Consider the following 288,358-nt stretch of genomic DNA (forward strand, 5'->3'; position numbering starts at 1 on the left):
TCTCTGTATTTTCTCCATCATCTTTTGAAGTCATGGCTCTCTACAGCAACCGCTGTAGATAAGATTCCTACCCCTCTAGAGGATACATACTTACTTACTGTGGGAAATATAAACAAAAACAATTGTGTAAGACAAGGATGGATTTTGCTAGTATCACTTCCATAAGAAAAACCACAACTTGAAGATATATATGGGAATCAGTGTTACTAAAACTTGCAATCAGAGCTAACTGTTTCAGGCTCATTTGTGAAGGCAATACAACATGTTGTACATGCAGTACCAAAGTAAAGAAAGAACACAGCTTATAGTTTGCTTTATGTATTAATATTTCATTACTATTTAAACCTTAGGATTTTGTGTGTGTGTCTTCAGACCTGGCACAGCTGGGGATGGCTCCAGAACCAGACCCTCAAAATGAGCAATCCGGTGCCCTGAATAACCCTGTGCATTAGTCTATTTGTATTCCTAAATTCCTAATTTCTAAATATTTACCCTAGCAAACATTACTCAGCCTATGGAGTCCAGCTGCAAACAGCAGCATGCTTCCCTCTGAGTGGATGGGCTGAAGGCTTTACCACAGGGCATCCAAAGCACTAAGACCTGCTTTCCCACAAATCAGCTTCTTATCATAGGAACTCGGAAAGCTCACAGCAGCACTTTGCAGTCTCTCTCAGCAAAGGGGATAAACGTGCAAACAAAGCCATTAGCAGTTTCCAAACCAAACTCCTGCACTCAGCCACCAGGACCACAGCATGCCACATATGCACCACACAGCAATACTTGCTGACATGTCAGCTGTGCAGAGCTGTGAGCCAAGCGAACACTCTCAATCTGACCACAGAAATGCTACCTTTATTACTTATTTTGATACCATAAGCTTAACAGTATTAAAGATAAGCACAGGGAGATCAAGAGAAGGGTTTTCACGTGCCAGCCCACTTCTTTGCAGCTTCCTCTGATTAACATTCATTCCAAACTAGCTCACCTACAGCATCACCTAGAGAAAGGCTCTCCTGGAGGAATGTATTTGTCTACATATTTGATATACACAGAAATCACGAGAGGGCCACAGACATTTCAGTGGAGGCACAGCAGCCAGGAAGAAGGCACTAGCAGTAAAAGCAAACGTTCTAATTCAAGGTAGGTCAAGAACATCTGAGTCAGCCCTAATAAAGTTTTTCCCAGTCACTGTTTCCTTTACCAAGCTCCCATGAGGCCCAAACCTGCAAACACAGACCCTTCCAAAGGTGGGATTGTCCTGCTCAAAAGCTCCCAGCCACCCTGTATTGTTATATACAAGATTTATCAGTACGCTGTCCTGACTAAAGCTTTCTCTGCATCTCTTACCTTCACATCACACAGCCCACAGAGCAGGAAGCACATCTCCATGCTGGGAAAGCTCCTGATGCATCCTGGCAGCATCAGAAATAGGCAGAGCCCAACCTGAAAACAAGCATTTAAAGCACTGAAGGGGAAATTTGATAATTTATGGTGACAGGTACCAATGGGGCAAGAAAACTCGTGGAGGCTGCAGTTGTACTTGCCTGATAGGTTAAGTATCTGATGAGACTTAACGCCCAGCTAATTAGCTTTAAAAAGTAATTTCCACGTGCCACTGCCTTAATTTACTCACAAAGGAGAAGCAGAGTATCTGGCAGTTGCCACAGTCATCAGGGCCAGCAGATAATCCTGTTTTATTGCCCTCATTAGCCAGACCGGTGGGCCATCCCAAAGCTGCTCCTCTCCCTGCTCTGCAGCCTCCACAGCTCCATGTAGGTTACCATCCATCCCCAGGTGCATTGGCTCTCCAGGAGATGCACCTGGTAACGCTGTGGGCCTGAGCCATCTCCTGAACTGCTCCACAGCTGGACTTAGTTCTGAGAGCACATCCCTTCTCCTGGAGCTGAATGTGACTATATCTCCCCAGAAGCAGTTCCTCTGGCCATCAATTTTTACCTGCCCCTGACGAGGCTGGCATTAGGCCTCAGTCTGCCCTCACCCTCACTGGCATCCCATGCTCTCATATGGTCTCTATGGTCAAAAACTCAATAGAAGGATCTAAGCTGGCTCAAATAAAAACCTAACAAACAAGCAAAAAAAAAGGTACTTAAAATAATAACCCTTGGAAGATGTAAAATACAGACAGTTCCTACAACCAAGCAGCAGGCACACGACAAAGCTGAATGCTCAGGGCCCATAGAGAGCTGTAAGGCCAGAGAGGTGACAATGTGCAAAGATCCACGCCAGGAAGCAGAGCTGGGGAGAGTAATCCACCAACATTCAAAGTTCAGCTTATTTCAGGGAGAGGTGAGAGAATAAATGAAAGCCATTGTCAGAGCCCTGCTCAAAACTGTTGGCAGACTGTATTTATTTAACTTCGGCAGGTCCTTGGGCTGCTCTTTTTTTCCACACGGTGTGTGCTTTTTCATTAAAAAATAAAGGCGGCGAGGCACAGCTTTAAAGAATATTCTCCAATACTCAAGTTATTTTACCTGCGTGGCAGGAGCAGACAGGCTTTCTTCCAGCCCTCAGAAGGAAACAAAGAACAGCCTCACACCTGTGTCCCACGCCAAAGTAAGTAAATAAACGTCCTGTGAGTTATGGGATGTTCATTCTCTCAGCTGCATTTGCTTGTTTGCTTGCCTAACTCCTTTTCTTTGTGGCAAGGAGCCATTTTAAAAATCCTTTATCTGCTACTATTTACATTAAGATTTCTGTTTTACAAAGTATGTCACCAAGAGAACAAACCAACCTCTCCAAGCCCAGCTGCCCAGCGCTGGGTTTCTCAGTGCATGCTCACTTTCCTCACTTTCTCCTTCCTGGAGAGGAGAGGCCAGGCTGGATGGGGCTGTGAGCAACCTGGTCTAGATGGAGGTGTCCCTGCCTATAGCAGGGGTTGGAACTACGTGGTCTTTAAGGTCCCTTCCATCCAAACCATTCTATGATTCTATCCCAAGCAGAGCGATCCAGTTTCTTGGGGTCTTGCCACTACCTTTCCTCCACTGTGAATGCCCCAGGCCAGCCAGCCACTTTCTGGTCTTTTCAAGGGCAACCCAACCTGCTTGAGGCCAGCAGAGAATTTCTGGCTGTATCAATGCCACCACAGTGACCGCTGGAGCACCTATGCCAAGAATTGCACCTTCGTGTTGCTGCCTAATAGCTGAGAACAACGAGATGAAAGACGAGTCAGGGAACAGAGAATGGGGCAGAAAATGCCAGAAAATAACCCCACCAACATCCTACAGTGACTTAGCTGACTGAAAGCACATTCTGTCTGCATTCTTCATCCAGCATCAAATGACAGGACCAATGGCATTATCATGTGCCAGCCTGCACAAGCCAAGCCTTGCTCATCTGTCCTCATTCATTCATTCCTCATTCATTCTTTTTGCTGCGGTCTGCCACCCCAAGAGGTTGAATTGCCCCATTGTTACTGTGGGTGCTGCTGATAGCCCTGGTACAAATCCACCCCCTCCTTAGAGCCCTGTTGTCCCCGCCGTTGTTTACTGGAGGCCCTTCGTGCTCTGCAGCACCAGGACATCTGGTGACTTGTGGCACTGAGCATTGTGGAGATGCTGCCCTCCCCAACAACACACTGAAACAAACAGCCCTTCAGTTCCTCTTTTTATACAGGCATCTCCAGTGAAAATGGATGAGATACACGCATTTCATGCAGCAGTGACCTCTCTCCTTTCCCTTTCTTCACAGTATCATAATATTTGATAAGAAATGTTGCAGGCTCAGAGTAAAAACTTCATCTGACTGCAGCTACACTATCCAAATCACGACGTGCTCAGTGCTGCTAAAGCGCCGTGTAAGCAACCAATGGCCGCTGCACAGCTTAGTGTTCTGTTTGCAATATACATTCTCATGCCACGTTGTGTAACTTCAGTGATCCCTGGCCAAAACCCTAATTCAAAACAACTAGTGGGTGGGAGATTTTCAAAGCAAAAGAGTCTCGTGGAAAGAGTTTCCAGGCACTCAGCACTGGCCTTGCTCCTTTTTGAACCAGGGTTCCACCAGCAGCTGCTGTGACTACAGACCACTCCAACACCAAGCTCCTTACATAGGCCAGAGCAACAGAGGAGATGAAGGAGCAAGGAGAGCCATTGTTTGTGGGGTTATCAAGGGATGGAAGAACGTAAGAGCAAATGAACAAAGCTACTGCACTATTATTTTCAGCTACACGAGACAACTTTGCAGAAACAAAAGCAGTCATATCCCTGATGAGCATGGAATCAAAACATATGACAGCAGAGCAGGAGAAATACAGTACTAGGCAGAAAGGGAGAAAAGTGAACGATGAACTGAAAGAACTGAGTTGTGCCATCCATTAAATTACCTGCAGGAGTGTGTAATTACATTTCATAATTGCTTTAGTCCTAACGAGTGGCACAATTGGAATGTAGACATAGAGACTCTGAGCCACTGTTTCCTGCAGGACCAGCCTTGGATGCCCAGGGCTGGCAGCTTCCTAGTGTTCCTCAGCATCTGCTTTCACCTGAGTCATTGCGCTTATGGTGAGCAATGAGTCCAGCTTCCATTTGTTTGCTCAGTGCCTTTTTAAGATCTATTTCTGTCCTTCTCAATATCCTGTGGCAATGAGTCCCACAGTTAATTTTGTGTGGGGCAAGAATACATTTTCTTGCCTTACCTGCTCTTTGATCTTGTTACTACCTCAGCCCAGTTTGTTTTATTGTAAGAAGCAGTCAATAACAATGCTCTCATCGTGTCTGGCACACAGACCGGATTGGGTTACCCTCCAAATCAGTGGGAGGATTGTTCATCTAGCAGCTTTGTTTCCTCAGAGAGCAGGAGGAGAGGAAGAAGGCAAAAAAGAGACATTAGGCCTAATGTAAAGGAAAGTGCGAGGCTGTGGGAACTGAAAAGGTGTGAGGCGCTGCTTGGGGTTGAGTGATTGATGTGAGGTCTCAGCAAAGACCGGAGTGTGATGAGTTTCATTTTCATTGAAAACACTGCTGTCGTTATGTGGTGGCCAGGAGGCTGCACGGCACTAAATATTGTCCAAGTTTAAAAGCTTCTTTTTAAGAGCTCACATCTTAAAATATCATGTGTGGGCACCAGCGAGCAGTTATTTGTGGTAAGTGGTTACCAATGGACAGAGAGCTCGGCTGCCATAAACATCACAACTTTATTTTCCTTCTTTGTACTGCCATTCCCCCAAACGTGCCAAATAAAACACATTCTTCCAAACAGACCTGCTATTATTTTATGGCCTCACCATGCTGGGTTAGAAATTGCAGTGTCATGAAAACATCCCTTAAATAAATAATAAAACCTGATATTCATAGGACAAGGTCTTTCATCTGGAAGGAGCCTGCCCAGCCTCACAACCTCTCTGTGCCCCCTACTCCCTCACACACCACTGCCATTGTGACAGCTAATGGCATTCGGCAATGCTGCTCCATATTTAAGCCAGTAACACTGGAGTCAATACTGTGTAGCACTTAACAAGCAGTGGAAATGAGAGCAGAATTAAAAAATATCCAATTATCCTTACTGGGAAGTTGGCCAAGAGGCTGAGGTAGAAACTTCAGAGGACTGCATGGGATCAGGGTCCTGTTGCAACATGGCTTTGAGGGCAGTGTTACCTCTACCACTTCAGGGCTCCCAAGGAATTGACCATTGTTGGCTTTAATGTTTCAAGAGCTCAAATCCTGGGGGATACGTGAGTAGCCTTCCACCCACAAGGCCTACATGAGTAGCCTTCCACACACAAGGCCTACATGAGTAGCCTTCCACACACAAGGCCTACATGAGTAGCCTTCCACACGCAAGGCCTACACGGTATCTGACATTACCCAAGCGTTGGTGCTCTGTATGAGTTGAACATTACAAAGAACAAAAAGTAATGAAATTCTGGGAACGGAGTTACAAATTCCACTTGATTTCCATGCTGTCTGTCCGTCTGCAAGATCTTTCCCTGAGAAAACACTGGCAGCCCATGAAAAAACACACTGCAGATCCTGCATTATTATTTGCATAGCACGGTGGGTGTGTTTTGCACACAAAAGTAAAATTACATATTCCTGCCTCACAGATATTACTGTCTAAATTGCAACGAAGCGAAGTAAAGAATGCAAATGAAGGGTGGAAAAAAGAATATGACTGTGTCAGACTAGATGACCTTTAAAGGTCCCTTCCAACTCTAAGTATTCTATCAAATTTCAGTGATTACTTCAATTATTATCCTGGGGAGGGAGGCCTTTTTTTCCTTAATACTGCTTGCATACACTTAAGCAAGAAATGAAGAACCCATTGCTGCTGGGCTGCATGCAGAAGCACCCCTGGCAGTGGTGCAGAGGGATTGGCTGCCTGCAGGCACGGCCCCAAGCCATTGCAGTGACATCTGCAGCATGCGAAATGTTTCTGAAGTTCGAATTTGGAAAAAGAAAGAGAATTCATGTATTTTAAAGAACTCTCCTTTAAATTAAGTCTCATTTTAGGAAGCGTGTGGGTTTGGGTTTCTGATTGTTAAACAAACAGCTCTGTTTGGAGCAGCCTGTCAGAGGGCTCCTTTAGGAAAGCAGCCTGGAATAAAGTGGGAAAGCTGCAGGGAGCACTCATCCATACAGAGCAAGTGACCTGGAGATACAGGGTATAAGACTTACCTAGTGCGTGTGCAGAGGAGCCAAAGCCTTTTAATTCCCTGTTCATAATTAGCGGTGGGAAAAAGTAAAGACGTTGAGACATTTAATTATCTAACTGTTCTTTCGGATTAGGCAGGCAATAGGCACGGTGATGTCCTTAGTTCTCCAACAGATGGGATCTGCAAATCCATGCTCACATCTGATTATGGGTTCAGATCTGTGGGTGCAAAATTAAAGGCTGAATTCCAACCAGTTTTTAAAGGCTGCCTTTCAAGTGGTGAAGTGAGAACCGCCACCCATTCCCCAGCTGCCTGGGATTTATCTGGGCTATAAGCTTGCCCAGCATCATTGGCAGGTAGAGAGGCCCTCCAGCCTGGTATTCGGGACTAGAGAGAGTTAAGGGTGCTTTTCCATGTAAAACGTGTTTGGGAAAGGAATGCCTTGAATTTTGATGATATTGGCCTGGGTCTCAGCTACACGGTGGTAAGGCAAAGCAGTGCTACTGCATTCCACTCGCAATGCTGAGGAGCAAGTACGAGCCACAAGTGAGCAGTAAAGGCAAGCGATTAAACAGCAGGGCTGCATTCCTCACCCCTCCAGCAGCAAAATGGAGGGTGATGCAGCGAATAGAGTAGGGTTGCAACAGTCCTAGGCAGAAGTTGAAGCATTTAAAAATCTCTTTCTGATTCCTCTTTGGCAGACCCACACAAAAGCTGTTTCCATCACACCGGGTGACCTCTGCAGGATCAGCGCCGTAGCGGATATTTGCAGTGGTGTTCTCCTATCCACCACTTTTCCAAAGCCGGACCGTGACAATACCTAACAAATCACTCAACTTTTGAGCCACACATCCTGCTCCTAATTTTGAGCTGTGTGCAATTAGGAGCAGAAAGTCGTGTGGCTTTTGTACAGTCTTCTGGGAATGCTGGGCAGAGTGGAGAGCTGGCACAGGAGACACAGCTTTGGGCAGAAAGCTGCAAGGAGCCACGCTCAGACTTTCCATTCACAGATCCAGGCCTGAACACAAGTCTCAAATCCTCTCTTGCCATGCACAGAGCCACATGTTTGTTATTCTAAAGGGGGGGGAAATAACAAAAGAGGTACTGGGATAACAGAAGTACCTCCAACTCAGCAGCATAGACACTATCTCATCCATATAGATGGAGCTGGAGGAAGGTAGAAGCTCTCTAATCAACCCCCAGTCTGCATTTCAAGTTTTAAAACGTGGGGAAGACCCAGATGGACGTCTGTCCCAGCTCCACATAATTTCCTCATGAGTTTCAGCAGCTCTGCTGCTCCACTCCCATTCCTCCCTGCTGGCACTCACCCCAGACAAGTGCCGTCAGCTCACCTGCCCCATTCACCCCTGGCACATCGGGGAGACAATGCCAGAAAGCAAAACAGATAGGATTATTCATGATGCCAAAAGGAGAGAGATGTCTCTCATTTCTCTTCCAGCATCCATCCGCTCCATTCCAGATGACTTCTCCTGCTGGCAATCATCTGATGAAAGCCCTGCTGTGGTTGCTGTACCAGCGCTGCAGCAAGTCCTGCTATATCCCTGCAGGCTGGCCCCACTCCATGTGAACCTGGCTCCTGCCCTGCTCCAAGGAGAAGATCATGGAATCATAAAGGTTGGAAAGACCACTAAGATCATCAAGGCCAACCCTAAACACATAACGATGAGCATATGGCAGCTGTGTCAGGCTCTGCTTTTTGGAAAGTCTACTGTTTGGTGAGATCCACTCCTTTCCTGAGGACTGGCAGCCATTTGAGACACTTCTGAGAATCCTCAGGTAGCATTTGGCTGTGCAGATTGGAAAATGAACAATAAAAACAGATGCACCACAGCCAGTGCAGACAATATGACTGGGGAGCGAAGAAGGGCTGGGCCACTCGCTGTCTTTATGGAGAGACTTTCCTGTTTGTCCTATAAAGTGCTCTTCAACCCTCTGTCACCACTAAAGAATCTCCTCCATCCATTCCTTCCAGAATCAAACTGTAATCTGGAACTGTTGCATTACTACTTTAGGAAGACTGAATGGTCTTCTAAGAGGAAGCTCCTTTAGAAGCTTGATCCTGTTTTTCAGTCATCGGTAGCTTTGGACAGTCCTCAGAATTCCTCACTTTCGTATCCTGTGTTTTGATAACATTTTTCTCTTACACCAACCCCCCTTTGGCATTCCAGGTAGACACCAATCTGGGTGGGGATGCATCAGCAGGGCTGTGGTGTAGGAGATGACAGAAGCTGCAGTGACAGGACCAAGTCTGGGCAAGGGAGGAATGAGGAAGAGGAGCTGTCCCTCTAAATCATCACTTCCATGGGCAAGACTGATTTATCCCAGGACCAGGCATCCAAAGGTGCCTGCCGGCTCTTTGCTATGTCCTGCTCTGAGAGTGGTTGCTGAACCCACTGCCCATTGCCTCGATAGGAGTTGTAGCTCTGGTGGCATGGTGGATCTCATTTGAAGCCCACTGGAGTGGGATGTTTCTCTCCTCTCCTTTATTTTTTTCTGATTACTTGAGATGCAGCAAAGAGCCAAGCTTCGAAATTAACCCCAGTTTCCAAATTACCTTTCATGTTTGCTGTTCTTACCATCGGTATTTTCTGTTATTCCCATAGATACAGTACCAGACAAACATACGCAGTTCTTGCCCTGAAGAAATTACGGTACAGATCTGAGCTGTGACAACAAACAAGTGCTAACAGAGCAGGGATTGGAAGGAATGAGGTAATGAGCGAGTGGCTGCTCAGACACATGAGCTGCTCAATGGGTTTCTACCGAGAGATTAAATAACTTTTGTTTATTTAATTATTTAACTCAGAAGAATTTCTAGCAACCCCCCCATGGGACCTGGGACCACGGCTTTGGTTCAGGTCTATTTCTAGCATCTAAATTAAAAACAAAAACCAGATGGTGAGTTATTCTGTGGCTGCAACAGAAGCTGACAGCCCGTCCTTTCCCTGCGCACTGTGAGCTGCAGGAAGGGAATGTTGCAATATGCAGCCTTCATTTCTAGCTGTGTTCTGCAGGTGTTGAGCCAGTGTCTCTGCACGTAAATGAAGCAGCCAGACACATCCTCCAGCCAGGGCTTTCCATCAGTCACTTTGCTTTTGAAGGTTACTCACAAAGGAAGAGGAAGAAGATTAAAGGGTACTGTTAATGTACATCTCTGTGCTTCACCAATGTTTAAAACCCCATATTAAAGGCAAAAACAGAACCTGTGTCGCCTGGAGAAAATGCAGGTTGAGTCTTTAGCATTTAAGAAACCAACGTATTATCAAATCCTGCTTTGCTATAACTGTTATCAGCAGAACCGAAGAAATGCGGGTGATAAAAGGTCTGACTGCAGAAATAAAGTGTTTTATGTAGCAAGAGATAAATCAGGTTAATACACAGGGAGCAGGATTGGACAGGGCTCTAGAGAGGAAATGGATACAACATCGTCCATAAGGAACAAGGGAAGTCTGGTCTGCAGGGTTCCTTTATTGGCTGTGCTGTATCTCAGGTAAAAAAACGTGGCGTCAAAATGACTTGTGAAATCAACAGGATCAGAGAAAATTGTGCAATATTTATTAAATACACATTTTACACATATTTCACCTCGGCGTCACCAGATGCCCTTTTGGCCTCATGTTTTATTTGTAACCTCCTCATCCCAATTTATTGTGTTGAGCGTTTGACAAGTGCTTCAGATGTGACATAAATCCCTACCCCACGCTGCACAACTAGCAGTCCTTTAGATGGCTGCGTAGCACCCCGGCTCTCCATTTTGGCTTATTTAGTAGAAAAAACCTCGTAACAAGGAAATGAGCATCTTTGTGAGTGAACTGTCCCTTTGAAACAACAAACTCCACCAGTCAGGTCTTCTGTGATAAAAAGGGAGCAGCCTTTCTCCCTTGCAAAATGGATAATGCCATAGAAAGAACACTGCTGACTGGCAGATGCTGTGCAAATGGAAGAGCACTCACAGCACAGAAGTGCTTTAAGGTATAAATACGACAACCAGACACTTCAGACCACTAATGCTTTGCACCATTTTTCCCCTTTCACTCATGGCTGACCCGCCATGTGAGGCAGGTGGAGCTCTGCAGCTGGGGCTGCACGTCCCTCCTCACCACAGTGTGGAGTGAAAAACCATTTCGTGCAGTTTGGGAACCATGAACTTCAGCAGGCACTCCCTTCCCTCCCAGCCTCTTGAATGCCTGCCAGGAAATAAACCCATCCTGTCTGTAGCAGCATGCATCTTTTGTTTGCTGTGATAGTTTTGAAGGGGAACATTAAACCTGCCTGAACAACAAAATTAACATCTGGAGAGCCTCAGCTCTGAAAGAGCAGGTAATGTGCTTGGCAAAGGACAAACCCTGACAAAGAATTTAATAATAGAGAGAGATGGGGTGGCTCATGGGACCTTACATTTCCAGCAGGGGTGTGAAACGGAGCTTACAAATGGCCAACAGAGGAATACTGCTAAATATTAATAACCCCCACATCACTCTGCCGTCCTCCTATTTACATATACATTAAAATGAATGTTACTTCCCCGTTTGTATCTTTTTCCTCTGGAAACATCCTGGGAAGAAAGATGCTGAAGGGATGTGCCATGGCTCTGTGCTGCCCTCCCCACCTCCTCCCATAGAACAGCAAAGGGACAGGATCTGTGGTGCTCTGAACTACATAACATATCATGGGCGATGTGTACACATAGAACTTGGGAACGCTTCATCTTGCTGTTTGTAGGTTAATCTGTGCAGACTGTATTACAGGAGAAAATCGTATGCAGCAAGTGCCACCTATTGTATTGAATGAAAGCTGAAGTTCCTTCAGCACGCCAAAAGGTTGAGTACTTTTTTTCCACCATGTTCTCTTGTAGCTGTTACCAAATCTCCATCCTGTTCTATTTGCCATAGGATACCATGTCCAGCAAATGGAAATTTGATTTCCAGGTTTCTGTATTATAATTTCTCTGGACAACAACCTTGGTCTCTTTAGCCATAGATTACCTGAGATGGCCCAAGAAGGAAACAGGTCGGTTTCATCCTTCCAGAAAATTCCCTTTTAACTGCCATAGAAGTACTTCTAGCAGCCACCTCCTTTTGCAGCTTCTTGCTTCTTTCAAATGCCAGATAAACTGGCACAGAGCTTGTGTATTTAAGAGCCTTGAAAGCACCAGGGAGCTTAGAACATGCGGTAAAGATTGCTTAAAATCTACAGACCAAATTCATGCTGGCAGCAATTGCTGGAAGCCAAGAGATTTCCCTGTTGGATCCATTTGGCTCCAGGTGCCTACAGTCATCCCCGTGTGCCAAGAAGTGTCAGATCTCCCTGGATCAGATCTCACCAGGTTGCCCACACAATCTTTCAACAAAGAAACTGATCCTCCATGCCCTTCGCAAAGAAGCCATGAACTTCCACAGGCCATCACTGCAGACCAACCCGCTGGGTGAAGGATAGTTTAGATGCAAGAAGTCCCAGCCAAGACCAGTTACTGACTTGCCAAAGCAAAAGATGAAAAGTGCCCTTTCTCCCTCTCCCCTTTCACTGGTTGTAGAGAGGAATAAATTAAATTGGGCTACAGAAGTGTTCCTTAGCCTTGAAGACCATAGGGCAAGAGAAGGAACATGTTCTCCCATCTGAAAAATCAAATTAAGTGAAATGCTAAAACCACAAGATTTGTTTACTACAGGAACCACTTATATTTCCAGACTTGAGAGCAGTTTCTCCACAACCTTGATTAAAATTACTCATCAAAACATTGCACAGAATTAACTTCATTTCATACGGTGAGCAATTATGGACTTTGTGCAGAGCGGAATGTATCCAGCATGTTATTAGTATTTAGCATGAGGCATGTGGTAAAAGTTCTTCTTTTTTTCCTTTCTTAGAGCTCAATGCCAACGTAGACTTACACCAAGACAAGCAAAGGTGAGTGTTGATGAAGAGGAGCTGGAAGGATTCAGCACTGCAGCAATGAGCAGCATTACATCTTGCTCTTCTACAAACCAGCTGCAGGACAAATCTCACTAGAGAAGATGGGCTGTGTGCTGCGTGGCACAAAGAGCTTGCTCAAGTCAAACAGGTTTTTTTATGCAGTAACCATCTTGGATGTTACAGAGCTAAGATTCAGCCACTCCAAGTCTCACACTGCGTCTTGACTTCAAGTCTTAACAGAGATGGGCTTTAAACAAAGCATTCTATTCTCTGTTTATACATATGCATTGCCATTGACACGTATAATGATTGAATGTGGAAAAAAAACAATCTTTTGATTTTGATTAAGCTGATCAGTGTGTTCTCCACCCCCTTTTCTGTGCTTAGCAAAATTAAAGGATTAGACTCCTCACGATGCCTTTTAGCATTTCTGTGTTAAAGAAAGCTTGGCAAGCTGCTTACAAAAGAGAGACATAGGAAACAGAACCAACACACACTTGATTGAGGCTGGAACCTAAGTTCTGCTGTGATTTGTTTTAGTTACGCAGCACCAGGGTAGGACTTTGTAAGCAACACTAATCCACGGTGGATTAACATTTCACCTAAGGTGTAATGGTTTATCATCAGAAATCCATGACAAAGTTACAGCAATTATAAATTAATGATCTTTGAGAAAATAAACTTACTGCGGGGGGGGGGGGGGAAAGTGCTTTTGGTTTGCTTTTTTTTTCATTCTACTTGGGAACATGGCTGAAAAAATCTCATGCTGACAAAGCATGTGAAAGGCTTCACGTAGAACTCTTATCATAGCCAGCCCGTGTTTGCTCAGCCTTTCAGTCAAATGGGTTTTACTAAAGGATATTTGAACAAGAAAAGAACCCTTGAATCAGGCAGACACTGCGGATGAAAGACAATCTTGACAGAGCTCATACATGCGAGCTTAAAACAAAAGCATGAAACTCCTCCAGATTTAGAGTCAACATTATTCCTTTCATAGCACCGGCTTTTCAAATACGTTGTGAAAATATGTTGTCATAACAATACAGTGTGAATGGGCAAATCCATGTATTCCCAGTTGTTGTCCCAAGCAAACAAGAAAAACATTTCACACTTCACAGTTAATACAATGTCCCTTTGTCCCAACACATGAAAGAGCTGCTTAAAACAAATAAACGAAGAGATAACACCATTTTTATTAAAGTCTGGAATTCCTTAAAATATTTTATGTATTTTCACATTTTCCTTTTGCAACTGAAACTTTTCCACCACCTCCAACCACACGATAGCATCAGAAAAGGCCAGAAAAGAAGTAAAAAGGCAACATGTTGTGTCTTCCAGTTGCCTGTCACCAGCTGAAAATGTAGGGAGCTGATTAATAGCTGGTAAACCCCAAGGTCTCTGGGGTCTCTGACTGTAGGGTCTCTGCCCTACAGTGCTGAAACACTCATCTGAAACATTTAAGGCCAGACTTAGTCCCAAGGTATCGATCTAGAAGTAGTTATTGATATGTAGCTCTATTGACATACTGGTCTCAACAACAGCAGCTTTAGACTCTTCCTGTTGGTCATTCCTGGTGTATCCACCACCACAACAGCACCATAAGTGCCACCTAAAAAAGCAAGGTAGGGATCCATGAGACAGCATGGCCTCAAGGAACAATAAAGACAGGCAGCAGGTCACTGGGTTTGAGTTGAGACCCTGGAAAGATTGAACTCCTCCATCCCTGGGCACTGCTAAAGCCTGACAAACACCAACAGGATGTGACTGAAGATCTCAGAACCAGCAAGGAGAGACAGAACTTGATTATGAAAATATGCAAGCAAGCAAAATCAATATTAATAAAAGTTTGGCCTGCCTGCATGGCCTAACACTTCTGCCCCAAATGTTCTGCATCCATTGGCTTTTCTATTTCTCCCAGCTGAGGCAAAAAAAAAAGGAGAAATTCCCATCCCTTTCCTCATGCGCCTCACTAACTCATCCATAGACCAACAGGCCCGTGGGCTGAAGCAAGGACGGGGCAGCAGCCGACGGGCCTCTACGTGTTAATTAAGCACAACTCAGCGAGGGCAGCTCAGCGATGGGCCGCTACGTGTTAATTAAGCCAAACTGGAGGGCAGCTCATTGAGCCGCGATGGCGCGGTACCGGCCCCTCGGCGGCAGTGGGTGAGTGCGCTCAATGAAGACGCTGGGAGTTCTTAAGACATCTTTTGAAAGGGATTAAACAGACCCCACATTGGATTAGAAAGATGATGCCTGACACATTTAGTTTCCGTTACCTTTTGTGTACCCGCTCAGTGCACAGACCTGGACCAAACAGTGCATTGTAATGCAGATTTCCTTGAATCGATTTGGGATTTCACAGCATCCATAAGACCCTCACAGCTGGAAACCCTATTATTAAGCTATCTGCACATATCATGTGGTAAGCTATGCCTAAGGGCCATCTAGAGGATGCTGAGTTACAAGAAAGCAGAGGGGTCAGGGGTTTGTTGTGAGAAAAAGAAGAACTTTAATCTCAGGGTGCCAGAGAGTGGGGTGTGGGGAAGCACTGCTGCATTCCTCACTTCTCCCCATCCCTCCACCTACCCGAGCGCATTGTGGAGTAAATTAGAGACATTCCCACACTGGAACGTCTAGTTAGAAAAAAATAATGTGCTCCCAGAGAAACCACTTCAACTAAAAATGGCAAAGAATAGATAAAATTGAGCAGAACAACACGGTAAAATAGCAAAACTTAAGTTCCATTTGGTGAAAATACTTTAATACGGCTCTTTCCTCTGGTGCAGGAAAAAGAAGGCTCAAGCGAGGTCTCCAAGAGAAATGTATGTAATAACTCTCATCTAATTTCTCAGAGGAGCCCCCTTTTTAAGGAAGGGGCTCAGGAAAGAACCACGCAACTCATTTATCTCACGCATGCTAACAAGAAGGAACAATTCCTGCCCTCAGCTCACGACCACAGAGTTATTTTGAGGGAGGTCTGCTATTTGAGCTGAGCCGTTCTCTTATTTTTACTGGCACCGAAGAGGCAATAGGTTGTGTGTGGAAGGGAGAAGCTTTGCTGCCTCTGCGAGAAGTGCCAGCACTCAGCTCTGAGTGAGCAGCGACTCCTGCCACGCAGCCACGCTCCGCTCTGCCTAATCGGGCTGCCAAGCTTGAGAAGAAGTAAACGTGGCCATTTGGAAGCCCTGAGCTCCAAGCCCACCCAGCAGCCCTTTCCCCAAGCCCCCAGTCCTGCAGAAATACAAACCGCATGGCAGATGCTCAAGTGCTTTTCTGCTGCATATGCCAATGCAAACAAGTGAAAGGGAACCTATGGAGCCCTCCCTAAAAGTTTCACCTAACACAGGCAGGTCCTTCTGCACACCTAAATGTCGAAAAAGCTTGCTTTTCAGACTCTATGCTATTCTTGCCCTCAATTCAATTTAATGCTCCACGACCAACTGGCAAGCAGCAATGTTAGTTTAGCTCTGGGGGAAAAAAAACGAAAGTGGAAGGGTTCATTTTCTCCACTCAGGCTGCAAAGAGACATTGCCATAGACAAAGCTTTAAAAATAAAAGAGCAGAGAATGCTACAGGTATCCATCAGCACTAATTGAATTCAATGGGAATTAGAGGAGTTCTTTCTTTCAAATACAGCTGTCAAAACTTAAGCCAAATCTGACAGGCAAAAAAATCACAAATCTCGGTCACTCTTTGAGAGACTCTCATCACATCTTCAGTGCAGACGTGTATCCAACTCCTTCCATACACCTCCATGTGCTGGTTCTGGGTGCCTTCAACAGAGGCAGATAGAGCTACTTGATTTGAGGAACCACAGGAGCTACTTTGCTCTTGCTTTACTAAAAGCTCAAAATGAAATGAAGAGAAGTTGGGTACAGTCTGTCAGATAAACACAAATCTCTTCTATAAGTTGGGATTTGCATGCTAAGAAGCAAAACGTGCTGATTCTGATAACTCTTTGGTTCTCTTCAATAGGATGCTAATGAAAAATGTAAAGGTGAGAGGTACAGAAGGGAAGGAAAGGTATTTCTTCTGAGCTGAAGGGTGATCAGAGACCAGCAGACAGGTATTACTATAATAGTAGTAGTAGTAGTAGTAGTAGTAGTAGTAGTAGTAGTAGTAGTAGTAGTAGTAGTAGATAGTAGTATAGATTACAATAGATAGTAATATTACTATAGATAGCAGTAGTAGGTTACTATAGACTCCAGACCAGGACTGGAAGAGGATGTAGCCACCACAGATAGTTATGCTGCTGTACTACACCATAATAAAGTTTATGAAGTTTCCTTGATAATAAAGTACAGTGCATTCATTTTATAATTGTCAGTAACATAGAACCCATTTAAGAATTTCCCTTTGAAGTTGGGTTTATTTTTTTCCCCTTTCTGGGTGACTGATCCTTATGAATTACTCCCCAACGACATTGCCCTCAAAATGCGGATTTTGTTTTTGAGACCATGGTACGTTGCAAATTAGCCCAGTGGAATTCACAAGGGGCTTATGAGGGGTGTCAGTAAAGAGAGCTATTGTACCTTCAATGATTTATGGCCATCTTTAAGACTCCACCTTGGTTGCACTTTGCTCAGGGAAACCGGTGGTAGCTGTGAATCAGCCAGGGATGTTAGCAGAAACCAAAAAGCCAGGGTGGAGTGTATTTTTCTGCCTACAAAATCCAATCGTGTCACGTGTATGCACGATGGCTTGTTTTACTTGCAATTGATTTGCAGGTACAGCAACACCATCTGGGACTGATAATAAGTAGCTTCTGAAGATAAGAAAACACGCAAAGCAGACACTGCTGAGAGATACAATTCTCTTCCCTTGAAATGCTCCATAGGAAGGACAAATTAGCCATGTGATAATAACACTTGAACCCTAAAGCACGTTTTCCACCAGTACCTGCAAGACCTGTAGCAAAAGAACTCAATATAATTTATCCAATGGGACCTGTCCGAAAGATCATTTGGGAGACTAAGAGCAGAGGTAGGCAGAGGGCTCAGCAAGTGGGTCCCAACTCCAAGTGACTGTCAGACTGTCAGTTCGCCTTCTGGTGTTCAGATGAATGGGGGGATTCAATTCCATCTCCTCTATAAGAAGCTTCTTCAGAGTCTCTGTAAGAAGCTTCAAGCTGACCAAGTGACATTGGAGGGCCCTTTGTTTTACAGCCCCAGGAGCTGTGCTGGCAGCCCACGCTCCATCGCTTCATGGAGCCGTGCCATGAGAAAGAGGGGAGAGAGGTAAAATGAACAATGTCTGCCCGGGAGAAAGTCCAAGATTTATTTCTGACACTGGCCGAAAGCAGGAAGAAAATTATTGCTGGTGACCAAATGGGCAGAGCTGTGGTGAAGCAAAGGGCTTTTGCCTTCAGAGTGTACCAAAATAAGGAAACCACAGTGTCCAATACAAGCTCCAGTTCACTTGTTTGGTGATGCACACAAGGACTGGGCAGACCATAATGTTTATTCTGTTTTCTCAAAAACCAACTGCTGACATCCATCTGAACCCTGTTCTTTTCAAAGTCCAACAACACAGCAGGAGGAACGTGGTCTAGATGGACCTGGGCAAGTTCTCCCAAACCAGCAGTTCAAGGAAGAATATTATTGCTTCTCTCTAATGACAGTCCAACAGAATCCACCTATAACAACTTGAATCACAAGGAAAGAAAGTCACAGTCCATGCTTTAGAAAGTAAGGCAACATAGCTTATGGCCACTCTCTTCCTTGGAGGCACTAAGAAATACAAAGACAGCTTTAGCCTGAATGGGCTCTCAAGTTCACAGAACGTGTCATCTGCGTGGTGCTATTTTAGGGCTTCCTTTTCCCCTCCTCCCTCCCTTTTTTCCCCCCTTTTTCTTTTTTTAATAAATTGCCCTGTGGGAAAAGCTGGCTGCAAGTCAACACCACAGAAACCTAATTTTAACTCCAATGAATACAACTATTTACAAGGCCCCCTTTCTGCAAAGGAAAAACCCTCCCATTGCTGGCAGTTTTGCTGTGATATGAACACATATTTCTAAGACATTCAAATGGACTGGCTTAAAAAATACTTTTTTTGTTGTTTTCCTTTTACTCGTGCATCTTTAATGCTCAAATTGTTCTCAGCAGCCCCCAGTAGAAGCACTGTCATTCAAAAGAAGAGAATGACAGACATTAATATGGAAACATTCAAGCTGGAACAATAATTACAACGTCCAATTTTATTGTGAAGAGCACTGACCTCGGTCTCCAGCCGCACACATGATCCAAAAGACAAAGATAGAGAAAGGTGTTCAGGGAAGGAAACTGAAGTATTTGGCCACGGCACATCATCACAGCCCACGTTTGAAACTAAACATACCACAAGACGGGCATTGAGGGTATTCATGTTAGGATGCAACAGTGAACCAAGTCTTTACTACAGGAAACACTCATGCTCCGAAAACACCGCACTAACACGTCAAGGAAATGGTCATCCGAAGGGGAACTGAATGTGGTAGAATCTACACCACACTTTCCCTAAATGTAAATAAATTATATGAACATATGCTGCGTGTGCTGCTCCCAGATGCTGGAAGTGCAAAGACCAATAATGAAAACCAATGCCAGTAGTGAAAGTCTGTCGTTAAACGCAACGCTTGGGGAGCTTGGAGGGGGAACAGCTTTAATGAAACAGGTCACGACAGTCTGAAGGAAGCTGACAGCAACAGGGAATGTGGGGCTGATGTCTCTGAGTCTTCTCAGCACAAAACCATGGTTAAAAATAAGAGCCACAACCCCTCTCAGACAATGAAATTGTGTTTTATTGCACCTATAAAAACACGCTTTTTTTTTTTCTTCTGAGATAATAAACAGATGGCTGCATTATGTTCAGAAGCAAATGGGAACGAGCTATTTAGTATAGAGAGGAGATAGATTTGTATAGGAGAGACATAGAACTATTAGAGATTATCCAGAGGAGGGTCACAAAAATGATCCATTGGAACATGGATGATGATCATCAGAGAAGGGCCAAAAAATGATCCATAGGAACACCTCTCCTGTGAGGACAGGCTGAGAGAGCTGGGGCTGGAGAAGAGAAGGCTGCAAGGTCACAAACCACACCAAGGTAAACCAAATGCAGTTTTTTCCTCTGCACATGCATCTGCATGGGAGTATATATATATATATAAAAACATATATAAAAAAACATATATATATATATATATATATATACACACACACATTTATTAATGCGACAGAAATCTCTGTGCAAGTCTGTATTTTGTTTCCAAGTTGCGGCACACGCAGATTTGCCAGGATTTGGAAGCTGATTCAGGCACTGGCCTTGTCTAGACGAGACTATCGTAATTCCCTGACAAATGGCATTTTTTCCAGCTGCTTAAACGCCCTTCACAAATTGCTGTCTCCTCGTGTTTGCCGGCATCTAGGACAAACTTGAAAACTATTGCAGAATCGGGGCCGGGATGGACACCTTGTGCACACTCTTCTATTCATACACACAAAAAAGACATTTCTAAGCCGTGACTCAATGAAGCTACATTCCATGTCACAGAGCCAGGCTTTCCCAGATTGTCCTATCTCAGCTGCCTCTCAGGACTCTGAATCATACTCCCATCATTTCACAGTTCAAAGTATTCTTTCTCAGTGGTGACACACTGGAACAGACTGCCCAGGGAGGCTGTGGATGCCCCATTCCTGTAGGCATTCCAGGCCAGGATGGATGGGTTCCTGGGCAATCCAAACTACTGGCTGGCAGCTCTACCCATGGCAGGAGGTTGGACTGGATGTCCCTTCCAACCAAGCTGTTCTATGATCTCATGATTTACTCTGATTTACTCAGCTCCAGTGAAATCTTCTCTGAATTTCCTGTCCCCTTTGAAGGCACAGACGAAGCTCCTGACTCCTGTATGATATGGCAAACTTTTTAAGCCAACTCTTCTGGCTGAATTTTATATTGCCACAAAGCTGGAGGGGAAGATCTCTACAAATCCCAGCACACTTTCAATACGCTAGAAATGCAGCTATCTTTTTATTGCTGTATTAGGAAAACCCTCCTGGTGACAAGAAACAGAGCTTCATCCTCCAGCAGGTGTGTAAAACAGATACCAAAGAGATCCAGGAAGGAGAGAGAGAAAAGGGGAAGAAGAGGAGAAACCAACATAGAAGTATTCTCTTGAAATGTTGAGATGTTTATGTATCCAGGACTGGAAGCACTACTCAGGGACCGCAGGCTTCTAATGAAAAATCAGTTTCAATTGTCTGTAAGATTTTATTATTAAAAACCCAGCCCTACAGTGACCTGAAGACACATCTTCCACCCCCTACCCCCAAGCCATGGTTTGTAGTGCAGCTTGAATCTGACCTGATTCTTTTGTCAAACATCTCTTTATAACAGGCAAACTGCTTCAGCATGTTTTTAAGGCAAGGGCATCAAACCCCTTGCAAAAACACTGCTCTGGTTCTGTCACCGCTGTAATTAATGCAGTTCATCTTCATATGGGAAGGAAGGGCAGAAGCCCTGAGAGTGATCAGAAAGCAGTTGTGTATCTCATTTTTCTGCTGCTAAAAGGAGGTGTATGGAAAAAAACAGGGAGTGTTTTAACACTTGCTCACCTGCGTCAGCTCCTCTCCTCCTGCTCCCCCAGCCCACACCAACACACTTCCATTCTGCTCCCAGTGCCCGGATATCTTGGCAGGTTTCCTGAGATACGCAGTTAACTATTTTCTGGGGAGGAGGATGGTAATTGGGGAGATATTCTCCTTTTGATGTGCAGGGCAATTAAATCCTCAGTGAATGGGGGAGAAAATGAAGCATTCGGTGTCACTTGAAAGAAGGGATGTGTAGTGCCATTTCTGCTCACCAGTGTGAAATACAGAGGGGCACAAGGGCAGAACAGAGCTCTTTATGTTGCAGCCGGAGCTGCCTGCAGATGGAACAGCACAACAGCCCATTCAGAAGGAAAACTATACAATAGGTCATGAGAAAAACCTGTTGCTCCTGATTAAGTTTGCAAATACTGTATCTGTAGGGATTCGGAGACGTGGCTGTACCAGATGAACAGTCCCAACTGGAACTGGGGTGAGCAGCAATGCCACATCGCTCTGTTTGACCAAACAAGTATTCACCCAGTCATTCTCTCTTATTCCTTTGAACAAATTATCTAGGTACCAATTTTTCCATTCATTTGCTTAACTCTGAAGTAGTTATAAGAGTTAATAGCATACGAAAGCAAACTACCTGTGGAATTCATTCTACCTTCCCAAACTGCAGTACAAAGGATCAGAGGAATGGTAGGAGATCCCAGTTCTTCATTAAACATTGCAGATGGGATTTCAGGTCTGTGTAAAGGCAACTTTCTTATTAAACAGCATGGAAATCTGGGAAAAAAACATAGTGCTATTAGTTACAGTGTGGATCTTTAAGTTGCTTCTCAAGCTGTAAATGTACAGCATTGCAGGATAGGTGAGCACCTTTGCAAAATATCAAAGGTAGTATATATAGTATATAAAGGTAAGCCAGTATTATTATACCTGCAAAGATGAGAGGCCAAATTCACACGCAGGCCATAGGAAAGAAAACTATGACTGCAGAGAAGACCTCATTTTGGCTTTTCTGATTTAAGCTCAGTAAAGAAAAAGTGAGAAAAATTTATCTTAAGAACCTGATTCAAGAGTGCAAACGCCATTAACTCCCAGCAATGCCATACTATGTCCAACTCTCAGCCACCAAGACTGTGTGAGCACAAGTGGATCACAGTGCAAGGTCAGATCCAGACTCAGCCATACACAGCCCCAGGTACCCACAAACACAGTCATATGAATTTGCACGTGTAATGGGGATGGCAGGCTGAGTACATCTGGGAGTCAGCTATGGAGAAAGGCGGGATGCGATAGCTGCGGAGGAGGAGAGCTGAGCCATAATGCTAGAGATGCAAGGCACGCAGAGGAAATACCACAGCCAGGCAGTTTCTGCTCACGCTGCAGAATGTTTTTCACTGGGGCCTGAAGCTCGATGTCGAAACCAGGGGGAGATCTGTCACAGTGTGGAGTGGCAGCGAGGGGAGAGTCGAGAGCACCAGGCACGAGAAGTGGCTTTGAGTCAACACGAGCGAAAGGGCTGACATAGAAAGAAGCCATTCACTGACAGAAAGAAGGGAAAAAATTATTTGTTCAATCCTGTATGGATTGCGGAGCTTGGGCTTTTAAACGGACACTGGCACTCTTATACCACTAAGTATTTACTTTTCCTGTCCAGCTCATTTTTGTCATTACCGAGGACCCTCAAAGACTTACCTAAATCCAAGTGGGTTTACACTTTAACTCTCAATGTTAAACATCTTAAGAAGCCTCCCCTGCTCTTTACTGCTTCTACACCTGACATGGGGCTACGAGCAAACACACATCCAGAATGGCATGAAAAAGTGGGGAAAAATGAGTCAATTACTCGATAAGTCAATTATAGAATTAGATTGAAATCCATCTCCCTCACTGCATTTGCTCAATGAATCACGATTCTCTACCATGGGAAGAGCACCATTTTCTTTGGAGCGATGCTGCTTTCATTCAGCCCAGATATTAGCAGACAAAAACAACCAAGTGCTGCTTCCCAAAGCAGCTGCAATGAAACTCCTCCTGCTTTTCTGCAGAAGCACAGCATAAATTGAAGTCATTGCAGTTGGGTTACTTTCACTCATGTGTTATTGCACAACAGAAACGCAACGTGCAGGAATCTCCTGTATGAACCATGTGTTTATGGAAAACAGGCTGGTTGCAATAACAGCATGTACAAGAAGGCACTGTAAGATGCTATTTTATGCCATACCCTCTTTGCTTTGCATCTCCTTCCTTTCTTAAGATCAGTCAGAGGTGGGTCAATACGCAATGGACAGGGAACACAAATTACACCGCCGACTTGATATTCTGGATAGTATTTTATCCACCGACCTGTTTAAAAACAGCAGAAAAAAGTATTAATGGTGACCTCATTTTCTGCATCCAAAGTGACAAGCTTTTTGGCCTGTGCCCTACAACCTGCCTACATTTTTCCTCTCAAGCATTGCCAAGGAGGTATTCATACCTTTCCAAAAATGACATCTTGGGCTCCTGGATATACTGTTTCATGCACTGGTTAAATAAAATTAAAGAGAAATCAAACAGATCACAGCCATCTAGACGTGCTATTCCATTACAAACATTCTTTGGAAGCGCTATGGTTTGATGCGATGGTTTCCTTCATTTAATTTAAAATTACCTCAGGAATGTTAATCATCTCCCAGCAGTAAATCCCCACCATGCCAAGCCAAGGGCTTTGTGCTGTGGTTGTAGCACCTACAGCGGCCTTCTCCACAGTGATAGGGACGCTCAGGGATGAGGTGGTCTACTTACAGAAAGGCAAAAAGAGAGGGTAATTCCAACTCTATGTCTCATAATCTACCATAACACCACAAAGTGCTGCACAAAACTCTGGTCAGTGATATCTCCTTACCCTGCCATGGATCCTTTCCTGCTGAAGATCCCAGCTTTGGGAGGACACCTCACATGGCCTGGATGTGCTCTCATAGAGCTGCTATGCTTCAGCTAAGGCATTACAGCCCCCCAGGCGTGATGTTAGCCCCGTGCAAAGGCAAGTGATGAGAATCAGCAAAACATTCCTTCGTTGCAGCTTACGTGACGTTGAAATGCATCTCCGTTGCAGAAGGAGCGCACACAAGGTCTGCTCCAAATCTGTGTTGACGCTGAGAAATCTGAGTGTGCCTGAGCCCCAGCTCTCACGTTTAGCACGGCTGATGAACGCGGAGTTCTCCTGTACACATCTGTCACACATCTGAGGTGTGACGGGAAGAAATACGACGATAGCCAATGCTCTAACCGTGGAATCTCACATAAGGTTAACAAGAAAACAAGTTTGGACTTGACTGCATGGACTCAGGCTGCCAAACAACTTGAATTTTCAGAGTAAAAACACTTGTGCAAGCAATGGGAACAGGCACTGAGACTGACTTCAGAGCTTGCCATGAGGGAAAAGAGGAGAGAATGAAAGTCAACTTTCTTTTCTATCTCAGTGGGAAGATGGGGCCAGGAGTGGATGGAGTGCCTTTGCCAGGAGGGATATTGTTCTTTTCACACATATCCCTTCGAAAAACCATGGAGAAGAAGGAGGGAAGCATACTTGTACTGCAGAGCAAAGCGCTCTGCCGATCTGTGTTTAATTTGGAAGAGAAAACAGAGTGCCAAATAGGAGTGGGATCATTTGTGGGACACGGGAATGAACTGTTTCTTCAGCAGAAGAGATTTCTGAAAGGAACTGTTCTAGGCTTGGAGAAATGCCTCCATGGCAGCCAAAGAGTCCAGAAGGAGCATTAATGGTGGTTGTTTGTGCAGAGCAGAGCAAGGGGCTGGAGACAAGGCTTAATGGCTTGGAGGTGGAGCATGAATGCCATATTCCAAGTAGGAAAAGCAGCATTAAAGGTCTAGAAAAAGGCTATCCAGCCTTGCAGGAAGACACAGTTCTGCTTAGGAAAGTGGTCTCCGTCACAGCTATGTGTTGAGGAGAGCCCCACACCACTCTGCCTCATGCTGCAGTTCCTATTTATCTCAGAGTGGATCCATGCCTTGGTGCTGGATGATCACAACAGCAAAACCATTCATTTTACAGAACCAGCCAAAATCCACCGAGTGCCACAAGAGGTAAAATGAGAGAGCAGCTGTGAATACAGCCCAGCTTTTGTTTGAAAGAATACTGCAGTACTTTCAGTATCTTAAGGAGCTGATGTCATGATGTAGATACAGCACTCAAACCTGAAATGAGCCCATGGATGGGGCCCTGGGCTGCCTGAGCTGGAAGGGCAGCTAGTCCATAGCAGGTGAGGGGCTGGGTGGGCTTAAGGTCCCTTCCAACCCAACTGTGCTGTGATTCTAGGGCAATGAAGGCAATATGAGCAGTGCCAGCCCCACCAAATGGCATAGCCCAGATTGCTTCCAAGAAGTCACTACAGCAGACAGACACCTCGCATTTCTGGAAATACACTTAGTTGCATACCACGATCCAGAACAGCCTCAGCTTGTTGTGCCATTGAGGCTGTGCCTCACCTACAGGGAACATAAACCTCACTGACTTCCAACTATCCAGCAGGGAGAAACTGCAGCACTGCTGAACTGGCTTGTGTTCATTTCTCCTGACCTCACAGTGAGAATAAATACATCGAACATCAACAGGAGTCCAGGCATTAGTTTAAGCAGACCCTATTTAATTACTAAAAATAGATGCTATGGAAAATCCTTGTGCTTTAAGTATCGCAGTTTTGGGCTAAATTCCAGAGGCTGTTACAACTGACAATGTGAACATTTGTTAAGCAGCATTGCAGGCCACATCCAGCCGATTGGGGACTCTAAAAATGTATGTTTTACTAATGAATTTCATGCAGGCTGTGCCAAATCCACTAGTTTATTTGGGCACATTCGTGTAAATTGCACATTGAGTTGAAGTAGAAATAAAATTCTTCAACTTTCCTGAGCTGTGGAATAAAGGGGATGTGTGCTCTGGGTCGAGGAGCACATTGGGTATATTGAATGAAGGTCTTGAATGCTTTGAGGAGGGTTTGTTATGGCTTGCTTAGGTCTCTGATGTTTTAGAATGGATTTGGGGAGGTTTTGTTTGAGAAGAAAACAGGTTTTTTTCTTTCTTTCTTTTTTTTTTTTTTAAGCAATCTGAAATAAATGCTAAATGGCAGAATATCATCTGCACTCATAAGAAAACATGCTTGGAGTTCAACGTTGGGCTCTACCAATTCAAGGACATGAGGGAGAGAGGGAGGGCTGTTGCTCTGCCTGGCACTGCCCTCATCCCTCTCCAACAAAGCACCTTCCTCCCCATGACATGCAGTTCCCACATTGAGCACACAGGGAAACTCACTGCTCCTCTTCCTTGTGTAAGAGACAGGAAAATCCAGTTGTGCTGGGGTGAGCGGGGATCAGCAGGCACACACAACGCCTGCACTTACAGCATCGCTCCATCCCCACCTCGGGACCTCAATCAGACAGAGAGAAAGCAGAAGTATTACCAGTTTGTGAGAGCAGTCAGCATTTCCAGCTGAAAACTTGTTCCTTAGGCACAACGTAAGCAGGGAAGAAAACCCCATTTCATTCAGTTTGTCACCCTCCTTTGATTAAGTCTTAGTTTCTTCCGCGTTTTCCCCCTCTCCATCCCTCAGCCCTCCTTCCCTTCTCACAATTCCCAGATTGTGCTGCCAATAACAATGCCACAGCTGAAAGGCCATTATGCAGATTCATGAATACATAATTCAAATCCAAGCCCCCACCAACAGTTGCACTTACTTTTTAACCCCATTGTCGGCCGAACGGCGACGTTCTGCTGCAACAGCAGCCGAGGGAACCACGACACACACAGGTTTTCCCACAGCCTTTCGGCCCTGCTGCAGCCTAATCCCATTGAGAGCATTGATGCCTGCAGCACAATGCAGCATCCCCACCGCGGCCGGGGATGGCCACAGCTCAGCTGTGCCAGTGAATGCCCAGTCTGGGCTTTGGGATGAGACGAAAACTCTCTGAGACACTGCCCAGCCTTAAGGAGGGAACTGCTGTGAGAAACTTTTGTTCTTATAACATTTTTGGTATTATTGGGAATGGTTTTAAACTGAGACAGGGGAGGTTTAGGTTGGATTTTAGGAGGAAGTTTTTCACCCAGAGGGTGGTGACGCACTGGCACAGGTTGCCCAAGGAGGCTGTGGACGCCCCATCCCTGCAGGCATTCAAGGCCAGGCTGGATGTGGCTCTGGGCAGCCTGGGCTGCTGGTTGGTGACCCTGTACACAGCAGGGGGGTTGGAATTGGATGATCATTGTTGTCCCTTTCAACCCAGGGCACTCTATGATTCTATGATATGATTCTACCATTATTGTTATATTTCAGTTACCCCCTTTTAATTGAGCCAATAAAAGCCTATTTCTGCAATGCAGCCCCCTTAGCAATTCACAGCCAGCTCCATTCTCCTCTGAAGACCAAAGAAGGCTCAGCCTAAGGGTAACTTTGGCACTTCAGTTGAACCACAATAACGAGGTGCCTTTTGCCCATTTCCAGACAAATGCAACTCTTGGTGCTCTGCAAAGATCTCGCAAAAGAGAATGAGATAACCAACTCTTTAGTGAGCGGATTAATAGATTGTGAAAAGCCTGTCTCAAAAATTCAGCACAAGCGTTTCCGATGGCCCACAGACAAATGAATGATGGGCTGATCTTTATTAAGTTTTACACAAAGGTGAATTAGTGTCTTTTGCTATGGCAACGGCAATAAAAGGATACAGAATGACTCCGAAATGTCCCGGCTGTCTGGGGAAATTGGTTGACATTCTGAGAGCCTATTCAACCAGGAAAGGGGTTCATTGTGTGCACTTCCCCCAGGTTGAGTGTGCCAGTCACATGTGCCACCGTGGTCAGCTGCTGGCTGGGGAAAGGACAAGATGAGTAGGAAAAAGTGGAGCTCAGATCCCCATATAATGGGACTTTGGAGGGAAAAAATCCCATTTGACTTCTTGATACATCATAGAGTCCTTAAGATTGGAAAAGACCATTAAGATCATCCAGCCCAAACACCAGGCCCACTAGATGGATCGGTCTTTCCTCATAAAAATTCAATGCCCTTTTCCAACCAATGATCATTACCATTTACAGATCTCAGTGCTCAGAGACTTGGCTAGTGATATCAGAACTATCTAAATAGATAGAAAGGGTACCCTCATTCATACTGTGGAAGGAGTAAACTTGCAATAAACACAAGAGATTGAACATTTTGGTCAGTGAACACTGTAGTGGTGGACCAGGCTTTTGCTTTCACTGAAGAACCTTGCCCCTTGTGTAGCAAAATGCAGCCTTTATTCCTCCCAACTTTAAGGTTAAAATGCTATTAATTTTCCACAAGGACATGAATCTTAGCTCAGCCAGTTCCTCTTACTCAGCTTTACATGTATCCAGCTGCACTGCACACAGCATCACAGCAGAACATCACGACAGCTCCATCTCCATGGAGCCCTTTGCTACCAAACAAAGTTGGAAAACACTTCATGAAACAAGCAAAAATCAACAGCAAGGAGTGATGAAGGAGGGGACGAAAACAAAGCACTCTATGTCACAGCCCTGTGGCTTTAATCAATACAAATAAAGAGTAATTTCCCCCGAAGGAAAAATGTTCTGTACCTTTTCATTTTATTTCTTTGGGAGTTGATAGGAGCTGAGGGAAAAGGCACTGGACTTGAAAAGAGTTTTCAACCTCTTATTTACTCAAACCTAGTCAATGCTGTCTTAGCTGCTGCTTCATTACTGTCTTACCTTACTTGAAATTCTTCCAGACACTTTGATAGATGGATCTGCTAAGTGGTCCAGCATCACTTTTTCTTCCTATGGAGCTATCAACAGAAAACACTCCTAAAACGCAGATCTCCCAAATACTGGGGGTAAAAAAAGCCCTTTCAGAATAGCAGCTGCACGCTGCATATGTGCTATGTTTACGGAAAGAGTAAACATGAAAAACAGACACATTTGGTTTTCATTCACTTTGACTGACCCACGGAGCACTCCCTAGAGATGACAGGCAGGTCAGCCCATACATTTTCAAATAAATATGCATTATTTAATCTGTACATCCTCTACTAGAAGAACAGAAAGTTCTGTGGCTAAATATTTCTCAGCAGACACCCAGGAAAAGCCCCAAACTGACACAGTTGTGGACTCCTTCAGCAGAGGGCAGCCACTGTACCAGCACATCCACATGCACAATCTTGCATAAACCCGCTTTAGGAGACAGAAGGAGCTCACATTGCAAGAGGTGGAGGCTCAGACACAACACACTGAGTAACAGCTTACTCTGCAAGGAGTGTCCCTGCAGCCAACAGATGAAATCATGGACTTAGGTGCTACTGAACACAGCTATCACAATTTGGTCCACAATTCCTGCTTGTCAGAGTTCTCATTCCCAGTTCTTCTCCCCATCCAGTCCTCAGACAAGCTAAGAAATTTTGTCATTGAAGTGTGAACTTTCCTTTTATCGGTGCTCTTTATAGCAACGAAAACCTGGAAACTCCTGAAGCAGGTGCCAAAAATGTGGTCCTATTGATTACAGCCAAAACGTTGTACATTTCTAAGCCCCCAACAGCAAATTGCAATGCTAGACCACAGCACGGTATCCTGGCTCTCACGTCATCCACCCCATCCACACATTTCTCCCAGTGCTGCTCATGTGCTCTATGAGCCCAAACACGGTGCCACAAGAGGTGCCCATTGCCAACAGGTTGTGCTGCCCTCAGCTGTTCTTGCTGGGTCACACTTTGATGTGTGATGCAATTCTGGTTCTGTTTTCCCTTCTGCCAATCACGGTGATTATTTTGTTTTTGCTTCAAAAGATGCTCAAGTAGCACCCAATTCAAGTCCCCTCTTTGCTTTGAAATGTGAAAATGCCACCTTTGCTCTCCACAAAGAGGTAGCTGGAAGCGCATGAGGACAGCCCTGATGTGCACCAATTTATCTTAACTCCCCAAACTCAAGCCAACTGCTCTCAGTAACATTCCACTGAGGAGGTGATATTGATGAAACTCAGCCAACTACAAGAGCAAAATTCCTTTTTCCAATTAGATGTTTTTAACATCTCCAAAACACAGTCCCATCCTATGACAACATCTTGAATTAATTGAGCTACAGGCAATTCTCATTCTCTTTGTGTACTATGAAATGTAGGAAACACAGATGCTGTCTGTTTAAACTGTCAAACAAGTTTCCTGATGGTAGCTATCATGTCTGCTGCAGACTGTTGGTTTAGCAAATGTTGAGAATGCAAAGTTGGAACATGTGCGCAAAATATTCCAAGCTATAAACATCAGAATCATTAGAAGCTTCTTGAAGGTCTGTACCAATGTTATGAGAAGAGCTGTGTCTGCTCTGGCCATTTCGCTGAAGGGATTCAAGCTGACCTGACCACATCTATTGCGAAAAGCCTCATTACCCAAAGCACGAAACCCTCACTTAAAATGGCGGGCAGGTTACAAAACTGGTCGGAGTGCAAAGCTTTCCACTTTCCTTTGTTCACATTGACAGCAAAATAAATACTACAGGTAGTTCACGGCTTCTCCTGTTATTACACTCCTTCACAAATACAAGGATTAACTCAGCAAGAAAACAGTATCCAGACATTACCTTCCCACACTTGCGCTGCAGTACGTGGTGATTCCTTGACCTACAAAAGTTTCCTATTCAGAAAAAAAGATGCAAAGACAGGTAGGTGTTGCATCTGTAGCATCGCTGTATGGGTCGGGAGGCTGGAAGCCTCATTGTACAATGAAATACGCTAATAAACAATGGTACAGAGAGGTTTGAAAGTGATTCCAGATGCTGGCCAGAACAGGAGCAGGAAAACCTCTTTGTTATATCAGAATGAAACTTTTTATGAAGTATCCAACCATGAGAGCCTAGCAGGAGTGAATGCAGGACCTCTGCTGAGGACAGACTGCTGGCTTCCCAAACCACTACATCATTTCTGCTCAATGCAGAGTACGAAGGAAGGATTGCTCTCTGTGGAACCTGTTCAGATGAGACCTCAGGCTGGCCGAAGGCCAGAGCATCAGCAACAGATACCCAGCTCCTTCTGCAGTGTCAGCTCCAGGGAGAAAAATAATGGAGCTAAAGGAGACCTAAATCCTCAGTAGACACATTCTTGTGTCAACACATAAAGGTTGGGGCATCCTCTAAAGCAAAGCAGCTTGGGTTTTTCACGCGTTGAGGTGTGAGAAAACAGAACAGTCCACTCTCATTAGCAAGAAAGGAGAGCACTCCTTACATCCAGCAAAACGGGCAGCAATGCTTTTATCCCTATTTCTGATGCGTAACCTTAGGGATATAACGTGTCTGGAGCATGGGCACAGCATACGACTGTAAAGCATATTTTACACCTTTGATTTTCATGATATTACTTTTCTTTAAAACTGCCCTCTATAGTTCTCAGAGCCTCTATAAGGGCATAAAGCCCTTCTGCACTCAGTGGACCAGATTTGACAGCTGCTTACCTGCCATGCAGTCACAGCGCGACTCAAAACTATGGGATACTGTGATACCAAAAGCACTTGGAAGTGCCAGCAAATAGAAAAATAAGGTGCCCACCACGAGGAGAGTCGTGACATTGTAAAGCTGGATCAATGTACATTGTGCTGTTCATAAGACTTAATGAAACAATTACAGCTCTCCCGTTGATTGCCTTTGTTTTGTACCATAAATCAATAGATTATTAACTGTAAATGTCAATGCGTTCTTTGCTTCCTAAGAGGTCACTCTGCGAGGTAATAATGAAGAACACACCGCTTGACTGAATATGCTCTTGAATTGCCAGCTACAGATGAATGTAGCAGTTTCTAAAGAGCCTATAGAAATAAAAGCAGCTTCTTCGTGCAGAGGAAAAACTGAAAACACTGGTAAAAAGAGCAAAAAGCTCAAACCAACCCAAGAGTTATGAATGGAAAAACCACCTCTTAAAACTACAAACTAAAATCAGTGTGCAAAGAAACTGCATTCCTGGTTGTAGATGGGAAGTATATTTCGACAGCTTCGCTCCTCTTGGTAGAGTGAGTTTCTGTTATAAGAGTTCAGCCATGTCAGAATCACCCACACTTGTCCATGAACACTGAAGGATTTAAAGAGTTGCCAACTGAAGAAGGTATTGATTTGAAAGGAGAAGTGTTAGTAATGAGACCAGCAGGAGTTTACAACATCCAAAGCTGGAGTTGGGTCAGTAGCAGACTGAAGCCACTGAAGGCTATAATGCCACTATAGTGAAAGTAAAGCATCATTCAGTCCTAGCATCAACAGCTGACTCTTAAATTTGCAGAATTCTGCTTAGACTTTGGTCCTACTGAAGTCCCTGGTGGGGTTTCCAATGGTGGCACTGCTGATGCTGATAGGTCTAAGGGTCAGAAATGTACTCAATTTCACATAGGCCTCCAACTCTTGAGAGAAAATAAATAACCAGGCCTGATTTCCAGACCTTACAACATTCTAACTCTTGTCCCCGTGACTGCACCCAAGGCAGCTCAGAAAGGAGCGTTTTATCTGGGTTTTTATGGGCTGCAAAAAATGTCAGGGATGAGGACACTCTCAGTCGGAGGACACATGCAAGCAGCTGTCACTGCTTCGTCTTCCAAGTTTCTGGGCACCAGAATAATTTATATGTATGAGGAATAATAAATACAATTTGGAACTCATTTTTTTCCCCCAAGTGCTCTGTCTTTGCTTTAATCTTGAGCAACAGAGACGAGTATCATATTCACAAAACAAATGGGTTGCAGTGCCCTTGGCAGTGAAGAGAAGCATTGCAGTCTCCTGACCTCTAAGTTCACTGTGTTAATAGAAACCTTATTTTGGCAACATTTCATTCCCTGCATAGGTGAGAAAGGAATTCTGACATGAAAACAACTTAGGTTAAAAAGAAGAGGCATAAGGAGGAAAAAGAAAAATAATGACAATTTGTTCTAGCTTTCACAATCAACACACTGGAAACCTTGCCAAGAAACCTTGCTGACAAAGAGATTAATTTGTGTGGATTTGGGGGCAGGCGTGAACTGAGCAGTAATCCCTTTTTAATATATATATATATATATATACATTAATATATATGTGTGTAATAGTACAAGTCAGCTTCTGAAAAGAGAGGGCATCCACACCCTCCTTGTGCAACCTGTTCCAGTGCATCACTACAACAACATCCAAAGCACTCTGAGGGATGCAGCTCTGCCACCTGGGCCCTCCTTATGCATTTCACAGATCTTTGTTCCAGTATAATTTACCTAAGAAATCTAATATTCAAATACTTGTCTGGAAAATAACAACTAAAAGCTGTTATAAAAAATTGCTTCATTCACCTTTGTCAGCCTCACCTGAATGTTCTTTTTCCCCTGATATGCCACAGTTAGCACAGGGCAAAAAACAAAGCTCCGTATGAGTTAATAGGAGATGTAAAAGTCTCAGGCAAGGCATAACATCAGTGCTTTGCAAGCTGGAATGTGCCCCCTGGTGGCTGCAGCTCAGAACCTTGAGACAAAAAAACTGTGGTTTCAGTGTTATTTAATTTTAACGTGCTTTAGTAAAACATGGTTCTTCAGTCAGGAAGGCAGGATGCCCCAGACCGGAGGGGAACAAAGAGAGGAGCAGCACCGTGCTCAAGTCCCATCCAGCTGCACTTGTTTGCTCCTATGCAAGCACGGACGGTGCATTTCAACCTAATTCACCCTTAAATTTAGAGATTTTTGCTGCTTACCTGCTAGTTCTTCTCTGAACAGCAGCCACCTTTTGCTCCTTTTTGCCACTCAGGACCACCAGCAGCCAGCTCAGCTCCTTGCTGTGCTTCCAGAGGGCAGCCATAGTCTGGGCTTGGAAAGCCTCCACTGCTTCAGCTCACTGAATAAAACAAATTATTTGGCAAGTGGAAATGTAATCTATCTGGCTTTTCTTTATGCTCGGTATGTGATGTTATAAGCAAGAAGCTCTGAAGGTCCAGCTCTATAAACGTGGTGGCTGTGATATGAAGCTGCCGTGCTTCTGGAAAGCACTGATTGCCCTGAAATGTGGTGATGGTCTCCATCCTAAGAACTGTCTGCACCCTTCGCAGTTCAGTCCTGGGCTGCTTATTTCAGCCCATTGGAAATGGTATATATAACCTAATTAAAGTCAGTAGCCCTATTTACTCACCCAATGTGAAAAGCCTACAGCTTTATTTTATTCAACCCAGAGGAAAAAACCAAACAGAGCTTCTGTTTCAAGGCATACAAGTAAACTCTTAGCTACATCACATAGATAGAAGATTTAGTTCTAAGATACGGGCAAACTTTCTGAATTGATTTGCACACCTTCTAATCCCTGCTGCTCTTTGACTTCTCCAGTTTTGCTGCTCACTGGACACTTCTCAACACTCAGGGTAATTCATTCCTACAAAGTAAGACAGAAGTCACACTCAAAGCTGTGTATTATTTATAATAACTCACAGAGACTAGAAACAGCTTTATTTGCTATACTTACAAGTCAAACAGGTCTGCTGAAAAGCAATTACAAACTCAACATGCGAGTTCTTTTGCATCCACTGCAATGTGTTGATGCTGGAAATGCATGAGCTCCCCACTTACTTCCAATTAAAACCAAGCATGATGGGTTTTTTAGGCATGGGTCACAGCTCTGCATTTTCATACCACCATTTTATGCTCATTTAGCAATAGATAACAAGGCAACCTGACTTTAGGGATTAACTTTCACGAACTAATTACACTAAAAAAAAAGTCCTTATGAAGTATTATATGCTAAATTAAATATCTTCAGCGATTCTCAGTGAAATCTCATTAAATAAAATTAAAGTAGCAGTGAATTTTCAGCTCCACTGAAATCAATGCCAGTGCTTTGAGAGTTTTGTCTTCAGGACTGTTCAGCTTCTGAAACAGCACTGGAAAATACTGTGCTAACGTCCTGCTAAAGCAGCACCAACAAAGCACATCAGATAGAAGCGTGATGGATCTGATGAGCTCAAGTCCTGAATTCATCTCAATTTTGACTCTTTTTTAATATTATCTCATTAAGAACCGAAAGCCCGCCCTGCTGCAGTTTCAGTGAAGGTCAGAAAATGAAAAAGCACCATTTTGGAACTCACAGGAAATGGTCATTTATGTTTTGTTGTCACACCAATGACAAGTTCAAGTTGTACTCTGTTGTACTTATTTTTATACATACCTCACTTTTCTTTGACTGCAGCCCTTAAAAGCTCCCAGTGAGAAAAGAGGATCAGGGAAAAAAAGTCTGTTACATACTTAGAAGGCAAATCAGCAATAAACGTTGGGCACAGAGGACAGAGTTCTTCCAAGCTCTGGCTGTTAACATAGTTCTGCTCCCTTGTAATTCAAAGAATGGCTTGGGTTGGAAGGGGACTCATCGATCACAAACCTCCAACCCCCTGCTGCATGCAGGGCTGCCAACCTCCATATCTAATACTAGACCAGGCTGCCCAGTGCCCCATCCAACCTGGCCTTGAGCACCTCCAGGGTTGGGGCATCCGCAGCCTCTCCGTACAGCTGTGCCAGCATCTCACCACTCTCTTGGTAAAGAACTTCCAGGTTCAGCAAGTCCTTCAGTAAATGAGTTTTATTACCTTTAAGATTCTGAAAGTCATAGTGGATTTTCTTTGCGCCTTTTGACTGATTTTATATCACACAAAAAGGATTTTCTCATTCATTTTGTTTTGGGCATCACCAGGTTTCAACAGTATAGGCAGACAATGTTACACCATTTGTGTAACAAATGTGGACATTTTACCCACAGAAAACAACTCCTTATGATGGCCATAAATAGCAGTTAGTGGTCTCATAGCAGTAGGCTTAGATGAGATGTGGGCAGACACAGACTGTACAGCACACAGACCTCGCTGTTCCAGATAATGAGCGTATATCCAGGTAACAAGACTGTCGGAAATAACCAATTTCATTGCAAAGTGGCAGCAGATTGAAACAATAGATAGCAATTAACATGTTTTAAACTTACTGATGAGCCTACACTCATCACCTGTAATGCTGCAGTGACCAAACTGACATGGGAATAAACAAATCCCAACGCACCTGAATCTCAACATTCCTGTGGCTGTTTCACATACAAATCAATGCTTAATGATACTGGCCAAGGGTTCAAAATTAAATCAAGCCCACGACTGACACAAGACATAACCTTCAGAGATTCAAGTTGAATTTGATTTTGGGGAACGAGAAACATGTACACATATATTCTTGACTAAGATTCTCCTTCTTCACAGGTTAACAGGAAACTTCAGGTTGATTCAAGGTAAATAGTAGCTCCTGTCACCCATGATAAGCAAATTACAAACACATTGGGATTGTTATATGTTGCTGAATATAAAAGCCATATTATTTCCCTTGTATGACTTGATGCATTTTACTAATGACAGCGTTAGCATATCAGTAATAAAGTGCTTTGATAACGCATCACATCTTTCTGTTTCCAAGAGGAATATTCAGCTGAAGATGTGAATAACCCGTAGGCCACTGTGGCATAAAGCAGAACAGCCACAAAGACTGAGGAATAGGATACGCAAGTCTCCCCATACAACTGTGCTGATAAAACTGCAACAAGCACCAGCAGTGGTACCTTATATAGTTTTTAGCATAGCTCTGAAATGTGCACTAAAGAGCTGTAAGCCGAATATCCCAAATTCCATTTCACATCAGTGACGTGCATTAAAATATCCACTCTTTAGATAAAGGATAAGGCTTAAACAGACAAACAACAACAACAACAAAACCTCTCAGAGCTCCCTGACACTTGGCTGCATCTCTTTGGTAAATTTACAGTGCAACTACTCTGCTTTATCTGAGAAAAGGGAGGTTGTCCAAAGTGCTGCATCTCCTGCCACTGAGAACCAACTACGATTCCTTGCTCAGTACAATCTCAGATGCTTACCTGCTATATTAAACTACTGAAGAATGAGCACTGAAAATAATTTCTTCCTGTTCTTAAATACACTGTTGAAATATAATTAAACCATGCCAGGTTTCCTATTGGAAAGTAACTGCACATCTCAGTTCTCTTGCGATAGTTTAGGAACATATAAACGTGAGTACAAATTTAATGTCAATTTCATATAGCAGACAGCCAAGCTGCTATTTGAAAACACTTGCGATTTAATTATCATTAACAGAGACTTAGCCAACCTTTGTCTGCAGAAAAAAAAAAAAAAAACACCTGTTTTCCATTTTGTTTAGATACTTAGGATTACTCAAAATGCAAAGAAAGGCAAGAACTATTTAATTAAAATGTACTGCAAGCACATTTTTCCAAGCTTATATTGCTAAAGCCTTGCTGTATTGTTAAAAGTTTCATTGGAGTTGTCTTTAAACTCAGTTCCGTGTATTCACACAAGCCTAGTTATATACCTGTACTTCATATTGTCATGTAGTAGGCATACCAACACACAGCTACATTACATCATCCAGTGGCAGTGCAATAAATGATGGTTGTGCCATCAAAGTGTCGTTTGATGGTTTTTCAACTTCTAAACAACAACATTCTTTCTGAACACGTCTGTCCAACCAAACTTGCATATTGCTGAACGCTGGCTTCATCGCTCGGCCCCTTCCTCCTCTTCTTATACACACTGTAAGGCATCACGGTTCTCTTGTGAAGTACTCTGACTCTGCCCAGTTCCTTAATGTGATCTTCATCAACTGCAAAGAGAATCAGAGGCAATAAATATTAGTTACATACGTTGTCTCTATGACCTCAATTTTCACAATTAACCTCAATGTGCATAATGGCAATGTACAGCATTACTGAAAGTATCTCTACTGCTTCACTTTAAAATTCACATTCATTTAATATTCACCAGAGACCAATGCCAGAAGCGAATATCTGGGAAATTATTTCAAACACAGCGGAGCAGAAAAGTCTTCCTGTTGTTGCCATACTGCAATTTCATTACTACACAACTCTACAAAACAAGAAGTTTCACTAATTGCAACAGACCTGAAGCACAGAGGGTAAGGCACCAGCTCTGGGAAGCAAACTGGTCACCCAGTGCCTTGCTGTGCCTTAGTTTACATACCTGAAACTTAATGAAGAGTGAGAAATAGAGTTCACCTGCTTTTCATATGTAAGTATCCTTCGAACTCACCGCAGGTAAACTGAATAAATAGTCTGGAAGAACACAAATTGATTTTCTAAAGCAAATCTCTATTCACATGTAGCCCTTGCTATAGAAAAGCTTAACGCTTCATTCTGGGTCTTCTTTCTGCCTCAATAAAGACAAAGGAGGTCATTAAATGCTTTTTGTAGCAAGGCACTCTCAAGTACTACCCCATTCATCCACAGTAACTCCAACTTTTCTGCTGATTGCCTGAATTTAGTATGTGAAACTTAATGAAGTCTGTTTTACAAAGTTGGGAATGACTTCATTTCTTTTATCTGTGTTTTGATTCCTAGCACAGAAAGTACAATGTATTTCTTAAAGCTTAACTAGGAAAAAAAAGTGGTTTGAAGGAAGAAAATCTGAGCGGTATTTGCTAAGATTGCATTCTCTGCTAATTGTGGTTGGCAATCGCTTTAGATAAAACACTAAAGTCAAAAGCACTTTGCTGCAGCTCCCTCACCCTCTTTGAAACCCATCAGGTTTTTGATGTGTTGCCAGCACCTTTCCTGACATCCCAACAGGCTCCTTGTCCCACCACATTCTCCATCTTTCCCCAGGTTCACCAAGGAAAAACGTGCAAGTTTAACTCCTGGAGGTGACACAACCATAAACTTATTTTAACTTCTTAAATTGGAAAGTTTCTATTTACTGCACCTCTAGGCTGACTATAAGTTTGTGTCCTGACCTGGATTTCTGCCAGGCCTTCATAAAGAATCTCCTGCCAAAAGCACTTTCAGAGCTGCTCACTGCTGATGTTCACTGCTTTTAAATAATTCTGAAGCCTGATACTCTGGATGAGTTCATCTTTTGGCTTGCAAGCGTTCCTGGCCCCAGCTTCAATTTCTTACAGTAACTAAAGCTACTGTACCTCCAATTCCCCTATAGCCTCACTGGCTCAGCTGAACTTCGTTCTTGTTGTTCAGCATATATTTTTACACACTTAGTCCACTTTTATTCATTACATCAAGCACAGTCGGTGCATTATCCTTGGAATCAGACCCATGCTAGCACTAGCTCTATAGCTGTATTAAACTGTTATTACTGCCCAGGTTCTAGCAAATCTGTTGAATGCTTCAGCCAAGTGCTTTCTGAAGCAGAGCTTGCCAAGCCACGCTGCAGGTCAAACCTTCTTGGACTGTGGCTCAACCTGAAGGCAGCAGAAGGCCCTCCTGAGTAATCAGGAAAACACCAGATACAAGTACTGCAGACTCCTTGGAACTTAAGGACCGATGTAAAGCACAAACTACATACATAAACACTTGGTAATAACTAAAGTCTTTAAGCCCAGATATGTCTCGTCCTACAAATCTGTATCTGAGTGGGTATATCTACGCTTCTCTACAAACACTGATTCTTGATTCACTGAATGCATTTTGAAGGGAAGGACAGAGCCCTCAGTTGCCAAAATTCCTTCAAATTTACCTGGTTTAAGTGAATGCTTCTCCACTGATGCCAAAAATAAAAACTTAAGTGGTAAAATGACCTTCTTCAAGAATAATTAAATAGATAAATACAACTTAAGCCCATCTGAAAAGAAAATCTTTCCATGAAATGTTATGTGTCAGTGAAATCATTACAGGCACACAGTAAAGCTTTTAAAGAAGGTGAATAGGAACTTCTCTTGCCACAACACCAACCTGTAAGTTTAATCAGCTTTCGGTTGCTTATGCTTTGGAGGTATCATCATGTGAATTCAGGCAAGTAATCCCTTCACTCTTAAATTAAGCCCAAGCAGGATGGATTAACAAGAATTAAATAGAAAAAATATAGATTGGGCTCCAATATTGCTTATGGAAAAAAGATATGAAGATTAAACCTCTTCTGCTAACCAGTACATAATAAAGGTTGCTTTGTATTTAACGTTACGCCAGCTGACTTCTGACACCCATTCCCCATGTGATCAGAGCTGGGATACAAAAGCCTGAGCAAAAAATGACCTTATTGCAAGCCAGAAAGTCACAATGAACTTCTAGTGGGGAAAACTCATGCAAGTGACTGACAAGACTTATTTAAATGTAACAAGAAGTAAAGGATTTTGTCAACACACATCAGATACTTTCCTGCCTACCAGTAAAAGAATAAAAATAAGCAAAGAGTGGTCTAAGGAATGACTGGGTCATGTACTGTGTTGGCAGAATTTGGCTGGATTTCTTAGTTCGATGCGCACACAAACTCATCATCAAAAGCACAGACACCTCAATTGGTGTAAAAACCATCAAAAGAGATCCATTCTCTGCCCTATGTGCCATGGCAATGTTCATCTGTTTGAAAAATAATACAGGCTTGCAGAATGTTTTAAAACAGAAATGTAACGTCTGCTTACATGACCTTGTCATGATTCATCACCAAATATTTCAAAACAAAGGACTCTAAAGGGAAAAAATAATAATAATAAGCTTTCAAATGTACAACTGAAATAGATGAGATACAAATTACTGGAAAGCTAAAGCACCCCAATCACAAGTATCATGTATTGATTTGAAACTATTCTTACCCCTCTTAAACCACTATTTATTCCTTCCTCAACCAACGAAGCATAGGAAATCATCCACAAAACGAAAGTAGCCAATATACAGGGAGAAGATGAGCAATGTATGTGAATCCCTGGAGGCATTCAAGGCCAGGCTGGATGTGGCTCTGGGCAGCCTGGTCTGGTGGTTGGCAACCCTGCACATAGCAGGGGTCTTGAAACTCAATGGTCATTGTGGCCCTTTTCAACCCAGGCCATCTTATAATTATGTAAACCAGTATGTTAAAATGTATTTTTTAGCATATTCCTTCTTTCATACTACATTCACACATTAAGAAAGCCCGGTTTGCCTTGGGGTATACAAATACCAACTCAGATGAAAATAAGAACACAATTAAAACGAAGCATGTAAAGAATTGTTAATGAAAACCAGGAGGCACAAGTCAAAAAGCCATTACAGTGAAATGGTCGGGATATTTTCTATCTGCCAACTCTTTGGTGAAAACAAGAAAAAAAAAACTTCTGAAATTGCTTTTCAAAAATAGGAGGTTTCAAAGAGGGAAAAAAAGTTCTTACCTAAATATTATCAATGATTCTTATAGGAAAAAAAAAGCAACAGAAGAATTATAATCTTAAAAGTAGAATGAGGACAACTCTTGAAGATCTCTCACAAACACAACGGCTTTTGAGCTTGGTGCCTGAAATCACTCATCTGGTTTATGATGTGCAATTCAGCTTTTAGAAGTAAGCAGACTAATCACTTGACAAATGCATTCAAAATCTGCTAACCCTGCTGTGCCATGCGGAAACAATAACTCATTGTGTTTTGACTCTTATTATTCTAGTAGTAAACATGAATAGGGGGCCAATGGAAAACCTTTCCTGAGCATACGGCGATTCATAGGTTTCCAGCCATAATTCACAGCAACCTGCAAATCTTCTGCTTACATGCAAATACAATCCTTTAAATATATTGTCTGTATTAGCAGTGCCCAAATCTGAGCATGGCCTGCTGTTCTGGAAACATTTGAGGAAGAGGCACATAAAACAGCAAGTATAAAATCTTAAGAGAATTTCTGAGCTCTCATAAAATTTGATTATTCTAATCTGCTTCAGTTTATTATTGTGAAATATCATGATGGAGAGCTACGTACCAAATGGATAGATTTAAATGGTAGGGATAAGGATTTGCTTTTCAGGGATGCAATACAAACAGATCTAGTAGCACCAGGGAAAACATCAGTTAAATGACACCGAAACACCTCTCTATAGCAATATCCAGTTTATCCCCAAAGTCAAGATGCTAAAACTATGTGAAATGGAATATAATCCTAAAGATGGCATGTCAGCAGAGATTATTTCACTTGTGGTTGCTCTTCCAGGAGACAAAATGAGCTACAGAATGCTTTGCCTTGTTACTAAGTCAAGTAGAAATTTAAAACTACTAAATAAAATGACGTCTCAAACAGATCATTCCATCTATTTCCTGAATGTATTTTGCATAAGAATGTATTCCTCAACTCACTGCACATTTTAAAGACAAAAATGTAAGCTGCATTTTCATTTCAACAGTTAACTCTAAATTATCTTGTAAACCAGTACAATTGACCAAGAAATGCCAAATGCTCAACTCTAAGCAGTAATATTCTTACTACAAAACAATGATAGTCATTCCAAGTTTTGTATCATGACCAGCACCTAAAAGGCCAGAGTGCCCTTAATGAGAGCAAATCATGACTGTCATGCCAACTATATGAACTTCAGCAAATTCCAAGTGTTGCAAATCTAGCTTACATTTATGACACATTAATGTGTTTTAGACTTAATTTTTAAGGTCAAATCAATTTTACAAGGGCTGACAACGCAGAAGCAGAGTTGTTGCCTCATTTCGTACATGTCTGAGTTATTCTGCATTGCACAATAAAAACCAGAAAACACACTGCGTGATTTTAACAGGCCATCGTGACTCTCTGGATTGTGAACTTGCTTCCATGGAGCTAAAAACTTGCTTGTGGCCGAGACAGAAATATTAGACCGACTACAGTGAATTTCAGCAATCCAGCACGTTGTTTTCCTCTAGTCTACTTTATAAATATTTTTCCCATATACTTACTTTCAACATATTTGTGCAAGAATAAAACATTCTGACAGCTTTATTTTCTTTTTCTGAAGCAAAATCTTCCCATGGGACTGACCCTGAGCCAGCTGATGACTGAAAACTTCAGACCTTCCTATGAAGGCTTCCCTTCCAGCTGCAGAGCTGACCAGACTTCCAAAGACTTTTAATGACAGGTTTTAATGATGCCTCCAGACCCCCCATCAAAATGGAATATTGAGCTGTCAAGCTTGCAATGACAGCAAAAGCAAAGGAATTTAGATGATACAAAAGACAGAATCATAGAACCATTCAGGTTGGAAAAGATCTCTACGATCCCCAAGGCCAACTGCAGCCCAGCCCACCATGCTCACTGCCCATATCCCTCAGCACCACATCATCACAGTTCTGGAATATCTCCAGGGATGGTCAACACCTCCCTGGGCAGCTGCACCAGTGCATCAACACACCTTCTGAGAAATAGTTTTTCCAAGTATCCAACCTAACTCTCCCTTCATGCAACTGAAGGCCACCACTTCTCAACCTATTGCTGTTACTTGGGAGAAGAGGTCGACTCCCACCTCACTTCAACCTCATCTACTAGAGGAAGAGTTACAGGATTATGCATTTGAGAATCACAGCTCCAAACAACAGGATGAGAACAGGAAAACCTTTGGAAAGGTGTAATTGTTAAAAACTGCTTATTAAAATATTTGAATTGTATTCAAGTGAAAATGGCAGGGAGCGATAAGAAGGAAGGGCAAGGAAAGGTCCTCATCAAGCTTGCCTTGTCAATTGCTTGACAAGAGTTAAGCACAGAACTACAGGCACAAGTTTTTCCATGAAACAGGCAAAACTGAAGCAATTGGCAGCAGCTTATCAGCTAAGGAAATCAGATTCCAGCAATCCATTTACTGGCTAAATTAATTACAAGATGGAATCAATTATGTTCCCAAGCAGCTCCGCGTGCAAGGCTGGAATAATGGTACCACAGCACAAGCAAACATGCATGCAACCAAGATTCATCATTTCTATATACATGTATGAAAAATAAAGATATGCTGGCAAAGTCCTCAAAAATTATGTAACTTCAAAATACACACTTGTCTATTACACAATCTTTATGTTGGTAACTTCGGGTGAAAGCTTATTTTCATGAGTAGTGTTGTAAGTCAGATGATGGTGCTTCCTGAGGAGTGTTGGTTTACTCTATCAATGTCAGATGCAGACATATTTAGCATAACATTAAACACTGACTTTTAAACAAATATTTACCAAACTTTGAGATTTGTTAACAATGATAAATGGATTTCATATTGTGATTGTACTTCAAGTTACAATCTGAAGTCCTTTCTTTCTTGGCAATTGTTTTGTGATACTCCGGAGTTGATGATTCACTCTAACTGCCAATGCTCAGTCCAATTCATGCACTGCTTCTGATGCATCAATGTTTCCATACCATCTTCAAAGCTGCAGCACCAGCTGCTTAGTACCACAAAGTAACCAAGTGAATTAAGTTTGTTACCTTTTTATTACAGAATCACTGAAGTAACTGAGTGTATTTTTGCATATTAGACCAAAATCCCATGCCAGTCATTTCAATTTAATCCAAGTATAATAAAAAATGAATGAAAATTTGCCTGGCAACACCTTATTGGCACTGTCTACATTGCCTATTGCTATCATAAGAAAGCAAAGAGTTAGTTACTGGGAATGATTTAGTTATTAATCTGAGAGAATTTACTAAAATGTTTTCAAAACTCTCCACACCGTAACTTTAACAGATGCTGTTATGAGGAGACCAGCAATTTCTCCAGGAATCAGATGATGGCACAGCACAAAACAAGTGGCTCAAAAATCTCCATCTGTGATATTTTTGTGACCGTATTTTCATAATCTCAAGAACTTGAATGCACTGATCCACTTTGATCATTAACCTGTACTACACAAAGCTTATTAACATGAATATATAGTGACATTTGTATTAATTTGGCTGATCAGATTCAAAGATATGACACTACTCTGATAGATCATTTAACCAATGACCAGAGCCATCAGAAGTGAACAATCAGCAAAAAAAGACTCCGTGTTCATAGATGCAATAGATGCAAATCATGTTTGAAATGAGTCCTTTTTCTTAGCAAAGAATAGTAGCTAAACTGTAAATGAGACGTGTTGAATGTTGGTGCTAGAAATCCAGGTTATGGAAATAGTTGCAGCAGATTATTTTTCTAGTGAACTCATAGACTTTGCTCCAAGTATTGGACACCAAAGATGGGAAGCAGATTACAACTGAGACTTCTGTGGGCCATGTCCATCGACCCTGATCAAACACTGCCTTTCACTTGTGTGAAGAAAAGCAACGAACAAACCACTCACAGCAGTTTGCACACACCTCAAGTTACATGACATGCTGAAGGGCTTGGAAACCACTATATTACACCGAGACTAGATGTATCCTTATCTGGAGTTGCTTCTTGAAGGCGCTGACAGACCAGTGGTGATAGGAAGAAAGATTTGCAGTTTCTCAGTAATCTAATTACCATCCCCAAAGCAAATTATCATGAAGATTTTACTTCACAGAAACTATTTTCACAATCTTGTCTCAGGCACAACAAACCAAAATCCTCAACAGATGTTTGAAAAGAGGACGTCAGTGGGTTAGAGTGAGAAAAATGGGAAGCAGAAGGATAAAAGTATGTTGAGATAGCAAGTAAATTACTTGTCATACTTCTCATACTGTACTTATTTCATTGGTGTAACTGCTAGTGAAAGTACCAATGAAGTAAAACCCTGAAGACCAGTTCTGCAAAGAGGCAGTGGACTAGCTGACCATGGCCACAAATACTTTAGCACCACACTATCACGTGGCTGAATTTTGGACACTACTTTCAATGTATTGTCCAAGTCATAGACAAGAGCTTCCCTGCAGAGCTATCTTTAATTCATTTCTACTTTCTTCGGTACAACTCCATCAGTTTTGGCAGCTCTGTTCTATATATATTTCATCCTTACAAAGCAGGAGCACATGGCCTGCACATCACCTCAAGAAAATGCAGTCTAGCATAGCCTCTATTTTTCAGAGCTCATCACTATCCAAGTCCTCAATTACTGCCCTGCCTCACTAACTCCTGATTTATTTGTATGTAAATAACTGGTTGCTGCTTAATGATAAACACATCAGAACCTTAATAAATCTCTTTCATATATAAGGTGAAGCCAGACAACAGAAATGAAAAGCCTATTCAGCATAAGGCTTGTGTGATCTAGGTAAAATTGGTAATTTAGAAAAGCAAGAACGTTTGACAAAGGAATGACCTTTTAACCGCAAACGTTGTGCACTATGCTTTGCTATGCATTTTCCTTTCCCCCTGTAAAGTTACTGGTGTTTTCCAACACAAGCTAGGAACTGCACATGAAGAGGCTACCAGCATGGTTCATTAAAATATAAAGTCTGAGAGTCTGCTGGCACAACTCATTGTTTTCTCTGTACGACTGGAGTGTTTTCAGGTTAAGTAAGGCTGAATCTCAGCACATTGACAACATCAGTGATGTCAAGAGCTGGATCTATTTCAGCTGTTGGGCACCCATGATTTGCCACCCTAAGAAATGAAAAGGTGAGTTCTTACAGTGCCCGCAGTTGCTTTATGCAGTTATTAACTGCTAGACAGTTTTCTAGGTTCATCTCTGAGGTATAAAGAGTTAACAGCTCTGTTCAATTTGCCTCTCCACTTTTCATTCTCCAACTATTAACAAAAGTATTAGACGTCAGACAGGGGCAGGGAAAACAATACTTCAAAACCATTTGAAAACACTGAAGCACGGGATAACCAAATAATGTAAAACAGACACAATCCTCCATTTCCTGATACTTCAGAAAATTTTTACTATTATTTTTTGTGACAATCCCAGGCTTTTTTTCAGAAAAGAAAACAAATACCTCATGATAGCAAAGAGCTCTGTGGGGTAATGGGTATGAATACAGAGCAGCCCTCCTCCCATTGCAGAGACTTGGCAGGTCAGAGATTGCAGCACTCCCTCCTTAAGTAGCACTTTCATAACCCGCAACTAGCACATTTATTAGCTATCTTCTCTTTTTATTATGGGAGAGAAAAGGAGTTAGAAAATTGCCAAATATGATGAACAAACTGGTGTGAGGTAATGCTTCAGAAATCTTCTGGCATTACAGACCATATTAAAAGATGACCATTTGCAGTGACTGTTTTATCGCCTTGGGCAACAATACAAGCCACACCATTCCTCCCAGTTGTTTACTAGGTCTGGTTATCGCCCTCTGTTTATAGGTAGGAAGTCCCAATGCTGATAAATCATGACCTACTTAACTGACATAACTGAGGGCTGCGTTATAGAAAGCTATTCATAAGGAATAAAGCACATCATTTCTATTGCCCATTTTGTAATTTGCTGCAACTTAATTAAACTCATATTGCTGACTATTGTAGAGAGGAAAGAAAAGGAGGAGGAAACTGATTCTGCTGTTGAGAAATAGCTTCCTTACAGCTAGCAAATCTTTAAACCTCAAATGGCTATAAGCTCTCAGCAGGCCTAATACACTTCAACACGTAGCTATGTTTTAATTTCCTTTAACCATGGGATGTAAGTCACAGCTCCAGTAATGTCTGCAGTGAGGTATTTTGTGCTGAAAACGATGCGATGTTTTATACCCCACAGCTTCCAAAAGCATGAAATCCCAAAGGAATTGCACAGAACTGAGAAGATGATGCCCCTTTGCTTACATGGGGTTAACACCGTCAAAGGCAGAGTCATTTAGTTGTCAATCCTGAGCTTAAATGAATACACTTCTTTCCTCCTGCGTAACAAAAAATCTCTCTAACACCTCTGGCCTCCAAAACCGTTCTTCATTTTACCTCTCATTTTATTTCCTATTTCCTTTCACCGATCTAATGACATATCTGGTTGATGAGGACAGACATACCTTAAACAACAGAACCTTCTGATGGTTATAAATGTTTTGTTTCCAAAGTGCATCCAACCAACAGCCCAAGGCTGTCTCCCACCAAACCACACAGCTGCCTGCAATCATTCTCTATTTGTATAGTACATCCCATGCAAATTCTATTCGAACTTTTAATCAGTGTCCATATCGAGCAGTGTATCTGACCTGATGTACTACCTGTAAAACAGAATGGATTTAAAACTCACGTTGCATATGTTCAGAGATAAAGCAATCTACTCGCTAACGCTTGCAGGAAGAGTTGTGAATTTTAGACTTTCTTCCCCCTTAAAGGCAACATTTCTGCAGCTTATCAGAAGCAAATGATACCGATATGCAATAAATACGAGAGAGACAATTTACATCATTTATCATTACTTGTGACCTTACCTGCTTTTGCATCCTGGTTGAAACGAGAGTATTTGGAAAGCTCGAGCAGCGGGAGACATTGCTCAATGGGCGTCCACACATACGTCTCTGGACACAACAAGTCAGAGGGTCTATACTGACCCTACAAGGGGGGAAAGGAGAAAAAGAAAGGTCAGATCAGTTGCATGTGTACAGTTTGGCTACACGTTTCCAGAATTTCTTATGAGAGAGGAATAGTTTTAATCTAACCTAAACAAACTGAGTAAGAAACAGCTTCACTGTAAACACAAGCTTATTCCTTCAGTAATTTCTGCATTAGCTCAGGAGTACAGACTTAACCCCGACACTTGAAAAAAAATAAAGTAAAATTAATGCAGTATATTTTATGTTATCCAAGATGAACTCGAGCAATTTTGGCTCTCCTTACTGAAACTCTGTGTATAAGTTATCCTCCTGCGATCTGTTGAGCTGGTGCTGACACTAAAAAACTCAGCACCTCAGAAGGCAGCTTGTCTCAAACGTTCTTCATTCTCACAAAGTAACAGGGACAAAAAGAAAACACCCTTTTAATAGAAAATGAACACTTCACAGTAAGTGGGATTTAATTTTTACTGCATTAGTGATAGAGCATTTTGCTCTTTGCCCACTAAATAGCAATACTGTCTTTTTCAATGCACAGAATTCTTCCTGGAATAGCTTATGGATAATCATGATGAAATTCTACTATTGTATTTGATTTACTTAAAAGATATTCTTTGCAGACATTCCCAAAACTAAACAGGGATATTTATTTTCCCCTTCTGCTACACAGAAAATCACCACCTCAGCAATAATAACCTAATCAAATCTTTTTTTAAGGTTATTAAAAATAAGATTATTCACTGGCCTGTGACTTAAAACAAAGATCTATCTTTGAGCCATTACTCACTTAATCCATTTACTCTCAGTCCCCATAGCCATACGGAGGCAATGTTTAATTAATTTTCAAACTCAAAATTCACTACGTAAATCAGCTTGGAAAAACAGATATACAGTAAATAGGTTGCAAACATCTAAGGATTTCATCATGCTGCCCCCAGTGCAATTTAAGAGTTCTTCATTTGAATTAAATAGATCACGATAGTGATGATTTTGGAAAAAACCTCATGTTTTTGCCAAGTACTGAAGACTAATAGTTGATTTTTTTTCAACATCAATGAATGTCATTCTGTCATAAGTCACATCCACAAGCTCTGCTCTTCTTTTATAGGTGCACCCCAGTGCAACAACACATGGTTTTGGAGGCTGTTTTCTGGATGTTTACAGTGATTCCAGCTTCTTTTAATTCTCTTTCCGTTCAACTCCTGACAATATTTAGAGCAAAAGAATGAACTCTTTCATGACTTATGTCCTATCAAATTTAAATGCTTGAGTCAGAAATACAAATGTTATGTCTGATGGAAGTCACAACTGTCCACGTGAATAAAAGAACAATTTTGTTCCCATTTCCATCTGAAGTGAAAATAATATTCCTTCAGTTCCATGGAGGAGCTTCAGCTTCATGGCATTAGGAAATTCCCTAAACCTGGAGAATAGAACTGGTATTGAACTATTCAACTATCTAAGCAGTTGAAAGGGATGGGAATGCAAAGCCTAAAGAATGTTTAGTCACTATTATTCAGATGAAACAAATTAAGGATTAAGGAAAAAGTACTCCTTTTCGTCAACAGGCAAAAGCAATTAAGCATAGTTACGTGTGGACTTAATGACATTTTCTCAGCTGGCTATTTCTGCCTCTGGCCAAGGAAGCATCTCTCAGAACAGTCATGAAAGCACAAGCACAGGGTGACAGGTATGCAAGCACAGATAGGCTCCTATGTACACGGACTGCTGACTTACTGTCCTATAAGATCTTGCACCTAGACAGTAAAATATGAGGGCTGATGCAGATATAATGCCTCCCATTTTATTACCTTGGCCCACAGTGCTGGAGGTGGATGGTGGTGGTATGGCAGTGACTGACAGATGACACCAGAGAGGCAGTCTGACACAATGGCGTCTGACACAGAAGTGTGTAAGGAGCAAAGGTGTGGAACTGAATTCCTAAATGTGAGAAAAAGGCACCCACTGACATTCATCAACGCTTGCCAAATGTGTATGGAGACCAAGCAGCAGATGTGAGCACAGCGAGGGGTGGGTGGTACATTCCAGCAGTGCCAGCTACTTCCAACCCCCAAATCCACCACTGTAAATTCAGTATTTATTTGGGAGGGGTCATAATACCTAATTTAGGAGGCAAAAGCCAGTAAACAGTTCTGAGGTTTCCTCTTCCCTCAGATTTAGAATTGAGTCGATAAGTTTCCCTGAAGATGAGAGAAACGGAAGCGATGACACAGAGAGGTCTCACCAACCAGAGACATGAAACAGAGTCGGAGCCATAAGTTAAACCAACCATTGATGCTCTTCAGTATGCTTGCTTGTTTGGAAACAGTTTTAACAAGCACGATATAGGTAAGAGTTTTTTCTCCCTTAAATGTATTTTATTTCCTCTACCAGCTAAACCCACATCCCATGAATCATTCAGCAGAGGAAGTGGGAACCCAGGGACACACAAGGGTGGGTTTCCCAGTCAAGTGTTGGCACTCGCTTTATATTGACATAATTAAAAAGGCAATCCACAGAAACTACTCAATCAAATGGGTGATTTCTAAAGGCTAAGAATTCTGCAGCATCTTCCTTCATATAAAGAGAAAAAAAACCACCTTAAGGTGCTTTCCCCATCGTACTATTAGATATGCTGCATTGTAATTGGAAACTTCTGGAAACACATTTTACAGTGAAGCTGCCAAGCCTAAATTAATACTTCACACCGTGAAGTATTATTACTATTTTTTGTTTTACAGTTTCCACATCAAAATTGACCAGAACTTCTCTGAACTTTTGTCCCACAGGAAGGGCAAAGGTTTTAATGAGACTTAAGCCTGGAGATTACTTGTTGAATATTTGGTAAAATCTGAGGGATCTGGTAAGCATTTGAGATGGAAAAACATCAGCAGAGTTTGTTTTTGTAGTCTAAGTAGAACTTAAAACGTAAAACTACCAAGAAAGAGAATAGTCTGGAAAACAAAAAAAGGTCAAGCACCAGTAGCACTGAAAAAACAAGAAGGGAAGGTTAAACACACATTTAATTCTTTTATCAAGCGCAGTTTACATCTGTATCCTATTTCTTCACAATAAACCCATTGATCTTTTATTAAAAGTGAATTAAGGCTGCCTTCATCTCCATTTCCACCCAGCTGCTTAAAACAAAGCTCTCAGACTACACAAACAAAATAATTCCAAATCATCAACAGCGATCCGTTGGAGCTAAGCAGCACAACACGAGTGCATCAGGTTTATTAAATTCAGTCCTCCCACTGAAAGACAACCCCACTGGAATCCCAGCAGCTCCGTTCTCCAGCAGACCCTTGCTCCCTGACTTCATTCCACAAACAGAAACGGTCCCTGCTGACCCCAGAAGAGTAACCCCAACGCCCTGCATTCACAGCCAGCAGGACTGAGCTGGACATCTGAATCCAGTTCTCTCCCACATCACAAACAAACAAGCCCTCAAGATTCATACACACAGAATGAAGAACAAAACTGTATTTTACAAATATTAAAGATGGTTGGATGCTTCAGACTTATCATCAGAAGTACCCTACTTACAAGGAAGCGTTATCTCTAAAAGGAGTTCAATTAACGAATGTATGGATTGCGGATAAGTTGTCAAATAAATAACATAGAATCATAGAATAACCAAGGTTGGAAAAGACCTAAAAGATCATCCAGTTCATCCGATCATCTATTACCAATAGGTCCCACTAAACCATGTCCCTCATTACAACATTCAGTCTTTCCTTGAACACCCCCAATCTGGACTTAACCACAGAAGCCACAGTTGCTTTTGCAAATGCTTGCTTGACACTTGAGTAACACAAACATGAGTGATTTTATCTAAACTCGACATTCATTATGCAATCAGAGCTTTCAGGGCCCAACTGGATACTCTTGGAAGCTCAGCTACCTTTTGTTATCAAAGATAAACATGCTGTAATCTCCAAACCATATTATTCATATTAAACAAAACTGACCTTGTAGCCCATAAACCTCACACTGCTTTTGAGAAGTGAACATGTAAAGGAATTATTCACAGAATCACCAAGGTTGGAAAAGACCTCTGAGATGATCCAGTCATCCCTGGGCAGCCCATTCCAGAGCCTGATCACTCTTTCAGAGAAGAAATTTCTCCTAACATCCAACCCGAATCTCCCCAGTGTGTTCTCCTTCCTGTTCTAAAAGATGTGCTGATTCTCATCCCTTTAGTTCTATTCTTTCCAATGCATCTCGCGCAGAAACTCAGAGGAGTTGCTCACCTACACTGCTTACATTTTATCTACATGAAAACAAGCATTTCATAGAATCCTGGTCTTTGGCATACAAAGATATGAGACGTTGATCCTCAAGAATGGTTAAAGAGAAAATTTATGGGAAACCAATGGAAAGAAAAAGAAAAGCTAAGCTCATATGTGGTCAGAACACAAATCATCTGATTACTGAGATGGAGCTGATTTACTTTAATTCTACCACAGAAATTCTTAAGGAGACCCCAGCAATAAACTTGGAACAAGAGATTAGGAAAAGCTATGACAAAGAGATAAAACCCAAGCCAGGGCCTCAGGAGGAATGCTCCATTAGAAACACACCAGCTATGCTGACTTCAGTCCATCTTAAAAGGAGTTTATTTTGGCAGCTGTGAGAAGTGGCAGAAAAAAAGAAAAAGGTGAGTATTTCAATCATGGGGATCCTATATCATTCCCTTAAAGAGCTGCCACGAGCTCACATTACTTCTTGTAATTATTAAATAATTTATTTCGTACATTTTCTTATCAAAAGGGCAGAAGCATCCTAGTGTGTGTTGCATTAACCAGTAAAACACAAGTGTGTGTGAAGGCTTTCTGCACAACTCTTAGTCATTTTTAAACCACTGAATGGAATTACGATGTGCCAAGAAGTAAAACTACGCAAATCAACTTTGGAATCTTCTGTGACGTTTGCAAAAGCAGAGACTAAGACCCAAAGCCTTACCCTCATGATTCACTTCAACTCCATACCCTTTCTTTACCAATAAGACCCTTAACAACTCTGAAGGACTACACAAGAGAAGAGCATGTGTATTCTCCAACAAGACCAGTATTCACTTTTCAGCACACATGTTGCTCTCCAGCTTACCCTGCTGCAGCCCCTGTGCCTGCAAGCGCACCTTCCTGCTGCTGGGTGCAGAGTCTCCCAATATCTCCTGCCCCAGAATTTCTCCAAATCTAACCCTCTGGAGTGTGCTTTACCCTTATGTCTGGCCTCAAACCCAACTCCTCATTATAGCTGCTGGTTCTGTGATTACCCTCCAAGCCCTTTGCTGTTTTCCCTGGCATTCACTCATGCTCAGCAGCTCCAAGCCTTCCTCGTCTTTCCCAACATCCCTCATACTGCTCTCCTCAGACAGATTTCTCTTCTTCCAGCTCCGGACCCAACCTTCCATACCCAACCACCCACCCCAAAGCTCCTCAGTGGTCCATAAGATCCACTCTGCATTACCCCCTACACCCATCACAGCCTCACCTCTGCTTTTTAATCGCTGGCCAAACTCACCTCATCAATGGGAATAATGCCTCTGTACAAGACTTTCCCAAATCTCTGTTTCTGCCTTTAATGGGGTTTCCAAAAGCTCAGCCAGAAATGCACAGAACTTGGCAAAATTCTCTCCAGACAAGACTCCAAGGGCAAGAAAACAAGGCGTGCCCAGGAAAGTCTGTGCCTGCTGGTCGCCTTGCACTGAGTCATTCCATATTTCACTTCCATGCCCAGCTACTGACTCATTCTGTGCGGTATTCAACTACATAATAAATAAGGCGACTAATTGACAGCTCTTCAAAACTGTGAATCGCCGATATTCAAAGGAGCTGAAATACACTCCCGGTTAAGAATTCAGATAAGGGAAGCTGGCTTTAAATTAAGCTATGCTATGCACATAAAGCATGAATTTAAAAAGCATTTGCAGTGCTCGTGCTACTACATCACGTTGAAAAGCAATACTAACGCATTCATACTGTGCACAAAAAGATGTGAATTATACTAAAACTGAAGAAAAAAGAATTAAATCTCAGCGTTTAGGTGCCCACAACTCTTTATCAGCAATGACAAAAGCACAGACATTGTCACACTGCCTTTCCATCCACGAAGAAATAGATTGAGAAGGTTTGCATTGCCAGAGTATTCCAACCATGTGTTAGAACTTAACAGTAAGTAACACTACAGGAAAAAAAGGTATCTGTACAAAAACCCGGACCATCAAAGAAGAACACTTTAAAAGAACTTTCTTCTGTTGCCCATAAAAATGTTTATTTTTACTGTAAGTTTCCATTCCTGAAATAAACATTCTAACTTTAGGTCAGCTGAGCTTGTCAAGTGTTTGTTAAACAAGGCTGCTTTGTTTGCTGAGAGGGGAGCATCTGTGCACGAAGTTCTCTGTGCTTCCCAGGAGCACTTTTAGGGTCTCACCTTGCAGGTCCTCACCTTTAGGGTCTCACATCTCAACAGCTGTAAGCCAACATCTGAACTGAACCATCCTTGATAGCAATGGAGCAGTCTCAAGGAGAAAAAAAACAGCACCGCCAAAAAGTGTGTTTTGTCACCAAAACATACAGATCAGAGCTCCATTCGTTGCCACAAGAAACACTAAACTAACACTTGTAGTATCCTCAATGCTCAGGAGCCTCTAACTGAGCTAAACATAAGAAACGGGAAGGAATCCAAATACAGGAACACCGAACAAGCATAGGGTAACGCAGAAAATATGTCCAGACAGATTGATGCATTGAATTTTTGTCAGGTTATTCACAGGGAATGGTAACTGCAAACATACCCTGCAAGAAATAACACATTCTTTCAACATGTACTTTTTCATACTGACTCGCTTTCAAATCCCCCCTCATGTTAACAAATTATTTCTCCCTTATTAGATACAAAAATATTAAACTTCAAGTAGTGGATTTCTTGTCAAGTAAGTCCATTTTTATTAAGCATCCAAAATAGAACAAAGTGAAATTACAGCACCAAATTCCACAGCTGTCATTGTACCTGCACGCTTCGCATCTACTAGCTGTGTAAATGCATATGCTTCTGGCTTGACCTTACCAGTTGGTCATTCCCACTTTTCAAAGCAAAGTAATAGAGCTTCATAAGAAGGTGGGGTTGTTACCACAGGGGCCTGGGGATGCCCAATTCAGTCATCAGTATGATGGAAACAACATTTAACGTGCGGAATTCCTTTACCAACACTCAATGATTGAGAATAGGTTTGTGATGACAAATTCACCAAACCATCTTCCAAAGCTTCCAAAACAAGCTCTATCAAAACCAAATCATTCATGAGATACATGCAGCATTTTACTCAGCATCCTTCACTGCTACTGGGAGATGCGACCTGAGGATGCAATGAGCAGCAAGTCCTCCCAAACTGAATGTAACACAAAAATGGCTGCCAATCCCTTTGCTCCACCCCTGAATGGAAGATAATTAAGAAGGATTAATAGCAAGCCACACAGTGCTAACCAGCAAAGAATAAAATGAAAAGAATGTGAAAAATAGCATTCACAAATGATGAATAAACTCTACTGAACACATTAGCACTAAGTAGCCCTGCAGAATACTAGCCTCAGTATCTTAAATAAAATCAATAGATTAGTGGAACAAAAAAGCTCATCTCCTCTTCTGTCCATTCATAGAACAACAGTGCATTTGTGTTGGGATCAAACAAAGCATTTGGTTCCTGTGTACTTCTGCTCCGTGAACCCATTCTTCTTCAATTAGTTAACAATGGAATCGTTTTCATCCCCTTTCTCCTGTGTCATTCTAGCTCAGTTTTACTTGTGAAAACATTTTTGAATTACCATTTTCATTCAGGGTGAGAACGGGAAGAGAAGCAAACAAGTGCAACATTCTATTAAGAAAAAAAGATGATCTGGTCCTTTGAAAGCTTTCTAGCCAGAATCTCACAGTCATCCTACACATATAATGCTGCAAATAACTGCTATTAACATCTCCCTAAACTGAAATAATTTCATTCCTTTTAGTACAGTCCAATTCCTCAGCTGTAACCAACTACACCAAGTGTTCAGCCCCCTTCACTGTAAGCAATGTGTGACCTCAGCACTTGAAGGCCTAATTTTAGGCATCGTTCTGTAGGAAAGAAATGGATCTGCTGAAGAAAATCCATTGGACATCATAAAGAATGGCAAGAGGATTAAAACAAACGTGATTTGGAGAAAACATTAAAAGCAACTGAGGGGTTTATTTTGGTGAGTAGATGGGTGGCTGGAAATAACATTGTTTAGGAAGTTCATGTCAGACAACGCAATGAAAAACAAATAAAGCACAAAATTATATAAGGATATAACTGCCAGTGTATAAAGACAAAGGAAACTTTTGGCAGATACATGTCCCAGGGCATCTTAAAATTTAACACAAGTGCAATTGGACCTTCCTTGGAGCAAAGATACAGACTACAGAATCCCTTATGGACCCTGACAAGTCTACTTTCTATTTCTTCCAGGTTCCAAATCGTTCCCCCTGCAGCAATTTGGGACTCCAATTCCTACCCAAGCAACACTGATGTACAAACAATCATCGTCATAAAATGTAGGAAGCCTTTTACAAACTGGACTGTTGGAAGCACTGTGAGTAATACAAGGACTGAGGACAAATAATAGAACCTCGTTAATATACTTCTACTCTGTACAGTGAACAGCTAAATAAACTCATAGAAAATAATGATGCCAAAGAATAGTTGTCCAGATTAAATGCAACACTTCAGAGAAACATACTGTGATAATTCTGTAAAATACAGACTCTTAATAAAAGCAGACCTCATTAAAGTATCCACCATTAAATCTTTCCTATAAAATTGAAGAAAAAAAAGAAACCTGCGTGGATTAACTGACCTGTCAGCCAGCTCCTACTGTAAAGGCTGCAAGGTGAAATACAGCAGAGCCAGGAGGAGCAGGAGTTCCTGGCTTCCAGACCAAATAAATCCCACTTGACAACATTGCCTAATTAAAACAAATTTCATCAGTGAAAAGCAGAAGTCAGAAAGAACATAATAAGAGCAACCAAATTCAGTGAGAGCTCCAATATTACAGGTATCAGCAGGCTCAACAGACTTGGTGCAGAGATAAAGCTGACCCGTGTCTCGGTGGCTTCAGTGACAGATTTAAAGGGCTGTTTGTTCTCCAGGACACAAAATCTTTGCTGTTTTGCCCACGGCTTGAAAACTTGCATCCCTCTGAGTAGCCTCACAGAGAGACATGGCTGCATGGGAAATGAAGGCATTGCACTCATTGAGCCCTGTGCATCAGGGCACTGTAAGGTTGCTGCCTCAGCATATGCTAAATTTACTTATCTTTGGGAACAGCCAAAGAGAGACAGACTGACCAAATTCAGGATGCTAACCAGCAATGCAAGAGCATCCAACGAATAATTAAGTCAACAAAATACACAGCAAAGCCAACAAAGCAGCACTTCATTAATTCACTTGCTGTTAGAGACTGGGAAAAAGCACATTGATTTGCATGCATCTGACATTCACTATAGCACTGACCAGTGGATTTATAGTATCGTAAATGGAAAATACTGAAACGCGAGCCATGACCTCATTCCTGGGATGAAGGAGAGAAATTAATGATGTGAATTGAGAAGAAATTATTCCACCCCCCCCAAAAAAACCCCAAAATAAAGCAAACCAAAACCACGTGACTTTTGCCTATGTATTTCAAAGTCTACAGTTCTCACTTTAATTGCTAATAGCTGCTACAAGTCCTCTTCAAATTCAGTCCGAGGCAGTAACGAGCAGTGAATTCATGACCATGCAGAGCCATGAATTAGACATGATACACTCCAAGCAGTTATTAGCATGCAGAAGATGGCTTGTGTCAGATTTATTAACACAATCCTGAACAAATCTTTTCAGCAGCTCTTTTTGACAGAGGCAGACAGGTTACCTCTAATAACTCCGAAAACATTTGGTGGTACAGAATTAGTCTACATGGAATAAACTGTAGCCTTCCTCAGGTGCATTTATTAAGGCAGGCTTAGATTTTTGCTTATTTAGGCCTCGTGCATATGAGCAAAATTATATTTATCAAAGAAACAGCATAGAAAAACCAACTCAAATAGAAAAGCCTAATGCAGCAAGTGAAACATGTAGAACATGTACTACTGATGTACACATATAGGTGACTAATACCACCTCTACCATATCTGTATTCTTCAGAACACCTGAACTAAAAACGATAAGCTATATCGTTATCATAAGGAAAACTGAAGTTCCTTAACTCCAAAGACTTGGCTGAGCTCTGCATTTGTTTCTAGTGGTAAAGTGGATTCTGACTAGTTTTAGCCCTGCAAATCTGGTGTGAAACTCAGTACAGCGTAAACACAGGCACCAAGGAAAAGCCATAATCATTTACCAATTACATACCGTACAGAACGCAGCAGCTTACAGGAAATTATAATAGTAATTGCATTCATTATCTTGAACTGCCATAAAAAACAACAGGGAAATGGATACTCTGCTTTTAAGCATTTTTATTTGCATTGGAAATCCACTGTCAGCACTCAGTGATGGTTGTTGCTACTCAGAACAAAGGTTTTCAATGCTCATAACAACATCGTTGTCCCAGTTGGGGGGGGAACAGCAAGCAGCCGAGTCAATCATATGAAATACCACTGCAAGTCTTGGCCAGCCATTTTCAAGGAGCTCTAGAAAATCCCTTTGGATTTGAATATCGAAAGCCAAGTCATAACTCAGAGTGGTCTTTTTTCCCTGCAGTCACCAACCCAAACCATTAGAAGGAACACACAGAGCACATTCATGGCTCCAAGAAAATGAGAGCTTGGCTTCAGCTGCTGATACCAACACAGAGCAGTAACCTGACCACAGAGGAAGTCCCATGAAGAAGTGGAAGGAAAGTACAAGTAACGTGGCTAAAAAACTGTGGTAACAAGCCATGCAGAAAGCTGGATGCCATTGAAAAGCAGGGAGACTTTCCACTCTGTTCTGCAATTCATCATTTTCAGATTTTCTTATACTTTACAATTGTTATTAGTATATGATTCAGTCTTTACTTTTTGTTATCTTGTTTCCAAACGGTTCTGCAAAAAAAGAAACAAAAAACACTCCAAAATGACTGCACTATCAAAATGTGTATGGCTTTCTATCAGTATGCATCAGCTTTTCAACCTATAATTCTTTATCAAAAAGTAGCATTGCACACAAAAACTTGGTAAACTATAATAAATATTGCCTTGTCAGAATATCCAATTGACTGTATATGACCTATTTGTAAACACATTTGGAATTTATTTTGATGTATGATCTTCCTAAAAACCAACAGAACTAACCCTGCAGAAGCCACTGGTACCAGTGCAAACAGACCTGAGCACAGCAAGTCCCATTCCCTAATTTGATTCATCATCTATTCCCATTGTTAATAGTGGCAGCATGGAGAAAAACAGGCTTACAGCTGGTGGCAGCTTTAGTACATGCTAAGTAAAAAGATAAAGCACTCAGGTATACCTACACCAGCTTTTTCTACGTGACGCTTTTCAAAGCTATTTCAGTGGCAGAATTGGGGCAGCTTGTGCTTACATAACAAAAAATCACAAAGGTTTGTATTAAGACGCATTGTATTAAGTCACTTTTCCTTCACACAGTTCAGCCCATGCAGGGAACCCAAGCTTTCTGTAAAGGTTAACTGAGTTCTGTGTCCAGGAAGGGTGAAAAAAAGCCCCAGGTGGGAGGCAGACCAACATGGGAGCCGGAGCTGCAGGCTGCTGCTGCATCGTGCTGCTGCAGGAGGAGTGATGCTGAAAATTCCTAAAATCAGCCAAAGAAATTGGCTCTGGAGCACTATAAAATTCCAGGGGCACCGCTTACAACCGCAGTCAGCCTGAGGTATTCAGTTCAAGAAAGATTAATCACAGATGAATCAGCCTTTTGTTTCTTTTTTGACATTTCAGAACCCTTTCTAGTATTCCATCTATCTGAAGTCTGGCCATGCCTTGATACCAAAGTAGACTGTTTGAAATAATTCCATTTACTTTGGCTTGCCTACAAGTCTGGATAAAGATTTCAGTCAAAACATCTCTTCAAATCACAGAATGGTCTTCAAATAGCACACAGATAGTGAGGCAAGGAGGTAATGGGTCTGTTCAAAGCCTGCTGATGTTATTTATTTACTGACTTCACATGGAGTGGTGTCAGGGCAAGGGGATGGCTGGCCAAACCCAGAGATAATAGGTGCTCCAGTTGCACTTATTTGAACGCCGATATTGACATTGAAAAGGCATTAAATATAATAATAATAATCACAAAATATCCACAACCAGAAGTAAAGAAACTCCCTTCTCAATATAAGAACTAAGAGGAAAATAGGATTTAAAAAGTCAGGAGCAGCAAGTGCACTTACTATTTAGACCAGAAGCACAAAACCAAAGTCTTATTGATTCTGAGTCTGGTGGATGACAGCAAAATCAAAGAGCTACAATGGGAAGAAGTTAATTTAGCATCACAGTGAGCTCAGCAGCAACTGGAAAATGCAAGTTTAATAACATAGAACCACAGCAAAATATCTTGTGGGATAAATCAGACAAAAGCTTGGCAGAATTAAAACAATGAAAGAGCTCTCAAGCATTTCTCTGATGTGGCCATTGGTTTAGTTCTGAAATTCTATGAATATATATCTGTAAACAAATGTCTTTAGCTGAAAATACACTTACAGACATAGAAAGAAAACACTTAAGAAGCAAACCTGAGTCCAGCGTTATCCTAAGATAAAACTTGAAGTATAAGGTGGTGTTTTATCACAGGCTCCAGAACACATTAGGAGAAAGACTCTGCATCTTACAAGTGCTAGGAATTGTTCCAGGATACTACTTTTCCAACATAAGAACTACCACATCTAACAAAGCCTGAAGAGTTTAACCACAAGGTCATGAATTTTAACACAGAACCATTTTAATCTTGTATGTAGCTGATCTACCCACCCTACCCCAACCCCCCCGAAAATGGAATAAAGCCACTGCTTTGTGTTTTTCATCATATTTTTCCATATTAATATAGTTAGAACTACAGAAATCCTTCTGTCTCAATTTAATGTAGATTTTACTGCACCGGCACATAAATATTAACCCATAGATCGGAACAAGTCTAGGAAGAGCTGGGAACTAAAGAACTGGACTAGAATGAGATATTCCCTTTGTTATCTGCAATTTCCCTGACACTCTGCCATTAGAGAAAATGACATTGCAATCAAATGCAAGTTGTTTGGGAACCAAAGGAACAGGGAGGAAAGGAGTCCAAAGAAATCTCGCTTTTCAAGACTTGTGTAATTACCAATCTGATCCATTGTGGTCACAGAATCACACAGAATCACAGAATTACCCGGGTTGGAAGGGACCTCAAGGATCATGTAGTTCCAACCCCCTGCCTAGCAGGGCCACCAAACATACACATTTACTAGATCAGGTTGCCCAGGGCCCCGTCCAACCTGGTCTTGAACACCTCCAAGGACGGGGCATCCACAACCTCACTGGGCAGCCTGTTCCAGGACCTAACCACCCTTCTAGTAAAGAACTTACCCCTAACATCCAACCTAAATCTTCCCTCCTTCAACTTAAAACCATTTCCCCTAGTCCTGCTATTATCAGCCCTTTCGAAGAGTTTACTCCCCTCCTGGATGTAAGTTCCCTTCAGGTACTGAAAGGCTGCAATGAGGTCACCCCGCAACCTTCTCTTCTCCAGGCTGAACAAACCCAACTCCCTCAGCCTGTCCTCATAGGGGAGGTGCTCCAGCCCCCTGATCATCTTTGTGGCCCTCCTCTGGACCCTTTCCAAAATTTCCATATCTTTTTTGTACTGAGGGCTCCACACCTGGACACAGTACTCCAGATGGGGCCTCACAAGAGCAGAGTAGAGAGGGACAATCACCTCCCTATCCCTGCTGACCACTCCTCTCCTGATGGAGCCTAGGATCCCATTTGCTTTCTGGGCTGCCAGAGCGCACTGCTGGCTCATGTTAAGTTTCTCATCTATCAGGACCCCTAGGTCTTTTTCAGCTGAGCTGCTCTCAAGGACAACTCCTCCCAGCCTGTACAGGTGCCTGGGGTTCTTCCGGCCCAAGTGCAAAACCTTGCACTTTGCCGTGTTGAACCTCATTAGGTTCACCCGAGCCCAGCTTTCCAGCCTGTCAAGGTCCCTCTGAATGGCATCTGTTCCCTCCACCGTATCAACTGCACCACTCAGCTTGGTGTCATCAGCAAACTTGCTGAGGGTGCACTCCATTCCCTCATCGATGTCATTAATAAAGATGTTAAAGAGCACCGGTCCCAAGACAGACCCTTGAGGGACGCCGCTCGTTACCGGCCTCCACCTGGACATAGAGCCATTGACCACCACCCTCTGTCTGCGGCCTTTCAACCAATTGCTTATCCATCTAGTTGTCCACCCATCAAATCCACCTCCCTCCAATTTGGAGATGAGGATGTGATGGGGGACCATGTCAAAGGCCTTGCTCAGGTCCAGGTAAATGACATCGGTCACCTTCCCTTCATCCACCAACGCCGTCACTCCATCATAGAAGGCCACAAGATTAGTTAAGTCGATGGTCGATGATGCTCTTTACCCATTATATTGCTGCTAGTAATTCAGAATTTCTCAGCCCTATTCCTGAGCTACTGGAAACCCGCCCTGCCTTTGAGGGTACTCTTCCATTACATTCAGGCCTCTGATCTTCACTGGACATCACATCACACACTATTTACATCAAAAACTGTATCATTTGTAAAAGCAGAAGATGAAAATGTCACAGGCTGGCCACCAAAAACGAGCTGAGTTCTGCCCCGACATACTTAGCAGCAGCCACCCATCCAACAGCTGCACTGCTGATTGTAGTGGAGATGTCTACAATTTGCATTCCAACAAAGTACCCATGTAGAACAAGACTGACATTTATATATATCTATACCTCCAAGCTAGGAGTGGTGTATTTAAAACTAAAGCATTCTGCTATGTCCATGTGCAGACAACATTAATTCATCATTCTTGGATTATAACATAAACGAGCAGAACAGTCTGTTGCACAGATCCTCAATTATCTCAGCCAGGTCTTGTGCAGAAGACTGAGACTGACTTAATGCAAAGTGGAACCCTGTCAAACTCCTTAAATCAACATCAAGTCACTGCTCTTTACACATCCCCTGTCAGCAGGAAAAAAAATAGGCAGCTTCAAAAGCATCCAGACTGACAAACGTGAGCTTCCAAAGGCAGTATGGTGTAAACCAGTACTCAGGCTCAGGTGTTTTTGCCTTTTTCTTTAGAAAAATCAAATAGAAATGTCAGCATAACACTTACCTACAGCCTTTCCTTCTCCCAGACTATGAAAAGGGAACCTCTAACACCTCTTTAAACCAGAACCAGGCAAGGCTTTCAACACGTCATGCCACTAAGCCAAGCAGGCGTTACTTAAATCGTTCAATCTGCCAAGTCAGTTCTTCCTACTCTGCTCTACCAACCACTTCACAATGGCAATAGCATCATCCAGAAGCATTTCATTGCTTAGCTTTACAATTCATTTCAGTGTTTTGGCTTTTCTTTCACAATGGTCACTTACTGCTTTTTGACTATTTCAAAACAAGCTGAAAATGCAGGTTTTTTGCGCACTTTGAGGATGAAAAAAGAACAAACTGAACTCTTGAGCTAGATTTCATTTGCTTTCTACATTTCCATGTTATTAACGTACAGTGTTACTTGTAAACGTTCAGCAAATCTCTGTCAGTTTTCACTATTCAGATACGGTGCAGCAATACTGACAAAGAACGATATCTTTGTAAAGACAAGATGGGATCTAACAAACAGAGAAGAGATGGACCCTTGGGCATATAGGTCTAAACAAAGTAGAGGCTAACAGGGATTACAAAGGGGATTCGGTGATATACTGCTTGTGCCAAACGTTCTGGGATTCTCCTGACCCTTTCTGTTACTTGATCCAAAATTCCTAACAATCTGGCTTCCCATAGCTTTATCTGCAGAGTAAGCCCCAGGAAGTCATGCTATCTCTGCCTATGGTCACTAAGCAACAGTTCCACAAATATTCAGTCAAACACACAAAAAAAAGGGAGAATTTCAGTCTGTTGCCAGATATACGGCAAACACGAGACACCCAGGTAAGCAAATGACAAACTATTATCTGTCAGCCTCGAAAATCTCTCCAAGTGAACGGCTTTTAAGCCAACTTGTAATAAATACCACATGCAGCTAAGCTTTAAAAAAAATAAATAATCCAAAGTCAAGTTAAAGAGTAACCAGCGTCCACGTTTAACCATGTAAAGCCTATTTGGAAATCCAAAGCGACACTTACAAAAATATTATGCTACTATGAGAACTGTCAAATGCTTTGAATAATTGTACACAAAGGAAAGAAGTAAAAACACACTTTACCTTGTATCGCATTTTGGGGCACGAATGAATGTAGAAACCCATATAATAAAAACAGAGATCAGGAGCTTTCTCGTGAAGTTGTCTAGTAAAAGCAATTTCCCTATGAAAGGAAAACAAAAAGGACTAATTATTTATGAATACAACCCCTACATTAGTTTCATCATTCAAAGAAACGCTTTACAACCACCTGGCTTTTGAATTATTGAAGGTCCAGTCTTCTATCAATGAAGATAACAAACAAAACATTGTGTGAGGCTTAACAAACACCCATCTTTGCCTTTTGCCCTGCCATGTGATCAACTTGAAAAGACTTAGAGTGAAGAAAACTTTTAATGACCATAAAGTAATGAGGTTGGGCTGCAGTAGCAGTCCTACATACACTCAGTTCATCAACACAAAACTCAGTATTTTGGTGCTAAATTCCAGAAGAACTTGAAGCATTTTTTTCCCTCTTACAAAATATAGATTATAACTATTGTGGTTACCTACTGCTAATGATTGTAGGTACAAAAAATGACAATAAGAATCACTCAGTACGTCCTACTCAGCTTCCCCCAGCCTTTTCTCAGACTTATATATTACACATAGTCTCTTCTCCCCTCACTCTGTACTCAAATGCCTTCTTGTTTCAAAAGATGTTCAAAACTTCATCCTTTCTACGACTCAGAAGCAAAAATACCCAGAATAGCATGAAGTGGAAGTGATAGCTCTGCAATACAGTTTAAACTCCTCGGAGTAAAATTGGCAACAGCTTTTAAGGTATCAGATTCCTTCTCAACTTCCTAAATCCTCCCCAACTCTTAAGGGCTTTTTTCCCCCCTTTCTGAAAAGAGAACAAGGCTGTCCCCAACCCCCCCAAGCCTACTGAGAACTCTTTTATTGCCTTAAATGCAACAGAATTTACAAGCTGCTTTTTCACCAGTTGAGCCACACAAGCATACTGCCATGACAAAGCCTTATATTTATTAGGTAGATAAGTTTAAATCATTTCAAGAATCCATAAAGCATGGATTATGTCAGCCTATTATTACATAAAGTAATGTGATACATAAAGGTACTGAAAAACAACTCTTAGAATTTGCTTATGGCAACTTGCATTAAAAAGAGAAGTCTAATTTTAAGTATCAAGTGTTTGTATTAAAGTCCTGACCACTAATAGAGGCAAAGATCATTTCTACATCACAGTCATTCCAATGTTTTTCTACTTGTTGCTTCTGATTCCTTCTGATTCAGAGAAATGGTAACTCAGACTCTTAACAACAGACCAAATGAGATGCTGCACTGACAGTTACATTAAATCACACAACAACTCAGAAGTTACCCCAATCTGAGCCAGAACCAGACCAGAGATGCCCAGAGGCCCTTTCCTGCCTAAACTTTCCTATGACCTTACAGTCTCTCCTTCACAAGGAAAAATCTCTAGAACAAGGTGAGGAAAGCCATCAGGAAGGCAGCGTTATCAACTCTTGCCAAAAGCAACAGGAAAAACCTCCCACAGAGCTTAGCTGATCTCTAGAAGCTTACCAGAGTGGGAAGTTCTGCACTGTGTCCAGCCATTCCCAGCTTCACGGCTCCACCATAGCTCTTGCACCAGCTCCAGTACTAACAGGTTGTTCACTAAGAGCTCAGCTCACTAAGCAGGTTACTGAAGCAGTCTTCTACTCAGTAAACTAACCTGGCTAAAGGTGTGATTGCTGGAAGCCCAGCACGTGGTAAATATGGAGTGATTGCAGTGATGAACCACTAAACTGATGTCAGCAACTTAGCAGTGAACTTAGCGAGACAGCTCCCGACAGACGCATTTGTGTAATTCATAAGTAGGTTATTCACAAAACACAAAATTCACCTCTACAAAGAGAGGAATACACTCAGAACAGTTGATAGTTAACCTAAAGCTTTAAAATTCACAGGATTACCCTGTCTGTCAGACAGAAGGTAATGAGATTAACAAACCTGAAAACATACTCAGCACTAGCATAGCAGGAAACCACTAATTCAGAAGACAGTTTTTACGATCTCACTGTGCACACAAGCATAGAAGTGATTAATTTCATTTGGTGACTAAGCTACGGCAAAGGAAGAATTATTTCCACCCAAACAAAAAAGACACTTCTCTCTGCTGAAACCAAGCAACACTAAATTATTCTCTGGGGAATAAAGACCAGGTATTTCCCTTCTGAGTTTTTCATTGTTATAAGTATTTAGCTAATTAGAAAGATTAGAAAAATGTAGAATATATTTAGGTATGCATCCAACTGTTGAGAATTAATTTTTGCTACAGTGTTAGCAGCATACTTATGGAGTGGAAATAAAGTCTCAAGTTAAAAGTAAGTATCAAATCTTACTATTACATCTAACCAGAAAACAAAAATCCTCTTACCGTAATGCAGAGTAGACTCCCAAAGATAAGAAAGAATAGTCTGGATCGTAGTACAGATAGACAGAGGACACACAGTAGGGCAGGATATCAATGACACCCACAGCTATTATCTTCCCATCTAGCCAGTACTGCTGGTGAAAAGAACCATAGCCACATTCTGGTCCATTCGGTGGATTCTCTGCCTGAGAAGAAACAGGATCTCATTATCAGACTGGTAGATTTCCAGTATAAAAACAATTTTAGATGGGGATTTTAAAAGAAAATACTGTGAAAAATCTTTCCTGCTATACACTTTTAGAGAAAGGAAAACAGGAATTTGAGAAACAGGGAAAACAACGTTAATTCTCTATATTGCTTTTTGTTTTCACTGTAGAATAGAATAGAATCACAGTGGGCAGGGACCCATAACAACCATCGAGCCCAACTCCAGCTCCACATTTTGGTTACGTATCTGGGATCAGCAGCCATTGGTCACCAAAGTTCAGTTTCTCGGTGTTGCCACTGAGATTCTTTGAGAATAGGTTTACAAAGAGCACTTATCAGCTCACTATGTAAGTTTTACTCTTTATGACCAACGAAAGAACTTGCATCTAAAAACCTGGAGCTCTCTCTTGCGTCAGAACTTACAGAGTTTCTTGGCATCACAAAGAACAGCTTCTGCAAGAACACACAGCAAAGTACACCTCCACACTGGGTAAAAGCACCTAAACCAGGATGCCTCATATTACAAAGATTATCTCCTAATTTCAATTGTATTGTGCAATTGACTCTGCCGTGCCTTTCCCTCCAACATTAAGTTACTTCATTCCTGAATTTCACAGTGCTCAATTAAATTACCCATCTAGTTGTGTTTTTCACTGTACTGCCAGATCTTCAGAAAGCAGCTTCTCACTCAATAAATCTGACAGTACTACCTGCTATTACCAACTGTTTTGCATTACAACAGCAGAAGGAGGGTTTAATCAAGTATTTTGATACAGTAGCGTAGACTGAAGAGATGACGGGCAGTAGAAGTTATTCTAATTGTTACCACGTGTGTCAAAAGAAATCAATCACTTGGACAAAAATCATTCCAACAGACTTACCCAACCATTAAGTCCCAAAATAAAGGCTGTACAATATTCAGTCGTGTAGCATTAAACTAGGTATGTAGCTGAAGATAGCATAAAAGTGAAATGATCAAATACATGAGAGTTAAATCTGGAGCACAGGAGGATATTAGATGGGGATAGTGAGGTTCTCTTCATTTAGGAGAAGCCTTCACATTTGGTAATCACTGTTTCATACAGTATCCTCAGCTTTTCAGTAGAGCCAAATGAAATCACGTAGCCAATATGAAAACCTTTAAGATGGGTCAAAGTTTGAGAGTTTGGAATAATAAGCAGATAAAGCAGGTTGCATTTCTTTTGCAAAAATGAATTGCATAGAAATTATTAAATGTTATAAACGATTGCCCACAACAACATAGAAAGGATTTTCTTCTCCAGGTAAAAGACTGCTGTGTGTAAGGGAGCCCTACCTTGGAATGGCATAGCATGGGTTCAGTCACATCTGCCAACTGCAGCATCAGCTCAGTAAGGAACTTTTAGTAAGGCATGAACTACAGTGTTATTCCACTAACTCAATTACAAAGAAATCTACAGACATAAAAGAGGCTGTGTTCTTTAACAAGGATAACAAGCACAGTACTCATTTCAGGCAAAATGTTCAGGGATCTGTTACATAAAGTAAACAGCATTTTTTAAAAGCACATTCTCCTCCTCCTTGAAAAGTTTTCATACAATATAATCCTTTGTAGCATTTGTAAGTACTGTGTTTTCTCCAGTTTCTCAATGAATACTTGGCTCCTTGGCCTTGATTTCTCACATACCATTCAGACCATTAGATGTGTAACAGGCCCAGCATAGGAAACCCTCTCTTTGAGCAGGCTATACCATTTCACATGGCCAATACAGCCACAGGGGACCATGACTGTCAAAGGCAACGTGAAATATACATAGGACATCATACACGTCCCACCTGAGAGGGGATCACTTATAAACACAAAATAACACATTAGCTTTTACACTACAAAAAACACGTGCTGCTCTCACTATTGAGAACATCACCATTTCTTCAGGTAATGAATCAACACATGTAATGTGAGAGATGTTACATGGAAAGAGCAAAATCCAAACCAATATCCTCCTACTTCCTCACGCAATTAATGTTGAAATGATAGGTGCTGGTAGTCATCTGAAACAAAAGCCCCACTATCCTAAAGAACATACGTAAAAAAGAAATGCATACTTTTAAAACTAACCGTGTGTTTTGTTTATATTCATTAAATAAGTTATATGAAAGGACTAACCACTAAACCTAGAGCTAAAACTCTGGCTATGAGAGTTAAGGCGTAATTATATGTGCTATTATTAGGAACTATTAATACTCCCTAGTTTTCATAGCTACTTCTGCCCCATATTTTCTTCATGAATGGCTGATTGGTCATAATTTATAAGATATTATTAACATTTAAATATTTAATATTGTCTAGCATTACATGCCCTAATTAATACAATTCAATGTAATAAGTGCTTATAATGAAACTCCAATGATGGTGAGAGCACTCAATTTTCTTCAAAGCACATTGGTCTTTCACTTTACTTCTAATACATTTTAGTGTTATTAATAATATAGAAATTAGACTAGTTAACCTCTAACCCAGACTGGTATGCAGCTATAGAAGGTGCTGTACCATCCCCCATGAAAATGTGTCTTAACACTGATAACTGCACGATTGTTTTTCTATGGGAGGTTTCATGACATCTCCTGCTTTGAACATTTCCATTTTACCCTCTGCTGTGGATGGAAGGAGGAATAAAATATGAAATCCATGCTACCTTATACAAAAATAAATTAAAAAACAACAAGGAAACTCTTGATTTCTGCTTCTAGTAGAAATTATTTGCCAAAGTGAAGTGATTAATTCCAGCAGTTCTTCTCCCAAAGGCACACACTCAAAACCTGCCATATGGTAGATTACTATCTTTCTTGGTTATTAACATATCTCCTGTTCACTACTGTCTCCTCCTTTCATTAGGGATTAGTGAAGATGAGACCTACAAATACAGGCTGTGTCAGCAGAGTTGTAGTTTTACAGGCTTTAATCCAAACAAGAGGGGGGAAAAAAAATGAGGAAAGAAAAAGCCAGCAGCTCAAAGGAGGCATACTTCCCTCTCTATGCCACGCTGGTAAGGATGCAATTGGAACACTCAACCCAGTACAGGGAAATACAGACTGACTTGTGAAGGGCCATAAGGATGATTAAGGACTGGAGCATCTGATGTACAAGGAGAGAGCTGAGATCAAAATCAGACGACCTGCAGGAAGGTTTTGTTTGTAGGTGTAACACCTGACAGGAGGGAATAAAGCAGTGCCCGCTGACAGGACAGAAAGCAATGGGCACTACTTAAAAAAACATATGAAATTCACTCTGAACACAAGAACACTTCTCTATTACAATCGTTGTTCAACACTGTGCCAGCAAGAGCTGAGTAGAAAGGCAGAACATAACAGAAAATTATAGAATTAGGTTAAAAGGAAACCTAAGCATCTTGAAGTACCAACCTCCCTAAAACCATCCAGAGGGTTGGAACTGGATGGGCTCAAAGGTCCTTTCCAACCCAACCATTCTGTGATTCCAATGGTAAGCCATTCTCCTGTGCTGAACAACTGGGGTAAAATGACAAACATTCAGATACAGCTTCTAAGAGGAAAGGAACAGTGAACAAAACCCAAAATCAGTTCTCTACTGCACCCTGTTTACTGCTAGAAAATTGCCCAGTTCTCTGCTTCTGCATACTGTATTTTTTAAACTATTCTATTCTTGTCTGCCAGAGCCCATAGCCAAAACTGAAACTAAACGGCAGTAAGGTGAAGAAATAAAGACAGGAAGAGTTCAGGCGTTGCTATTTATTTGCAGTTAATAACAATATTAAATTTTAAAAAATAGAATTACAAATTGAAATTGTGTAAAGGTTAAAATTGATTTTAAATCATTTTTGTTCTAAAGAGTAAACAGGCTGCTCACTACTAGATTTTCTTGTGGCGACTGTTTCAGAATGAAGAATTTCAAGAATCTCTTGGCCTCTGATACACAACCTCTTTTATTTAACTTCATCTAATTGAAGACATCTGTAGTGGTGCCACACAAAATTTAATTCAAGCTTCGAAATGTCAATAAAAAGTGTCTGTAAGAAACAATACTGGTATAAACCTGGCGGGGAAGCGAGCATCAACATCGACGTAGCCATACAAAATTAAGAATATAATAGCAGTCTGCTGCCTGAGTTGACGAGGTGATAAAAGCCCTTTTCCTATAAAGCCTAATGAGCTCTATTACTCTTCAGCTTTCAGGAATGCAAAGGCCAGTGGACTCAGCAGAGTAAAAGCAACAAACTCTCCACACATGGATTCATTCAAACTGCGACATATCGCATTACCAGCGTAATTACCATAACCTGACAATTTCATTACAGTCACGGGGTACTTCACTCTTTAAGACTAACAAGAAAGACAGTGAAACAAATCTACTACAGTTTGCTTGTTGGAAAAGAAACAGCAGCATCTCTCCTCAACTCTTAACTCAGACTAGTGTCAAATACACGGTCAGTAAATTATTTAGTAACATATTCTTTTCTTTAAAAGAAATATGTCAAGAGCACTGTGATTTCTGACTTTGTTTTATTATTTTTCTCTTGCAGTTATATGAAATTCAGGAGTAGCTCATTATCCATCTCCTCAGACTCCTTTAAGATTCAGTGTTACTTTGCTTACTGGCTGGTGATGATACAACACTGTGACACCCATCCGTGCCATCTATACCCATAATGTACCAACTACAGAAAATGAAGAGAAAATAATACATTCATTTCACAACTCGTGTCTAGAATTAATGCTTACCTCAAGGGGAGAATCACAGAGGAATCGTGTGAACTGCATCAAGGTAGAGACATCAAAAATGTGGCCCAGAAGACGGTCCAAATATGCAAAGTAGAAAAACAGCGTTAGTAATGCTTCAGGATACATTACAGCTCAGACAAGCATAGGCTCTCAAAGCATAATAACTTGAAAAGAAAAAGAATAGATTTCAGGAGTTGAAATAACATTTCCCAACAAATTCCCACTTTCTGATATGCGAACAAGTAAATACAATCAATAATTATCCAAGTCACTTACCCCTATAAAATAGAAGATATTTAAAAATGAGATGAGAGAATTATCACCCCGTAACACAGATCTGTCTTGTATTCTCAATTACACATTGCTTTTCTATGGGACCTCCTGCAACAGGAAACTCTTCCCCATAGTTCCATTGTGCATGTCCCATCACCAAAGGATGGGGCTTAGGGCCATCATGTCTCTCAATATAAATTGATCAAGGCTATTTGTAATCACTATCAGAAGCAAGCCTGGTCAAATATAATGAAGATGGAAGGGAAAAAGAAACAAACCAACTTCCTGAAAGTGCAAATATTTTCAAGCCTGGATTCTTAACTCAGTATGAAATGCTGTGCTACAGATAATCAAACAATAGGCGAGCTTTTAATGAGCTGGAGCTTGGTCAAGATTCTAAGAGCAGTAAAATATAATAGCTGTTTACTCACCAGCATTTACTTATTTGATACAAATACTTCCTTACTGGTAGACTCCACATAAAACATATTAAAAGATATTACAAAGATCTGGTCTGTATTTAACCCCAAAACATTCCTTTGTTAAACAGCTAAGTTTGTGTTACATGGTTCCCTCCCCTCCTGTAATGAGCTGAATGATTTAATAAGTCAGTGGTTAACAAACTGTAAAGAATAATAAACAGGAACTTGAAATGTTAGGCTTGATAAAAAAAGAGTACAATAATACCCACAAGAAAACCAATCACTGACAAGAGTTTTTTGGTCAAGAATTCTACAGATTCCTCAGCTAAACGAGACAAGAGTTTTCTTCTTATAGGGAGACGCATCAAAAGGCTGGGGACTACTTGCAAAGCATTTGACCACCAAGAAGCTGTGCTGTGTGGGTGCTGGAGCCTTGGTGCAGGTACCCACAGAGGCTCTGGGTGGGTTCTCCTCTTTGCAGATCACCAAACCCACCTGGATGTGGTCCTGGACACCCCGTCAGCCTCAGCCACCCAGGCTGCTCACATCTACCCAGGCAGGGAACAAAAGGAAACAGGCAACACTAAGAAGTGCCAGTACTACAAATGACTGACCCAGGACCACGTCCCATATACAGCTTAAGTAGTTATAACTACTACTTTTTTTCCTTCCAAAAATGCTATAAAATCAGATTTTATTAATAAAAATGCAGCCTCTGGGATATATATGGATCTGCTAATGTTAAGTGGACCATTCCCAGTGTAGCTCAAAGTGAACACTGAACTTTAATGTCCTCTAAGATGCACTGAAAGGTATTCTGCTGCTGATGCTAGGGCTTCACAGAATCAGTCTTCAGATTCCTTTTCCCTCTCAAACACTCAGTAATATTCTAGCTGACCTACGAGCGAACCATAGAATCACCAAGATTGGAAAAGACCTAAAAGATCATCCAGTCCAACCGTTCACCCATTACCAATAGCTCCCACTAAACCAGGCCCCTCAACACAACATCCAATTGTTTCTTGAACACCCCCCAGGGTTGGTAACTCCACCACCTCACTGGGCAGCCCATTTCAGTGCCTGACCACCCCTTCTGAGAAGTAAATGAATGATAAACTTACAGGATAAACACTGGATTTCTATGGAGCTGCTACTGAAAACAAAGTAATGAGCATTTTCCACAATTGGCTGTTTTAGACGTGCTCATCACCATAGCAGTGGATACTCTAAATTACTGAGCTTAGAAAAACAAGTTACTGTGATATCTTAATTCAGCTCCAGAATTGTTATGATTTGCTGGGTAGGGACAGAGAGCACGATGGGAAAAGAACAACAACCCATAGACAGTGTTTGAGGAGAACAAAAGTAACTCAAAATTTGAATTATCGAGTTATGCTCCCATAAATAAAGAACAGACATCTACAAATTCCTCTGGTGCTCGTGCATCAGTCACTACAGCCAATGCCTTCAGAATGTGCAGGCACCAGAAGAATAAACCATGTGTTCTTAATTTTGATGTCAGAAGACCCCCGATAGTTCTTAATCTGTAACTTTAGCTTTATAGTGCGAGTCAAACCCTATGGGTGAGAGATCGGAGCCAACACCACTTTTCAAATAGCTGTGTGGATTCTCCAGGCCCCACATTGGGTGAGGGGGACGTTCCAAGTGTTCCAAGCATAATTTCTACTTGCAACCGTCTCCACTGGTGGCTAGGAAAAAAAATTTACTGCATTTGAATTTGTACCGCAGACTTAACGGAATGAAACACTGCAAGTTTTATTACAGATTAGTTCATCCCTTTATGTTTGCTGAAGTTCCCAGGTCAGATCGGTTTCTTAATCAAGCTCAAGAAAACTTCAGGAAATTGTGAATCAAATGAAGCGTTTCATTCGATATGGAAGAACTTAATTCATGCACAGAGTAGGAAAGTAACAGATATCTTAGATGCTCCAACCTTAGTTATCAACCTTTGTTGCCATCTCAACCCATACTCTCCACTCACACCACCAAGACCACAACACCCGTCATAACACAGGAGAACACCTTGTCTACATGTGTAATTAAGCTCAGCTATACATGAGATTTTCGAGTGACAAACTCATTTTTAAGACTGCAGGATTATGATGAACACAACCCAAAAACGAACCAACGAACCATGAAAGAAACGCAGTCAAAAGCTGGTGTTTATGTAAAATAAATCAACCTGTCACACGGGCACAATTGAAATTCCTTTCACAAAGTCATACTTTTCTAATTTGAATTTCAAATTGAATTACATAAGCTTCAGTCTTTTAAAAACTATATATATGAAACCCCCAAGATCCATTCTTTGGTGCAAATTAATTTCAGTTGACTGAGAGAAGACGACACTGCTAAGGATTAAAATTGGAAGGAGAGAGAAAAAGATAACCTAGAAAAAACACATGCACACCTTTACAAAGCTGCAATAAAACTGGAAAGCTGTACAGGCAAAGGGAGCCATTCAGACGCTTTGGATGCCAACCCAGCATGGGTTTCACCTGGTAGCTCAGTAACTTACAAGCTGAAATAAACACATCTTCACTGTCAAACATTCACTCTCCTTGTTCATCTTCACTTGCAGAGTGACAAAAGTCAGAAATACACAGCAAAAGGAAAAGCCTTTAGAAAGCACAGACCCAAAGCTGAAATAGGGGAATTTGAAAGCCAGTCAATAGGGAAAGAGTCAATTTGAATTATGACTGTCTAAAGTGCAGTTTTCACAGCACAGAGTGACAAATAATTGCTGATGGGACAATATTTACATTTCAGAATTGCAATTTCAGTTCATTACAGAGTGACCAAAATCTCTCTGGCTTTGTTTCCTAAGAGAATCTCACTCTTAAAATAAAAGAGATCTGTTACAGTAAAGTGCTTGTGTAGAAAACTCAGTGTCAAAATAAGGAAAACCATGTAAACCGGGATGCAGAAGCTGAAATGAAACAGTACGGTCAACTGGCTTAGTTGTCTGGACACCTAAGTGTTTGGGTTCTTATAGGCAATTAAAGAATGAAAATCAATGGATCCACAGCAGAATGCCATACAGAGCATGGAGCAGGCAGACCAGCATCAGCTCTGTAAGTCAGCACAGTAAGAGATCCCAATGGCAAAGGGTCTGGGCCCACCAAGCCAGTCACCAGTGAGAGCTGCCATTGACTCTGATGACAAAAGAACTCATTCAAGAGCATTCTAAAAAGTGCTCTGCTGCCTAGGCAAGCTAAGGAGGCTACAATAACCACAAAGGCTTGGTTTGTCTTTTACACATTCTCTCACTAGCCAAAGAAATAGGAGACTAGGTTAGAGTGACCTAAGGGTTTGGAGCCAGCTGCTGATACCAACTTGGAGTTGATCAGCATGTGCTCCTTGGCGTTTCCTAGGCTCCTTGCTCAGTTTCCTATAGTAGTTCAAGTGTATTTCTGGGAGCCAATTAAAGAAGCTAGAAAAGAAAAAAAACAAACATACCTATTTCAGTAATTTCTTGCACCTTTTCAAACAGCATATCTTTTGTGTGTTGCTAAATTCTTTCCTTCCAAGACAAATATTTGGTTAAGCACAAAGTAAAGCGAGTATCCAGCCAGCTTTGCAGAGGGAACTGACACACATACACTATTCTTCTACAAGCTTGTCATTATAAAACACCCATGAAAAGTTAAATAACTCGCTCGCTTCAGTAGGTCCAAACAGCAATAAACTGTTCTCTCTGGCTCTTTCTGGAAACTACTGTAGATTTTTTTTTATGACTATTTATGGAAATGTTTTCTATACTTGTATTGCTGCACATTGCTTGTTTCGGTCACACTTCAGCCTTTTTCCTTAAAGGCAAACACCACCATAAGAAGACTGAAAAATCACATTAATGAAGTACCTGATTCTTGGAACATTAACGTTATCAAACAATCTGTTTGTTTTCTTTAAGTGGCCCAAAAAAAAGAGTACCAGAGTGGCACAGCCCCACAAAGCATCAAGTGCAACCATTGCAGAGCTGGTTATACAGCTGCATCAGGGGTGTTAGCAAGGAATTTGGACCCAAAGTGCCTGGAACATTGTCTGCAAACAGTCCTTTAAATAAGAATTTGTGGTAAATGATAGAATCATTCATGTTCATGTGCCTTACTCCAATAATTGAGAGTTAGGTTGTAAAGCTAAATCCAGATCCCAGATGCCAACAGGACCTACTCCTAACTCCTGACTCTTCCCAGCTTTGCAGCCCATCACTTCCCAAGCCCTGTCTGCAGTCTCCCCCCATCTAGCAGCTGTGCAATGTAAGGAAACCACACCTGACTCAACCTGAGCAGCTGATACAGGTATGGCTGTATCTGGTATGCTGAACAACAGAAGCTATACACTGAGCTGTATGCAATGGTTGTCCCAGTGAAAATTCAAGCAGTATTCAAGCAGTAGCCATCAAGCCTGCAAGCAAAAAATATTATTATTTCATATTAAACTGGAAAGAAAAATGTGCTTCAATTGTGCTTTGTTTGGGGATAAGAGCTGGTTTAACTGATTGCCTATAGGAGCAAGACCCAAGGAAAATACAAGCTGTCAGAGCTGATGAAGTTCACTGCGTGCATAAATCAAGTCTCACTATTTTAACAAATAAATAGCCAACATATCACTATTTTTACAGCACTAATGGAACTAAATAGCTGAGAATAAATGTTTGCAATAACATTACAGCTTTTTTCTTCTATATACTGCACCACATTCAACACAGAGCGAGCTCTGCCAGATGGAAGAGAAAAGCCACAAGGAAACAATAACACTATAGTTCATGTATATGCATTAGAAGAGAGCAACTGGGGATGAACCAAACTTGATTTCTAAATACAAATAACAACTTCAATACCTCTGCTTTAAATTAATGATGTTTTAATATAAACTAACTGCAATATGCAGCCTTGTATGCAGGAACTCTTATAAAGACTACTAACAAAAATATGCAGGTTATATTTTACTATGGCACCCAGAAAAAGAATCCAGTGCTATTCAAATGACTGTTGCTAAACTTCTAAACCAAAATAAAACACCGGTTACAAAACTACATGTATCCATTTCATTACGCAGAAATTATGACAAAGCTATATTATGAAGATTCATTGTATTTCTTACCACAGTTGTAGGAAAAAAGGGGACAAAGTGCCATTCATGACTTTTATTTGCATAATCATGGTACTCTGGATCTGCTGATCCTTCACCAGAACACAGGGAAACAATGCTTGCTTAATGAAAGGATGCTCAGCCCACTATCACCCAGCTCATTGCAGAAGTCATCCTTATTCAGGTTTCCCCAGGTTTCATTGTTTTAATTCTTTTCCCCCATTACAGCTTAATATTTTTCCCAGAAATGCTATTCTACCACCCAAGCAGGAAAAAAAAAGTAACTCATGAACACACAAACTCTTGTAATTGTTGACAATAGGGGATTTTTATAAGCACAATATGTGGAGTTGTGTATATAACATTGAATATAATCTTCCACTACTTCAGCAAGAAAAAGTTATATGCTCGCAAACAATAGCCCTGTTTTATTTGGAACAGTGCACAAGAACTACCACCATGGACCACAGAAAGAACTACATACACAGCATCCAGGCAGAAAAAACAGATTTGTACACCTATTTTTCATGTCTGTATATGTATTCAATCAGAGCTACTCATTCCCTGCTAATACTTTCCCACTTTATAGTGTCATAGGACCCTTAAGTGTGGGGAAAAGACCTCTAAGATTCCCAAGACCAACCGCTGACCCATCCCCACCATGGCCACATCTCCACAGTTCTGAAACACCTCCAGAGACGGTGACCCCACCAACCTCCCTGGGCAATAATCACTTGGGGTTTCCCTCAGTCTTTCAGATTTTCCCATTTAAAATCAAGAATTAAGAATACTGGAATATTTTTCTGAGAGTAGCAGTAAACTACGTCCACTATTGGTCTGTATAAAGCAACAGTTTGTATGCTTGTCAGTAGTCTTTATAAGAGGTCCTGCATACAAGACTGTATATTGCAGTTAGTTTATATTAAAACATCATTATCTGTAATGCGGGAACAAGAGAGAAGTCAGTGGGAGCTGTTCTTTCAGCCAGGTTCATCTACTGGACCTTCATCACAGAAGCTGGAACTCACCACCCAAGCACAAAGCAGCTGGCCCAGAAGGAATTCTCATATTGTCTCCCTCATTCCACCGTTTTCAAACTTGAGACCAGCTTTAAAGATGGTTATCAAGCACCTGCATTCTGCCAGGATAAAGATAGCATCCAAAACCCCCGTCAGGGTGAGCATGACTCAAGTTAAAGAATAAACAGATAAGGCTTTGGCTTTTACCAAAGCATTTAAAATGCACAGTCCTGCACTATCTTATGTTACTCGATGCTTTCAACAGGGTTATCAGAGTAGTAAAACAAGTAAAATGTTTTTGCTTTTTTTTTTCTTTAATTGAAAGTACGGCCTAAATTAACACAAGGGACAAAACGCTGTTTTGTTTGATAGCCAAAGCATTCAGCAGGGTATTGCCAGCCAAAGTTAAATACAGACAGCTTGCAAGGAGGTACTGAAGATAGCACAGTACAAGAAGCATTTGTATAGAAGATTAAGAAAGGCAGTTCAGAAATAAAACCTAGATAACATTGCATCAGTGTGAGCTGTGCAACAGAACACTGCCAGAACGTTATAGAAACCCCCATCTTCAAATTAGACAGCAACTCAGTACAGCAGCAGAAAGTGTTTTAATAAACCTACTAGAGGCTGACTAGTATCTGAACCCAACTAGATGTCAACAGCAGCATGAACATAACTTATAACCCACACGCCTTTGGTCTCAAGTGGAACTCAAGCTTGTAGCTGCTGCTGCTGTGAATTAGTAGAAACTGGCAGCTTTGGATCAAGAGCTGATAGCCCTGTATGCATCAAAAATAAACTTCATCCAGAAAATCCTCACCATTAGATGAACTCAGAGAGCTCTTTCCTATTTTCTTTATACTATTAAATAGCTGGACTGGACAAAACCAATCAGAGAGACACAGCCTGTTGGACTTGGTGCTGTTTCACAGAGCAGGAGGTAGAAGTGCTTTTCATGGGCCACTAAAGAAACTGTTTATTGGGAAGGCAGCTTGTCTCCTTAATTACATGGAATGTTTATTTTCCAGCATTTCATTTAGCAGTTAATAAACTGCCTTACGTCCTCAACCGTAACATCTTCTCTTACTGTCACACGCAGACAAGCTCGCGCTGTAAAATCACAGCCAGATATGGCTCTGAAGGGAGCACTATTAAAATGAAGGATGCAGGGGGTTGTTAAGGGTTTGCTGACAGAGAAACTTGGATTTACAAACCTGAGAGAGAGGTTTCCTGCTTCCCAAACATTACTCTTTGTAGAGAGAAGCTTTACTAGAGCTATCTCTATTCTGCCTCCTCACTTCAATCTAGATGGAAAGCTTTATCTATGCTGCATTGGTGCCGCCTTCCACATTCGCTGAGCAATAATCAGCTTAATGGTTCAAGTATGGTAATATTGTGAACCATTTTATAACTTACCATAATAGTGGTATTTTTAAATAACCACCAAAATTACCAATCCATTCCTAAAATTGCATTTTAATGTAATATAGTTAATAGCGGCTGTAATGCCAACAGTGTAAGAATATATTCCTAAAATAACTTGTTAATATACCCCATAATAATCTTTGTTGGATTCTGAATTTAAATGCAGGCTGGTTTCTGAATATGAAATGTTGAGCCAAATGTGAAATGGAATTCTTTTCCTAAACAAGAAATTCCCTATATATAAAAAAAGTGCAGGGCTCTCTCTGAAAGAGGCTCATCTACCATACACAGATATATGTGCTAGATTTCAGATCCAAAGAAAAATCCTGGATATTTGCCATTTTAAGACCCAAAACAGACCTGTTAGTAGCCTGACAAAGCCCTGTGCATAGGACAGAACTTCATTTTACCTATGCTTGAAAGAAATGCCTGGCTCCATAGCGTCTGTATGACATAATAAAGTCTGAAAAAGAGTAAGAAAACAACTGAGGGCCTTCAGATAGCACTTCCCACTGTCCTTCCATATAACTTGGAGCAGTTTCACCCTACTTAGTATTGTCCACTCTTAGAAAGGACTCCAATAGTTCTCCTCCCACAAGGATTCAGTATTAGGGCCTTTAAGACAGATCAAGATACCTTTTGTGTAATGCATTGTAGAGCAGTTCTCCTAACCTAGACTCCTTCAGCTCATCATTTAAACAATAACAATGAATTATGAGTGATTTGAGCCATCAAACCCAAGCCTAAACCAAGCCATACATACTCTGCCCCAAAAGGGATTAGACGAACAGGGCACCAACTGCCATTCAGAACTGGGCTGTAAGCAGTCATTGATGCTGCCCTTGATTAATGCTATAAGCCTTTTATTTACAAAAAATCCATATCTAAACAAATAAGTAGACATAGGACAATCTTACCACCCTGTCAATACAACAACACAATCTTGAGAGTAAAAGCATACTAGTGTGTCTAAGCATTAAGGCTAAAATACATTCACTGTAGCAGACAAATGAAGTCATAGATCAGACCTGACGTATTTCCAATTTTTACCATGTTATAATTAACTCAGTTTATATCAGAAACTGAGAAAAAGGCAGCAATTATTGTTGTAAGTCTTACTGTGTTACAAAACAGAGTGAAATAAAGTTTATGGCTGACACTCCAGTATTTCAATATCTAGAATCATTCTAGACACCATTTCCCACCATTTAACTGCACAGTAAAAACGTTTTCATAAAGGTGCATGCAGTGAACTGTACCTCGTTTTCGCCACATTCAGAAGGTGTGTCCTTGTGTATAGCCATCTGATACTTGGCAAATAAAAGGGCTGACTGGTTGAAGGATGATTTGAACTGTGGGTCCTCAAAAGAGACAGGTACTAACCTCACCTTCAGAGCAAGGGAAATACAAGCATACTGTTTTGAGTGCATATAATCAGATAACATGCTTCTGAAGGTAAGGCTAGTGGAAGATCTTCTCCTATCCATTTCAAAGCCTTTGAAGTCAGAACTCTGAATATAATAAATAAACCTTCTACAGGGAAAAGAGTATTTATATGGCAACTAACGCTAACCTTGACTGTTGATACCTCTATTAAAGAATAGAAATTATATTAACACTGGAACACTCCAAAGCACCAGCTTACTCAACCTATGTTTTGACCAAGTATCTAACAAACCAACAAACAAATTTCTCAATGTACAATGCCAAGAACTATTAAAATGTATTAATTTCTAAGGGCACATCACTTGACCCCGGTTTAGCAATTACATATTCTTGCTACATGCACTTTGCCTCCAATATTCTGAATTTTTTGTTAGTAGTATTCGAAAGGTAACACATCCAACACAGGTACCTATTACACATTGCCTGGTCATTACAAGAGGCAGCAACAATGTGTAATTTAGATAGAGCGAGCTGATCACTACTTGATGTGCTTAAATAGAAAACGAAGAGGTTTCCATAGTTTAAGTGAACCCCAAACCAATGACTTGTACGTGTGGTAATTTCTTCACTCACATGTTGGCCCTGATCGTGCTTGTTCCTCCACATATGGATGCATTCAAACCAAAGCCAATGAGACTACTTATCAGGGCAAGCATCCAGCCATTTTCAGTTCCTAGGAGATTTATATGTACACGGTCCATGACATTTTACCTCCAAAGCCTCATCCCTTTCACCTCTTATTCAATAGCATAGCCATCTAACTCTCAACTTTTGTCTGCAATTAAGACCAAATATTTGTAGCACTCAAAAGAGATATCAAAGGTTTGCACTTTCAGAATGTTGATTGTACTTGATACAGTATTTTACATGCTCCTGAGTGTAAGATGGATATAAAATCCACACTTGTTTCTTCTAGAACCTATGCAAGACACATGAAATGGAGGGGAAGCTGAGCTTTGCATAAAATTCATTTGGCCTTCTGACCTGATTTATAGTTGGTTTATCAGGTGGGTCCTTGTGAATAACCATCTGGTAACGTTTATAGACCTGGTAAGACTCCTGAAATGTGGCTTTGAACTGTGAACTTGGCGGAGATGATCTCACCACCCTCACCTTCAGAAGAAGTTAAACATTTATTATTACAGTATCATGCAATAATTACACATTTATAACATATACAAGCATCACAACAGAGAGAGTTTTTCCACTTCCTGAAAAAGAACCCTACCTCACTTTACATTATTGAGGGCTTTTGTATTTACATTGAAATACATACAAGGTTTTCAAATGATGAACTAATTAAAATCTCTATAGAAGAACCACATAAATGGTTTTTGGGAACTAATACCCACAAATGCTAAGCAGATTGACATTTTAAAGAGATTTTTGATACATTTTCCAATCTTTTGTTCCTGAATTTTCTCATCATACTGTAAATACTTGAAGGGTTTGTGCACTTGGAAGACTCATATCTATCCTCTTTACAATATTTGCATTGTAGTGGTCCTAAGAGGATTTCCAGGTATTTTTTAAATTAAAAGAGGAAGAGGAAACAATGTTCCCCTATTCAATTACAAATTAATTTAGGTAGGAAATTGTGCCCTTCCTAAACCATCCTTACATACAAGGAACATAAACTTTAAGAATCCATAAATTAAACTGGTTTTTAGTAAAAGTGATTGCTTCCTGACCAAAGGCGTGCTATTATGTGGTCAACAGTGCTTCATCTTAATGAAAACATTCAGACAAGGCCATCATATGTGTTAGGTAACATCATAAACCTGGAAGAATCAGCAATTATAGATCAGTTACATCGTCTCTTGTCAGTTCCTTAAGGTGCGACTTTTAAGTCATCACCATTTCAAATAAGAACCACAAATACAATTCCAGTTTAATTTTTAATACCATTAGTAGCTAAAGGAAAACGTATATATTCAGAAAGCTTTCCAGCTTCCAAAGGAAAACACTGTGTTTACAATTAACCAGTGTCAGCATGTCCAAAAATCCTCCAGGTATCTACTTCTATAGTAAAAATAGATTTAATCGAAACCAATATATTATGCTGGTTTCAACCATAACTTTTACAGTTTCCAAAGACATCAACACATACCACAGACTTCTATAAACAAGAGCTATCTTCTCATCTGTTTAGTTTTATCTGTTTTAAGTTTCATCAACAGTTAGTGCTTTCTAGCCAAGATTCAGTAGCATAGATAGTTTAACTATTTGTATGCTGCAGAACTAAATATTGAATGTCTCTCATTGTTTAACACTCAGTTAATTTAAAGTCTTTCATTTTCAAGGCACTCAGTATGAAATCAATTTACAAGAGTTTTGTTTGCTATACTGCTCTCTTCTACAACTGACTGCAAGTGCAAGATTACCCCCTTGTGGTTACACAGAGCTCAGCTGTACCAAATATATCAGCATGTACCACATGTATTCTAAGACTTAAACTACAGACAGCCAATAGAGCCACAGAAACTGAACACGTAAGCATTTGTAGAGGTCCAAAAACAAGACTTCTGTAATTTGCCTTTAACAGCAGTGAATGAGCCATTACCTCCAATTTGTGCAGTGCATCGTCAGGTAAAGGGACAAAAATGAAGTCTTCAATGCTTTTTGGTTGGTTCGTCGTAGACTTGGAGCTTTGCATGAGTAAAGCCTGATGTTCTGCTTGAAGTGAAGAGCCTTCAAGGGTGCACTTCTGGTTCTGAAGGAGTTTCTGCAGTTTTCTTTCTCTCCGTATGTCCTTCGCTTTTCGACACGGCGGCTTGCTCAGATCAGCCCCTTTGCCTGTAAGGAAGCAAGCAAAGAATCAAACACCACGTTCTGCAAGAAACAAGCAGCCCTCACAGGATGACTAAAAGAAATGGTTAAAATTACCAGTAATTCCATACCATGGTCTGAGCATAACACAGTCCTCCACACTTACAACTAGTGATAATATCCTGTGCCAAGTGAAGGTGTAGTGATTTTTTCCTCTACAGCTTTCTAATCTAGAGTCAGGAATATATTTAAAAAGCAGCACAAGAGGAATTCCTCTCAAGTCTGTCCTTAAATCCCTCTCAGAGAAAAACAAGAAGCTCCTGTTTAACACAAGATATTATGCTGCCTCATATCCAAACAGCACCACGACAGGCTTCAAACATTGAAAGGAAAAAGCACAAAACCAAACCCACAACCACAAAACCTCACTGTCAAATTCATAAAGAATTATTCTACTACATTAAGGACAAGTACTATAAAATTAATGCTCCACTTAAAACAAGGAGAAAAAGATGCCCGTGATCCATTCCACCCACAAAATGCACTGAAAGGATGGTTTCCAAATCAATAACCCATTCCCAATCTGCAATTTCCCTACATTTCATGGTTTTAATTGATACTGATTTTAAATGCATAAATCCAGATTTCTACACATTTACAAAAGCAAGATTTTATTTTCCCCTAACACTCGGTTCTTTCACCTTGACACACCATTATCAGTTACTCCAGGAAGCACAGAGAAGAACTCCATTCCAGAAGCTGTCTTAAAGCTTTATGAAGCTGCTGCATTGCTGGAAACAGTAGAGGAAGAATTAATGAATTTTCATGGAATACCTGCCTGATACTTGCAGCTGCTGTAGGAAGTTACATACAAAGGGAAAGCTGCACTCACAATTGTAATAGCAGCCACTTAATCCAGTTAATTCTTATAAAATTGACTCCCATTCTGTATTTTTATTTCACATACAGTTGTAGATGAGCTGGACGCCAAAACTGATCCCATAATACTAACGCTTTCAAAAGGAGAAGGAATAATGGAACAAACTAGGCCCACAGAGGGAAGCACAGAGTCGTATATCTTGCACAGAACAAAAACTGTAACAAATATTATGACAGACTGCTGAAGCAGTATTTTATGCCATTTGCTTCTTCCTGAAATCCATATATTTGCAAAGGACGCGCTGGCACCTTTTGAAAGACTTAATGGGAACGTACCCAGAATGGTGAGGTGCTTCCATTTGAAGCATTAAGAAGACAACACATTTCCAACTCAGTTAATATTTATGAGAAATAAAGAATAATCCAAACCCAGACTTAACTACAGCTTATCCCACTTTACTCTCTAGGAGGGCTGGAAACTACTTGGAAATCATTTCTTCCAGAAGGCCTATGAAAATGTGGTTAGAGCTTTCCTTCCTTCTCACCAATAACTTTGTGGCCAAAAATGACATCTTCCTTTTGTCCTCTACCCACTTCAAACCCCATGGACAAGGGCAAGCAGTGGCCTCCTTCTGCAGACTGGAAGAAGTAAGAACACTTAGTGAAAGGTTCACAATGTACTTACATTCACTTCACCTGCATAGAAATGCAGCCTTCAGAGTCACTGCTTCATCTATTGTTACCAATAACATAGAAATCATCAAAATACTTTCTACTGCAACCAATTTGCAAGCATCAGTAAAGCTGTAAACCATTCTAATGCACAAACCATACAGACTGTGAAGGCTTAATTCACACTGGGTATATTTGTTTTGGTTCATACTAATACTATCTATACTATTTGGTTCATACTAATACTAGAAAACACCATCTTTTTTGTTTTTCCTGGCTCATTTTACAGTGAAAATGGTTAAGAAAAAAAAAGAAAGAATGGCCATCTGTCTTTTTCTAAGATGCACATAATTTAACTAAACTCCAAGCACAAGCTTTAGTTAGAGGTACAACAGTTAGAAACCAGAGATAACAGTTTTATGAGAACAAGATAGGAAGGGAACGAGGGAAGCAGATTTTACACCTAAGCCACTGAAAACTATTTGTTAGCAACCTTTCTGCAACCTACAGTATACATTTTTACCAATGCTTCTGGTTCTCATTTAAAGACTTTCTCTATGTGAGCCATGGAAAACACTTGCAAACAGTCTGTAAGTACACTGCTATTGCAAGCTCCTCGGGGCTCCCCAGTCTGGTTGTTGCATGTGGGCTCCATGAAAGCTGAAGTGCTGAGAGTATCTCAGAAATAAAGCTGGTGTCACATCTGCACCCTCAGAGTTCCTACAGCTGAACAATTGCTCAACTGAACATCCTTCCCTCTCACCTACAGCCTTTCGATATTTGTCTCATTCAGACAAAAGTATTCTCCAGAAAAGGCCAAATATCCTGAGACCATTACAGATGTTATGCGATCTGACCAGGGGTAAACAAGTCAGTGGATGGGTTTATTTAAAATACTCATGATAAATCTGAAGAATGTTACAGCACTTCATCAGCCTTGGGTTCTGTTTCATGTATCGTATCTTCTATAAGCTATAAGTTAGCTAAAAAAACTTCTTAAAACAATGGATGTGCATGCAGACATAAGCAAACCTTTCCCATCTGAAACTGTGCAGAAACAGCCCATTCTTTCCTATAGGACAGTGACCTGTTTTGTTTATAAAAGAATAAAAATGCAATTAAACAACCTTATTACAGAATAAGGTTACATTTTCCAAGATGAAAACCAAACATCTCTCTATCTGGACAATTTTGAACTAAATTTGACCTGGGACACCACCTACTAGAAACAAATAATAAAGTTGAGATGAATTTATTATTCCCTTTTAATGAATATTTCACCTCTATAAAATTAATCCTCTCTTTCCAAAACACCGAGTAAAAACAACGTTTCAAACTCCCTTTATCTGCATTTGCAGCGTTTAAAGTTACTTGGTATTGTTAACATAAATGAAGACTATTTTTCAACCCTTTCCAAATCAATTCTCATTACCCAAGTCTGCCACCTGCTGTCCATTTCCATATTGCTTGTTTCCAAAGCGAGGTTTACATGACTCAAAGCAGATCATACAGTCGATGTCCCAACATATGCAGAAACAACGAGACACACAGTTCTCACCAGGATTTCAAACAAAGTTACCAGCCATGTAACTACAAAGCAGAGGATACCCCCCGTGCCTCTGTAATATGGAAACTGCACACGACTGGAAACGTGACCTGTAAGATGAGACTGCCTCACCTGCAACCCTTGGACCACAAAGCATTAGACTGGGTGTATTTCTTAGTGCCAGTCAGGTTTGTGGCAAACAGGCTATGAAAACATGATACAGCCTTAAGCAAGTTATTAGTGGAGTATATTCATGGCGTGTACACTTTGCCTACCAAGACAGCCTACAGATATGATGAAGTGTACAAACAATACTTACAACACTCTTATTAGCTCTCAAACTGGTTTCCCACTAATGCACAGGAAACAATGTTAAGCCTTAACCTGACCCTGCAGCTATAGCACTCTTGCAGCACCAGCTCTTCCTCTTGAACAAACACACCTCAAGGTATCTAAGTCTGAACAACAGTATCCATATAAGAGAAAGGCAAAGCTAGACTGGATGCCTTTCTGCACACAAAAGTACTCCAAACTGGACACAGATCCCAATGTCTGATGACATTCAATCACCTTGACGTGTATGACCACAATCTATACAGCTTTCAAACATCCCAACTGTCAGTTGTATATAAGGATTTTCAGTAACTAAACTGGAAAGCTGAGCATGGAAATGAATGCAACTTCCAGGAAAAACCACAAAAACAAGTAACATGCAGCATCTATCAATTTATATCCTCTAGTTCCGTACAGTGGTGAGGGTACACAGAATAAGAAACAACCATTCCCTGAATGCTGAGGCAAGATACAAAGGATTATAAAAACCTTCAAGTAATGAAAGCATGTTCCAATTACAACCAGAAACTTCACTACCTGGCTTTGGTGGTGCATGAACAGTTTGTGTAGAAGGTGATGGCTCTGCAGGGGCTGCTGCATCTTTATCTCCACACATCTGAAGAGAACCCAGCTCTGCCTTCTTCTCATTCACCTCTTCTTTTGATTCTCCTTTGTCTTCATCTTCATTCTCCACTCTGTCTGCATGATCCTCATTTAAGGGCGTCAGTTCAGCCTCACTGACATGAGATTCACTTCTGTGTACAAAGTCACATGAGACTGCATCCTCTATATGGGAATCCATAGGCTCTTCTGTAAACAATTAAAAACTGCGTGAGTTGATTTATTTCTGTGTAACCAAAGCTCACACCCTGCAACGTTAGCACCAAGATCAACTGATTTCCAGTTTTGCAGCCATTTTTCCAATGAATACATCTGGATTAGTCTGAAAACTAGCAGCTTTTTTGCCAGTCTTACTAGCATCATTTTATAAATGATAAGAGATTTGCCCCATTTTAATGAAGTCGTCACTAATTTCACACTACACATATTACAAAAGGGAAATTAGGTCTCAGGACTGATGCAACAGGTTCCTCCACCACTAAAATTAGGTGGTTTCAGTGTTCGATAAGCCAAGTGTGTCACCTCTCAGCCACTTGGAGGAGAAAGCCTTCTTCCTGTTTCTCCTTCCTTTTCACTGTCCTGCTTGGACATCTCCAGATTATCACTTTTATGACAGCTAATAACAGTCTGATTCCCTACAGCATCAGCTACAAAGCAAGCTTGTGTTTGGAGATAAAAATGAAAATACACTGGTACAAGCAAAAAGCAGGGAAACTTCCTCCAGTGGAGGAAGGCAACTGCCACAATCTGTTTGCTCCACTGCACTGTGCCCTCAGTTCAAGACACCATGAAGACAAAACTTGGTCAGGCCTTTACAAAGGGGACTGCATGGAGAAAACCAACAAATCAAATCACACTGACACCATTCAATCATTCAGCCAGCAGCTCGATCCTCATTTCAAACACCAGTCTTGCTTTTTCCAACACCGGGAGTTTCTTACCTTCGTTCGCCGCTTTTGAAACATCTCCTTTAGAAATGAATTTCAACATTTTCTTCAGAACTTTCTTGTGAGATTTGGAGGTCTGAAAATGCAGTGCCTGGCATCTTAAAGACAAAGTTATATTTTGAACAAATATATGAAGCAGTCATAAGGAAATCAATGAAATAATAAGCAACCAAATAGTTTATCAGCACTCTTGATTAGATAATATTATGCCCTCCTGTTCTCCATAATATCATTATTATAGCAATACACACGCATTCAATAATCACAAAAGCATATCGCTGTGACCTGAAGCACTGCAGAAAGAAAAGCTCTCCCTAGGAGGGTAACACACTAGAATAGACAACATTGAACATAACCTCTAGGGGTAGAAAAGCTTATCTAGAGTCATTTTTACCTATTCAATTGACACCCTCAATTATTTGGGATACTAAAGCAGTTCTGGTTCATCTGCACCATCAAACAAAACAGCAGACATTGAACTCTTGCCTTGGACTGCGACACAAAACAAAAGGGAAGGGTACAGACTGCATACAGGAAAACATTACAGAGCCAATGACAATATCACAGAGCAGCCCATGTGCCTGCACACAAACTCACCAGAATATACTTGGTATAACGAAAAGCAGATGAACTTAAGTCCTATGTGTTTGAACCAACAAACATAGTGGTTGGACACACTTTAAATGGTCAAATCATTACAATACTATAATCCAAGTCTCTTACCTTATTGTGTATTGAGGGCAACACGTTTGATTCATGATAGGTTTGTAGACATATTTTCCACTTCTAAAAATAACAATAAACACATGCTGTTTTTCAAAACTGCTTATCTTGCAACATAAAGCAACATTTTTGTTTAAGTAGCAACAAAATCTTACAGAAATAGTATCAAAAGCTGAGAAGGAAGCTCTGTGGCTTCTTGCTGTTACATTAAAGCATTATCCATCTAGAATAAATACATTTTAATTAATGAAAGTTCACCAGAGAGCACAGCTAAGAAAAGCATGTTGCACTTAGGGTGCTTTCTGTGTATCAGAATAATAACCTGGATTCTCCAGCACATTCCCACTCGAACACCTACTCTTATTCCTATGAACTAACTACAATCAAGGTGACAACAGTTACCTGTAACACAATGGAAAGTGCAGCAGTGATAGCCCTCTCCCCCTTGCACACATAATACTTTTTCATTTCTGCCCCTTATTAGCTCAGCAACTTCTGATAATAAACTACTGATAATAAATCACGTACCCCTAGAAACAGAGCCTAGGAAAAAGGGAATTAGCATTTCCTGTACTCAAGGGATTCTACAAGAGGAGAGCAAAAGAAGAATGAATCCAAGCTAGTGAAATTTTGGTATCATTTGAAATTTACCTTCGCCATCCTCTATCAATGAGGTCCTGGTAATCTTGAACCGTCATTGAATGTGCCCACATACCTGAAAGAAACAGCAGCACATTTGATTGGCAACAACAACTACACGTTAATACAAAGATGTAACGAGTTCTATAGAAGTTACATAAAACTACACAGCTAACACGACACGAATAGACATCTCTCAAGGACATAGTGTATTCATCAGCCTTATCAACAAGGCGTTCAACATTAGAGACAGCAACAAAAGTGCAGGTTTTCTCTCCCCTATTCCTTCCTCTGGGGTTGGGATGTTGCTCTCCGTGGGTTGCCCTAACAGAAATGCTTTAAGCTCCCATTCTTGCTGTGAGGACACACCGACTTTCTATGAGGAAGCCACCTGGAAAACACGATGTTTTGGCTTTCTTAAGCCAAAACACCTAAGCAAGCAGGCTCACCTCTGCTACTCGAAGAGCACAACAACCTGTAAGCTGTGCACGCAGCTACCTACCGCTGGAGGACCGAACAGCAGCATCTGACACGTTTGGGACTCACAGCACGGAGCCTAAGGAGAAGGCCCTAAGGCTGAGTATTACTGACAGCAATAAGAGCTGGACGCGGCCCTGTCTGTGCACTCCCTCAGGGCAGAGCAAGGAGCTGCAGGGCCGGCCCTCCCTCCCCGCGTCCCCCTCCCAGCCCCGTCCCGCACCATGGGAGAGGTTTCCGCTCTGGTTCTTGCAGTATCCGCAGCGGTACCCGTCCTCTCCCCCGAAGTACTCCACGATGCTCGCCGAGCTGCCGGCCCCCGCCATGTTCCCTCGGCCCGCCGTCCCACACCGCACCCCTCACCACCCGGAAGCGGCCGCCGCCGCCATCTTTGCTGCGGGCACCCGGAAGGAGCGGCGCCGCCATCTTCACGGCCCTTCCCCCCCATACAGACCGCCGAGCTCCTCCATCTTTAGTGAGGGCGGCTGCTCTACCACAGCGGCTCGGATCTCAGCACCGGGCCCGACCCGCCTTCCCCCGCTCACCGGCCGAGACCTTGCCCTGCTCCGAGGCGCAGTAGCCGCAGCGGTAGCCCTCCTTCCAGCCCCTGTACTCCACCACAGCACGGTGCATGGCGGCATGGCCCCGCCCGGAGCGCCGCCCCGCTACCGTCAGTCCCTGAGCTCCTCAGTCACCTCATGGTGAACCGTTATGGATGGACTGAGGAGCTCTGTGGAGCTTCAACACGGCGCCAATAAATTGACAGTAATCAATTGCAACGATAGGGTTAACCCTGAGACAACTTCACGTTTCAATAAAAAATAAATTTAATATTACAATATATACAGATAAAAAGGTATCCTTGAATTAAGACTTTCCTCTAAGGCACCTAGAGGGGGAAAAAAAAAAAAAAAGTAATAATTAAGATACAGCAGTTAGCACATAAATAATACAGTAATTCAGTTCTATTGCTCAAAGGATTTGGGAGGGAACCAGACAGGCTAAGCCCCTCTTCAGACCACTCTTAACCAGCTCAGCTGTTAGTATGTTAAAAGAAACACTACAGAAACTACAATGTGATTCTTCACAGCCTAATGTTTCAGTATAAAATTCAATAAAACATCCCGCAGGTGAACTGCCATCAAATATGAACTTGTCAGTTAATTTACCATATAGACAACAACTAAATGAGCAAGATTGAGAATATAGAAAGCCAGGATGTCACACAACTACCCAGCTTATAGTGCTTCTACATGTATCACCACACATTTCCTCCACGTGCAAAAGGAACTTGAATGCTGTCCCTTCAATTTGATGTATTAAGAGAACTTACTTAAAGAATTAAGCTGTCTCCATTTCATCTTCATTGCTATTAGGAGGGCTGATCATAGGCTCTGTTATTTCATATGTTTCTACAATTTCCTAGTTAGAAATGGCAGAAAAATACATTAAGTTACAGGGCTGAACTGTTTAAATACAATTGCAATTATTACCACCAGACGTAAATGAGGTTTCTCATACTAAAGCATTATTCTGAATGTCCATTCTGCACATTCTGAGGAGAAAATTTTTACAGCTAAGAAACCTTATCAAAAATTAGAGGACAGTGAGGAAAATGGACCTCACTTCTAGGAAGAAATATCATATAGAAGGGGACATAATAGATGGTGTGATTACACTACACAGCCCTCACTAAGTAGTAAAAGCAAGTCATTAAAGTCAAAAGCACTTAAACTGGCAGGGCCCACAAAATTAAATGCAGTAATACATGAGACAGTAATAGTAATATGTGAACATTCATCCTCATCTGAGCACACAACAACACAACTCTCAGATGTATTCTTAACCTTCAGGGAAAAGAAATGAATTGAAGATATCAAGTTATTATACCCTCCATTCTTCATGACTCAGGGAAATGATAGCTTGCTTCCGTGCTCGAGCACCATGGTCATCATTTCTTCCTTCAGCATTCCGGACAGGCTCTGTTCAAGATATTGCATTTTCAGTATCTTTACAGTTATAAAGGCAGCATCCTTCAGGAAGGCAAAAGCTTCCCAAAGATCAATACCACTAACATGATCTAAACAGTTTTTTAGAGCTAGGCTTACATACCTATTACTGGCAATTTATCTTCATCCAGCTTTAATCTTGCTAAGCCATCCTAAAAACAGAGTAGGATTGAAGATTTCAGATGTTAGATCTGAATGAGATAATGGACTGATCTGTCTAAATAGTCACTAATACATCATCACAAACAAGAGCATACGTTGATAAATAACCCTAATTAGGGAGAAGTAAGAATATATTTAATTGCAGTGATTACAAAGGAGAATGCAGTAAATATTAAATTAAACCTAATTGTTCTGCCTTACCCTTATTATGAAGGACACGTGGAAGATGTTTTCCACAGTGCGTGCAAAGGAGTTTGGATCAACCACAAGATCAAAGAAGAAAATGGGAGTACAAGCTGGCAAAGTCAAAATGGTTCAGTTAAAAAACAATAACAAAAGCAGGCGATACCACAGAGTTAATACACAAACTAACATCACTACTCGCTTTCAAAGCTAAGTCGACGCTTACAGTGATTTAGCTATAATGCTGACTTCACAACTGTGTGTACAGACCAAGTTTCAGGTACACTATTTGATTTACCTCTTAAAAATAAATAGTTGAAACTAATTTCGCCATCAAATGGGTTCTGAAACCTCCCTCCTCAGGGAGGTTCAAGAGCTGGACGTGGTTCTGTTGGCTTTACATCAGCAAGGGGCTTGGACCAGATGACCTCTAGAGGTCCCTTCCAACCTCAAACCTTTCTTTGATTAAATGAAACCTCAACTCATTAGATTTCATAAGGAATACATAGCCAACAAATGACCTTCAGAATAAACAGTTCTACTTATCAGCTCCAACTCATTTTGCCTCTATAGTTTAACAGCTCTTAGCTGTGGAAGGAAAGACTACTCGTGTTCTCAAATTAATGCTACAAAAGCTAAATCGAGTCATACTTACGATCATTTCTAAAATGAGTCTGTAACAGCCCCAAGATCCTCTCCACTTCTTTTGCTGTAGCTTCCTGATGAGACTCTTCCATTTTTTTTAACTGTTATAAAGACAAGAACATGAAATTGACCTTTTATGAACTCACTATGTAACAGAAAGCATTTTTTCTATATCACACATAGAGTTACAGACGCTTATGCAAGCATCTGAAAACTTACAAAGTGCTTTAGGAATGAGTTTCCCATTGTACGATACAAGCAGTGACCTTTCAGTTGATGTGTTTTCAGCCTTTCCTTTCAGAGGCAGAGCAAATAAGCTAATCTGAACTTGTCTTGATCTCTTCTGATGATTACTGTTCCAGGCATTTCAGCCTGGAATATGGCCAACCATGCAAATGAATTGGTAGGCGATCAGAATACTCATCATTTTCTTTACCTTTTTCCTTCAGTCAGTTCAACCTCTGTTCTCTTTGAGATGTACCAACACCTTAGAAAGACACTAAAGAACCTAAGAAAAACGTTTCCTACACTATCAGACCTGCAAGATCACAGCAAGCTGGAAACTCTCTGTGAGACATTTATTTTCATCTTTCTCTTTAAAAACTGAGCAAAAAAGAAAAGTCCCGCCATTCTCTGCTCTATTGTGACACAGTTCTGTGGATACAAACTGGGCATTTGACACCTCTTCACATGCACTAATGCCATACAAGCTCCACTGGGCTTCTAAAGATTTTGGAACATCTGTCAGTCACCCATTGTAGGTACTTCTTTTATATCTATAAAACATGTTTGAAAGACCATTCTTGGAAGTGAACCTATGACAAGAAATAGCAGGGAAAGTGAAAATAAACATGCAGACCATAAGCCCAACTTCATTCCACTCAGTTCATGAAATACTTCAGTCCACATAAATTACCAGGCATAAGAGTAAAGTCTGAATCTTTTAGTGCTACACCGGTAAGAGTTACAAATCCCAAAACAAAAACAGAAAGATTTTTATGTCCCTCGAAATTACCCTGTTATAACAGATCATTAATAAAGACAGCAGTGTACAAACCTGAGCTGGCATTGCCCGTGTTTCTTTCCCTCCTGGAGCCTTTCTCTGCCTCTCAATTCGTTGCCTGGGAATGGGAGGCTCAGACTTGAAAGACCCCAACCTAAACAGAATAAAAATCACATATATGTGTTTGGGAAATGTTGAGTCACAGCCTGAGCCACTGATTGAGCACCTGGGGAAAGGACCCAGCCAGCCCTGGCAGCACAGGTGAAGGCAATTCAGCTGTGTGAGAAGAAGGGGTGGATCCTGGCTGCACTTCTCTTACACCTCATTTAAGGCCTCATTTGAGATTAAACTCTACTTGAGTCCAGGGCATTAAAGGTAATTAATCAGAATTAACACCACTTAGGGTCATTTGCTTGCACTGCAAAAAAACTTACATGTAGTGAAAAGAAGGTGCTCTCCTGAAGTACTTTTCTGCTTCTTCTCCCAGCTTATACCAAGCATTACTGGGTAAGTAGCAACCTGACATGCTCTCAGAATCACTATCGTTTCCATCTGTTTCTGTGCGATTTATACCCATGAATGTAAGCTATGAAAAAGAAAACAGCAATGAGAATTCCCATCAAGAAAGATTAGTAGACAGATCAATGGTGAAAAGCTGTATTACAGTGCCTGTCCTACTAAATTACTATTTAACGTCACAGTGTAGCATAAGAAATACGGCTTTGCTGAAGATACAATCAATATATACAGGCAAGTCATGGTGTATCTAAATAGAGGATTTAACAGCAGACATCTACACTAGATGAGAAAATCCAAAAATCAGTGTTTTGCAGTGAATCAATTTCACATAGAAATGACTGGCCTGTAGTTCTTCCAACTACTGTATGGAAAAACCCTTGGATGGACTGTAAGAAAATAGAGCCTAAGTTTATCTCATTTCAAGGGCTCTTAAGCTTCCAAATACTTCACTAGATCCCAAGAAAGGTATTCCCTCCTCAACGAACTCCTCTTTCTTACATTACAAATGACAGCAGACACTGGCGAATACACACAGACTTTTGTTTTTCACTGCTTAGATTATCATCACTATTAGACAAAAGTCACACGAGTTTCTGCTCTCTAATTATTAGCACATGAAAATGGGAGTGTAGTGTTTATCCATTCAATGAAATCAAGAATCATCTGAATAATACACACGGAACCTTGAGAACTCCATTCAAAAACACATAAAGCAGTAAACTAGATAAAGAAACTGCTTGGTGTCAAACCAGAGAACATCTATCAAAGAAAGTATTTAAGACTGACTTAAAAGCACGCACTGGCAAAGTAATCCTATATAAAGAAACAGGGCAAAGCCTAACTCTGGAACTTACCAGATCTTCTGCAAATGTCAATGAATCAAATGTTGTGATCTCTGAGCGCAACTCGTTGGCTTTCTCCTTTCCTAGATTTGATGCCAAGACAAGAAATTGAGCATCCAGTGCAGCTTCTCGTGCTCGGGAAACTGTTACAAGAAGAAAAAGAGCAGATGTTAGCAATACACAATTGTCAAAAACCAAATTCAGATCATCAACGCAGAGCTTTGTAAACCACTTAATTGCAATGAGCCCCAATTCAATTAGTTACATAATACTCACATTTCCAAGGGAAAAGGAGAGGATGACTGAACAAGGGCAAGCACAAAGAACTAACAGGTCACCTCGTAACAACCTTAACATTGCGTATTAATATTTCTGATAAAGTACTCGGATGCCAGCTTCATTCTCTTGCTCTTTTTCGTTCATAAGGGCTTCATCTCTTCCCACTGTCAAGCAATCACAAGGACTACAAGAATTCGTTACCTCCACTGAATAGTTGATTGGCTTCCTCCAAAGCTTCTGTCAGCCTGTTGCTTTTGGAGCTCAGCATGTCCTCACGATTTTCTAAGGGAAAGGACACAAATGAAAGCCTACGTTATTTAAATACAGAAGCATCAATACATACATACACACACCTCAACTGAAACTCTTCTGCTCGCACACCACACCATTGTGAAGTTGTGTTAATTACATACATTCAATTAGTTTTATTGCAAAGCTCAATATTGATAGATCCCAGATTCCTCTTGGCTGCTGCTAAATACCCACATCAGTGCCAAAGCAGCCACTAATTACTGCTGGGGTTTCTGTGCTGCTTCACCTTAACCTTTTAAATTAAGGACTTCAGGAAACAAAGGGATACAAAACAAAGGCAGAGTGATTTCTGAACATCACCAGCTCAAACACAGTTACTCATATGTAAAGTATACATGATTTAACAAGGCTTTCAGATGTGCAGTTCTCAGTTACTCTCATCCTTCAAGGAACAAGTTCAGTGCACTGGCATGGACAGCACTGATGTTTTTCTTACGTAAGCACAGACTGGCCCGTCCATAAACCACGCTGTATCCCTTTATAACAGCTCTACACATTCAGCCCGCAGGAAGCAATCAGCACTGGATCCCGCTACGTTTGGCACTGCTTCCTAAACCACAGTCGTAATGCCTTAATGAGAAAAGCAACACAGCGCAAACCTCAATGGAAGAAGCAGAAACACAGGCACTAAGCTGGAGAGCTGCTCATAGAATCGCTTCAGCTGGCAGGGCACCTTAAAGGCCACCTGGTCCAAGCCTCTGCAATGCACAGGGACACCCCAGCCCCCATCAGGCTCTCACTGTCCCCTCATGCGGGGTGTCTGCAAGGCTGAAATGCCTCCACATCCCATGGCAGCCCATAGAATGCCTCAGCACCTTCATTATAAACATCTTCTTCACTATATTCAGTCTAAATCTCCTCTCTTTGCATTTGAAACCATTTCCCCTTGTCCCGTCGCAGCAGACCCTGCTAAAAGGCTGCTCTCCTTCCTTCTTCCAGCCCTTCAGGCACCTCCAGGCCGCTCTTAGCTCCCCCCCAGACCCTTCTCTTCCCCACCTCTGCCTGCCCTCCCAGGGAAGGTTTCCATCCCTCGGGTCGCTGCCCATGTCGACGCAGAGCTCCACGTGAGCCGTCCCAGCTCAGATCAGAGCCCCATGACCACCTGCCGGCCTAACCCACAGCCCCGTCTCACGCTGCACGCTGCAGATCAGCTCTCGGTACTGGTTGCGGATCATCCTCCTGCTGCTCTCATCGCCGCCACCTTCGTTGTTCCCCGGCGGTTGCAGCCTCTCGCTCTCCGGCTCCTCTTCGTCGTCCTCGTCCTCCTCTTCATCCTCCTGGTCCCCTTCCTCGGAGGCCGGCGGGCGGCCCCGGCTCCCCGAGAGCCGCCGCTGCCTCCGCTGAGAGACGGAGCTGCCGCGAGAAGCTGAAGACAGCGAGATGCGGCTGCGGGCAGAGCCGGGACTCCGCGGGGAGGAGGAATCTCCGCTTCCATCCAACTCGGCCATCGCTGCCGGCGCTCGGGGCTGCGCGGCCGCCGTAGAAAGAGCGGGAGGGGCAGAGCGGGCCGCGCTCACCCGGCACAGCGGGGAGGCGGGGCCGAGGCGGCACGTTGAGTCAATACGGCCTGGGGGGCTGGGAGCTGAGAGTTTGGGGTTGGGGCTGCGCTGCTCCTCCCTCGCTGCTGTCCCTCAGCTGGTCGGAGCTCGCGGGCGGCCTCGGTTCGTTCTCGGATCAAACGGCCCGCGGCGGTTATTGCCAGTGAGCCGCGCCGCGAGCACCGGGAGAGGGCGCAGCCGTTTTGGTCGGGGCTAAAAGTTGTTTAACGTTCAACTCGGCGGCAGCGAATCCTTCCGAGCTGTGCTTCTGAGCAGCTCTAATGTGAGGAGACGGCGAGGGGGGTCGGGCAGCCCGGCAGCCTGTGCCAAGTGTGAAGGGTTTGAGGGGTGCAAGTGTCAGCCAGCACGAACTGTGCTGTCTCATGGCTGGAGAGTGACACAGAGCCGCTGTGCCAGCACTGATTGTCCTGCGAGTGGAACCCAGCCACAGCATCCAAGTGATTTCTCCTCCTTAGCAGCACGTGTTTTGTATAACTCACCGCACACAGAAGCTCAGACAGACGCTGTGTTTCAGGAAGCGGCTCCAAGCAGTCCCCACTGACATCAAATAGAAATAATGCTATTCCTTATGGTGCTGAGAACTTAATTACCAATGGTGTTCACTGTGTGTCTCCGGGTAGGTCCAAGGTCTGCAATCTGCTTGCTTTATTAATGTAGAAGTGCACGTTTATACCTTATACATTTATACACAAGATTCTTGCAGGAGCTTTTCTTTCCATGTTTACAGATTATCCAATGGCAGGTAAAAATGTGGCACCAGATCTCCTTCCAGCACAGTGGGTTCGGGTACAGCCCATCGAATCACAGCAAACATGGTGCCTGTGCAAGAAGGTATTTCCAGAGGAACAATTACGAACGGAACTCTGTAAAACACACGGGACCCCATCTGCTGTGTAGTCAGGGGGAGAAAGCAGACAGAAAGGATTTATAGTGAAGTCATCTACACTGCAATGTGCTTTTCCAGAAGGAATCACAAAGCTAATGTTCCACTTGTGTGTCAAGTAGGTCAGATTTGCTCCAAAGAGAGCAAAATAAAACCCAGTTGTGCGTCTTTCTTCAACTACTGCATTCAGATAAATGGGCTGAGAGATCCATCTCATCCACAGTGGGAAGAGACGGGCTGCTTTCCCTCTTTGCCAAGCGTGTGGATGAGAGAAGACTAAACACTGGCAAAGAGGTTTAGAATGGAATGGTGGCAGGAGACTTTTCTAGTGCCAGGTACTCTCACAGCGTTCCCAGACTTGGAATGTTTGTTCTGAGCTCCAGCAAAGCATTCCTTGGGAAATACACCAAGCAGTGCTGACTTGCAGTGTTTTTCTCTAGCCATGCTATGGCTGTGTGTGCTGGTGGTGAATAGTTTTCCTAACTTACTGAGTTAGTCAGGTGGAAAGGCAGCCTGACACTTGGTACTTACAGCCCTGTAGTGTTTGCCAGAGGGGAAAATTCCAGTTACAGTGGTGTATCACACAGCTTGTCTCACTACCTTAGGCAAAAGGCTTACTAACATCAACAATGACAGCAGGCTGCGCGCCATGTACGGACCTATCTTGTGTTATTCTCAACCAGCAACTGAGAATCCCTGTAAAGAACTGATGTGTCACAGCCCTGCAGATCCCTGGGTCAGATTCCTTACACTTCATAGCTCTCCAGCATAGTGTTCTCAAACATAAGCCAATTCACATTAATAGAACACTTTCATGTGATCCAGGGAGAAAGGGGATCCATACACCAGCTAGGAGAGAAGGAGTGCGGAAGGTTATAAAAGTCAGTGGTAAATTGAATGGTGTGCTTTCATTTTTAGTCTAGAGGAAAACTGGTAAGTAATATTTTACTAGTTCTTTAAAGTTAAAAATGTCTAGACTCAAAGCAGTTTGCTAATTATGCTTTAGACATTACTAAAAGGTGGAAGGAGTGTCTTATAAGTAAAAGAACCTTCTCTGCTTACCAGTAAAAAACACAGTGGTTCCTTTGAGGTTCTTTAGTTTCGTGATCTCTCGTATAACCTGTTTTACAATCCACATAACCTCTAATGTAGACAACAGGATGATGACTATTTAATAGTATCTTTCTAAGACCAACAGACTGACATTGGATGATGACTATTTAATAATATCTCTTTAAGACCATGCTAAGATATTAGCATGCATGTCCTAAAACAGCTGTTTTAAAAACAAGCTGCAACGTTACAGGCTGCAATAGCAATTTGAGAATGCTGGAGGTTTTTAATATGGCACTCTTCCATGGTTCTTTTTTTTCAGAGGTAGTTCTAAGGGTTTGTTTCAGAAGGGGTTGCTTGTTGATTTTACGTTGCCATGTAACGACAAGAATGTGTCTCATACGCAGAATTTCAGGGATAAAATTAGCTGGCTGCTCTCTAGAAAGACTGTGCAGATGTTTAACTGTGTTCCTAAGTGAGAGCTGACCATCATCCACACCTACAGGTGGAAAGTTACCTCCGGTGACCCAAACCTCTTTCTTATAGATCTTCAGATATCTAAAGACACTTGTAGCCTGTCCTGATAAGAGAACTGAGATTCAAATAGTACTTCATTAGACTGAGACTAACATGGATTTTTACCATTATGTTACTATGTTGAAATACATTGCCGACACATAAGGACAGAGCTACTTCAATTGATTCTGCATTTTTCTAATAAAAAGGGCTTATATTGCTGTTATGTTTTGGTAGCAAGGCTGGTAGTTGGCCAGAGGGGTCAAATGAGCCCATGGACAGAAATGCTAAGCCTTGTTGTCTTTATTTCCCTTACCCTGCCCTTCACATCTGCATCTGAGTCTGCATCTACATCTACATGTAGGCATTTTTCCACCTTTGAAACAGAGATCTGTGAGAATTACAGGTTTGGGTGCTCTATGGACCAGGTATCAGTTTGCACGTGCTCCCAAATCAGCCAGTTAGCATTTTTCATCAAACATTTGGACAGTCCCAAAGCAGGCTGTGGCAAGAAATTTAAGGCAGCCTCATCGACTTATATTGTAAATCGATGGTTAGTTTGCGTTGCATGATGTAGAGTGAGTAGAACAGGAATAGAAAGAGAAGCAATCGTTAGGAGAGCTTACAGATTATGGGGATGGTGGAGGGAGAAGGAGACATCCCTGTGGAAGTTCATACCATAGAACAACCTTCAAATTGAGTTGGGCAGAACAAGCCTGAAGAGAGTGAACGTTTGTCCCGTGTCTCTGATCTAAGCTTAAACCCAAGATCTTAAATTCAATTGCTTCTACATTCAACCACCTCAATTAATGACTGAAGAGTTCCATTGCTGGCAGCCAGTCTCAGAGTAAAGACTTCACAGAGTGTAGTTTTTCTTGACAGAATCCTTTTTAACTACGGGCTCCTAAAGATCATGTGGGGAAACAAAGTTTGAGTTAATTTGTGTTGTTTTCCATTAGACACCCTTGCACACGGGATGCTGTGAAAATACGTCAGTCATCAAGACAGATACAAAATATACAAGGCTCAGCAAGTCTGACACAATACTGCTCTATACATTCTTGCCAAAATAAATTTGTCATTAAATGCTAGTTAGGACTTGACAGACTCATTTAGTTCTCTGGTTTCACAGTAAGCATATGATCCAGCACCCGTGGTGCTTGGGCAAACCAAGACTCAGCCAGCTCTGAGTCCTTGCAAATGGATCAGGCTGTGTTTGTTTGCTTCATATCCAGAGCAGCAGTGTGCTGTGTGGGATTGTACAGGACTCCTAGCAATAGTCTGGCTGCATGAGTAAAAGGTAAGAATGATTTAATTTATCTAAATGAAATCTGTTTTTCTGAATCAGAAGAGATTCTCTTGATTCACGCAGGCTGGGCGTATAGCATAAAAACCTTTTCTAGCTACCCAACCACAATGAGTTAGGTGTCATGCTAATCATTCTTTTGGCTGAGAACAGTTGCTGTATTTGCAACAGAAGTGTTTTGGAAGGAAACAAGACCAGTATGAATGTGATTAAGAAAGCAAGATAATCTCTTTAGTGATAATGAAGGAAAACAGGAACCTTTAGGAGGAATGCAATGCAACAGCTGTGTGTGCAGAACTGATCTGACTGAAGTGATCAAATCAGACCAAGCGGCAAGGATTTGCTAAGCAGTTTTTCAGGAAAGATTGCTTAAGGATGTTTTCTCCCATTCCCAAAATATATTTACTCTATAAAACCAGGAAGAACAAAAAAGCCCACAAACAGCTTTGGGTGAGATATACACTCCTCCTTAACCCTATTTTCTTTGACTCTGTTGAGCTGTCAGTCAAATAGCAGCACCTCATGCTTTTAAGGTTCAGTGTCAGCTTTTCACTCACCCTCTCAAAGAGGCAGAGAGATGTGTAGGTCTCCTGGAGCACAACTGATCTTTGATGCTATCAGACCCTGGCACTGTGAGCATCTCCTTGCTGCAGCCAGAGGCGCAGACTGCTGCAGAAAGAGAAGTACAAAACAGCAGCTCACAAGTCTCAAAACCCTAATTGTTAAAGCGCAGCTTAATAAATCTGCAGTTATGGACCTTGCATGCCTAGATTTTAATGAGCTCCATTCTGATTGTTGCTTGGTACAGATTACGAATTCCCTAACACCATGTGTGTGATGTATTATACATAGCTGTCTTTCACTTTTATTATTATTATCCTCAGATGATTTGAGCTGTTGTCCTATTTTTCATCCTCATAGAGAAAGCTTTTGATTAGTCTATCATGATTTGGGTTTTTTTGTATTTCTTTGTGTGTCTGTGTGCACTCCATATGCAGCACATTGAACTGAAACTACAGCAATTGCTACTAGCTGTTGGAATAAGCTTCATGCCTACTTGTTGCACTGCCTATTACTCACAGTTTCCGTGCCACTTCCAACTGTAAACTGAAAATTACACTCAACCACTTTCTTTATGAGAAAAAGCTGCTTTTAGCCACAAATTTGGAGCACTGCAGAATTTTATGGAACCCAGATGAAAATCTCTGCACGATGCCATGGGATGGGGGACGTCTAAATTCATGACATCAAGTCTGTTCCTACTTTCTGTGCTGGGCTCTTAGTTCAGTGCTCTCATCAGAGGTGATGTGCATCAGGAGCATGGAGCACTGACATATTATTACTAAAGGTGACATTCTTGCACTGTAATAAACCAGCCTCAACATTTCTTTGTTGTTATGGACATTATGTTTAGGCCCAACGTTATCCCAGTGTTTTAAGAGTTTTGGAAATAGCGCTTTTGCATTAATGTATTCTACAGTCTCATCATATCTTTCCATGGCAAGTTCTTATATCTGAAGACTGAAGAGGTTGAGGTCAATCTATAAGCTCTTGCACTTACCATAAACAATCCAACTCCATCAACTCAGTGAATTCCAGTATACAGATGCTTGATCACATAAGAAAAGAATGATCACATCTGGATACAAGAAGATACAGTCTCAGTTCAGTTTATCCCATTAGCTACAGGGGGTGGTATTGCATATCCTCCAACCTTATATGACCTTTAAACTGGGCAAACAGCTGTGAGCCTTATTTTGTGTTCACCGCATTGACTTAAAATACGGTTACTGTCCACTCTTTGGGTACTAGAGACAGTCGTGGTTTCATGTTAGGACTAGAAGTGTTGTTATTTTTTTCACTTAGTGGTATCTCCGACTGCTTTGTGATTCATTAAAAACAGCTGTTGTAACTGGGAGAACTGAGTCCACATCCAAACATGACTCCAGTCACCGGACTGAAGTGACAGGGCTGGTTACAGACATCGTAGGTGCAGTTAAAGGAAAGCTGGACCAAAGTTGCTTATTTCCATTCACTTTATTACCCTTTTTTAATTTTCCCAGGGCTGAAAGAACGGCTCAATGACAAATAGATAAATAGCAGATAAATAGAAACCAACTGTGGAATCAAGTTTCATCTGTTCATCTGTCAAGTTCCATCTGTCATAATGACCAAAACCAAAATAACTACAGCTGATGTTCAAAATGCCTAATTAGATTTTGGTGTTAAAATCTTACTGAGATTAAATGGGGAACTGACATCTTGAACTGGGCTGTTTCCAGACTCAGGAAGTCAATATTGCAGATGATTTCTGAAGATTTTCATCCCAGTTTTAACATTCGTTATGACGATCTTTGCTTTAAAATGTAAAATGTAAATTCAGCTCCTTGTTACACGTAACAACAGTTATTTTCTGAGCCTGATCTCCAGAGAACCCTCCCAAATCAAAAGCAGGACTGAGTTAAAATCCATCAAAGCCCTGAGTATTTGCTAATGATGAGGAAACACTAATGCAGAAAATACACCTGTAAATGAAGAGTGAAATTCTGAAACTGGATATTGTTTATACTATTGGAAAATGATAACATGAGTATAAATAGTGTAGGCCCAGCTGGACAAGGCAATGTGTTAGATGAGTTTAAATCTGTCGTTAGGAGGAGCTGATTAGGTTTATGTCTGTCAAAAGGATGAAGAGTTGTGCCATCTGTAACAACAGCGAGCGGCTCAGTTAACTTTATATCTCCACCAACATTGCTGGGACAGCTTCCCACCATTAGATCATCCCTTAAAAAAGTCACAACCACAGGAGCAAACATCAAGAACTCCAGTTTAGAGTAAGTGCATCGTAGGCACCAATCACTGTCACCAGATCATCATACAGACTTCAGGCACTGTCTTTAACTGACCTCATTGTCTTGTTTTGCATGCCTGCTTCATTGAGTCAAAAGAGCCAAGGAGAGAAATGGGTGTATAATTGATATTCACCTTAAACATTCAAGTCATTACATCCATTAAAAAACTGTTATAAAGATGATGGAAGAGTGGTAATTCCAATAATGAAGCACTCGTTATTATGCTGTTATTATCTTTAGCACGTCAAATAGGTTTCAGCCTTACTGCTTTACTTTGTTTATTTATTTGTGATGTTTTTAATGGTACCCTGTGACATTGCTGTGCAGAAAAATGTAGTTGGCTGGCACTTACAAATGAGCCTAAGGAAGTATTTAGGACCTGTAGCCTTGAAATGCAATGGGGTCTTTCTGTGCAGGGTTAAATCAATGTAACATCACTGAGAAAAGTCCCTAATACATGTTGTTCTGGATGCAGAACACTGGCCCTGGTTTCAAGCTTAGTCCAGGATTGCACAATGCATTGGTCACTCAACCCCTCTGTGCCTCAGTTTTCACTTTGCAAAGTGTTGTCATTGTCACCCCTCTTTGTAAACCAGTAAAGACCTTCCATCGCCAATCCTACCTACCTGCAAGCATTTTGCTTATGTAACATAACAGTTTTCATGGAACAGAAGGTTGGTGTTACTCCACAAATTTCATTACAAAGGAAATATTTCTTCTTCCAGCTGCCTTCAGCATACTGGTAAACAATGACACATGGCTTTCCCAACACTATCTCAAGTGCAAGAGTGTTTCAGAGGCCAGTGACTCAGTTCCCAGCATGAGCCCTGCCATGACCTGGTGCACTTGCTTGGACGAGAGTCTGAAACCAAGCCCAGGACGTGCTATTAACAAATTATCTTGACATACCAGCCTCCCAAGAGGCTTATTTTCATAGTTTGTTCTCATGACTGATAAACCACAGAACATCGTGAGTGAGAATAATGTGGATTTTTGTCTCTGAGCTGTATATCACCACCCCAGTGCTGTGCCTGGGCCCTGCATCAGGACAGCCACCTATCAGTGGTTCCAAAAACATGGCCTTCACCCCAGAGGTGCCACCACTCCTTCCAGAACTCACCCCAAGTCAAAGGAATGTTCTTCTGCCTCATCTTTAAGGTTTAGGAAGAAGCATCCTTCCCTTTGAGTGAATGACTGGGCATTGGTGTAAAAACAAACACATGCGCTCTGCCAAGTTGGCTATGGACCTGGGTTATACAGTCATGTGTGTCTTGTGATCCAATATGGGTGAGATATTTGTCATCAGTCATAATTGGCTGTTTACAAAAGGCAGACAGTAATAACAAGGAAATCAGATGCAGCCCTGTGCGATGATAGGCACAGACCAGAGGGTGAGCTCTGTGGGGTAGCTCCAAGCCTTGCTCACTGCTTGTTGCATTGGGAACCTACCTGAGAAGTCCTTGTTCTCTCCTCCATGCCCAGAAATGGATGTGGACATCTGGACAGTCACTACTACAGTGCAGAGACGCATTTCCCCAGCTCTAACAGCCTTCCCATTGACTTCAGTTCTATGTGTGGAACCTGGTGAAAAAAATATGGTGTTATAAGTGTGGTTTGGAGAGCGAAGTGCTCTGATATTTGGACGTAAATTTCTTGGACTCTCAAATTTTGCCAAATACTTTTGGCATCACTTCTGAGGATTGGGTCCTTTGGAATCAGTGTGAAAAAAGGGAATATATGTGTTTATAACATATGATGCTGGATGTGTAGATAAAGGTGATCCACACCTGCAGACATGGGCAGTGAGCACCATTTTAGGCACCCTGAGGTGGCCATGCCATCTCTGTGTGTCTGCAGATAGCACACACAGCTTAGCTGAGTGCCATGTCTTCCAGAGAGGCACCCCAAAGTGTCCCATGTGACACCACGTATCTACATCAGGCACCAAATTGCATAATTCAGTGCAAGTTCTATTGAGAGCTGAAATGAAAGCCTTATTTTCAGCATGAAAGAAATATTTTTGGGTAGAATTAATTATTATCTCCATGCTGCTTAAGGATCGGATGATGATTTCCCTCCCACATCTGGATGGCTTGCACTTCTAGAATTGAGCAGGAAACAAGAGCTGAAGGACATCATTTAGACTCAAAACTCTCTACAACTTTATTCTGATATGCAGAAAATACCAATTATTTTATATCAGTTATATCAAGATTGGAGAAGAGTACAGTTCTGAGCATTCCCCTTTTCTTTCCTTCTACCTGCAAGAACAGCTGGTGCATGACTTCATGCTCAGTGCTCCAGCAGTCATTTATTGCTTGGTGTGTCTTATCCATCATGTGCAAGTAAGAAACATTAAAATGTTCTGTCTTGTTTGGTAGCACTTCTAACATCGAGCAAACTGAGCTCATGCTAAATTGTCCCATATGAATACTTTAGGTAGCATGTATTCTATGTATAAAACTGAGCTATCCAAGTAGTGTGGGGCTGGTAATTATGCCAAATATTGTGTATAATAGGATTAAGCCTAATAACTCATGCCAAACTATTTGGATCTTACTGAAGTGCTTAATTCATTAACCAGATACATACCTCACCTTTCAGAATGAGCTGTGCTTCCCCCTGCTCAGAGTCCTCCAGTCCTCCTGGGTTAGATCCTCTTTTGATCAAGAAAGAGTTGGAGTTGCCTGCAGGAAGAAGAGTGGATGAAGGATCACAGGAAAGCAGCCCAGTGTGAGTACTTCTTCATCTTCTTCTGTCACGGAATCAAAAAGAATAAACTGAGACATCAGAGCATGAGGATTGCTCTCACAAGTCATGGTTTATGTGAACTGATTTGACTTCTTACTGGTACAGAGCAGATGAGCAGCATCTGCATAGGTCGGAACTACTTGCAGTGAGTAGAGGTTGCTTGGCATGGTTGGGACAGGGACAGAGATACCAGAGTGGGTCAGAAAACCGATGAGGCCAAAGCTCTGGTCTCAGTCCGAGGCCAAAGTGTAATGTCAGCGTTGCCTGACAGAGCTGTTCTGGGCCCAGAGCTTGGAGCAGTTGCTGCTCATAGCATGTCTGTTGCTCCCTCATGACTCACTGCTGGCAGCAGAGCAGCTGTCTGCGTGGCTCTGCAAACTTACACAAGGTTCACCCACCAGAGAGAAGGCTTCTCCCTTGCACATGTGTTGATAAAAAAGACAAATACACAACCAGAAATCACAAGTGATCACCAAAAGGTCCTCTTCCCCAACATGGGTACCATACCGTTGTTTTGCAGGGCAGCTGCTTTGCTCTCACCTCATGGCATTCTCTCGCTTTAGCTGTAGAAATGGAATAGCACCAAATATGAGCTCAGTTTCTGCTCTGAGGAAATAATCCAGCTAGCAGAAGTGAGGATATACTGTCAGGCTTGTGTTTCCCTGAGCTCCCACAGGATCTTTGTTCTTAAATTCATGGCAGAGAGCCTAAACAAAAACATTGTCTATAGGCAATGAATATTACCGTGCCTCTATTTTGTTTTCTAAGGAAGCACATACTAAAACTTTAATTTGATGAACTTCAGTTTTCTGGATCATGAAGAAGGATGGAGAGAACAGAGAAAACGGAACCTGGCAGCTGCTTTCATGCATTTTAGTTCCAGAGCTTCACTATAGACTGTGGCTTCTTCATGTTGAGCTCTCTGAGGTGTAGCACAGATTTATGTGACACTTTGTCTTAGCCCCGTGCCACTAAACCCACTCACATGTACCTTAACATGAAACCTGAAAAAGCTCAGGGAATACACATTATTTGTTTCTGACCTGAGGGATTCTGACCAGTAACAGTGGGTTTAAGTGCTATTGTAGCACTGGAGGCTTCATTAAAAAACACGAGCTTGTAAAGGCAGGGCACTCTGGCTGCTGTTCATTCCAGCCCCTTTACATACCTCATGCTCTCAAGCCAGATGTTTTTACACCGAGGCAGAGAACGACCACAGGAATGCCAGGCCCAGCACATAGATGCCACATGAAATTCCTGCCTCTTATTCATGTCAGATAGGAACTGGGTGTGCTGGACTCAGGAGCACTGCTCTGCAGCTCTTCCAGGTACAGTAACCCAACAGTTTGCTATTCCTCTGCTGTGTGCACTATCAAATACCACTGGTGAGGGCACAAACACGTTAATCCCTTGGAGCTACCAGTAATGAAACACTGCTGCTCTGCCTTTTGTTCTCAACTGTCTTTCTGAGAACCCTTCAGTGGAACTGTGCTTGAGCATACAATGCACATCAATAACAGCAATTAACTTGCCCATATACCTGTACTTCTTGCAACATCACATTTCTAAGGGTTGTCATCACATCTCCGCCCTTCGGGACAATTGCACTGGAAGTGATTTCAGCACAACTGGAACAGGAGCACTTAGTAACAGATATTTCAAAGCATCATGGAATAATTTCAGTTGGAAGGGACATTTTAAGGCCATCTGGTCCAACCAACCCCCTGCAATGAGCAGGGATGCCCACAGCTCCACCAGGTGCTCAGAGCCCCATCCCCTGACCTCAGGTATCTGCAGGGAAGGGGCATCACTGCCTGTGCCACTGCCTCCCTTATCATAAAAGACTTCTTCCTTATATCCAACCCTTTGTCCTGTCAAGAGCAGCTTTCAACAGTACTGGGATAAAATGAAAGGCAACATGAAATACACCAACAAAATGCAGAGCAGATATTGCCCCCAGTGCTAATTTTCTCTTGGCAACGTTGCAGTGCAAGAAGAACCTACCATAGGCTGAGGGACACCAGCAGTGAAATATGCTTTGACCAAAGGCTGCGTTCTCCAGGCTGACATTGTTGAAAACCATTAGCAGAGAATTTATGTAAGGCTGAGCCACAGCGGCCTGGTGGAGCAGGGGGAGGCCGGGTGGAGGAGGAATAACTCGTTTGCTTTTTTGCCTGGGGTGGAGGCAGGCTGGTTGCTGAGCAGGTTATGAAGGTGGGTCCCTGAAAGAAAGCCTACATTTCATGTTGGGCAGAGGAGAGGCAGGAGGAAAACAAGGCGAAAACACAAGAGGTAAAGATGGGAGAAAGGGTTTGAAGACGTGCTCTGAAAGCATCGCTGCACCCAGCACTGCCAGGTTATGCCAGAACGTAAGTGTAAAGCTAAACCTTCTCTCTCTCATTATCAAGAAAACAGTTTTTCTGCTGTATATACACAGAAGTCTCTGTAGGCTGATGTCCAAGTTGGTACCAGTGAGCCGTTCTTGAGATACGTGGTGCTAAAAGAATTTTAATGATGACATGTAAATTGTAAAAGATCGTGCAGAAAGATGAGAAAGATTATCTTTTGGTGAGCCCACGTTTATGTAATGAATGGATTTTTAGCATGTTTATAATGTTGATTTGAAATTCCATACATATGATAAAGCTCACGTATTTTACAATATAAGCAATGCTTGTGCACTGAGAAATTATTTTAAAGACAGGGTATGTAAAAAGGATGGAAATAAGATTGTAATGTGGAGAAATATCTTTGTTACTCCGTAGTGCAATTCACTCACTGTTATTATTCTCACTTATCTCATTGACGGTTGGGACTTGAAGATCCCGGAGGTCTTTTCCAACCTTAATGATTCTGTGATTAATGGAGAATATATGCATTGTTCCTTATTTATCACTTTTATCTTTATTATCGAGCAAATTCTAATGCACAGCTGTGTGGCTGTTGTGAAACTTCATGCTCTAAGCAGGGAAAAGAGCCGATAAACACAAGGTGATACATTGGTGGACATTTTCACCAGCCATATTTTTTGTAGTTTTATCTTTAGTGCCTGAATGTTTTAATAAAAAACAATGAATATTTTTGCTTTCAAGTGAATATGACAAATTCAGCCTCTGTTTGTTGCTGCTGTTACGAACAGTCAGTATCGTGGCATTGGTGCAGAAGCCTTGAATCCATATTATGCACTGGGGTAACTTCTGTTCTTACTGTGAGTGCTCATAGAATGCTCTGAGAGCTTTTGGTTTCCACATGATGTCGGTGGGAGCAGAAAAGGATCCGGGAAAAGAAAAACTGATGGGTCAGTGGCAAGGAAATAACACTATGTTCTCTCCTAGGGGAGCATGTGGCTGTTGAAGCTTGTTGTCATAGATAAGCTGTTTCCCTCCTGTGCACTGTAACCTTAGTTAACTGCTCAGTGGGTGAGAATGCTGTCATAACAATACATATTTAAAATATTATAATCTTTTGTCCTGGAGCGTTTCACTGAGCTGCACCTGATAATCTTTGCACATGCACACTTTGTAATGGAGCACCTTGTGCTCGGAAAGCAGCAACTGTGAACATATTGCCTATGTTCTTCCACATAGTTCCAGTACTACTTTAAAACAGCAGAGGAATTGGCAGTATTCACAGCAGATAAAAGCTAGAGCTGCTAATTAATCACTAAAAGTGCAATCCTGGTCCCAGGGATTTCAACGGGAGCAAGTTCAAGCACCGGTATATCCCCTGCAGACACTCAAGTTTAAACAGAGCATAGCTTATAAGCACAGCACTGAACTCCTCTCCCTTCAAACCTTCTGTGAAGAAACATAACCTTTCAAGTTTTAAAAAAGCCTGCTGCAGTAATAAGTAATAACATTCCTTAAAAGCTTATATGGTTTTCTTGGCTAACAACGTGCAATCTTTCTTTGGCAGCCTGGCTTTAATGGAGGTTTTCTTGATATATGCCACCAACCAATCTTAACATTCTTTAGAAAGAGAAAAATGAATTAAAAAGTGAAGGGGGAGCGTGTGTAACATTCACCTACCTGATGATACAGGAAATACAGCGGATTTAAATGCCTGAGCTCCAAAATGAACTGTCTACATCAAGAAGTAAATGTGTGTAGCTCTGTTGTACACACTCCATTTGAGCAGCCTTTAAAACACAGCAAAAGCATAGAGCCTGGGGAGGCACCACCTGCAGAGCTGCTGGTGACTGCTCTGGAAATGAAGTAATTAGTGTAAAACCAATAGTAATTAAGGTGGGCAGATCCTGTCAAGCGTAAAGAAGATGTGTTTTAGGTCATAAGATGGTGAGTCGAATGTTACACCTTGGGAAAGCATGGTACGACTTCAGAAATATGGATAAAGAAAATACATCTTTTCTGTTCTAAGTTGAGGGTGTGTATGGAAAATTGTTTGTGGTACAGGAACAGCCAGGTATAATGTTGTGGTTCTAGGCAGAGTGAGCCTGCAGCTCAGGCCATAGTCTCCAGGAAAGAAAAGTGGTTTGAATACAGTTAACATATTAAAGTTTTCATATGGGCTGTCCATCCAAAGGAGGTTTGGCAAGGAAAATGCCTTTCTGCTCAAATGACATGGGATAATCCAGAAGCAGAGCAACAAAGCTGAGTTTCAGGGAGTGTCTGTCAGCACAAGCAGAGCCAGTGTGGGAAAGGCAGCAGGGAGAGATTACAAAAGAGCTCTCGTCCCTAATCTGTGATTTAAAATCATTGTAAAACTGAAGGTCAGGAGGGGCAGCTGACAGGGTGACTGAGATGATGCTCCTCTGAAGCTCGGAGCTCTTTTGCTTTTTTTGCTTTATTTTTATTTAACAGAAGACTAAGGGCTTTTTCTTCTCTTCCAGTGGTCTTTTTAATTGCTCTGTGATACTGGACGTCAGCAGCAGGATGGGCAATGAGAACAGTAGTGCAGAAAATCAGGTGAGTTTGGCAGCCGTCAGCCCATGGCTGTGCAGGCCTGATGTGGAGCACGCCATGTTGGCCTGGAGTGGGCCCTAGGGCCATGGGCAGGGTTGGGGAGGCCCTGGGGGACATCAGTGCCTCTGAGTGCCCCCAGGGCTCTGACACAAGGTAATTGTTGTTAACAAGTGACCTTGGTGTGTTGGTTGAGTTCATATCTACACGAAAAGAAGGGCACTTTGTTAATGCGTGTTGATGTTTGGTCACCTCTCCTTGAATTGTTGGACTGGAGGGAAGCCACGTGCTGTGCCTGGCCAGGTAGGATTGCATCAGAAGATATTATGTTGCTGTGCATTAGAATAACAGTTGTTAAAAATTTGTTAATTTCAGCAGTTGAAATACCAGAACGTTTCATCCTCTCTTTATCCAGGTCTTATGGTAGATGGCAAAATGCATTTGGGTTCATTTTGTTTCCTTTTCAGGTCTGAGTAAAGCCACTGTACCTTGTGCATGGCAAAGTGGGCCCTCCCCCAATAATCTGTATTAAAAGTTAGCCAAATTTTGTCGTAAAGAGTTATCTGAAATAGAGGTCTGCTGTAACTGTTGGCTGTTCTGACCAAATGGTATTGGTATCACAGGGTTTGGTCCCAACATGGTTCAAGAGTCAGGGACATGAAGATGTATTCATTCAAGTCAACTCAAGTAACTTCACTTGTATGCATTGGTGATAGGAGGAAAGTTGGACTGAATGACCTTGAAGGTCTTTTCCAACCTTGGTGATTCTATGATTTCTATGATTCTACATAAATAATGGGAATTTCTTCTCCTTCACTTGGGATGTTTTTGAGACTAAGAAAGTAACAACAACATCTCAAAAGCTACTTAATTTGCTGAACATTCAATGAGAAAGCATCCCTTAAAACTCATTAAAATTGAGAAAGTCACTGGAATTTTAAAATGCATTTATTTTTAGTCAGAAGTTCCCAATGCAAATCGAGTCATCGTTATGCCGCCAAGCCAAGGAGCACAGCAGGTAGTGTACAATGAAACTGCTTTGCATGGTTTGCATTTCAAAACGTTAGCATCATGCTTGGCTGTTCTTTTTCTTATGCGTCTGCTTTTGGCTTTTGTTTTTTGACACTAACTGCAAATCTGCCAGGCAGTGAACATTTAAGTTTTCAGCAAGTTGTAAAATAATAATAGTAATAATAATAATAAAATAAATCTGTTTTCTTTTAACTTTTTTCTTTGGTAGCAATCTATGCTTAAGAGCAGCAGCCTGTATTTGACCCTCTTTGCACGTTGTCTTCCCTTTCCACTCTCCCACAACTGAAGTGTAGCAGTGGGTGTTGTTATAGGCAGCACCATTTGACATGAGTGGTTGTTTCTGTTTATGTATTTATCAGAGAACACCATTCCCCAGCTCTAGCTCTCAGCTGAGCCCTTTGGAAGCCCTACACGTGGTTTGCATTAAAGATGAGAGAGTCTGTGCTAAGTTTAGAACTTACTTAATAAGAGGGAAGATCTGTGGGATAAATATGCTACTATGAGAAACGTAGTAGGCTCTTACAGAGAAATAAATACCCTCTCTGTCTTTTAAAGACCCGATTCCAATGAAAATGTAGTGTAAATTTAGTAGCAATGAGCAAAGACAATAAACAGATAAAATGAAGCTGGGGCCAGCAGTATATTTAATAAAGTGACTTTAAGTACACTAACCACGCTCTGTTTTGCTCCAGCAGTGCACAGAATCTGAGCTGCTGAGAGATTCTAGGCTTGTGCTCTGCCCTATTAGCATGACACATCTTGCTTCTGAACAGGGACCCGTCAGTAGCAAAGCATGTCAGGCTTATGCTGAATTAAATGTAAGCGCTTTGTAGGATGCGTTCTCCTTAAAAACAAAACTCCGTGTGAAAATAAATATGTTTAAACTGAAAAAGAAGCCAGAAGAGCAGAGATTCCCTGATTTAGCAGAGGAAATATATGGGAAGGAAAGGAGGTATTCTTCAGTGGGAAGCTCTCAGAAGTACAGCAGTTTCCGGGACCCTTCAAGAGCCCAGTAGTTGCTGCCCATCAGACACACCTCTCTTCAGCCACCCATTGGTACTGAGGCCTGTCCTCAGGTTTTACCCAAGTCTTCTGGAAAGCCAAGTGTTGAAAAATCACCTACACCAGAGCAAGGCTTCTTGTTTCATGGAGATTGATGTACTACTGCTGCCCTAGACGCTTGGATGGGCTCATATGCCATCTTCTAAGAACCAGTTATAAAGGAAGCCAAGCTTACTACAACAAAACTAACCAACTATTTGGCACCACAAACCTTTCCAGAGCTACAACAGAACAATAATAGGCAGTGATGGCAGCCAAGCTACCATTCCTAATATGCAGTGCTGGAACCTTTTAGCTCTTGCTGCTTAGTTCTAAGGAGAGCCATCATCATTCACAGCCCATCCCATGACTCCAGAGAAGCCCAAGTCACCCAGCACTTGTAAAACCCTTTGAAGGTGCTGCTGAAATGAGCTCCTGGCAGCCAGCGTTCTGCCCCACAGTGAGAGGGAATTTCAAAGTCAGTTACCACAGAAATCATTTCTATCTATTTTGCTTTATCCTTTCTTCTCCTTGATTTCCGAGTAAGTAGGGAGCCAGACGAAGCTGGCTGTTACTCATCCATGTTGTTGCTGGTTGCATTTTACTCATAAATCCTAATGTGTGGTTATCTTTTTTTGTGTACTCTTGTTTGCTTTTTTGCTGTGAGATGTGTGAGACGGGTAACAAATGCTTCTTGCTGGAGGGGCCATAACTTCTGAAGGGTTTATTTGTTTGTCTCAAGCGTCACGCTGTGATCCTGCTAGAGTCTCACCATTTAATTGTTATAAACAAATCTGACTGCTGCCCAGTTCTGCACTTAGTATTCCACATTATAACTTTTCCCATATTACAACTTACTTCAGCCAGTGGGTCTAGTTAATTGGCACGGCTCTTCTCGCAGATCCCAGTATTATGGGATTAGCACAGATTGTTGTGAGCCCTCCAGCATCTTCCCTGCCTTCAGTCCCCATTCCCATGGATAACCAGACAAATTCCTCTGGGCTGTGGTGCTCGTACTGTGTGTTTACATACTTCTCCAATAGTGCAATAACATCTGTGTACATTCCTTTATTTTCAATTGGCAACAAACACACATTCCCGATTTTCTGCATCATTTTGTGCCTGTAGCATTTTAATGAGGTACACAATCACCCTACATGGGATGCACCACTTCTGCTCTCCAAGTTATCGTTTCATTCACCCCTTCCATTTCACAGTAGTTGGGAATCTACTCTTACCCTTCTGAAATAATGGTGAGAGCAATCTTCACATCTGTAAAGCCATCACCATTTCTAATGGGAAATGTATATTTATGGGTACAGACGGAGAAGAGAAATATTGTGCTACTACAAAGAAGTTGTATAATTATTCCCTGTATCTTCTGAGAGTTATTCATAAGTTGTTAAGAGCTGGTCCAATTTTAGCTAAAGGAACTTTAAATTACAAGTGTTGAGATAGTTTTTTGTCTCCCAAGATCATCAATTTGATCCCCTCTCTTTCTTGGTGCGTCTCATAGACATGTTGTCCATAAGAAAATAATCTGGGTATGCATTCAACTGTCAGCAGAGGGACAAAGGAAGGTTAAAAAGCTGCAGAGAAGCAAAAGGACTTAGGAAGAAAAGTATGAATTCTCCTTTGCCTGCTTGACTTCAATAATGTAAGCAAATGGAAAGATGAGGTTAACAAGAACAGTGAAGTGCTGGATCATGCAGGTTGCTGCACAGATTGTTCATTAAAACCAGGGCTTGGCTCTACTGCATAGTGACCAAACCAAGGTTTAGTGTAATTCTTCCTATCTCACATGGAGCTCCAGTTTGGCCTGATACATCAGTTACCAGCCAATTCCTGTCCTGTGAGTTGTATTTTTGCCTATTGGTTGTAAAAACAATGTACATTCATTATTGAATTTGGTACAATTTCTCCAGACCATTAAGGATATAAACACTGAAAAGTCTAATTTGGTGCTCAGTAACTGTACTGGCAGAACAGGCGGGAATGGTGCTTGAGGAACCAAAAGGGAGCTCCCAAAGACTGCTTTCAGAATGGCAACAGCCCATCCCAACAGGGATGCTTGGAGCAGATGAACCAGTGCTTGCCTCTGCCTCACCTTTTAAAATCAACTTTAAAAAGCTTATAGGGGAAGACATGGATTAATGTAGGTTCTGGTTTATCAATTGAGACTCCTTATGGCTTGTTCTGGCTTCTCCCCTCCCATAAACACATGGAGCTGCTGAGAGTGGAAACTTCGTGTAATTCTTCCATGATTGCTTTCAGGTGCAGCCAGAGCTGGGTATGCTCATGCCTGCTATAAGGGCAGTGTATAAGGGCAGGGAGAGATGATGTACTGGGAGGGGGTGGGTTACTGATGCTGTGTTAGAGGGAGACAGCAGGGTGGTCACTTGCTTGGAGCGTGCCTTCAGATGTGGGCTGTCTAGCATTCCTTCTGTTGTTTGCTTATTTTCTGTGACAAACTCTGTTGTTTGTTTAAACTGTGCTAGATGCAAATCTCCTGAGAGCCCATGTATTCTGATTTTTAATGTAATTGTTTCATTAAGTCTTTCAATTCATTATTATTTTTTCCATTATGAGAATCCTTTTGAATAGGAGCACAGTCCATTTCAGCTGACTGTAGGGTGGATTTAGCTGCTGTCTCCTGCAGTAAATCACTTCAGAGACTGCGTGAGTTGAAACATCAAAAATCATTTATTTGACATCAACTTTCTGCTGATCCTTCTGAACAAAAACATGGGCTTGTTAATTGTTTCCACAGATGTTCATTAAGAACTAAAACGAAACGTGTTCTGTGAAGCAAATTCAGCTCCTGATTTGCATAACTCCCCTCAATTAAAGAAACTTGATAGAGAAATGCAGTTACATTTTCCCATTGGCTGGCACAGATTCACAGAGCGTATGCTTTTGTGATTAATTAATTAGTAAGCTAAATGTGAGCTGTAAGCTGGCCTGTGAGTTTGATTACATATCACTGTTAAAATCCTCTTTTGAGCTTCCCTTGAGAACATCATTTCCTGGCCAAGTGTGTTGTTGGGTGACAAAGCAAGAGGACAGTTGTGCTTGTTGGTTGTTCCAGCACCCAACTGCTTGGGTAGAAAGAAAGTGGCTGTTAGCAATTGGAGCCCATGCTGCTCCAACAGGAGCCATGTTTTGGAGGTTGTCTTAATTACCTGTTTGATTTGGTCAAGGATTTGGGTCTTTCAGTGACTGGGTGCAGTTGTTTAGGGTTGGATTGGGAGGTGGATGATAAATAATTAAGCAGGAGATCCTTGGAAGCACAGAACTGTCAAGATCATAGTAATAGAAATAAAATAGCCTTTAATAAGCCCATTGCCTTGGCAATCCATGCCAAGTGTTAGGCATAGTCTTTAGTATAGCACACTTAGTATGCTATATTGAACTGAGATTTGTTGCAGTTGTCCTCATCTTCTCAATCTGTCTCTCCCATTGTGTTTTTCTTTTAATGTTAAGACTTGGCAGTACAGTAGATGAAAGTCATGGCATGAAGATGTTCTCTAACAGGGATATACCCTAGTTGTGATGAGAGGAGGTGGCTGATCCCATGTGAGAAGTGCTGTGTGGTACTGAGAGCTTAGTGCTCTTCAGCTGAAAGAAATCAGAGGTGCTGATGGCAGAAGGACAGAAAAAAATATTTGGTTCCAGCATGGTCATGTATGGCCCCAGAAGTGTTATTTCTTTGGTTGAAGGAAGCATAAAAACAAGAGTGGTTACAACTGTTAACAAGGGTGGGTAGCGATAGGATGAGGGGAATAGATTTAAACTGAGACAGGGGAGGTTTAGGTTGGATGTTAGGAGGAAGTTTTTCACCCAGAGGGTGGTGAGGCACTGGCACAGGTTGCCCAAGGAGGCTGTGGATGCCCCATCCCTGCAGGCATTCAAGGCCAGGCTGGATGTGGCTCTGGGCAGCCTGGGCTGCTGGTTGGTGACCCTGCACACAGCAGGGGGTTGAAACCAGATGAGCATTGGGGTCCTTTTCAAGGCCATTGTAAGTATCCATTTGATAAATAATGTGCTTTTGTTGGTTTGTTCTCTCTGCACACATCTATGCATGCAGAAATGAATTCTCTGCAAACTTTCTCATGCAAACAATAGCAAATCTTCCTAAAACAATCTCACAAGATCAAAACAAAACCCCAAATGCTAACTAAACTCTATTTTTCTCTTTTTTCTCCTGGCTGGAAAAACTGAACTTACTTGAACCATAAGTTTTTTGCTATATGCTGAGCTTTTGGGGCCAATGTATATACTTAGATAAATACTCCAAATGCCAGATGTCAGCACATGCTGGGTAAGTGCTTAACAATCATGAAACCCAGAGCCCTTGGACTGTCCAAACGGAAAGCAGTGTGATAAAGGGGACTTCTGCAAACAGAGCAGTAGTGTGGAGGGGTTCCTATGGGGAAAGACAGAGGATATGAGAGTTAATCAAATTTGCTTTAAATCTAAAGGAAGTCTTTTCATACTCTTGGAGTGCCCCGACCTTTTCAGTTGCTCGTTATATGGGCCTTCCTTGTCTGCCGGGTGTTTCCCATTCCTGGTTCTCATCAAGAGATGCCTTTGGTTGTGGGAGGGCATGCCAGGTTCACAAATTGAAATGTAATTGTGGAAACAATGACTTTCCACCATGGGAGATCTACTTAATGCATCAAGAACAAAACAAACCCTTTACCTTTCAAAGATGCTTCTGCTATGAGAGAAAACAAAATACCCACAAGTTCTCTGCTATGAGCAGCACCTGGGCCCTGTGGTAGCACCCCATGGGCTCAGCCTGCCCCTGCAGGGCTCTGTTCCATCATTAAAACAGCTGTTTGTATGGATTTGTATGTTTCCTCTATGGGTGATGACCCAATGTAAATATTTACCTGTGAGAAGAGGGTCAGCATTACCAGATTTACGTAAGACACTTTCATAGCCACACAACAGACGTGATAGTTTCTTATGGCTACTATTACAAATATGCAGTGTGGCAGTGAATCAGGACACCTGCCAGGCTTCAGAGACATTCTGAGCATTGGTGAACTGGGAGGGAAATAATCTGGGCTTGGATTTGAGTATTGGAATGTCTGACGTTGGTGTTGTCTCTAAATTGACTCCAAAGATTCTGAGCAAGTAAATGTTTGCCAGGCTTGGGAAAAGAGCAGTGATTCGCTCCTTGGGTCAGGAAGGCCCTGAGCTGCTTTAGAACAGTTGCTGCATTCTTCTCTCCCCATTCTGTCCCTTATGTTTAATTTTGGCTTAACCACTTCCTTCCTTATTTCTGCCATTAGGAAAAAAAATGAAAATAAAAAGGCTTGGCTTTGGAACCTACAAGTTCCTTTGAAGCAACATGTGCCACAGGAGCTGCCCATCACAGGGCACAGCAAAACTCTGTCAGATTCCCCAGCATTTCCTGCACCCCAAAAGAGCAGGATCTGAATTGTTCTGTTTCATTCCAGAGTGCTCTGCAGGACTCAGAATTAGGCCAACCGCTGGGTGATGAGCATGGCACAAAGAGGAGCCCCCAGGAAAGCAGCGAGGCAAGAGCTGGAGGTCGAGACATCTCAGATTGTCTTCCTGCTGCTGCACAGCCCAATGGGAGCGAATCTCCTCTGACTGCTGAGCCTGCAAGGTAAGAAATAAAGTTTCTACCTGTTAATGTAACCAAAATCCTGCTGATAGTTGGGGTTTGTTTGCCTTTTTTTCCCCTGCTATTCAAAATCTGTCATCCTGATGGATGGTGGTGATGATGGCCTTCAGAAAAGCATGACCAGAACAAGGCTACTTGCTGCTTGCCAAAGTGACATTCTCACCTTGCTGTGTAGCTGTAAACAAGGCTCTGGCTGTTGGAGATTCCCTTGGCCTAAACATTCTACACTTCTAACTCACACTGATAAGCTCTCACCTGAGACAGAGGAATGTTGACAAGTCTCTTACACAGTCATATTGCTTTGGAGTAAGGCATAACTCTAAACAACTGCAGAATGCCATGCTCAGCTCTGTGTAACTCAAAAGCATTAACCCAGCTGGTATTTGTTAGTATCTTTCCTAAACGCCTTCCTTCACTTGATGAAAGCAAGAGATTCACTTTCAATAGATCCGCTATAGCAACATATTCTTCATTGTGAATAAGGACTGCAAAAGGCAACGTGATTTGGCAACCCAAAGGGCAAACTTTCTTTGAAGCATGAATACTTGAGCATTTGGGTTTTCTCATGCTACTGAGCTTCTCATCTGCTTTGGTGAAGCCCTTGTCTAATACTGGCTTGATCTTAACATGGGGCTGAATGCTTTCCAGATCATCAGTGCACCTTGGGATAGAATGATGAATACAATGCAGAATGGATAGCTGTAATCTGCTGGTAGATGGGAAGGGCTGTCATGTTGTGGGCAGCTCTTTAAGGGATTTACCAAACATTCATTTGGATTGGAGATCTCAATGCAGATAGGTGGGCTGCATCTCTTTCAAGTGGACATCACCAGAATGCATCAAGAGACATGCAGGGCTTTGTTTCTTCACATTTCTGCTCCCCTATTTGGTTGTTAAGGTATAAGGAGTTCAGTCATGGCAAATGAGATATGGAGAGTGAGGTCTTGGTTGGGGAGCTTGCTGTGAGTTTTAATACAACAGGGAATGCTCTGTCCTGCTGGGGGAGCTGAGTGACTGGAAGGGCTGGAGCCAGGATCCATCCCTTCCCAGCCCTCGTTTAAGGGTTGGCAATGGAAGCAAGGGGATCATGCTGGAGATCCCTGCAAACCTGAGGCCTTCTCAAGGTGAACAGTTTATTTCCTTTATTTCTGTATCCATGGGTGCTGCATTTGGATGGGTTGTTAGTCTAATTGAAAGCCCAAAGTTGTCCTGCAGGGAAACAGGGCAAAGCCTTCTCTGTGGGTTTCACTGGAGGCACGAGCTCAGAGTCAAGCTGCAAGGTTTGAGATTAGCGAGCATGAATGGGCAAATAGCAAACATGGAGCTGAGGTGAAGCTGGGATGGTTTACATCAGTGTCAGAAGCTCTGAAGGGCTGTGTTAACTAGAGGAGAGAAAGCAATGGGCTGAGTGCAGTGTGTTGGCACAACGCTGTGCTGTTACTCCTCGGTACAGTCAGAACTGGTGTTGGGATGGACAGGGTAAGACAGGCTGCTGGGCTGTGTGTACTTGTATAAATAAATACACAAAAATAGGTATTTCTATACTATTGTGATCCATTTGCACTCTTAAAGAGTATTGCTCACAGAACAGTCTATCTGCAGTTCTTTAGGGAATCCTTTCAAAGTCTGAATACAAATATGTAGACTTGTAGCTTGGCTGGATCAGCTTTATCCATCAGCATCCAGAAATCATCATTCCTGTGAGATGAGTGTTACGTGGGTGAGTCGCTGAGTCGTTCCAAAGGGATTGGTGGGACTGTTGTTTCCGGAGGCATCAGGGCAGGAGCTCAGGCTGTTTAGCTGTACTCGTGAAGCTGCTGGCACACTCCTGGCTCCCAGTGGCTGCTGAGATCTGGGCTGCCACAACAGACGTGAAGATAATGTGCGGAAGCAGCTTTGAAGTTTCAGATTCCAGACTGTGTGTTTCAGCTTTCACTCCCCAGCGCAGCTCTGAGCGCATCTTTTCCACCCTGAGCTGAAGCAATGGGATCCTCTGACCTGTTGTGTTCTGATAGAAGATCTGCTGGTAGGAAACAGCTGTGTGCTTTTTTTTTTCCCTTTCCCCAGTCTTCTGTGTGTTTTTCTTCCATCCTCCACAAGTTCTCAGACTGTTTCCAGCAAGCCTTATATCCTCATGTTTTGGAACTGAAAATCACCCTATCATTCAGGCTGGAAAAGACCTCTCAGATCCCCACATCCAACCCCACCATGCCCACATCCCTCAGTGCCACATCCCAGTGGTTCTATAACACCCCTAGAGATGGTGACCCCCTGCTCCCTGGGCAGCTGTGCCACTGCATCACTGCTTCCTTAGGATACATATTCCCTAATATCCCTTCTGAATGGCTGTAACTCTACCTAAAACACTTTGTTTGGGTTCATTTCTTTAATATCTAGTCACTAGTGCTGCAGGTTGGAAAAACAGCCTCATCAGCAATGAATCTGTCAGTCAGATGCTTATTTCACAGTTCTCTGGCACTATTAGCAAGCCCTGGGCTTTGAGCTGGAGATGTCACCACACCTCACTGCTGGTGCACACATCCAGAGCATCCCAAACTGGAGAAGTACTGCTTCCTGCAATTGAGAAGGCACACACCCAGCAGCAGCGCAGGGGATGAGCGCTCTCTGAGGATGGACTGGCTGCATTCCCAGCCCTGCTGCTGTGCATGCATCCTGGGGGAGCTGAGCTGTGGCTGTCCACATCCTGCTGGCTTTGAGGCAGGGATGGGGCTGAGGCCTGGCCGTGATCCCCTTTCTTCATGTTAGAACGATCTAATTTGGTCATATCCAAAGCACTGCAAGACCTGTCTTTCGTTCCCCATGTGGGATGGGGAGGTGAAAAGTGATTGAGGATGGGGGGGAGGAGAGCGGATGGCTCCCAGGAGGATTATAGATCATTTTCCTCCTTCACTTTTTCCTGCAATCTTAGATGCACAGAGAGGGCGGGTGAATCTGGCCCGTGTTAGCAGCTCTTTGGGGATGATGGATTTCTCATGTGTTTGTTTACAGTGAAAAGTTCACATCGTGTCTTTGCTCTGCCTTTAAAGTGCTGACTTAATTTCTTATTTTTAGTATTGTTTTTTGTAAGGGACTGTGGGAATGATTTCTGTGTTCCTTGTTCATTTTCAATTGCTCAAGGTTCTCTAAGTGAAATCCCCCTGTGCTGTGTGTGTCTGTGTGTGTGAACTCAAGATGTGAGCCCTCATCTCTGGTGTCTTGGGGGAAACAGAACAGGAACCTTTGAGTAGTTGTGGATTTCTCAGCATCCTTTAGGGTATGTACCCCTAAGAAAATCCAGCCAGCTTTGTCCCTGTGAATGTCTCAGTCATTGGCTGTGCTCATGTTGGCCCAGGACAGCTCTAACCAGGCAAAATACATCCTGAAGGTGGAAGAAATAAAACTATGGATATCAAGTGGTAAATCTGCCACGTGCTTCCAAGCAGGCAGCTTCTCAGTAACTTATATAAAGCAAATACCTTGGCTGTACAAAGATTAAAGTTACTCTTTGTTGTTGCAACTGGAAGGGTAGCATTCAGTGTATTAAGACCCTAAACTTATAAATCCATCAACGTGTGCTTTATAGATTCTGAGACATGGGAAATGTTCTGTTGAATATCTCACATTAAACATACATCTAGGCCTTTATGGCTGCATTGTGTTTTACTTTTTACATATCAAATGCATGCAGCAGTTATTACAGGCATTAATTATTCCTTGCAGAAAGGTTCCTTTTACCCTCAGCTCTGACCAAACTATGAGGATCTCCAGCATTCTTTGACACTTTCTTGTTTGACTGTTTTAAACAGTTTTTTTAAGCAGTTTTTCCACTCGGATTGCCAGCAAAGGGGGTTGAGAAACCGCAAGAGAAAACACATTTTTGCTGTATTTAAGAAGAGAATAACAAGTTTAGTCACAGCTTGATGCTGCTCACACTGAGCTGTTTGAAAGTGCAGGCTCTATGCAGGTAATTATTGACACTATATTTTCATTTAGGTTGAGTTTCCCTGAGGAGTGAGTTACTTTCAGCCCATGGGGTCATTTCCCTGTGGTGTTATTCCTCCTGCCCTCATGTAGGATCAGCTGTGCTTAAGTCATTCCCAGCAGTGTTTGCCTGATCTTTAGAGTTCCTGCAACTAGCAAAGAAAGGTTATAAAGAAGTGAAATAGTAGCATGTCTTCCCTTTATGGTTCTCAATGTATGGCAGGAGGAGAGACATCAGTTTGGTTGTCAGTCTGGATGTACTTTGTTGGGATTGGAAATGAAAACGTTTGTATTTCTGTGGTAGGGTCATGAATGAGAATTGTTTTCTGATCTGCAGAATGGACATTAAGAGTGTTTCGATCCCAGATTTATTACCATGCTTCCTTAACTCAGCTGCCAGATGGGGTTGCCAGTAGATATAGAACCACAGGTAGGCCATAAGGAGGAGCTGTTGCTGTGGGTCTTGTTTCCTTCCTTTTCCAGCTGTCAGCCTCCTGGAGCTCAGAGGGCTTCTCCTTCTCTAGGAATGGAGCTTGCTTCTGGGTTAGAGAATCCTGACAAGTTAATTAGTAAGAAAACAAGGCAGCAGAATGAACAAGGAACTGGAATGGCAACTGGCTCCTGCTTTTTTCATTCTGTACCCAACTCCATAAATCCATTTGATACCCACATTTCTATTCCCATTTTTACTCTAATCTGTAGCTGAACAGCTATAGCTTGGGGGTATACAGAGTGCCATGAGGTGACCATGCAGGCTGATGGCTCTTCAGTCCTGCTGGTGACAAGCAGCTCTGCTGGCCAGCAGGAGGGAACAGGACAGATGGGCCTTCATCCTCTATTAATGCAATTACAGCAGTCCCTGTGGACTGCATAGCCATTAGCTTCATGTGGAGTAACCTTCTAGAAAGGTGTTTTCCTTACTGATTCTAAGAGATGCTGCTGTTTCCTTTGGTACTTCTGTTGCTCCCTCAGTCTATGAAGGGGAACACCTGCCTGGAATGTGTCATTTGGGAATGGTTTAATTGCATGTCACAGGCACGATAGCTGGTAGGCAAGGGCTGTAGTGGTCATGTAGTGGTGTAATGAGCTGCTGCTATGTGTGTCCGGTGGTGTGTCCTTGCAAAGTGGATTGCCAGCTCCACAGTGCATGTCCTGCATGGCTTTGAAATGTCAGTGGCATTAATTGGTTTTGATTCTTTGCTTCTTTTTAATATATGTACAACAAATGTTTCCACTGTTGGCAGCATCAGTGACGAAGGCTTCAATAGCTCCAGCACTGAAGATGTACCCGACCCAAACTCAAGCACGTTGCCTTCCAAGGGGACAGGACAGTGCAATATCAGGCAAGAAGATGGAGGAGATACAGGCTCTGATGCCTTGCAGCAAGCTGCAGAAGCAAAGGAGAGATGCCTGCCCCTCTCAGTGCCTGCAGAGGGCAGTTTGGAGGATGTCACAGCAGATCTTACAACAAGCAGTGATGTGCCACCAGCCTCCAATGAAGCAATGAATGACAAAGAGGAGAGAACAAGGCATGGTGTTTCTGAGGGCAGAGGCCCTAAATGTGACCCAGCTGCACCCGCTGCTCTGAGAATTGGTGGGGATGATCCCATGAAGCCCAGCGCTGCTGCAGAGCCTACAGAGGTGCATGTGAAGGAGTTGAGGTCCCTGTGGCAGAGTGAGCAGCTGGGGGACACGGGGCAGCTGCAGGTCAGCACATCCCTGCAGGGTGCAGGAGCAGGGGATTATTTGCCTGCCCAGAAGGCTGAACAGGAGCTGGGATTTTGGGAAGTAGGTCAGGCACAAGCTGTAGTGCAGCAAGGTAGACGGAACACAGATGGTAAAGAGGGTCTGCTAATGAGAAAGGAAACCTTAATCCCAAGTTACCCGGCGACAGGAGCAGCTGTAAGTGCTGAGAGTTCCATAGCAAGGCCTGAGACCAGGGAGGTCTGCAGCCTGCAGGTGGGGGCTGTAGTAAGAGGGGATGAGGCAACCCCAGCCCAAAGGCAAGGAGCACCAGCAGCAGCCTGCCCTTTAGTGCCAGAGCTGCCTTCTGACCCCCCAGATCTCCTGGTACCAAAGCTGGAAGAACCTTTGAAGCAATGTGTGCCTGGAAATGACTACCAAGATCCAATGAGAAGTGAAATGCTGGGAACAACCTCTGAGAAAGATGAACCCCTTCCTCAAAGAGAGCTTCAAAAGGAGGATGAGCTTCTTAGTGCTGAGCCTTCATCACTGAAGCAAAGGGAAGAGCAAGAATCAGCTGTCATGACTAAAAGCCAAAAAGGCGAAGCCAGTAGCAATGAAATTGTCAAAGCTGATGTGTCAGCGGGGAAGTCTGTGCTCTCTGAAACAGAGAGAGTTACCAGTCCCACCGAGGACCATTCCCTGGAGGGTAACAGATTACTGCTAGAAGATTATGCGTTAAGTGGTTCTTCAAGCAGATCTACAGAGCTGAATCAAAAGGGGGCTGAATCAGTGAGCCTAACAGGAGAGCAGAACAAAACACGAGTGGACAGTGGGTTACCTGCAGGGTCAGATGTGGCAGAAAGACAACTGCTGAGCTCCCTTGGCATCAATGAGGATGCAAAAGAAATCGACCTGGGACGCAGCCTTGAAGCACCCAGTCCTTGTGTTAAGGCTCCAGCAGGTGAGCTGAAGGAAGGAGCAGTGGGAAAGCCACTAAATGTAGAGGGGGACTTGGGATCCCCTGAAGACCACTCACAGTCTGTTGGCTGTGGGGCTGAACAGCAGCTGGGTGGAGAGAAAGCAGCCACCCTGAGTGCCCTGAAGAGCAGGGGCAACTCTGTGCTGTGCCCGAGGGCACAGTGCCCATTGGGCTGTGCTTGCTGCCATGCTAAGGACACAGCTCCAGGGCAGCCAGGCCGTCATGGGGCTGAGGAGGTTTGTTCAGCTGGTGCACACAGTTCACTGCTCCTCCACCCTGAGAACAATGGCGTTACGCTGAGTGGGCAGGGTGAAGCCTGGGAAAAGGCTCTTGCTGGAGAAGCTGTGTTAGGGATTGACTGCCAAACGGGAGGTCAAGGAGAGCCCGAGAGCAGCAGGAAAGCGGGAGGAAGCATGGAAACATCCACATCAAATCCTGAACTTCAAGGCTTAAGTGAGGTGGCAGAGATGGAGGGCTGTGCTGTGGATGACCAGAAACACAAAGATGGGTCTCCAAACTTTCAGCAGCCTTCAGAACTAACGGATCCCAACAGTGCATCAGAAATGCCTCCAGACATGAATAAAGGAGCTCTGCTGGGTCCTGCAGTGTTCCAGTGCAGCTCCAGTACGGCAGAAGGAAAGGAGGAGGATGAGACCAGTGCTGAGATGTTCACTGCTGCACCCACCCTCCAACACCTGCAAAACATTTCTGGTGTGACCGTGCTTAATTTGCAGGATTGCACTGAGCAAAACAAAACTGATCTCGGGGCAGAGGAAAGCTGCTGCAGTAAGCAGAACTCCAACAAGCCCAAGCAGGGCAATAATTCTTTGATCTCAGCCATTCAGCGTGAGGAAGCACGTCAGAGTGATACGGCTTCTAAAGAATCTGACAAGAATGAAGGGCCAGTCAGCATCTGTGGGATGAAAGGCAGCGCTGGGGAGAGCTGTGCTGTAGATGCGCTTCCAGGAACGCAGGATTCAGCAAGTGCCACTAACATACAGCAGGCTTTGCCCAGCAATCCTGAAATAGAATCTACTTCTGATAGTGCTGGGAGAAAGGATCCTCAAATGGCCAGCCCTGGAGTTCAAGGGGAAACGTGGTTGGTGAAAGGCTTGGAAGAGATGGAGGGTGTGAGCGCTGCTGGGGGCCTCACCCAGAGGTGTGGGATCACAGAGATGAGTGTGGAGGATGATGCTGGTGTTGAAGAAATGAGCAACATGGAAAGTGCCAAAGGTCTGGGGGCAGGAGGGCGTCCTGCACTGCCTCAGGCACACGGGGAAGTGATTCCTGCTTGTGAGTCCCATAAATCCAGCTGCATGCAACAGGCATCAGAGGAGCCTGGTTTGCGTCAAGCCAATTTTACAGCCCCCTCTACATTGACCTCTGCATTCCATCATCTCAGCCAGCAAGCTGGAAGCAATGCTGAAAGTGATACTGAGGGGGGATCACTAAATAACAAGCTGGAAGCTATAGAGTGCCACAACATCCAAAGTAATACTCACACACAGATTGCTGCAGGTCCTCAGGTGTCCGTGCACTCACCTGGAGTAGGCACAGGGAAAGCAGCAAAGGCAGAAAACGGCTCTGTAGGGGATGTGGGTGGGGACGGAGGAGGGGTTCGAGGGCAGGGAGTTCAAAGTGATGGAGACACAGAGACTTTAAATGTGGGGCAGAGTGCTGGAAACTTATCACAGTTTAACTCTGAGAAGCTGAAGAAAGAGCTATCTGCAATTAAATGCAAAGAAACAAAAGGTGATGTAAACTTCAAAGAGCAGCAGAGTGACAGCTCGGCAGAGCTTCTGCTCGCAGCCCCTGCTCTGGAAGGGAGGCTGCTGAGCCTTTCATCTGCTGGTAAACAGGGAAGCTGTAATGAGGAAATTGCAACCCGTATCTGTGCAGATGACAAGTACGGTGAGATCTTAGAGAAAGCTGGGAATGCAGAGCTAGGGGAAGGGGTTTTAAAGGAGAATAAGAACGGAAGGAGGGCAGAGAGCAGTGCTTGCAAGCAGCCTGCAGAGAGCCCTGCAAAGGAGCATGAGGCCGTGCCGTGTCTCTCGCTGGGCTCCAGCCTGCCGGACTTCAGGGAGCACATCAGCCAGATATTCAGGCAATCAGTCCGCAGCACCCTGAGCGCTGAGTTACCCCAGCTGCCAGCAGAAAGCCATGCAGGCTGCATGCAGAGCCCGGCAGCCAAGGGCACACTACTGTGTGGTGCTGGGAACTTCTTGGGATCAGCTGAGGTGGGAATGGGGTCCAAGAGCTCCTTGCAGGCAGGAGGATCAGAGCTGCCTTTAGCCCTGTGTGCAGCTCCTGGATCTCTGAAGCAGGACACAGTGGTAGGGCTGCAAGCAGAGGGAGACAGGCAGCCTGGTCTGGGCTGCTCGGAGGGCTCTGCACATGCTGCGTGTGTGCTGGAGAACCTGCAAAAGGCAAATGCTGAGCGTCCAGAGAGCAGCGGGATGGAAGGAGAGGCAGGGCTGTGTGCTGGAGGTGTGCAGCCTGTGTTGCTAATGGGCTTAGAGGAGAAGAAGCACGAACCGACTGCATCTGATGGAGCAGCAGCTGAGAACTTCCATTTGGAGGAGAAGCAAGAGCCGAGCACAGCCAGCATCCCAACAGAGGAAGACTCAGAGGATGCTGCTCCTACAGAGAGCTCAATGACGGAGCACAGCACAGAGCCACATGAGGATGGTGTGAGCTGTCACAGTGAGCAGTGCCCAGGTCCTGAGCCAGGAGAAGAGAATGGGTGCAGCGGTCTGGATGCTGCTACGAGCATCTCTGATGTGGCAACTTCAGCTCCTGTCCCAGGAGGGTCTTACAGCTGTGAAAAACTACCAGACAGTGTTAGCATGTCACCTGGGGAAATTCAGGAGCCGGGAACCCACAGCAATTTTACGCATAACATTGAGGTACAGAGTGACACACAGGTGATGCTGAATGATCAAGGAAACGAGGAATGCATGGGAACATCAGAAGGTCCACAACAAGAGGAGAGAGGAGCAGTACGTGAGTTAATGGATTACTTAAAAAATGAAGCCAGCCAGGATGGCTGCATGCACACTGACTCCCAAGTAGGATCCAGCGACGTGATGGAGGGGGATGTACAGGAGAGCAGTGACACAGTGCTGAGCTCAGCAGAGACAGGCACCGGGAAACCTGAAGCCATTCCTGAGATGGGCACTGAAAGAGCTGGGGACAGCTCTGAGACAGGCACAGCAAGGATGCTGGTGACTATTGAAGGCGGCTCGGTGTTAAGCAGCAGTACTGGGGAGCAGGAGGCAGAGCTGCATGGAGACTGCTCCCCAGCCACTGCCGGGATGGAGCAGGGAGAGCACTCCCCATGTGCAGGCTTTGGTGCTGACATCCATCTGAGTGGGACAGACCTGGGGCATGAAGGCTCGCTGCAGGACACCCAAAGGATGCTGTCCCCGCTTGCATTCCTGGAGCCTGAGACGCCGGACCTCGGTACACTCCAAGATGTGGCTGTGGCAGGGCTGCTCACTGACAGGTATTGTCTTTAAATCACTGCATGATATGGTTGTCAGTTCCCTGGGGCTCAATAGGGACAAATGTCACTTGCTGTGCTCTGAGATTCCAACTGAATCCCTCTATATGTGGACTCAGTGGAAGAAAACTGCAGTCGTATGTAAGGTCTGGGTGTGATGGGTGTCCCATAGCCTGAGGAGGGCCCTTCCCATTGTCCCACTGCTGCCCCAGTTCCCTGCCCTCATCTGCATGGCTGTGTTTGTGCTTCTTGGCACTCACATCTCATAGCCTAAAGCGAGGCAGCAAACAGTGCTTCTCAGCCTGAAGTGAGCAGGCTTTTGCCTGAGTTTTGGTGACCCAGTTACATGAGACCTGCAGCACTTAAAAACAAACCCGAGTACAGCCCAATTACTCGCAGTTAGCTGTCAGGCCACCCTCTCATCCTGCTGTGTGCTGGAATTGCACTGACAGTGCCTTTGATCACTGCATTATTCAGTGTTTCTAATGATATAGAGTTGCTTGAGATACGAGTTCTTAGCTGGGACTTGTGGAGCACTGTGGAAATGTAACCACCTCCAACCTACAGCTTCTTGCCCAGAGAGGTGGTGGTGCCCATCCCTGCAGACCCCAACATGGGGCAATGAGCAGCTGATGGGGCTGTGGGTGACCCTGTGTATTGCAGGGGGGGGGGGTTGGACCAGATGGCCATTAAAGGGCCGTTCCAACTCAAACAGTTCTATGAAAACACAGGGGGGTGGTTTGTCTTGTGAGCCAGGGGTGCACATGGAATAGGATCTGGGTTTACAGGCTAAATGTGTGTTAAAAGAACCTCCCCAGTGCTGGAAGCCTGAGCTATGTGACTTTCTCTTTAGGCTCTGCCTGTAAAGTGACAATGACATTAGAAACAAGTATTTCCCTCCGGTTCCTTTCCTCTCTTTGCATTTCCCTTTATGTGATGGAAAGCTTCCCAACCCTGTAGTATTGATGTTACCCAACTGCTTGCTGGCACGGCTGGGTTCAGGAGCCTTAAGGGGCTGATACATGCATGTGCCTAAGCATGCGCCTTCCATCAGGGTGGGTGCCGTACTTTAAACAAATACCTGTGGCAGGCAGGGTGGGGATCTGGAAACAGCTGCTGGCAATTCATGGAGTGGTTGCTTCATACTTGTGTAAGCTCCAGGAATGCGTCATCACCTGTTCCTGCAGTGGGAGGGTCAGTGCCAGCAGCAGCTGCTGCTTTGGGACTATGGCTGTGAGTGGGGCCGTGTAGGACACAAGACATGCTGCAGCTCCTGGGGCTTGTGCAATGGGGGTTCACAGGTGGAGTGGAAGCTCTGCTCCTGGTCAGGCTCGGCTCTAACTGGAATATGTGTTTATAGTAATACAGGTGAGAAGCAGAATGCGCTGGTTCAGCTGAGCTCGATGTGCTGACTGCTCTGCTTTCACTCTGAACTCAAAGCTGGTTTGGAAGAGTTGCATTTAAATCATGCTCTCCAGGCATAGTACTTCTAGTCTCAGAGTTTCCAGACGTTTATTGCCCTCTGATCGTTGAAGAGGATGTACTACTGTAGTCATGCAAAAAAGGAGTGTGTTGCTAACAGCTGAATGTAGGGATTTGGGCCTGATGGAAGAAAACTGGCGAGTTCAATAGGTACGAAAGGAATGTGTGCTCCTTAGTAAACAACGACTTGGTCGTTTTTGCCTGTGTAACAAATATAGCATTAAATATTTTAACAGTCTTGTTGGATGAGAGAAGAGGAATGTAGAACTGCTTTCCAGATCAATCAGGTGAGTTCTCAGCACTAATGCTTTGTGCCATTAGCATCTGAACACAAGATCTCGGAGTTAAGAGACCTGCTCTCCAAACAGTGATGACTTATCCTTCCTTTTCGTTCCTTTCCTTCCCTTCTTCCTTTACATTTTAGCTCCAAAATGAGCTTAGCTGTGCAGCATCTCCCGGTCACAAAACAAAGGGGGAAATAGCTGCGCATTTACACATGAATAAAATACCCAGTGTTAGTAAGACAGTTCCTCTCTCCCTCTCTCCTGCCCTTCTTCTTGGCCTATTTGCATCTGAATCCTGTATTTCTTCCCACCTCACTGTCATCCTCAACAGTGATGCATGCACAGTGCTCTGCCTGCAGCCCTTGGCTGGCTCAATGGGCTTTCTAAGGAACTCAAGGGAGTTTTGCCACCTACTCTAGCAGGTGCTGCTGACCTCGTGGGGCGCAGCTTTAGGCAATGGGAAAGGTGAAGTATTTACAGGATGGTGATTTGACGGTGTGCCCAGTTGTGCTCAGAGCACCTTTCAGTGGAAAAGGACTGCGATACCCAGCTGTTGCTTTGAGGTTTAATTAGTGTGCATGTCTCTGCTAAGCTACAGCAGTAAAACCATCTCTGGCCCTGCCAAACTGCAGGCACTTGTTATTGCATTGGAAACCTTCTGTAACAGTGAGAACCTTTTGTCACACGTTGGTAAGGTAAGTACTGACATGTGTAACAGATGAGCTGTCCTTTTTCAAACATCCTTCAGTGCTTCTTAAGAAATGAAATGTATTCAATCATGTACAGGCATTTGCTCAACCAGTCCACTGAGGATGCTGTGATACTTTGCCCAATGTCTGCACAGGCAGCTTGGCATCCACTTTTGCCTTCTTTTCTTATTAAGAATTACCTCTGGATTACCTTTAATTTTCTGATTAATCTTTCCCCAGATGTATTTTCCAACCCTGCTCCTTCTAAGTGAGCCATTTTCCCAAACATTGTGTTTCTATCTCTTACACATCCCCACATTTTCTGTATTCCAACTCTTATCTTCTGGCTTCTTGCAGAATTGGGTGCCATGGAGCGAGTCCTGCTGTCCCTGTTCCTAATAGAATATGCAAAGTAGGATTAGTTCCAGCTTTGAACCCTGCGGAGGGCAGCTCTGAAAACAGCAATTACAGACACAGGCATATTCTCCATGACTTGGCTGTGGCTTCCTTCCAGGTTTTCTGCATCTTGGCATGCTTGCACAGCACTACTGCTTCCCAGCAAAGGCTCCTCTGGAGCTGCCTGAAGAGACAAAACCCCAGCACTTCTCTCATCCTTTATGCTTTTCCTCCATCTTTTTATCTTTTCCTTACTTAAACTCTGCATATCTTGAGAGCTCCTGTAGTTAAAAAGCTTTCTTAACAGCAAAAGGCCATGTATATAAAGTGTTGAGACCTTTCCAGAATGAATGAGGCAATCAGCCATGTGCAGGCTCTGTTTCCAAAGCTGAATAGCCCCTGCAGTCAGTTGTCTGTTGTGTAGCAAGGATAATGAAGTTGGCTTTAGATTATATTTGCTTTAATATCACCACACCTGTATGTAGAGTCAGCTCGTAACAGCAGTTAAAAATGTGAGGATTGGTGAGTGATGTGCATGGAGAACATGGCCTTTCTTGTGTGTCTGCTTGCACTATGCTCATCTGCACACACCTCAACCCGTGGCCTACAGGTTAATTCTTAAACTAGAGTCCACTTGGCCTTTGGGAAACTCTTCTTTTTGAGTGGCAGGAAATGTAGAAACTTTAATTGTTCCAATCAAAGGGTTCATTGCTCCATTCTCTCAGCTGCTGGGTGGCACATTGGGTGTGTTGGTGGTGGTCTGTGGCACATTGGGTGTGTCATCCTGAGGCTCTGGGTGGCACATTGGGTGTGTTGTACTTGGTGAGAGTGGGACACTGAGTGCACTGCCCTAAGATGCTGGGCAGCACATTGAGTGTGTTGTCCTGAACTGCTGGGTAGCACGTGGCACAGAGGGCACGGTGTCCTTGTTGGCTGGGCATGTTGTCCTGGTCCAGCCCTGGTGTGATATTTGGATCTGTTCTTAGTGACTTGGCAGCGATGCTTCCATTTAAACCTTGTCCATTTGTTTCCTTCCCCTCTTGGTGAATCCTTCCAGACAGCTGTGTGCAAAGAGGCAAAAGCTGCAGTCTGCCCTTAAAGCCACTAAATTTAGGGCCAAATCTCTGTTCCAGTGCAAAGAATTTGGCTCTGAGCCTTGGACTCAGCTGCTGTGCGGTCACTCCTCACCCAGACCCCCTACAAGTGGTGATCCTACTTTGCTGAAGTAACAAGGACGTCAGTTGTTTTGCTTTATAAACCTGAAACGAGGGGAGGAGGTGAGATGCATTCAAGCAGGATTTAAGCAATCTGCTGGCCTGCACTCAGCGCTGTTTCCCAACCTCAGACCTGGCCTCTGTGTGTAAACGATGCTCCGACAAACAGAGCACTTGCTTCACAGGACTGAAACCCATCAGGCCGCTCTCTTTTATTCTTTCAGCGTGTTGTTTTTTCATAGCTCCTCTGGCTGGTGAAACACAAGCACTGTAATCAATACAGAGCTTTTTTTTTTTAAAGGCACTCAAGGGCTTATGTAAAATCTTTGGAATTTGTTAGCATGATAACATTGTTATGCTCTCTTAGCTGATAGAAATATCAGCCAGCTAAGAATAACTGCAGCAGGCACAGAGACCATGGATCCATTTTCTGGAATGAGAATAAAAATTACACGAGTGTTTCTCTGTTTCTAACAACTAAGGAAAACAATAAGTAAAAACCTTAAACCCCTTCTTAGCAGTGCCATTAAATGAGTCAAAATACAGCATCTGCTTCTGCTCAATGCTTGAAAATCTCTGAATTTCTTTTGACTGTTGTGATGGGATGCAGTGAGAGAAGCTGTGACGCTTTGAGGGCTTGTTATAGAATCAGCTTAGCTCGAAAATGTCCCAAACCTTGGTTTCCTATCAGTCAGCAATTAAAGATTTGACTTTCCATTGTTTTCAAAGCAGAGGCTTAAGGTGAATGTCTGCACTCCAAAGGGACGGCCAACTCAAAGCCTTGCCAATAAGAACTGCTGGCAGTTGCACGGCCTCATTTTTCAACCACTACAAATGATGGTGTGAGCAATTTGTATGTGGAAACATAAATATCAGGTGCTTGTTACAGAAGCGGCTTGGATATTTAAGCCGAGCTGGGCTATGGCTAATTGATGCTGTGGTTTTGCAGAGTGCACGGCTATGAATTCCAGTCCGGGAAGCACAGAAGAAAAACTAATTTTAAACAAATTTCAGTGTATTTTTATGGTTTCCCTTCATGCAAATGGCCTTGAAATTGGGCACTGGGTTGTCACAAAGAGCAATTGAGGATTCTTCCCAATGCTGTCACTGCCTCTTTGCTCAGAACAAGCCTATACGTCTTGGCCTTGTGTGTTTATCACAAATACTGCAGCATTTGGTTTTCCTTGTTGACTGGTGATAACCTTAACTTCAGTTTAAAGAGGGGTTGGAGGGTGAAGAACAAAGCATCCTGTCACTGTGCTTAGTGGGAGAGACCCCTCAATCTGATGTGAGTTCACCCTGTCTGCATTCTCAAAACTAGAAGGCGAGTTCAAAAGGAAATATGAAGTTCTTATATTTATTTAGCATAGCAGTCTTCATTTCAAGCCAATTTCATGGGAATTCATGGAGGTTGTGGGAATTTTTTTGTTTGCTCAGGGTTTGGTTTGGTTTTTGAGGGCTTATTCATTTCCCCCTCCCTGTCATGCTTTGGTTTGGCAAAAAAGATGGTTGATGGGAAAAGCCCTCGGGTTGAATTTGTAGAGGTGGGGCAGAGCAGGGCATGGCCTCCAGCTGTGTTCCACCCCCCAGTGCTGGCTTACAGGCTGTAGGGGAAAGGGTTTGGGTACAGCCAGAGGTGGATGAACAAGCAGGGACAGCACGTTATTGGAGTGGAAGGACTATTCCATTCCAAAGAAAAGCTCGGTTTGGTTGTGTGAGCAGGAATTCAGCTACTCTGTGTCCGCAGCTCCGTGCCAGACTGAAGTGCTGCTCACAAAGCAAACCAAGGTTTGTTTTAACAACGCTCCTTCTCTCCAGGGTCTCCCTCCCCTGAAGGCTGCTGTACCTGCAGAAGCTATTTGCAGAATGGTTTCCAGATGTCAACAGAGTTTAGTTCCCCCTCAAATGAGATGGCAGCTGGATGCTTGTACCTGGATCAGAAATCACAGCAACTTTTTACCATGGCTGATTTCCTGCAGCCAGGGAGGCAGAGCTGCTCACCCCAGAGCTTAACTCTCAGCTTGATCCCAATCCTTGCTGTTGGAGTGGGTGCTCTTGGCTCCAGGAACAACCCATAGCTCATTGTTCCCTGTGTGTTGTTATCACCCAGTGCTCCACACCTCACATTGCAAGCAATGGGGGCATTCTGCAGGTTGATGTATTCTCACCCAGTTCAGCATCAGTTTTAGTCTCTGGTTAACTGGGCATAGTGCGTTTCCTACACAGGTGGGAGCTGTTCAGAGCAGCAGGGAGCCCATTTAGGGCCAACCCCCACCTCCTGCTGCTGGACACAGGTGGAAGGAGTGTGAGTTTTGCCTTTTTCCACCTGAAGCTCAGCTCCGCATTTGTCCTCTGAGGGGCCCAACTGCTGTCATTACCATACCCGACATTAACAGGAGCAGCACAGCCCTTTGAGATCCACCCTGAGCTCTGCAGAGGAAGAGATGTCGGACTGATCACCCCCCAGAATTCAGCCTCTGTGGCTCCAGAATTAGATCTAGTCTGGTAAGCAATGAACCTATCAGCTGGCTCGCTGTGGGATGACAGCTATTATAGACATGCAGTCTGTAGTTATTGTGTGATGGGTTATAAGCATGATAATGATCTCCCTGGGTAGACACGAAATGAATTCTCTGGGTGCATGTCCCTTGTGCATGCACTGGGGTTCCAGAGCGGCGCATCTCAATGCAAACCTTTAATTACTGACAAAGCCGGTCTTTTGTGTAGCCATAAACCCAGAGGAGACCAAAGAGATTCTTAAGGGCATCCAGCTAATTAAATCTGCTCCATTTTCATATGGGCGAAACGGTGCAAATTTAGGAGGTGGGATTTTGTAGGATCATAGAATGACTTGAGTTGAAAGGGACCTTAAGGATCATTCGGTTCCAACCCCATGGAAGAACTGGAGGAGGAATAAAGAGGTTCCATTCATGTCCCTACTTACAGCTCTAGCTGATATAGAAGTTATTAAAGTTTCAGGATGCCCGAGAAAAGTTGTAATAAGTTGCCTTTAATCCACCACTTGAGCAGAGGGCTGGGAATAGCTTCTAAAAGCCGCCCTGAAGAGTGAGCAAGAACCGGTCTGAACTCCATCCGTGAAGCCGGGGCTGCTGGGTTCCTTTCTTTTTTTTTAAGGAAACACCCATTATCGCAGTCTTTGTGCCTTACACACGTTGCAGCCCAACCTGCCCGCAGCTCTCCCCGAGCCGATCCGGCTGCGGGGACCTCCTGGGAGGAGCCAGCCATGCCGGCCGGCCCCGCTGCCGCCGCGCTCGGCCCTTTGTGCTCCCGCAGCCCCGGGCGGAGGGGCCGCGGGGGCGATGCGGGGCCGCCTCCCGGCGCTGGGTTCGCTCTGCGGCTGCCCGGGGCCGGCAGTGAGCGCAGGGCGGCGCCGGGGGAGCCGGCGGGGAACCGGGCGGAGCGGGGCCGGAGCGCGGCCGTTCCCGCAGCTGGGGGTGACGGAGAACGGCGGAGGTGGTGCGGGAATCCCGGCCGCGGTAAGCAAACCCCTCCTGGCTTGTTTGGGGGGAGGCTTTGAAAGATTTAAATCTTTAAAAGCTTCAATCTCTTAAGAGTACACGTCTCTCTATTTTTCCGTTCTTCTGTCATCCTTTCCACAACTTTCCGAGAAGCAAAAAGAGCGCAGCGCTCTCCCAAAGCCCCGAGCCCGTGTGCGAGACCCCGCTGTGCCCGGGGCGGCTCCAGGGCTGCGGGTTCGAGTCGGGCGGCTGTCAGTGTCACGGGAATGTGTGGGTCCGTCCCGCGTGGGTCGGGGTTGTGCTTATGAGATATATAAGACTTGTCTCTGAGTTGGTGAGGGAAGTGCTGTGAGGCGTTTGGGGTTATTTGGCTCTTATAACCTACAGTATTCATGGGTTTGGTGCAGTAAAGTGCTGTAACTTCCATGGTTTAATGGGATTGGAGACTGCTAGAGCGCCTAGAAAAACAAAATGTTTTTCCGTGTAGTGGTTATGACTAATTGTGTCAATGAGGAAGACGGCTGCCTAGGTTACAGAAAACTTGCAAGCAAGGAGGGCTGGCTGAGGGAAGAAGTCCAGGCCCTCAGGTGATGGGTGAGCAGAAATCACCCTGCCAAGATAACGTCACCCTGCCAAGATAACAACTCCACGTCCCGTCAGCAATTCCACCAGCGCTGCCAGAACAGCCCTGCTTCCCCCAGTGCTCCGTCCTGTCCCAGCAGCCTGGCAGCACTGCCACCCCCCCAGCAGGTACAGGAGTTCCCCTGGGGATGGCTAAGCCCTGCAATGAGGTGAGATAGTGCTGCTGGGAGCCCTGCTGGGAGGTACTGGTGCAGCCGGTTCCTGTTGCTCAGCCGTGGTGATGCCAGCTCCCAGGTGGGACAGGAGCAGCTGAGCCACACTGCATTGGGCATGTAGCATCTGGAGCCACTCTGATCATTACCCGGCCCAGAGCATAGAAGCGCTGCTGTGCACTGAGCATAAAAATTGCTTGTTTAATTGCCCCGTGGCACCTCGTCTCCTGGTTATATCACTGCACAGCACCTGGCAGAGGGTGACTCTACTTGAAATTCTACAGTCTAAGTGGAGGATGCTCTTTTGAAGTGTAAGAAATTGGGGAGATTTTTCCAAAATCATGTATTGGAAAGAATAAGTGGGTCTTTGTTGGGTTTACAGGAGGCACTGTATTGCTCTACACTTCAGCTCCTGGCTGGGCCCTTTGTTTACCTGCTCTCACTCACGTGTGGCAGCCTGCAAAGCATCCATTGACCCTGCAGACACTGCTGGCCCTTGTGAAGCTGTTCCTGGTGGTTGAACTTACCCTGTGGGGGGGCATTATCCGGTTGTATGGCCCACAGAGGTCATTAGGGAACACAACTGGGCTTTATGTTTCAGTTTTAGCATCGTATTCCTAAAATCCTGATAATGTTGGAGCTGTGTTATCTCAGAAGTGCTGCTGGGGTGGAAAGAGCAATGGGTTGTTTGGATTTAATCCCATGCTGGCGGTCTGTGCAATACTCCTAAGCTGTTTCCCATGCAAGATTAGTTTCTCTTTTATATCGGTGAGGTTGATTTTTAATTTAAGAAGTAGCTTCTTACTTCCTAATCTGCTAAATCTATCAACAGGAGTTCCAGTAATCATGAAAACACTTTAAAAGAACAGAAATGCTAAAGGTGCATGGCTTTATTGTGGCACTTCCTTGGAGTTTTTCAATGTGAGGTTCACTTCACTGAGTGTATTAATTATAGGGGATGAACTGCAAAATAAAGTAAGAGAAGGTAAAAATCAATTAATAAACTGAGAAAAATGATAAGGAAACTGAAATATGGAGCCATGAGGATGCTGAGAGCAGCCCCTTCCTTAGGGTGCTTCATGTGCTTTTCCAGAGATTTCTGGAGTAGGAGCAGGACCTATAAATCTTCCTGTTATCTCATTAAAAGCAACCAAATGTCTGGGGCTGGGAGATAGCGGGGCTTGAAATGCTTATTGGTTTCCCTTGCAGTAAACTTGGAGCTGTCGTTGTTGACTGTTCAAAGGGAGTCACATCCAGCTCTCCTGATTGGAAAAACATGGATGGGGAGAAAATGCCAAGACCTGCAACTGCCTTCTGTCTCCAGCACCACTGTCAGAAAGTTTTAAAGCCTCAGTTGAGGCTGGAGCTTAAAGGTTTGCCTCCCTGCTGTCAGTAGGTGAGCTGTCAGGGCTGGCTGTACTGCCCGTGTCTGCGACCTGGAGCAGAACCTGTTGCTTCACCTCCACGTGTGTGTAAGGCTTTGCTTTTTTACATATTTAAAGTACACTGCCCGCCTTGTTCCAAAAGCTTCTTACATAAACAGAGGCCAGACCTCAAATGTTTAAGCAGAAGAAATTATATAGGCTTATGTGGTTATTTCTCATTCATTCCTTGGCATTTGATGCATGTGAGTGGTATGGGTCAAGCTTTGACCAATGCTTGCTGTTTACATCTTAACAGTAATTTGAAAAAGATCTTTTTGACAATAAATAGAGTCTTTAGAGCTGGAACTCCAATGGATACTCAGTGGTCAGCATCGTTCTTGTGTGCAGCTTGGAACAGGCCGAGCCCCGCACTGTCAGGGCTGAATTCAGCTGCAGCTGTTAGTAAGCAACTGCTTGTTAAACTGTGAAGTATTTTCCTTTAAGAAGTATTTCAGACACGCTTGTCATAAGTCGAGTTTGGAAATCAGTTTCCTCCAGAAGTTGGGCATCGGAATGGAAAAAGCTGGCAGTGTTTTGGCAGGGCTGGGCTGCTGAAGGACTCTGTGGGCCTTGAGGCCTTGGTGCGGGACAGGCCCAGCAGTGCCGGTAGTGGAACCTGTTGGAGCAGCTTTGGGCTGGCTTTGTGGTGTGTCAGCTCTGAGCAGCCTGGCCTGCACTGTCCCCTTCCCGATCCCTGGCTGAGTTTTGAGTTATAAACCCTAGTTTGTCATGTAGTCGGCATGAGTGGCTGAGGTCAAACGCTTCTGACCGGGTTTGGGCACTGAGCTGTGACTGTCATGGTCACCTGTGGTAACAGTGGCATACAAAGAGTCGTAAATGTAAAAAGCAAAGCAGAAAGCTGGCTTGACAAATCACTTTTCCCAGATGGATGTGCTACCTCACAGAATTCTTTAGATAAAATATGTGAAATGTGAGTATGCTCAGATGGCAGTCTGTAGTCATTACCGGGATAACACTGACGTTATTACGGTGCACTTTAACTCCAGGATGATGTTGATGTTATTATAGTGCACTTTAACTCCTTCCTATGTTCTTTGAACTACAGTACGGAATTATACAGAACTGCTGGGTTTGCAGTTAGATAAGGGAGTAATCGTCCCATGCTAAAGCTGTTGTGTGATATAGTTTTATTTTTGAGCTGAGATTCCAAGTACTAAGGAACAGCTTGATACAGGTTTATACACCCCTGTTGAAATCCATCTGTGTGCAGTGCTGGCTGTGTACATACAGGGATGTATTCACATGGTAGGACTGGGAATGATATGGGCAGGATAGAGCTGAGAAAAGTGGCACCCGAGAGCCACTTGGGAGAACCCACAGGTGTGAAATTGCAGCCCCGACTGGAGGTCACGTTTTGTGCTCTAGAGAAAGCCAGGGACTGTTGTGAGCAATAAAGAAATGTGATACATCCAGGGCTTTGATCTATGGGCGATCACAGGGGGGAAAGTCAGGTTGAAATAGGTAACAAAAACACTGCTTTCAGGAGGTTCCTGTGTTAGTAGCTTGTTTTCTCACTTGCTTTTAAAAATCAGAATCACAATTGGTTTAATTTGCTGCTGGATTGTATTATCTCATCATTGCCCCTGCAGTTGTAACACGGTCAAAATTCCAGTGACTTCAGTCTTGTGGGAACAATAAAGCTGTATACAACAGCAACTTATATTAAAAATACCAACTTTCCCTGCATTCCCCAATACACGAGTCAGCACATGCAGGCCGAACAGTAAGGGCTTCAGCCAGTCAAGTGACAATAACGCTGCCATAATTCAGACCTCTAAGGCTGCCTTTTTCCATGTCTTTTCTCTCCACAGCCCTCCTGGGCCAGGTGATGATATACAGTTGGCTTCTGCCCTTGGTCCTCCTGAACAACCCCAAACTGTTTCTACGGCTTATGGAAATGTTGAGCCCACGGATGCTGCTGAGCTGACTGCAGCAAGGTATTGTGAAAGCATTATGGTGGGGTGCTGGGAGGGGGGAGGTGGGAAGGTGAGGAGGGCAACAGAGCTCAGTAATAGCTGAGAAATTGCTGTGTCTCTTGTTGGACGGATATATGTCTGCTATGGCCACTTGCTGAGGGGTTTGCTGGATCTGTAGCTGGTGGAATGTTGTATATTTACTGAGACTTAAATTGCTCAAATAAAACCTTCAAAAGGAGATGTCGTTATGTCATTTAGCTTTCTCCAGGAGTGAATCATTTAGGAGCAGAGGGTTGGACTATGTGAAGGTTCAGTACAGACCTTTATTATTTTTCGATGCTTGTACTGTTTTTTCTTAGTTTGTTTCTTGGAGGGAGTTAGAATACAGGGTAACTGATCCTTCAGAGCTTTCTGACTCCAGAGAAGTTCCTTAACAGCAGGAGGCTGATGATCAAACACTCAATTATCTCATTTCTGTTGGACACGGAGCTTTTTGTCTGCTTTTATTTGAGAAGGAAGTCTGTTGCTTTGTTGTGCTGGTGGCAGTTGGGTTGTCAAGATCTTTGAGCATATGAAGTTGCCTTACCTGCCAACAGCCTTGTAGGGTGTGTTTAACCTTCAGTCACCGTGAATTCAGAGGAGTGTAAACATGTATGGTGTATTTAAGCTAGCATTAAACTGGTTAGCTAAAGTAGTAGTAATACACAATCAAAGGCAGAAAGAATCTTGTGGGGTTTGCACAATCCACCTTAAAAGCCGGGTAACCTTGGCGTGGAGCTGTTGCTCATATTCCACCTGTCCCCAAGCTAGTTAAGACTGCTAATGCTGGGTGAGAAACAAACTTCTTCCTGCAACCAAAGTAGAGCAAAGGGATCTAGAGAAGCTTGCATGGGAAGCTCATGGTGTGGATTTCTTCCAGTTCTTGTAAGTTTTTACTTGAACAGGTGTGCTTCATTGTATTTAATACATTTATTTGGATTAATTTTGTTCCAGAGATTTTGTTTTTCATCTGACATAACAGCAAACAGGATAGAAAAGATTGAGCAGCAACTGAGGCGGATCTATGAGATACTGAGTGCAGAGGAGTGAAACCAAACAGAAAACCAAACCTACCACCCAAAGTACCGGGAAGATTTACATAAGGTCTCTTGAATACAGTCTGAATTACAATACTCTGTTGCTCCTGAGGAGATAGTTCGCCATTTGTAGGCAAAAAGGCATATGTCACCTTAGGAAACATCTTAGAAAGTTTCTTAATGCTTTGCTGGCTCCTGTTAGTGCAGGTGGGGTGCACCTGCAGAAGTGTTTCTCCTATGTCTGGTGCTAAAATGCAGCAGCTCACACGTGGTCCCACCTGCAGATGCAGCTGGTAGGCAGGTTTGGTTCATGCAGCTGCATCGTTTCCACTCCTGCCTGAATCAGGCTCGCAGCTCCCAGCAGTGACCTGCAGTGGTTTGTTCAGACCTGACGGGGTAATAATGTAATGCTGAAAGCTGGTGAGAGCAGTACTTCTATGGCACCCAGGGCTGTGCCCACCTTTGAGATCAGTGACAGCAAGACCAGGCTTTTCTTGTCCAAGGCAAAGTCTGAGTGATGTTTGTTGCTTTGTGTCATTGCCTTATTCCTCATCCCTTCACCTGGGACAGGGAGCAGGTACTTACATAGGTAAGATTCTCTTTGAAAGCCACTTTTTTTTACTGTTTTATGTAGAAATTCTGTGCTGCTGCTTTCAGTGTGACCACAGAGGCACGTGTGATGTCACTGTGTTGATGCTCTTTGCTTACACCTGTGCGTTGTACTTACCAGGGTTATTAGGTGGCATAATCCTTTCCAGTCTGTCTGCAATAAAATGTTATTACAAAGTGGATTTTCTTGCAACGTATTTAATTATTTACTAATAAGTTCCTTTTGTTTCCCCATCAGGAGCATCCTATAATGCAGATGGGGGGCACTTTATCAGGGAAAAATAATGATGCGTGTAAGGCAGGGGTCAGTTTGTGCCACATGTCTTCCAGATGGCAGTGCATAATTAGAGATCAGGTTGTCCCTCCATCTGTCAGTCAAGAAACTGTATCTTTGTTTTGTTTCTCGGGGTCTGCCTCTCCTCTCCTGCTGGTAATGTATTGATCAGGGGAATCGGGGCATCATCTGCTTAATACTGCCTTATATGTACTGTATATACAGAGTTGTGCCCTGAAAAGAATTAGGTCAGGAGTTCACTGGCTGCTTGGCCAAGCGTTTTCGTTTTAGCACTGACAGCAAAAGGCTGAGCTCACTCCAGCCCTCTCAGAAGTGTTTGTGTTTTGTGATTCTTCATTTGCTCTCCAAGTGGATGTTCAGCATTATCTTATGCTTAACAGTTCACCTTTTCCTTTAAAATCTTAACTTTCTCCCATCTCCGTGTGACCCTATATAGTCACATTGCCTTTGTACGTAGTCAGTGCCATTGCTATATTAGGACAAAGCCATTTTTAGCTAAGGGAAAAGTCCTCCCTGTGAAAAAGGAAATAGCTTGCCTTTAAATAAAGAACTTGATGGGACTGGAGAGTCGGGAAGTCTGTGTCAGCGTCAGGACAGGGTGGGAAAGGAAGGAAGGGAGAGAGAAGCGCTCAGAGCAGAGATAATTGGCTAATTTCTTGGAAGAAATAACATAATAGCTGGCCCATATGGCACGAAGCTACTTTGTGGATGTGAGCTAATTATGTAGACCACTTTTAAGCGCTCGTGGTCCATGTGGATAAATACTTTGGGGAATCACTGTCTCCGTGCTGATAGGTACCGTGGCTAAAGTTAGAGAGATGTGATTTATGGCTGTCCTTGGTTGTATATGTTTCTAAAGAAAGGAACAGTTTGTCCATGAACCTTACTAACTCTCATCCCATAATGTCGTTATTCAAGTATAACTACTGGGGGCAGGGAGGGGAAATGAAATCTAAAGGATGGAATGATCGAAATAGCCATTAATACTTTGCTTGGGAAGCTAAAAGCAGCTCCTCACTTCTGGCCTGGTTCCACCAATGTTTCCTTGGGTCTGAACCTGCAGAAACAAGTTGGGAAGCTGCCTGAGGGCACTTCTGTGCCCCTGGTGTGTCAGAGCCACCCTTGGGAAGCACTTGGTGGCTGCAATGCTCTCTTGGTTCCTTTTGAAGTCACTTAAACTGAGTGCTTGTAATGTGTCGTGTGGAGAATGGACTCTGTGAGATCTGCACAGGGGTAATAAAGGATTGCTGTCATTCATCTTCATTGCATGCAGCAAACAGAGCAATCTTGTATTCCTCTGGAGGGTAATGCTTGGGTCTGTAAGAGCTGTCAAAGCTTTGCAATGGTACTACTGCTCATGTGGTCAACCAAGAATTTCAGTAGGCTTTGTAGGAAGAAGTAATTTATGGGAGGCAGGGGAAAGTACCAGCGATGGAACAGTGTGCTCCTGACAGAAGTTCAGATCTAATTAAACTCATCTTTTCAAGAGATTTCACTGCAGTCTGTGGGCCTTGTAAAATTTATCAGCTGATGATTTTTCATGATTATTTTCCAGCATTTCCAAGCCTGAGAGCTGTGAAGAAGCTGCTGGGCTCGTTTCTGGGGATGTGCCGGTGGCTGCAGCCCCTGGTGGTGGAGTAGAACTGCCTCCTCAAGAAGCTGAAAGCGTCACAGAGGAGATAAAGAGGTAACGTACAGTGTTATTTCATGCATTTTAAGTCAATTTCTACATCTGTGTGTTTTTTTCCTTAGGACGAGATTGGCTGTTTTGCCTCAGTTGTGTGAACGTTTTCTTGCTAGGTTTTGAAACCAATTGCTGGACAGATAAGGACCTTGCTCCGCTACATTTCCTCTGGAAGACCAGAAGAGGGAGCTTGTACTACACTGGTTTCTTCCCCACTGTTTGTAAATTATTAAATGCTTAATTTATTTTTTTTTTCCCTTTTTTTCTCCTTGAAAGGACCATTTTGCTCATTCCCTTTCAGATGTTGCCAGTGTCTTCCTTCCCCACACTAGTGATCTGCATTGTAGTTGTCATTAGTGAAAAAGTTCAGTAGGTCGGCTTGGTTTCATTCTTGCTAAAGAAACATTCCATTATCTTCATTTCAAAGCTGATCTTTCTCTCCTTCAGCTTTGCACTGACTGTTAAATGGCCTCAGGGATTTTTGCTGGGAGGGCTGCATCCTTCCATCTCAGATGTAGGAAAGAGGAGACTTGTCCTCATGTCAGAGCTTTGTGTGATGCCTGTCTTGTGGCTGATTAACCACTGTGCTGCCATGCCTTGGCAATAATGGCATGCCCTTATTGTGACATCTATTAATGGAAAAGGTCACAGCACAGTTGAGAATATTAAATGGGAGCTCTCTGGAGAGTATCTTTCTCCACCCCACAGATACAGATCGGCAGCTTGTGACAGGCATGTTACAAGATGGGAGACATCATGGGAAATCCAGCCATTCTGCTTAATCTGTTCAGAAATGTCAGAAGTTGCTGCTGTCAGCAGGAGGATACTCTGAATCGTGGGTGGAAACGTACACGATAGGTGCATTCTGCTGTGGAGCAGGGAATGAATAGCTACCAGCAAGAGCTACTCAAAAATCATCCACAGTTTCATACCTAGGAAAGGTGTTGGTGAATTTACCTTTATATATTTCTGAGATTTTTGATCAGAAAGTGGTGTCCCAACTTCTAGCTTAAGTTACATGCTTGCTGTGACATAGGTTAGTTCAAGCCTTTGCTCTTTTATGGTACTGTATTATACCTGGTCTTTTTAAGTGTGTACAGTTGAGTTTATCAGAGATCATAATGCATGTAGAGATGGGAATTGGAGAGATCTGTAGGCTAAAGATAGCTCTTCCATTCTCCTCGTATTACTGTCCAAACAGTTCTTTGTTGTTATAATCAGCCCCTTATGTAAATGCCTCTTGGGCCATCATGCACTTTTCTGTAATTTGTGTTTATCAAATCAACCCAAATAGGACATAGAAAATGATAGTGTGCAAGCTGGGTTATTTTTCATCACCTTTATGGCAGCTGCCTGTACAGTGAGGTGCTAAACTTCTGCAAGCACTTTGCCTCTGCACAATTTTCTGCATAATAGATTCTCAAGGCATTTCGATTTCCTCTGTGATTATGATGATCTGCTTATGAACTGCATCACAGGCACTTATTAATTTGGTAGAATTGCTGAAATATTTCTGGTGAGTGTAACTTGTCATTTAAGGAACCGCTGTGGTTAGAGCTAGCAAGAGTCTGGAGAGCTGATCCACTCCCAGTTGTGTTGTCAGGGAGAGAAATGGATGTGATGCATTCTGCATCTGTTTCTTGTTTTTAAGTGTACTGCATGAACTGTGTTGTACTAAGCTTTCAAGGTTATGTAGACTGTCTGGTGCAAAGATAAAGTGTTTTTCTGTAGTAGAAGCAACAGTGTGAAGATGCTGAAATGAAGTTGCTTAGGTCTTGGAAACTAAAACTCAAGGATTTTTCTTGAGGGTTGATGGTTGATAACCTGCAAAGCATTCACCACCTCCTGAAGCACAACATAAGTAGGTACCTTTCGTGTTACCAGCCAGTCCCCAAGGAATGGGCAAAAATGAACCACTCTGCTCATCCATTCATTTCCTCTGTTACAGCCTTTTTAATAAGATTGTGTCTCACAGCCTTTGGCCTGAGGGTTGTGCTCAGCACTACGCAGCCTCAGGCAGGAGGATGCTTTGTGCTGCTGGATCTTAGTCTTGCCAACCTGTTCCATCAAATCCTAAGATGTCTGCTCTGTTTCAAGCCTGAAGTGTTGTAGACTAAGTGCATTTTCTTGCAGGCTTTTATGGTGGGGGTCCCCGTGGCTGTGTGTGATGGGCAGAGTTTCTGAAGACCCCAAGGTCTGGCAGAGGACAGCTTCCATAAAACAGCAACCATTCAACAAATAGTTTCCACTAATCTGAATTTTAAAAGTCAGACCATGATATGATAATGGGCACTTGACAGAAATGTGAAATTGTACCAATTTTCTGACCGTATCTTTGTTTAGAATTCGTACTCCCTGAGGTGCACCCTGAATGCTTATGCTCTAAGAGAGCAATTATTTGCGTGTTGTAGAGCTGCCCCCTGCATGTGGCTGTGCATGAAAGGGTGATGGTAGCCCTCTGTTTGCTCCTTATTGCTGTGTATTTTACAGGTTCCCTCAGGCGTTATATGATAATTTCCTTGCTGCTAAAGCAGGTTCAACAGCGTGAAAATGAATATGTCATTACACTAATCCATCCACAAGGAATTTTAGAGTGGCGTTAATCATCTTGCTGTAACTGTGACAGCACAAGGGTCGGACAGGCATCATCTATCTGGCCTGGTGCTGCCAGCAAGGAGGAGGGTTTGAGGGATATGGACACCTCCAGTGTTGGAGCAGGCAATACAGGGTCAGACTGGGGTCAGGTTTGTATTTCTCAATGGTCAATGATATGGCTGAGTAGGGCTTGTGCTTTTGGAGCTCTACCTACCCCTAGGATTTTGGCTCAACCTTTAAAAAGAAAAACCTGAAAAATACTCTAAAGGCTCGAACTTATTTTCTGTTAAGTCTTTCAAATTCAAAATGAAGCTGTAGGTGAATGTGAGAAGACACCGATTCAAGGCTGCTCTTGAACCTTAATGTAAGTCTTTGTAGATCTGTGGGATGAAAAGCCCTCCTTCTTTCTTGGGTGGCATCTCTGTGTGGCTGCCGTGGGGGTTTCCCTGCTCTCCAAAACCAGATCTCCCTGTTTATACATGGAATCTGTTGCATCTGGTTCTCACCTTACCCATCCTAACTCACCACTGGGCCCTGAAAGACTGCAAAACCCATAACATCCGGAATATAGAAGCATTCAGTGGCCTTTTCTGTTGGCTTTGCAGTGGGTTTCCGACACAGGAAATTTCAGTAACTAAGCTGACATCTTGATTATTCAAAACTCTTAATGCCATTGATCTCACTTGCAGTTTTGATTAAGCAGTGACTTTAGCAACTGAACACTGATCAATTCTGTGCATTGTCTGTTTTGAGAACGTCATCACAGGTCACCTCATTTTTTATCCTTGACTTGTCAGCTAGAAACATTCTGTTTCTAGCTCTTATGCGCTCTTAATATTCTGAGATACTGTGTTTTTTTTTTCAGGAAGTAATAACGTAGCAATGCAAATAAAGCACTCCTATTGATTTAGGTAAGTGGTGGAGCAAAGCATTCATCCAGGCATTTGGTGTAAGAATAAGTCGAACCTCTAAAGGTTTATACCTAGTATCACCTCGTGTTATTTTGTGGCATACCCTTTTAAGCCATGTAACACAGAAGGGGCTGTGTTGCGCTCAACCTCGTGCAGAGGCAGTAGGAAGAGTCGCTTTTTCTTTTGTCTTGAAGAGTGTATTGAAAAACTCATTTAACAGGGTCCTTGATGAATTTTACTGCTTGGGTTTCATTTATGCTCTCCTGGGTGCCCTTCTCCGAACCCATGTAAATAAAAGGAACAGCTATGAAATGAACAACAAAAAAAGAGCTAAAACCAACCCAACAAAAGATCTGTGGTGATGGTTTCAATCTGAAGCTTTTACATGCTTAATCTAGGTTGGAATTTATATATGCTGGTTGAGTTCATATTTGGGATAGCTGCATCTCTGAAGGATGGTGATGAATATGTCCTTAATCTGCTGACAATATACTCTTATCACAATAATGCCATGAACATGAACAGCACTAAAAGCCTATTTCCTAGGCGCTACTAAAACATAAGCATTACAATTTATGTTAGCATTTTGTTTTTAATTCCAGTGAGCCAAAAAAAGGATAAATTTGTTGTATATTTCACTTATTTCCTTTGTTTTCAGTTTCAGTTGTAGTAAGGAGTTGCTTCATAAAACTAAGGGGAAGAGAGAAAGAGGTTTACTCCAATATTTGGTGATGGTATGGTACACCATTACATCCTGGTACTGTCCCTATGTGATGGCAATGCAGGCAGTAAGCTGGACTGTGGAGCAAACTGTCTGGGGAAATACACACAGGATCAGCGTGGTGCTGCATTGATTCCTGCTGGCAGAGCTCTGTGTTTAAAGTCAGAGTCACAATAACCAGGTAAAGCAAAGAGCCGTAGTGAAGGGGAGCAAATGGTTTATGGCATGTCAGCCAGCAGCCTCAGCAGCTCCACTGCTCAAAGAGGCCTTTGAGTGACTCTCAGTTATAAGGTTGTTGGCCTCTTGGTCGCTAGAGAGGGAGAGAGGAATAGGGAACAAAAATCTGGCTACAGGAGAGAGAAGAATAAACCAAGAAAAGGAATTGTAGCTGAAATGTGTGGTGGTAGGTAAAGAACTGCAGGAAAACACATAACGTATTTAGAACCATGCATTATGTGTCCCATAGTAACCAGTCAGTGCTTGAATTCTGAAGCAGCTTTGGGGGGGTGGGGAAGGGGGGAGAGGGCTTTGGAGTGCAGGAGCCCTCAGCCTTGGGGTGCCCTAAAAGGGCTGTGCTTCAAAAGCTGCCAGTGCTTTTATGTGCTGATGTGCTCTTCAGTGTGCAGGCAGCCTCCCTTAGGCACTGCCTGGCTTTGCAACCGTGTCTATACAGAACAGCATTGATTTGTGTGTGTGTGTGTGTGCAGTTTGGTCTGTTAGTGAAGGTGGTGGTGCTTATAGCTGATATTTCTTATCAGTCTGATGTTGTGGATGCCCTATTCATGAGTGCTTTGAAACCAGGCAGCCTACAATTAAAGGAATCCTTGGGATACAAGCTGCTTCCCAAGCTGCATTCAAGGCCTTGGGGTCCGAAGGTAATATCACCTAAATCTCAGTGTCTATTTTTAGGATCCTATTTAAAAACTAATCTATCTTTTGTTAATGTTTCCCCCTTTCTAAAAGTGTTTTGAAAGAGGCAGTGTTGTTCCTTAGGGCTTTGACAGCAGCCTTCAGCATATCTGAGAAACCCACTTTTGTTACTGGGTTGTTTGCTTTTGCTCTGTTCTGTGCTGTTGCCTTCACACAGTACTCCAACCCTAGGATGCAATTGGGATGTTTGGCATGAGATTTGGGCACCCCATCCTAATGAGGGTGGTAGATATGAGATGCAGTGCTTGCAGAGGGCTCTTTGATGTTTGGTAGTGTGTGTGTGTGGCCATATTTATAACTAGCTTTAGGGCCTTGCAAGGTCTGTGATGAAGCCAAGAACAAAACATAAGTTATACTTGATCATAAATCCTATCACAGTCCTGCCCAGCGCTGCTTTTTGATGAGAGCCAAAAATTTCAGATTGGGTGCTGGTGACCCAAGTCTGAATTTATATATAAACACGAGATGGAGTAAGACCAAATATTTAGGGGCTGTACCAAATATTTGGTATAGGCCAAAGTGAATGAGATAAACAGAAGGAAATGATAAATTTTAAAGGATGGCACTGAATGTTGTGATACCCTTTTGCAGCCTTGGCGTCACAGTAAGTTGTTATGTGTATGGTGTCTGGAACAACCCTGGGTTGAGATGCCTGGGGCATCTCTAGCTCCTTTGAAGATACAGTGAGATCTTGGTTTTTGAGCCCCAGCTGTGTGTTTTTCAGGTCCCCAGCTAGTTCTTACCAGATGTACTTTTATGGTATCAACACAGTTCTTATATTTTTAAAAGGCAGCACTAAATTTAGTACTAAATTAGCACTTCTGTTGGCAGGCCCAAAGGATGGACTGGGGCCAGGCAGGAGAGGGAGAGCTCCCTTCACACGGAGCTGCAGAGAGAACCCATGTTGTGGCCTGTTCTTCATCTATGTTCACTCCTGAGGTTGGGGTCAGTGCTTCTGTATCCATTGAGGAATAAAAGGCCAAAGCCAAGGTTGCTTTGGCTGTAATTGTATAACGCTTCATTGCGTGCACTGAAGTGTGTGTAGTTGAAATGATGTGATGCTCTGAGCATCCAGAATAACTGAAAGAAAAGTGTGGCTTCAGGTGAATGTAGCAAGGAGCACAGTGACAGGCATTTTAAATGCACTTTGCAGTTGTTAGGAAGGTACCACAATATTCCCATTTTACACTGCAGGGCAAATGGTGCCTCTGTTCTCCCTCTTGGCTCCCAGAAAACTGCAAGGGCTTCATTTTCTCACTGTGGAGTTTGCCTTTCTTAGAATTATTGCCTTCCTTTATTCTGCAATAAATAAAACCCAATAGGGAGCTCTTATGGCAATCAGAAGACCAATCATCTGCAGCTCAGCATGCGTAAAACTGAGCAGTAACCTCAACCTAATAGGTTCCCTAAATGCAGCCCTGTAATTGCAGGCTGGTACCACTTCCTGCATTGGGTTGGTATCCCAGAGTTATTAACCATTGCAAAGCTACTGCCAAGGGATAGAGATTTTCTTTGCAGGCTCTTCCTCTGAATTCTATGTTGGATGTGCTCCTGACAGGTGTGTTACCTGAGGTTCTGCTAAAAATGAGTGCTCTGAATTGTATTTTTTTATGTGGCTGTATGGGTTTGCTGTCTTTAGCAACATTGTCCAGCTTACAGCATTTAGTGCTTCTCCTGGTAAATGGCTTGTTCCCCCATGGAGGGGGGTCACAAGAAAGAAGGGAACAGACTCTTTCATAGGGTCTGTTGTAATAGGATAAGGGGAAAATGGTTTCAGGCTTAAACTGTGGTTTAAGGAGAAAGGTTTTTACAAGAATGATGGCTGCCCAGAGAGGTGGTGGTGCCCATCCCTGGAGACACCCAAGGTTAAGGGGTGGGCTCTGAGCACCTGGTGGAGCTGTTTGTGTCCCCACATTTTGCTGGGGGGTTGGACCTGATGGCCTTTAAGGTCTCTTCCAACTCAAATGATTCTATGAATTCTATTGCCCTAGTACCCTCACAGAGCGATAAGCCTGTTCAGAGAGTCTGGATTGTGGTTTGCTTTTGCTTTGCAGGCTGGAAGATCCCTACCTGCATTAGGTTGTGAGCATCCCCATCGTTCTGCACCTTCTGGCCCTACCAGGGGGCTGTGCATGCAGTGATGAAGCCCCAGTCCCCTTGGATAGAGCCCTGCGGGTGGGGAAAGCTCCCACATTGCCATGTTTACCTTGGCTGCTCATGATATTCTCCCTCTGTCCCTCACGGACGATTCCATTTCTGCCAGAGGGATGAGCTCATTTGTTTAAATGAAACAAGCGGCCGCTCTGCTTATTAATCTTCTCCACAGTCGTCCTGATGTGTCCAACTTGCCTCTTATGGAAAGGAAATGTATGCACAGCATCCCGTGCCCGCCAGCATTTGCATTTCAAATCAGCTGAGTCAACACAATGCAATGGTCTTGCCTGTAGGTCCTTAGGGAGCCACAGTAGCTGACAATGTGTGCTTAAAGGGAGGGTCTGCTTTTCTTCTTTTTTTTTTGGGGGGGGGGGATTTTTATTTTCCTGAAGGCAGTTTCCATAGCCAGCAGTGCTGCTTGCACCGTGGCTGCGTGGACCTCTGATGTTCAGCAGATGATTATTAGCCCGTCACAGTGGCCAGGATTTCATTTTATTTTCTAAATAGCGTTCATCTGGACGGGGAAGGGAGGGGGGGGGGAAAGCAAAAATAACTGGCAACAGTTCAGAGAAGAGAGGCTGCTGCTGAAGTGCTCCTGCCTGTGCTGCCACTGATGCAAGCAGCTGTTCCCATCTGCAGTGCAGCACCGCAGGCTCTGCACAGGCACGGCTCGCCGAGGGAGCTGCCCGCACACCTAGCAGCCAGCCCGGGGCACGCTGAGGATGGGAGGCTCGCAGTCCTTGCAGCAGGCACAGGCGGGGAGCCTGGCCCGGGAGCCGTCGGAGGCGATGTAAGTGTGTCTGCATTTCTCCCTGCTCTCCTCTTTTCTGCCGCGCTGCTGGGCCCGCAGCCTTCCCGCACCTATGCTCTGTGGTGTGGTTGGGGGGCTGATTTCTGTGCATGAGGCCTTTGTTTAATGTCGGCTGTGTTCACATGGGGACATGGTTGTGGTGTTGCTGGGTATCACGAGCTGTATTTTGCAGAGCTCCCACCTCGCTCTGTCTGCCCACCTCATCTCGGTGGTGCGGAGCCATGCCCGGGTACCATACGTTCGTCTCTGTGTTCTGGATGCGTAGCGAATCAAGCACAATGACCATTTACAATGAACAAAAAACCAGCCCCTTCCCCCTCCCAAACCCACCGTCGTTGGGTTTTCTGTTTAAAATGCGCAGCGTGGAGCTGCTTTTCCCAGAGCTTCTCTCTGCTGTTCTCTGTACAGATGCTGTTTTTCAGGTCACATCACCCCTGTCAGCATCAGTCCTCGGTATTGCACCCTGTGATGAATTGTGAGGGTGAGGCGTCTGTAGCTCTTGCTGAAGGCAGCTCTGAAACATCGGTTCACTGGAGGGGGAGGAAAGGAAAAAGCAAATATCATATGGCATTGAGAAGAAAGTGATCATTCTTTCACATTGCTGCATCATGTATGATAATGCACAAATATGTACGTGCATGCAGAAATAGCAGAGTCATTTCCCATTTGAAAGTAGGGTTTTGCTGTTATTGGTTGAGGTTTCAGTGGTGAGCAGCCTCTTCTCCATGACCTCCACCCCAAACTCAGCTGCTGGAGCACGGGCCTCACCTCAGGGGTGGGCTTATAGGAATTGCTTTGTCTCTCACTGGCCTTTTGCTTAGAGATCCCATTTGTCTAAGATGTCTGATCGCTGAGCTTATTTCTGATCATGCATTTTGGCTAGTTTTAGGTATATCCACTAGGGCTAATCTCTAAAGCAGCCTCACTGAACTCTTTAAAGAATCTGTAATGTAATATGTGCTTATTAAGGTAGCTGTGATTAGATTTGAGGCATCATTCGGCTGTTTGAGATAAGTGCTTCTGAGCGAAGGGGAATGGGAGAGCAGTAACTGATAGTTTTGCCTCTGCAATAGGCCTTACAAGTAGGTTCATGCTCCCTATTGTCATATTCCAGTACATTGGTAGATAGCTTTGCTCAATGCTGTCTTGTTAGATTTGTAAGGCACAGGCCTAGCAGCATTTCTGCATCCTTTGTTCCTTTGGTGCACAGCTTCACCCACTAAGATATTTTAATATAGTTCCATCGTAGGCAGTATTAACATTGCTACACACAGCATCTGTTTTACTGGTACAATGGAATGAACTGATGCCTCATTACCTTTAAAGCACTATTAATTACATTTTTGTCTGCTCAAACTGGGTTGTATTTTTAACAGTGATCTGAGGACTGGGCAGTAAAAGTGATGTAGATAAAGCAGCATTCAGGGTGTTTTATCTACAATCTTTACAACCTTTGGGGAATTAATTCTGTTGAAGAACGTATTGATCAAGCTATAGTTATTTTTAATTATAGTACATGAGTGATATGCTGTTGTAGACGTGACGTTGTCATCTCTTTTTGAATGACTTTATATGTTGATATTTTTTTGCTATTACTGCTGAGGGACTTTAACATGGTCTCTTAAGGTCCAACATAATCACCAGAAGTACTTTCAGCACAGGTGCCATTTAGTAACTGTTGATATTCTTGGGAAGCATTAGTGAAAGATATTACTCATCCTAAATACTAAGTGCCTGTGTCATTTTCTTTATTCCAACTATGTGCTCTTTAAGACGAGCCTGGAGGTGTTTTTTTATCCTTGAGAAAGTACAGACCTGCTTTTCCAAACCAAGAGTCTCTTAGTTGGATGTCATGGTAATCCATCCTGCTCTGAGATCTTGATACTTTAATGACTGTAACTCGCAGTAACTCTTTTGTAATGAGGTTGTATTCAACCTGTTTTGCATACACAAGTGAATTCCTTAATGGCTGTGCTAGTTCAGAGGCAAAACTATCCAGCTCCATCCCAGGCAGGTGGTGACTGCCTGCTCCCATGCAAGTCCATGGGGTGGTGGGCCTGTTGGGGACAGGAGGTGGCTTCCTAACAAAAGGATGGGCTTGGTTTCCCTCTATTCCTTCATTGGGTTACAGGGGTGTAAATCAACAACCATTGGTGAAATTGATTTAACACCAAAACGTACAGAGATAAACTATTTCCTTTAAAGAGCTGCTGGTTTCAGAGCTCCTCAAAAGCATCCTGCAATACACCTCTCCACTCAATATTAGTGAAACTGTAGAAACTTTATGCTGAGGAAGGGTCTAGGTTACAATTTTCAGGTGTGGCCGTGATTAATTATGCTCTGTTTGCTTGTGGTTGCAAAAAACCAACACCAAAAAGGGAAGGCCCAGGGGAAGCCCGTGCCAATGGAAGTTGTCTGCAGTTAAAAGTGGTGCGGCTCAGGCCCCGCTGCTGACGTGATGAGCAGTGTCACGTGCTTTGCAAATTGCAGCAGGCACCCTGCTGGCTGTAGATTGAGCTAAATCGTGGTCGTGTTTCAATCATGTAATAGCTGGAATAAAGGAAATGACAGCGTGACGCTGCTCAGCAGGCCCAGCTCTGCTCAGGTGCACACACACCCACAGCTGGCACATGTGTGGACTATGCAGTGCTGTGCTGACACAACAGGGTTGTGCTGGCTTCTATGTGCCATCCTTGATGTATCTGTGGCTCCTTTCTCCCAAGCATGAAGCACACCTGGCTTTGGTGGAGCTGCTGTCCATGCAGCCACTGGACAGGACTGATGTTCAGTGCCCATTTCTTGCTTGGCTGGAGGGCTGTGGTGTTTTATTTCCTCCTATTGGGAGCTCGACGTGCTGCCACTGTAACATTTCCATCCCCTGCCAATCCGAGGGGAAAATGTCTGGAGGCTGAGCCAACTCCTACTGAAGTCAATGCTGAAATGCCCACTGACTTCAGTGGGAGCTGGATTGGACTCCAAAAAAGAAATTGAATGTCACTGATGGTTGGTAGCCAGCCAAGATGCTGCCCTTGTGTGTTGTTATTATTCTGGGGTGGGGTCTTTGTTGGTTGTCAGAAGGACTGAGAAAAATATAAGCTGGGCTGACACAGCCTTGTGTGTAAGAGGTGTGAGCAGCTGTTTTGTATGTGAGTTTGCATACATATGTGTAGGAAGAAAAGTTCTCTATGTGTATGTAAACACATAGATAATATGTTGCTTTGTTGTGCATTTTTCTGTCTCCAAAACCTAAAGGAACCCAATGGTTCTTAAAAGTTAGGAAAAAAAAATAATCTGGTTGAATATTTGCACAATTTTATATGCTTATACATAGGAAATCACCTTAATTAATAAATATATAGAAAACTGGGATATACATGTTGAAAGTATTGAGAAGAATTAGAGGTTTTTTTTGTAGGAGGGGAGGCTTCTGTTGTCCAAATGGCATTTATTTGAGTTAAGCCCTTTTTGACAGATAGCTCTGCCTATTGTCAGTGCTCTACATATACCTTTTCCAGTCACCAGTCAGCATTCCCCAGCAGCACTGAGAGCGCTTTCCACCTCCTAGTTTTGTCTGCTAAGTAAGGTGAATTGCTGGAAGCCACGAAGGTGTTTTACTTGAGAGAAAATGGACCAGAAATAACAGGGAAATTCTTCTGTCAAGCTTTCCTGCCTTTTATTCCAACCTCCCTTATTTGAGCCCAGAGGATCTCATCTCTGAAGTCACTGACAGCGCTTCCTTTGATATGGAAGGGTACTACATCAACCGCTACATCTGTCATGAGAGGGAGGCAGGTCACACTTAGACTTGAAAACAAAATAAAAAGACCCCAGAATCCCTCACCCTTCTATTAGCGAGGAGCACCACACATCTGGCAAATACGTGTGTGTTAGAAAGCTCTCTATATTGAATGGTGTGCCCTATGCCATGCATAATGGAGCTGCTGTCATCTATTATGTATTATGACATACAGGCAAATTGGAAAATAATAAATGGGAGGTAGTAAAAGCATGAATGAAGAGGCATTCCTGCACGTGCATTGTGGCTGTCACTTACACACAGCGCTGCTTCTTTATCTGCTTTTGCTTTTTGCTTTGCTTGACGCAGCAGTCCAAGTAATGGCTTGTTAAACTTGAGTCGAAGGTGTTCTTTGAGAGGTAATAGCCTGGGTGCTTTTAAGGCTTTTCTAACTCACTTATAGTACACAGAATTTAGTTCAGCTCCTTTGTTTTAAGACCTTTTTGTGTTTGCAAATATCTTGGATACCATCCGTTGCCAATAGATACCATTTCCTTATCCATCACTGATGCTTCATAAGGATTTGGCTTTGTAACAGACTTCACGTGCTGTCCAGGTGAGAGGCTTTGCAGGGACAGAGTTATAATCATAGCTAGAATTTCAGGGCAGAAAAGAGATGTGGGTAAAAAAATCGGGGTCCCTCTATGCAAAACAAAACAAAAAATGTTATTTTTGCTGTGGCATCATCAGTAGTGAAACTTAATAAGACAGGAACATGGATCACTGCTTAGATCTGGAAAGCAAAGCGAGGGTTGCGCTGTAGACCATCCAAAATCTTAACACGTGAAGTGGGCATATTTTGGTTTGAGTAAGTATAGATCTCTCTGAAGCTGACCTCAGGGTCGTTGTAGGGCTCTCCTTTATGTTTTTGGAGCTTCCCCACAGTGTTACTTCTCTCCCAAGCTCTGAGGTCTGACTAAGGAGATGAATCAGTGTCTGGGAGCTTCTTGCCTCCCTGAGAAGCAATTGGGGTCATTTCTTCTGTTGAGATGAAAAGTGAACTTTAGAAAAATCAGGGGCTTTGCATTCCTTTGAATTAGATCAAGCAGCATCCTTAGAGCTACGCTCAAATGTATAAATAAGGGGCTTTTTTAGAACAAAAGAAGCTTGTTTCTGGGGCCAAACGTAGATCAGATCTGAAACTGAGCAGTAGTAGCAGTCAAGCTCCTGCTTTTGCATTTTGATTTACTTTCAGCACAGAGATGTGGATTTATTGCTCTTGTTAACAGTTCGCTGCTCTCATTAAAAATGAGCCCAGCGTTGTGCTGAGTTTCATTGCTCGAGGAGGGGGGGAGGATGAGCGAGGAATGTGAATTCCTTTGTTTACTCCTGGAGTCGGAGGCCGTTCCCTTGGATCCAGCCATGGTTTGTCACTCAGGTGTCATTGCCAGCCATGGATGTCATCTTCCTGGTACCACTCAGTGCAACCCTATGGAAAAGGACCCAGGTGTGTGAGCAGAGAGATAACTGGGGAAAGCCTGATTGGATTTCCAAGGTAGTTCCAGCAAACAAAGCCATTTCAAAGTATGGCTTTGGCTCCCGATGAATTATTGATTATTTTCCCTTGGAACCTTTGCGTGGTGCTGCATAGCAGTGTGCACGGGCACCTGGTTTGCTTTCTAGGGATGTAGTTAACAAGATGTTGTTTCCTGGATTAAAGCCTTAGTACTCAGAACTGAGGACAGAGGAAAGGTATTTGTCGTGGGTGTTAAATACTTAAACATCAAATCCCTACCCTAAGAGAGAGAGCAGCAGTGCAGCACTGATTGGAATCACTGTGTATTAACTGATTGTAGCTATATCTGTGGAAAACAATTCTTTACCTGGATATTGGAGTGTCTTTGTATCTCTACTGTTCTCATCCCTTAAGAGATGTAGGTATCTGAACATTTTGCAGCCTCTGGTTGGTTAGGGACATGTTAGTAAATGTGCTGGTGTGATGTCTGAGGATGAGTGTCTTTAATTAAGTGGTATTTTCCTCTCATTCCTCTGAGAATTAAAGCATCTGCCTGCAAGGAGCGTGGCGAGTGCAAAACGTACAGATCCTTCAGTGCTGAGCCCTGGTTCTGTAAAGTGTTTTCATTCTTCAGACTGCAGTCAGTGAAAGGGAGAGGCTGTCCAGAAAGAATAGGGATTCATTTCATTATTCATTTCTATCAGTAGCATTGAGAAGCACTATTACATCTCAGCAAAAAGCCATAAAGAGGGAAATTTTAATGTAATTTAAGGCAATGCAGAGAACTTCTTGCTAATCAGTTAGAAAAATGAGTTAAGTAGTTTGAAGTGCTGCTGTAAGCGTGCAGTGTTATATCCCTCAATCTTCTCTTTCAGATGTGGCTTCCCACAGCTTGAGACGTTTCTTTCTTGTTGCTGCGTGAAGCAGGAAATGGCTTTTGCTGGGGGAGTGTGAATTTGGCTTCTGCACAAAACGCTCTCGAAATCGCTGAATAAACAAACAGTAAAAGCAGGAGAAATGATTCCTTCTCCCCTTACCAGTTATGGAAAGAGGATTACTCCTAATGCGATAGGTTAAAAAACAGCAATCGGCATCATTTTTAAAGTTGATCGTGCCCTTTTAATTCTCCTCCGTTGCAGTTCTAATCCTGTTCTCTAAATATAATCATCCCATGAAGAAAGATTGGCCTTTTAATAGGAAGTGATTAATGCTTATGGGAGTCATATGTTTCCTTTTTCTGAAAACACAGCTCCAAATTGACCTGTGTGGTTTGGATAACACACAGGGTATTATTTTCCATGGCTGAAGTCCCATGTAATGATCTGAAAATGTAAGAAGTGGCTTATATTTCTGTTTTCTCACCTATGTAAAAGAAACACCACCACCTAAACAGGCAGGTTCTCGTATCCCAGCTCTGCTGTCTGAGGATGTCTGCAGGTTGATGTGAAGTGGCTCAGAGGAGCGACACCAGCAGCTGTGCATCACCCAGCAGTGCTCGCTGCTCACACAGATTTCCGCATGTGTAGCACATCATTACAGCTCTGAGCTGTGCCCAGACAGCAGCAAGCATCCCACAGGCTCACACGTGAGAGAGAAGTGAACGCTGCACAAAGGAGGGATGTGGCTCTGGCTGCTGCTAAGCACGGTGCCCTTCCTCCCCTGCATCCCTCAGCAAAGCCTTGTGCTTGTCAGGGTGCATCACGTATGGGCTGGGAGTTCTCACCTTCAGTGTGAGATCCATTATTTTCTGGGGTAGCCATGTTTGCCGTGGGGCTTGGAGGGATATTTGTGCTGAAATCATCTTTAAATCCTTCTCTGGAGAGGAATGCCTGCCCTGCTTTCTGCACACGTCTGTGTCAATATCGGTTCTTGTGTAATTGCATTGCGCTAAAGTAGGTCTCTGTCATTTCAGCAGAATGGGATTTATTTGATGAAACCTCTATTTTTTAAAGTGAGAACTGCAAAGGATGCCTCCATGTGGTGTTGCAGCTCAAGCCATAGAATGATCACGTGACATTATCCTCAGCTCATGTTCCTGTGTTAGGGTACAAACTGCAGTTGGTTTGAGTAATGTAGTGTTTGAGGAATATCTTCTATAAAATTGGTGTAAATTATTATGGTTCAAGAAGCCGCTGTTCCTATTTTTCACTGAACCATACCCAGTTTGAATGTAAAAACAAAGATCTACAAGGCAGCAATGGATGAAACTATTTTCCAGATATGTAGTGTAAGGTAAAATGATGCTGTGATGAAATCAGTGTTTTGATGATCAGACTTTGCCAATGAGAAGTATTCCATCATTGCTGCCAGGCAGGTGAGAAGCTTAAAGCATAATCTGGTATGTATGTGGTCATGGTGTTCCTGTGGATGCAAACCAGCAGGGATGCTTCATGTGGAACAGTGGCATCACAGCAGGGTGAGCAGGATGGGGACTGGGGTAAGGGTGATCTAACTGCAGCCTTCCAGCATCCCCTTCCTGAGACAAGTTTCACAGCTTGTCTTCTCACCCATTATGCTTGTTGGGAATTTATTTAATTGCAGGTTAGATGGTCGTGTCACTGAGCATCCTTACAGCAGTGCATTAATAGTTAATGGTCGGACGTGTCCCTAAAGAAACAGTCTTGTAGATGGACTCTGGTGACATGTAAGTGACACGTTTGAGCCTCCTTCAGTCCCTGACTGGATGTGACAGTCACATCCCACGCTGCCAGCCTTCCCAAGGGGTTGGGGTGGTAAAGGCAGATGGCTTTAAATGATCCCTGTTAAGTCACTGACCCATGAGTTTTGATAAGCTTGGCAGAGGTTAATGGTTTTGCTCTTTGTGCAAGATGTTTTCAGTGGTATCGGTACTTTTGTATTGGGTTTGAGACATTCATTCATTTTAATGGCATGTTTTACTAGAGAGAAAGAAAATGTTGTTTGTGAGGTTTATGCTTGACACCACATTCGTGCCATTTTTAATACCACGTGTTGTACAGATAGATGTAAAATGCCATAGCTAACAGTCACCATCATAAGAGATATTACTTAGTTTAGGGTGCCATGTTAGCATAAGAGATATTACTTAGTTTAGGGTGCCATGTTAGTCTTTACTTGCTGAGTAGGCAATTATCACACAACAATGGTAGCACATAGAGCAGAAACGTTGTTGATATTACCCTAACTTCATGCTGGCATGAGAAAAGGACCTTTTGCTGTAACCATCAAGTAGAATTGGTTGCACTGAGTGAGGCCTAGGGACAGGCCTCCATTGGTCTCCAGGGAAGGAATTACTGTTTGGGCTGTTTTGTTGTGTTTGAAAGATGTGTCCTTTCAGATGTGTCAGTCAGTGAAGCTCTTGCTGGTGTAACGTAAGTGCCCATTTAAGTAACATACAAAAGAGATTGACCTCAGAAATGTACAGCCAGTCCTACACCCTCAGCTCCGATCTCATCAGTAAAGCAGATCTAAATTATTCATGCAGGTTTTATGAGGATCATCCCTGAAAATGATCGATGGAGGTGAGACTACAGAACTCATTCCTCCTTTTTATTTCCAGATCATCTCCCATTGGGATTAAAGGAATGAAAACCAAAATTCATCTTCAGCACTAAATTGAGCATTTTAAGAAATTGCTTTTTTTTTCTTTTTTTTTTTCTTTCTTTTTGGTTTCTGTGCATGGTATATGATAAATTGTTCAACAAATACTGAATACCTTAACTTTGTGGTATTTTAGATGCTTTATATGGTTAGGTCTACCAGAACCTGTGCATTGCCTTTAGGAATGCAGCTCTAGCCAGTGGCGAAGAATGTGTAGGCATAAATGTGAGGTAGAAAAATGAGACAAAATAGCAGTTTCTATCTCCTCCTCCTCAAGTATTTAGGACTGCAGTTGTATCCCAAACAAGTCTTTGGGAGTTTTTGCTGCTTCACATTGATCAGCCAAGATTAGCATTGTGGAAGGCAGACAAGAGGGTATAAGAGGCTGCTTATCATCTGGGATAGCCCTCTGTTTGTCTGTATGTCTCCAAACGTCCTGCCCGTTGCAATTAGAGGGCAATATTTAAATAAGAACTCTCCAATCAAACTTTGGAATCCTTTATTTTGGCTCATTACCTTTCAAGCACTCTCGTATGGTAATGGAGCATGGTTTGCTTTTGTTATGGCATGCATGTCATAAGATATCCATGGCTTTTGTTTTTAACGTGAGCACATGCTTGTACTGTTTATACTACTGTAATGTAAATGTTAGAAGAACCTGAGACATTGGAGGATTCCCAGTGGGGCAGAAGGCATTGAAACTGTTCTGCTGTTTTATACTGACTCTATGCTGTGGGCATCAGCTGTGGGTGACCACAGTTTGATGGTTGTCATGTTTGAAGAGGGCAAAGAGCAAGTGGAGGCAGTGGCAGCAAGAAATCTTATTTTTGATTCCTGGGTGGTTGCCAGCTACAGTGACTAAGGGCTATTTTTTGTCCTAAAATAAGGGACGGCTTCATAGCATCTGTGCTTTACAAAAAAGATGGTAAGGTCAGTTCTGAGGGTGGATTTCCGTGAGGCCAAAGGTGGCAAAGAAGTCAACCCATGTTACTCCCCTTGTTTCTTCCTGAGGTTAGTGCAGCAGGCTGGGAAAGACCTCCGAGCTTCCAGATGAGAATGGGAGAGCTCCTGCTCCCCAGGCTGCTCCTTGGTTCTCTCACCTCTCCCCATCTGTACCTGCTGTAGATTGTTCACTGAGTTTCTATCTACTGCCTTCCTATTTACTGCTTACTGGCTGCCTTCCAAGAGGTGGAAGAGATGGACTACAAGAATATTTCTAGTTATTTTGTGCTCTATTATTATCATCATTCGATGTCTTCTACAATCTGTATCTTTTTAGCCCATTGCATACAATAAAAAAACAAAAACAAACCAACAAAGGACCACAGATGTAAAGACACAAAATATACTCTCAAAGCAAGCTCCTATAGATTACCTAAGCTGGCCATTGCCTTTTAGGATGTGGGAATGTATGTTCCATCCTACAGCTTTTATTTCCTTGATTTCCCAGAAATAAATCCTTAGGGTGTGATTCTGCACTTGTGTCACGGGTTACTTAGATTTACCTATGCCCGTGACAGGGGAAGCCACCCCGTGGGCCCCCCTCCCGGGGCCCGGAAAGGAGGGGGAAAAAGGGAGTGGGATAAAACAGCGACAATCTAAGGAGGAAAAACTTATTTTACTAAATATGATACTGAAATACAAGATAACACAATATAATATAATTGAGGCTAACAAATCGAACGAAACAGAGAGAGAGTCCCCGAAAACCGAGAGGCCTACTGTGAACTCTAGGCGACACGGCTGGAACGCTTCCCACTCTCCGAGAAGTTCGAGAGAAGAAGGAGGCACTCCAGCCTGGGAACGAGATTATACAGCGTCCTGGTCCCGTGACTTATCATTAACCTGTTGTTCTCTGGATATGTAGTCTTCTTCTTGTGGACTGCACATTCAATAGAAGTATCCATACTTTACATGATGTTATGATGTGGAATACTGATAGCAGAATTACAAAATTACAAAACCATGACAACTTGCGTGCCCAGCCTGATGATGAGCTGGGACCAACAGTTCTGCATGTCTAAAACCTATGTGTCCCATCTCACCCTGCCTTCTCCTTGGCTGGACCTCCAGAATCATGGTGTAGAGGATGCAAGAGCCAGTTCCTTTTGGCTGTGCCAGCCACCACTGGCAATCTGTTCTACGCTATGAACTTTATGGCAATGGTTTTTTGTTGTTCTTTTTTTTTTTTTTCTTTTTCCTGCATACCCTTTATTTCTTAGAGAAATGACATTGTGAATAGAGCTGGCTGAAATATGTAATTTCCTTTTCACAGGAAATCCTGTTGTTCTGGGAAAATCTTTTGGTATGCTTTAAAAGTACAGCTATGGCCTTAAAAATATCCTATGCGAGAGAGACCATCCAGTATTTTCACTAGGGAAAGATGAACTGGCTCAACACAGGATCTCATTTTCCTAGTATAAGTGATGTAGACCTTGGAGTAATATCCTGGTATGTGCTTGCAGGCTTTGTGCTCTCTGCCATATTCCAGGCAATGGTAAAGAGCATTTTTCTGATATTGAGCTTCCTTGCAGATTTCTTTGGTAAATACCATATTTTGCTGTCTGTTGCTCAGGCTGGTGGGGGTGGCAGTGGGGTCTTTTCTTACCCAGCTCACAGGAGATTTCCTGCAATCCTGACAGATTTCAGCAAGCGTAATAGGATGCAAATCCTGTACTTGTATCTCTGCTGACATCGATCTGCTTAAAATAATCATGAGCTTTAATAAAATGAGCAGAATCTGGCAGCTCTGAGGTATTGTTTGACTTCAGCTAAGTGAGAGGAGTCATCGTTGCAGCAGGGCGGCTTGTGAAGTCCTTCTGGTTCAATTTCATGGCAGGTTTGGTCCCCACTGCACTGTCATGTGAAGTGTGGGCAGCCATGGGGACTGTAGTCCAGCCTTGCAAAGAATTGCTAGAAATGGGCAGATCCCTTTTGCTTTAGGGAATGGTCAAGTTGAAAGATTGACAATACCTGGACTCGGCACATTTTATAGTTTGTCTCACCATGCGTAACAAAACTGTGTGTTTACTTTTTGAAAAGGGCTGTGGGGGAATTCTGCCTTTCCAAATGCAACTTGTCTCCTCCAAACACGAATCTTCACTCTGCTCACTAGTCCAGCCTGTTAAAGAAAATCTCTTGCTTGTTTTTCCCAGGAGCTCTGACTCAGAAGAAGCATTTGAGACCCCTGAGTCCACTACACCAGTCAAGGCTCCTCCATCACCTCCACAGCCACCACCCGACACAACAGCAGCCATCGTAGTGGACATAGCAGAGCAAGAAATAAAGCCCCAGCTGCCCCCTGAAGACACAGGTAACGAGCATGCAGTATGAGACAGGTTGCTGCATGGAGGCGTTTGTGTTAGCAGAGATAAGGAATGGATGCTAACAAAATGTTTTCTAGAAGATTAATGTGTTTATACTCATCTTTATCCGCTATGAGAGGAAAAACCAAGTTGCTTTCTGGGATAAAATATTTGAGAATCTTCCATAACATTTGACAAATAATAAAGAGAAGAATGAACTTTCCAGAATACTACTTTCCATTCCCTCCTCCTAGTATTTTAGGAGCTTTACTAAGCGAGATGCAGGTGCTGTTAACAGTGACAACTAATAAAATGTCACTTTCCGCTGTCATATGAATCAGAACAGAATGAAGAGTAGAACATGGAACAATAGTAATGAGCTCTTTGGTACAGTATAGGAGTAACAAAGCAGTACGTGTGTGTGTGTAATACAGATACATGAAAATAGTATATATTGACAAAAGGAACTTTCAAGAAGACAATATGCATTTAGAATAAAAAAAAACAACAAAGAAACTTTTGCCCCTAAAAGAGTGTTCTTTGTTCTCCAATTTGAATAATAGAATACGAGGGAGCAGAAAGCACTGTATTAGCCCAAATTAGCTTTGTTTGGGTTGTCAGATGACAGCTCAGCAATTAAAGATTGAATTCCCCATTAAGCTGTCTATTTTCCCATCCAAAAGCCAAGTCATCTGGATTACCTGGCTAAACTGTGAGAAGGTAATTTTACTCAAAGCAGACTAAAGCTCACTTGTGTTTCATATGCATGGCAGAGGCTTTTGAGCTTTGGTTTCAACCTTAAGGGATACAACAAGTCTTGGAAATATCTTGAGCTATCTTTATCTCTATCTATCTTTAAAATATTTCCAGGGCTTGTTCACAAATTGCTCTTGAAGACTGTTATTATGCTAAGAGTTTATAAGAACCTAGAAGGATATTCAACAAACTGACTCCATAAGATAGTAGTCACTTTTCCTTTACAGTTCTTTCTTCAGTGTATCATACAATGTTTCTCCATCTTCCTCCCTTTTTCTAATCTTAATTTCCATGATTACAAAATAAGTTAATCGCTGAGAGAACAAAGGAATGCATGTGCTAAACAGGATTGGAGCGTGCTTTTAATTACTGCAGTAGATTATCTTCAAGCCCTTGATTACGCATGTGCTTCACTGTTGCATGTGATTCTTTTCTCCCTGTATCCCACATCCCCTCCCCTCCTTTCTGACAGATATTCCTGAAGAAAAATAGGAAACTGAATATATTTGTTCGTAGCCAAATGTGAGCTTATATTAAAAGCCACTGGATGGCTGAGAGGAAAGCATTTCATTTGCAAATAAGATTTTGTCCATGGGTGGCAAATTACGACAAACCAACAGAGTTACGCAATGCGCAGTTATACAACAGGGTGATTTATGGGAGAGAAGAAAGATGCGTAATGCAGAAGGAAATCAAATGTAGGAGGGCAACACAAAGCATTCGTTTGTTTCTGAAATCTTTAGCAGAAATTAGTAATATGAAGACTGTAATCTAGGTGTTTGCATGCTTCTTTGTAAATGTGACATTTTAGTTGGACATTTTGTACTCCGTAAGCCACTGAGGAACAGTTATCCTGCAGTTCATTTACCTCCTGGGTTGTGCACACAGCAGTGAGCCCCTTTCTGGGGTTTAGGAGCAGCTGAAAGAGCATTTCTCATTGCACCATACAGCTCGCTCAATGGGAAGGCAAAGTAAAGATGGGCAGGCAAGGAGTCTGACGTGGTGCAAGGCAGCAATGGCTGGACTTGTGTCTTTGTCTTGTATGGTAGGGGTGGAAGGAGGGAGCATAGACAGTGCTCAAAGGATTATTTCATCTGTATCTGACAGTAATTATTGATGCAGATGGTTGCAGTTTTCCCGCCTGCTTCCATTAGTGCAACAGCTGGACCGCTCTGCTGGAAAGCCGAGAGGAGAGTTTTTAATTAGGATGACTTCAAAGCTTAATAAATACGATGGGACCGAAATGCAGCTAGGTTCACCTGGCTTCATGCCACCTCCCAGCAGTGTAAAACCTGCCACGTGGCTGAGCCAGAGGCCTGCAGGTCAGGGGAGAGGGCCAGGGGGGCATGGATGGGCCCAGGGAGCAGCAGGAGGTGGGAGCTGCAAGCCCTGCAGCCTTCTTTGCATTACAACCCACTCATCTCCAATGGGAGACCAGTGCCTGCCTGTGCCAGAGGAATGGAAGTCAGCTTTTATAGTAGAGAGATAAAGATCCAGGCAAAAGTGAGCTGAATTTTCGGTTTGGAAAACATTTTTTTCCCCCTCTCCAAGCCTGGCAAATTGAAAATAAACATTATATCCCAATTTTCTCCCAGAATAAATGGCTGGAGTATTTTTTTACAGTAATCTTAAAAATAGTGCTACCAACTGATTTCATCACTTCAAAGATTTCTCGTGACAAGCAGGAGCTTGAAATAAGCAGTGTTTGACTATGTGTAATATTCACTCATTCCGATTCCTATACGCTGTAGCCAAAGTGTACTTGTCTGGTGAGTTATTTCTTTATTACAGGGAGCATGGCTATGTGCTGGATGCTTTTTCCAGTGGTTTCCTTTTGCCTCTTTTTCCCTAGGAAGCAGAAATGGAGTTGAATTTCATCTTGCTTTATTAGATCTGGTCAGTTTTTGTTCCTACATCTTTCAAAATAGTGTTTTGCTTTGCTTCCAAGTCAGCAGCATTAAGGCCTTTTATTTTCCAGCCCAAGCCTATTGGATTTCACTCTTATTTTAGAGACATGTCAACAAAGAACAAAACGCTCTACTGTCCTAGCATGCAGCACAGCTCCAGCATTGGAATTGAAGATAATTCAAGGAGAATATACAACAGTAGCTGGAATTTCTTGATTGTATTTCCTCAATAGATTTTCATTATTCATAAAGAAGGAGTTAAGATATAGGTTCAACAGGCTGGTAGCTGGTGGAGGTACGTCATTTCTTTTCTGCTTAAAGTATCTTTACAACACATTGGAAGTTGCTTCTGTTGGTTTTGGAAGCATTCCTTCCCCTGAGGTCACACTGCCTGTGTTTATTGCTGGATTCCCTGGGTGCAGCTCTCATCCCAACGGCTCATTGCCTGCCTTCACAAAGCCTGGGCTTTTGTTGCTTTGGGGATTTTTCTTACCAAATCCAGGCAGAGTTTCTCTGCAGTCAGAAAGCTGCCTGCATGGAAGAGGTACTTGGGCCTTCCTTGTAATGAGTGAAGTGGGAGCTTTCTTTTGGCATTCGCCTGCTTTTTAGGACAAAAGAGGTTTCCCTGCTATCATCTGTGCTCCTTAAAATAATTAGTATCTACCTGTGGGCATCTCTTATGGGTGTCATTTGTGTATGAGTATCAGTATCTTGCAGTGGGCCCCTAAAAGTCCTTGTTCAAGATGTTACGCTGTTCTCTCTAAGGCAAGTCCTGCCTTCTTTTGCATAGAGCATCCCTCTGCCATCAAGCTGCACTTTAATGAAATACTGTAATCAGCAAGACTGTTCTGCTTAGTCTTGTAATGTGAGGAAGCAAATGGCACTATGCTCCAGATATGATTTTAACATCAGGAAAGAATGATCTTAATATGTCTTTGTAGCAGTACAGTGTTGTGTTGCTCTGCATTGTATACCATTCACCTCTTCCCCTCCCACATTCCTGCTGCTACCAGGGTGGAGTTGAGTCACTTGTGCCAAGGGAATCAAGTAGCAGCTCCGCATTTCTGCCAGAAACCCAGTTTTCTCAGTTTCACATATTGTTCCATACAGAAACAATGGAAACATCAGAGCAGCGAGTTGAGCTGCTCACTGCAGAAATCTGTACTGAGTTTGGTTTGAAGGAAGCTGTGAAATAAGCAATTAAAGGGGTTAAAACTGCATTATGTGGAGCGTGCTGAATCTGAATGCTGTTGTACTGTGAGTATGGAAGGCGTTGTACCTTCCTTCATCTGCTGCTGTGATCTGTTCACAACTTCAGCTGTGCTGTGCCTGTCTTCTCCATTCCGAGTCCTGCAGGGTACTGCTTTATATATATATATATATATAAAAAATCAATGTTTGTACTGACTTTAAACAAGAGACCTCAACCCTAGTGAGGCCTTTGGCATGTGCAAGAATGAAAATAACGTGTAATTTCAGAAGGCTGTGTTCAGATCTCCCTTTTATTTCACACTGACCTAGATTTGGGCTCTGCTGACTTGTTAGAATTATACTTGCTGTGTATTCCTGCTGAGTGTCTTCCATTTTGATGTAAAATACCCAGATTAGTATAACGTGGGCTTTTATGACACTATTTGAGTCTGACCAGTGTCAGAAGTGAGTGATGTTTGTGTGAAGCTCAGCAAATTGTGTTTAATTAGTGACCATTCCATCGGACTGAAACCAAGAACAACCCAGAGGAGATGAGGGCAATAATAAAGTGTCCAGAAGCACTGCCAAGTTATTAGCATTCATTTCAGAAAAAACAAAGCAACCGCAGTAAAACAATGTTTTTAATTCATGTGACTCGGTAGAATTCTGTTCCTCAAAGACAATCCATCTCGCTGTCATTCCTTTGAAGATGTCTGAATATACTTGGTGCTGCTCTAAGGAAATGTATCCGATTCCTTAAAACTTCTTCCGTTCTCAGCATCCTTAAACAGTCATTTCTATATGGACATAAAATTTCCTCTGAAATAAAGAAAATATGTCCTTTCTGTTCATCATTCACTCATGGCTTCTACCTGAAAGCACTTATTGATTCTCTGCCCATATTGCTTTTATGAAAACGATCAATGAATGGAGCTGGGCAATTTGTTTTGCAAAACATGTCAAGATTGAAGTGAAAAAAAATGCTTAGAAATTTTGCTGAAATCTCTAAAGGATGAGCAAAGAACTCATTTGATGTTGACAACGTGAAAACTGCTGTGTTGCTCAATAGGAAAAACTGAAGTGTTTTCTTTCAGTGCTCATCAGTGAGAGCTCAGCTGCTCAGTACAGACAAGCCAGCTAAGCGTAGCATGGGTAAGGAACTGGAGATTTCCAAACTCTGCACACCTTGACTGAGATACGTGCATGTACATTGGTGGAGGTTCAGATACAGAACAGTGCAATGGCAGCAGGAGCAACCCATATTTGGGAACAGTAAGGCATTTTAGTAATGAATTTACTGTAAGGGAATTTATTGCAAAAGGACATTTAAAATTCACTGTTTTCTGTTTGTTCCCACAGGGTTACCTCCTGAAACTGCCCCTGAAACGAATGTGTCACACAGTGAGTCAGTTGAAGAAAGCCCGTTCCGTCCCCCATGCCATTCTTTTTCCACCGTCTTCGATGAGGACAAGCCAATAGCCAGCAGTGGAACTTACAACTTGGACTTTGATAACATTGAGCTGGTTGATTCTCTCCATGCCTTAGGACCGAGCTCTCCAGAATTGAAGAATCGTGACCCCAAAGCGAATGTTCGAAGAAAATCTACCGATTCAGTGCCAGTTTCCAAATCTACATTATCTCGGTCTCTTAGCTTGCAGGCTAGTGATTTTGATGGAGCGTCCTATCTTGGCAACAGTGAGACACTAGCGCCAGCAGCAGATGCTTATGGTACTGGTTCAAGCAGTGCTTCCAGTACCCTTAAGCGAACAAAGAAATCAAGGCCTGCTTCCTTAAAAAAGAAGCAGCCAGCAAAAAAATCTCTGGATGCTCCTCCAGTGAAGGAAACACCACAAGAGCCTCCTGACCTTGGCCAAGCAGCTTCTGCAGGTGAGGAGAAACCTGCACCTGAAGCAAAAGCTGACTCAGTAAAACCAGAACATACCGACCCTTCTAAAACCTCTGCTGAGAAACAGGAGGCCCCAGCTGTGCCTGAGGGATCCTACCCTTTGGATCCAGACAGTTTGGAAGGGATTAGTGCTTTTAGCACTGGAGGCAGCAAAGTGCAAAACTCACCCCCTGCCAACAAGAAAACTCTACCTCTTACACCCGCCCCGGAGGCTGGGGAGGTGACTCCATCGGACACTGGGGGACAAGAGGACCCTCCGGCCAAAGGCGTTGCGGTGAGGCTGGAATTTGATTATTCAGAAGAAAAAGGGGTTGGTGAAGAGCAGCAGGAGAGCACTCCTCCTCCTAAAAAAGCTGGTAAAAAGCCTGGTGCTAAAATGCCATTACGGAGGCCAAAGACTAAAAAGCCAGTGGAAAAGCTTGACAATGCTCCGACCACACCGACAAAGACACCCACTGATCCAAACGAAATCCCTATCACGAAAGGATCTTACACTTTTGATATTGATAAGTGGGATGATCCCAATTTTAACCCGTTCTCCTCTAGTACAAAAATGCAAGAATCTCCCAAACTGCCTCAACAAACGTACAGTTTTGAGCCAGACATGTGCGAGGACTCTATTGACCCTTTCAAATCGTCTTCTAAGATTGCCAACTCACCCACTAAATCTCCAGCCTCCTTTGAGATACCAGCCAGTGCCAATGAAACAAATGGAACTGATGGAGACAACTTGAATAAACCTGCAAAAAAGAAGAAGACGCCACTAAAGACGTAAGTTAAAGGGCTCAGATGTTTCTGGATTCGAAGCAGCACGCTCCTACCCCATAGCGTAGTTAGTTTTGTCTTTGACTAGAGAAAGGAAGATGCTGTTGAGTGCTGTTTACTGCACAACTGGCTCATGTCTCTACCTGCTTTCCCTCAGCATGTTATCTCAGTAGCTTGGCATTTCCAGATGAAAAGGAAGAACCAGCAGTGAATCAATCCTGATGAGGTCACTGACCTGGGAATTGGGTTTTTGGGGTCCAGTGTAGCTTTGAATCTGAATTAGTCCAAATTTTATCAATTTTGTGTCAGATATATTAGTGATCTTGTTTTGGAATTGGAAATTGTTTAAGCTGATTCAGGCCAGTAATTAGTATTTTATGAATCATAGTTATTGAGTGAGGAATGAAACAGTAAGTTTATAAGAATTTTCCGCCCTTGTATGGGACTTCTTTCATGCCATTATAAGAGATATCTGCTCACTGCAGCCCTATAACCTACTTTTGCAAGTGGTTTCTAACAAAGGGGATCTGCATGTTAATGCGCAGTGCTGCCTGCAGCTCTCACACTTTCTAGAAGAGAATTGGCCTAGAGCTTGCTGGAGGATGCCGTGGGAGGCAGTGGCTATATTTATCTTTGCCTGTCACTGCTCTCTCTGTAACAAGGCCCCTTGGTGTGACTCTCCTATGGGATCCAGGGTAAGAGAACCCAGCCTGGGTAAAGATACCGCCTGCTGGGACTAAAATTCCATGGGCTAGACTGAGAACATGTTCATCACACAGAAAGACTGCTGTTAGATGAGATTATGGGAGGTGAAGAAGCCAAGTATGAGTGTAAGCCATTGCTAAGTGTGCACTGCTACGTGCTGTATGTGTGGAAAGGTGAGGTTTTTAGAATGGATGTCAGCTTGATGCAGATCACTCTCTGTTCACCTGCTGAAGTGCTGAGCTGTTTTGTGACGGATCATCTTGCTCAGATGAAAGTGAACAAAGAGCAGTTGATGCCTCCTGAGTCCATGCTCAATGCTGTATCCAAATAGGTGGTTTGTGTTGACATCCATCCCGAAGGTGCTGGGTGGTTGGAGGTTGCCTTTAGAAATGCAGGAGCCTCACGCATGGGGAACCGAGCAGAAGCTGCCAAATGAGCAGTAGTGCTTTCCTTAAGCTTATCTGCCATTCAATACAGCCTGACTTCCCTTATAACAAGCAGTAGTGTGCTCTGAGGAGAAAGCAGGTGGCTGCCATCAGGGAAGGCAAGGCTGGTTCATTTGGTGATGAGAATTTAGCTCAATATCTTCAGCTTTGACAAACGTGCTTTGTGAGATGAACGCGTGTCTGAATTATAACGTTGAAATTAAAAAGAGTAAAAAACCGAAGTATTAATATTTTTTCTTCTGAAACTTAAGTAGAGGTTATGCAGATAGAAGATATGCATGATCGGATTGCTGTAACACATTAACAGAGTATTTGTAGGTTTATCTTTTTTGTCAGTTCCTTCTGTCTGTCTCTCTTTTTCTTTGTCTTATTTGTCTTAGGATGGTAGAAGATGTGATGTCTGTATGTTCTCTGTTGTAAGTAATTCTAAGCTAACATTTCAATTTTCTTTGATTTATGGGCTTTTTAATTTCACTCGTTTATTTTGCAGCATGATCAGTTATTATTCAGCATGAAGCTCTTATGTTAACTGTGTCACTTCACTGGCACGTATGAAAGCTTGTTTAAGGGAAGCGCCCATCTGTGAATGAGTTAGAGGAGTCTAATGCCTCATTATGAGTTTGCCTGTCAAAGATCCTCTTTTAAAACCTGCAGAATTCCCATCCTTGAGATAATTCCTACCATCATACACAAACATTGTACAACCCATCTTTCTTAAATACTCATGAAGTATTTCTCCTTGAGGGAATAACTTGTCCTAATTATTTCTAGCATCCTAACTAAATAATTAGTAGCACTGAACACCCTAATATTCAGCTGCCAGATTAATTTTCCCCTATAGAGGTTGTATTGATCTACCCTCTTCCAATTGAAAGCCACCATTATAATTTGCAGTGCTGACCTTGCCGCTCATTGAAGGGGATGAGCTCATGGGCAGTAACTTTTGCCGCTGCCCTTCAAGTTCTTACCTTAAATCTCTATCAGTGAGGTGGCGGGCATGATGATTTCTGCCTCTTCCAGTCAGTAGCAAAAACGTGTTTGAACAGCTGTGGCAACATGCATAAAGGTGGTAGATAATTGGTTGATGTCCTTGTTAGAAAATGCTTTAAACCAATTGCGAAGATAAAGCCAACATTTATTATTGTATAACTCCATATAATATAAATTCTTCACTCTCTTTGCCTGATTTAAACCTGTGGGATTTTCGGAGGGCTACAGTGTCTGCACTCCTGGTTTGCGTTGTGAGCTGTCGGGCAGTGAAAGCAGCATTGCCATATTTGATGCTGTGCTTGTTTCAATCATAGAATAGCTTGGGTTGGAAGGGACCCCAACGATCATCAGGCTCCAACCCCCTGTCGCATGCAGGGCCACCAACCTCCACCTGTAGCACCAGACCAGGCTGCCCAGGGCCCCATCCAACCTGGCCTTGAACACTCCAGGGATGGGGCATCCACAGCCTCTCTGAAGGCACCTCACCACTCTCTTGACAAAGAACTTTCCCGATATCCAACCTAAATCTTCCCTCCTTCAGCTTAAAACCATTTCCCCTTGTCCTGCTATTACCTACCCTTGAAAAGAGTTGATTTCCCTCCTGTTTGTAGGCCCCCTTTAGGTACTGGAATACTGCAGTGAGGATGGGGGGTGAGGGGGTGGATATCTCAAAGTGGGACATCTCTTGTGTCTGTTGGTAAGGATGGAACTTTGTGCTGGGATCTCAGCAATGGCACCCACCTCAGCTTTTTTTAATGTCCTTTACCCAAAATATACCCATTTCTTTCTTATCTTCATGGCTTGTGGGGTGGTTGGAGCTTACTGACTGAGTCTGTTCGGTTTAACTCCCAGCTCATTCCTGTAAATATACGTTTAGGGCTTTATTTTTGGATGGGAAACTGGAGCAGACACAAGTTAAATAATTTGCTTAAGGTCACTGAAGATGTCTGTGGTGGAGCAGAGATTTGAATTGCAATGGAGCAGCAGCTCTGTTCTGTATATAACATTCTGTCAGTAGTTAGCAGGAAAAAAAAACCAACATAATTTTTCTGTGAATTTAGAAATATGGCAATCCTGCTTTTCTCAGCTTTTGGGGAATCAAGGCCTGTGTCCAAATGCATGACTAAAGTATGTACCTCCAGCATGTTTCTCTGTGGTGCTGCTGCCCTAATGGATGGGGATTTTAAAGCAGAAGGGCTTACAGAGGATGCACTTTGTGTAGCTGTCTCTTGCTAAGTGTGAAATGACCCATTTCTTTCTGCTGTTCCCATGCTAACTGTCTGAACTTTGTTTTCAGTGATACATTTAGGGTGAAAAAATCACCAAAAAGATCTCCGCTATCTGATCCTCCTTCTCAGGTAAAGTACTGCGTGGTTGTGATACCTATATTCTTGCAGGGGTGAAGAAGAGGCATTTTGATTTACAATTGTACATTTAATAATAAAAGAACTTTTGTACAGAATGTGAGCATGCTGGTGTCCAAGTAGAATGTGTGAGGCTGTAATCACAAGGCATTAAGCTTTTGGCATCTATGCAGTGTATATTGCTCTGGGAATCCCAATTAGGCTATTATTATGCTTTGGAATGCACTGCATTAAAAGAAAAACCTGAAAAATTAAGCCAAGTATCCACCTTAGAGATTTTGTATTGAGAAGTAAGAAGCGAGATGCACAAAGCTTGTGGGCTGCAAGGAAAACAGAAGTAAAACAAGAGGGCTGGTCTAATAGGAGCACGTGCTTGGATGGCTCTATTCCTTGCCGTAAACAGCCGGCAGGTGGTTCCCTTGGAAGGGAGTTAACAAAAGCTCTCTGTGTGTAAAGGCCCAACTTGCTTTCATGTGGCACAGCTCCTTCCTCGCTGCTGCCTGCCTTCTTCTGCCCCATCCTGCCCTCTCATTGATGCAGATTGATGGTATAGAAGTGCAGAAAGGGTTTGTGACCTCGCAGCCCTACACAGACTTGCTGCTGCAAGGGAAGCCTAAAAAGTCAGCTTTGCTCCTCAAAGACTTCAATCCTGGGTGGTGGATGCAATGTTTGTCAGGTGTTTAAACGGCTCCAGATTTTCTTTCTGCCTTGTTATCAAGGCAGCTTTGCAACGTGAGTGTTTAATCATCAAAGAGCTCAGTAATAGGAGGAGGGCTTGTTGCTAAGGCAGTTCCAAATGCAGTGCTTTAATATATTTCATAAGCATTTTAGACAGGGCTGCAATGAAGAGTGTGGAATTAAAAGGGTGACTGCAGTCAGGCAGAGGAATTCAGAGTTGAACACAAAATCTCTTGATGAAAGATAACAGAATTAATCAGCCCTGTTTTCTACAGGATCCCACCCCGCTGCCTACCCCAGAAACGCCTCCTGTCATATCCGCAGTGGTTCATGCAACAGATGAGGAGAAACTGGCAGTGACCAGCCAGAAATGGACCTGCATGACTGTGGACCTGAGCACGGACAAGCAGGATTACCCACAGCCCTCCGATCTGTCCACGTTTGTCAATGAGACCAAGTTCAGCTCTCCTACAGAGGGTATGCTGTACACAGGGCTGTCTGCATCCAGATGGTGTTATTCTGGGGAACCCTAAAAATGATGCTTTTGGGATCATGCGGTTGAACTTGATGATCTTTAAGGTCTTTTCCAACAATTCTATGATTCTGTGTTGAGGAGCTTGACAGTTGTAGGGAGCTGAATAAATGACCCCAGTAGCCACATCATGACTTTTCAAGTGAGGGTAGAGAGGCAGCTTAAATGAAAGTGAAAATGTCCTTGAGGGAATGCTGACTTTTGCTTTCTTTCTATGATTGATTATAGACTTGCTGTGTTCCTTGGGTGCTGCCTGTGTCTTCACAGGGCTGAAATGCTCTGTGCCGTTGTTCTTAGATCTGGGCTCACTGCAGTAAGGATTTTGCTTGTGCCTGTGTCTATAATGTGAATGGGAGTAAGTGTGATTACAGTTCTGCTCAAACTTTGTACATTAGGGTCCTTGACTTACATCTTCCTTCAGACTGCTGGGATCTGGTTTTCCTTATGCACAGAAATGCCCAGGATATCCTTTGGGGAAGATAGCTCTTCAGGTGCCAATTCAAATCACCTTAGGTGATCTTCTTTCTGGTACCTCAGTATATGCAATTGGGAGTCAAAGCTGGAGGTTTCTGGGAAGAGAGTTGTCGTTCCAGGTCTGTGAAGCACGAAAGGGAGAATTTGGCCACTTGGAAATCTGTGTGTGGCCTTTGCTGGGGTTAGCAGAGGAAGCGCTGCTCTGCAACATCTGCTCTAAGGGCAGATTTTCAGCTTTGAGGGTGGGAGGAATGCATGAGTTTACCTTGGCTTAAACTTTTTCCTCTCGATCAGATTTCCTTATTTTCCCTAACCTTTTGCCCCGAGTCCCAAGCTCACACTCAAGCTGTTCTATACCATTTGAGGAGTTTTTGCTTGATTAAGAACTGCTAAGCTTTTAGGTCAAATGTGTTTGATATTAAAAAGCACAAATAATGAATCTTCTTTTAATGGAGCTGCACATGTTCATATGCACGTGCTTATGCATTTGCACAGCCTGGGCTTCTTGGAAATCAGTTGAGTCTTCTGTTCAGATAAAGATTTTAGCCTAGATTAACCCATTTGATTTTATGGACAAATGAGAAATTCTGTTAATACATATTTTTTTTTAAGCCAACAAATATTTTTTAGAATATTACCTCCCAAATCTTGGAAAATGGAAGTTGTATGAAAGGACACAGAACAAAAGGATGGTGAGAGACTCTAAAGCAATCACTCGAGCTGTCAGAGTGGTAGAAGAAAACGCAGAGCTCCTAATTAAATGCTAATTGTCTCATCTCGTGTGCTGCATGGTACAGTCGGAGTTTCAGATTACACGCTAATTATAATCAACAACACTTCCGCTTTTCAGATCTCTTAAAAATAATCATTTTCTTCCCTTGGCCATCTTACTGCTGCTGCTTTCAGGAATCTTTGAGCAGTTTCAGTGCTGTTTCTCAGTGCTGTTTCTCTTTTACCCTTCCCAAGCGGTGATGTGACTGTTCCCCTGTAACCTAACACTGCTTTTGCACCGATACAGCCCGAGCACAGAGTCATCCCTCACATCCAGCACTCATCTGTTGCGCTCTGCTTATAGCTGCTGCCATTCTTTTTTGGCCATTTCACAGACTAGAAATAAGCAGTAATTATTTGCAGAAAGTTCTGATGTAACCGTGCAGCTATTTGTAGGAGGAGTTGGAGAGCATCACTTAGTAAGTCTGCCGTACGCATTTATAAATGATAATGATCTTACCTCATATGATATCCTGGGCATTTGTAGGTTTTGAATGCATGGAGATAACTGGAGCATGGTGATATCTTAGAGGTGATACCTGGGAGAGGAGATGCTATCTAATTGTGAGGCCAATGAGACAAAGCTGCGCTGCGTTTAGCAAGCCGCGTTGTTCCTTTTGTTCCTTGTTGAGCTATTTCCATCTGTGTTCTGCTTCCTTAATCAATAAAATTAAATGCATGCTATCCCAAAAGCAGCAGAGGATGGTGGTGGCACAGCTATGCTGCACAGCTTCTGGGCTCCCTTGGGATTGAGGGGGGCTGTGAAACTGCCCCACAAATACTGCGGTGTTCCTTGCTGGATTCTAGGAAGTAAATGAAATGTTTCTTCATTTCTCTTGTGGTGCAGTGCCCAGCAGGTTGTTATCATCTCCTTGTTTCAGTTTTGGTTTTGATTTCACTAGGAAGAAGTCTGTGTCTGATACCTGGAGGTTGTCTGCCTCACCTGGCTTCTTATTACCATTAAAACACATGGTGCCAGGCATTTAAAGCAGCCGGGAGCCTATTATAGCATTCTCTTAGGTATTTTAGTATTAATATCTCCCAAATGTCATTTTCTGTGAGTTTTGTGGTTGTTTTACAAGATACATAGATTGTGGAATCACTCTTCTTGTATTCTCTGATGCTTTTGACTTTAAAAACAAAATCTCATAATGTAAGAGATTGTTTTTAGGGTTGGTTTCGCTTGTAAAGCATAGATGTTCTAATGATGGCTTTCATCTTCCTGATACAAGCCCTGCTTTTCAAAAGCTCTCCAAATCTATAGGAACTTTTATACATGCTTTTATCTCAATGTAGTGTGTCATTCATAAGGACCTCTCTATAATGGAAATGCGATAAGTGGGTTATTGGGTTAGACTCATGGCAACAGGGTAAAATACAGAACTTGGGCAAATTAATTATGATTTAAATTTTTAAGTTAAGGTGTAACTGAACAAAGTCTTTGTTTTCGCTTGGGTCCAGGAAGATATGCTCTCCTTTCCAGGAGGAATATTGACTTTATGTGAGTGGATAATGGCAGGACAAGGGGGAATGGTTTTAAACAGAGACAGAGAAGGTTTAGGTTGGATATTAGGAGGAAGTTTTTCACTTAGAGGGTGGTGATGCACTGGCACAGGTTGCCCAAGGAGGCTGTGGATGCCCCATCCCTGCAGGCATTCAAGGCCAGGCTGGATGTGGCTCTGGGCAGCCTGAGCTCGTGGTTGGTGACCCTGCACACAGCAGGGGGTTGGAGCCAGATGAGCATTGTGGGCCTTTTCAACCCAGGCCATTCTGTGATTCTGTGATTACGGTTCAATTTGGCTGTGTTTTGTCAGTCCTCCTCTCTCAGCTCACCACTGGTTGACGATAGATTGGAAAGAAATCTGGTTATTCCCTCCCGTGTAATTAGGAGATCAGAAGTAGAGCAGCAGCAAAGATTTGCGTTTTTATTAGGGTCCAGATTTAGGGCTCTTCATAAACCTTCCCTTTTTCCTCCATGACTCAAGTGTGACAACAGCCAAGCGAGCTGGGCTTTGGTCTCAGCCCTGTTTGGTGAGTGTGCAGATATTTGATGCATCTTTCTTACCTCGACTGATACCACAGTTGTTCTTAATTAAGAACTGTGTGATATACGTTAAGAAACATTATTTTTAAGAGCTTGCTATAATTTTTTGCATACTTTAAAGGCACGTGGTATCAACATTACCAGTAATTGAAAAGTGTGTTTTCTGTGATAAGATAGAGGAAAGTTGTCTGCTCTGAAAGTGCATAGAATTGTGTTAATATTCTGGGCGCTGAGGCAGAACGCTGGGTAAGCTGACAGAGCAGAATTTCTTATGGCAAGTACATTTCTTTGAAATGCCTTGTAGGTCCATTGCTGAAAATCAATGAAAGTACATCTTCGGCTTTCTCTCTGTATATTCTATTTTTAATATCTCATAGGAAAGAGTGGAAGAGAGTGGAAGTAGCTCTTGGAAATTAGGATGTATCTCATTTACTTATGCAAAAATCATTTAACAGCATACATCTAATGGCTCTTCTTTTGTTTCTGTTGCAGAATTGGAATATGGCAACTCATATGAAATAGAATATATGGAGAAAATAGGCTCCTCTGTGCCTGTAAGTTCTCACCCCATTTCCACTCATTTGCATTCCCCTGTCATAATGCACTATCCTGATAATGCCATCAACCTCACTACCCCTTAAATTAATTATCAAGGGCCTGCAGCACATTTGCAAACCCAGCTTCTTTCAAATTGGCAGAACTGGGGTAAATTGCATGTGCTGTGTTGTCCTATATCCTGTAGAGCTCGTTCCATTTTATTGTTAAGCTAGGATCATAGCAGTACTTTATGGAGACTAAAAAGAACTCAGTAGTTCCAGCAGTGAACACAAAGCTGTCTATACCAGCTACTGAACTATTTAAAGAAATGGAGGGTAAAACTTTAAAGAAGATGGAGAGAATGCTGGGAGAATACAGAATGAATGTCAAATACGGAATGCAGCGCTGTATGTCATAGGTTGTTTGTCTTTCCATTCAGTTCATGGATCTGGTAGCTTGACAAGATCCAGTGGGGACCTGGAAGAGCCAGGGCTTTATGTCAGTACATAAACTAATGAGAATAACATTGTGTTCACTGAATAATTTGGTAACTTTCAGTCAACAGATGCTTCCAGCCTGACAGGACCGGAAATCTGATTAACCCCAAAATGGGAGAGAAAGAACCATTGCAAAGAGTGAACTGCTTAGGTTATGTTCTCTATTGATTTCTTCCTGAAAGGGATCATCTTTTATCGGTATCAGCATAGGGAGGATTACAGTCCTTTATTGTTCGCTGTTTGTCAAGTCATTTGGTCACTTAAGGCAGTAAATTAGCTTTAATGGAGAATAGCTGAATTGCTTAATGAGTCTTTCTCTTCCTGTTGCCAGCAGGATGATAGCACCCCGAAGAAACAGTCTTTATACCTAATGTTTGATGCACAGCAAGAGAGCCCAGTCAAATCGCCTCCCGTCAGACTGTCCGATTCCACCACGCCGTGCTCAGGGTATGTCAATGCAAGGAAAGGCAGCAGTGCGAAAGGATGTCAGGGAAATAGGTTGCCATCCCAACACACAGGCAGGAGGTTATTCCTCTTTTCTGCTTCTGTGTTGCAGAGTTGTTTGTTTATAAATAGATTCCCATCTGTGTATACAAATGACAGAGGATAGAGGGCAAAGGTACAGAAGTTGAGCAATGGAAAGGAATAAGGACATGTATTTCTCTTCTATATTCTTACTAAATGGAGTCATAGTGGCAGCAGTTTCACAAGGCCGTGGTTTGCTCCTTAGGTTTTCATTCTCAGATATTAGGTCGTTTTCATGCCAATCTAGAAACTATTTAATTGCAACTCCTCATTTGGCCTTTCCTAGCTGTATTTTCTAGAAAGTGGGTCTTGTTCATAAGAACAGCGTGTGTGGGTTGTGTTTACTCTCCAAAAGTTTTGCTCTTTAAAGACATCTGTTCTTCTTGGGAACATTTGTTTCCTGGGAGAGATGTAGGTCATGGTGAGAAAGGGGTAAAAGGCAAGTGAGAAATATTTGAGGAATGTGCATAACCTTTCTGATGGAACTGGGTTTATTTAGATGACTCCAGCGTGTGGCTTTGAAAGGATATTGCAAAGTGTTATGAGAATGATAGAAAGATGAGCTGAAGCAGCATTTATATTTTTACACGTGGAAATAATGAAGAGGACGTATTTGGTGTTACCAGAAGCAGAATGGTGAAGGTCTTGTGCTCCACTCTGAAAGTGTGCATACAATCCTTTCCCAGGTCAAGTTTTGAAGACCCCGAAGCCCAGCAGTCCTCTGGAATGAAAATACAACATCCAGCTTCTCGAGTCCTCGCTGCCAGCCAAGAGGCACACTTACAGTCACCAGACAAGTCAAAACAGAAGGACTTAGAGCCCATGACGCTAGGAACAACCCCAGAGACTATTGAAATAGTAAGTAATTTTTACTGTACTTTAATATGCTCTCGTGATCACTTATTTCAAGCTGACACTTTGAAATTCTTTTCCCTTACGCAGAGTTGTTTACACTTCAACTCAATATTTGTAGAGGTATTTTGGTCATAAATTAGGTGCTCTATAAGAAAAACATAGGCACATGGTTTGCTCTGCTGTATGTGGTGAAAGATTTTAAGTTTCTGTTGGTAAAAAGAGCTACACATTCAGATTTTCTTAAAAACTCCTGACTCTGTTGTTGTCATCTGATGCTGATAACGTAAAATCCACTTTTTTGATCATTAGAACTCAGCCCAGCTTCCAATGACATCACTTCTTTTTCAGTGGCTTCTCTAGTATTGAATGGTGAACCCTTTCTTACTTCAGGCCTGCACTGCACACTGACTTCAGAGCATTGCTTCTCAAATACATGAAGCTTCCTTTAAGCTCACCTTAATATTGTGCTTCATTTATATTGTTTAATGATGCTGTTGATACCATCTTGCAAGGAATTAGCTTGATGAGTTTTCTCACTGTTTGGAGTGCTCATTGTGGGTGCTCAAGTGCCTGAAGTCTATTTTTCTCATTGTACTTCTGTCCAGCTTCAGGTTATGTGTTATCCTGAGCATGTTACAATTGTGAATATCATTAGAGGTATCAGAATGGAACAAAAGCTATTGTTTGAACAAAACACGTAATAGTAGATGTACTGAGAGTGTGCTGTGGCCCATGGCTTGAGAGCCATGACTTTAGAGGTCTTAATGCCACCAACTTCATATTAGTCTTAAAACTCAGCTTTTAAATTGGGAATAATTATTTTTGATGTTTGTCTGTCACACCTATAAGCTGTGTATTCCAAAGGAATTTTCTGCGGAGGATGAAATTATGAGAAATCACGGATTTGTAGATATGTTGCTTTTAGCCTGAATTACTTGGGCAACCTCTGCTGATTATTCTACGCTCTTCTTTTCCTTCAGACATCTCCTGAAGACTCCTTTGTCTCTGCTGATGCTCTTCTCAACAGGATATCTAAGAAAACATCAATATGTGATCAACCTGAATATCTAGATCCTGACTTAGCAGAAAAGAACCCCCCAGTATTTGCTCAGAAACTTCAGGTTTGTAGCAGACTATAAATATCACTTTTCCTTTGTCTGTGCTCAATGTAGAATGCTTCACCTTGTGTGAAAAGGGTGGGAGATGGCTTGGGTTGGGGATGGGAAAGAAAGAAAGCAATGATTTGATTCTCTTCAAAGTACCTTTAGCCTTTCAGGAAACTAAGGAAGAGAAATATTTTAATTTAATTCATACAATACATAAAAATTGAACTCAAATTTCCTTACAGGTTTCTTCTATCCAGTAGCATTGATGTATATATTTTGAAGAAGTCTTTATAAAGATAATTCTAGTCCTATAAAGCCCTAACCCCATAAGGCTTGAAGCTTGAACATGGGACTCCATGTTTGGATGTGGTGCTCAGGGGTGTGATTTAGCAGAGGGTTGTTAGAGTTCGGGTACTATGGTCAGGCTGCGGTTGGACTTGATGATCTTCAAGGTCTTTTCCAACCTGGGTAATTCTATGATTCTATGATACCTGACCTTAGTAGGTCTGTGTCTATAGGTTCATATTCAGAAATGAAGATCCTAATTCTGCTGAAATGGAAATTTTGCTTTGTTCTTAATACGTTTTTTTTCCTGCGGACAACTGACGACCAAACACTCAACAGGAGGAGTTAGAGTTTGCTGCAATGAGAATAGAAGCACTGAAGTTAGCCAGGCAGATTACCCTGTCTTCTTTCCGCTCCTTAGATGCCGAGGTATCTGTTTTGTGCCTGCCATGCGTGTGAGTGTGCACAGACTAAGAGACAGAGTGCTGCTTTTTCTTTAACAAGGTGATTAAGGCGCTCAGAGTGCAGTGAAGAACTAAAACAAGCACCAAAGTGTGGCACAGAAGAGCATGCAGAAAGCAGTGCTGCACACAGAAATGCTGTCACCTGCTCAATCCAAGGAAAGATTAACAAAAGAAAATGTGTAGACAAGAAACCGGCACACGCTTAATGCCAAGATTTTGCAAGCAGATGGCTTTTTTTAATGTTTACCCCAACGTTTGATCCTAAAATATTTGGTAGCAAAGCAGTGTCAAACCTATCTCCTATAAGCATGCTATTGGCTGTTGGCCTCTACAGTTTGAAACAGACAACCAAGTACAGAAGTGAGAAGTTCAGCCAACTCTACCATCAGGCTTCAGAAGAAGGGGACTGCAGCAGATCTGCAGGGGCTGTAGAGTTCCCAGGGGAAAATGGTTCCATAACACAGTGGGGTTTCACGCATGAAGATCTAAAGCTTTCTTTTAATTGTTTTTTCTATGGCACGCTGGCTACTGCCTCCTCAGAGTGAGGCTTTGTATGGCTCTAGAGATGCACACACCTTACTGGCTTTACTGCAGGACAGAAGATCTTGCTGTGATGCACTGTTTGGTTATTAGCCAGTTGTCCTTTGTGGTGCTTTTAGCAAAAAAAAGGTTAGCCAAAAATGTTAATGGCTTTCTTGGGAGGTGCTGTCAGCTGATGGGATGGCAGCGTCCTGCTGTGGTGAGTCATTTTATTCTAAACAAGGGACATGTGCCATGGCACATCCTTCTCCAGTGACCTTTCTCATGTTACAGTGGCCATTAATAAGTCAAGAAGCTTTTGGCTTGGCCCTGTGTCATCTTAATATTTGAATACCCTGCATCAGAACAACGTTGGAGCTGATGACAAGGTGTAGTTTCTTGGTGAAGTTTATGAACTTCCTGGAACTTAGAAATGGGGGACAGGCTTCATGTGAATTCATTGAAAATGCTTTTAATCTAGATAGCAGAGCTAGCAAAAATGATAAGCTGAGATGAGGAGGGGAAAATAAGCCAAATTCCACCCTATGACACAGGATTGGAAGCATCTGGACATTCACAAAGTCCTGTCTCAGTCCAGCCAGAGGGGTGTTCTGGGCTGAACAACATGAGTGCAATGCTGGGCTGGGAAGGCCTTTTGTCCCTGGATAACTTTACTGTTTAGGTGGGAGATTGCTGATATTAAATTAGCCTGTGGTTGCAACCCTTGTGACCTACTGTGACTGGTGGCCTGGATTAACTATAATAGGATCTACCAGATGACTGCGGTGACTTAAATTTGGACACTATCTGGCAGGATTCCCTTCTGGTTGGCTGCCCACAGTTCTTCATGTTTTATAACTAAGGAACCATTACAGGTTGGATAACAAGCACAAACAGTCCACATTATTAAGTCCTATCACCATTTTCCTACAAGGCTACAGACATAAATTAGGCTTGTTATGCCTCCATCGACCTGTGTGCACACATCAATTAGTTACAAGACAAAATCGTTTGATACACATTTAGCTTAACCTTTGCCAGCACTCATGCTAATTTTCAGCAGGCTAAATACATATTCCCCTAAACAGTATGGTGAAAAGTGCTGTATCGTTTTCATTGCAGGGCCTCAGTTTTCTTTCACTCTGACCTTCTTGAAGTAAGATCACCAAGGTGGTTAATCAATATGCATTTACTCACTGTCTGATCAGATATCTGGTTTCTGTGCAGGGGAAGTGCATTGGGCTCTCAAATATTTACACTAAGATCACAGTGACCTACATCTCATAGTAATTCCCCTGCAGACTCTAATCTTTCTGTGTGAAGTTCAGTGACTTATAAATCCCTATGCTTATTATTACCCCAATTAACTGCTGACTTTCTTTGCACTTAGGTGCTGAATTTAAAACGTAGGTGAAGTTACTTGAGGTAATATTGTCATCCTGTAGGGCTACTTTGTTTTCAGACGATAGGAATATTTGGAGGCAGGAAATAACAGATGGGAAACTGGACATCAGTATGTAAAACTGGCTCTTAGATAAAACCAATAAGACCAGTGTTGGAGACTGTCACCAGAGGGTTCGTTATGCTCCTGCCAAGGAAAGAAGCCATCCAGCCCAGCTGGGGTTTGCATGCACTGCTTCCAGAGTCAGGGCAACGCTGGTTGGGTCAGTAGCCAAGGAGGCTGTGGATGCCCCATCCCTGCAGGCATTCAAGGCCAGGCTGGATGTGGCCCTGGGCAGCCTGGGCTGCTGGTTGGTGACCCTGCACACAGCAGGGGGTTGGAACTGGATGAGCACTTGGTGGGCCTTTGCAACCCAGGCCATTCTGTGATATACAAAAATCCCTAAATATGTATTAAATTCTTGAAATGTGCTTTTTCTCTTTCTTTCCTTCAAAATCTTCACCATTATTGACAGTTACTTCCACAAGTTTTTACAGGAGCTTAAGGAAATGTGTGTCTCCATTGCCACAATTAATATTTCCCAGCAGTTTCCTCATGAGACCCAGCAACTCGCACAGCAGGAGGCTTTTGAAATAAGATATGGTTCAACAGATTGAGCTGCACTACGGCCTTTCTTCTGAGGGCAGCTTTGATGCTCTAATGGCTCTTTGTTGTCTCTTAGTTTTTCTCTTTGGATTTAGTAGGAAATATAGTACATTTCTTGAAGCTGGAATACTGAATTTCCACAGGAGCGGTCTGATTTCTTGCCTGTTTTGCTGAGATCTGTGGGCAGCACCGTGTGTTTTATATATATATGCATACACAGAGGTGACTGAGCTTGTGCCCAAGATGTGCTTTTTCCTGCACTGTATATCAGGAGAAATCTGAAGAATACAAGCTGTGTAATTTTGGTAGATCCTGTGCTGCCTTTTGCTGCACTGTGCAAAGGCATCGGGATGGAGGTTGTGCCTCCTTGTTGTTGTGATGTGTAACAAAAAGGGAGAGGAATGGCCTGCAGCTGAAAGCACAGAGTCAGATGATTCCTGTGTTTCAAAAGGAACAAAAGATAGAGAGCAAATTAACAAGTCTCCTGTATAAACAGACATTCAGCATGGCGTTTTGAAGTGCTGTTGAGCTTGTTATTGCTCTAATTAAATTTTCTTGTCTTTTAGTGTTGCTGGCAGGGTTTCAGCATGTTGCCCACAGATGTGGGATTCATAGCATCTATTCCTGTGTTTTCTTAGCACGAGCACTGTGTGTCATTAGGACAGCTTCTTCAGTAAGGTGTGCTCTGGGAGCTCAGAAAGGGCTGCAAAAGAGTAACTGCAGCTTTGGATCCTGTCTGTTGTTCTGGGATACATGAGGAGGGCTGTGAGTGAGTGAATTCATGGTATAAAGAGAGTCTGCAATGAGGGCAGTGCTGTAGGGGAGGAGATGCAGCGTTTTGTTTGGGGAAGAGCATGCTGTAGCTGCAGCATGAAAGCATTGATATCCAGGCCATCAGCGTGCTGGATGCAGTGTTTCAAGATGTGGGTGTTTATAAACTCCTTGATTTTAGTGCACTGTGATGTCATTTGTTTCCATCTAGAGTGTTCACGGGGTCAGGCATCTCGGTTTCACTTGGCTCTTTTGGACTCTCTTCTGTCTGTATCCTTCTGACCCAGTTTTGACCACCAGCATGAACAGGATTGGCAGCTGCTAACAAACCTCATTTAACATATTAATTGCATGCTAAATAACCAGTGGGGCAGTGATGGCAGCTGCATATACACATTTCTTACAAAACACTGTTTATGACAGAATATATCCACATGTGAGAACTAGGAAGACAGACATCTATTCACTTCTGCTTTTTGATCTCATCTATGTCTATGGAAGCAGAATTCCTGTTAATGAGCTCTCTGCCTCCCATTCTAATTTCCTCTGCTGTCATGCGTTTCTTGTGGATGCTTTCATGACATTTCTGTATCAGGAGGTAGTAAAACAAGGCCCTAAAATATTGAGGGTGAAGCACTCTCTTTATCTTATCTTCAGGCTAATTTGGCTCTCTTGGTGCTTACTATGAATTTTAAATGTGCATTGAAACGTTCCTATCAATGTTACGCTGTTGTAGTTTAGCAGTGCACAGGCTCTCAGTCCTAGCTCAGGACCCTGATGCATAGCACCCAGAAAACATCAGCTCAACATGTATTTAATGGCTCATTTCTTTGTATTTAAAAAAACCGAATGCACAGAGAGAACCTGCTATCCCAGCAGATGTTTCCATCTCTAAAAGCATGCTGTACTCACGGATCGGCGCTTCGGATGCAGAAGGCACCACGAGTCTTCTCTACCCCCAACAAGACTTGGATGCTGCACTACGACTTGCCAGAGCAGAGGTAATGCTTCAGAACTGGGAATAGGAAATGTGGCACTTATGGGCTCCTTCTTTTCTGTCTTCTCCCAAATTCTTCATATTATGGTTACGTTTACCATCCTTGAGGCTGTTCTCAGCAATTCTAAAGCCATGCTGAAAGCTATTGAAGCAAAAGGTGCTATACTGTAAGCGCCAGTTGTTTTGGATGTAAATGTGAATCAGCGTTAGCTGGAAGAGACCTATGGAAATCATTGAGTTCAACTGTTGAGCTACTTCAGGACTGACCCAAAGTAATAAATGTAATTAAGATCATTATCCAAAAGTCACTTAAGTGACTTAAAAGTGAACAGGCATGAGATGTCAACCCATTCCAGTGTCTAACCATTCCAGTGTGAATGAAAGGAGCACTAAGAACGCAGGCATTCAAGTCTAAAATCTCACAGATATCCCTACATATGCACACAGAGGCAGTAGAACACCCTTAGAGGACAAATCATGGGGTTTTATTCCAAAGCTATGGACAAAATGATTTTAGTGTTGGCTCCAAGTCAGACATTGTATGGAGTGGTTTGAAATGATTATGATTTCACATCTGAACTTCTTAAAAGTGCACCTTACCGTCCGTAAATCACCAGGGATGCTTGTATTTGAACCTGTTTTGCCTTTGGAAACTGTACCTGTATCAATCAGCATTTGGTATCCATATGTTGTAGTTATTTCGTTTTCTCCTCAATGGATCACTTCTTTTCCCTTTTCTTTTTCCTTGTTTCAGATTGTGGCCAAGGAAAGAGAAGTATCTGAGTGGAAAGAGAAATATGAAGAAAGCAGAAGGGAAGTGATGGAAATGAGGTGGGTTATTCACTTGTCACTAATCGCAACAGTGGAGTCTCATTTCATGCTGCAGATAGCACACAGAGTGCCATGACTGTACGGATCTTTGGCTAACAGAAGTTGTTTAGTTATATTTAATTGAAGACTTCAAACTGATCCTAAACCCATTGAAGTTAATCACAGTGAACTTCCGTGTTGCTGAACTGAGATAAAAGGGTTTTAGTCCAGGTGAATGTAAGGAAAGAGTTTTCTGCAGTTTGTGCTGCTCCCCTCACTTGTGCATTCTCACTTCGGTTGCATTGTGGTGTTTCTATTGCCTGACTGAATGAGTGCACCTGCAGTGCTGGTAGAGGTGTCTGCCTGCCAATTTAAAGTAGTTTTTCCATGAGGAGTTTTGCCAACAGAAAAGAGCATGTGATGGTTTGAATACAGGCATGAGCAGCAGAGGCTCTTCAACATTAAAGAACAAAAACCCCATTGCTGGCAGGAAAATATTTCTTGCCAAGGAGCCATTCTTCCCAGCCAAGGTCCCTGCCCATTGCAGAAGTGATAAACGGAGCCACTGTAGTGGGTGAAGTTGCTCAAAGAATCACTTTTGCTTGCAGTCTGGTCAGCTGAGAGTTTCAACCATTCTTTTTATGCACAGTAGTAGTGCCATAAGAACAACATACAGATAAGTTTGACCCATTCATTGACCTGAATCTGAGAAAGTTGTCAGTTTTATAAGAGTCTCTATAGGAGTATTCTATGGATTTTTTAAAGCCTATTATTTTCTGCCTTCAAACAGGCAGGTCCTCTCCCTACCTCTGTCCTTCACTCATAAATAGAAGAGATAGAACAGGTTATTTTAGCATCTCAGATTATAGTTTCCATGGTGCCTTCTGAGACTGAGTTTTTTGTTTCAGCGCCTGCTTCTTCTCAGAGTTAAAGAGTTAAAGGTAGCTTAAAGCTAAAGCCAGTAAGCTGTATTGAGAGGTGATCTGCACCTGCAGCTCCTGCTGGCATCCAGGGAACTTGTCCTGATGGAACAGGGGTAAAAGAAAACTGTGCTGCACAAATCAGCAAACACTGGCAGAGATGCCAAGAGTCGCACGTGGCAGATTTGAATAGAGGAGGACAGGGCTCTGAGCCAACTCATCTTAAGAGAGGCATCTGCAGAAGGCGAGGGCAGCCCCTTTATGTCTTTGAGAGGAACCATCTCCCAGCACCCGCTGAGTTCTCTCACCTCTCTTGCTCCCTGCCTGGGAAAGGAACCAAAACCCTGGCGTAGCTCTCTCAGTGCATAATGAGGCAAAATGGAAAGGAGCTGCAGTAAGCAGTCAAATGCAAAGAAACAAAACATGGAGTGAAGAAAACCTCGGAATTATGTAAAGAATGACTCAGTTCAGCACACACTCCAGTGCAGTACATTGTCTATTTTCTCTAGGCTGCCAGGGTACACACGCCTGCTGGCTGCAAACAGGCACTGGCAGAGGCTGCTTATCCCTTAATGAAAGGAGAGCAGAGAGACTGAGCATCTGACACACTGTAGGATCTGTTCCTTTCTGTACCAGTGATTTGCTTCTGTGTCTATGTCCTCAATAAGGAGAAAGGGGGGGAAAAAAAAGCCTTATGTAAGCCAAATTTCAACAGGCAAGTGGGGAAAAAGCCATTTTGTCACCAAATGATGAAATGTGTGTAATGTACACCAAGATTTCATTTGGAAGATTCAATGTTGAAACAGCCCGTGTGTGGTAAATGAGAGATGCAGCAATTAGACATGATGTAACTGTAAGAAAGGAATGAAGGGAAAGGCTGGGATTATTGAGATGCAAGCATAATAACATCGCTTTTTTAAACATGGTTTGTTGGAGGTCTAATTGAACATAACTCTGTGGGAAGTCAAGCAGACCTTTTGAGAAGTAGCCTTGGATTTCTATGTTATCATGACTTATAAAGCTATGGAAAGTCAATTACTAGACCAAAGGTCTGAAATATAAGAAATGAAGCCTATGTAACATCTCAAGGGTTGAGATGCTCCATCATAGAGAGGAATGGCATGGTCAGCATCCTTGGGTTCCCCACCTGCGATGTCTTTTCTTTAGGCTGCTTGAGTGAAAGAGCTTTGTGATGAATATGGAACAAGCCTCGAGAACTTCACTTTCCAGATCAAATAGTATTAAAATCTCTGTGACATTTACTGATGGAAGTAAGAAATGGATCTTTGGTTTTGCTGCCTACTTCTACAGTGCAGCCCAGGCTGGGGAGCTGTATGGTGTTCTAACAGCGTTATTTATACTCACTGTCATGAGTCCTTGGCTTCATTTTCTACCATGATCAATCTTGCTGAAGGTGGCTGGTATTACAAGGAGATGACATGGCTTTCAAATCCCTACTGCTTAACTTCTATGTTAAAGTGATCCCACTGTCTGTGTTCTGTTTGCAATCCAGATTTCACATATGCAGCGCTGGCGTTACTGCACTGGGTTTGTTGGATCTCCACAGCTTTCTCCTTTCCTCACTGACTTTTGTCCCAGGATTTCCCCTTATCCTCACTGTAACCTCACTGTCTGCAGCAGACTTAGCTGAAATGGAGCAAATCAAAGCGAGCAAAGACTTCAAAAAATATGTATTCAAATACCAGTGGGCTGTTTGGAATATCCACTTCAGATGAAGCATACAGTAATTTTGTTTTTCATAGGCAATCCTATGTGGCTCACAAATCAAAGCGCAGATCAAGCTAGTCCCATTTCATTAGCTTTATTTGGCTCTGGAAAGGGATGGATCATCTTTCTAAATCACATTTAATCTGCTTATTTTGGCTAACCTCTTTTCAAGAAGGAAACTCAAAGCCTGCTGCGAGTCTGTGAAATACAACAGTCTTAAAAGTAACATTTTTACCCCCCATTTATCAGAATGTTTATGGAAAAGGAGACTTGATGCAACTCTTAGGCTGATGTGATTATGTTTATGTTTGAACTGAGGTCGGTAACGTACTTTGGGTATGATTCAAAGTAATTCCTTTTCCCTCCCCATGCAGGAGCAACGTTTAAGCTGTCAGTTTTATTTGTTGTAGAGTAATAAAGAGAATACAAAAGTGTGGAGTGGGATCTGTATCCTGTTATTAGACCATCGTTCAGTTATTAAGTAGCATTATTTTCTATGTAATTATTAACTATTACGATGTTTGCCAAAAGTTTTTCTGTCTTTCTTTTTCTCTTCTTATAGGAAAATAGTTTCAGAATACGAGAAGACGATTGCTCAGATGATAGGTAGGTGTTTCTGCCATGAAAGATGCTACCCTGCACTCTGATTATATGAAGAATAGAAATGGGATTTAAGGCTGTGGGCTTCAATTTGATTCCGGCTCCACCCGTTGATGCTGCTGGGAATGGGGATGCATCCAAGGACACGTTGTGTGCTCCCGGCTGGTGATGTGAAGCTGGTGCTTTATTTTAAAGCAATAAACCCTGAGGCAGTCTGGGTAATACAGAAAGGTCAGGGCTTTTTCATCTGTGTCAAAGCAAAGCGTCCCATAGGAAACATGTTCAGACACTGCCCAGCATTCACTGGTGTCTCCAGGAGAGACATAAAATGACCTGAAAACCCTTTAGTCATCCGCTCACAGCTGTTTAACAGGAGATACCAAACTTAGCTCTTTACAACAACAGGGATTATCTGTGCTAAGTGCATTGGTTGGACCAAAACCGAGATTAACTTCAATCCCAGCTGAGACTGTGAGTGGTCAATCCACCTCTTCAGCTACTGACATAAAGGTCTCCAGGTTATTTACATGATCCATTGCAGAAGCCAAGAAATTATTCTTCTCACTCCTCTGGGAGAGCTGTCATAGCGAGCACTGCACACCAGCAACACCAAAGGCATCTGTGCATCTTTCTAGAAGGGTCTGTGTGACACAACCCCCTCATTTTTGGTGTCTTCTATGTTGTTTTGTTAGCATTTGATGCTTGAGTTCTCCCTAAATTCTATGGCAGATTTGCTTATTGTTGCCCAAGGAAAGCAGTGGGGAAGCTGTTCAGTTCCTGGTGCTTTGCTGCCTTCCTGCTTTTGCGGCCCATGGGAGACACCCCAACCTCCTTTCATGAAAAGGGGGAAAAAAAAGGGTCTAGAAATGAATCTTCATCTGTGTGCTTCGTTCTCTGTACAGCGTTCTGCCTTCATTGCCTTTTGTGTGTAAACCTGAATGGATTTGCCTGCTTTCTGACGTAACGTCTGTCGTTCTCATCATACAAGAGTTAAGGCAGGAGTGGTCAGACTATGCCAAGGATTTGATTCCCTTTAGTTTACACTGGGTGTGCTCTGGTGCTGCTTCGTGCACAGTTATAGGCACAATTATATACGTTGTGAGTCTGTAGTGCAATGAGAAGGTGTGGAACAGAGATCCTAAGGTAACAGAGCAACCATGGCAAATTCTGCAGCTGCCAGGTCATCTTCTTTAAAGAAATCAAGGATATTAAAGCATCGGAGCTTTGGCCACTGAGGAAATAGAACTTCAGACTTCTAATTCATAGTATCTGTCTTCCAAATGGTGTAGAGCAGGTTTTTAAGAGTTATGGTTCTAAGTAAGGTGATTTGCCATTCATTTTCAAAAGAACTGAAACAACAGCAGCGACACAGACAGCATGTGCTAATTAGAGCAATATGCAGATTTCACAGCATGATAAATGTGAGGCTGCTTCTCCCTGAATTTAGTGTAAGTTTTCCATCTAATTATCCCACTTTCTCCTGACGTTTGCTGTGAATTACTGTCCCTTCTGATGAAAGGATTTACCCAAATGCCACCATGTGAGGGAAGTGTTTGTCTGCCCACTATTTGCATATACTTCACTGAACCCTTATCCCAGTAACGCCTCCCTGCTGGAGCAAAATATGCATTTCCACAAAAGAAATGCCTCTGCTCTTTCTATTTAAGATCTAACCCTTCTGAGCTATTTATAGAGCCCAGTGCTTGGAGGGCATTGCAAGTGAACTAGTTTCACAAATCCCTTTAATGAATATTCAATGTGGTTGAGCGATCCTGCTCAGCTTTTACAGACTGCTGTGTGTATGCAGAGTGAGCAATGGAAATATTTCCTACTAATGGAATAGGAGCGTGGATGTGTTTGCACATAACGTGCTGAAAACATGCACTGCAGGCTGTCAATGCCACTGATTTCAAGGGCTGTGGTAGATCTATTGCTGTCGTGTACAGAGCCCAGTGTTACCCCACCTCAGCTCGTACAATCAGCCCCACGCTGTCAGTGCACAGATCCCTGTGAGTGTCTCTGCATCTCCTGCCCATTGAGGGTAGGGAGACAAGGGGCAGCCGTGCTGCTGTGCTGCAACCTGGGCTGAGCTCATAAAGGCCCCTGCTCACCCTGCAGCACGTGCACACTCCTCAGTCACACTCACCTCCTCCCCTTCCGAAACCTTTGCTGTAGATTTAGTTGTACTGTTGGATTTGAGATGTTGGGCTTTATTTTTATTTTTCTTCCTTTTTATTTTTCCTGCTAAAAATGTATCCGTGTACTCGTAAGCTTAAAGACATAATGAGCTTTTCATTATGAAGACAAACAAATGTTACGCTTTGTGCATTACGGGTTGTTGCATTACTTATTTTCTGCTTTCCTAACAATACCTGATTTTCTATTTTGCTTCCGTTTTCGTTGCTTCTTGCTATTTGCTTGCAAAAACAAACAGGCAAGCCCGGTAAGTAAAGCTTTTCACCAACTTTCACACCACCACTCTGCATTTTTGTTCCTTTCTTTTGCTTTTTGTTCTCCGTTTGCTGCATTCCCATTCTGTTCTGTGATAACGCTGTGCTCAGCCTGGGGGTGGATCTGTTGCTCCTGTGGTGGTGGCCTCACTCTGTCTGTTTGGACATTGTTAGTCCTGAGCATCCTTGTGGTGGAGGTGACCCGCAGGCAGTGTGTGGTATGGACATGGAAGTCACTTAATCAGGATGTTCTAATCATATGGCCTTTATAAACTGCCTTAGAAACAATGTAGAAATAAGCGGCTATAACTGGTTAGCTGAGATTGGAGCTGCCTTTTCCCTAAGGCCAAATGAGAGCTGCAGAGAGTAGTTGGTGGGTCTGCCCAGCCCCTCCAGTCTGCTGTGCTGGGAGGCAAAGACCTCCTGGATGTAAGGAGTGAGTCTTCAAGTAGTCAAAAGGGAGAAGAGTTATCAGAGCAATGGGGCATTGCAGGGCTCTGTGCTCCTCGGTTCTGCCATCCCAAAGGGTGTGTGGCACTGTCTGGGGCTGTGCTGGGCCGGCACAAGCAGGGAGGGCTACAAAGAAATTGAATATGCAAGAAGAGGTTAATTGCAGCTTGGGAATTCACAGCACAAAACTCAACATTTCAGGGTTGGCCAACGCCATGAAATAATCTGATTTGGGTTCATTTCTATCATTGCGTGAGAAACGAAGCAACCATCAAAATATTACAAAACAAATGAGGAATCACAGAATGGCCTGGGTTGAAAAGGACCACAATGACCATCTGAATCCAACCCCCTGCTGTGTGCAGGGTCACCAACCAGCAGCCCAGGCTGCCCAGAGCCACATCCAGCCTGGCCTTGAATGCCTGCAGGGATGGGGCATCCACAGCCTCCTTGGGCAACCTGTGCCAGTGGATTCAGTGCCTCCTTCACGGGAGCAGCTGAGTTCCAAGTGAAATAAATCATCTGTAAGAAGATGTTTTCACCTTTTCCCCCAGTATTCCAGTAATTAATTATCACTGTATTTAGCAAACTTTTTCCAACCCATGATATCATCTTTGAATAGCAACGACATTCGGATCTTCTACAGACTTACTAACATACAGCATAGAACACAGTGTAGTAGAAGCTATAGATGATAGTGAAGTCAATGTTCATATTGATTTCTTTTTTTCTCCCCAATCTTCTTTCTACCAGAGGATGAGCAGAGAGAGAAGTCTGTCTCCCATCACACTGTTCAGCAGCTGATCGTGGAGAAGGAGCAAGCGCTGGCAGATCTGAACTCGGTGGAGAAATCCCTGGCAGATCTTTTCAGGAGATATGAGAAAATGAAGGAGGTGTTGGAGGGGTTCCGAAAGGTGAGCTGTAGCGATGGCCCTTCCTGTTAAGTGGAAAGCCTCCTTATAAGTACCTGAATGTGACTTGGATTAAATGTACTCATTTCAGAATGAAGAAGTATTAAAGAAATGTGCACAAGAGTATTTATCACGAGTAAAGAAAGAAGAACAGAGGTATCAAGCACTCAAAATCCACGCTGAGGAAAAACTGGACAGGTAATTACTTGTGAATATCTCCATAGTTCACACTGCAGGCAGGTCCCTGTGGCCGAGCCCTGCTTTCAGCAGAACTGAGTGTGTAATTCAGAGCAGGCATCTCTCTGTTAATTCTGGACCCCTGGTTTGTTCTGAGTCTGCCCGCTTGTGTTGATGGTGATGGGCACTTGCACAAAAGTGCAAGAAAATCCATAAGCCTCCGTTAAGGTGTGAACATCTGATTGTGCCTTAAGATGGGCAGGTCCAGTTGGGATTGTTGTTGTTACCATCTTCAGTGCTTCCATGTAATAACTAAGTAAGCATTTCTAGAGTCCTCCAGGCTCAGGAAATGTCTCCAAATGATCACTAGCAATGATCAGTGCCTAAAGCAAAGTGAGGCTTGGATTTGCTTCTCTGACCCCTTATAGGTATAGAGAAAAGGCTTTACAGTCTACTGAGTAAGAGAAAGAGCCATGAAAAGTCTCTAGGGACGAGGCTCAGGCTGCCTTCAAAGATACAAAGAAAGCAGCCCTGCCTGTCTCTTAACATGCAGTCCATCCTTGAATACCCTTCATTCTCTCCCGTAGATCACTTAACATGACAAAAATCTCTTTTTCTAGAGCCAATGCTGAAATTGCACAAGTGAGAGGCAAGGCTCAGCAAGAGCAAGCGGCGTATCAGGCCAGCCTTCGTAAAGAGCAGCTGAAGGTGGACGCATTGGAAAGAACACTGGAGCAAAAGGTAAGTAGCGGCTCTGCTCTTTTAATGAAGTCAGGTTGGATATTAGGAAAAATGACTGCTCAGGAAGAGCATTGAGGCTCTGGCACAGGCTGCCCAGGGGCACGGGGCAACTCCATGTGGAGGTGGTGCAGGGATATGGTCAGTGGGGATGGGTTGGGAGTTGGAGGAGATGATCTTAGTGGTCTTTTCCAACCTAGATGACTCGGTGGTTCTGAGGCAATGACATGGCTCGATTTTTAAATGCACTCATCTTAACAAAACAATATTTTTCCTGGTCCTTAATACTGCCTTTTGTTTTCCAGAATAAAGAGATAGAAGAGTTAACAAAGATTTGTGACGAACTGATTGCCAAAATGGGGAAAAGCTAACTTTTAACCAAATCTCTGGACTTCAACACTGAGTGCAATATGACCATTGGCACACTGATGTCCATACGTTTATGTGGACGGGTTATATTTTCACTTTTTCGTATGCACTACTGTATTTTCTTTCTAAATAAAGTTGATTTAATTGTAAGCAGTACTAAGATGACTATCAGAATTTCTTGCTATCGTTTGCATTTTCATAGTATAATTCATAGCAAGTTGATCTCAGAAGTTCCTGTATCAGGGAGATTGTCAAGTTCTCTAAGGAATTACCAATTGCTGATCCTAGCCTTCCCTTTGTACATGAGTTCCCATGTTGGATGTCTTTTTGGATTTAATATAAACATGTATTACTTGCATGGGGACTCTTGCCTTAAGGAGTGTAAACTTTATCTGCATTTGCTGATTTGTAAAATAAAATGAAAAATGAAAAAAAAATAAAAATAAATAAAATGAAGATGCATGTCACTTAAATGAAATTCTCTATTGTAAATAAACTTTTTTTCCCATTGGAAGTTGAAGATAAGTGGCTTAATCTGGTGTTATTTCTCTTGCTTACTGCCTTTTCTGTGCCAGGTACAGCAGTGTTTCTTAAGGAGCTCCCTGCCCAGTGATGGGATTGGCCACAAGATCACACTGCCTGCGTGCACCCATCTCCATGTCCTGCATTCCCTACAAATATATATCCTAGATTTGGAGCTCTCTGTCCTCAGGTTTGAGCTCAATCCCATGGAATGGCTGATTCTCCCACCCTGATCCAGAAAAGCACGCAGGGGAATGAGGCTTCTTACCCAAGTTGGGTGCTGTGACATGAGGTGATGGGATGGTGCTTTTTAAGCAAATCTGCTGTTGGGTGAATACGTTTTGTTCTTCCTGCCAGCGGGAGAATTTGCTGCCACGTTTGTGGAGATGCAGTGCGTGTGATTAGAAGGACCCCCAGAATAAGCCAGATAAGCGGCATTCTCGCACACCTCCTTATCCTCTAAGTCATCCTCTGCGGAGGATTAAGTATGTAAGATAAGCATTAAAGCTTTAATAGCAAACAAACTGCTTTCTTTGTCTAATGGTGCGTCTCTTGTACCTCCATGATGCGGACAGTCTTCAGCCTGGTTCTCGTCAGCTCCCTTTTTGTCATCAAAAGTAAGTCAGCTCTCTTCTTCCTTTGCCCTTCGTTACTTATTTCCTATTTCAGACGGGGCTGAGCTTCTGTTCTGTTCTGGGCTTTCCTCCTGGCTTGGTTGGTTTTCAGAGTGTTTTGTGTGTGTGGTCAACAGCACAGCATTGCACTTCTGCTATGTAATGGAAACAGTTGTTTGCAAAGTTGTTTTCTGGTGGAGCTGATAGTTTAGAAGACTGAATATGGATGATAGTGCTATTTTAGGTGTTAGGAGTGTACTTTCTCATGGTGCTGTGGGCCAAAGACCACAATGGAGGGGGAAACCATTATATTGCAGCTTGTTCTGTCCTTCTTGTTAAATGAAGGTGTGGTTCCAATCACAGAGTCAGATATTCGCCATCCTTGGGGGTGTTCGATGGACGTTTAGATGATATAATGAGGGATGTGGTTAGTGGGATTGTTAGTAGTAGTAGTATTATTTGCAGACTCTAACCACTACTACAAGAGATCTTTCCTCTCCTAACGACAGGTGAAGCACTGCAGTGTTACACCTGTGTAGGTTCCAGTGATGATGACTGCAACAGGCAAGGGACTCAGCAGTGCCCGGGGCATTCGGATGCGTGTGCGGTCATGCGAGGACAGGCAAGTAAGTAACCGCGGACAGCTCCAGCTCATCAAATTAACAGCAGCAGTAATTGGAGTTGGAAGGAGAAGAGCGCAGCCACTTTGCTCTCCAAATGAGCACTGCTTATAAATCTTGGTTCTATTGGCTTAGCAGCAGCTTGATGCCAAATGTGTCTGCATGTGACGGAGCAGGCTGAGCCGCAGGACGGTCCCTGCTGGGTGGGCACCCACGGCGGTGGCGTTGGTTGTGCTGCATTGCGCTGTGTTGTGTGCTCACTGTGCTCTATTCCAGGCGGTGTGATGAAGTCCTGCTCGTTCCGCTCCTTCTGTGAGAGGGCGATGAGGGATGGAGCCAGAGCGCCCGGTGTGAGCGTCCACTGCTGCTACTCCAGCCACTGCAACGCCAAGAGCCGCGGTGCAAGGCTCAGCCCCTCCAGCGGCTGCTTCGTCCTCCTCCTCTTGTCCCTGTGTTGGCACCTGCTGCTGAAGCTGACGTGAGGATCCTGAAACTGCCTTTATAGAAAGGGATGGTTGTAATTACACTTCATGTATCACGTTACTCCACGTACCACGTTTCTCAGTAGGAAGAAGCTGTAGGCAGACTTAGCTGCAGGTAGCAGACTTGTAGTTAAGGTAAGATGTGCTCCGGCTGCTGTTTGTTGTCAGCACACACTCAATAGCAAGCTACAATTTTCAGGCACAAAGTGACCGATAATTCTAGCATGCTCTTGAGCTGTTCAGAGAATATTTCTAGTCTGGACAAAGGCAGAAAAGCTGATGTAAGAATGGTTTAGTGCTGATATACAAAGTGCTAAGAGAAAGCTATTAAGAGAAAAAAATAACTTTTGGAAACACATTGTGTTACGTGTTCTTCAGCATCCTCAGGAGTGAAATGGTGCACAGCCCTCCTTGCACTGATGTCATTAAGAGAGTGTTGTGTGGTGGGTTTGTAATCCTTTTCATTTTGCAAAGTGGAATTACATGGGGATGTCTAGAGAGCTGAGGAACTAAATTAACATGTTTAATAATCCCATTCATTGCAGTTTTGCCAAGCAGATGAACCAGAGTGAGCCATGGGCACTGTGCAGCCATAGTCATGGGCAGCTGCTAGCAATGGTGACACCCAACCTGGGCCATAGTGGTGTAACACAACGTGGTCACATTGAGCTGCTGTTGGGTTGTGATGCTGGGAAGGAGCTGGCAGGGCAGAGTTGATTTGTAACACAGTGCGACACGTAGGCAGGTGGTTGATCTGCGTAGATGTCAGTGTCCAGCTGTACCCACCAGGTCTGATGTCCAGCACACAGCAGCTTTCAACCCAGCTGGTGTCACCTCAGTAGACGTGGTCTTCCAATGAGGAAGTTCTGATTTTCGTTGCCCATTTGGAATTCAAGCAAGTTTATGGAACTCACAAACTATGTGGCAAAGTAGATTTTCCACTAGCTCTGCATGGTGACCTTTGTCTGTAAGCACTGTCCTTTGCAAGATCAGTACTAGGCATTCTGTGGTAGCATCCTGTATGTCTTCCAAAGTTTGGTCAAGGTTCTTGTGAGCCTCTGGGCGTTCTGCTCTGTGGTGGTGGTTATCACAAGGCTGATACAGCTGTTAATAAACGTATTGCTGTACTGCGACGCCTTGGCTGAGAATATTAATTTAGGTTTAAATATCTCATTTGTGTAACAAATCACTTGAGCTGAAAAGAATTCATTTCATTCTCAGCTTGAATCAGCTCCTTCGATCTGTTCTGCTGCACAAAATACGCATTGATAGTTCCTTCATTTTCTGATCGCTTTGTGATGATAAAACTCCATCGAATGTAAAGCTCCGTGCATTTCCTTGGTGACAAATTAAAACATATGCAATGTCTGATGATGTCTCTGCATAAATGGGAGTGTCGCGATGGCCGGTCTCAATCTGGCAGCCTCTGCTCCAGCTGGAGTTTGCCCACAGGGATCTATGTCTTAAATGCGTTAGATAAAACAGCGAATGCTTTCTTATGGAGAAGCTTCTCTGCTGAAACCAGGTGGCAGAAAATAACCATCTTCAGTTTGGCTGCTCTGAAGTCTCAAAGCTTCGTGGCTTCCTTTGTGCTGGGAGAGAAGGAGCAGAGCTGGCAGTGAGGTGGGCTCTGCTGTGACTCAATGGTGGCCACTGCATCAGTGCAGTGGATCAGTTGGGTAAGCACTGGGGTGAAGTTCAGCCTTTATTACTGAACAAATCTCACTCAGAACTCGCTGATAGGATGTAGGGACAGCTGTTAGCAGCACTCGAAGCCCTTAAAAAGCCTTAAAAAGCCACATTCTGCCTGCTCAGACATCAGGATCTCTGCGGAAACTGGAAGTAAAACTTCTCTCCTACGTGACCAGACAGCCCTGTGATCTCAGCGCCCCTCTCCTTCCCCATGGCTTACACAAAGCCATTTATGCTTATCCAAACTTTGGCTCTGCAGACACCCGGAGCTATTTGGGGCAAATCCTGGTGAGCTCCTGCAGTTGTTTTGCTCAGGATGAGTGGCAGATTACAGCCCTGGGCCAGCAAATGCTCACTGCTCCGTGCTGGGCCACTGCTGAGCGCCTTCCAGGAGCAAATCCCACCTCTTTAAATAGTTCTTCCCCTCCTGTTTTGTTTGTGGCTCAATGTTTGCTCAGAAACTGCAGAAATATCTGCAATTGTATTATAATGAGAGCAGCTTCCAGCCCTGCATTGAGCTGGGAATCTGATGGTAAAACATGGCTCCAACACACTTGCTAGAGCTTGAATTGCATTTCTCCATGGAATCACAGCCATCACCGTGAGCTGAAGGTAACCTCCTCCATCAGCAGGGACTCCTGAGAGGGTTCTGCTTGACTAAAGTGGGCCTTGAAGCCCATAAACCATGGTGCCCATCCATATATAAGTCACCACTTCATGCCTACCTGGAGTGTGATGATTTCAGGCTGTGAAGTCTGAGATTCACAAGCAATGCAATGGAATTAAATGGAAATGTAGGTCATCCACCAGCAGGGGGTACCCGGGGCTCACAAATTTCCCCGCTCGCTGCTTTGTGCCCTCTGCTACTTATTTAACCCGAAAAGAACTAGGAACGCAGCATTGCTTTCCCGTCCACGTCCTGTCCAACACAGGGTTGTGCTACGTTGTGAAACTGTGCCAGGGGAGGCTCAGGTTGGGTAGCAAGAAACAACAACTCTCTGGAAGAGTGAGTGGCACAGCTGCCCAGTGTGGTGATGGGGTCACCATCCCTGGGGTGCTCCAGAGCCACAGAGATGTGGCACTGAGGGATATGGGCACAGTGGGGTGGGCTGGGGTTGGGCTTGGGGAGCTGAGAGGTCTTTCCCCAAAGAACAGGCCCAGGCATCCCACAGCAATGCTCGTGGTGACAGCAGGGAGCTGATGGGATCAGGCTCATGAGGGAACGTCACCCTGACACCCAGATACAGAAATAGCCTGTTTTTCAAAGATAGCTAAATCTTTCCCCACGGATCTATAAACATTCTTCCATGTCTGGAAACACTGCGCTGTAACGCAGCGCACCACGTCTACCAGTCCGTGTGGAGCAGAGCTTTGTAAGACAAACAAACACCATGACGATGGGCACGAAAACACGAAGGCAAAGCTCTCTGTGTGATTTCTTGCTGCTGCCCCTCCAGGCAAAGCTGTCTGTGGGCTGCAGGAAGGCTTGCACCTTGTTGGGGCTCAGCGTGGTTTCTCTCTAACAAAACCCCATCTGGCTAATGCTGTTCTAATAAGGGAGAAGCTGGGACTTAATGAAAGGTAGAAATAATTGGAGTGCTGTAAGCTGCTCACCCCAAACACTGACTTAGGAGAAATCCCACTAGGGTCCTGCCTTGAAAATCTGGTCTGAAAGTCAATGAAATATACTTGACAGATGGCTGGACAGCTGGATGGTGGCAGCCAACCCAATGGTTCACCCAACCCAAGAGCCATCCCTCAGTCTGTGTAAACTTTATGTTCTTCAGAAATGTTAAATTAACCTGAAATGCAAGAATAGGATGTGAGACGTGAGGCCCTGCAAGCGCAGCACCACTGGAGCTCGTTGTGCAATGATTAAATAGAAGCGATTCCTTGTGTTGAAGGAAATCAACAATCTACATGGCTTTAAGCGTGTGGCATTAATGAAGTTGTGTGGCTGCTCCAAAGCATGAGCTACCTTGCAGCTCAGCGTCACATCATTGTCTTGGTTCTGAGCTTATTTTCTTTAACCAGTGTGTGGGCACAGTGCCTCCTGGTCACTGCCCCATCTCAGCTCCAGGGAAGGGCACATCAAGGCAAGAGCACACAGCTGCTGACCTTTTGCCCTTTACTTGAACGCTTGTTCCTATAAAGAGCATTTACTTATGGGGTTTCTTATTTAGCTTTTTTTCTCCTGTCATCCCCATGAGGCATTCTTTCCTATGAGTCACGCACACCATAAAGAAATTATTGTTTGGCTCAAAGTTAGGCTCCCATGCCTGGGATCAGCATTTATTTCAGTGAGAGATAGGAAATGAGATGGATTTCAGGGGTGATTCATTATTTACTATTCTGACCTGAACTGTGTTTTTACCACTGGCTTTAAATGAAAAGAAAATCAGACAAGATCCTTGAAACACAAGGCCAAGCCTATATGTGTCCAGCAGGACTGGATGTGCTCCTTAACGGTTTGGTTGTGTTGTATATAGAAATAATCCCTTACGTCTGTTGATACTGAATGTTTGTTTTACTAGCATGATACAACATAAAAAGGCTTTTTTGTTTTAGCACTCTGCGTAGAATGGATGTAAAAATCATGTATGAATACATGGAGAAGTGCTGGGCCTACCAGCACTGAGGCCTACCCAAGCTCAGAAACACAGATGTGGAAAACAACAGGATTCCAGTAGTAAAAGAGCAAATCAGAGCAAAACCTGCAACCCAAAGCTGACTGAACAGTCAGGCAGGGCACTGGGAGCAGCTTCTGTGAGGGGTGACTGGAAGGAATGTGGGGATAAAAGCACCAAAAGGTGAAGAACTGGAGGAACACAGAAATCCCCCACTGAGGGTATCAACTGCAAGTGGATAATACACAGCTCGTCCCCAGTAGGGCCAACCATGGGCCTATGAGCCAACGCTGCCCATGGAAAGGCCACAAATTGGCTCTTCACTCAAAGGAGTGAAAATAAGATCAGGATGAAGCTGTGAAAATCTCCCTTGAACCCTTTACAAGTCGCTTTCTAAAATTAGAGTTAGACACGCAGGTCATTGCAGGGCAGATGCTGCCACCAAATTTGTTTGGATGAAACTCTCTGCAGAGCTTCTGCCAGTAGAAACAAATTAGAAAATGCTGGAAAGCTCACCAGATCCTGCTGATTTATTCGCTTGGATCCAAAGCGGTTACAGAAAGTTCTTCAGCAGTGCACTGACTCTAATTTGCACTGCAGGAAATGCAATGCATCTGGGATCAAGGAGTCTCTTTTATGGCAGCCATCGCTTCAGGTGGGAGGGGAAGGAAGAGCAGAGGAGGAAATGAATTTCCCAGTGAAGGCCGCAATATGTTTCAATGTATACGTATAAGCTACAACACTTATCAGAGTGTTTTCTCTTGGTTCAAGTGGCCGCTGTGCCATCATTCTCAGCTCAGTTCCCCCAGGATGACTTTGGAGTCTAATAGGGTTTTTTAAAGCACAGTTGGCATTTCTACCTTCCTTTCGGGTGGCCCCGTTTGGAGCCAAGAGTTGGACGCAATGATCCTCGTGGGTCGCTTCCAACTCGGGATGTTGTATGATATGATGACAGCTTCTGATTTGCCAATATTTTTGCAGCCTTGCCTTTCTATGCTCCGTGCAAGGGATGGAGAGAAGGAGAAGGCACTGCTGACCTCTCTTCCCATAAAAGCCAACCAAATATTTGGACAACGTCACCAACTCTTGTGGTTTTTTTTTTTCACGGCTCCTACAATTTGCAGATAGGAACAAAAATGCTCAGCTGGCTTCCAGCATCTCAGAAAGCCCAACTGAAACAAGCAGAGCCCCTCAAGGATCATTTCCAAACAACGATGAGATTCAGAGCCATCCCCTAATTTCTGGAGTCTGATTAATGAGGCTGAACGGTGGTGCGTACAGCAAGCACACAAACAGCATGTAACATTTTCCTATTTTCTTGTGGCTGTGTGTACTTTAAACAATTACTTCAGAAGGGTTTAACATCCAACCGGGTACATGCGCTGCTGCTCGTGGCAAGGACAGCGGCCTGTTGACCGTCATTGGACTCATTGAGGATGATTACTTAATGAGTCTTTTAATTACCAGACATGTCGAGGCCGTGGTGGCTGTAGAGAAGCCCTGAGACTTCCCTCCCACTCCTCACCAGGTCAGAGCAGGGGAAATGATCACTCTTCCCCATCCAAAGGTGTTGACCTCAGCCCAATCAGTTCACCAATCTTCTTGAGCTGTTGGGTTATTTCACTAATTAAAAGCAGACCCGTTTTTAGTCTTTTTAACCTTGGATGAGTGATCTCGGAAAGATGCAGCAGACATTATGAAACAAGACGCTACTCAAAGCCCTGGTAGGACTGCAGTGACTGCAGCTTCTGCGAGCTAACTTACAGGAAATGAAATCTCTATGGCATTTCTGCCTCATTTCTGAACAAGCCGACCACGTTCCTCTTCCTTTTCAGAGCAGGAACAATGTGCAGAGCCGTACATACGTTAGTACCATAAGCTATGTTGTTGTTCATTGTTAAGGCAGTTGAACATACAGTGCTTCCCACAGCTTCCTCTGTAAAGCCGGCAGCTGGCTACCAGCGAGCACTCTGTAAGCACAGGATGCACAATACAATGCTATTAGTTATTAGTGATAACACTATTAGTTATTGCACAGTCAGGTCCATAGAAACAATGAGATGACATGATTAAAACTTCCTATGCAATCTTTGTGCCAAAGCACAGTGCCACATGGAGCTGCACCTTGAGGGGATGGAGTGGGTTGGTGTATGAACACAAGACCTGGACTGAGCTGCAGTCCTGTGTTTTACAGGTGCTGCTTCAGAACAAGAAAGGAAAAGAAGAAATAGGACCTGGGACTTTTCCAGCTATGCACTAGAAAAGGGTCGTAGTGTAAAATCTATTTGTTGGATGTTGGTCCAGGTTTTCAGCACAGCTCACTGGACGAGCCCTCACATTGTAAATAATTTGTGCTTTGGACTTCATGCAGAGGAGGCTGCTTTGCAGAACATTTCAGGGCTTTCCTTGTTTCTTTTAGGCTGGTATTTTCCACATCTTCCACATGTGGCACGTTATTTGTGTCAGACTTGAGCTGGGACTCAACAACAACCAGCCAAGCCATGGATGCAGCGCCTCAAAGAGAAGAGCTGCTATGGAGCACCAATGCTTATTTACCCTGGAAAAGAGCAGTTCCAACTGCATGTTTGGTTTTATTCCCAGTGAGCACAGACTTGCTGTTTAACTCCTTTCTCACCAAATACAGGCAGTGCTTGTGGGTGCAGGCTGCTCAGAGAGGCAAATAACTCACACTTCTCTTTCATTTCCTTTCGAATCTGCACGGCAGTGTTCAGCCAAGCAGTGCGTGCACACTGTCTGCAACCAGCCCATTTAGATGGCTTGAAAAGACATCAGCAAAAGGCAGCATATGGAAAATTCTGATAGGAAACATGTGGGATGTTACATTAGAAGCAGACTTCTCCTCCTCTGTGGGTGATGATTTGCTCCACTAACAACTGTCTGGGGACACAGAGGTGAAAATAGATCTCCTTTTTAGCAGAGCACCACATCAGCCCCATGGATTGATAACTTCAGTGGGACTGCGATCTCCACCCCTAGCAGCACATGACCACATTGTGCCACTTATCTTGAATCACTTATTTCCTATTACTAATTACTCAATGAAAGTGCTTAGTTATGCATTAGGCACAACTCTCTTTTTTCAGGTCCTTGACACCACCTGCACATCACCAGCTCTGAATCTGCATTCACAGCCCTCAGCCAGGTTAGGCTGTCACCAGGTGTAAAATGTCAGATGTTACTGCTTCCAGCACAGCCAAAGGTGCAGCAGGAACCACTCAGTCCTATTTTCTGCTTCGGGTTGGTGACCTGACCTCCTTACTATGGCCAGATTGCCACCATGAAGAAGGTATGAGAGAAGCACTTGGCTTCTGTTGCATCCAGAACAGTGAAGAGCTTTCAATTTCAGAGTCCTTAAGAGCACTTTTAAGTCTTTGTTGGTCCTGTATACATTTTGAGCTCACAACGGTACAAATAATTCCTGACCTTAAAATTAAAGGTTTAGGAAAGTCAGAGGCGGGTTGCAAACTTTCCAGACCATTTGTCAGATGGCTTTTTTCCTGCAGCAGGAGCCTGGCAGCAGCGACCTGTGCTGGGAAAGGCTCATTGCATCGGCACAGCCTTGGTGTTTGTAGGCTAATTTGTGTTTTTGAGTCTAACTCTTGACTCACGGAAAAATAATCTAAGTATTCTGGGCTGGCCCCAGACTTGATCTTCCTTGAATTTAATGACTGCTTCAAAATAAGTGTGGAGAAGCTTTTATGATAATGTTTTTATCCTCTTGCCTGCTCCTTGGGAAGCAGAAGCCATCTCAAGTGCATTCTCAGCAGCTGTTTACTACACAGAGCCTTTGCCAGAGAGAAGTCCAACAAGCAGCTCTACCGGCCATGCCTCCACTGCTGCTTCCACCCACAGAGGGAAATCTGATGGTAAAGCCAGTGCTGCACACAGCCAGCCCGTTGTAGCTAGAGGGCCCTGAGCTGCAGCAAGCAAACATCCCCATAAAGTCAGTGCTTTGGGAGGCACACACACACCAAACAGAATCCGAACAGCTAAATTTAGTCCGGGTAGGAAATTAGCTTGAGGTTAAGTAAAGTTTTCTGCTACTTTGTTTTGTTTTTAGATTACCCAAGAGATGTTCCTTCCTGGAAAGGGAAATAAGACAGAGATATATAGCTGTTTTTCAATCCCTTCGTTTACGTGGCATCATTTCAAGTGCTATTTATCGTGTGTTTGTAATCTAAACCTTACCTTTGGCATGTCACTACCAGGTCAGTGTGCGGCACAGCTCCCGTGTGGGGCTTTCTTCTGAATGCTCACCCACCTGTGGACAAAGCAAATGTTTATTTGAAAACATCTATTCTCATCCAGTCATTAGAATGAGTATTTATTGCAGAGTGACACCGCAGAGTGGATTGAAAGCCATGAGCTCTGCTATGGAATGCCCAAGCTAGAGTTGCTTAGAACCCAGCAGCGCCAGCCGAAGAGGAACCAACCCAAAGAAACACACAGCTTCTGCATTCACATTTTAGCATCTGCCCTAATGCTTTTGCTTTGGCATCATTTTGCTTTTGCTGAGAGTGATGCTCCCAAACCTGAATTCTGGAAGCACTTGCAAACGATTGGCTGCTTGCATACAGCAAACCAAATCTGAAATTTCTGATCTTTGTCATTAAAGATGTCAGTTCAGGTCCCGTGGCTCTGTGTCTGCATGTCGCCTTTCTATTTGTTCTGTTTTATTCTACAATAGGCAGGGTAGAAGTGACTGCAGCAAAACATACTCCTACAGGTTTATTTACTCAGCCAGGACATAAATCTGTCTGCTTAAGCACATCCAAACTGTTTAAAAAGTTGTTTAAGCAAACACGAAGCTTGAGGTGCACCAACAAGGATTCTAAACATGCTCTGAAGGTTGGGGTCTGGGATTGTTTTGTTTAAGCAGGCTTTGCCATCACTTCTTGTGACGTACACACGCTAACAATGTCAGCTCCTCCCCAGCTCCCTCAGCACCGTACAATGGGTTGGACACAGACACAGAAAGCATTCAACTCTACTCTTTGAAACTGACTTAGTGCTTTTTGTACAATGGCCTTTGGAAGCAGCTCAAAGGGCTGGACGAGTTTGGGTTGTGATACGTCAGAAGTTGTACAGAGGGGCGTCGGGAAGAGCTTCTGAACTGAAAAGCTTGTACTTCCCTGCTGCAGGTGTGAAATAGCGCTGGTGTCACACCTTGAGACGTTAGGAGCCCTGTCAATGATGTAGATGAGGACAGAAGGAAATACATTTCAGCCCAGTGCATTGACTGCTCTTATCCTTGCGTGCATTTTATAAGTCATTTTCGTGTTGCTTTCTGGAAGCTTCCAAAGAGTGCATTATTCAAAACATCCAACCATTCCTTCTGGGACTGAGTCACACTCAGACAGTCGCTGTGTTTAATTATTGGTATTTTTTCAAGTTCCTTTGAATTTGTTCCTCTCTGTGCGACGTGTGCAGCTGCACCTCTTCCAACAACAAGGGGGTTAATGTTAATGTTAATGAGTTAATGCGTTGTCTTGGGGATGCCAGTATGTTACAAATGCAACGCGTGTAGTTCTGGAAAATTATGAATCACATTCCTTTTCCCGTCAAAATTACAGCTGTTTTCTAGGATGTCAAATCTGGAAGCCCTTCCAAATAGCAAAACAAATTGAATATGACTATCCAGGCTGGTAGGGAGGGTAGTTTTAAGAATGGGAAGTAGAGAAGATTGCATTTTAATTGGTAGCCTACCTGCGGCAGGTGAAAGACAGGCAAGTGCTGTGCGGGTAAGACAGCCCATGCAGGGGACAAGTTAATTCTAATGCTGACTGAAAGGGGATTTTACAAAACGTATCAGTTTCTTTAATACATAATACAACTAATGCCCCTTCCTGATGACCTTTCCCATGTGTGTTGGATTCATCTACCAAACCAGGTGAGAGAGTTGGGTCAGTTCAGCCCCAAACTGGCAACAACCTTCCAACAAAGAGGAGCTACATGTGAACAGTCCCAAGCAGAACCTTGTACAAAGAGAAACAAACCCAGATACATTTGAAAAAGAAAACCTCACAGTTTTTGCAGCATCTTTCTGTACCTTTGTGTCTAAATGTGCTTGTATTTGGGACCTAGAATACCATAAGGAAGTAATTTCCACTTATGAACTCTTCTTTCAGGTGAAAGAAGTTGCACTTGAGGCTTCGTTACACCGCTTTGATGCTGAAGTAAGAATTCCCACAGCCAAAATGGTGCTTTCTGCTGTTTGTGAAATTACCTTCATTTGGAGGAATAATTTGATGTTGAGAAGGAAAGCAAACAATTATCGCAACCTCGTCCCGCACTGCATGTATTTTCGTGCTTTTTCTGCCTCCTGACTGCAAAGACAATATTTACACATGCATACAAATCAGATCACATCTTTAACTAACACTAGAACTGCGACAATTGAAACTGCAGTGATATTCGGTTGGTATATTAAAACCTTGATCATAAAACCATAGAATGGCTTCTGTTGGAAGGGACCTTACAGATCACCAGGCTCCAACCCCTCTGCCATGGGCTGGCTGCCCCCCACCAGATGAGTGGGGGCACAAGACCCCATCCAACATGGCCTTGGGCACCTCCAGGGATGGGGTACCCGCAGTATGATCAGCGTACACCAAGATACTCAGAAAACAGATGGACCTCAGATGCTTTGTAGGGCCAGTCTTCAGATGGTTGAAGTGTCAGGATCCCTTTCTAATGAATCTCTGTATCATCCACCAGTGCCTTACAGGATGGGTGCATCCTGGTATCCAATGTATTTTCTAATTCTCGTCTTCTGAGGTGCACAAAATGCTCTGGGAATGTGAAGAGCAGCATTAAAAGTCCCTCTACCTCCAGCAGAAAGTTGCATGTTGAGATGCCAGTTAAGAAGGTTATCATAGTGCACATGTTGTTGCCATTTAATTACTCCCTTTCCTGTAAAGAGTCTGGCTTTAATTAAATGGCAAAACAACGTGTGGACTTTTCTCCAAGCCATCTTAAAGCGCTCACTTCCTCCTCTGTGTTCTGTGGTTTATTAGATTTGAATGAGTAATGGGGTGGTTTCATTTGTTTAGCTAAATTAAAGTGGCCAGCAACAATTTCCTGCCTGAGCAAACCGTGGGCTGATTAATAATATTGGTGATGGTGGTAACGTGGGTTTCCTGCACCGTGCAGGTTCTGCTGCCAAGCTGATGCTGGGGCTTTCCAGCACACCAGCAGCCTACTCCTCACAATCAAAATGTTTGCAGAGATGCAGAGCCCACATGATGCCCACAAGTGCCTTCAGAGCAGATCTCCTGCACAGAGGAGGCACATTTTGAACCAAAAGTGATCTGCCTGTGCTGCAATTTGCTGTCCAAATAGCCTTCAAGATCCCATGACTGTGAGTGAAAGCTCCAGAGCATCCCATTAACCTGTAAAAACAGCAAAAGAAGGAAAACCAGGTATGTTCAAAGTTTACCAGAGAAATGTCCAGTGTGTTGCAACACCTACTGAATCAATGACAAAAAGCTGGCTTTGATTACTGTTGTTCAGTGTTGATGACAAACGCGATTACAGGCAGACATGAGGGCCTGTCAGCACAGAACGCTTTAAATGTCCACCTTTTTTTGCTCAACTTACTTCTTCAACCCATTTATCAGCAGTGTTTCAAGGGTGACAGTGAGCTGGATGGCTGATAAGCATAGATGCTGCAATTCCGACCCTCTGTGCATGAGTGCTTTGTGCCATTGCTGCCTGAGCGCATACAACCTCGACTGGAATCATTCCTCTCCAAGAGTGGAAATGGAAACTGATGGTAAACATGGGTGCTTAGCGCCCTGAAGAAGATGTTGGTGGCACATGGAATCAAACTTTCAAGGGAAATCCCGACAGGTTATCTCAGCACAGCTGCTCACCGAAGCAAGTTTTTCAGATGTCTCAGCATTAAAAAAAAACTTCTATAAAGAAGCGTATTTCTTTCCCTATTCATGCTTCCTAGTGCAGATAACACCAGACCTTTGTGCAGAAAGGAAGTCAGAGTAATGAAGAAGGTTGCGTGGGTGGAAGTGAAATCAGAAGTTACACCAAGAATCATGTCTCTCATCCGACAAAGCCGAAGCGCTCTGCAAAGTGCCGTCAGCTGAGCAGCAGGGATGGATGAATACTTAAAATGTTAGTGCTGATGGTGCAGAGGTCTTAGCTGAGGTCAGAGAGGGGTTTAACAAAGGGCAAGCACGGAACCCCCGTGTTGGGGCTTGGAGAGCTATGGTTTAACCACCAGACATGAAAGAGCTGATGAAAATTCAGCACTTAGCGCTCAGAAGAGGCTGTGCTCCCCAGCAAAATGCCAGCTTCTTATGAAGACCTTTGAATAGGTTGCGTGGCTAAGAGACACTGTCTGTGTGCACCTCAGAACTTTTTGAAGAGTTACTCAGAAGTCAGACTGTTACTTCTGACTTTGTCTGCAAAACTCAGATTTCAGGTACAGATTATGCACTGTCTGCCTCGTGGCAGGAAGGCAAAGGGCCCAGGCTTACCTCTCCGTCATTGGAAAAGTTCAAAGAAATGAGGTTGCAGCTGTTCTGCTGACCCACGTCCTTAGCCAGAAGACCCATTAGAATTTTAAACTAGTAATGAATTAAAACAGTTCCTGCAATATGGATTCTCATTTGGTTTGAGGTGCACGAGCTGAAGCATGGACACCATCCCTCCCAGTCTATATGACACGTGCTCATCCTCTACGACCTTCTTGAGTAAAATAAAGACCGGTGTTTCCTCACTTGCTAACTGATTTTAGCACCTGACAGGACTGGCAAAGCCCCATAATCATTTTGTCACAGCAAAGACAAACAACTGCAGCCTCTCCTCATGTCATGCTCATTTGAAGGTTAAATTCAACCAGCAGCCTGTTTCCATTACCCACAGGTTCTTGCTGAGAATTGGCACTGTATTAGGCATGGGCTTGGATGACAAAACCTGGCTCTAGGTTATGGGAAGAGAAAGTTTGGAGGTGTTCACATCTCAGCTTTCCCACAGTTCCACACATATTATCTAATTTCTTTTCGACTGAATGATATTTTCCAAGCGAGATGGCTTTATAAATGCCGTGAATGAGCCTCATCTAGATAACTTGTGGGACTGGTTCTGCAAATTGCTGCAGGTTTACATGCTGCTCGGTGCCCTCGCTGACCTCCATCCCACGTCCCCTCCTCCTCCCATGCTTCTGCACTCTGCAATTAGGTCCACAGCTTTGGGCCACCCCTGTCACTGCAGTATGAGCTCTTCATACCATTGGATCCATGCTCTGGGCCTACACTGGTCAGCCACAGCCACCAGTCTCATACTACATTGGACCCTGCCTAGAATCAGAGTGGCTTTTGCTCTGGATGGGGCAAAGCTTGTTTGAACGTGGCTCAGATGTACTAAGAATAGGATTTAGGCCCAGCTGCAGCTTCCCATGTCCCTCCATGCTCCCACTGTACTCCCCAGCCCTCTCTCACCCAAAGGGGTTAGGGCAATGGTAACAGATGGAAAAGAGCTTGTTTCAAGGCCACCTGGGAATAGGGTCACTGAGCTATGGGAAAAACATGTGTCCAAGAGGGCTTGCCTTGACATTAGCACACACATTCTGCTCGTTACAAACCATCTTTTTATATAACTTGACATAACAACCTCTGCAAAATTATTGCTGCTTTGAAGCTATGAATAGGACACTGTTTATTTCTGATTAAACCCAATTCACCTATCACTGCGCTTAGACTTTTATTCCTACAAATACATTTACTGTCAACATTAAAATGCACGTTTCATGGTAATTCTGGGATCAAGAAACCTCCGTGCCAAATACCACATGCTTATTTCAGTGTAAGATTTCTTTTTTGCTAGTGAATAAAAAGGCAACATGCTTGCACTAAATCACTGCTCTGAGAGGGAATTAAAGCAATCATTTCTGCCAACATTTTAGCAGACAACAGGTGGCTGAGTATGTAAGTCTAAACTGTCCCTTATAAAACCTCTGTTTGGTTATTTGTGTAATTATAACACTGGTGTAGTTTAGGAAATGTAAAACGTTTGGGGATGTCCTTTAGCAGGTAACTCCTGTAGGCAGAATGATCCCGAGTTCACATGCAGGATTGCCCAGAGAAGTTTGGATGCCCCATGCCTGGAGGTGCCCAAGGGGTTGGATGATCTCAGGTCCTTTCCAACCTAAGCTGTTCTATGATTCTTCCTTCTCATAACCCAAGGTTAAAGAAGAATTAAGGCTGCTTTGGGTGCTGTGATGCTGAGCTGCCACATCTCTTCTCCAACCAGTCTGGGCTCATTTTGTCCTGAGGACAGAGGTGAAATAAGAGTTGCCTGCACAGCTGCACTCAGTTCTGGTTATGATTTCATCTGTATTTGTAGAAATCTAGACATTTCCAGAAATATCCCACTGTGTCATCTCTTCGTTGCTCTTCAACCTTCTCAGACTGTCAGTTCAAACTGGCAAAACATTATGTCACAGCTAAGACAGCTTTCATCAGGTGCGAGTTTGCCCCTCTGTTTTGTTAGGTGAGCTAAGCTGGAGGCTGTTTGACCAGCACCAGCTCAGTAACCGTCCTGTAAAGGGCAGCGTGCAGTGTGGGAACTTGCAGAGAACATGATGTAGCTACGAGGAGAATGCAGACAGATGTGGGAGACACTGCTCTGTTTGTAAACAAACAGCTGAGCACCCAAACCGGGCTGGACTAGTGGAAAATAGCAGCGTCACGGCCTCCATCCAAGGAAGGAAAACAGCAGAGCAGCAGCACTCTGCCTTTGGCTGTGCCAGGCTGGGTTTGCCAGGCTGTGAGCTACACAATCACTATAGGTACCAATAATGGATTTTACTTCACCATTGCCATTGGAAAGAGGTCAACCTAGTCTGCTTTCTCCCTCTAATATCCCCTAATGTTATATCTGTTGTCATTTGCACAGACATCCGTCCAACCAGCTGAGCTTTCTACACCACTCCTCACTCACTGAGCCATATTTCCTAGCTGCAAGCAGGCCAAAGCTTACAGCAAACATATGAAATATACATACACACACACACATGCATACACATATATGTGTCTATATCTGCATCTCTGTGTATAAAACTTGCCTTCCTTGGGGCTGAGTTAATTTATTACCCACAATAACACAATTGCCTTCTTTTGTTCTAAGTGATGGAGGTGAGCTTTAGGAGTGGACTATTTTCAGACTTGAGTGGAAATCACTTTGGCACATCCGACTTTCTGCCCACCTGGATGTTTGGCACAGCTTTACCCAAGCTGGTGTGTTTGCCAATGTGTCTGCAGCCAGGGCATCCCCGTGTACCTCCCCCATGTGCCTAAAGGTGACTGGGAATGGTGCCGCAGCACTTCCAGGAGGTGTTTGCATGGCCCTCTCTGCCAACAACTCATCCCCTCTTCCTCACCGTGACTCATTGCCATCCACAGGGAAAACCATTCAGCACCTCCTGCTGCCTCCGCTTCCAGCCTGCAACACAAACAGGGCCGCACACCAAAGGGGAGGTGGGAAGGTGAAGTTCTCTGTAAGCAAAGAGCCTGGCAAGGAGGATGTGCTTGAGCACTGCTTGCCCCGGCGTGCCTGTGCGTGCTGCAGTACTGGGGCTGCATGGGAAGCTGCTGCCTTGAAACCTCCAATGCTAAGGATGCGTGACCCCAAATTACTCCTTTAGGGGGAAAAATACCACCGTGTTGCTTCTTTGGGCTAGAAACCAGCCATGGAAAAGGGATGAGGGCCTACAGGGGTTGTATGGGAGCCATAGGCACCACGTGCTATGCTCTTCTCTCAAGTTCAGCCCTTGCCGCTAAGACAAAGCCTTTGGGGAATGTGGAGGGTATTTTTGTGTTTACTTAGCTTGTGGGAGTTTAATGTTTAATCATTGCGGGGGTGTTGGTTAGTCATATAATCGTTAGCCATCTTTTTTTTTTTCTGCCTTTCTTTCCTTTTGTCCTTTGTTCTTCCTTATCTCAGTGCTTTCATTTTGTGGAATAAATTGGCTTCCTGTCACAGCCTTGATTTCTCAGTAAGCGGGTACATCTACAGCACTGAGGCTCTCAATTCAAGCAGCCCGGGGGTGGCTGGTGCCCAGCTTTCCCCTGGGCAGGAGCCGGCACTCTGGGGTTCTCCAGAAGCTGCCAGCACCACACTTAACTTCTTTAAACAAACTGAGAGATGCTTCTAACAAAACCTTAACTAACCTCTATTAAAATGAGAGATGTGCATCTTCATTGCCATCAAATATTTATCTTCTTTTTCCCAGCATCATCCCATCTTGCTGCCTCCTCACCTTAATTCATCCCAGCGTGCAGTTGTTCCTCACACATTATTTAACATCTGAGGATGTATTTTCATTGTACTGAGGTCATGCGCATGGGCCATGCCATTACAGTTGCTTTTAGATGTTTCTAAGAGCGCAATGAGGCTACCAAATAATTCAAAGAATCAAACCCGTTATCTTTTCACTGGAACAGAGCAGGACTGACAGAACCAGCTGCATTTTCATTCTTAATATCAGAATCGTACGCAGTCGGAAAGTAAAAAAGACTGAAGAATTTCATAGCCCAACTACCTACATAACAATACTAATAATTCACTGTCCAGCCCAATGCACCTTTTGGAAATGCGGCCATTCCAGATAGCAGGAGAAACAACAATCCAGCCCAGTTACCATGGAAATATACACAATACCTGCAAAATGCAAAGCCACCTGGCTGACTCAGAAAACTTCTTGCTGGAGATGAGCACAGCGGCCCAATGGCAAACAGCTGTCAACAGCTGTCATCTCTGCGATGACAGACTGCATGGAAAGCAGAAGCCAGCAGCACCATCAACTTAGTGAGCTGGAGATGACCCAGCAATCCTTCTCTTACACAACCCATCAAAGCAACTGCTACAACCAGTTGTGCTGGTTTTAACAAGAGTGGAAGATCTGTGGAGGGAAAGGAAACGCTCAGAAGCCAGATAATCTAGAGCAGCATCTGGAACGGTGCTGCATGTCTTTTCAGTTAAATGACTCTTGGTGCAATGTTCACCCAGGGGTGTATTTGTTGATGGGAACGAGGCTTAGAAAAATGACACTGGGAAGAAATCATCTCCTTGAGCATCCTGTGGTTCCCAGCAGGAGCAGCCCCAGCTGCATCATGCCTCGAAGTGGGCATTGCTGTGCCCACCAGGAACATGGCAGCCATCAGTCATAGGCCTGATTTCTCTGGGACTTTGAAGTAATTTAACACCGTGGATTTTATACAGTATACTTATCCTTTAGTAAATCCATAATAACTGCATACATTACATATTATGAACTTCCAAGTTACACAGTCAGCTGTGAAGCAGAGTCTCCCACTCTTTAGTGCTTGTGCTTTTTTTAATGGCCACCAACATCAGCTGTTCTCCAGCCCTGCAAATCCAAGAAGAATCCGCAGCCTCTCTGGGTTCTTGTGCTAGGAGCCTTTACATTATAGGATCTGCAGAGAAACCACACTAAGGTATTAGGTACCAGCAATGGGACTGCAGCTGCCTTGCTCTGCTGCCTACCACAGACAGATGGAAACACCCAGAGTGCCATCATCATTGAGGGATTCCCCAGCATGGGAAACAGCAGCCACAGCTGAGCAAGAAGGGTGTGCTAAGGGCAGGGCATTGCAAATGCCTGCAGGGTCTTGCTGTAACAAACTGAAAGCTTTCATACTTCCATCCAGCTGGCTGTGACTGTCACTATCTCTGGGCACAGGAACAAAGGGAGGCACTGCACGGATCTGAGCTGAGTAAGTGATGGCAACAGCAATGCAAGCTGAGAGCCCTCCTGGCGGTTTGCATAGATTTCAGTGTGGAATACGCCCTTTTCTGAAGATTAAGCTTTCATCTTTTTATCTTTGGGGGGAAAAAGGAATGGTCTGCAACTGAACATACAGTTCTTGCAGTGCTCGTACAGTGCTTACAGCAGCACCGGGTATCATCAGCATCCAGTGACTGGCAGCTGAAGCGGAATGAATCCAAACTCTATGTGAGATTTAATTTCCAAGCTCTGTCTATGTAATTTTATCAGAAGAGGTGAAATGTTAGTTCTCACATAGAGGCTTTAAAACGCACATTATCTATACTTTGAAGGAGCTTCTGAATTAAAGCCCGTGCTTATATGTGCAGGGATTTGAATGCTTTCTGCTCCTTCTCTGGCTCCAGGAGGGAAGAGCTTTGTCTGCGCTCCCCTCAAGGCATTAATCACAAGCAGTCCTGCTGCAAGGCAAGGATTAAGGCAAATCCCTGCTTCACAGCTTTAGCTAATTGCCGGCAGCAATCAAGAGGGCATTTTCCTTTCACCATCTGTTAGCTAGCAAGAGATTGGGGATCTTGGTTGTTATGTTCTCCAGCTTCAGGAACTGCCATGACTGGAGTTGAGCAGCAGTGTGCTCTGAGGTGGAGAAGTGCCTTGCTTGTCAGGTGGCCTTGCTCTCATGTTTTAAGTCCCAACCGTGAGTAAACCCCAAATCCAAAGGGTGGATTTTGCCCAGGACATATTGACAAGAACCTCAGAGAACTCTACAAGACTCTCTACATTACAGTAAATAATGTGATTACCCAATCAACTCCACACCATTGCAGAAACTCAACATTGCTCCTTTATAGTAACATTCCATAACTGGAAAGCTTCCCTCGATATCCAGTTTGCAGGCGGTTGGGTGGAAGGTGAAGGTGTCAGCGGCATAACCGCTTCCTGGTCATAACCTCTAAGAAGAGAAGTCCCATTGATTCCAGTAACACCCCACTTAAAATAGTGCACAGGAGACCCACTGCCTGCGGATGGAATTTGCAATACTGAACCCACAGAAAAGGAATATAGTGGGAGCATTTTGCTGGGTGCTTAGCAATTCGCTGGTCAGGCTTTTTCCTGTTTTCCACTGTAACATAACTGTTAGTTTTAACAAAAACGTTTTGTCTAAGGCAGAATAATTTCTTCATAGCAATGAAGTGAGGTTCTGTTCACAGCTCTTTATTTCTGCCTGTATATAAAGTCGCTGAACTTCCTCCGCTGGATAAAATTATCCATCATTAAAATACAATTAGAAAAGTGAAGAACTGTGATATTTTGGAAGCACTGGATATATCTGCTTCTACCCCGGAACACAGTGTCCACTTCCACACAGAGGACATACATGTGTTATTTATACTTGTGTATATGCGTCTACGTACGTGTATATACCTGTTATCCCTTCTGTTTTTTACTGTTATAGATCCATTTTCTACTGAGAGTTTGCTGCCTTATGAAATAAACACTTCAAAGAACGGCACCCTGCATTATAATTGAATATATGACTGACAGTATAGTAAAATTATTATATTGGGAACTCATGTGTTATGTGTGTTATGAAATAATTGAATATATGAACGACAGTTTAGTAAAATTATTATGTTGGGAACTCGTGTGTTACGGAATAATTGAATATATGAACGACAGTATAGTAGAATTATTATATTGGGAACTCATGTGTTATATGTGTTACAGAATAATTGAATATATGAACGACAGTATAGTAAAATTATTATATTGGGAACTCGTGTGTTACGAAATAATTGAATATATGAGTGACAGTGTAGTAAAATTATTATATTGGGAGCTCGTGTGTTATGTTTGTTACGAAATAATTGAATATATGAACGACAGTATAGTAAAATTATTATATTGGGAACTCGTGTGTTATGAAATGGCTCTTAACCGCTCAGGTTTTGGTGATAGAAATAGCATTTTATATTGTTAAGGGCTCTTCCAAGGGCTAGGCCGCAGCCTGGAGTCCTGTGGAGAGCAGCCACACTCGAGAGAACTACAACTCCCGCCGTGCTGTTCCCGCGCACTACATATCCCAGACGGCATGATGGCGGTTGAGCTGCGGCGCATGCGCACGGCGGGGCGGGGACTAAGGCCGTGTCACTCGGCGGCGGGCGGCTGAGTTTCCTGAGCGGGGCGGGAAGCGGAGGGAGGGGAAGGGAAAGGGAAGAAGGGAAAGGAAAGGAAGGGCGAGCTCCAGCCGTCGGGACGGGCCGGGAGAGCGGCTGGAAGAGGCGAACAGGACCCCAGAGCGGCCCGGCTCCTCACAGGGCTCCAGTAAGTGCTCGGGGCCGGGCGGAGGGATGAGCTGGGGCCGCCTGAGGCCCGACCCGGCCCCAGGGTGCGGCGGCCGTTCTTCCTGCCGTGCATTGCGGGCGCTTCGGGCTTCTCCCTCTTTTATCGTTATTATTATTATTATTTCAAATGTCGTTTTGTTTTGAACTTCCTCTGGAAATCTTGGCTTTGCTGTTGGGGGGATCTCCGAGCGCTGCTTCACCTCGTAGAAAAGGCGATGGTGCGATCGAGCTCGGTGAGCGTTTAGGGCTCGGTCACATCCCCAGTGGTAAGAGGATCATCTCATTACCCACCTTTTATTTCTTATTAGTAGTGTTTTTTACCTCTTCTGCCTTCTCAGGTGTTATCAATGCACAGCCTGCAGTGCTGGGTGTGGGCTGTGGAGCTGTGGTGGTTGTGGCAGCCCCCAGCCCTCAGCCTGAGCTGCTATGGCTGCATACGGGCTGTTGAATGGAGCTGCAGGTATAGCAGAGTGCTGCTCAGCCACCTGGGCTGCTTGTTCCACAAAGCAGGGAGTCTTTGAATGGCTAACTTGCCTATAAACGAGCATTAAGCTCTGTCACATCTGCGCTCTGTAGCACAGGTACTACTCCATGTTATTAAGACTTTAAACCTGCAGTTGCTTTGGGAGTAATGAACGTATAACCTGCTCAAAAAGACGTTGTATTGCTGCATAAAGTATTTGCCAGGTGACTTCAAATGAGCAGCGTTTTGTCTTTGGGAGCAGGCTGTTATTTTGAGGCCTGGTTTTAACAAGTCTTCTGTCTTAACTCTCATGGTTCATTGGGATTCTGACAGAATATGTTGTAGTCAAGTGGGGATGAGTTCAGTTATAGAACTTATTAGGCTGCTCGTTAGGTAGAAAATGCTCTCATTTGTCTGAGTAAAGCTGAGAATGAGACTAATGCTTTTTCTCCAGGTAGTTAAGACCTAGATTGCTTCATGCTTCACCTTGCAAAGGCATTGTGTTTCTACAGAGGTTACCAGCCATCTGTGTGCATATACAAGGATGCGTGTGGAAACCAGAGTGCTGGATGCCATAAGCTTTTTGTTGCCTTCTGACACATTAACTTCACCAAGAAAGGGCTGTTGTATCTGCAAAGTGCATGTCCTGTTCTCTTCCCCTTCATTCAGTGCTGTATGTGATACTGGCTAACAGCACCGTATTATGGTTGGATACATTGAGAGGAAGTCACTGCGTTCTAGAAGGTGTTAGCAGTGGGTTTGGAACAGCACATTGGCCTTTTAGGTTCCTGCAGTTCTGCCTCCTATTTCTGGTTATTATTTCGACGTGTTGATAGATTCACACAAGTAACAATGTGCACGACACCGTCAGGCTCCTAAAGCAGAGAAGTGTGGAAGTTCTGCTTTCCTGTTTGTCACATCCTTCAGCGTTATGGGGTGGGCTGGGATCTCACTTACAGGCATTGTCAGCCTTGTCAGTATTCAAAGAAGAGCCTCGTAATTCAGGGGTAAATAAGCCCCAATGCTGCAGAAAGTATTAATTCAAGAGGTTATGCTGGGTTTTGTGCATTCTAACAGTTAATACTTGGCATGATGTCACTGAGTACTGGGCTGTCATAGACAGTTTTGCATAAGAAAAAGTAAAACTTGTTGTGAATCTGGTGTCTGCAGTTACTCAGCGCTGCTGTTGTTACTGTAGAAGTCAGTTCTGAGGTAGTAAAATGTACAGATGAGATCTTTTGCTTTCTTAGGAGCAGAGACTGAATGATAGAAGATGTGCCCTGTGGGGTGCAGAGATGCATTATATGCAGGGAAGAAACCTGAATGTCAGCAAAGGCCTCGATTTCTCCAGGTCACTGTGGCTTGTTTCAGAAGACAAGGAAGTTCTATCAGCAGGAATAATAAAGGCTGACTTTATCAGAGTGTTAATGGAGAAGAGAGGAAGTGCAGAAGTCCATTTTTATTGACTAGAGCAGATTAGAAAAAAGCTTGAGGACGTTGCTAAAATGTGACCTGATCTGTGCCTGCAATACAGGATTGGACACAGTCCAGAGTGCCAGGCCTGCAAAAGTGTTAATCTATTTGAGTAGATTTAGAATTTCATCAGTGTCTTCATTTCCAACCAGCCCTGGTTGTTTGAGCTGACACCTATCACAGTCAATGTAGTGCCTTCAGAATGCAGCAAGCCTGAAGCACTGGCAAAGAGCAAGAGATCAAACTGTTCTGTGGTTTGATTAAATCTAAAGGCAGTGAGACATGGCAGGACATACAGCTCACGGTGCCTTATAGAGCTGCATCAGAAACATCAAAATCCCATTGAGTTTACCTGATGTAAAAACAATGTATATTCTCTTAAAGAGAAAAAGAAGCACGCTGAGGAGGTTGGAAAAGCAAGTACAGTTTAAGGTTGGGTTTTAAAGCTATATATGTTAATGTACAAAACGACTGAAATTAGAGATAAGGCCGAAGTACTTAGCAAAAGAAGAGCTCTGCTCTCTGCAATGAGGACTTTGTACATCTGTAAGTCAGAGGCCGTTGTCTGATATGCAGCAGGCTAATTTTGAAACACTTAGCTACGTGATTGTGTATGGCTCAATTTTATAAATAACACCTTCCTGTTAGCGCTAGGTAAAGCAGCAGGGTTTTGTTGCTGCCAAGGAAGGAAGCTTGGTTCATTGTCTCGGCACTGAGCAGCGTTTTCTCCCTCCAGGGACTTGCAGAAGCATCTAGAATGTGTAGGTGTTTCTTTAATCTTGGAGAAGGAACTTATTAAGCTTTCTGGGGCAGAACTGTATGAGCCACTTACTTTGAGCAGATGTTATCTGCGCGAGTAGGGAGTTGCAGGTCTGGTAGACGTTTGTTTGTGGCATTTAACAGTTTAAACAGTTTTCAGGTTTGAACATATGCCTTCGCCTTGAAAATCTGAATAGTTTCAGGTATTTTATGTAGAAGAAAGGTGGTTCAATGGTGAGTCTGCCGTGCTGAGACTTGGGAAACAGGTTGAGCTTCATGCGTTGCCAAGAGCTCAATGTGTGGCCTGGGACGAACTGCTGCTCTGTCCCTCCACGTTCAGCTGGAGCTGCAGAGCTCAGTGCATCACCGGGTGTTACAAGGTCCAGCAGTCAGGCTTTGTGGTGCTTATGGCTTCCTTACATTGGAAGTTAGAGGGTAGGTGAGCTCCCTGCTGACAGTCAGGTTCTTGCAGGAAACCATTTGGGTCAGTTAAGGTAGAAAGCAGGTTGTTAAAAGCTGGAGGAGCCATGCGCTGTTTTGCGTGTTAAAAGCGAAAGTATAAAAGCAATGCTTAAAAACCTGAATGAGCCAGATCTTACTGGTGTGATCCAAGGGACAATAGCAAAGCTGTCTGTGTTCCACTCTCAACTGTTCCTTTATTTGGAAAATGCCATTAGTTCTAGGTAAGCTTTACGTCCGAGTGGTTTAGCTATCAGTTTTGTTTCTTAGTTATTACTGGCACGGTAGAATGTCCTAAATTCCTTTTGATTTTATTGGCTCTTCAGGTGAAAGAAGATGAGAACAGGGTCAGCTTTTCCACCGCATCACTGAGCTGAAAGTGTTTTGGTTGAAAATCCTTCTGCTGGAAGTTAAAGTTAGAATTGTCCTCGCTGTAAACTGAAAGCACAGACTAGACAGCAATTATCAAGCTGTGCAAACATGAGTTCTTATTGCTTAGAGCCTACGCCCCCAGGAGCAGTCTCTGCACTGCCAGAGATGTGATAAATTCATCGGTTTAATATGCAGTTATTTGGATGTGTGTGAGTGCTTTGGTCCCCATCACATTTACATCCCTTGTCCAATAAAATGTTTGAACTTGTTCAGACTAGAGATTTAATTAAGCGTTCTTCTGTTAAGTGCTAGAACAGTTACACGCCAGGTTTGGTGTAAAGAGAGCAGTCCTGGCCCTGCACTTCAAAGCACGTTGTTCAATTATTGGTTAACTCTTAAGGAGAGTTTATGATAACAGATGGGAACTTAGGCTGTACTAATAACTCATCTGGCAAATGAAGTTCTTTAGGTTGAAGACTTTGTGCTGCAGAGTTAGGTAGCAATGCTTAAAGGATGTTGCTGCTTCAGTAATGTTCCTGCATAGTCTCAACTTCAGGCTTCTGTTGTATTTTTCTTCATTTTCTTCTTTTATTTCCTCACTCCTTAAATGAAGTTCGCTCTAAGCTTCTTCATTTATACTGCCTTTCTAGTTGTTGTTGCTCTCATATTTTCTTTTCTTCTTTCCTGGGGGGGTGCAGGGGAAGAGTGGAGGAGCAGCCCTGCTTTGTGAGAGGTCCCTCTATTCCCTCCTTGGGGGAAGGCTGTGGTGCAGTAAGTTGAAAACCAGCCTGTTGTCTGTCTGTGGTAAGTTGAGGATTTCCAGGCATGTTATTGCACATACACAGGATTTATGATTCTTGTGGAGTATTTCCGTCTTGCTGTGCGTAGGTCATGGGGCAATCCTGCAAAATGCCAGGAGCCCAATGGCTTCCTGGTGCTATTAGGATTACTCTGTAGGTGGAGTGTGGTTATTCTTTGCACACTTTGTAATTCATGCTGTGAGAAACACCAGTGCCAACGCAGGGCCGGCAGCCGCACCATAAGCTGGTATTTATGACATGGCACGTACAGTGGGTGAGGAGGAAAGTCAGCAACCAGCTGTGGGCTGTGCCTGGTGCAAGGGAGTTCTGTAGGCTTGCAGCTTGCTTCTTTCTTACTGAGAATAGGATTTTCTTTAATTTGGTAGTGGAAAAAAAAATATATATATGAAAGGCAGTGGCCTGAAAATCTTGCTGTTTGATGGTTGGAGATCTGGCATGTGTTGTCTAAAGGAGGACTGGCTCACTTACATGAGGCTGACTAAGCCTTGAAGATCTCTCATTGAATTTGTTCTTACTGTAGAGCTCTGAGATTGTTCCTCACCACTGTGAATCCTCATGTGGCACTAATAGGATGTGATAAGTATGGTTGGTTCTGGGAGAGACCTCCAGCCTTCAGAGTGCTGGGAATTCTGACCTACAGAATCACAGAATGACCTGGGTTGGAAGGGACCTCAAGGATCATGTAGTTCCAACCCCCCTGCCTGGCAGGGCTACCAAACATACACCTTTACTAGATCAGGTTGCCCAGGGCCCCGTCCAACCTGGCCTTGAACACCTCCAAGGACGGGGCATCCACAACCTCCCTGGGCAGCCTGTTCCAGGGCCTAACCACTCTCCTAGTCTTGCACAATGGATTAATATTTAGTTGTCAGTATTATAGATAATAGCTGACTGACTAAAGAAACATCAGCACGTTTTCCTTGGGACTCTGAACTTACTTTAAAGTATATTACCTAGAGACAGCTGACAGTACTGCCATGCAGCACACACATGGCTTGTTATAATACCAATGGTCTTGGGGGTGCTACAGACACTACTGGATTCAGTCTGTACTGAAAGAGATGCATCAAACTCTGTACTTCAGTGTATTTCCACTATAAAATGTAAACTGTAATAAACATTTGTTGTATGTGGGTATTAAAGCACGTTAATGCTGTAGCACTTAAGTTGTAGATAATGTGGAGTACCGCTACAGGCATTTGTCTTCCTGAGGTAAGGAAAGAAGGGAATGGTTGGTTCCTTGTGGTTTAACAAGGCTTGGAAAACAATAGATCAGATGTGTTTGAAAGATGCTGATGACTGAGTACGGCTTAAGTGCAGGATAAGACGGCTATTTTTCAGAGGTGATTCATCACTGCAGGTAATGCTGCTTCTATATTGGGGCTTGGTTGTGCAGCTGCTTTTTTTTCCCTTATTTTTGACCACTTCAGAGCAAGAATCCAAACGTAGGGATCAACGTTTCCTGGAGACTTGCAGTTCTCATCTGCAGAACACTGCTAATGGCTTGTTAAGCTTGTAGCAAATCAATCATGTCATCGGTTGAACAGAAGCACTCAGTTTGCTTCGCCATCTGGGACAGAAATGGAACAGAAACAGTGACGGATCTTTGGGAAACAGGGAAGCTTAGCATGTCATTTCACAACAGTCAATCCTAAATGATCATCAAAATAGTGCCCAAGTCATCTGTCTCTCCAATTGCCAAGGTTTTAGTTTTATTTTCCTGTCGTGCTTTGGGTACTTTTAAGAATACTATAAGGGGTCTGTGAGAGATGGGAGAGGAGTTGTCACTGGGCTTAAGTTATCAACACAGTGTTCTGCCTCCCTGCTAAAAAACACTTCAAGGGATGGAAAATCAAAAGCTTGAGCAACTGTACTGGAAGATTATATGTTTCTCAGAGGCTCTTCAGAGCGGGTTGGCTCAGGGTTTTCTCTCTCTTCCCTTTTTATTGTCCTGTGTGCATGTAAAAAGAAAAGCTTTCATTGCTGTGGTGTGCAGGGTATAAGGACGATCTGAACTCATCCTTTTCCCATGGGAGTCAGTAAATGGAGTAAGTGGTCAGTAAAAAATGATGACCAACTGGTGAGCTGCTGATTTACAGCAGGAAGCTGGGAGTAATTGCTGAGGGAAAAGGGAAGAGCTGCCAGTGATCGAGGTGTATTTGGAACTGCTGGAACTCCTTCCCCTTCTGTTCATGCCTATTTTGTGTAAATTAAGCACTGACTGTCAAAGGAGAGTTGAAATAATTGAAGTATTACCTTGCATGCTGCTTTCTTCATCTTAGAAAGGCTTTGGATTTGATAAGGTGGAGGAAGCCATCCAACTGTAAAGGAGGTGAACTCAGCAGGTGCTGGTGTGAAACTAAAAATAGCAGATAGTGTAGGAGAGTATGAGAAGGCTGCTGCCAGCTGGTGGGGCATGATGCTGGTGTCCCTCTTGGGGTTCTGGTTATATAACCGGCCAACACAGCTGCAGGCTGGGACGAGGTGCTCAGTGACTTTTAGTTTGAGGTGCCCAGGAGGCCGGACAGCCTTCAGCTGTGATATAAATATTGAGGAATGTTGGTACACAGAGGAAAAGAGTGGTGAGAGGGGAAATCCGAGAGAAGCTGGGCTGAGGTACGTACCTTCTTAATTTAGTACTCTGCTGCTCAAAAAAGGGATGTGAGGCTACAGAAATAAGCAAGACGTCCTGTTTGGGTTATAGCACAGCCCTCATAGTGAGGCTGAAAGAGCTGCTTTACTGAAATGATTTCACTAACAGTAAATGGTGTCTGTTACATAGCACTGTATTATGCAGAGCAGTTTTAAGCTGAGGTGCTAAAGAATTGTTAGGTTGGTCTTCCAGCACTGATATTAGTGATAATAGTAACACAGTGTTCTGCCTTAGTTGCTTTGCTGGCTGTCTGGAGCTACCAGGCAGGGTGCTGCAGTGCGACTTTGTCATGTGTTGAGCTGCTTTATAACTGGAAGAAAGGTCTAAATTGATTGTTACGTGTGTTATCAAATTATGGTTTGTTAATGAAAGCTGAATGGAATTGGTATTAATTGGCAGTGGATTCTTGCCAAGATATGGTAGGATGGAAGTGAAGTTCTGCAGCTGGAGGATGACTGCACGATTTTATGCTGGCTTTCAATTTTATAACAAAGCTTAAGGTTTTTTAGCTGATAGGTTTCAGTAATCCTATAAAGTGCAGCTTCAGCCTGCTCCAGTAGGAAGCCAGCCACTGACACATACTTTTTATCAGCTTCTCTGGGCTTCAGCACTTGATATGAGGGACCGCCTGGCACAATTTGTGAGAGCAGTGGTAAATGGTGAGTTTTAAATGTACTTAAATTAAAACTCTGTGTTGCCAAGTTGTGCCAGTTTAGAGATGTAATTTGGAGAACAGCCACTCTAAAGCTTGCCTGTAGCTGCTGCTGTTTGTATAGGGTTCATGGTGAGGAGGTGTTCTCCAGTGTAAAGAGATCCCAAGAGCCGGTGGGGTTACTGTTAGGACAGAGCCTTGACAGTGCCCAAGTGTCTGCTTTCACACTTGGTTACAAGCAGAGCTGTGTTACAGAGCTGGTCTGAGTTCTGTGGTACTTGCATTGCAAGAGAGAATTTAATCACCTTAGGACATCTTGTTACTTTATTAGAGATCAAACCTGTGTCTCTGAAGTTTAAAACCAACATTGCATACCTTATACGTGGGCACTCCTTTTAAAGGGGAAAAGGGCCAATCGATCCGGTACTCATTGCAGGCTCATACCCAAGTAATGTCCTTGCTACTGTATAGAGAATATCTTGCATCTCCAGCAAGCGTGCAGACTTCATTGTATGTGAAAATGTACATGTTTTTAGAATGAAGCAATGTTAAAAATTATAAAAATGACTGGATTATTTTCAAGTAGCCTCTCACGCTGATCCTGCAGCCTATTCAGCTCTATTTGCAACCACTGCTGAGTGGAATTGGGAAGCTCTGGTCCCTGATGGCAGCATTTCAGACTTGAATTGGCACCAGGAGGTTAATGTGGTGCTGGTGCAAAGAAGGTTGGTTGCCTCATGGATGGAATAAATTGCCTTAAAACTGGTTAAATGAACGACTTCTCATATGGTGTCAGGATCGTGACAGCAGAAAGAAGTTATTCTCAGTGACTGGTGTAAGATTTGAATGGTATTCAAATTCCAACTAGTGGTATAAAAGGACAGTTGTAAATACAAACTCATGTCTGTGCATTTATGTATCTGATACCCAGAAATAAGTACATGCATGTGTCTACATCTGATTGCTAAACATGAGCCGTTCAAAATGTAGTGTCTTGTACTGTGGTGTATGAGTATCTACATACAGATAGTTATCAAGTGTCTGCCTCGTTATGCACGTATATATCTATTTAAATCAAGTAACTAAGCAAGGAGTGCAATTTTAATAACTATTAAACTTTCAAATTACACAGTGAAAGCTGGAAGTTCTTAGGAAAAAATCTGAAGTGCTTAAACCTTTTATGTGTCAAAGATCCTTGGTTGTGAAGGGCAGCGTCGAAGACAGAAGCATAAACCTAACATGATCTCAGTTTTGTCCAGTTGATGATTACTCTTGTTGGTAAAAACAAACACTTCTACTTACTGCCTAGATACACTGAGTGTGTGCTCCAAGGAAGTAAGGATGAGCTGTCTGAGAATTCAATGGTAGTGGGAGGAAACAGCCACACTTCGCTTATTCTTCTGTAGAAACTTCTTTGGGGTACTTGCTAAAACTGCTTGAAAAGTGTGGACTGGGCACAGAATGGTCTTTAAAGTCAGTTATGAGGAGCTTTGCTTTACTTCTCCACTTCTTGTTTTGCAGTGTGATGTTCTGGGTCAGAAATGCCTTATGTGGATCGTCAGAATCGCATTTGTGGTTTCCTTGACATTGAAGAAAATGAGAATAGCGGGAAGTTTCTGCGGCGGTACTTCATTCTGGACACGAGAGAAGACAGTCTGGTCTGGTACATGGATAACCCCCAGGTGAGATGCTCTTGGAAATGGTTATTAGGTCAAACTGATCGTTTGGATTTGTTTCCTTTTGTAAATATGTTAAAAGCTGAAAAAGAGCTTTATTATTATTTCTGTGCACATGGAAACTGGAAGAAAGGGAAAAAAAAAAGAATAAAACTACAGTTTTTCCATCTCTTTTAGTAAATACATGAGGCAGCCTTTGAAGTATCTGGCATAAAAGCTGAATGTCACTTCTTGTCCCTTCCGCCTGCCCCGATCAAAATACACAAGATGCCAACATCTGTTAAGGAAAAAGTATTCTTTCTGGATTTCCTGGTTGCAGACCTGCAAGAATCCTTTTTTCCTCTAGTAAAATACATGCACCTCTGAAACAATTACTGCTCATATTGTTCCTAGCGGTCTTTCTGTTTTTAGTTTATTACCAGATGCATGTGTAATAAACAAGTGGTTTAGATCCTGTTGGAAGTGTACATTGTGTATTGTGTGTAAAAACACGTTGGATTTTCTTTGTTTGTGGCATTGAATTATTTGCTTTTTATCCGTAAACACTGAACATGAAGCGAGAATAATTTAGTTTCACTTTGCAACATTGATTTGTTTCAGAATCTTCCCTCTGGATCTCCACCTGTTGGAGTCATTAAACTTACCTATATTTCAAAGGTAAGATGATATGTGAGTGTTGGTAGAAATGGTTGGTAACTACAAGTGACACAACACCTCAAGGTTTGAAATACCTCTTAGGTAGTGCATGGAAGGGTATGAAGCGGAAGTTAAGTCAATGGGTGTGATAGTTAGCAATAATAATCATCTTGAATAGACAGAACAGTGACATTTCTAGAAAACACTTAATTCTTTACAGTCATTTACTTGCACAGGAAAACTAAACAGTCTCTATGCTTAAACTTCCAGTAGATATTGCATTAACAAATAAGTGGAAAAAAATCAATCTTTGCATGTAACTTTTTCCTTTTGTTCTTGTGTTTCATCTTATCACCTGTTATTTTCTATTCTTGTAAGAGGTGTAACACACCACATCGATACCATGGGCACATCTCTGCAGGCGTTTCTGTATTCATCTATTTCCTATTTTTTTCCTTCCTGCTACTTTAACTGGAACTTTGCAGTTATTGACTGAAGCCCTGGGCAGTAGGAAATGCTCTTAAAGTTTTAGTTATGTTGAGATAGAGAAGTTCAAAATGCAAATATAAGTGTTGGATTTGGCAACTTCAGTGTTTTGCCTGTGAGATTTTTCCTTTCTTTAGAAGGGCAAGGAATCCTACAATTTAAGCAATAGGAGCATATGGTTTAAGCTGTCTTTTTTGCCACAGGATGTAGGCCTTAAAGTGAATATTACATAATGTTTTTCTTTTTGTCTGTATATCATAGCTAGAACGATATCTATACCATATACTATGTTGCTCATCTTCACATTCAGCCATTTGCAAGAGAGTGTGGTGATGTTTGATGTATTTTTTGTGTACTCGGTGATATTTAAAATGTTAATTTTCCTACTAGGTTAGCGATGCAACTAAGCTAAGGCCAAAGGCAGAGTTCTGTTTTGGTAAGTACTTGTATGCAGCATGCATGCCAAGTAAGTTCTTCAGAAACTTGAAACAAAGATGTGTTCTGCAATTCTATTACTAGATACAGCTGGTGGTGTTTTTTTTAGCAATAGCTTGTGCTCACCATTTCCTCTTTAATACGGGTGTGATGCTGGTTTCTTCGTGATGTGTTTTTCTGGCTTTTTCGTATTTCAGCTTAATGAGGAGTAGGTAAGAGTTGTTTCTTCAGATATTTGAAGTTTTTGAGACAGTAATAAGCTAATTAGAAATGATGGCTGTTTTCAGAGATACAGCATGCCTGTCAGCTACGGAGACAAGTCATTTAACCATTTTAATCTATGTTGCTCATAAAAGAGTTCATTTAATTGATATTAAAACATCATAATGCTTGCCAATGCTCTTGGATTAAGTTTCAGCCTATGGTGCTTCAGTGAAGGAAATAATTTGCTTCAGGTACCTTCTAGGTTTCTTGATGCTTAAGCTTGTTTAAACTTGGATAAAGCTTTGGCAGCTCATAAAATCCCTTAGATTTTGTTTTTAATTTTTCTTACTAGTAAGTCACTTGTCCAGAGCCCAACATGATTCCAGTATTTCATAGCAAGCTATTGGCACTCACAAAATGGTACATAAAGATGGTCATTGGCTGCTGTTCACAAGTAACCTTTCTTTATGGCTGCATTCTCAGGAGAGCTTTATCTCAGCTGAAGGTGCTGAAAATGCCTGCAGGGTGTTTGGCAGTTAGGTAGCACCTTTGCCATGGGTAGTGTTACACAGGCCCAGTGGAGGCAGCTTTGCTGCACTTTGTGTGGATCCACACAAGGTTAACATGTGGTGTGAACCATGTAGTGTATCATTTCCTCCCTGGAGGGAGTTGCCTGCTTTGCACTGGTGCTGTGTTGGAGCTAATGAAACACTTGGTAATCGCCCTTCATGTAGAGCTGCAGGGATTCTGTACCTCGTGTGTCAGTTCAGTGCCATCTACAGATTCCTCTCCATATTGACATGCAGAGATGTTTATCCTTATGTTAGCGATGACTTGAACTGTGGTGTTAGAGGTAAAGCAGCAAATACCTTGCCTTTCTGGGAAGGCTTTAGTTGGAGGTTATCTTAAGGCTCTTTCAGTATAAATTCTTAGTTTGTGAGGTCCCTTTTACTCAGAAAGAAGGATGTTTGTCCTTTCTGGATAGAAGTCTGCTAGGTGTTGCTGGGCAGAACTACAGAATTATTACAGTTCTGGTTTCTTTGTTAAATTCCTAAAATAAATAAAAGTTTTGTGTTCTGACTCTTCTAAAGGTGTTTGGTCCAGGCCGTCATGCATTTAATTATCAATATTGAAGTAATTAAAAGTCTGTGATTATATGGCATTAATGAATTTATTGCAAAGGATGGCAGATGGTGGTCAGAGGACAGAAATTCCTGAGTATAAAACATTGATACAGTTTCCTTTGAATAAAGGAAGCCGGTCAGTAGGTGTGTGTGTGTGTGTGTGTATATATATATATATATATATATATATATATATATATATATATATATATATATATATATATATATATAAAACTCATGGCAATTTCCTAAGAAATGCAGCACAAAGCTTAATCACTTGAACTGGTTTATCTGTTTGAAATAGCTCTTAACTGTGGTGTGAAGTTTGCTCTTAAGTTGCACTACTGTTAATTTTGTTATTGCTTTTTAACAGTTATGAATGCAGGGATGAGAAAATATTTTCTACAAGCCAATGATCAGCAAGACCTGGTAGAATGGGTAAATGTTCTGAACAAAGCTACCAAAATCACAGTAAGTGGTTTCATTGCTATGTTGTGCTGTTTTCAAATGTCAGCTTTGGCAACGTGTTGCATGTCTCTGGCTTTTACACTGGAGTGGCCACTTTATCTCTATAAACAAGTGCTGGCTAATTTCCAGGACTTGAAGGAACCAAACAGAACTCCTTCCTAAGCTTGAGTTCAGTTTTCTTGTCTTCCTTTTGCTTTGGAAACTGGACAAAAATGTGAGTTAACTTTAATAAAACACACAATAGTCTCTAATAATGGTTTTAATTTACTATGTGCCTTCATATTGGAATATCTGGATGATGCTTGCAGGCAAAGAAATGTGCATTTACCTGATGTCACAAGTTTTATAAGTCACAAAGTATTATTAAAATAATGAATGGACATGTGGTGCCATGTTACAAAGGCTCTTGCCTGATTTTTAGTAATATCTTTTGAAAGAAGTATTAAGCTATTAACTATGTTCTTAAAACTGGCAGATTACTCTCCTGGTTTGTAGCAGGGCAGCTGGTTATCACATCATGGAAAACATCTGTGGATTACCTCAGTCTTTTAAGAGACAGAAGTTATGGTTTTGTTTCTGTCCATATTTGGGGAAGTGATGATATGAACTGTTTTAAGAACATACTCTTACAAAGAAAGGGTTTTGAGCAGAGCACATGTTGTTGTTAGTAGCTTTCTAATTTTTGGGGGTTATCTAGGGATGTGGTGTTTCTATGAGTCGTTTGAACTGTTTTAATGTAAGCATTTCTTTGGACTTAGGAAAACTTCACTACTAATAATAAATAAAACCGGAGTCAGAAGGCTTTGTGGTTTTCTGTTTTTCATGAAGAGGAGCAGGGGAAGCTGTCCCAGGCTGACACTTCTTCTCTCAGGACTGCTTGTATTTCTCTGTGGATTGGAACTAGATGATTAAAGTCCTCTCCAACCTGAGCCATTCTATAATTCTTTTGTTTGTAAAATGTGCAGTCCTGGGTGTACAGAGTAGAATCACAGCAAACTGTAAAGTGGCTGTTGTTCTTGTATAGGACTGAAGCATAGCCAGTGAGCATATCTCCGCTTAAAATATTTCTAGCCTTGTACAGTGAGAAAGCATTTCTTAAATCCTGCTGATGGCAAACTGATAGTATTTCTTAGGACTGTGGTGGTTTTTTTTTTCTGTCTTCACATGTGTTTTATAAAACTTAGTTAGTTATTGTGTTTCAATTTGAGGTACCAAAGCAGTCTGATCCTCTGTGTCAAATGGATAATGCAAACCGTCAAGCTGAAAGCCCAGGTGGAAAGAAGCAAGTGTCTTACAGGACAGAAATTGTCGGTGGTGTTCCTATCATTACACCTACCCAGGTAATATCTCTAGAAGAAGTGGGATATTATTTTTATGGATGTGTCTGAAGTGAGTTGTTGGGGCTAATAGTGCCAAGGTTCTGTCATCTTAACAGGCAGGAAAAGTGGATTGAAAGTTGATGTTGGCTGATTATGCAATGCTATTAGAGGTAGTAAGGATGACTATGTCATGAGCATGTAAAGACAGTGAAGTTCAGTGAAAATATGAGGTAAAGGGTTCCTTGAGAAATAACCTTGGTTTTGCCTAGAAAATATTAGGTTCTGAAATAACCATTTCCTGTTGAGTGACAGGTAAGAGTTAATCTTGCACAAAAACGTCACCTTGATGTTCAGTAACATTTGGGGTGGGGAGGGGTGGAAATCCACGTGGAGACATAAGGACTTACTAGGACAACAACAACAAATAAGTTTAAATCCTGTCTTTGCCCAAACCCTGATTGTGGTGCAGTAGTGTAGGTTGATCATTAGAAAAAAGAATGAGGGCATGCTGAACTTTCCTCTTTTTCTTTTCTAGAAAGAAGAAGTCAACGAGTGCAGTGAAGGAGGTGATAGGAGCTACCTGAAACGATCGCAAAGTCACCTTCCTTATTTTACTGCTAAACATCCCCCAGATAATGCTATTATCAAAGCTGGCTACTGTGTAAAACAAGGAGCAGTGGTAAGTGTTTGAGATCAGCATGTTTCCTTAGTCAAGAACAAAGATCCTAATATGGTAGTTCTACTTACCAAGTAGGCAGATATCAAGAAAAAATAGTAGTTACCAGCAACTATAGCATTACTGCCAGTACTAAAGATGATTAAAGATAAACAGTATCCTACTCTGGAATATAATTTGTATTGTATTCATGGTCTTTGATGTTGTTGATGTTTTGGAGAGGAAAAGTTGTTCGCGTGTAGATTTCCACATTATGGTTAGTGCATTCCACTAAAAATTCTGCTCTACTGCAGTTACATTGAGTTCCTTATTTTGTTTTCTAGAAGCATCTGAATTAGAAATCTGCTTTTTAAATCATTCAGGTGTTTAGAGAAGACACTAATTTTAGTGTAGTTCAGAGGAAGAATTGTACCACTTGTTAGACTGATTAATACAAGTGGGACTATTCACGTGATGCCTTGCTAAATTGACTAAAAGCATGTAAACGATTCAGATTAAGCAAGATATACATACTGTGAGTCCTCAGACTCTTTTTATCTTGAGTTATGAACTTTCTTGTAGCATTTCAGTTTTTTACTAAGAATTAACAGGAAGCATTTAACTTAATTAACATTTTCTAACATTTCTTGCATGTCTGCTACAATTTTAAGTGGAGGTTTTTGCACCCAAAAGAATTTCTAGAAGATAGTATTGTCTATTATAAAATCTTTCCAGTGCTCTCTCATGCCAAAAGGCAGTCTTGCAGAATACACACACACACATGTATAATTGTGTATATTATAATATATAAAGTTATTTTCCTTTGGCAGATGAAGAACTGGAAAAGAAGATACTTTCAGTTGGATGAAAACACAATAGGATATTTTAAGTCTGAACTGGTAAGATTCTGATTGTTGCTTATCAATGATACTTCCAAGACTGTTAGCTCAGACTTCAGTCTTCTTTTTAGGGTCCTGTCAGTATGGCACTGAAAAACAGCAATAGGGTATATTCAGTTATCACCTCAATTTTGTTTTAATATCTTATCTTGGTTCTCACATATAGTTCATTCTTGAAACAGCAGGTCGTTACATGGAGGGACATGACTGTAATCTTGCAGTTCTTGATCTGAAGTTAAGATTATGAGATGTTTATCATACAAATGGTGGGATCTTTCCTCGTGGCAACCAAGACAAAGAATTCTGCTATTCACAAGCGGTGCTGTTTATTTATTAAAAATTGTATTTTTACCTTTTTTTCAGGAGAAGGAACCTCTAAGAGTTATACCACTTAAAGAGGTCCATAAAGTTCAGGAATGCAAACAAAGGTGAGAAGAGCTGGTGCTGGGACATAGTACACTGCATTGTTGTGGTTAGACTGCTTGTTGTTGGAAACATGGAGGAACTTAAATAGCTTCAGTTTATTATGCATGTATGATGCTTTTCATTTGCAACAGGTAGTTCCTGCATAGAACTGATGTTGGGAGTGCTGCACTATGCTGTACAAAACTACAGTATTTGGCTATTATTATAGAATACGAATACATTAGATGAGGGCAGAATAAAGGGATATCGTACAGTTAGGTTGGAAAAGACCTTGAAGATCAAGTCCAACCGCAGCCTAACCAGTACCCTAACTCTAAAAACCCTACAATAATCATATCCCTGAGTTATGAGTTAGAAAAGCATAGGTTCTGTCTGATATAGGGCAACAGTTCTAGGCGTCCCTTCTCTGTTTTTACAGTCTTTAGGCCTTTGCCTCCCTCATGCACTTGAGCCGAATAACCAAAGTTTAGATGAAAACTCACTGTCTCCTGTTTGCTTTCTACTGGGTGGCAATAGAGTAAGGAATGAATTGGCTTTGTAGCTGTGGAGATAGATATTGTGGGTTTTCTTCTTCTAAGCAGGCTGCTATTTAGGAATAATGTTTTGCCAAGTCAAAATAACAATAGAAATGTGAAGTCTTGTAGAAATCTGACTAAAACAATATTTATCTAAACTTAATATAATGCAATCTAGGACATTCAGAGTAAAAATATCAAGCAAACACGCATGTTGCTAATGAACTAAGGAGTCTTAAGGCTAAGCTTAATGAGTTGGTGCTCTTCTTTTTCAACTTTTTTTAAAGGAAAAAATATATATAGGGTGGTGAAGAGTGCAGAGGTCTCTAAAGAGCACATGCTTTGGCTCTTTGCACATTCTAGAGTGCTGAAGTGAATTGGAAAAGCTGAACTTCCTGTTGAACTGTCTTCTTTCATTTACAGTGATATAATGATGAGAGACAATCTCTTTGAAATTGTAACTACTTCTCGAACCTTTTATGTACAGGTAATTTCTTTTAAACTTTGGGTAAAACCAAGGGGTTGATGTAGCCAAAGCAAGGAAGCAGTGCCATTTGTCTTATGAAGTTGTGTTTAACTGCACTGTGATTTTCAGAGGGAATACAATTTTCATTATATTTCAGAAGATGGGTGAAAGAGATACTCTAAATCTCAGCAATTGTTGTTAGTGTCTGAAAGCAATGAACAATAAATCCTAATGTGATGTGGTTGGTATTTGTGTCTTCAAATTCTGTGGCATCTACTCAATATACTAAACCTTTAACTTTGAGGGTACTGAATTTTCATTTATAGTAATCAAGTTCTCAGATTAAAATTAGTTGCCACGTGAAAATAGCACAGGAACATCTAGGTTTTGTATCTGAAAGTGCTTTTGGCAGTATCTATCTGTATGCACATTATTTACTGCATCTCTTCCTTATTTTTTTTAAAATTTGATTTAGTGTAAGTTGATTTAGCGTAAATCTCAAAGACTTGCATTGTTTTGCTGTGTGGGAGTGTGATGCTTATAGTGCTATTTCTCCTATTTCTGAAGGAGGAATTCATTTCTAGCTTTCTCTTATAGGATTAGAATGGCTTTTATACAGGTTTTGGAGCCAAATGAGTTGTGAGCAGTCTCACAGCTCAACAGAATCTAATAGACATGTTTCATATGCTTCTTAATGATGTATATGCTAGTTTTAGTCAATATATATGCAACCTAACAGAGGGAGCTTTAGCTTTTTCTTTTGTCTCAGATACATACATATGTTAATCTGTTTCATCTGTGTAAGACTCTTGTTCTACATAAATGTATAGCAGACCCTGAATATAGACTGCTTCTTATTTTGCTGTAGCTCTTCAGTAATTACCTCATAGAAGTGACTGAAAAATGCAGAAGCTGTCATTGTGCAGAGTCCCATGAGGGAGGTCAGCAGATCTCCTGTAAGAATTAACGTGGGTGGTTTAATTTGTTTGTTTGAACTTAGCAAAAAAAAAAATGAATCTAGGATAAGTAAAATAGTGTGTGTGTGTATTTATTTATACACTTGCTGCTTATTACTTTATAGAAGCATATGTATATAAAGGTAAATTAAAGGAAAAATTTTTATGGAATATCAGCTTTAAGAAATACAAGTCCATATGGCTTTAAATAAGAGACCCTTCAAGTAGGATAAGGCTCTGATTTTAATGAGGATGGTCAGCACGCTGGAAAAAGAGCTGCTTGTTAAACATAACCCATGTTATTTGATCCAGGCGGACAGTCCAGAAGACATGCACAGTTGGATAAAAGCAATTTCTGGGGCCATTGTAGCACAGCGGGGACCTGGAAGATCAGCAGCTTCCGTATGTTACTCTGAAACTTAAAGAAATGCAATTAGTTGGTGTTCACTTCTGCACACGAGGTTCTAGATTTTTACTTTTGTCTGTCTTCCATTCTGTCCTGTAGTAACGTGGCATCTTTGCATGAAATTTCCTACGGACTGGCATAAATTATTTTGTGTTCTTAATGAGCACGTAGCTTAGTCTTATCTATATGTTGCTTTATGTGCCTTGTACTGTCTCGAACACGTGGGTCGTGCAAGTGCTGACATAGAAGGATTCGTCTGAGTTCAGTTGGATCTTTTGTTGCTATGCTGCTGTGAGTAAAATCAAACCTTTCTAATTCCTGCGAGGCATTTTTGATATTTGGATAGTGCATTCCAATGACAAAATCTTAACGTGCTTGTAGCAACTCTCGCTACTAGATTATCATTGTCTGTTGCTCGTAGTTCACTGTATATGCAGATACAGATTCCCATTTGAAATACTTTCTGAAGAAATGCCTGCTCGCATGAATTAGATCTTGCTGTTGGAGACGTAGTGTGAACACCATCTAGCATTTCTGAACTGAGGCACTGTGACAGATCTTCATGTTGGTGAAGCTGCGTGGATGACAGCATTTCATCCATGCTTGCATTTAAACTGCGTCACAGTGTCCTCAAGTATGGCCAGATAGAACAAATGGAATACTTTTACAGTTCAGATGCTGCAAGGTATGCTTTTTCACTTTCTGGCTGTGGGATGTTTTGTAATAAGCTGAATATGTCATCACCCCCATCACCTGAAATCCAGTAACTTCAATCTGACACCTGACTACATATTTTTGCATCAATGTTTCTGTCAACAGAGCCAAAGCTGTCAGTTATTTTTGCAGCTGAGAGCTGGCTTTAAATAAAAAATTGCTATGTTAAATCTTGTTACTTTTGGGGGGTATGAAAATACGCAGATAACTTTTCTTTGTGTATGCTGGTTTGTTTCCTTCGTGGGGCTAACTGAGCAACCTCGCTGTTACTGTCTGCATCACTTTTCTTTTTCCCTCTCTTCTTTCCCCAAGTATAGGTTACTCTAATCTTAGCTTTGCACTGTGTTCCAGATGCGGCAGGCCAGAAGGCTGTCGAATCCTTGTATACAGAGGTATACATCAAGAACTGGTGAATGCAGCACGTATGTGGGCTCTCATGGAAACTTGCCTTCTTAACAGAGGGCTTAGAACTAGAGACTAATTTGCGCTATTAAGAAACTAAAAATAATGCTACCTGTTACCATTACTGAAAACTAACTGGTAAATTACATCATTCACTTACAGGCTTGCACTGTATTTTCTTGCTTTTAAAATAATTGGAATCAAAAAGTGACAAAAGCATTTATTTGTACTTCAAACCAGAATATGCATTAAAACACAGTAAATGATGTAATATGATTTGGAAATGAAAGCACAAGAGCTGATTTGCATGAGAGTTCATATTTCCATTTTACTTTACATCTTGTTTTTGGAACTGCGCAAAAGCAAAATTAAACTTCAGCTCCCCACAAACTAATGCAGATGCGTGCACACAAAAAATGCACGTCTTAACTCTGGCAATTGGAAAGATAATAACTGCAGCCTGATCTGCATGGCTTATAAGTGTCTGCATGAAATTTAGTTCAAACGTAGAAGCGCTGTAATGTACGATGGCTGTTCAAAGCAGTACAGCTGGAGAGTAACATAGCAACAAAGTCTTTTAAAGGTGGAGTTAGTCAGTGTGGGTAGTAAAATCCGAGTATCCTTTGGCTGATATAATCAGAAAGCTTTCTGTAGAGGGATCTTGTCCTTGGTTCCCTGATTGCTGTCCTGCGTGTTCATCTGTGAGTAGTGTTAAAAAGAAGGGCAGTAGTAACATACTGAGTCATACAGACTCCTAAAGCAAACATTTGTCTTGAAGTGAACTGTCAAGTCAGGTGTGAAATACAGCAGTGTAATTAATATGTAACACCACTGAATTTGAGCACAAAATTGAAGTCCAAAGATGAATGACTCCTTCATCCTGTGCTATTAATTCATATAAAAAAGAAATATGATGTTATTTAGCAGGATCCATTATGATTACATGTATAAATCACTGTGATAGCATTCTAAAAGAAACTTTGAGAAAATCAAGTATTTCGTTTAGGATATATATTTTGGCTAATGAAGTGCTTGAAAAGTGCCTTGATTTGTGTACACACGTGGGTTTGCTGATTTCTTTAGTCCCTGTACTAACACAGAAAATTTTCTGTGCAAATGCACAGAAAATTACATTGCAGAAGTGGCAGCAGCAGCAGCTCCTAATGCATTTAGTGAAATAATTAGTGCATCATTGCACGATGCTCTGATCATAACATTTAACTTTACATCCTGTGCTGTTTTAGCTGTCCCCGGGTCTTTGAGGTATCCTTGCAGAACTGACAGATAGGATGCAGAATCTGAGACATTCTCTTCTGGAGATAGAGGTGTAGGTCAGGTAGGCTGCCCTCCTGTCATGATCTAAAGGGATTCCTAGCCCCTGGGTACATAGAAGTTGCTGTGATGATGGCTTGCAGGATTCCATGGTGCTCGTGGACACAGGCATAATTTTCTTAAAGATTTCTGTTCATTGTAGATCACCAATATGGATAGATAGAGCTATAAAAGCTGTTGAAGGTATTGCTTGCTTGTTTCAGGAAGTAAATGTCAGATTATTTTCCACAGTGTCAGTCTCTTAAAGTGGTATGTGAAGGTCGACAGGGTGGCAGGTAACAGTTATTAACACAAGAAAGTAACTTGACAGCTGAAGGAAATAAGATTTTCTTCTGGGACCGTTAACTTCAGAGCTTTTATGTGGTCTTGATAGCGAAGCAGAGTTGGCATTTCTCTTTGGTCCCCAAAATAAACTGAGGAGATCGATCCTTGCAAGAAGAGGGAAAAGTATCATAGAATGGCCTGCTTTGAAAAGGACCATGATGCTCATCTAGTTTCAACCCCCCTGCTATATGCAGGGTCACCAATCAGCAGACCAGGTTGCTCAGAGCTACATCCAGCCTGGCCTTGCATGCCTGCAGGGATGGGGCATCCACAGCCTCCTTGGGCAACCTGTAAAACGTGTGCTGCTTGAGGACTTAGGATGCAAGTGCCTGCTGTATGTAAAGGTTGGAATAAATTTATTTCTGAAAGATGTCATTTTCAATAGCTTTGAAGGTGCATATCTTCAGAAGGTTATGTAGTCTTAATAAAACAAGAAGCTTCAGTTTGCTGGACTATATTATAAAGTGTAAGCAACTGCTGAGCTTGATTTAAGAAATGTAATTTCTTCCAATGAAGAAATGGATGTTGCTGTCACATACTGCTGTAGGCTCACACTTAATACACTGCCTTGGGAAAGCACTTGCCTCCTCCTGCTATGGCTGATGCTTTGCTTTGTGTATTTCCTGTCTTGATTTTTTTTTTTCTGAGTGTGAAATCTGAAACTGCATCTTTGTAATGTGATGTCAGTGACTTGATTTGACACGTGCCTTTCTTTTCCAGGAGCATACCGAGTCTTCTTCCGAACCCAGCCATGCTCTCCGTTCTGCCTTCCCAGCCCCAGCCACCTCACATTCCACAGCCACTCACAACAGCCCTCTGGTCCCAAACCCTCACGCCAAATACCCTGCCTTGGAGAAGCGAGGATTTCACGAATCTTTTACCAAGGCCAAGCCAGGGAGCTACAAGATCCAGGCTGTCGCTCCAAGAGAATCAGCTGCCAAAGTGACTGAACAGGGCCTCTCGGAACCCCAAAGCAAAAATGGCACTCAGGAACAGGATCCTGGCCTTGTGGATCTGGATGATGCAAGCCTTCCAGTTAGCGATGTGTAATGATGGAAGTGTTTGGAGAATGATCCATTTGTTCGGTCCTCTAATTTCCTTGCTCAGACTTTTAACCAAAGAAAATTACAGGAAATGAGAACAAAAATAAAAACAAACACTGATTTATCTATCTAAGTGTATATATATACACATATGTATGTGTGTTTATGTACACATATGTGTGTATATATATGTTTATATATTGCCTTTCAGCTGAGGGTCAAAAATGGACCTCCTGCATTTTCTCAAAGCCTGACAGTAAATCACCAGGGAGGGGCCAAACTGCACAATTTACAATGAAGTAAACATAAGACAAAACCAAAAGCCTACCTTAATAACCTGCAAAAGTACCAGCAACTTTTCATTCCCAATCCGGCAACCTAAATTTACAGTTAATACTGTGTTGTTAAAACCTTATTGCCAAAAGATGTGATTACTTCATTCTGAACTACAGTAAGATGTTATGCATATATGAGAATTGTTTCTCTCCATGGCTTTTCAGATAGCAGGAAATACACAACGTGTTTCTTTGTTCCTTAGGATCAACAGTGTCAACTGAATTGTTATCAGAATAAGAATTCTGGGCTCCCCTTGGAATTCTAGTTATGGTGCTGAAAAAATTTCCACTAGAATAATATTTTGAATAGTCTATTTTTGATGCACTCCTAAAGGTGGGTTGTAACTTTTTGCACATTTGGATTTTAATGGACTGCATGTAACGTTGTCTTGGAGCGGGGGAGGAGGGAAATTGGACTTAGTGAATTTGGACACTTTGGACCTTTTGAACTAAGTAGGGTTTATATTGTGTTACACGAGGCTTTGCAGTAATTATTTTTATGTCTAAATGTATCGTTCCATTACTGTTTTGGGGATGGTTTTCTTATCAGTGCTTTGTGAGCAGTTGTTTCTGTGTTGGATCAGTGGAAGACCTCCTCGTTTAGTTTTGTCCTTATTGGTACTGAACTGTTCACAGTCATGCAATTGTGGCCTATAACTTTTGGTTCACTAATAATCTTAAGTGCCTGTGTTTTTTCTCACGTTGTTGAAACACTTTCACGTTAGGTATGTACACAAACCATTCGCCATGGCTTCGAACCTTGGGTTGAGAGTTGTTCTGAATAGTGTTGTTTGAAACGGCTGTTTTAAAGTAGAAATCTTATGCTAGGGATACCAGGGTTCTGGTATGGAGTCTACTAGCTGTGCAATATATGTTCTTGGGAAAGAGAAAATGAGTATTTGTCATTTGTGTACACTGTGTTTTGGGGCTTCGGTGGTGCACATGGGAAGAACCTTTACATTTCAAGCATTGGATTAGATTGAGTGTGTACTTCTCAACTGTTTGTTTTAATCAGAACCCCACGAATATGTCATGCTGCTGCTTACTGTGATTCAGATAGTCCAGCTCTGTGTTACTTTATTGTCTACTCTGACCTAAGATACATATCATACCAGTCCATCTTCTCTCTTGACTTCCAAACTGACTTCCTACCTGAGAGATACGGATGGCTTTACGGTGATAATTTGTTGATCCAAGGATGGAATAATTGGTGTCACGTAAGAGTGAAATACAGTCTGATTTCAGAACCTTATGTCAGCACCTTCATTGTTTTTATCCATAAGCTAACTAACCACAGTCTTAAGGCAGTGGTGTTTGTATATTACTGGTTTTCTTTGACTCTTTAGATACATGTGAAAACTAGCACGGACTTGGAAGCTTCTGTAAGTGTCTCAACTAGTATTGTAGGTTTTAACTTCTTTAAAGACAAAACAATAGCTCTTCAAAGGCTTATTTTTTCACGAGTACATTCGGTGTGGAAGGCACTCTGCATTAAAGTATTTTTACCGTAGTCTAACATCTGAAATCACTTGCTCTGGTACAGCTTTCACACTGCATGTTCATTTTACTCTATTTTGGTATTGGCAATTTTACACATCGGGTGGAGGTCAAGCAGCTCCATTATGGGACTTTTAAGAATGGGGGGGAGGGGGGAGAAGTAACAGAAAGAACTACTGATGTAGCTCAGTAGAATAGGGAAATATTTGTGGTTGGTAATTGTCAGGGTCTCCTATTTATCAGTACTTTTATAAATCTATGAAAATTGTTAAATTATTTTAGAAACAGTGCTGTAAATATGTCACGTTTAAATTGTCAATAAATCACTTTGGGTAACTTAAAAGTAACAGCTGGCTCTGTTTTCTTGCAGTGCTTTGAATATTTTTGCGGTGTTTTCGGTGTTACACAGGAGAAATCACATCCGTGACACCTGGAAGCAGCAGCCAGGCTTTCATCACACCAGTGACCCCACTTCAGCATTCCCTGTTGTAATGTGGCGCAGTGAATTGGTGCCTCAACAACGTGCAGGCTTCAGATAAAGAGATGTAATTGCATACGGTATTTTATATAGGTGGTGCATAGTTATCCAAATCCAGTTAATTGGGACATCTGGCAGAATTATTCTATCTTAGCTCTTCTTCAGAGAGCATTGTGACCTGAGCTGTGGCCACTGAAATGAGTGAGACATCTTGCCATGTGCTCTGTTCATTTGTTAAGCGTTTGCTATTCTCTCTCTCCTTTATTGGAGAGGAAATTGAATAATTCCTCGCAGCTATACCTTTCCTTAGGTTTCCTGCTGCAATACTGACTGCTAAACCTGCAGTTCAGCTGCTTGTAAAGCGGCTGCCAAATGTAGTAGTACAGACTATAGTTCAGTCAACACATTTGTCTGAGCTCCTGCGAGGAAAGGATGCCAGCACCACCTAGAGGTCATACTCGAGCTTTAAAATGGAATTGCTCTGTACAGAGTTGTACTGAGTATAATTACACTTTATGTCATAGAATCAAAGAATGGATTGAAAGGGACCTCAATGCTCATCCAGTTCCAACCCCCTGCTATGTACAGGGTCACCAACCAGCAGACCAGGCTGCCCAGAGCCACATCCAGCCTGGCCTTGAATGCCTGCAGGGATGGGGCATCCACAGCCTCCTTGGGCAACCTGTGCCAGCGTTTCAGTGCTATCAGATGCTTGTAGCCTTGTCATTCCCAGCTGTGCTTTGGAGCACAGTCAGTGCAGCTCTGATGCCAGTGAGTGGCTGCATCACTTTGGGGATGTTCCACTGAAGTAATGAGGGCTGCTCTGGAGCTGAATCGTGTTCCAAATGTCTGCCCTGGATTTTTGCTTTGGCTTTGCTGTGCTGCCTCTCTGGGAGGAAAATATAAGAAAGCAACTGGAACTCGTTGGTAAAGGTAATTAATGGAGCAGCAGTGGTATTCTGCTCTGCAAAGTGATACTTTTGACTTTTTAATTAAGGCCTTTGCATTTGAAACGTCCATCAGCACTGTAATTCTGCATATCTGTGAGCACACCTGTTAAGAATCCAACCCACTCCCTGCACCGCATTCCTGCTACTAACCCAGCCATCAGCAAAGCCCAGCTCTGGAACCCAGGTGCTCCTTTGGAAGAGCAGGAGATGGAAGAGCTCTCACACCGTAACCCTGTCGGTCCTGCAGCAGCTGAGGCTTCAAAGAGCCACTGTGAGTTATCTGGCATAGGCGATGCCATGCACGATGTCTGGGTGGGGCGGCTCGAGGAATGCACTGCTGGGGCAGATCGGAGCTGATGCGGTCACTCCACACTTGAATTTCTTACATATTTGTGCTGATAAGTGCTCATCTCAGAGCTTGTCTTTATATCAAATTGGGAGCTGGTCAAAAGCAGCCGATAAGTAATGGATACATAAGCAACAGCTGGGAGAAATGTTGCTATAATATCTATGCTACGTATCATAGAAGATCCCTATTTGGAAGAGTCTTATCAAGGATCGCTGAGTCCAACTCCTATATATGTAATTTTGAAGAAAAATCAATGCGTGGACATTTTCAAACCATTCTTTATAATTGACAACAACTTTAACGATGCAGGTCGGGGCGTTTGTGCATTGTGGCATATTATTATTTGTGGTCGTTTCTGCAATAATTCCTCCTGAAACCTCTTTTGTTGCCACGTAGGGAGCGCAGGACAGCTGTGAGCGGCTCTGATTGCAGCGCAGCAGACGGTGCTTCTGTGCCCTCGGATAACCGGGCAGTCCGGTAAGCATCGTCCATCCACCCGTCCCTTCCCCCCCCGTGTTTTGCGGTGGTATTTGTAATACGAGGGTGTAAACGGGGGGGCTACGAGCACAGAGCCATGAAGGCTGTAAAGACATCTCAGACCCCCAAGTCCGACCCCTCCGTGCCCGCCCACCATGTCTCTCAGTGCCACATCGCTGCTCCTGGTGGGGCGGCACATCCCGCACTCCCAGGGCTGCCCGCTCATTCCCCATTGAATCCTTCCTAACACCCAAATAACGCACATCCCCCTCCATCCACTAAACCCCGACCGGAGGGGTCTCGACACCCCTGGGCTGTCCCCTTGGCCGCTCCGCCCCCCGCGCCGCCCTCGTTCCGCCGCTTAAATCCCGCTCCGCCGCCTCTCTCCGTCGCCACCGCCGCGATGCTGCCGCCGTGGTGTCTTAGCGCTCTGCTGCTCTCCCTGCTGCCAGCTCTGCTGCTCGCCGCCCCCCCGCCGCCCGCCTGCCCCGAACGCTGCGATCGCTCCCGCTGCCCCCCGGTTCCCTCCTCCTGTCCCGGCGGTCCCGTGCTGGACTCGTGCGGCTGCTGCCGCGTGTGCGGGGCGGAGGAGGGAGAGCCGTGCGGGGGCAGCGAGGGCGGCCCGCAGTGCGGGGAAGGGCTGCGCTGCTCGGTGCCGCCCGGCGGAGGGGTGCCCGCTTCGGGCACGGTGAGGAAGCGGGCGGCCGTCGGGCGATGCGTGTGCGCCAGCTCCGAGCCCGTGTGCGGGAGCGACGCCGTGACCTACGCCAGCCCCTGCCAGCTGCGGGCCGCCAGCCGCCGCGCAGAGAGGCTCCGGCAGCCGCCCATCATCGCCATCCAGCGCGGAGCCTGCGGGCAGGGTAAGGGGCGAGGGTGCGTGGAGCCAGGGGGGAGGACCTTGGCTCGGGTCGGGGTTGGAGCGCGGTGAGAAAGCGGAGCAAGAATGCGGCGCTCCGAGGCTGCCAAGTGTCAGAGGGAAAGAATCCGCCGTCCCGCTCGGAAAATCGGCCGTTGTGCCCTGCTTTCCTTTGCCTCCAAAAGGGATGCCGTGGGGGGCCGTCCCTGCGAGCACCCGAGGTCAGAGAACGGGGCAGTGAGCACCTGTGTGTGTCTCTGTTCATTGAGGGGTAGTTGGACCTAATGGCCTTTAAGGGGCAGTTCCAACTCCAGCGATGCTGTGAAATCCTGAGTGCGCTTCCATCCGAGCGCTGTGTCCGTGTAATGCCATGGGAAATGGAGCCAGGAATGCAGCCGCCGTTAGGGCTGAGCGCAGGCAGTGGCTGCACTGTCCGCCTGTGCCCGATTTAGCAAAGCGCTCCTCATTAATAATAGGATTGCTGGACAGGATCCGAACTTGGATCCCAACAGCACTGAGGCTGACTTCAGTGCTTCTGGAGCACCGTCCAGAAGCAACAGCATCTCCAGCAGCAACAAGTGGCGTGGTTTTCCTTCGGCATTGCTGTATTCTGTTACGTACCGCTGAGGCTTTGCTCCCACTTTGCTCGGTGCAGGTTGAGCCTGCAGGTTGTCTTCCTAACACCCATCGGATTAAATCTGTTCAACTACAGCTGCGCCTTCATTCCGAGACACTCGGTGCAAACGTGCTCGTTAATTAACAGGAGTTAAAGCCTATTTCTGAGTGGCAGAAGGGTCTGAGTAGCTCCTTTTCCCTTCGGACTGACCCTCAGGGTATGGGTTGAGCCAGTTCGTTTAGCAGCAGCTGTAATCTTTTCTCCACCTTCCCATCCTCCAGCAGGACAGGGAGAATGGCCCAGTCCTGCTGTACAGCTTCCAGCTCCCAATGTCTCCATCCATACCACCCATTTTCCATCTCGCTGCCCCCCCTCTGTGTAAGAGCTGCATTGTGCTCCTGGAAACATAGCTGGCATTTAATGCCCGACACAATCACAGCTTTCACGCTACAGTTTCCTGACCTGCAGTGTAACAAAATGCCTCGTGATGTTGTTCTCCTTCCCCCTCTCCCCCCCGGCGATTCTCAATTCATTAGACTGATAGCATTGTTTTACACCTTGTTCTGCGGTGTAGATAGTAAATTCTGTGGGCAGAATTTAGGCTGTGAGCTGTGGGCATCCCCTCTGTTCTGCATGAAGGATGCTAGAGGTGAACTGACCCAGCCTGGCTGCTGCTGTGGGGACAGTTAAAAGGGACCTCAAGCATCACAAATCCACCATAGGCAGGGCCACCAACCTCCACATTTAATACTAGATCAGGTTGCCCAGGGCCTCATCTAACCTGGCCTCGAACACCTCCTCTTGCCCGTTTTCCAGAGTGGCGTTATCTTTGATAAAATATTTCTGTCGGTTCATAGTAACAGGTGGAGATTTGAAGCTGATGTAAGGTAAAAGATTTGGGGTTTTTTTGCAGTAATAAGAGCAGTGAGGCGCTGGTGCTGCTGTGCAGAGCTGTGGGTACCCATCCCTGGAGGTGGCCGAAGCCATGGATGGGCCCTGGGCAGCTTGAGCTGGGGGGCACTGAACCACAGTAGGGGTTGGAGCCCAGTGATCTTTAAGGTCCCTTCCAACCGAAGGCATTCGGTGATTCTATGGTTCAGTTGTTCATTCCTCTTGGACAGTGGGCTTGGTGGTGATAGGTTGATGATTGGGCTTGATTTTAAAGTCTTTTCCAAAAATCTCTTACAGTGAGGGTAGTGAACCTGAAACAGATTGCTCAGATACGTGGTTCCATCCTTGGAGACTACCAAGGTGAGGCTGGATCGGGTCCTCAGCAACCTGATAGGAGCCTTTGGTGTTCCTGTGCATTGCAGGCGTGTTGGGCCAGATGGCAGTGAGAGGTCCCTTCCGACTCCTAAGGATTCAATGATTGTGTTACTCTATGTCCTGCTCTGGGAGCTGCACACAGATGAACCCAGTTCCTTTTCTGACCTTTAACCAAGAGGAACAGCAGAGTTCCTCTTGGATGCTCTCGGCTCCCAACTTTCCTCTGACCTTTTGTGACTAACGTCATTAGAATTTCATTAATTGAGCCCTTAACAACAGAACAAGCTTAGAATGAAATCCACGCAGCAAAGAATGGGGGAAAAGTAGTAGCAGCTGCTTAAAATCTGCCTGCAGTGCTGGTTGGGCCAAGCACTCTGGCAGCGTTGTGATGTGCAGTGATGAGTAATCAGGGCAGGAAGGGAGACTCAGCATTCTGGGGAGGTCAGGAAAGAAGCCAGAGATGTATCAAGAGGAGAGAAGATATTGTTCTTGTGAATCAGGCTCCCAGCTGTTTCCCTAAGGATGACTGTGGACACGCGTGCTGGAGAGATGCTCTGAGCTTTGCAGGTTGCTTGGCACGTGTGAAATGAGCTGGGCTGGGAAGGGGCTGTGTGCACAGAGGCTCCTGACCTAGAGGTGGTTTTAGGCCCCTCTGTGTTCACATCTGGGTGGTCCAGAGGACTCAACGCATCCTCTGCCTCCCCTTCTGCAGCAGGAGGATGGGAGGGAGGCAAAAGGAGCTGAGTGCAGTGGAAATAAACAGCCACGTATTTCCAGAAGAAAAGCAATTCCCCAGCGAGGGATGAAAAACTCCTCCAGAGCTGAGTGCTGTGCTCAGGGAGGGGGGGCTGGGAGTGGTGGGAGCTGTGGTCTCATCTCCTCCCTCTCCCATGTACAGATTGTCTTCCCAGGAGCTGGGAGGAACTCTGACTTCAAACAGGAGTGTGGACTTGGAGGTATGTAGAAGGGTTCCATGCTTTCATCTCCTGAGCTTTGAGATGTAAAGGTACTTGAGGAGTGCTGAGAGCTGTGAGTAAGCAGGAGAGGAGCCCATTAAGGAGGCTGGATGGGACAGGAGAGGAGCCCATTAAGGAGGCTGGATGGGATGGGGCTGAGCCTCCCCAGCAGTCAGAGGAAAGAATCTGCTGTCCAAGAAATAGGAGAAGCTGGAAAATATTTTTCAAATGTTGAGTTTATGTGAGCTGAGAGCAAAAGAAAACGGCGCTACAAATAGACAGTGGGGCACTGTGGAATGTGGCTGTTCCTTGCTCTCATAGCCATGCCAGGGCCACAGGAGCCATGGATAGGCACCAGTGGGTGTGCAGTGTGGGCATGGAGGCTGTGCTGAGGATGTAGGGAAGGCAGTGAGACTTGCGTCTGCCTCCTGGATGCAGGTCACTGTGATTCCCAGCTTGCTCCAGAGTGCAGAATGTAAGTAAAATCCAACTCTCAGCTACTCTGAAGGGCTACAGCATAATGCATTGGTTGTGTGCAGGTGAAGACATTGCCCTCACGTTTGTAGCAGGAGGCTTATGTCTTGCTTTCAAAGATGGGACATGGGTTACTAGTGATGTTAATTTTAAGCACCGAACACAGCCCTCAGGACCCTCATACCTCACATCTGCGTTGGGAAAGAGAATGCTGTACAGGCATGTGGGTGCTTTATGGCCTTTATGATGGAGATACGCTGGATTTGCGTGTTGTATGATTAGGAAACCCCAGGCAGGGATGCTATGTAGGTATTATGGCTGCTTGGGGTTTTCTGTCTGCGGGTTGGATCCTTCTCTGCTTTCACCATGGGAAGAGTCCTGCTGCTGCCAAGAGGCGACAACCAATTCCTCTGGCTGTAGAGCCTGCATCCAACGAGGGGCTTTTAAGGGTTCTTGTTGGAGAAAACGTAGTTTAAAACACAGCAAACAAAATACAACAGAAAACCCAAGAGCGTTTTATTCCCCGGTGTCTTCTTACCCGGCCTTCTGCGAGCAGAAGGCAATTAAGCAATTAATTGTCTTTTCTCGGGGCACTCTAAACGTTTCTCACATACTCAGAATGAGACTTTGAAGCTTTGATAACCAGGAGGGGATGCTCAGCATCAGGCAGCTGTTGGTGGCCGGCGGGGTACGGGAATTACCGCCTCGTTGTTGTCTCATTGGGTTGTATGGGGCTCCGTCCATGCGATGGGCTGAGCGCTGGAAAAAGCAATGGAGAAGCAATTCCTGACTCATCTGCTGTATTTTCAGCGTTCGGCAGACAGAGAATAGCACGGCTGCCTTAACCCGTTGCCTGAAATACTCTTTTCATCTGCCGGCAGGAAATAAGGCAGACTCTTTTCCATAACCTGACTTATATTCCTTAGTGTTTCCATCTCAGACAGGACTGCTGTTAATGCTGTTTTTTGAGCTTGGCACTTTTTTCCCTCATCCTGAATTGCTGCTCTTTTTAGTATTTAATTTCCATTTATTTAAATGAAATCCAGTGCCTCCAAAAAGCTCTGAGCTTTTGGGGCCGGGTACAGCCAAGCAGCACCGTGCATTGCTGTCCCCATCGCTTGTCCCCATCACTTTCCTCACTGTGTGGCAGTGCCTGGGGACAGTGTGTTCCTGCAGCAGCTTGGCAGGAGCTGAGCTCACTTGCACTGTGTTTATAGAGAGATGTTGCTTCCTCTTGTGTTGGATTGGGCTGCTGGAGCCTCCCCCTGCTTCTATCCCCACCAGCTACGGAGCTTTCGGTCATATATTTCTGCTAATACATTGGGAGAGTTATGGCTGTGTTATGTTTGTTTCAAGTGCTTCAGTCTGAGGTTGTTCCTGTGGGACTTGGAGCCATGGGTGCCCCACTGTCTGGTCTGCCCACACTCAGTTGAAAGGAATCATCCTTCAAGTAACAGCCACAGCTCCATCAGGTGCTCAGAGCCCAGATCACCCTGGTGCAAGTTGCATTCATGCCAAAAAGCAACTTCACTTCCCATCCTCACCTCGGTCTCTTGCTGCAAGAGATGTGCTGAGTGAATGCTGGGTTTGTTCACATCACTATTTGGTAGAGTCAGGTGCTTCACATCGCCCTCATATGATGCTATGAAAATATTGTTGTTGTTGTTGGGGGTGTCACGGTGATATAGACTTTCTTCTCAGAAATCAGTGACGTTTTGTTTCTTTCTCCTTTGATTATGCAGGAAAAATAATACTGATGTAATGGTGATTTTATTACCGTGGTTCTGTGGTTTAGACCTCTCAAACTTCCCTCCTCTGATCTCAGAGCTGTTCCTGAGCACAGATCGCTTGCAACACGTAGTGTTGTTTCTTTCCCTACTATTTTCATTGCGTAATATCCTTTCTTGGCATCTTGAATAGGAAGTGGAATGTTTAGGCTTGCAGTTTTATGTTAAGAAGTGGCAGCAGCATCATCCCGTACATCACTTTTTCCTTCTGTCTCTCCAGCAGTGCTGATAGCACCGTTCTAAGCACATTTCCTCCTCTTTCTATTTCCATAGCAGTGCCAGAGGTTTTAACGTTTTCCTATATAGTATCAACAGGAGTTGTGCAAACACCATTGGCTGGAGTGTTGCTGGGAGGGTGGAAGTTCTCCATATCAAACCTTATCGTCTTGTGTTTTGTGTCAGTAGTCACCGGTTCTGCCAGCCCCACTAGTGCTGGGGCCAAGCCTTTGCTATTGGATCCTGGACACCAAGATCTCACTACTCAGGGTGGTACCAGTGGGTTTGGTGAATGGGGTGCCAGTCATAGAACTATAGGGATGTTTGGCTTGGAAGGGACCATAACAGTCATCCAGTTCCAACCCTCTGCCATAGGTAAGGACACTTCCCACCAGCCCAGGCTGCTCAAAGCCCCATTCAGCCCAGCCTCAAACACAGAGTCCTCTCAGTGCTCAGAGCTGGCATGGAGCAAGCCCAAAGGATGCTTTAATTTGGCTCCCTAGAAAGATGGAGGGCAGAGCTTGTTCAGTGCATAACTTTTAAGGGTGAACTGGGAGGTGGTGCTTCACCCTCCCCACATTCTGCACAGGAGCATCCTCTGCAGCAGTCTTTGCAATATACATGTTGTTCCTGGTATTTGTCTAGATGACTTTTGTTTCATGGGAAGCTTATTAATCTTTAGGGGAGTTAAGGTTTTAAAGAAATGGAAGGCTTCAGTCCAGGCTGAATCAGAGCTTTTTGATTTGAAAAAGATGGTGAAGATGTCTGGGTTGATTACAGCCTGCAAGGCAGAAACTGGCTTTTGGTTGCCCACAGATTAGTTGTGTTACGGCCAAGTGTGAAACTTGAGACCTTCTCTTATCTGTTAGAGCTGAAAGTCTGGGTGTGGGGGGGGAAACTGAATAGGGGGAAGATCTATTGCTACAGCTTCCTATGCAGAGTCTCTCATGAGATGTGGACACACCTGTGTGAGCAGATGCAGCTCTTACAGCTGAAGGGGAGAGGTGACATCTGCTAGATCTCCTTTTCAGCTTAGCTCAGAATATTACCAAAAGCAGCATTGGTATCAACATTAAAGCATCATTGCCACTGTTATTCATTGCAATGAAAACCTAGATCTTAGCATGCTTTTTGGCTCCTCTGCGCGAAACCATGTTATTTCAGTTGTTTACAGCCTCCTTGTGCTTTTTTTCCATGACTTTTGGGATTCAGCCTTTCCTTTCAGCACTTTGTTTACTGATATTAGTGCCATTAATGGCAGCTGGCAGAGGTTTCTCCTTGTTGCTCAGGGGCTGGCATCCAACACACCTTTTGAAGTCCTTGAAAATGTAGTTGCCTTGGGAATATTTCATGCTGTAACCTATTTGTGTTTTCTTAGGCAGCGTTTGGTCATTAACTGAATGCACAACAATCATCTTATTAATGTCATTAATGAAAGTTTCTTAACAGCGCTTGTGGGCATTTGGGGGCATTGTGCAATAGTTCAATAAAAACGATACAAAACAAGTGATCACAGCATATAAATAGGCAGAGAGCAGGCTGCAGAGATCTGAACATTGAAGCCTTGAAGGTATTTGGGAACTAGAGCTTTATTCAAGCCCAACTCTTGATATTTAAAAAAGAACATCCAACCAACCAGAATACCCATAAAGTAATAAAATGGGCCTAATAGGAACATAACTCCAGAAGGGGAGAAATCTAACAAATTTTTCAACATCAATTATTTTACTATTTCCTGTAGATTTTATGTTCTTTGAACGATGCTAAAGACCAGTTCTGAGGGATTCTTCTTGCTAACGTTCCTCAATGGATCCATCTGAATAGTACTTTGACTTTTGTTTATTTGCTTTAAAAAAAAAAGGCGTGTTTTCCATTTAAGTGGGCACTCAGTCAAGAGCTGTTGCAAAACCCGTGTTACACAATGCAAGAATTCCTGATACATAAGCGAAGGACAGGCGTGGTGAGTGGTGTAAGCTTTTTAGGTCAGTATGCCATGAATCAGTATTTATTACTTAACTTTTTTCGCAGTCCCATATTCTGACCTTCTCACTCTCAGTTCGTCTGGGACGGCCCACACTGGTTTCTATGCAGAAGAGCATCACTGCTCGGATCTTGGCCATTGCAGCTCCAGGCTCAAAGTGATGGTGCATTAGCAGTCTCACCATGCACAGCTCTTCTCCAATAGCTAAATGCCAAAAGAAAAATAGGTTGGAGGCATTAAAATAAAAGCTGTGTTCCCTGTGCAGTTCCTCCCCCCCACAATCTGTGGCAGCTCTTTCCCAAGGGCAGGATGTGACCTTTAAATGCCTGCAGCATTGCAACGAAAACAAAATGATTTTGGAAGCGGTGATCAAAAAGGGTATTGATGGATACGGCCGTGCCCTGTGGCGTTTTATCCCCACGTCACGTTAATCCAGCCTGATAATCTGTCTGAGCTCCTGTTTGATGGGAGCGAATGGATTCAAACTCATTCTCAGAATGGTTCTCATTCTTTTACAGCCTCCTAAAAGTCCCGTTTCCATCGCCAGCTTCGGGCATGGCGATGATGCGGTTCTCCTGGGTGTTTCTAATAAAGAGAATTGTAAATCCCGTGGGTAAGGCGTTGGCTAATCAGGTTGTTAATCCTTCTGCCTTTCTGGTGCTAAAGCCGACTATCGTCGCTTAAGCACGAGTCAGACGGTGCTTTAGAGGAAAATAGGTGGGAGCACCGCTTTTCTGATGGGCGTTCTTGGGTAGTTGATCAGATTAACGCGTCCGAACTGTTAGTAGATGAGGTGGCTGCTGTTGTCGCTCACTGATCGCATTAGAAGCAATTGAGGTGCTCGGGAAGGTGTGAATGGGGAGACAGGTTTGTGAGGGGTTGGGTTGGGTTGAGCATCGTTGCCTGAGGGCAATCCGTGCCAGCTGGTGTTAAAGTCAACTGAAACCTGGTTTTCACTCTGAAGCAAACCAGTATCTGGTTAAGGGCACCAATGATTCGTTCCTAAATTATTCCACTGAAACTGAATGTATATATATTTTTTTCTATCACCTAAGTAAAGATGTTCAGATTTATCTGGTCTGGTGTCAGGAGATGATGCAGGTGGTTCAGATATGGATAACGGGATGGTTTCAGAGTACAGTCCCATGCCTCCCAGGGTTCTGCAAATAAATCCTCCTGTTAAGCTGTCACGAGTACCTGCAGCATCCCCAAGCTGCTTATTGCTTTAATCTGCAGATTTAGGAGCCAAATGGTAGGGATGGATATGGCAGCATGGCACGTAATGCTCATCTGCGAGTCACATAGATCATCACTGTGCTGTAAGTGTATAACAGAAGATGGAGGTACTGACAACAACAGGGGATGTTCTTTCTTTCTTCTATGGATATGTGACATTTGTTGCTCCTTAGGGTGCCAGATTGCTTACTTGCTCCTAGTTTAACATAAGTTCTATCCCTGAACTGTGAGAAGGGGGAGCTGCGTCAGACCCGCCTTGTTTTTTTCCAGAGCTTTTTAGACATCTGATGGTGCAGAGAGGTTTTCTTTCTGTTGGCTACAGTAGGAGCTCAGCATCCAGTTGCTTTTGGAAATCCCAGTGACGTCTCTTTGAATACTCACTGACCATGGGCTTTTGTGTTCCAGTACTGCCCAGGAATGCAAAGCTTTGTGTTTCCATTGTTTTCATGTGTGTATCTATTTTTATGGCTTTAGGGGTGGTTCCAGAGCTCCAAAGTGCACAGGATCTGCTCCTCCATCAGGCTGGTGGACCGAGGGCAATGCGTGGAGCTTGTGTGTCTGTGCTTGGGAAGGGCTGGGCTTTGAGTCTCACTGGGAAGGCAGCACAAACCTTGTACCCACCTTAACCTTTCCCAGCAGCTGCTTTAGGCTTAGGTAGGGATTATGACCTTATCACTTAAGAGCTGAAGCAGGGGCTGCTCCATACATGGTGCTGCAGCTTGCAGACATGCCAGTGCAGCAGATCTGCAGCCCCACGGCCCAGCTGTGTGCATTGGAAATGAGAAGTCTGCATGGAGCTTACTGTTGTAACAGCAGAGCTTGCTGTGCAGAAAGCCAGAAGGGAAACTGCAGGCCAAGGGTTGTGCTGCAATCGACTTGTAAGGGAGTGAGACCCACACAGTGCTTTCAATTCAGGTGTTTTGCAATGATCTTTCTCCTGTCACTTGAAGAACTCATGACATGTGTTCTGTTTCTATTTCAGGCCAAGAACACCCTAATAGCCTGCGGCACAAATACAACTTTATAGCAGATGTGGTGGAGAAGATCGCTCCTGCTGTGGTGCACATCGAGTTATTCCGCAAGTAAACACCATGCCCAGCTTGACTTTGTATTCCTGCAAGCAGCTGGCTGTGAGACAGCAGCAAAGAGGGCTCTGAGCTGATAGACGTGTCATGCTGAAGAATTAGAGATAATTTAAGAGTCCTGGCATAAAAAGACTAACAACGACAACAACAACAAAAAAGCCCCACCCCAGTTTAAACTAATGCATGTGCATTGCCTTATTAACAGCATAAAGTAATAGCAGATACTTTAAAGCATTAAAATCTACCCTGTCCTTTTTGGCTGTGCACTGTTTGTGGTCCTGCCAATAACTGTTTGTTATTCCCTTTGTCTTTCAGACTTCCTTACTCCAAGAGAGAGATCCCTGTTGCCAGTGGCTCAGGCTTCATCGTCTCAGAAGATGGGCTGATAGTGACCAACGCACACGTGGTCACCAACAAGAACAGGGTGAAGGTGGAGCTGAAGAATGGGGAAACATACGAAGCTAAAATTAAAGACGTCGATGAGAAAGCTGACATTGCACTAATTAAAATAGATGCTCAGGTGAGTGAAGGCAGTGAGCAAGATGCGTTTTATCCCTCTTTGTTTCAGAAAAGAGGATGTTCTGTGGCATTATTTAATGCTTTTTAATTTTATTTAATTAAATTATTTAACTTTCTGTGGCAATTTAAAGAGCAATGGTTTGGTGTTGAGTTTTGACAGATCTGGAAGCAAACCTGATGAGTGTGCATTTCTTCAAAGCCAAGGTTGTGGCCGGTAATGGTTTATCTTAGGGGCTCTCTGTGTCATGCAAACAAGCACCAAGCAGCACAAACCAGAACAAAAGTTCAGTCAGAACTGAACTCCCCTCCTACAGCCTTCAGCAGTGTCAGACTTGTGGCTCTCAGTGCTATTCTGCCTCCTGCAACAGCAGAACAATTGTCACATGGTTGTGCATATGGAGCGCATGGGGAATCTTGGTGTTGAAACACTTCTGCATAACACAGATGCATGTGATGGCTTGAGGTGCTGCTCGTGTTGGTTTCCCTTGTTTGGGCTTTCTAGTTAATGACCTCCAAAGCTGACGGGCAGTTGTTTGAAACACGTGACTCAGAAACATGTAGACCTTGCAGGGTTGCTTTAGTTCAGAGCTATTCCCTGGTGAGGCAGAAATGTTTGTTCCAGAGTTCGTGGCTGAATCAGACGCCTGGTGCAGAACTCTTGGATGACCCAAAGGTTGCTCCCCCACCACCTTTGTTGTTTAAAGGCTCTGTCAGGTTTTTCTTATATAAAAGCTTCTTATCAACAGCGTGGCCAAAAAGAAAATAAAATCCCCAAAATGTTTTCCTGCTTTGTTGAGGATTAAAGAAGTGATAGGAAAGTGAGCTTCAGAGAAGGGAGAAGCTGGTAACTCAGAGATAGGGAGGGAGGAGGCACCGAGCTGATGCAACACATTGTTTTGAGGCCGTGAGGAGGGAGCAGACATTGAGTTTTGTGTTATCTGACACCCTGAAGAAATGGCTCCAAAATTTCCCTGGCACTGCAATGCCTGATGGAAGAGCCTGAGTACATTTATATAAAAAAGAAAAACTAATAGGCCTCACTTGTGCAAACAGTGAGCACTTAAGGACCCAGGGAAGCTTCTGCAGAGCAGCAGTGGGCACAGCCCCTGGGAGAGCCGGGCGCCTGCAGCCTGGAGAGTGGCTTGGAAAAAGGGGAAGGCAAACAGATTTCATGCTGATGGTGGAAAGTGCTGCTAAGCAGGAGTGATTCTGGTTGGGCTTCAAGATCAGATACTCAGCTTTTAACTTTAGCTTTTGGATGTTACTGTAGCCTTCCTTTGAGAGTAGCACATCAGCAGGTCATTCTACACGTGTTTATCACTCCCAGGTATAATCCTCTTCCAGTGTTCAGCCACAGAACAGACAAGAATAGATGATTCTGATCAGCAGTGTCTTTTAGAGGTATTATTTATGCAGAATTCTCTGAATACAGCGTGCTAACTGAGGAGACAAGATGGTGTTTTTGGCTTGATGTGTTGGCTTCTGAAGCTGCCAGCACAGCGCATGCTTCAGATTGTGAGCATTGCAACCCAGCTCACTCATACATGTTTGCACATTCTCTCGGGGAACATTTTCTGTCTTGGAACCACCCAACAAAACATCAGCGGGAGGTTTCTTGATGTGCTGGGGAGGGATCGGCACGTTAGCATTGCTCCATATGACAGAAAGGATTGGTTCCAATGACATGCTGGGCAGAGCTGGTGCCTGGAGGCTGAGCTGCAGAACGGAGTGGGCTCCGCTGCCTTGCTTGTGTGATGGCAACTGGGTGCACCCATTTGGGCAGCAGGAGATGAGCTGTCAGATCTCTGCTCTAAACTGGGCAAAATAGAACTTGATAGCCGTAGTTTGCTGTGTGCTTGGTAAGCATCCTATCCATTGCACAACTGCCTGATGTGCTGCTCCTTGTTAACCCTGCCTGTTTCATCTGAGGAGAAGCTCTTGAGTTCTGATTTATTTGATGACTGAGGAAGTCAATGTGACGGTACAGATAACCCATTACAAGTCTAGATACAGCATGAAAACCGCCCCCAACAATTGAGAGGCAAAGTCTTTTTAGAACATATTGTTTGAAGATGACATCAAAGATGTCATTTTTTTTTTCTTTCTTATTTTTTCTGTGGCGTGTTAAGGCAGGATCTGAAGGCTGAAGAATGCCTCTGTGGTTAGGAACAGAGCTGGGCCTGAAGTATGAGTTGGGGCTGTTAGCTGGTGTTCCTAAAGCCGTTCAGATTTTGCAGCAGCATGCACTGTATTTTTCTTTAAGCCATGAACATCTGGCCAAGGCCATCTCTAAATGTGATTTGGTTTAGCTCAGTGGAGCAGGGAATTCAAGAGGATGGTGAAATCCAGGCACCAGCAAGAGTGATCAGTTTCCTTGATGAAATTCTCATTTGAAAACATAATAAAATCAGTGAGGAACAGAAATGCTGGGATTGTTCTTCCAATTCTCAAAGAGGTTAATGCTTGCAGTCTATAAAGAAGAAGTGATATCCCTGGAGGTGCCCATGGCCAGGTTGGATGGGTCTGGAGCAGCCATCTCATGGTAAGGGTGGACTGGAGCTCAATGGTCTTTAAGGTCAAACAAAGGCATTCTGTGATTTCTTGTGTTAATTGAAAACCACAGCAATTTGCTGAAGTCTTGAAAGTAGGCAGCACACTGGGGGACAGCTGTGTTAAACCTGAAGGCTATGTGGCTTACAGAAGTGGAGAGTATTCTTCCAAAGGGGAGCCCATTTCACCCCACAGATTTGCCTCTGCCCGTGGGTTGGTCCCTATGAACGGCACTTTTGGGGCCCATCTTTCTGCAACATTAAAACCAGCCATAAGGCATTCACCTCTGGCTGACATAGCCCCCAGATCACTGAAAACATGCCAAGGTATGAAGGCTTTCATTTCTCAGTGCAACCAGATCTGCGTGCTTCTATATTTCTAGAAAGGGTTTGGCACCCAAGCGATACAGCAGCAGTGAGTTGCTGTTGCACCTCTGCTTTGCGGTAACGTTTCAGCTCTTTGCTCGTGTTTCTTTCCAACATCAAACTTTCAGCCACTCGCTTCAGCGCTCTTAAGTCAACAGGGCCTCCTGCCCTCACTGCTTTGGTGGTTTCGTGAGGCAATGCAGCCTCTGTATGGCTGTGGTCAGAGGGGATTTGCCTCTCTCCGTGTGTGTACACACTGCAGGAAGCTGGGAAGCAAGCGTTCCTGTTTATGTATCAGTATTCTAATAGCTCACATTTTTAGAAACCAAACTACTTGAATTCCAGATGTCAGTGGCTTTTCTCCAATTCATTTTGACTTGGAAATCCGTCATTGGATATTGCATTGCTCTCTCTGGATTCTCCCACAAGGAAGCCCTCATTTTGGTTGCAGGAGCACTTGGGACCTGTGGAAATCAGACAGCATGGGGAAAAGCTTGGGTGTGAGCTCCCTGCTGCCCCTTGGGTTGAATGGCAGCATGGGGATAAGGACTAAAAGGTCTTCTTTAATTTCCATCTCAAGAACAAGAGGATGTTGTCATGTGTGCTTCCCTTCCCACGTGTTGAGAACAGCCTTTGCAAGGGACAGAGCTTTCATCCTTACTATTTATTTCAAGGGAGAGCAGCAGTGCCTTGCCAGGCCATTGAAGTCCCAGAGACATGACAAGACAGTGCTTGGCCTTTTTTTTTTCCTGCAAGCTTCCCATGCTCCATATTTAGATAAGGCAACTCGGTTTTGTTTTTCTAACTGTCGATGAAATACTTTAGGAGACTTGTAATGTGTTCAAGTTGGGGTTTTTCGCTTTCTTTGGCATTTGGTCAAATAGCTCCAAGATCATAGATGACACTCTACATTTTCATAAGCCCACGGCCTGTGTTTTTGTTTTGCCGTAACGTATTCTGAAAGTTAAATAGTTCTGTTAATGAGAGCAGAATGCAGTTCCCAGTGAAGCTGCTTGCTTTGCCAGGGTTGCTTACAGCTGAATTAGAGCATCATACAAACATCTGCTTCTTTTCCACCTAAACATGGAAAGCGTGAAGGCAACATGTCACTCCTTAAGAGAAGTAAAGCCCGGAAGGTTTGTCTCCTCTTCACTGCTTTAATGAACTGTGAAGTGTTCACTGCACATCCCTGATGGAAGGAGATGGTTGTAGAGAGGTGGGGTTTGCTCTTGTTCAGTGCCAGCATAGAGGCAGATTCACACCCTTTGTGTAGGGAAGGCTTCCAACTAAACAGTCACTGATGACTGACACTATTGGTGGTTGTCCTGTGCCCGACTCCAGCTCTCCTGCTGTCCCTGGTGAACATCTGTCTGTGTGTTTTGCTCTTCAGCACATGCAGTGGGCTGCATTTTGGTGCTGGATGAAGCCACATCTCGTGGGAGTTCTGTTTACCCAGGGCTCGAGTCAAAACCCTATATTAAAATGTGTGGAGCGCTTCGGGATGAGAGAGGCTTAAAATATTAGCGCTAATTAATGGCTCCCTCTCCGGCTGGGTGTAAACAGTGAGTCATGTGCCACTTATGGGTTTGCATGTTTAGTCCTATTTCTGTGTGCTTGCAGATCTGTCTTGTTGAGTCAGTGCCGTTCCCAGCAGGAGCCTGAGGGTTAATCCAATGAAAGATGGAGGGAGAGCAAGCAAGTTATGTGTTGCCCAAGGTCATGGAGTGAGTCACTGGGAAAGCTGGGTTTAGGTGCTGGGTGCCTCTGGCTCTGTGTTCATGCACTGCAGGGCATGCTGGTTGGCATAGGTTTTTAATTAACTGCTGTGGTGAACCTGTAGCTGAGTAGAGACTTGCAGCTGCGTCATGCTGTTAGGGAGCAAGCTCACAAGTTTAAAACCACTAGAATGTATGTGGTATAGTTATAGATACATTCATCACAACCAGTTCTCCTTGATATGTACTTGCAGAGGTACTGATGGGAATATTTACATACAGCGCTGTTAATGATAAGAAAATGCTTGGCAGGACAGCAGGTAATGGCCTCCAGTTGTGCCAGGGGAGGTTTGGGTTGGATATTAGGAAAAATCTCTCTCAAGATAAAGCATTTTTACATTAGGTGACGTCCCTTCTAGAAAGGTGCTGCACAGGGGGCACATTTTCTACAGCTGAATGTCACAATGTGCAGAGCATGGCGGTTTTTGCAGTGGATTGTTGCTGCTAGCAGACGAGAGGTTAGCCCTAACTCATTCCAGAAGGCGTGCTGAATCACACAGAGCCCACGCCAATCTGAGGCCTGACTAGTATAGGCACGGGCTTGAAAACTCAGCACAATCAGAAATAATTGTGTTAGTCAGAGGCTGCCCCGTGTTTTTCCTTTCTGCCGCCAAACGCGACTTTTGGCTTTGCGACTGTTTTTGTAACTGAGATTGTATAAAACCCAGCTCTGCGTGCGACCGATCTGCTGTCTCTGTTAATGAAAGAGAAGATATTTTTTGCACAGTCCCTTGTCTGTTTTGTTTACTGCTTAGATGCCCTCCTTCTTTATAAAGCATCTGCTTTACATGCATTGGCCACTTCTTGTCTTCTTATTTTTTCCGAAGCAGTGCCAGAAAGAGATGCGCTTCTGGATCAACAGCATCTTGAAAACACGTGCTACGTCAGCTTAATAGCATCTGGAGGCAAGGAAGGGCCAGGGTGCTCCCTCTGTGCAAACAATACCCATATGGAGCTGTGTGCTTCCAGCACAGCTCCTTGTGCTGCTGCTGTCCTGTGCTGGGTAGCCCTCGGAGCTGGGGCTGTGCTCTGAGGTTATGAACTGCTCAGCACAGCTGACCTGGGATGGTGCTGTTTGGTTACAAATTTGGGATTGCTGTCCGATGAAATATTTCTTTATTGCATTGCCTGTTCTGTTGCTCTTCCAAGTGATTCTGTTGAACAAGCAGTTGGCTAATTATTTCTTGTCGTCTTGAGACTGAAAGATGGAGTTTCCGTAGAGCATCTGATCTTGTCTGGGGCTTGGCAATGGGTTTTATTAAAACAATATGTTCATCTGAGCACAGTGGTGCTGTTGGAATTGTAACGCGGTTGGATAAAGGGTGCTCAGAATGAAGCTGGTTAAATCTTGGAGCTGTAACGTGTGGCAGCATATAGTGACACAACTGCTATCTCCTGCTTTTACTTTTGGACACTGTACATCTCCTCGGACACTTGACATAAAACCAGCAGTGGAAAACACAAAGCAATGTGCGTTTGGTTCAGTTTTGTTCAGTGGATTTTTATCCCTGTGGGTGATTTATTGGTACAGTCTTTTAAACTGCTGATGACTAAAAATGATCTTAGAGCCAGCTCTTGTTTTCCAAATCAAATATGTGTAATATTTTCTCTTTTTTTGCTAAAGCGTAGCTGGGATTCAGCTTTTATTAACTTCCAAAGCAAAGTTATTATTGAGTCGGGGTATGCACAAATAACCAGGACATACTAAATGCTGCCTTGCCTTTTTGCTCTGTAAGCACACTGTCTGCTTTTACAATCCCCTACACTTTTTAGGCCTGTAAGTTGCATGTTTTGGAATAAATACAGGCTAAAAAGGCACTTCTGCTGGCTTCCAAGAAGACATAAATGGCAACAAGAATAACTATTAAGCCAATTTGTACCTTCATTTTAGGGACAAAGCTGAGGAATATCTTGAAGATATCCCTTTTATATTAGAAGTTACCCACTTCTTGGAAACTGGGTTTGGGTTAATCCATATGTGGGGCATTTACTGCATCTAGGAGCAGTCACCTATTTTGGAAGTTTGTATTAATGCCTTGTATTTTGGAGGCTGAGCTTGTTGTGCAAAGGAAAGGATTTTTTCAGCTGGATGGGCATAGAGGAAACCTATCTTATAATTTAAATCTACCAAGCAAATGATCTGTCCTGGGAGACTTCTGTTTTCATCTGGAGGTCATGTACCTCTCAAATCCTGCAAGATGCTTAAACTGAAGCCTCAAATGATGCATGTCCTAATCCACTGGTAGTAATGATAATGATCTGGTGTCGTGGTAGTCAGGATCATTTAGACAGCAGGTTAAACATGAAACAGTTAAAAATATGTAACACCGTTGAAACAGTGAAGACTTGGCTTTTAAAAACATGAAGCAAACCCAAGGCATGTTGTGCAGGTGGATGATGCATCAGTGCAGAACATTTCTTTGATATACAGACTGTTTCAGAATGCCCTTAATTACTCAGTGAGCAGGGGAACTTCGCTGCCACTATCTGCTCACTGCTCTCAGGGGACTTACTGGTCTTGTTTGAACCATCTGCTGCCCAACCTCTTCAGATGTCCTGGAGAAACGATGCTCAGTTTATCCACTGCATTGATAGGGGTGTTAGGTTCAGCCGTTGCTTTTTTGTTTCCTTCTTTTTTAATTGCTGTAAATTGCAGCGCTCTGTGTTGATGCTGGATTTAGGAATGTTTTCTGTCTCGGAGGGGAAAGTCTTTAATTATGTGATAGTTCATGTTTCAAGATAAGATCTTGAAAGGAAAGAATAATGGCATCCCTTACTGTCATAAAAAGAAAATACTAGGAAGTCTTTAAATCCTCACATCTTCACAAGACACCTAGATACGTGGGAGGTAATCTAGTTGTCTACTGAACAATAGATGAAACGTTAGTTCATGTCTTATGGGAATATGAAATGCTTTTAACTACATGCATGTTTGTTTGATACGCCCTGGCTGTTGCTTTCATGACTCCCTCTAGAATTCACTCTTAAGGAATATATTATTTTTACATCAACAGCTGTTGGCTAATTACTTCAAGAAGCTGTTGGGAACAGCTCCTTCCTGGTATCGCCAAATGTTTGCTTTGTACAGCAATACACAAATATTCCTTTGGTCTTCATTTGTTTTTAATGGGGACCATTTGGTTTGAATGGGGACCTGTTGTGGAAAAAGCACTCTTCAAGTGTTTTTTTTTTTTCTTCTACTCCATTAAAGAACAGTTATTTCTCTTTGACCTGCATAGTAATGTCCTAATGGTGTATGAATTTTTCTTCTTTTCTTAATCTCCTTCCATTTGTAGGGTAAATTGCCAGTCCTTCTGCTTGGTCAGTCTGGAGACTTGAGGCCGGGAGAGTTTGTGGTTGCCATTGGAAGTCCATTTTCCCTTCAAAACACGGTGACGACAGGGATTGTTAGCACCACGCAGCGCGGAGGAAAGGAGCTGGGGCTCCGCAACTCCGATATGGACTACATTCAGACGGACGCCATCATCAATGTATGTCCTGCCTTGAGCCTTGGCTCTTTGGGCTCTCAGATTTCTGGAATAGTTGCTTTGAAAGCTCCTCCAGTAATGCGGTTCTTAAGAACAGTGAGCATAGCTGGCTTTTCTTTCATCCTCGCAAATATGGACATCTGCGGTGCAGCAGTGCCTGATTGTTATTAAACCAAACCCCCAAAGGGACCACACCAAGTTCAATGGTTGCCTTCCCTTCAGCTTCTTACAGCCTGTAAGGGAGGAGGAGGCATTCTCTGCTGAATGAGTTTCTCCTCAAAATCTGTCATGCTTTCTAGAAAGAAGCCACGCTCAGCTTAAGAACTCAAGTTTGTTTCAGCATTAAGGCAGAACAATAGCTTTTGTCTACTGTTGGCCTTGTGAGGGATGTTTGCTTGCAGCTCCGAAGCCGTATTACAGTCTTCTATGCTGCCAGTCTGCTACTATTAAAACCAATGAGAAGTCCCAGTTTACTTAGGTTACTCTGGCAAGAGAAGGAGAATTGAAATGCAAAAAAAGGAGGGATGTTAAGTGCGTGTTAAGTAACGGTTTGGAGTCGTAAGTGTTTCACTGTGTATCTTTAATAGATAATGGAAAAACTGCTACAGAAACATTTCAAAAATCCCTTGAACATTTTGCTCATTATGAGTTAAGTGTGGATATTAAAACCTGCTTTTCCCATGTTTGTTTGCAGTATGGAAACTCTGGAGGACCCTTAGTAAACCTGGTAAGAGATTCTTTGTTTGCTTAGTGTGAAGCCTGTTACTTTCTGGTCTAAAAACAAAAACAAGAGCACCGCAAGTGTGATTCAGAGCTTTCAGTGTTTGCCCGGCTACACAAAATTCACATGGCTCTTACTAATCACTTGTCTGTGTTTTTGTTGTCAAATCACAAACTACGCCACGATTTCAATATGTAGGTGTTTACACTTTGCATAGTTTGGGCTACTTGTAATGCCCAAATAATTTGCCTGTGCTTTGCAAGAAAAGTAAGAAGTTCATTTTTAATGCGAGGTGTTTGCACTTGGTGTTTACCATGCAGCTGAAAATTCAGTTTCTTGCAAACTGAAGCTCAGTTTAATGGTTCAGAAATGTGTGCCCTCCTTTTATTTTGAAGCACGTTCACAGGGTAGGAAACCCCATGTGTTTATGAGCTCCTTAAGCTTTGTATGCTGGTTCTGTAGGAAGCAGTCAGCTTCCTTACAGCAGCTGTGGACGAGCTTAGAGGAGAACAGCAAAGCAGGGTGCAAAACCAGGTGGCTGTGCAGGAGCTCTGTCAGCCCTAGAAGGGGAATAGGAGCTTCTCAGAGGCTCTGTATTGGAAACTTGGCAACTTTTTTCTACTTGACTTGCAAAACAACTGCAGCTCTAGTAACCTGCCATTTAAAAGTTGTGGTTGGATAGTTTGCTCTTTCAATCCTGAGCCTTTTTCTGTCCTGGCCCCAGCACGTCAGTGCTTGCTAATGGGAAATCTACTGGCTGTGCTGGTGCACCTCTGTTTGGGGTGAAATCCTCCTTTGGCATGGAATGCTCTTACATGTGAGAGCTTATCCAGGAGTCATATTGCTGGGAAGAGCTTTTGGTTTTCCAAAACATTTAGAATACTTTTCGTATCAGTAGGTGATTCAGAGAAATTGGACGGAATTGTGGTTAGACTTGATGATCTTCAGAGTCTTTTCCAACTTGAGCAATTCTATGGTTCTATGAAAAGGAACTTCAGAAAACAAGCCCAGCTACAGAATTGTTTTGCACCTTTGTCTTTGTGATTGCTCAGAAGAAATAATCCCTTTCACTTTGTGATGTGCATTTCACCTTTAACAGCAATTCCTCATTTTCCCCAGGATGGTGAAGTCATTGGAATTAACACACTAAAGGTTACGGCTGGGATCTCATTTGCTATTCCATCTGATAAAATCAAGAAATTCCTAACTGAATCCCATGACAGACAAGCTAAAGGTAACGTACCTCTATCTAACTGCTGTTAGATAGATTTAATATAGTGAGCCAACAACCCACAAGGCTCTCTTCCCTGTTGGATAAGAGCCACTGATGAAGGCCTGTTTTACTTTTTGTAGGAAAGGCTATAACCAAAAAGAAATACATTGGCATACGAATGATGTCTCTAACTCCTAGGTAAGTAAAAGTGGGAAAATAGTTCTTATCTTGCTGAACTGAGATCATTTCACATGGGCTTGGATCAAGCTAGCAGTCTACAGGAAGGGGCAGAAAATTGCTGATGCCAACTCTTCCCAGTTTCTCTTACCTTCTGTTGCTGTGTCCATTACACAGTTGGACTCCTCTATGGACTTCCATATGAGCTGTTGTCCAACAGCTCCCTGGCTTTTGATTTTATTCCTTTAGCACTTTATAAGAGAAGATGTAGCAATTGTTAATTTGTCCTGGTTCAACTGCTGCTGCTGCTGTCTATCCTGCCCTGCCACCATGGTCAAGGATCGCAGCAGCTCCACGCATAGCTTCATTTGTAGGAAATGGTTTTGATTAAGATCACTTAATGTGAAATGAAGCTTTCTGGTAGACTTTGCTTATTCAAACTCAAACCAGAAGAGAGCAGGTTATGTTAATAGGAATGATCAACAAACACTCTGTGTGTGTGCTAGGCTACGATAGATGGACTGTTACTACTTTCCCTAGTAGAGCAAGCCATCAGTTTGCATTTCACTATGCCTAAGGATCAGCAGCATGACAAAGCACTGAAAACTGGAGGCTTTTTTAGGTGTTCTGAATCTTCTAGAACTAAAGTCCAAGTTTTTAAAAAGCTGGTCTTTTCTACTGCCAGAAATAAGCAGTAAAAGCCATTTGCATGGAAAAGTGTGATAATTCTTGATATACTTTTAAGGGTTAAAATGAATTGTGAGGTGTCACATCAACATGTGTAAAATATCCCAGCTGTTAAATGTTAACTGAGTAAGAATCCATGCTTTTCTCCCCCATGTTGGCACAATATTCTTATGGATGCTTCTTCATTTTCCAGCAAAGCTAGAGAGCTGAAAGATCGCCATAAAGACTTTCCTGACGTTGTCTCTGGGGCCTACGTTATTGATGTCATTCCAGAAACACCAGCTGAAGCGTAAGTTGGAGCGCTTTACTCTCAAAACCACTGCCACTGTCTGATGGAGGGAATGTTCCATGCTTAGCTGGCTATCCTGGTTAAGCTAAATGAACAGAATTGCGACCATCTGATAGCTATTAGGTCGTCAGCTTGAAATCAGTTTGTGGTTTTCGTTCATTCCCTGATCAGCAATAATGTAGATGTGCCAGCACGTTGCTGCAAAGCCCTGTCAGAGTTCCCAGCTGAAAGGGCAAGGAGTCGGGGAGCATGAAAATCATTTTTCTCAGCCATCGCTTCCAAGAGCTCTGATGTACCAATGCCAGGGATGAGTTGGAGCTGATGGCTTGTACGTGTTCCTGCAACCCTGCAGGTCACTGCTGTGTGAGGGCAAGGGGGGACATTTTGCTCCTGCTTTGCAAGGATGTGGCTGGCTTCTTCTGTGCTTGCTAATGGCAAATCCTGATGCACCTCAGTTTGAGGTGAGATCTTTTGGCATGGAATGTTGCTCTACGTGAGACCTTTCCAGGAGCAACGCTGCTGGGAAGAGCTTTTGGGTTTGGCCAGCTGATATTTTCCTCAGTGTTACTCAGCACTGCTCAGAACCTCAAAGGCACTGCTCAGTGCCATGCTTCACGGGGTGCCTTGCTGAAGGCCTCCAGTCAGCGGGACTGGGCTGGCTGTCTCATGTTGGCAGCGCCTACCTTCTAGAGTTTGGTTAATACAAAATTGCTCAGTGATCCAGAGCAGGAAATAGGAAACATTGTCCATTTTCTGCAACTGGAGGTCATTTAAGAAAGACATAAATTTGTGGCAGCGAAGAAGCAAATGTAGCACCAAACACTTAGGCAGAAAGCTTCTCGGTGTCACTATATTTGATCACAAGGGGATGGTTGGATGATCCCTGTTTGTCAATAAGAGATGTAATGTAATAATAACACATGTTAATTGCCCTGATGAGCAGTTCCAAATTGAAGGAGCAGGAAAAAACATTGCAGTGATAACAGTAGTTAGCAGAGGGTGAGAGCAGGACGTTAGGTAGGAAACAGTGAGGTAACAAAGCCTTGCAATGTGAAGGCAAACTCGAGATGCTCCATTTGGGCAGATATTCAGGGGAGTCTGCAGCAGCTTACATGGGGATTTGAGTCAAGAGCAGGAGCCTACCAGTGTGAGACACCCAGGGATGGATTCTCTGAGGAAAATGCTGAAAGCCACAGCTAAAAGTAGGCAAGCAGATTTGTTAGCAGGCTGACAACGTTGGCCGAGGCATCCTGCTTACAAGAGGCACTCATGTAAAGCATTTTCTGCGGGCGGAAGAAGCCTATGACTGGTCTGTGGTTTTGTGAAAACGGATTATGCTGAAGGGCTGAATCATGTCTGATCTGGTTTCTTGGTTAATATTTCCATGACTTGGAGCCAGATTGTTGTGCAAGACCAGGCAAGACGCTGTGGTTGATGGTATCCCTCAGCACCCCGTTTGTGTTGGTCCCAGAAGGAGTCTGGGCAGCCCTGGGCAGAGGAGCCACATTGGGCCAGCCCCATTTGGTTGGTGTCTGGTGGTTGTGTCTGGCTTCTATAGGCACCCAAGCGCTCCTGGTGACTGAGTTAGATCGATGTATGGTTAAAATATGAATGGCTGCCAAGCAGTATGTGCACAGCTACATAAATTCTGTTTGCTTTTTGGGGGCCTGCTCTGTCTGTCTGACTACTGTCAGGTGTGAAAATGGAAATACTCAGTGCCTTTTGGTTCGGCTGAAAAGTACAGTGAGGGTAATGAAATGGCCCTAACAGTAATTCGTTGTTCCTTTGTCTTTTCAGTGGTGGCCTGAAGGACAATGATGTGATTATAAGCATCAATGGACAGTCGATAACTTCAGCCTCTGATGTCAGTGACATTATTAAAAAGGACAGTACTTTGAACATGGTTGTTCGCAGGGGTAACGAAGATGTTATGTTAACAGTAATTCCTGAAGAAATTGATCCCTAACCAGAAACATGAGCTGGATTTCATGTTTTCTTTTAACAGCATTGGACTGCTTATATTCTCTCTGTGCTGGTACAGGAAACGTTAGACTTCTGACCAACGTTCTGCTTCTTCAGCGGATTAGTATTGGCCAACAGAATAACTTCTAATAGGTTTAAGGTGCAAAGATCCGTGTAATTTCACATACTCCAGATGATAATTTTTCCTTCTGTATTATATATGCAATGTACTCTTTACTGGCTATTACATTCCCCCGCTTAACAAATCGACATTCGCTTCCCCGTGTTGAGTAGATTTACCAATATTTCCACTAAGATTTAAACAAAACCCACGCACGCAGTGTGTGCTGTGGTATTCAGGTATTTATAGGTTAGCTGTGTTTTAACTGGAAATGCTATTGCAAAGGAGTAGTTGGTTTAAAAGTAAAACGCAACTGGGTCAAAAGTCTGGTTTATAAACACAGATATTCCAACCGAAATAACCCTTTAAGAGCAGGATTTTAATACTATGATATTTTCCTAGTGTTATTAAAAGACTTCAACAGTACTTCTTGTGAGTGATTCATTTCGCATCTCTTTATGGAGCCTTCCGTCTTTGAACAGCACATCCGCCTTAAAGGATGTTTGTGTTTTAATGGTCATAAAGCAAAATGCTTCTTGGTACGTGCATCACATTGGCTCTCCAATGTTGCCTGTCCCATATGTTAGCATGGTTTCCTTATTTGGTTTTCATTATGGATTGAATGCTGCCTGAAATAGCGTTTGCCTATTGCATGCATTGTCGTGCTCACGGAGCATCTCTCAGGTAGTGAGATGTCTGTAAGCTTTGCAGGTCTGGCTGCCATAGGGCTCTTTAAAACAGGCCTTTGTGTTAACAATCTGATTGCTGGTGTGTTTGGTAAGGACTGGTTTCGATTAGAGTACTGGGCGCTATTCTAACATAAAAACTGAATCTGTTTTTCTGGATGCCCTTGAGAAGTGAATGGGGTGATCTTGTTCTCAAGGTGATCAGCTAAATTAAATCATGGCATAATTACTCATGGGTAAACAACAGGATAAGCAGCTTTTCCACTCCCTGTTGAAATATGCATTTCAGAGAATAAATGCGAGGTCTCTCAACAAATTTCAGTGACTGCCGTTCTTAAACACTCTTCTTTTTTAAGCTGCTTCTTAATGAAACTCTTCAGCTTCATTGCTGGTAAGGTTGAGTTTTTAAACAAGGGTTGTGTGCCATTCTATGATGGTAAGAAATCCTCTGTAGCCAGGTCCTTGGCAATGCTCTCTCCTACCAGCTGTGTTTTGGTTATGTTTATCCCCACATGCCAATATCTCACCTGGATTGCAGCAGGTAATTGTATGGGGTTGGATGGCTGGAAAAATGCACGTGCCCAAAGATCTGCCAAGTGCTGAAGGGCTGCAGCACTTCACAGCATCTCTGATACAAGGTAGAACACCTTGCAGAGCTGTGTTGGTTTTCTTTTAATATGTTTGCAGTGTTCATTGTACTGATGTCAATTAATGTTTGAGATATCTGTTGAAGTAATGTATTTTGCAGGTGTTCCATAGTGTGTAGCACGCTCACAAATAGCTCTCAGCAAAAGCAAGTTGAAATATCCCACCTACCTTCCCTGCTCCATTAACAAGTCAAAAAGCCAAAGCCCTGAAGCTGTGAAGTTGTGTTTCAAACAAGTTCTATTTCATCTGCCTTTTTATTTCAAAGCAAGTGCTTGCATCATTCACAAAGTGGGTCTATTCTCTTTGTTCCTTGTTTATTTCTCACTAGGAAACCCCTGGGTTGCTGTCCTTGGTTTCTACCTACCTACTTTGGTTTTGCTGCTGATGTCCTTGCACTGACCACGGTGCGTCCTTAGGCCTGTGCTTCGCATACTGTTGTGAGGCACAAATATAACTCGGGGCAGACGGATTTAACTTCTGTAAGTGGTTTTTGTGCATCTGTGGGATTAATGTCAGGCTTGACCACACTTCTAGCTGGTGTACTCGAGGCCACAGCTCCATCTAGTGGGATGCCAGCTGGTCTCATGCAGCTGGTTGGTTTTATTATAGGGCCATAGAAAGATTAAGTTTGGAAAAGGCAACTGAGATCATCTAGTCCAACCATCCATCCCCACCAGCCATATCCCACAGTGGCTCCACCACCTCCCTGGGCAGCCTGTGCCAATGCATTACTTCTGTTCTATATTTGATCTTCATAATTGACCATGATCCCAAGCAAGGCACGAACATCCTCACAAAGGTTTAGAGTTCCCTCTTGTGTTCAGCCATGTTTGCAGCTTAAGGTTTCTTAAAAGCATCTGTGAATGGTTTATAAATAGTTAAATAAGGCTATCGATAAAGAGAGACAACCAAGTGGCATTTGTGTTTGCATGAATTCGGGTCTGTTTTTGGGTTGTAGAGTTGAAATGGTTTTCTTTCTTTGCTGCTTCCACACGGTTCTTTCCAAAGTGCAATCGAAATGACTTTGTATGGAGGAGCTCTGGCACAGTTTGCATAAATACTGATTTCCTGGAAATTTCAGCAAGTGTTGGACACTAAATGAGGGGAATTGGGCCTCCTGGCTTGATCTGCTGTGCTGTGGAATGTCTGAATGGAAAGTGGAGCTCCTGCATCTCCGATGCTGGATACATTGCTATATGTGGCCGCAGTCAGATGTCGTTCAGTGCAGCAAAGTCACTTCTTCCATGAGGGAGATGTCTGCAGAGCTGGTAATAAAGAAAGACTAACAATTGTCTGGATTTAGTGGCTGATACACCGGGCAAGAAGCTCCTGTGTTTTCAGTACCAGAAGATATTCTTTCACAGTGCCTATTCTCCTTTATGGTAAGGGAGCTGATAATGCTTTTAAAGCTCTTTTATTGTTTTACTAGAGGTCTGTCGCTGTGAGCAGGGCATGAGATCATACGTTTGTCATTGTTACATACAGGAAAATGCAGGTGATTGAAACTGTGGTTGTCATTGGTCGAGTTGTACCCACCAGTCCAGAGCAGTGGTTTTTAGAGGCTCCAAGTGTTTATCATGGGCTCTGGGAAGCCTGGTCTAGTATTTAATGTGGAGGGAGGTTGGCATCCCTGCCTATGGCGGGGGGCGTTGGAGTTTGATGATCCTTGGGGTCCCTTCCAACCCAAGCCGTTCTATGATCACCTGTATGCCATTGAGTATTGGTTTGTGTTGTGTGTCATGGCAGGAGTCCTTTTAGCCTACAAAGTGAGAATCAAGAAACATTCATTTGAGATTCCAAGGATTTCCTCCACTGAGTTATGTTTGAGATTATTCCTGTATTATTTCCTGCTGTACCTTCTTCCACTCAGAAGATAGTAATGTGCCTTGGTGTCCTTTGCTCAGTCCCCCTCCCTTTTCTCTGGCTGTCTCTCCATTAGTACTGTTGGTGGCTGTCTGTGAAAGGAAACCAGAACTGCACTCTGTGATGACAGTTGGGCCAGGCTTTAAAGCTGAATGTCAACAAGTTGTTGTGAAGCTTTCTTCATACCAAGAGGCAGAAATGTCCTGAGGAGATCAGAAGGAGCCACAAAGTTCAATCAGTGCCAGATAAAGTTAACTGGAGGGGCTGGGATTGGTAGCATTACCTCCAGGGGAGGCTCAGGTTGGATATTAGGAAACAATTCTTCAGATAGAGTGGTGATGCAGTGGCACAGCTGCCCAGGTACTGGTGGGGTCACTATTCTTGGAGGTGTTCCAGAGCTGTGGGGATGTGACACTGAGGGACATGGGCACAGTGTGGGTGGGTTGGGGTTGGCCTGGGGGATTTGCGAGGTCTTTTCTAGCCTGAAAGATTCTATGATGGTGTGAAGGTCGGTGTCATCATTTTTCAGTAGCCACAGCACAGCGGAATCTGTTCTTAAACTCTCCTGAGGTAGGTGATAACTCAGAATTGATCAGAGGAAAAATGAGGTCAAAGCTCAATAACGGCATTGCAGCACCTCTATGTTACTAATAAAACCAGACCCATCTCGCTTCTCTGCTTCCATTCCAGCCTTTTCATCCCTTCAGCTCACATTCAATGCTTTCTTTTTCCCTCAGCTTTATACTTTCAACTACTATTTAAAGCAAGCAGCGAATCTGATCCTGTACTGGTGTTTTTGTAACACGCTCCCTTGCTTTCTTTCAAAGCCCTCTCGCATGCAGAGTGTAGGCCCCGTGATTTAGGACTAATTCCACTCATTCATCCTCTTCTTGAGCTCCAAGGTAACCTTGTATGCTTCCAGCTGGCAACTTGTGCAGCCCTTGTCCAAGAAGCAAAGTTTTCCACCGTGCTGCTGGCCTTGCAGATACTCTGTGGCTCAGAGCCCTCCCATGTGGGGCTGCTGCATTTCTTCTGTCTCCCATCTCTGGGTTAGCACAGCCCCTGTTTCCCCTCTAGTAGAACTGAGGTGATGGTACAGATGACGTCTCTGCAGAGGATGTTTTCACTGTGCTGTTCTGATGAAGTATGGGTGGTAATGGCTAACAGTCCTCATACCTGGCACCTTTGTGGGTGCTGTGGTTTAGGCTGTGGGGTCTTGCTCCATTCCCATTTCCCAAAGACCTCAAAAGCTTAGAGAGTTGAAGCAGCCTATGGGGTTGGCCATGCAACTGTGTTCCGATAGGATAAATACGTGTTTATGGGCACCTGCTCAGGTGAGACCACGAGGGGGCGAATAGAAGCCAAAAATCCCAATGCTGTAGTTGAGTAAGGGGGAAAGCTCAAGCTTAAGAACATGGGAAAAGCAGATTTGCATGGAAGTGGGTACCAGGTGCTCAGCAATGAGAGCTGAAATTAACTTTCATCAGCAGAGTTGACTTCAAGTTTATGAGTGGCTGAGCATCTGACAAGGTAAGAGTAGAGTTAGTCTGCATCGGTGTAAGTTCATGTGTCCAGCAAGGGAGAACAGTGGATAGTCTGGACTGGAACCATAGAATGTTTGAAGTTCCACACCTCTGGGTCCCCTTGATCTCCCCCTGCCCTACCCAGAGCAGGGTGCCCAGGGCCACATCCAGGTGGGTTTGGATATCTCCAAGGAGATCTTACAGCTTCTCTGGTCCCTGTGTCAGGGCTCCAGCACTGGCACAGTACAGCACAGCAGAGCTGCCCAGTGTCTAGACAGAACCAGTCAGTCGTAGCTGTCTTCTAGCTGGTGCCCATAAAGGACATCACTGTGCTGAAGCTATGATGCACATCTTAGTTCTTTTTTTGCAACGTATTTGTTTATTCTCAACTAAAGAGGTTTTATGTTTTTTATTTGTTTTGAGGAAAAGCATTTCACAAAAGAAAGGAGGATTTCAGTACATTACAAGAGCTCTGTTGGGTTTTGTTCCAGCCCTGTGAGCACTGAGGGCCATTGCAAACACTGTCACCATATGCAAGGTATATATATATATGCACCTTTGCTCAATTTGCTTTATTGTTTTCAGTGCAGAGGAGAATATTTTTAGCTATGGGATATTCCTGCAGCCACAGGTGATACCTTCCTGGCATACAGGGCTAGAGATGAGTTGCATCATCTGCACACAGCACAGTCTCTTTGAACTTAAATCAGCCCGTCCTAAGATCTCCATAGCTTTTTGACTCCCATCGCCTGCACTGTTCATTCTTTTCTGGATACTGAATGGGCTGTTAGTGACTGCCTTTGCTGCTTTACCTATGTATTATTGGCACGGACACCATACATTGTCTGCTTCCTCTTTTCAGCAGCCTATTAAGTATTTGAAGGCAGTTGTCACATCTCCCCTTTGGACTTCCATCCTCTGGAGACTAAGCACTTATTTGATTTGGTTTTTCATCTCAGGTCAGATATTCTAATGTGGCCTCATTGCCATCAGGCTGATCCAAATCCCTTCTGAAGTCAATGCCCAGCCTGGCTGGTGGACCCCACTTGCAGCTACACAGACAGAGCAGAGCTGCACCTCCCAGGGATGGCTCATCAGAGACCAGCCATGTATTAATCTGTAGGTAACAGTGAGGAGTGATGTTCTATAGGGTAGTATTTCAAAGAATCATCGAATCATCAGGGTTGGAAAATGCTGCCTGCTCCTCCACTGTGCCTCCAATGTCCTTGGCACAAAACAGGACACTAAAGGCAGCGTAATGCTGTTAGCCACTAAGTGTCATTAGAGCTCTCATTACTGGGTGGACTTGGTCTCTGGAACGTGTGCTTTTGTCTTTTAGCACTGGATTGTGTGTGCTCAGGGCTGGCTCTGTACTGTGGAAATGGGCATTCACGGGCAGTCTCACCTGAGTCAATAGAACTTTTGTATCTTTATTGCAATGTTTAAAAGAGAAGCGGAGCCTGTTATTGTATCTAAGGTTAAGCAGTTTGGGTGTAGCTGGGGGAAGGAGCTATAAATGGGCTAAGGGTTACCGGTACAGCCTTCCTGCTTTGGAGCATGTGCAAACTAGATCAGCATGCAGTGCCTTGACTTACCACTGTTATAGTGCAACTGCATGCAGTGGGGGAACATTTTTCTGCTGGAGTATTGTAGTATTTATTTCTTTTTCAGTGCTTTTTGTTAGTTCAGTGAGACCCCCTGTTACTGTTCTTAACTTTGGCTCTTGGTTTGAACCCAAACCAATTTTACTGCACAATGGGGTGGCAGCTAGAAAGTGTGCAATGGAATACATCAATGGCTATTGTATTTTTCCTTTTTTAAAGGGCAATTCTTGCATCCTTATGAGATGAGACAATGCCCTGAATCTAATGAGGGTAGAGCTGCAAGGTGCAAAGTGGGTGTGAAAGCTGAAGCCTTTCCAGCAGGCTGTGGGCCACTGGGTGTGATCCAGCTGATGAACTTGGCTGGCCTGTCCTTGGCTATACATTATGCTACAGCTGGATTTTAAGCTCTCTTCTTCGAAATAATGTTTGGCTGTTAATTATGTGAAGGCAAGCACAGCATGGAAGCATCTGGGCAGATTTCATTGCTTGCTCAGCCTACCCAAGATCATTCCTGTGTTTTCTCTTCATGCTAAAGAACAAAACCTACTGTTTGGTATCGCTATGGTTATGCTCCATTTAAGCTGGGCTTTGTAGGAGGGTATTGCATAGGCTGGATTGGCCTTTGGAAGCTTTCCAGTGTGGATTTTGAAGCATGGTGCCCTCAGAATGCACCCTCTTTGTAAAGTATGAATGGAAGGCGTCGCTTGAACTCAAAGGATTTCAGCAAATATCTTCATAATGGATTGGGGAAGTATTGAAGGCCTGATGCTGAAAAGAGATAGGTAAACAGTCAGCTGTGCTAAATATTTCCAAAGCTTTCAGGAGACTATTCATAGCAGAAGAGTTATGCAAGTAGCTTAAACACTTGCAGAGTTTCATTGTCAGTTCTGATGTTTAATTTTAACAACCTATCCTGACTCCCAGTTAAACAGTAAATAGGGCAATATATGGTACAGCAACATATAACTAAAATGGACTTTATTGTGGCAAAATTGACCAACATCTTTTCCTTGTGTACAGATTTTTTGTGTAATGCATAGTATTGAGGGGGAAAGGTGGGGGAACAAGATGGGTGTGTTTATATCGGTAGTTACCTGTCCATTCAGTAAGTCCAACACTCCTGTTGCCTCACAGAGTATAACCTGTATGGCACTCCTCATATGATGGGAGAGCACAGTTCTGCACTGGTGGAAATGATCTGCCCATTTAGCTGGAAAAAGAAGAGAATAGAAAGAGAAAGTTGACTGTACTGTACTTCGCCCTCTATCTTGCCATGGATTGTACAGGGAAACAAAAGCCAGGCGCAGCTCAGAAAGTGGGGCCATGTTGGGCTGAGCACTAGACTGGACTCTTAGGACTTTTTTTTTTTAATTAACTGAAAATGTTTTCTTTTGTGTGGATTTCAACTCTGAAAAGTACACATTCCAAAGTCAAAATGCCACAGAAAATCAGACATTCAGGGAAACATTTAGGGAGGGTTAGGCCCAGGGAGGTGATGGAGTCACCGACACAGAGGGTGTTCAAGGAACAACTGGATGTTGTGTTGAGGGACGTAGTGTAGTGGGAGCTATTGGTAATAGGTGAATGGTTGGACTGGATGATCTTTTAGGTCTTTTCCAACCTTGGTGATTCTATGATTCTATGGTTGGTTTCAATGATCTCCCAACCCCTACAGTTCTGTTGTGATACTCTTGTGGCACACAGCTTTGATTTGTATTTTAAAAGCTCTATTACTGCTACATTATTACGTTCTCATCCTTCTGGTAGAATGAGACTCTGTAGGTCACCAAAAATTTCATAGCAGGGAATACAATTGCAGCTCCAATGATACAAACACAGGGGACCTGAGCATTGGAGTAGCCTCCTCCATGGTACACTTCAATCAACTCTTACCACAGTGTTAGATGCATGGATTGTGTGAGTTTAAGGCTCAAATTTAGAGCAGCAGAGAAATTTCCTTATGGAACTTCCCATTATCCTCAATAACATAGCTGGTTTGTTTGTGGGATTCTCTGGGACCCCTCTGTTTGCATGGATGGAAAGGCTTGTTTCCTTGGCAGAAATCTCATGGCCTTGTTAAAGTTCAGCACGTGGAAGGTTGGGAGCCTTCCCTGTTCTCCCTGCAGAGCTTGTTGGATGTGTTTAAACGCTTGGAGGTCTTTCAGATGAGAATATCCCAGACTGGTAATCTTGACTTTTCCATTCTTGCTTTTTGTTTCTTCTGCTTTTTAACCTCTGAAATAAGATTAAATTCCTGCAAGAGACTCTTCTGGGCAGCACAGTGTAGACATCTACTGTGCCAGCCACCAAGTAGGAAACCTTGGGAAGCGTCTTGTACAAGTTGAGCTGAATGGCGACTCATTTAGAATGATGTAGGTAGGTTAATTTTAGCTTTCTCTACAAGCACTTTGGTGTTCAACAGTTTCCATAAGCTGGAAAGTAGCATAAATGTTGAGCAATGCACTGTAAGTGAACTGGTGCTGGGAATTGCTGTGGCATTACTAAATGGTTGATTTCTTTCTTCTGAATACTGAAGAATCACTACATATGAAAAAGGAAGCCATGAATGTGTGTCCATTCCCTGCATACTTTTCTGATACAGGCAGAAAGAACAGGTTTGGGGTGGAAAGCAGCATTCAAGAAATGGGACATTGCAGCAAACCTTCAGTTTGAAAGATCTGTAGCTTTCCCATATGGTTTGCTGGATGTGAGCACTTGCTTTAGCAAGCAGCTGAACTCCAATGCAAGATGTCCTGAGTCAACAGGTTGGTTTTTTCAAGCAAACTCCTTTAGGTTTTGCATGCCTGCCAGTTTTGTTTTGTGGTAACACACAATCTCACATATTCTTTTTCAGTGTTGCATGGTCAAAAGCTGAGCTCTGCTCTCAGAACAGCAGCTAATTGCTGATGGGTTATCAAGACTGCAGTGCAATATGTTGGGTTTATCTTTATGGTACTTTATTTTACATCCAACTTCCTCCTGCTGTGATTTCAGTACGTGCAGTAGCAAGGACAAATAAACTCTGGATCTTTTTGTTGAACAGAGGATGCTGGCATTTCAGCAGATGTAAATCAAAAGTACCTGCTATCAAACCTGAATGCTTTATGTTGGAATAGAATACTTCATGCCATACTTCATGCTCATTGCTTCTTGTCATCCCATCAGGCATCATTGAGAAGAGTCCAGTTCTGCCTTTACTCCACCCCACCAGGTCTTTATACAAATGAATGAGATCCCTCTAAGCTTTCTCTTCCCAGGCTGTAAGGTCCCAATTATCTCATTCTCTCCCTGTAGGAAAAATGCTGCATCCTTCAGATGCTCCTTAATCGTTTTAGTGTCTTCATTAGACTTCCTCTACTATGTCCATCTCTCTTACAAACCGGGTAACCCAGGACTGGAATCAGCATCCCAGGTGGGTTTCACTGCATTGGGCTTACACGGATTTTGGTAGCAGGGGGGCACAGGGGAGCCCTCCATCAGCAGAGCCCAGAAGCTGCTCCATGTTATGGGCATTCCTCAGGAATTTAGAGGAAGGAATACGACCCCATAGCCCCTTCCCAAACACAATGTTTGATCACTCCGCTGGGAGTATGGTGTTGTATTTGCTGTGGTCAGGAACAGCAAAGCTGTGAATAGCAATGTTCGTGCTTCTGTTTTCTTTATCAATACATGAATACAGTAAGTTGTATTTACCACTGTACTCCAATTGTTTGCTCATTGACTGCTTTGATAATTTCCGCCTCTGTTTCTGGACCCTGGCCTTTTGTCTTTTCTTCCTCTCTTTTAGCACTTTGAACCTTTGCAAAAAGAGGTCTTGCTGTTCCCTTTGTTTCTACACCCAAGACTTGGTTTGCTGCAGGAGGAAAGTTGGAATATACCATCAGGAATCGTGAATTATTTTAGCTGTTGTGGTTAGTTTGTTGTTTGTACCGTAATCAGAATGAACAGACAGGTAAATCTTGGGTGAAGTGCAGTGAATGAAATATTAGACCAACAAATGACCTGTTGGTAGCTGGACTGTGAGGAGGGAAAACTACAGGACTGCAATATAATGACTCCAGCTAAGAAATTAGCCAGACAAGGTGATGGGCAGTTGTTCCCAAAGCTGTCTGAAATTGCATTGAGCCTTCACACTGACCAACTGATGAAGCCATTTAGATGGAACTTTGGATTTTTCATTTGGCCATATTTCCTCCCCTTTTGATAAACTTTGTGATTCAAAAAATTGCTGACAAATTCAGCTAAAGATCATGGTGGTAGATTTGGGGAAGATGCTGCTAAATCTAAGCAACCTCAGCAGAGACTCCCATTGAGCTCCAGTTAGGGTATCTAACAACTTGCAGTAACTTATTTTTGGTACCTGACTTAATCCCAAGTGTTATGTGCTGTTTGTTGACAAACTACAAAGAAGCAAGCTTGTAATTTCAAGAGGAAACCATCAGAAATATAAATGTCGACGAGACCAGGAATCTCTGCAATGAGTTTGCTGCAATCTGCTTACTTAAGTCTTTAGGTACAAGCAGCTAATAAATAATACTGGGATGATAGGAGTAAAGAAATTAAGTTCACCAGTCTGGTTCCAAAGGTAATACTGGACCTGCTCACAAGTCAAAGATACAGTTAAGATAATTTGTAATAATGACGATAAAACAAATTTTCCAGAAACCGAAACTTTGTTCTTAATAGATTCTGTAAAGATCTGATTGTCGGAGAACATTGGATAAGAGGCCAGGCGTAACTTGGATCATGACTGTTAAACTACATTTCGTAATCATCCACTGTTTGGACAGGCTGGCCTTGGGAGCCTCACCCTTTCACAGCTGCAGGGTATAAATTCTGATGCTCTGCTTCATTGGCACCTCTTGTGCAAGATGGGTACCAACAGGATCCTGCTTTTCCTCTTAAGCGCAGCAATTCTGGATGCCACCTCAGGTAAAATGCTTAAAATCTTCTAAAACATTCTTACAAAAAGGTGGAGAATTGGGGATGGTTTACTCCTCTTCACCAATTTCATACATGTAACTCATGTGATAATGTAATCAACTTTGTTCAAACGTTATATGTAAAACAGACTGCAATTAAACAGCATTATGTTTTCTTATTAAAAACACAATCCAATCCACTTTATGATTAACTATTATTTGCATTGATGTAAATTTAGGGCAATGAACCAATCTTGTTTCAACTTTTACTGTAGTGTCCTTTAGCATAGATTAAAACAAAAAAATACTACAATGAAAATAGTAATGAAGTACTTTCTACATGGAGTTATACAAATAATAGTATGAAATTAAGGAATATGGTAAAAATAGTATGAAATTAAGCCCAAAACTTCACGTGGTACAGGATGTGCAGCTGCACCTGCACTGAGAGTAGAGGGGCAGGAATTCTTTTTGACAGTATGACCATACTTAGATTAGTGTGTGCCAAAGAACATTGATGAATTAGGCTAGTTTTCCATCCACCAGTATTCCCATATCCATTTCAACAAGCATGAAAGACACAGAAGAGAAGAAAGGGAAAGGAGTAACAAGGAAATGAGTAGCCTAATTCAGCTGAGAGTAGCAGTCCTCATGGCCTTAGAATTATGTGCTGTTAAACTGCAGTGTGAAGGGATGGTGTGTGTGTGCTGCAGTGTTTTCCCATGTGCTCTTTGTACCCTCCTTTCCCAGGTGCCTCTCTGAGCTTGGTGAATGGCCGGAACCGCTGTGAGGGGCGCGTAGAGGTCTACTACAATGGGAATTGGGGCACAGTCTGTGATGATGGCTGGGACCTCAAGGACGCCGATGTTGTGTGCAGGCAGCTGGAATGTGGCTTTGCAATTTCAGCACCAGGAAATGCCAATTTTGGACCAGGCTCCGGCACAATTTACCTGGATGATGTTCATTGCACGGGGAGTGAGTCATCCCTGTTTCAGTGCAGGAGCAATGGCTGGGGCGTGCACAACTGTAACCACTATGAGGATGCCAGTGTTGTCTGCTCAGGTACCACTGATTGCCTTTTTCAAATCCTGGTACACGCTGATTAACTGCTGCTCCTTTGCCTGGCATGGCGATGTTGTGGGGCCACATTTGCAGGCCGTGTATTGCTGTGCTCCTGTAGGAGATGTCAATGCTGAGACCCCCACGCTGTGCATTGCAGTGTGACAGGGCAGCACCACCATCCCCAGAGCTGGGAGCAAACCTGGTGCGCTCCTCCATCCCTATGTCACTCACTTGATTCTTTCTCTTCCTTCCTCCCTCAACAGAAGCACCATCTGGATACCCAACTTCCTACCCATGGAGAACTACGCGTGAGTCTGCATATTCCATATTCCCTTCCTGTCCTTTACTTTAAAGTTATAGGAGTTAACAGCCCAGCCATACAATATGAGGCCCCCTGGTGTACCAAAGGGGATGTTGTTGGGAAGCCTACATTGAAGGGATGGGCATGGTGCTGCCAGAAATGTCCCTGTGGTTGAATTTCACTTTCCCTGCAGTTATGGGGAGCACAAACTCAGGGATATGTTTTCCAAGTCTACATTCACTTACATATGCCTCACTGGAGTTTCTTATTCTCCCTCTCTCCACAGCTCCCACAGACAAAAACACAGAGGTCACCACCATTCAGAAAACTCCTTCTGGTACGTCTTCATTATTACACATTACTGTTGTCTGCACTACATTAGGGCTGTGATGCTGTCTGAGTGCTTGAGCATGGTATTTTCCACAGCATCAGAGAGTCCTCAAACATGCGGAGCTGTCAGGGACCCACAGGGACGGTAGAGTCCTTATGTGGACTCTGCACAGGGTGGCCCAAGAGATAACTCATGTGTCCAAGAGCAGTGTCCAGCTGGTTATCCAGCACTGATAGGCTGGGAGCCATGGCCACTTACTTCCCTGGGGGCCACGTCCAGCGCCCAGCCTTCCTGTCTATGCACAGCTGTTCCTGGTACCCCATCTGATCCTCCAGATACATCTTTAATGTATCAGGTATCCTTCCCAAATCCTGGTACACACTGATGAGTTGCTGCTCCTTTGCCTGGCATGGCGATGTTGTGGGGCCCCTTTTGCACGCTGTTTTCTGTTGTGCTCCCATAGGAGATGTCAAGGTTGAGACCCCCACGCTGTGCATTGCAGTGTGACAGGGCAGCACCACCATCCCCAGAGCTGGGAGCAAACCTGGTGCGCTCCTCCATCCCAATGTCAAATAGCTGGTCTTGTTAACAACCTATAACGTCACAAGTAAAGCACAGGAAAGGAAACGTGAATAACTGCAGACTCACGTGTAGTCTCCATGGTAGGACAGTTGGGTTATCCAGAAGGTTGCAGCTGTTACACGGAGGAAGATGAAAGAATTCAAGTGAGTGACATAGGGATGGAGGAGTCGCAAACCAGGTTTGCTCCCAGCTCTGGGATGGTGGTGCTTTTCCCTGTACACTGCAATGCACAGCGTGGGGGTCCTCAGCACTTGACAGTCTCCTACAGGAGCAGCAGCAATAAGACAGCTGCAAGACGTGGCCGCACACACATCGCCATGCCAGGCAAAGGAGCTAAGACATTAATCAGCGTCGTACCAGGGATTTGAAAAAGGCAATCAGTGGTACCTGAGCCAGACAAACTGGCATCCTCATAATGGTTACCCAGTTTGTGGCATCGCCCACAGCCATGTGCTCTGCACTGAAACAGGAGCGAGCGCAACATCATCACATCCCCGTACAAATGCATAATAAGAGACATTCATGCCCACAGGTAAATTGCTGCACGAAAACCTGGTACAAAATTTAGGGCAATTTCCATTGTGCTGAACACTGACAAATAGCCACGATTCCAGCTGCCTGCACACAACATCGGCGTCCCTGAAGTCCAGCCATACATCCACAGAGCCGTGCCCGACTTCCCCTCTCGTAGTATATGATCTCCAGCGCCTCACAGCGGTCCGCCCATCACCTAAGCTCAGAGAAGGCACGCTGGGAAAGGACGGGTACAAAGAGCACATGGGAAAACATCTGCAGCACACACACCACCCTCCTTCCCTTCACTCTGCAATTAAAACAGCACACAAGTCTGAGGCATGACGGACTGCTACAATCTAGCTGAAATTAGGCTCCGCACTTCCATGACTTGCTCTCCCGTTCTTCTCTTCTGTGTCTCCGCACTTAATGGAAAAGATGTGGGAGTTCTGGAGGATGGAAAACTCCATACCACTGAAACTAAGACCTGCCTTGGCCCAAGAGGTGCCAAGCCTATTTTGTGTTGCTTCTAATTTTCAAGCTCAGGCAGGCAGCCGGAAAAATTCAGTTGCAGCCTTCACTCAAGCAGATTCTGTGGCTGCAACAACAAACATCATGTATCTCTCTGATTCTGACGCTCTATCAGAATAAGATGGAGAAACAATTAGAGTATGTCCACAGAAGGGTGACAGAACATGATGGAAAAACTCAATTAGAATTCCATGATTTTATGAGGAGTGACAGAGGTCCCTTTGTCTGTTGAGCACAGACAGCACAGAGCCCAGAAGGGATGTGGTTTGCTGGAATACACGCTATCACTCAATCAGATTAGGGATCATATTGGGGAATGGCATGACTATTAAAGAACATGCAACCAAAATCACGATAGGATCAGATCGGATCACGCAGCAGCAAACAACAACAGAGCTGTGCACATAGACATAGGCACCAGGCGGCTGGCGCATGCACGGGAGCACCAGGGACCAAGTAAAGTGGAACGCCATTTGGTCCTGGGCTGCCAGTGCATGATATAACCAACTGGAACGGTTGCAAACTCTGGACATGTGAGTTATTTTCTCGGCCACCACGCTTGCAAGAGTCCCAAGACATGCAGAACTCATCTAACGTCATTCTGTGGGTTTCTAGCAGCGTCTGCAATGTTTGAGGACATCTCAGTTCACATACGGAACCGACAAAACTCGAAGCAACATGACAGACAAGCATCAGAACACTAAAGCAGTGCAGAAGAAAAACAAAGAATAATGAAAGACATACCTGAAAGGAAATGGATGGAAACGGAGCTTTCTGTGTTGTGTATGTGGGCAGCTTGGAGACAGGGAGAGAAAGAAACTCCAGTGATGGCATGTGGAGGTGAATGTAGAACTTTGGAAAACATAACTCTGTCAGCATCTGTGCCACCTACAAGGTGACATGAAAGCAAAGGTGGAGATACAAACGCCACTGATATTTATGGTCAGAACCATGCCAAATGCCGCTCAATGTAGGCTCAACACATCCCCTGGCTACACCAGGGGGCTACATATTGTATGGCTGGTCGTTAACACGCTATAAGTCCCCAGACGTAAAGCAGCAGGAAGGGAATGTGGAATACTGCAGACTCACGTGTAAAAGTTCTACCAGGGTAGGAAGTTGGGTATCCAGAAGTTGCAGCTGTCTACAGGAGGACAGATAAGAATCAATGAGTGACATTTCGGGATGGAGGAGCGCACCAACGGTTTGCTCAGCCAGCTACTGGGGATGGTGGTGCTGCCTCACTACCTATGATCAAACAACTGCTAATGCACAGAGCGTGGGGGTTCCTCATCATGTGACTCTCTCCCTACAGGAGCACTGCATATCAACGGCCTGAAAAATGTGGGCCCACAAACATCGCCATGCCCAGCAAAGGACAAGCAATTCATCCAAGTGTGTTACCCGGATTGGGGAAAGGCACAATCAATGGTACATGAGCAGACAACACTGGCATGCCTCCAGAGTGGTTATCAGTTGTGCACGCCCCCCCCCCATATGCTCCTGCACTCGAAACAGCGGATGACTCACTCCCCGTGGCAACCTGAACATCATCCAGGTAAAAGATGTGTGCCGAGCAGCCCTGGTCCAAAAATGCTGAGCATTTCCTGGTGCT

At 43.3% G+C, this 288,358-nt stretch overlaps 6 protein-coding genes and 1 long non-coding RNA gene across 22 annotated transcripts in view; 4 read left to right on the forward strand and 3 right to left on the reverse strand.

The window, feature by feature from the left end:
- Positions 1-28,741: 28,741 nt before the first annotated feature.
- Positions 28,742-35,550, reverse strand: LOC107316241. Its single transcript, XR_001556251.1, has 2 exons — positions 34,414-35,550; positions 28,742-33,964 (listed from the first exon to the last, which is right to left on the reverse strand). It is a non-coding gene; the product is annotated as an uncharacterized LOC107316241 (long non-coding RNA).
- Positions 35,551-35,671: 121 nt separating this feature from the next.
- On the reverse strand, positions 35,672-92,099 carry ATE1 (arginyltransferase 1). Of its 7 annotated transcripts, none has more exons than XM_015867496.2 (12): positions 91,570-91,745; positions 90,882-90,945; positions 90,231-90,293; positions 89,502-89,605; positions 88,477-88,749; positions 84,304-84,536; positions 81,554-81,682; positions 72,041-72,073; positions 67,100-67,281; positions 64,720-64,819; positions 48,171-48,291; positions 35,672-37,779 (listed from the first exon to the last, which is right to left on the reverse strand). In XM_015867496.2, exons 1-12 carry the CDS (start codon positions 91,670-91,672, stop codon positions 37,601-37,603), a joined length of 1,584 nt encoding a protein of 527 aa, XP_015722982.1. In that variant the 5' UTR covers positions 91,673-91,745; the 3' UTR covers positions 35,672-37,600. The 7 variants fall into 7 exon arrangements, with proteins under 7 accessions (XP_015722982.1, XP_015722981.1, XP_015722985.1 ...); XM_015867495.2 differs by lacking the exon at positions 81,554-81,682 and adding an exon at positions 82,725-82,853; XM_015867499.2 differs by lacking the exons at positions 81,554-81,682; positions 91,570-91,745 and adding exons at positions 82,725-82,853; positions 91,372-91,493.
- A 50-nt stretch (positions 92,100-92,149) lies between these two features.
- Positions 92,150-99,024, reverse strand: NSMCE4A (NSE4 homolog A, SMC5-SMC6 complex component). Its single transcript, XM_015867504.2, has 11 exons — positions 98,433-99,024; positions 97,190-97,270; positions 96,722-96,852; positions 95,783-95,934; positions 95,403-95,502; positions 94,356-94,446; positions 93,719-93,813; positions 93,459-93,507; positions 93,237-93,328; positions 92,680-92,768; positions 92,150-92,235 (listed from the first exon to the last, which is right to left on the reverse strand). Exons 1-10 carry the CDS (start codon positions 98,746-98,748, stop codon positions 92,688-92,690), a joined length of 1,188 nt encoding a protein of 395 aa, XP_015722990.1. The 5' UTR covers positions 98,749-99,024; the 3' UTR covers positions 92,150-92,235; positions 92,680-92,687.
- Positions 99,025-102,506: 3,482 nt separating this feature from the next.
- TACC2 (transforming acidic coiled-coil containing protein 2) lies at positions 102,507-199,450 on the forward strand. 4 transcript variants are annotated; one of them, XM_015867493.2, is made up of 24 exons: positions 102,507-102,611; positions 108,074-108,202; positions 113,070-113,145; positions 114,098-114,157; positions 120,681-120,853; positions 126,097-131,025; positions 142,617-142,742; positions 146,257-146,388; positions 166,494-166,651; positions 171,857-173,174; positions 174,700-174,735; positions 176,607-176,667; positions 177,627-177,828; positions 181,665-181,726; positions 182,538-182,653; positions 183,418-183,589; positions 184,567-184,707; positions 189,636-189,779; positions 190,530-190,606; positions 193,796-193,839; positions 197,487-197,647; positions 197,736-197,842; positions 198,442-198,562; positions 198,865-199,450. In XM_015867493.2, exons 1-24 carry the CDS (start codon positions 102,601-102,603, stop codon positions 198,928-198,930), a joined length of 8,622 nt encoding a protein of 2,873 aa, XP_015722979.1. In that variant the 5' UTR covers positions 102,507-102,600; the 3' UTR covers positions 198,931-199,450. The 4 variants fall into 4 exon arrangements, with proteins under 4 accessions (XP_015722979.1, XP_032301432.1, XP_032301430.1 ...); XM_032445541.1 differs by lacking the exon at positions 114,098-114,157 and having other exon boundaries at positions 102,508-102,611; XM_032445539.1 differs by lacking the exons at positions 102,507-102,611; positions 108,074-108,202; positions 113,070-113,145; ... (1 more) ...; positions 120,681-120,853; positions 174,700-174,735 and adding an exon at positions 185,317-185,406 and having other exon boundaries at positions 129,135-131,025.
- A 21,980-nt stretch (positions 199,451-221,430) lies between these two features.
- PLEKHA1 (pleckstrin homology domain containing A1) lies at positions 221,431-245,930 on the forward strand. Of its 7 annotated transcripts, none has more exons than XM_015867588.2 (13): positions 221,431-221,593; positions 230,787-230,947; positions 231,542-231,598; positions 232,454-232,499; positions 234,200-234,297; positions 235,503-235,634; positions 236,149-236,292; positions 237,099-237,167; positions 237,531-237,595; positions 238,532-238,595; positions 239,843-239,932; positions 240,968-241,072; positions 243,429-243,539. In XM_015867588.2, exons 2-12 carry the CDS (start codon positions 230,807-230,809, stop codon positions 241,061-241,063), a joined length of 1,002 nt encoding a protein of 333 aa, XP_015723074.1. In that variant the 5' UTR covers positions 221,431-221,593; positions 230,787-230,806; the 3' UTR covers positions 241,064-241,072; positions 243,429-243,539. The 7 variants fall into 7 exon arrangements, with proteins under 7 accessions (XP_015723074.1, XP_015723068.1, XP_015723071.1 ...); XM_015867582.2 differs by having other exon boundaries at positions 221,432-221,593; positions 240,968-241,042; positions 243,429-245,930; XM_015867585.2 differs by having other exon boundaries at positions 221,432-221,593; positions 241,002-241,072; positions 243,429-245,930.
- Positions 245,931-248,214: 2,284 nt separating this feature from the next.
- On the forward strand, positions 248,215-272,603 carry HTRA1 (HtrA serine peptidase 1). The gene is made up of 9 exons (XM_015867610.2): positions 248,215-248,697; positions 258,208-258,307; positions 258,626-258,830; positions 266,816-267,010; positions 267,702-267,734; positions 268,848-268,962; positions 269,082-269,139; positions 269,999-270,094; positions 271,892-272,603. The coding sequence occupies exons 1-9, from the start codon at positions 248,241-248,243 to the stop codon at positions 272,058-272,060; spliced, it is 1,428 nt and encodes a 475-aa protein (XP_015723096.1). The 5' UTR covers positions 248,215-248,240; the 3' UTR covers positions 272,061-272,603.
- A 10,684-nt stretch (positions 272,604-283,287) lies between these two features.
- LOC116653602 (deleted in malignant brain tumors 1 protein-like) overlaps positions 283,288-288,358 on the forward strand; it is a 17,337-nt gene continuing 12,266 nt past the window's right edge. Inside the window, exons 1-3 of the mRNA XM_032445414.1 lie at positions 283,288-283,433; positions 284,174-284,485; positions 284,749-284,793. Of these exons, the coding sequence (XP_032301305.1) occupies positions 283,373-283,433; positions 284,174-284,485; positions 284,749-284,793 (418 nt within the window). The 5' untranslated portion in view covers positions 283,288-283,372. The remainder of the gene's footprint in view (positions 283,434-284,173; positions 284,486-284,748; positions 284,794-288,358) is intronic.

The sequence above is a fragment of the Coturnix japonica genome, chromosome 6 (assembly GCF_001577835.2).
Source record: "Coturnix japonica isolate 7356 chromosome 6, Coturnix japonica 2.1, whole genome shotgun sequence".
Classification (NCBI taxonomy): domain Eukaryota; kingdom Metazoa; phylum Chordata; class Aves; order Galliformes; family Phasianidae; genus Coturnix; species Coturnix japonica.

Coding starts and splice junctions, on each gene's coding strand:
- HTRA1 (XM_015867610.2), top strand. CDS start 248,241: ATGCTGCCGCCGTGGTGTCTTAGCGCTCTGCTGCTCTCCCTGCTGCCA. Junction 248,698..258,207: donor GCGCGGAGCCTGCGGGCAGG/GTAAGGGGCGAG, acceptor TTTCTATTTCAG/GCCAAGAACACCCTAATAGC. Junction 270,095..271,891: donor CCAGAAACACCAGCTGAAGC/GTAAGTTGGAGC, acceptor TTGTCTTTTCAG/TGGTGGCCTGAAGGACAATG.
- NSMCE4A (XM_015867504.2), bottom strand. CDS start 98,748: ATGGCCGAGTTGGATGGAAGCGGAGATTCCTCCTCCCCGCGGAGTCCC. Junction 97,271..98,432: donor GCTGATCTGCAGCGTGCAGC/GTGAGACGGGGC, acceptor CCTTTCCCTTAG/AAAATCGTGAGGACATGCTG. Junction 95,503..95,782: donor GCACCTTCTTTTCACTACAT/GTAAGTTTTTTT, acceptor TATTCTGTTTAG/GTTGGGGTCTTTCAAGTCTG.
- PLEKHA1 (XM_015867582.2), top strand. CDS start 230,807: ATGCCTTATGTGGATCGTCAGAATCGCATTTGTGGTTTCCTTGACATT. Junction 235,635..236,148: donor CTATCATTACACCTACCCAG/GTAATATCTCTA, acceptor TTTCTTTTCTAG/AAAGAAGAAGTCAACGAGTG. Junction 237,596..238,531: donor GTTCAGGAATGCAAACAAAG/GTGAGAAGAGCT, acceptor TTTCATTTACAG/TGATATAATGATGAGAGACA.
- ATE1 (XM_015867496.2), bottom strand. CDS start 91,672: ATGGCGGGGGCCGGCAGCTCGGCGAGCATCGTGGAGTACTTCGGGGGA. Junction 88,750..89,501: donor TTCAAAAGCGGCGAACGAAG/GTAAGAAACTCC, acceptor AATTGTTTACAG/AAGAGCCTATGGATTCCCAT. Junction 48,292..64,719: donor GCCCCAAAATGCGATACAAG/GTAAAGTGTGTT, acceptor CCCCCCTTGTAG/GGTCAGTATAGACCCTCTGA.
- TACC2 (XM_015867493.2), top strand. Junction 182,654..183,417: donor TCCACCACGCCGTGCTCAGG/GTATGTCAATGC, acceptor ATCCTTTCCCAG/GTCAAGTTTTGAAGACCCCG. Junction 193,840..197,486: donor GACGATTGCTCAGATGATAG/GTAGGTGTTTCT, acceptor TCTTTCTACCAG/AGGATGAGCAGAGAGAGAAG.